The sequence below is a fragment of the Seriola dumerili genome, unplaced genomic scaffold (assembly GCF_002260705.1).
Source record: "Seriola dumerili isolate Sdu_G_001 unplaced genomic scaffold, Sdu_1.0 BDQW01001850.1, whole genome shotgun sequence".
NCBI lineage: Eukaryota > Metazoa > Chordata > Actinopteri > Carangiformes > Carangidae > Seriola > Seriola dumerili.
In genome coordinates this window covers 13,362-278,460 of record NW_019176105.1, presented here as the reverse complement: position 1 = coordinate 278,460, position 265,099 = coordinate 13,362, and the positions used below count along the sequence as shown (strand labels likewise).

Genomic DNA, 265,099 nt, shown 5'->3' with positions numbered 1-265,099 from the left:
GAATCTACATTCAGTTTTGAAACTGATACAGGTATAAAAACATGAATCCAAAGCAGTCACAATCTCTGAGGTCTAAGCATCTGCTGCCTGTTGGAACCAAATGAATGATTTCAGCATGATCACAAATGGAAAAATGGAAGTCTTTAGGTAGCAGCAAAATCATTAATCTCCCTAATGCGAAATGATTATTGAATTTTTGCGAGTCCACTGCACCTTTCACCTCACTTCATATGTGTATTACAGCTGGTAGAGTGAATTATTAGTTTGGAAACCTGATGTTGCTTTCTGAAAAGCCCACCAGTCCCACCAATGTGCAGAACAACTCTTTGACTCGAATCTCACCCAGGTCCTGTCTCACCATCTACTACTTAATTCTCAACTGTGTAAACTACAAATAGGATTCAAGGCGTTGATTTAAAAGTAAACTAAAGAAACAGATGTTTGAAAAAAGATGATTCTGAGTCAGCACACACACAGGAGCACTCATGCCTCATCAGCTGGCATCACATATTCATAACTCTTGATCAACTGTCCTCAAACACCTGCTGCTGCAGAGCCACTCCACATACTGTTTGAAAAATGAGATTAAAATACAAAACCTACAGTGGCTCTTGCGATACTGATCCGGCTTTTGTGATGGTAACTTTGGGCTTAATTAAAGCCAGAAAACCTGTGATGTGCACCCAGCCGTGACCGTGCAGCAGCAGGCTACAATAATATCTGTTCTTAACCCTGTGTCTTAAAAACACTCCCCCCGGTCCAGCTCTGTTCGCAGAGCCTGTGGCGGAGGAAAAGACTTCATCATCCAGCCTCCACCAGGTGAAATGCTGAGGCAAGATGCACATCAACATTACAGGGACAGAGGGGATAATGAAATATATCAGGTGATAGCATCAGTACAAAGTAGGTGTGAGTCATTTACACTCCTTTCTCCGGTTGCTGTTTGCTTCTCTTGAGGCTGCAATAAGACTATGTTAGAAAATAGCTAATTTACGTCTCTACACAGTTCGTCAAATGCTAAATATTTTATTTGAAATCTTCCGTTGTCGTCTTAATCTCTCAAAAACTCAATTTACATAATAACACTGAAACACGACTTACTTTGATAAATCTTTGATGTAAATGATATTGATTCACATCAGTTGGCCCGTTTTGTTTTGAATAATGAACTTTCATTTCACCTTGATAATTGGGACTTTTCTGTTGTGCTTCACAACCTTGCTGAACTCTCATATGGAGCAGCAAAGAGTTCAATTTAGAGCTGAAATGATAAAGTGACATTAACTACTCACCAACTATTTTGATAATCAATGTATTGTCTGGTGAATGTGAATATTTGCTGGTTTTCTGAGTCACCAAATCATAATAATAAACTAAATATCTTTGGGTTTTCAACTGTTGGTAAAAAAAACAATGAAGCCATTTGAATGTGTCAGTTTGGACTTTGGGAAATTCTGATGGGCAATTAAAAAAAACAAACTTCATTTTATGGACAAAACTATTACTAAGGAAATAAACAGTATCTGAAAGCAGCAAGAGCTTGAAAATAGTTGTTCCACATAATGACATGTCTATGATTAAATTATTGATTCTTATGTTTCAGACTTATAGAGAGTATACACGACTTCACCATACACACAAGTCACCACAGTCGCTAATCTCTGAGTGACAAACAAACACAAACTTTCTGCAGGAAAACGTGGCCAAAATGCAAAAGAGGTTGCGATTCAATGAACTTCTTAAATCTCTTCAGAAAGAATTCAGACAAACCACATTTTTGTCTGTCTGTAATGTAGAGAGGAGAGGCTAATGGATCAGTGTCTGGTATGGTATATTTCCTGGTGAAATCATACTGTGAGACTGTTTCACTCAGGGACGTCATCATGCTTTTCAGCTGTTCTCTGTATGTCCGATGTTAAATAAGGCCTATGGGCCTATTTCAGTTTCCACAGGCCCCTAACTCTGATACAAAAATTGTCATTTTCATTTTTTTTTAAAGATATTTCTTTGTTTTTCTACTGGTTCTACTGGGGTTGGATCATTTGAAAAAGTGATGTTAGCGTGTACCCTGAATAAACAGCTGTTCTCCTACACAAGGATAAATACTTTAGAAGTTTAAATTAGATGTAATAATACAACTCATTTTTTGGATTTGTCACTCACAATGTGTGACATCAGACACCATGCAATTTGGGCTAATGAGATGAATCTGCAGCATTTTAATTAACACTTTTCTGTTGTAGCCCCACTTTACTACTTGAGGGTGATTATATGGTCTTTTCACACACAAACAAAACATTTTCCGTGATGCATCTTTGAAAAAAGAAAAACATAATGCCACTGAAAGAAACTCAGTGAGCAGGTAGTGGACAGCTGAGCTCTTGTTACAACGCTATCATGGCTCTTACCAAACCAGCCCGTCTCTGCTGGTGGCCGATGATGGAGGATGAGGAAGTGGGGTGGGTGGAGCGAGGCTTTGCACTCCAGCGGGTCTGCTGACACATGGCTGCCAGCCTCGCTCTCAGCTGCAGCGCCAAGGTCAGCCAGACTCCTGTGTGGAACTCCACAGTGGGCCGCTGCCTTGGAGAGAAGCACAGCTCTCACACTGAGTGGGGGTTTGACGTGCAAGAGTTAGCAGGCAATTAAATGAGAACACTTTCTTTGAACTTAGCAAATGAGGAGTGTTAAAAATGTATTCTTGAAAGCAGAAGTTAAAGAAAAAGGTCCATTTAATCGCTGTTCTGGAGCTTCATCATCATCTTCATCAGTAGATGGAGGTGCCTCATCAATTTAAAGACTTCTCACCCATGTTAATATGATCAAAAAGCTCAAGAACAGCTACTAAATGGACATTGTAATATTGTTTCCACGGTCAAGAATGAAAGCACAACGTCCAAACCAAAATGGACGAGAAGACCATAATAACTGGACAAACTCCATCTGCTGAAGATCTTGTTGATAATGGACAGCTCCAGAACAGTTACTAAAATGGACATTGTGTTTTTCCAACTTATTTTCTCATGTTTTACTATCAATATCATTTAAATATCAAAAAAGTAGAACATTTACCTTGAAGTGGAGGAGTCTTGTCTTGTGAACTTTAACCTGAACATTCAAAACTGCTGTTTATGTTGTTTCACTCGTCTTTATCAAGGTTAAACTTCATGTACAATGTGTGCCACATAAAAACATGTTTAATTTCAAATTAAACAGCTGCTAACACAGTGAAAAAAACTAGAATATCTATTGAGAATACTCAAAATAATCTAAAATCTGTGTTTTTTGGGGGAAAAACATGACAGATTTGTGCTTACTACACTTTCTACCATCACAACTTCAGACACAGACAGGTTCAATATGACTTCTATCAGAGCTGAAGGCACCTGTGTTTTGTCTTCTCTTATTCTTTCTGAATCCTAAAAACAGTCACTGCATGTCAACAATAAACCTAGAGTAGAAAAATAAAAGTTGTGTCCTCTGACTCTAATATAAGGTAGTGGAAAAGTTCTTGTTTGTATGCGATATTCCTGATTTCGGAAAGCTGCTCCTCAGACACGGTCAGTTGTGAGTCCTGACCTCCAGTAGACCACTGCAGGCATCAGGCATCATTAGATGCCTCTGTGCTAATCTGAACTCAAACAGCTCAGACAGCTCAGACAGCTCTGTCTCCGCACAGTTGAGTTCCACTCTCCGTCAAATATACCGTCGTAGAGTCTCGATATCAGCTGCTCCAGAGCAGATGGTAGAGGTTTCCCCGATCACGAACACTGCTCCCAGGTCAGCTCCAGAGGCAGATGTTGCTCATGGCCTGGCAGGTGGAGCTGCTCTCTGCAGGAGACAGGTAGATCTTGCCGCTGGGGCAGACACACACCTCGTACACGGCCTGTTCCTGGGAGGCCTGACTGGGAGACGCTGTGTAGACGCCGAGTGGGAGGCTCCCCAGCTGTATGGTGTTGGCATCTAAAAGAATCTGGGAGCAAAAACATCAGAGACATGCAGGAAGTCATTCAAATAACATCACAAGAAATGCCCCCAAGGGGATTGAGTACCAACTCAAACTGATAACTGACTGTGGTGCAATCAGTAAATATGCTGAAATACAGCAGCACTGATCTGGTGAGTTGGGATGAGCAGTGAAGGAGGAACTCCACCTCTCTATTAAATCATTTGCAGCCATGCTGGTGGTGAGCTCAGTTATTTGGTCCATCACATTTGCTCTAGACTGAAATACATCCCCAAATGTTAGCTGGACTGTCATGTGTTCAGACATTCATATTCTCCACAGGTTGAATTGTAATAACTTTTCATCATCTGGTCAAAATTATAATTTGTCCCATACTCCCCTGTTTCTTATCAAATACCAGCAAAACTTATAACACCCCCATTAGCCTCAGCTGCACTTTGTGTTTAGTGCTAATTTGCACATGTGCGCACAAGTGAATCTGTTATGATTTCTCAATGACGAGGAAGGAGACTGAGGGAGTAGTTTATCAGGCACACCTAGGTCTAGCTAAACTGATGCAGTCTAACACAACAATAAATCCTCCTTCAGTTTTTGTTGCAAGAATTTCAAAAAGGTGTTGTTTCAGCTGTATGGTCATTACGGAGGATGTAGTTAATCCACCTCACCTCTCCCTCTGTTGACTCCAGCTGTAGGTCCTTTCGGCTGCTGACCTTCAGCGGCCCCTTGGCAGCGCTCACTTCGACCCCTCTGGGAGCCTCCATGGTCAGAGTCCGTGTTGGAGACTCCAGTCTGAGGGAAAAAAAAAAAAAAAAAGATAAATCAGCAGCAAGCTCAGAGATTTAGTGCATGAATTCATCGATTTATTCTGTTTATACTTTCAGGATGTTTGCATCATTAAAACGTTGCCTTTCAGTATGATTTTATAGCGATGGACACAAGTTGCATTCAAGGTTAAATTGATTGTTATTCAGTTCATAGTTTATGAATATCTCTGTATAATTACTGGTTTAGGGCAGGTTTATGGAATTCAATCATGTTATTTGTTTCAGAACAGACCCAGGGCAACAAGGCATTTAAAATTGAGTCAAAATGTCTCACATTTGAAAAAGCAAAGCAGCTTATTGATATTTCTGTTTGACTTCTGCTGCATAAATGTATTTTGGCAGTTAGTTTTACCAATGACTTCACCACCTGTGGAATATTAAAGTTGCTGTTCATGTTTAAATAGCTCTTCTCATTATTCTAATCCGGTATGGCTCCTAAACAGCCCATAATTGTATCAGCTGATTTTGACCTTCAGCAACACTGAGGCTAATGCAATTTGCATTTTCCTCCCGTGGACTATTTGTTTACACGGGGAAAGATAAGTGTGAGAGCCAATCAATGTGGAATTTGTTTTCATAACTCATAACCATTTCAAATTGATTTTCTGCCCCCATCTTCCCCAAATCTGTTTTCAATGAATTTTAAATGGAAGACTTTAAGGAGCCGACTTGAAATCGCTTAAATCTCCATACCCTCTGAAAGTGACACACATTTCGGATTATGCGCTAGTGGAATAAGAGGAGAAAAAAAGAAAAGCAAATGAATTTCATCTGCATTTGAAAAGCCTCTTTGACTTTAAATCAGCTTTCAGTAGATACAGTTTGGAGAGGATCTGTGAAATGTGCCTTTGACCTGGGACTGTTTGTGCCCTACACCCGCGGGAATAAAGATAGATGTCTGCTCAGTTGTTATTTTTACCAATCTACTGCTCATTTTCCTTTGTTCTCCTTGAAAGCAGTTCAAAGAAAGAGCAGATAACGTACAATACGATAATGATGTGTATTTCCTTGTCGTCTTTATTTCCTGTTCAGAGTTTTAACTTTATCTGTATATTTATTGTAATTTTCGCAATGTTTGATCATTTATCGTATAGAATTTAAAACAAGTAAATTCTCAGTCCATCTCCCGTAGCAACACAAGCTGCCATTTCTTCTCCTGAAGCTTTGCCGTCCATTAGTGAACCGCAAGAATCTGTGTTGCGAGTGCTGCTCAGCTTCGTATGATTCAGTAATTATTTCTCAAGTATCCACTGATTATCTGTGGCTTGGATGGATGAGTCATTAAAAGACCCATTAAAAAACACTGCACTGAGCTGTGCAATGAGAAGTTAGTGATTTGTGACATGTGTCTGACATTTCCACTCCATTCAAAACAGTTCTATCATCTCTCACCACACACACACACACACACACACACACACACACACACACACACACACACACACACACACACACACACACACACACAGGGTAATTCTGCCAGAAGACAAACTACTCCATTTCCAAGAGTGCTTGTTTGAGACAGAGTCCAAAATAAAGCATTAAATGAATTAAATTAAAAATGTCCCTTGGGTTTTATAACCATCTCAAACTACTTCCAGTTTCATGTACAGAAAGCTTACGGTCTAGTTTGTGAGGCTCGAACAACAGTAAGAAATCACTTTTCACTTTACTGCTGACTGGTAAAACCAGTAACCATTACTATTAATGAGATACAATTTGAAATACATTGATGGCTGCACAGGAGTTATATTCCTCATGTTAAATGACACCATTTTATTCCCAATACCCAATAATAACTGTATTAAATGGAATGAATGAAGTAGTACTTTGTTTCATTGGATGAGTGAGTTTCAGAAGCTCTAGATGTGGTGGGAAGAAATCCTTGGGCTGGTTTTCAATTTAACATAAAGTGTTCAATGTTATGGATTTTTTTTTGTGGAGGGGGAGGGGCTGAGGTTTCTGCTGAGCGTTGCATTGCTGAAGAAGAGAAGACAGGTTTTGAGTCTTTAGAACTGTTCTGTTTATTAATGAAGAAAAACCAGTAAACACAGTATTGAACACACAGAAATGTAATTTCCTAATCATAGAAAATGTTATCAGACAGTATTTTGAGTTATGTTAGTAGTGTTGAGCAGAAAGATCCATTGATCCATGTAGAAAAAAAATTCAACATCATTGCTATTTTCCTTAAAACAAGCAGATTAAATAATAATTTCCATGAACTTTAAGAAATGACTCAGGAAACACGCTGAGAATCTACATGTTTATCACTTAATTTCCAGGAAAAAACTGTGGGACCCTTTAGAGTTACCCGTTAAAAATCAGCTAGACAGGTTTGATTCGAGACAAAGTCAATTAATAAGTAAAGTTTTTTTTTTTTTTGTTTTAAAATGTTACAATGTCCAGAAACCTTCAGATCAATTTCCTGAAAGAAAAAAGAACCAAGGCGCTTCAGGTACACTGAATATTTCAGGGTTTCTGGCTCCATCCATCCGGTAAACTGTAAAATGTAAAGCCCGTGAGAGATAACCTGTGTGGTATTTGCAGTCATAAAGGCCGTTTACAGCAGTCTCTCCCATTCTCTGGAAAATCTGACCAGCTTTTCTGGCTGCATTCAGAATGCCCTTTACATCCACAGAAAGGTCACCGTATCGCAGAGCTATGGAGGGAAGACCTGTGCTGGACCTAATGTGCTGATCGCCGAAGTTGATGTCACAGAGGATGAGTTTGTTTTAAATACAGCATATCTACTTTGTTTGTGGAGGGGATTTCAAAGGTGAAAGTTAAGTTTATTTTTATAGGTCAGCGTTAGTTTCACTTTTCACTCTATAGCTCTATGGCCTCTAAGAAATAAGACACAATGTGGACGAAACTTTCCAAAACTACCAGACGCTGCTGCAATACAAGAAGGTACTGGATGCAAATGAAAACAGATCTAAATAACCCTCACTTAATTCCACCACAATCACCCAATTTATTATCTTAACTTATCTTATCCTTTGTCAGAGCAGGAGACAAATGTACACAAAACATAGTCTCTCACAAAGGGAGCAGTGAAGCCATCGACAACATGTCTCACATTTTATTGACTTCATATTCCCTACAACTCTAGTACACAGACTCACTTTTGCAAGTCTCACACATACAGTAAGTTAAACTGCAGACATATTCACACACATCATCAAGGAGTTAGAAGTGCAAATCAAATACCAGATGGTGAGACAAGCCACCAAATGCTATCAGAGCAGTAGTGTCCCTCCCTCTACAAGAATCTCTTGAAGACTCATCTCTTCCACGAGCACCTCCTCTCCTATCACCTCTAACAGCGTAACAAGCACTTACTATGCACTTCTTCACCTGATCTCCTTACACTTAACCTTATTGAATAGATTTAGTGCTTAGTACTTAGACCAAGGTCTCCTACTGCACTGAAGCTTTAGTGTCGTAAACAGTAAATTCAAAACTAGTAAATCCAAATGTAAAATTGTGTCTCTCAGCTGATCATAATTGAAAATACAAGCCTGTGATGCACTTCATGGTATTTGATTGTCTATGTGAACAACACACTATTACATATTTACTGCACAATCTGTCACAACACAGGCAGGTACACTGGCAGTACTGGTATATGGTTTTGTTGCCAGGCAAACCTGCCCTGTTAAAGTTTGGCAACCAATCAAAAAATGACAAATGACAGCCTGACGACCATGACAGTGACCAATGCAGAGGAAGACAGGATAAGTACAAAAATATGATATGAACTTCAACTTAAAATCCATTGTCCGTGAGGGGAAATTCACCTTGCAACCAGGTGAAACATAGCAAACATAACACAAGACACTCACGTAAACATAGGATACATAAAACCTAATATAATGCATAAATCATAAACAAAAATATGTAAAAACTAAAATTCTTTGATCCATCATGCAAGTAAGAGCAAACCTGGAGTACATCCAAACATCATCTAACCCAATCATCAATGGTCCACATTTCCATCATCCTCACCAATTTTACACAAGAGGCGCATCATCAGCTGACTCATCAGGAGCATTTAACAGTTTGATAGCATGAGAGATAAAATCGTTTCTCGCTTGATAATCTCTAAATCTCCTTCCAGACAAGAGAAGCTCAGACTAGACAGAAAATGTGATATAGATCAAGAACTTTAACACCAATAATCTTTCTGGTCACTTTTCCGAAGAGAGTTTCAACAGAGCCTGAACCTCGCAAAGCAATGATAGATGTTTATTTATAAACTTGCAGTTGGAGGAGTGAGTATGACCTCCCTCTCAAACAAACCAATCATCATTATATATCTGTATCTTTTATTGTCTGCTGTCCAAACATTTCCCTAATGACCAAATATGTAACAACAAAGAAATGCCATATGTCTCTACTGCAGTAAAGACTAGAAAAAAATACATGACTGAGGCACTACATCTCAATCCCACCAATCTGGTGGTAGGAAAGTCGGACCAGAGCTAAGTGGGAGCAAGAAGAGTTGTTCTCCTCTGCCTTTATCTTCTTAATGAACCTGTCACTCTTGTGTGGACACAGCTACTGCTGAGACCGTCCTGAAAGCTGCTCGGATCAACTAGAGAGCAGTACGCGGCTGGCCGCTCTGCAAATAGACTTTAAACCTGAAGGAGGAGGAGAGCTCAAGCAGCAGAAAGTTGCACAGAAAATAAAATGAAAAGCTGTTTCCCTGCTCTCTGATGCTGTGCCTGGAAATGTACCATGTGACATCTGCCCTGTAAGAAACCAGAAAGCCTTCAAATCCTGTCTGGTCTGGGTCTGCCTTTAACATCAGACTTGTCTTACGACAGATTCCCAGGTGCCTTTAGAGCAGCAGTTTTATTTACAGTCTGCAAAAAATTGAAAAAGTCGGTTCTTGACACTGTTGAGACATGGAGACTTTTTGTTGTATTGATCAGACGCCCATCTACTATCTTTCCTGAGCAGATGTCAAGAGAATAGACATTTCCCTCTGAACGTGAACAAACTACATGACAGAAGTATCACAGTAAAATGATGTAAAGATTCCGTATTGCAAACCAGCTTCACCGAGAGGAATATCATCCTACGGCTTCTGATGGGTTTGAGACACCAGGAATAAAAATGTGCATCAGTAATCGGAGCAGCTTCCAAAATAAGATACAAAATGATCCGATTATGTGATTAACACAAATATTTTCATATATAGGCCCGCATTTTCTGTAAATAACTAGCTCCACTTCTGTCCTCAAACTCAGCACCAGTCACTTTGAGAGTGAAACTGAACTGCAGAGGTGACGGTGAGGTGAAGGAGCTGATCAGAGCCTGACAACAGCTATGACTAAAGGTAATGAAGCTGGGAGCTGAGAGCAGGACATGACAAACTGACACATCTCTCCTGCAGGACCATATCCACTTTATAACAGCTCTCCCCTTGTTTTAGAGAACTCAATATCAAGGTCTCTATTCCTGACAGGTCCTCAGCATAGGTGCAGGTGCATTTATTCACAAGTCATCATGGACAAACCTGTTTCCTAGTTTTTTTGGGTATACAGATGACAAAGATGACGGACTGAGGGAGTAAAAAAAAATACAGTGAAATAGGAAACTGTCAGTCACAGAGGACCAAAAGTAATGGACTGTAAATCAATCATGCAATTGCACTGTTGACCTTCCACTTACTTCACCAAAGCCTAAATGTTGAGTCGATTAATTGATTAGTTGATTGACAGAAAATTAATTACAAACAATTTTGATGATTGATTAATATTTTTCAAACAAAAGTGCCAACCATTGCCATGAAGAAGATCTGCTGCTTTTATTGTGAAAAAAGAAATCATTGTATATTAAATACTTGTAGGTTTTAAACTGCTGGTTAGACACCTGAAGGTAATAATTATAATTAGTTGCAGCCCCAGACTCCACAACCTTTTGTTTTTACTGCTATAAGAGCAATAACTGTATTTCATACTGCCACACAACTTGACTTCATTCTCTTTTTGGTCAAGGGCAAACTTTCTATTTAATTTTTAATTGCAACTTTCCCCACTTTGTGAGCATTTTTGTCTCAATCCACTTGAAAAGCTATTTTATTTTGGTGTATAAAAATTGTTTATATATACCTTATACCTTTTATTTTGTTGTTCATGCATTGTACTATGTATCCCTTCCTGTGCTGCGGCGACACCTGCGTAAATTCCCTCATGTTGGATGAGTAAAGGCCCCCCCCCTTTTCCTAAGTTTTATTTTTGGCCATTTTTCCTTTATTGATAGTGACAGTAGAGAGAATGACAGGAAAGGTGAGGGGCAGGCGAGAGAGAGGAAGAGATGACATACAGCAAAGGGCCCAGGCTTGGACTCAGTCTTGACACATGGTACGCCTGTTTAACCAGGTGAGCTACCAGTTAAGTTCATCTGCTCTCATGTCCTTTTCACCAATTGTGGACAAAAGTTCAGAAAAAAGTTAACATCATAGTGAGAGTGTTTGCACAATCATTCACATAATAATAGCTAAATATTGGTTCTGTATACTTATAGTACACCATGTTTACATCTACTAGAAGAAAACAAAGATAAATGTATAATCTCCGAAAGATTTTTGCAGAAATCTAAATATAAGAAAATGATTATTGTATTATTATTATTATTATTATTATTATTATATTATTCTGGAATAAATCTGAAACAAATGAAACAAATCTAATTTTTCAAACCCAAATAAATAGCAAACCCATCCACCCAACAACACAAACACTGATAAAGTCCAGTAGACTTAATGATGAAATTCACAACTTTTGTAAATCATGCAAAATGTAATTAAACGCCAGTGGATTTATTATACTCAGTATATTCAATTATTCAGAAGCAGCACAACGATAACAAATGAAGACAAACTTGAGTGCGAATGTACACAGATAAAGCCCTCAGAGAGGAGAACAGGTGCTTCAAAAAGCAGGAGGATCTCAGGTGGGTTTCTTTGATTTTGTCTCTGCTCTGTTTTTCTCCCAGATTACCATTGGCTCGCAGAAAAATAAAACACATCACAAGGAGAGTGATCTTGCTTTACAGAGCAAAAGAAGAGCAACATGGAAGCGAGCCAAGCTGTATCTTTATCATCCAGAGAGGTTTACTGACAGGTGGTGAGTGGTTTGCAAAGAGGGTTTAACTTGTCACACTTTCAGGGAGGTGGAGAGAGGGGAGAAATTCATTACTATGGATGAAAAGTCCCAGAGGCAATCCAAAAGAGATTCATATGCCACTTTTCACACAAATGTTGCACTTTTAGAAAAACCTACATTTTTTTTGCTTTACTGTGTTGGCAGTGATATAGTAAAGTGGAGAAGAAAAAAATAATGCCACAGTACGTTTGTGATAAAATGGGCGTGTGAGTGTCTAAGAATTTTTATTTCTCTGAGTCAATCATTTCCGATACTGTCCTTAATTATACAGGATGATGTCATCATATCTGATGATAAATTAGATTTACATACGTGTAATAAATCAACAGGCGATTCTGGCTCATAATTCACTGTGTGGCTGTTTAAAGAAAACGTGCCTGCTTTGGTACCATTAGAGGAACCAGTGCTTCTCTTTTGGTCCATTATGGTGAGTGGGTGTCAAGTTAAATAGCAGTAAAGACTAATCCTTCTGCTGGAGGAGTTGTGTATTGTGTTCTCTAGCAATGTCACCATTAGCGTGGTGGCATAGTCTAAAGTCCAGGTCAGTGCCGAAAAGAAAAAAAAAAAAAAAAAAAAAAAAAAAAAAAAAAAAAACCAAACCTTGTATGAAGGCGGAAGTGTTTGTAGCTGTTCTGACCGGTCATACTGAGCGGTGGAGTGAAAAGCCTGCCACAGCCCCCTCAAATGAAGGTAACCTGTCTCAAAACACTAGTTTGAAATTAGTTTTCACAAAACCTTTGGGAGAAAAATGAACATCAACGGTACTACTCTTGTTCTACTGGATATATGTGTAGTATTTAAGCCCTAGCCTGCTTTACTTTCTTTGCAAGCTAATAATTATATATCAACATACTTCCAATGATTTATTGCCCTCCAACGAAAAACCTATTTTATAAAAATCAGACACATTTAAAGAACTAAAAGTAAAACTATGCTAACTATACGGCGGCTGATGTGAATGAGCTACTAAATTTCTCTGTGTGATCTTTTTATATACATTATTATACATTATATATATATATATATATATATATATATAATAGCTGAAACCACAGCACAGACCCTGTCTTTAACTCTTGTATGGTGATTTTTGTCAGATGACGTCGTGGTTATAAAATCAGGATTTTAGCAGCAGCATGGAAATGGCTTGGCAGTTTACATGTAGTCTTAATGGGCCACTGTTCAGTCACTGTTTCATACTTGCTCCTTTGTCTTGACAACAGGAACAAAATAACATGTAAATGAGAACAGCTTTATTGGGAATTCAGCTGTATTAAAACACGGTATATGTGAGCACAGAGAGTAGGAGAGAAGCAAACACTTAAAGGACTGAAGCCGGCTGACACTGGGCAGAATGCAAATAGCCTACAACACAGTCAAGCCATATACTAGGTTTTGACCAAGTCTTGTTTTTAAGAAATCTAGGTTACATATAATGGTTGTTTTAACAGCTTTGGCATTACTATTTTTCAAAATACTACCAATCTCCCAAGATGACACTGCAATGATGATGTCTTTGCCCACAGCCCAATTAGTCTACACAGTTTAGTAACCTAATAAACAGGAATACTCTTAGGCTTTAATTCTTGTCATTATTAATCTATATTTTCTTGTAGACAATGACAATTTCAGTCATTCATTTGTGAAGGAAGGTAGTCATTTTGAGAACTGCCTGCAGAAATGATAGATTTATGACGATGGATTATGTTTTTCAATTGAACCACACAAACAGAATCCAACTTTGATAATGTTGAAATCTTTGATCAGATGCATTTAAACAGGAGAAAATCTGAAACCGGAAAGGCAAGTTGCTGTTTTTGTGTCTCAAATGTCTCCTGTTCGATTGCCTCTCGTTAAGATTTTGAACACATTGCAGATGGTCACCCCTGAGCTGAGCCTGTGTGTGTGTGTATGTCTGTGTGTGCGCTTTAAAGTGAACCTCATCAGTATTCCTCTCACTCTGGAAGAATTAGCTGCCAGAACACTGCTTTTTCTGCCAACTTTGATCCCAGCCCTCCCTTCAGGACCAGTAAGGTGGACAACAAACCGCACTCGTTACAGCTCGTTAATGGACCGACACCGGGCCCAGAGCCTCAGGCGGAGTTCAGTGGGGATCTCATGCATGGGAGTGTATGAGTCTAATGCATCTCAACCTTGCCCACTTTCTCCATGCTCTTTCGATGCTATAATCAATTTCTGACTGCTATAGACAATAACTAACAAATTACCTCACCCCTCAGCTGTGAAATTAATATAATGGTCAAATCTAGCTTTAAATGTGTGTGATAACAAGCCAACCGGTAGATGCTTGAGTTTACAAGAGGGTGCTTGAGAATAATGATACTGGTGAATAATGGTTCCTGCCACGTTTTTTTTTTTTTTTTTTTTTTTTAACATTTCAGTGGAGATTCGACTTTGAAATGTCATGGAACATTTATCATCATTATTTAAAGATCTTCATTTTAATTGAACAGGATATGAACATGTGACATTAAGCTTTAATGAATTTCTGTAAAGTCAATTAATATGAGCTTACTTCAGGTCTTCAGAAGCCCTCGCCTGGATCAGGGGAGTTTCTACTGAATGCCCAAACACAGCGCCTTCAGAGCCTGTCGATAAAATGTGCTTTTATAATTCACAGAAATTACAGCTGGCTAACAAACCATGAAGATGTCCATAGCAAATAGTATCAAAACAGGCTTTCGTGTGATTTAACACCTAACCTGTTTGAATTGGTTTGTTTAAGCTGGTTTAAAAGCTGTCAATCAAACCCTAGTACAGACCGGGACACTCTTTTATTCAGACGGTCTCGGTTCCAAGTGATCTTCTGATCCTCAGTGGCCACTTTATAAGGTACACTTGAACTGTCTAATGTGATCCAGTACAACTGTTCTGCCATAAGGTCTACTTTTATTATGCCTGTGATGTTAATTAAACTAGTCTTTGCATTGAGGTCATAGTAGTGTTAGTTATATTCCTCTGCCCTCCTCATGTAAAAGAATAGGAAGGGCCGTGTAATGTAGTCCAAGCAACACCATCTTTAACTATGAATGCTATAACTTAAATATAAATGCCTCAATAATGAACATTAGCCACCGTGCCCATAATACCACAGTATAAGACACCTCGTTGTGAACATTGGTATCATGATGGGGTTGTTACTGTGCAACAAGCTCAGCCCACCTTTGTTTTAACTTCTTTCTACTCTGTGATAAATCAGAGAAACTGTGCAGTTTAACAGTTTAGCAGATGTGACAGATTTCACACTGTCCTAAACAAAGGTAACCAAGTGGGCAAACACACCAGAGATAGTTTGAACTGAACCAAAAAAGTTAGGTGTGAAAATCTTCTTTAAGTTTTGGTCCAAAAACTCAGACTAGTAGAGTAGAGGTACCAGGAGGGTATACAATACCCAGTTCAAACAATTATTCTTAATCCATTTCTAACAGTTTTATATTTCTGATCTATCAAAACATTACAAGTTGAGAGAACAGGACATTTTACCTGTGACAGTGAACTTTTCTGTTGTCATGACAACTTCCTCCTCATCTGCAGTGAAGAGCAGTCTCCCTCCGTCTCTACTCCTCACCTCCAGCCTCTGACACTGGGCCTCCACAGCCTCAGGTCCTGCAGAGATGAGATCGATGTACCGGTTGTGGAATAAAAAAGGTACTATAAACACTGTTGACAGCATTTAAGTGAGATGATAAGAATTCTACCTTTTTGTTTTAATTTAGGTCTGCTGCATTGTTCAATATTTGATGAACACACCTGTACTTTAGTTTGATAATTAACAATTAGAGACAGATTTTCCACCTAAAATGTTTTATTAGTCTGCATTTCCAACATAAATGTTCTCTTTGTAAATGGTGCTGTCAAGTAAAGGTTGCCTTTTGTTCTTCTGGCCTCGCAAATCAGCTTTAGGAAACTATGTTTGGGAATGTAAGGCTATTAGAAATCTGCAATACTTTGTCAAGTGTTTGCTCTGTAAATGAAAGGCACTCAACAAAGCTGGATCAGCCATGCTTTTACAATAAGTGGAGACAAATCAGTAATCTGTTCCACTGGTGAAATATATTAATTCCTATTCTCCAGACTTTGGTGCTTTTCCACATGTGCATGCAGAAACTTTTAACGTCTCCCTCTCTCGCTCCCTCCTCTTCCTCTCTCTACCATTAATCCACAGACTGCGACGGCTGGGGAATTTAATTATTCTCGCCAAGTTTCATCTCATTTCAGACAAAAATGCACTTTCTACAAAAGCAGGCGCTAATTTTTGGAGGAAGGTCAAGCGTGACCAAAAAGTGTCATATCACCAGTCTTGTCAAATCAGCATCAACTCTCAACTTATGTTGGCTAAGATCAATAGCTATTAATGTTAATAAGGAGGTCATTTGCTTTCCAGTGGTCATTAATCATGTAAATGACTTTGGTAATTTGGACTGACTGATGGTTGAACTTGATGATAATAAGAAGAATCCATTGCCCTTTCAGTAAGTGCATCAAAGGTTAGTGTCTGGTAAAGACTACAGTCTTTTACAGGCGTGAAGACAATTAAAGACAATTAAGAGATGAATTGTTGTGCTAATGTTGATTAAAGTCATTAATTAATAGGATTGATTGGGTAATTTACAGCCAGAGCCAGACTGATCTAAGATCACTTTTTAATAAGTTGTACATACAAAAAGAGAGCTAGTCATAGCTGTAAATAAATCTGTCTTCCAAATGACACTGGGGCACCAAACTGTTGCTCAAGGTTTTTAACTACCTCCAGGCCACACCCCCTGACAGTGATGTCACAGCAGGTTTTTCCCAAACATGTGCGTGATTTAGTGTTTCAGGTGAAATTGCTTCCAGTGTGGATGTGTAGTAAGAACTAGAGACTCACCCACTGTGAGCTGGCCGGTCAGCTGGCCTTGGTTGTTTCTGGCGTTCAGCGTCACATTCTTTTCTGATCGCAAGACCAACAAGCTGTCCTAGAGGAAGCATAAACGGAGAGAGACAGAGAGAGGAAGAAAGAGAAGGAAAAAAATATGTCTTAAATCTTCACTTAAATAGTAGGCAGCAGAATCTTGGCTTAATTCGTTCTCCTACTTGTTTTTTTTTTCATCATGATACCAGTTTCGATAAGTAATATTTTTTTATGTATGCGAGTTAAAAACTGAAAAGAGTCCAGGAAGCTGATCTGTAAACTGTGGTGGATGTTTACAACAATTCACCATTGGCCTTTGGGATGCGTTTGGCTGACCTCACAGTTTGTTCATCTGACGGCTCATTTTTCTTCACTACTGAATTTCTTTTTAGCAAAGTTATTCCATTCACAAAGCTTAACAACTGATTTGGTGAGTTTAAATTGTTATACCAATGTAAACAAAGAGGAAGGTGTTCGATACAAGAATTGCCAATGCCAATCTACGATAAGTTGTACTGTACTGTCAAAAAAAGCATTTCCAAGTGAGTCTTTCCTTGATATAAACAACTTAATTAAACCACACTGAGTGATGAAGTATAGGTCGAGTTTGAAGAGGAAGGGGGTGGCAGGGTGGTTTAGCTGAAGTGCATTTCCCATCAGTGACAGGTATTTTGCAAGTTTATGGCTGTTTGACATTTGAATGATGGCACACGTGTGTGTTGCTGTGTGCATGCTGAAAAGGATTTGACTCCATCCACCTGTTTTACCTCAGTTGTTTATAATTCTTTGTAAAAGTGAAAACTGCTCATGACACAAAGAATAAATTAAAAATCGGACCAATTTCTTTGTCCTGAGAAGTTACTGGTCATTTTATGAAGTCTTTTCCTCTTCAGATACCTTGATATTGCATCGTAGATGACTTATGTAATGTGAAAATCCACTGACAGCACAAAAAGTTGTTGATTTGAATTCCCGACCTCCTTTTATGTTCTTTTTTCTAATGTTGTATTACTGTATTTGTAGATAAAAGTGACACATTTAAGCATTTAGTTATAGTTTGACATTGAGCTAATAACTATGCTGTGATGCAGTGTAATAGGTTTGATTAACTTCCTACTTTCTACTAAAGACGCATCAAATTGTAGCAGATTATCTCAAGTTTGCGCAGTGTGTAACTTCGCAGAGGTCATTCGGTTCATTTTCATTCCCTGCTTGCTCCTCCCCAATATAAATGCGCATCATGAACACAAGTTCTCCAAGAAGCTTGGCATCGTGAAGAAATTTGAGTTCTTGATTTGAAGTATCCCTTTTAAGAGTTTATAGGTCTTAAACTGTTTCCTGAGGGACCATTGCTGTTGTTCTCTTCAACACTTCTTTGGGATCACATAAAAGGCTTTTTAGTCGCTGCGCCTGTTGAGGAAGGTCAAGTGCAGATCAGAGTGAATGCACATAAATGGAGCTTGTTGGTGTAGGTGCACTGGGCCCCATCAGACTGAAAAATTACCATTGCTGCTGCTGCTAAGGCAAAGGATGCTTTCCCGCATACAATGAATAACATCACAACTGAAAAGCAAAAGCACAGCACACTGCTTCGATGAAACAGTTTAAAAACAAAGCAACATCATATGATGCTACTGTCTTTCTCTGAGTGAGCCAGTGTAAATAAATTCAGACCTTTAAAGCACAGATCAAGAGCACAGCCGTAATCCTAACCAAATATTTGCATAAATATATTTAAATTTTAATTATATTTGACTGTTGTGCCAGGAGCTAATTTGCATTCTGAGCTGAACAAGTAAATGTAAGGAAAAAAAAAAAAAAGTTGAAAAGGTACGCTTATTATGTCTTAATTTCCTCATTCAAACATCAAATCTTGCAGGCAGGCTCTTTGCAATGCAGGGTACAGGCTGTTTGGGAACATGTTTGCAGGCATATTTAATATTTTTCATATTAAAAGTGACCCCTGTATTTCAGTCTAATACGGATTGGCCAAATTAAATTGGTTCTTGCAAACTCGGTTTGAAGGATGTTCAGATCTTTAAGGCACTGCTGCTGCTGCTGCTGCTGCTGCTGCAGTTTGCTCCAAAAAGCTTTGATTTGAAATAGTGAGAGTTAGACAAGTGGATGGTTTCAGCCCTCATCTGCAGACTTGGACGGCAGAATTGCTGCTTACAATCGACTCTGTCATGCTTATCCAGTGCAAGTAGGTGAGACTTAGTGAGGGAGAAGTTTCACTCCAATAAAGATACACCTGCATCTGATGCTATTTATAGATCAGTCAGGGTCCCCGGAGACGACAACGAGAGCCAACAGTCTGAACAGCAGAGATTTGATTAACTGTATCTGGGCACTGTGTTGCTGCTTCATACCACACTGTTTTCAGACTGAGGAAGACAGTTGCATGTGAATACATACATAACAATGACTATTTAGGCAGGCTTTTATATATATATATTTTTTTTAAACACAACAACAGACTAACTAATCACATAGCTGGAGGCAGTGCACTTGTACATTTTGACTTCTGCAGTGTCGTCAGCAATATTAGTAGAAGTTGCAGCTGGAGACAGCCAAAAAAAAGTCAGGCCGAATTATTCGGATGTACCAATGGAGACCTAGATGTGCAGAAACCATCTATACTGTACATCCCTGGCCCTGCCTCTTTATGTCCACTTACTCTTTGCATCAGTGGGCTTTAAGCGTGTGCAAGTGAATCAAAGGCCGTGGCTGCAGGCTAAACACTCAAGCACCTGATTTTTTTATTTTCTCCGAGTACATTCAAGCAGACACGAGGAACTAATAAGTGAAATCTGCTCATGTAGATCTTAATATAAATAAAATATCTGCGTCTCAACTGCCCATGATTTAAATTCACTACAACACTAAAAGCAACAAATCTGAGTGGACTGACCATTCTGCTAAAAATATGTCACCACTCAAATCTATTTTGACCTCTGTTGTCCTTGAATGACAGCACAGTATTACCCTAATGAATGTGAAAAAGAGGAGCTATTCAGAGACACAGCACCAATTCCAAAACTCATCTCCGTTGTGTCCTTTTCAAGTGAGTGAACACAAATCTAGACACCACATTAGCTCAATAACATGATATGACTTTTGTGGAGAAATGTATACAGATTAGGAAGTTTCTCACCAAAACAGTAGCAGAGTCTGCATGTTTTTGTCAAAAAGCTGCAAAAGTACCAAGATAAAACTTTTCTCTGACAATCAAAATTTGAAAACTGGAAAGCTTCAGGAAGTAAGAAAAAAAAGAAAATTGAACAGTGTAGTAAAGTCACTCTAGAGGGTCTAAAGCTAACGATTCAACAATTTTAACCAAAAAGCAGCCATTACACCATCACCAGCAACCAAAATGTTCTCCCAATGGCTGAAAGCCACACTAACTGATCACAGACAACATGCGACAAATAGGTTGTTGACTTTGATATTTTTGTATGACAAAAGTGGAAGGAGTAAGAAATGCCTGCTCAATCGTTTGGTGTCACTAACTATCACTAAATTATGAACGCAATGTTCTGTTGGCAGGTGGAATTTTGAGTGTGACAGAGATTTCAAAAAGCCTGAAATTGCAGTCGCTTTGTAGCTTTGAGTTGGGTGAAATTTCAAATGTCAAACTGATCTCACGTGCCTGACATTATAGTATCGTGTAATAGGAACTGTTGTGTCGCAATCATTATTGAAATTTCCAAACATTTGATATTAAGGTTATGCTGTGGACTCTTTTTCATGTTCCCCAATTCAACCTCTTTTTGCCATAACAATTCAAATGTGCCTGCGCTGAGCTGTCTCTAAAAGCCGACAGGTGGACGGATGGATAGACAGAAAGATGGATAGATAGATGTGCATAGGGGAAGCCCTTAGGGTGAGAAAAAAAATAATGTACAGAATATTTCACCCATCTGCCTGTCAGCTCTGACAGACAGCTTAGCACAGGTATTAACTAAAAGCTGCAGGAAAAAGAGGCCAACATTAGTCTCACACATTAAAACAATCATAATGTTGAGGGTCTGCACTCCAATTTACACTTCACACATTACCCATAATATCACATGTGAAAGAAACAAAGAGGCTCTAATGAAATAAACTGGAAAGTGGTTAAAATCAACTCTACACTTTACCACCACAATGTGGGAAATATTGTGACATCATTACATAATGTGGTCCATCGTCTGTATAGTAAGTGATAGGGCTTGGCAATATTGTTTGAAACAGTATTATGATATTAATAACAGTAATTTGGCAATATCATTATGTAGTCTATAATGATTAGGGCTGAGTATTAACTCATAATACCAACCAGAATGTGTCCATAGCATCGAGGATCAAACTGTTAACTACTGAGAAATGACAGTGGATTCATGGTCAGATTTGCTTATTGTTTGTTGTTTGATGAAATAAAATCTTTTATCTTTTATCTATATGATGCTCACCTAAGTTTGTCCGATTTTGCTCAATGAAAAAGGGGCTCTGAAGAAATATATGTTTATAATTCTCAGAGTTAGACCTGGATTCATTGATTTCTTTTTTTTATCACTTCAGGGTAGCACAGCAAGCTGGAAACACAACACTGACATATTATTACCTTAGAAAGGTCATGGTGAACTGTCCGAGTAAACAGAGACACAGAGTAACATTAGCATTCCTTTGGAGTCGTGTTTCTGGCCACCTGGTCAGAGTAAGTCCAATGTTCACTTTCTTTTTAAGTCTCTTTTTGGTCTCCTCCATTCCCCCAGGGAAATATCTGCCTCTTTAGCTGCTAAATTATATTCACCAGCTAGTCTGTTTGCCGTTTAGTGCTGGACAGGTAGTATACAGGGGATTTTAAAGTCTTTTCTCTGACAACAGTTGCCTGGAGCAGCTGGAACGACGCTGACAGAAGATGTGAAGGTGAATCAAAACAACAAAGCTGGAAAACCAAAAGAATGAACTAAAAGACCCAGAAAAGCTCTACAGAGCTGAGAAGGACAGCAGAGTTGGGTTAGCACAAGCAACCCCTGTCACATACAAGTAGCCATTTGATTCTTTGTTAATATCTTTTTTTATCAATATCAAATATTGTTTTTTTGTCAGTAACAAAACTTTGGTATTGTATTAACACTGGGATAGAAAAATGTCAAGCAATACCCAGTTCTGATAATAATAGAACAAAAATAACAAAATAATAATAAAATTCATGTTTAGTGCTATTGTATCATTTTACACATTACATGAAACTAAATTCTTCTATATATCAAGACATATTAAACAACAAGATATAGTAAATATAATTAAACTTTGCTGAGAAGCATTAATTTAGACAACAGAAGTTTATAAAAGTGATAACTCATTATGTCAAAATCACCAATTATTGGATTTACAAATGCATTAAAACTAGGATGGCACTCAGTAGAGTGACCTCCACCAAAGCCAAACATTGTCAATGCACCAAATTGTACAAAGTCATAGATCTCAACCTCATTAATTTGTCGGATTTTTTACAGCAAGATCTAGGCTATTACCTTAGCATTTGATGAAAATGTGAAAAAATAAATAAATAAATAAAACGCCCTATCTCACAATGTTTAGGAAAAAGATAGAAAAATTCCTGGATCCACAACAACATTTAATGGGTTCTTCCCTGGTCCACCCCATGCTCCATCGCTCAACCAAATTTGGTGCAAATCTGTTAAGTACTTTTTGCATAATCCTGCTGACAAACAAACCAACAAACTAACAGACGTGGGTGAAAACATAGCCTTCCTTGGCGGACGTAAATGTGCATCACCACAAGAGACATGCCCATTCAGATAACGTCTCATGGGAAAAAAACTCCATATTTTTATCTTTTGTTCTGAAAACTCTACAGAACACAGTTGTTGTATTTGTTATAAGTCTAGCCTGGATTGGCACCAATGTAAACTGTATGTATGCAAAGTTAACAGCGCTCATTTTACAACATGCTACTGAAAGAGCTGATTTCATAGGCTACTTAGGCTGTAATGTGCTGCCAGCCATCAGAGTTACGGCCAAAAAACATTTCCACTTGAAAATCACAGATTATGGTTTCGGAAATTGATGAAGAGTCCAAGCACTGATAGATCCATGAGAAATAAAACTAAAGCTACTTGAGTTCAGCTAATTGTCTGTATCGCAGCTTGGACTCTGAATATTAAAAAAACACTATGTTTAACTTGAGATATCTCTGGTGCATTACTACATTCACTGTTTGTAGTAATGGCTTATTGATCAATGGTGGTTATCTGCCTGAAGAACAGCACTGTGCACTGTGGTGTAAACTCATTGGATAACCATAATCCCTGCTCTCTCAGTGCTTGACATATTTCCTCAGGTGAGAAATATTGAGTGACCCACAGAGATTTTTGTCCTGCAAATATCTCTGGTGCCAGTAGATAAGGGGGCCACTGCACAGCCTGTCTGTAAAACAAGACAGTAAAAATGTCTGCAGGTGGTATTGCACCAGGGGATGAAATATTGGCTTTGTCCCATGTTCGACTTGTGCGTCTGCTATGGCCTTGAGGTGTTGGCTACTGGTAAGTGCACAAGTGTTATATTTAAATCAACATTTAGCTCCAACTAGAACATCAAAGAGCAAGAGTGGGCAATTCCAAGTTGTTTCTCAATCTGCTGTGGCAAATTGTACCCACTATCGAGCCACTTCCTCCATCGACGTCCCTCAGAAATCAAATTTACATGGAATCCCAGTTTTCAGTGCTTGAAATTGCTTTTCTGCACCATGCCTAATCACTGAAAAAGTGGATGATCCAACTGAGCGTCTGTGATTCGTGTGGGAGAAGGATATTTGGATCAACTTTGCACTGGAGCTGTGTTGGTTAATCTACTAAACATCAAAGAGGAGAAAGGAGAGGGAGGAAGTAGAAGAGGGGAATTTATTGCGTGGGCTTGATTGGATATCCAGCAGGGGGACTCTGGTCCCTCTGTAATCGCCTGTAATCTCCTGTAGGGTTGTATGTGGCCTGAGAAGAGCCGAGAGGCAGCCTATTACCCGTTTCCTGCTGATGGGAGGCCCTGATACTGCAATGCTGGGGGATGCCAGGAAATGAGGAGGACGAGGCGGGGAGCACCGGACAGAGAAAGTGTGTAATCTCTCCTACCAGGGTACAAAAATAAGGTAACATCAAAGTATCATCAAGTTAGAACCCAGAGAGAAGTTGGCCTTTAAATGAATTGATCACAACATTCTCAAAACTGAGGGATCAATACCAGCTTGTCTGCAGCTGACAGGAGAGATGTGTCTCTGTGAGAGCTTTTCACATGTGTTTCAGTCGATGGTAGTTATTCCTAGTCCATCAGTGCTACAGAATACTGATCAACAGGCAGCTGGAAGTTGGTGAGAGGAGCAAAGGGAGCAACTTACCCCTCTGGACTGGATCTCGTTCACATAGAGAGGCAGAAGAAACTCAGAGATTCCTTCCAGCCGAATCCCATCCTGGTTCAAATGGAGGTTTCCCATCCCATCCTGAAACATAATCATGATCAGTCAGTGATGTTGTGGTGAGCAGTGTTGATTTTCCTGATTTGATTCAAAGGATTATAAACCTCCCAAAAGCATAAAAAATTGAATCCTGCTGTCGCTGAGCTGCATCAGACAGAGCAGGAGCTGCTGCGTGCCAGACAGGCCAGTGGACAGGCAGCAGCGCTGAGTGACAGGGAAGAAGTAGGACATGACATCGAGGTGACAATGCCACAGACACTCAGCTGTGTCAGGGTGACAGGCTGCATGCAGTGGGAGGCAGACTGAGGAGAGCCAGACTAATCTGGCAGCAGCGGATGTGAATTCATGGAAACGATAAAAGAAGGAACATTTATATATCAAACAGATTAACGTGAGTTGGCTTAGTACTAACATGGACATTAAAATAATAATTATCATTATCATTAGTAGTAGTAGTAGTAGTAGTAGTAGTGGTGGAAGTGGTAGTAGCAGTTCTCATAGTAATATTTTTTTCACGTTGTTTAAGCCCTTAGAGTGATTTACGGGGAGATAAAACAGCATCAGACAAAAGAACAACAGCATAATAATGAAAACTCAGTTCACTCACTCAGTTCCAGCTCAGTTTTCAGTGCTACAGCATCATGCTACCTTACATAAAAATGAGGAAGATTTTAATTTAGGGAAATGGGAGCAAATGGTCCAAGTTCTTTATTTGGTACTGGTAAATAACATTCTTGGATCAGTGCATCCCAAACTATATGCATTAACAACCTGATTGAAAAAGCCTTGCAGAAGCCTTAAAGGACAATAACATTGATTAGAGGTTTTAGCTCCTTAACAACAAATCAGGTGCACTTAACAGTTTGAGTACAGGCTGCAAATTAGATTTAGTGTATTTTAACCATTGGTCCAGGAAACAATTTGTTTCTATTTATTTGTGTACAGCACGAAAATCAGTTCGTAGGCTCTTGAAAGTTGTAGATCATTGAGAGCAGAGAAAGAGAGAAAGTCTGTGTTGACTTTTATTAAAGTTTTACTGGAGTCTGTTTTCTGCAGTAGATTACCCCATAATTACAGTGTAACTCTGACCAAAGTTAATGCAGACTTGATGTTCACTGTGACAGATTCCACAAGTCAAGTAAGTTTAAAGAGTCTCATTTTCATCTTGTATAGACATTGATGGAAGACACTAGGTGCCTGGACAGATGGAAAAGTAAATCCAAATCCCTAAAACACAGCAGAATGGTTTGCTAAATGGTTAGCTGTGATTGTGATGGAAAGTAAAAGTTATTTATATATGAAATATATAATAATTAAAAATATGGAAATTACATAAATAATAAAAAACCTTTAATAACTTGGGGGCAAAGTTTTCATGCATTTGCTTTTTGGCTCTGAAAGACTGAAGCATTGAAGATCCTATTTAATGAGCACTTGTGCTTTCTTTAAAACAGTGGCTCTTTAGTGGGGGACCTCATGCTTCATTAGTGTGCGTACATACAATGTCATCACAACTGTTAAACAATCCTGGCTTTCAGTTCATCCTACCAGATCATGTTGCTTTTCTCTCATGAGCCCATTGTTTTACACTTAAATTGATCCCTCATCCTGTTCCAACAGAAAATACATCACATTAAGGGAATGAAAAATTGCAAAGACGGTATAAAGTGAGGTGTGATTCTGCAGCTTTATGGCATATTTTTCACACCACATTTATTCAGGACCTGATTTTTGCGGTAGATAATTCTGTAGAAATTGGATAAGGTTATGCCTTGCCACAGCACGATGAGCAAAGTGAAGTTTGAGGGCAGCTTTGTGAGGATGTGTGTGAGCAGACGGGCCCAGAGTGATGTGTTTAAAGACTCTACAGTGCTTGCAGCACGAATGGATGGAGACGGTGAATTACAGATTCAGAGTGCAGCAGGGAGAGCTCCATCATACATGGTAGAGAGCCAGGACTGGGGACAAACAGGAGGACAAAGTCAGAGGAGCGGAGGAGGTGGGTGGTGCAGTGTGCAGCTCTTTGTATGTCAGCAACCAGACGTAAAAGTCACTCCTGTGCTGGAGTTGAGGTGATATAGTGGGCGGGAAGAGTTGAGTACACGGCTGCAATCAGTCAGACGAGTAGGTGGGATGCAGGACAAACAGGAGGGCGTTACGACAGCCCAGTCATGACGTGCTGAAGGCCTGGATGAGCCCCTCAGTATCAGTGAAAGAAAGAAATGAACAGGTACAGGGAATGTTTCTGAGGTGGAAAAATGACACCTGGCAAATTTTGGTTTGATACAAAAGTGGAGAGCCAAGGTTGCCCCCATTGTCCTCAACAGGCAGAGAGAAGTTGTGGCATTTATTTTGAGAGGATGTGGACGTGGAACTGGATCGTCACCGCTGAGCTTTACAAGACCACTAAAAGTCAGGACATCTTGGCCTCTGCTGCACAACCTTTTACTTTACTATCTTTTGTAGGTCTCCTATCTTTATAAAAAAACCTGTTTAACTATTTCTTACTTGGCATAATAGCATACTTGTTTTGTTTTTTTTGTCTTGTTGTTTTGCCATCTTCCTCATAAGCATTACAAGTGGTGTTGTAACATTTGCCTTTAAGATGAAAATCCCCACAACTTCTGTAATTTCATGAACAACCTCAATGTTAAACCAACGCTTTTCGGCTGTAGCTATTATCAGGTTTTGTGTTTGATGTCTACGGATAGGTGATCCTATGCCCGTCTCGCCAGAAATGGTGAGACGGGTATTCAGGGGGTAGTTGCTTGCGTTTTCAGGGGGGTAGTTGCTTGTGTTTTCTTATTGAGCTTGCCAAGTCCTGAGAGATGGGGATCAGCGAAGTACATTTTCTGGAGCGACACCAACAGCGCTGATAAGGTCTTTTACTCATGACACAGATTGATGGGAGGCGAAGGAGTAGAGGAATGATAGCAATAGTCAGGGGACACATCCGTCACCGAGGGAGGATGCTGCCATTTGGAGTTTGTTGACAAAATGGTAAATTGTGTGCATTGTCCCTGAAAATGTCACGGGAGCTTGCAGCATCTGTCTGTTTGGTTTTTGTCCGAGATTAACACATTCTGTGTCAGCCGGTCCTGCTGCCAAGGCTTTTCTAATTCTTTATCAAATCCAGAAGAGACAAAGCACACAACATGAGAGATGGTGCCTGTAACATATTCCGAATGGGCCTGTATGAATAAAGTCTTCCAAAGAAAGAAAGAAATAGACAAAGAAAGATTTTAGCATAAGGGTGCAACATAATAGATGTGAAAAAAGTAAAGGGCTCTGAATACTTTCTGAATGCCCTCAAACTTTATTTGCCCAACTGACTCGGCCTCATTTTGAACAAGGCCATGCTGTACTCACCACTGAGAAATTCATGACTTTTATGATCCAGACAGTGAGGGCCAGGTTAACTATCATGGTGACCAAGAGCAGCAGAAGAAAGAAATAGAGGCATCTTTTCCTCCAGCCGTACAGACCCACTGGGTAGACGGCATCACAGCCTGGACGCTGAAGGTGGAGGGACTGGGACGCGAGGATAAACTGCTCCTGGGTAATCTGGAAAACAAAAACACACACAGACAGGAGCTTTTATGTTAGCTGGCGGCCAAGGATATATTCATTTCACAGAAGCAATCACGTATTGTGAGTGGTTATTAACTCTCGCAAGCACCACTAAAAATGACTGAGCTGAGGTACGGCTGTGGTGCCAATACAGTACAAAATGGTGCAAGCACACCATGAATGTCAGCTGGGCACAGCCTGAAACATCAGTGCTTGGTAATTAAATTGAATGAGAGGGAGATTTGAATATGTAATACGCTTATTTTGAGAAAACAATTACAATCATCTGTCACTGGTAACTTTTGTGATGACAGACATATCAGGGCTGAAACACTTTAAGAAACTGAACCAGTAGCAGGGTAATCCATCAAGCTATGTGCATTAAAGACAAGGTCATTTGGGTGACTTTATTTTATCCAAAGAGATACCAAATCAGAGTGCCCATTACGTTTCATTCCACTGCAGGAAAGAGGAATTACCAGTCAAGATTCATTCTGACAAGTTAGTGATCAGTTGTGGGAATACGAGGCCCAGAAGTAGAAAAGCTCTTAAACAGCAGTTTTTCATTTCCTTGTTAAGTCAAACATAAAACTACTGCTAAATCTAGATATTATTAACTTATCATGGTGATTAATGTAAGTTCCACTAGTGGAAAGCAAGGCATTTGACATTTCTGCTTGTATTTATGTGTTTTACAATTAAAATTAATTTGTATGGATTTAGCATGTCACAGCTTTGTTTTCAGTGCTAATTATTGTTGACGTTTTGTCAAACTGGATCTCTGTGTTCACAAAGAAAGTCACCATGACTGACAGCTTCCTGCAGCCCACCTGTTAACTGCTCCCCTCAGCCTGAGATCTTTATAATGTTACTGCCCATCAGCCTTTCACAGGAAAATACTACACATGCCACACAGCACACCAATGAGGCTTTATGGACCTATGTCCTCCAGAAGATGTGAAACAGATAAAAGAGGGTTGTCATGGCGGTCAGTTCATGGCTTAAGTAAATGGCAGGCTTCATATATTAAATTTCACTTTATGGACAAATCACAAGCCGCTTTTCATCCACTATAGTGGAGTCATGAAAACATGAGGTGAATTATGAGATGCCAGAAAATGCTCTCCACTCTCGTTGAGGATTGAAGCGCCTGCCAGCCACTGAGAAGCTGCTACATGCAAGCTCTGATCTGAGATCAGAGAGGATGATGTCTGTCAAGTGCGGCTGTCCAGGCGAGGGCGAGCAGTTGCTGTTCTCCAGCCGATCGTGACCGTGAGCTGACAGTGTGAAACTCCTCATCACAGGTTGCGGGGCTGGCTGAGCTCTGAACTGCTCTGCTCAGCTGTTGATGGGATGACTTCACACGCAGCCTGCCATCCCACTCTCTTGCACAGATAATGAATAAAGCAAAGCTCCTGCTCGTACAAACTGAGATAAAATGTCGAACAGCAGCAGCAGAATGTTTTATTTTGTCAAATTATGTAAAGGATTTCTTTCAAAGTTTTGAATATTTCCACAGGAACAACTATTAATTTATCATGTCTGTATAAAATGCTTGAAACACACATCCATAATTGACACACCTGAGCACAGTTTTCCCCTGAGGGACTCCAGCAGCGTAACGCAAGCATAACTCAAGTCAGAATCTATGCCCCACATCCTTTATTCACACTAAGCGTGTCATTAGCATAGGACGCTGATGGCAGGTATCATTAGATTGTACGTTTTCATGACAGGTTCTCATTAACCGTGGCAGAACAAGCAAAGACTTTTTAGCTCAGCAAGCAAAAGACTTTACCACAGGAGGAACTAAATTACTTAACCAAGGTTTAATTAACAGCCAGGACACAGAATCCCAGCCTGTGGTGGTATTTACTATTGTGGCTATAAATCAATCTCTGTCGAGGGCCTGCAGCTGATAGATTTTAGTGATTATAAAACCACAGACACTGAATCCATTTTTGTAAAAATTGTATAACTGTGTGTATCAGGCAGTGTGTGGTGTATCAGCTGGCAAAGGGCTGGTACTAGAAATAGGCATGCGCCCTTGAAGCTTTCCAGGAATTCAGAGAAACACCTGCATTTTCAGACACTTATCAAATGCAGGAGGCTTTACTTTGTGTCAATTTTCATAATTGATTAATTTGCAGATTACATTCTCAATTAATCCATTAATCACTCAGAAAAAAAGCCTAATGACACATAATCAAATGTTACTATTATGTAAGACCAAGAAAAGCATCAGATGTTCATGTTTGAGAAGGTGGAACCAGCCAAGGTTTAAGATTTTTGTATGAAAATGTCTCTATAATCACAATAGTTGCAGATTAATATTCTGTTACTTGATTAATCAATTACATAACTAATCCTTACAGCTCTACTTTACATAGATCCATGATAGAGCTGGAACATTAAGTTGATTAATCAATCAAAAAATGAATCTTTCACTCTTTCAGTCATTTTTCAGGCAAAATAGTCAAATATTCTCTGGTTCTAGTTTCTCACGTGTGATGATTTGATGTCACATGTGACAGTAAAGTGGATTCCTTTGGGTTTTGGGCTGTAAATTAGATAAAACAAGCAATTGAAATGTGTCATCTCTGTTTCTAGAAGATAGCAGGCGTTATTCACTATTTTCAGCAGAAAAGAATAATCAAAACTGTACAATATTTGCAAAATATTTTCATCAAATAATGTGCTAGTATTTTACTGACAAATTTTAAAAACCAACCAACATATAATGTTTGCGCAGGGCACTGAAGCCTATATTTCCATATCTTTCCCATTACTGACATCATTGCTTGGAAGAGCATGAGTAACTGGACAATCTCTAGTGGACAGGAGTCTCCACAGCCTCATCACAACTTCATCCACTCTTAAAGTGTTTACTTAGACAAACAGTTTAGGTCACATCGGCAAGTGGTGGCAGATGTCTCACAAATAGATGTTGCGACTTTGCAGCAAATACAAATGACCCATATCACTGGCCTAGAAATGTCAGTGATTCCAATTTAAGTGGCGATACAGCTGAGGGACAAGAGCATTATGAGAGGTGCTTACACAGAGGCTGAATACAAACTCTTGTTGCAGTGTCACAGAGGACTTCTTCACAACTAGGAAGATGCTTTACACATAACATGTAGTAAAATCTTAAACTGAGCTATTGCTGAGCAGAAAAGATTGAACACCCTCAAACTTAACTGGAATGTAAGAAACGCTAAAAACTTATATAAACATTTAAAAAAAAGAAAAGAAAAAAGAAAAAAGAAAAAAAAGAAAACAGTTTAAAAAACAGTAAATCTACTAGCCTACAGCCATGCCACTGCTGGACAGATATAGTCTATTTTCAATCCACTGTTGCTAGGGGAAACTTCAGCACTTGTAATTTCTATGGCAACCCACTGTTCCCAACACTAGTGGATCCCGTGATTTCTTTGCAAGAGTTTTAATGCATATATTACCCTGGTCGAGTCATGCCTCCTAAAGCTTGGTTATTCACGGAGCAAATGGAGGAGTGCATAGCGGCTGGCGTTTTGTCAATCTGTCATTTCAGCATGCTGGTCACAGCTGACTCTCACAAACACGGCGAACTGGACTGATCAAGATGTCCAACTGCAGCGGCTGTGAGAAACTACTTTGACTTTTAAGAAACAAAACATTGATTACAAAGCAAACTGTGTAGGCATGTCACACTACGTTGAGTCCCATTTATCACTTTATGTCAGCTGTAGGAGGCCTGACAGTTACCTCTTAATATGCACAGGTAGTGAAAATTAAGTCTCCTCATTTCAGATAAATCTAAAAAAACATGCAAATAATAATTTTGCATTTGTGATAGTCATTACAAAAAATAGGAGCACTGTTCAGTTAAAGGTCACTGCAGGGACAGATGGACACTAACAAGTTGGTATATGACAGACATTCAGAAATGAAACAGTCAGAAAGAAAACGCATCTTCTATGATGAAGTTGGCTTCATATTAAGGGATCACCATCAAAAATATTAGGTAATGTAGTCCAGCCTAATGACTGTCCTCGGCAAAAACTCAAAAAGATTCTCAACCTGGTGGAAGAAGGTAAAAAGTTAAACTCCTGAGCACTGACAGAAAGAACCGAGGCCAATGAGCCGTCTGTCACCCTGTTTCCTGTGTCAATAGATTATCATGAACAGATGGGTCTGAAATCTCCTCAATGCTACGGATGGTTTACCACCTACAGTCATGATTACATGTAGTTTCTATTAATAGAAACCAAACACCTACACAGCAACTTGCTTCTCTAAGGTACAATAAGCTATAAAAACTGCTATCTCTCATGCACTAAGCTGGAAAAGTCCTTATGGATTTGTTGCATGACCACATTTATCTTTCTATATACTTTGTATGTACTTCATCAATCGCTTTGAAGTTATCTGTCACTTTCCTTTTTGCTTTGGGGGTGTTAGGGGTGGGGGTCCTTAGAGATTTGACTACAGACGTTGCAGCTGGATCCAGCCAAAGCCAGCAATTACCCAGCAGTCCCTACCCACTGCCAGCACGCTTCATCTTCACCAATTAGCGTAGAGGGTGATATTCTACATGCTGTTTTGATCAAACAGTGACATGCTGCAGAGGCAGCAAAATGCAGCTGAGAAGCCCCTAATGAAAGAAAATGAGATGTTATTAATGCCTGATAATGTTAATCAGCAAATCGGCGAGCGCTCTCTCACTCAGCAGTGCCACAGGGAGTCCCACAGGGTTGCCTCAGCTGGAGGTAAGAAAACATTTGAGATGCGCTAATGACTGTAAAGCTTGTACTCATCCATCCCGCATATGAACACTGCACAATCGCTGAGGCAGCAGCAGGAGAAACTAATGGACACAATCATGCTACAAGTCTGACAAGCAGTATTAAAGCACCTATTTATTTAGGTTCTGCGAGCTTTTTAGTTTGACAGAAAGTCCAATCAACGAGACAGAGAAGCCTGAATGCACGACTGTAAATGGGAGAGCCAATTATATTTGTCAAATGTGCAACTCAGTGCATTGATGTAACCATTTCACATTTTGTTGACGTGACAATCAAGCATGTGGGTGAGGGTGCTGCTGTCGATAAGTCGCTCCACTTAGATGTGAAATCGGATTTTTGTGGCTCCATCATCTCTGGTGGAGTAACGATATTGGTGGAGCTCGTCAATGTCTTCATCTTTTGTAGTTGTGGTTGCCCTTTCTTTGTGGATGGATGGCAGTGCACTTCCTCCAACTGAAAGCAACAAGGTAACTCCACTGTAAGTATGAGGCCGGCAGGGATCAAAGATCTTCAATAAGTCCAGCACAACGAAAGGTCGAAGCTGTTCAATCAGAGCACACAGCCAACAAAGCCAGAACATCACAGGGCGTTTGAAGGGAGTTTTCAGAGAGAATTTCCTTTTGCTGTTACACGCCGCTCCGCTTTTGAGGACACTTTCATGAAACATATTTGTACTTTTGCAACACAAAAGTGTGCAACAAGCCTTATTGGCATTCTGCACTTTGCATCATTTATTAACGTCGAGATCTGGTTTTGTTGAGTCTCAGATGTTTGCAGCTCTGTCAGTTCCCTCCTCAGTGTTGATGATAGCTCTGGCAGAGGGGAGAGATGACAAACTGCTGATGTAAACAGACAGACACTTCTCCACAGCGCACTAGCTTTCCTTGCTAATCCCTAGCAAATCCTTAGAGAGCCAACGGGGCCATTTTGGACAGCACCCCATAGGCGTCATTTGCATTCATCAGTCGAACGCACAGGGGAAGTGCCAGCCTGAACACAGCATTATCAAGAAAAATACTGTCAGAAAGCTTCCTAAACAAAGCTTCAGTTTTAAATGGAGAAAATAGCTTATTCTCACACTTTAAAGTCACCTTCCTGGAATTTAATAAAAGCATGTTACTCACATTAAGAAGGAAATTAGCAGAAAGTGACAAGTCTGCAAGTTTGTCTAAGAGGGAAGTGCTAGATCAGCTCAGAGCCAGTGTGAGCAGGAGTGATTTCTTGACTGATACGCTTGACCCAACCACTAAGCCCAGAGCTGTGTGTGTGTGTGTGTGTGTGTGTGTGTGTGTGTGTGTGTGTGTGTGTGTGTGTGTGTGTGTGTGTGTGTGTGTGGCGGACCAATGGACGGATTCCAGTGCCTGGCCAAACAGAAGCTCTGCTGTATGAGTTTCTGACACTGAGCTGCTTTTTTGCACTGCAGCACAGAGACAAGATGCACATACTGTACCCAGAGGTTACTGCCTCCCCTGCTAGACTGGAATGATAATGAGAAACCATGCAGGCAGAATATTCATAGGCTGTCACATTACTGTTTTTCTTGAAGAGAGAGAATGCATAGAACATGAGGTATACTGCAAGAGGGAGATACAGAACTCCAGGCAGGCCTCCTGAGGTGTTTGAAGCCCCGGTCACTGGTTATTAATCATCATATTCCCGCATGAAGAGAAATGCAACCACTGTAAGACTGAAAGAGTGAGCGGACAGTTTCCATTCATCTTTAATTAGCTGGGATTTTAAATGGAACAACCGACGCACCTGTTGCAGAGAGAAACTTGATTTTGGACTGCTGAATAGAACAACACAATATCTAGATAAAATGAACAGTTAAATTCGCACTTGTGCCCCGTGAACCAAGGTAAAAACTCACTTTCCTGTTGCTAAACGTGATGTCCCTGTTAAACTAGTATCCACTCCACCCATAAACTTGACTGTTTTGATTTAAATCATATCAAATAGGTTGTAAACTTACCTTCAGCGACTCTATGTCGAGAGTAGCCGACTGTTCCATGTCACAATCTCATTCGTCCCAGTTACATATTTACACAAAGTTCAAACAAGCTAAACGCACGAATATTCAGCCGCCTTAGGAGGCGCGAGCTGCACTTCTTCACTTCCATTCAGAAAGAAAAATACATATAACCACTGTTTTAGGGTAAGTAATATTTGTTTTAATCTACATATTAAGCGTACATTCACGGTATTTTAAGTCTTCTAATGTACTGTAGTTGGTGCAGGCTACAGTCTAATTAATACACGCGGGCTCAAGTGCTCCAGTCCCCTCCTCACTTTACGTTCCATTAGTCGATGAGACGAGTCGCTCCCCTTCAAAACTCACCGCCGTCAAGTCAGACAGAATCACGCTCAGTACTTCCGGTAATGATTTTAAAAGTAAAAGTTTTTGTTTGTTTGTTTGTTTTTTACAAATAAAGATCAATTACAAAGCTGCAAATCAGTACAAAGCAACAAAAAATAAAAAAATATATTTTAACCTTTACCTAATGTCTTTTTTTTTATTTTTCTTTCTATTATGTAACATTTCAACACTGCTCATTGCTGTTGTAGGGTAACACATGAAACACATTGTTATTTCAGGTTATTATATGGTTATATTTCTCTAAAGCGCTTCAAAGTGATGAAGAATGACTTCCAGTACCTTGCTAACCCAGTGCATAAAATATGTAATTTTGGATAATTTCTCACAGTTGTCAGCTTCATTAGGATACATTTGTGCCGGTCTAGCCTTACTTAACTGGACCCTGTGAGGTATTTCACAACTGAGACTTAAAGGTGAGGATTTTACTGCTTCCAATGTGTCATCCCTTGGAGTCCCAAAGGGTATGTTTTAAAATGTTTAAGATTAACCAACTAGTCAAGCTGAAGCAAAACTGATCTGCGGGGCCCTATTGACCTCTCATTTCTTCCTACAACATGCAATGTGAACAGTCAAGGTCTTCTCGGTATTAGTGTTTGTCTAGCCAATTAAACACAGGTAGCTAACATTTAAAAGCACCACACCACATTTTGAAGACAAAATGACAACTTGATGAAGAAAATATATTTAAGTCACTATCTGTATTGAGTTGGATAGAGGACTAAGTTAGGAGTATGATTTTTTCTTTTCATGTCCTACAGTGTAGCCACAGATTTATTCTGAAAACAAGGGATATGCAATTTCCGATTTTATCATAGTGAATTCTGGCTGACTTGGCAGAATTCAAATTTCACTTAACAGATGATGCACTGGTTAGAGGACTGTGAAAAGCGAGATTCATGGGGTCAGAGTTGGCGGTAACATTCAGCTACCACCAATATATCTACATTAAGACATCACAGAAAAAAAATCTCTTTTAGTCATTTGAAACTTACAATAAGAAAATAAACTCTATTTTCTGGGGTAATATTATTGTGGCATGATAGTCATAGGTTATCCTTCAGTGTTTCCTCCTCATGTGGTAAATTTAACTGGATTATTTTATAGCTGATGCTGCTCCCATTCACTGGTAGTTGTTGCACCCTGCAGGACATAAGGTGAAAATGCATTGAGGGATGAGAGAGTGTATCGATACTATATCAGCTGAATTTCGTCAGTGCAATTTGTGCTGCTAGCAAAAATAAAATAATAATAAAAAAACGAATTGTTTTAACAACTTTGAATTTCCGTAAGGCTCTATAAGAGAGTTGCAAAAAATATGTGCTTTAAAGCTTATTTGGAACCCAGTGTATGCTTTCATTTTTATTTTATTCGTTTTATTGTCTTCATATTTAGGTTAATGCTTGACAGGTAGTCTAAATATCATCAAAAGGCTCTTAGTACTGAAAAGGAATACCATATAATAATAATAATAATAATAATAATAATAATAATAATAATAATAATAATAATAATAATAGTATAATAATATAATAATAGTATAATAATATAATAATAAAAGAATTTTAAAACAGTGATTTAAACACAAAAACGGGTAACGTCTTTTAACCATTTTTGTCGTTATAAATGTAAGAAATTAACAATAAAATTTAAGCTTGTTTGTGACTTACAAATCCGGCTGGTTACCAGTAGATGGCAGTAAAGTTTCAGGCTGATGTTTCCAGACAAACGCAATCAAACCAGAGCTCCAACTCTGAACTAGGGTTACTAATCAATTATCGAGAAATTAATTCTTCATCGCAAGGATGTCAGACGCCAGCAAGCAAATAATGGCACAGAAAAGGTACAAAATTACATTTGATCAACGTTAACCTTTTATATTGAGAAGTCAGTTTTTGAACGATGTTAGTCAGGACATAAAAATGTAGTTTCATCTTCTGATAATCCTGCAGATTCACTGATGGCGACACCCATATTTATAGGTCGTGTAGTCAGTAATTATTGAGACAATGTAACAGGCTAGTGATGGTAGGATATAATCTGCTGTTTATTCTGTCTGCAATGTTTACATTTCATGTTTACAGTGCATCAGTGATCTGTGTATTTCATATATTTGCCATCTGCTTTTGCAGTACTAAAATTGCAGCTGGGGCTGTTGTGTGTGTTGAAAGCGAAGTAAGAGGAGATGTGACCATTGGTGAGAACTTCAATTTCACTATAAGCGCCATTTTTATTCATTTTCTTTTTAAATCAAGCTGCTGTACGCCCCTCTAACATATGAGAAGAAACTAAATCTTTATTTGCACATTTTCACAGGTGCTAGAACTGTTGTTCACCCTAAAGCAAGGATCATAGCAGAGGCAGGGCCTATTGTCATTGGAGAGGGGAATCTAATAGAGGAGCAGGCTCTTATTATTAATAGGTAGGTAGTGTGTGTGTGTGTGTTTGTGTGTGTGTGTGTGTATGTGTGTGTATGTGTGTGTGTGTGTGTGTGTGTTTGCTAGTCTTATTATATTTTCCCTTTATGATCATTACAACTTCACTTTATTTTATCCTTTGTGTTTTGTTCAGTTATCCAGAGAATATAATGCCAGACACAGAGGGAGTTGAGCCAAAGACCATGACTATTGGGGCCAATAATGTATTCGAAGTTGGATGTGGTATCCTTTGCAAATAAAAAAAACAATAGCTGATAGCTTATCACAGATCTATCACAAGTATCTCTGTATCTGAATTTATGTTGACCGATAAAAATAAGTCTGTGTAGAAACACCAAAAGTGTGTTTGAGGTTATGTGTATGGTATAGAAGTGTTGTGGTGACATAATTTGTCCACCAGAGAGCACTAACAAGATCATGTTTAAATCTACAATGTCCCACTTGTTATATACTGTATATTAATCACAATTCTTTAAAACAAAAACTCTAACTTTAATATCCATATAAGTATTAGCCTCAGACATTCTGTGTCAATCAGGCTTTAGTCTGGTGTGAATATTAATTATTTAAAATTGCTCATTCATAGATTTAAATCCTTAATGATGCTGCCACAGTCTCTCAAGCTCTGAAAATTGGAGACAATAATGTGATTGAGTCCAAGGGTAAGTACTGCAATCACTTGTTTGTATTCTTCTAGGCATGTGCCATATGAGTAAAATCTTCTATCATCGTATGTAATTTTATAGTTCAATACTGAAATACAGTACATCATGAGCACCTACTGTATGTTCTGGAAAATGATAAAATAACCAGCCAGTAATAGTTGTTATTGGCTAACAGAGCAAATTTAATACCTGACAAATGAAGGTACATCATCAAATTTTATGCAAAAATGAAATAAAAATACACTAGTGCCATTAAGAAGTCCTGCTCATTGATCTGCAAAAAAGCATACAATGGTCTAAATTACCCACAGATATGAATGGGATAGATACGGCAGTATAATCTCTGACAGCTGATCAGTTTATATCATCTTTTATATACCTTTCTTTCCATATTCATGTAGTGTAATTTTCTAACACATTTTTTTTTCTAATATTACAAATCCCAGCTGATCTCGGAAGAAATGTGATTCTGACCAGTGGCTGCATCATCGGCGCGTGCTGCCAGATCAACAACTGTGAGGCCGTGCCAGAGAACACGGTTGTGTACGGTTCAAACTGCATCAGGCGTGTGCAGAGTGAGAAGCCACAGGTCAGTTCTCTGCCGATGTCTTGTTTATGCCTGCATGTCACAGAGTTTTGCTGGGTTGTGTGCAGATTTGTGTAACCGGATTGGATGGATTTTTATCTTCTAGCCTCAGACTCTGCAGCTCGACTTCCTCATGAAGATTCTGCCCAACTACCACCACCTGAAGAAGACGGCTAAGGGCAGCGGCACGCCTGTGAGAAACTGACATGGAGGGATCAAACCTCCTGCGACTCAAAGCATCTGCACACACAGACGCCACAATCAAACACATTTCCCTCCACTCGCACTTGTCTTACACTTTATTGTTGTTCCCTAATGTCTAACAGGTTACCTCTAGCATTGAAAATTACCATCACACTCTACCTTTCTTCCTTCATTTGAAGAATCATCACTTTTCTTTTCTTTCTTACTGACTGTTTCTAGTTTTGCACTTTTGCTTTCAGATCAATATTATGATTATTTATGATATATTTTGGCCCTGAAATGATACATTTCCAGTGTCATTTTTATGTTAATCAATTATATTAATCTGTATATATAATTGTTCCAAAAAAAACATAAATATTGCAGTACAGATTCTAATAAAGATTCCATTTAAACCTGTAGTCTATTGGTTTATCATTTTCTATATTTTGTGACCACAAGGAGGGACTATTGAGCAACTGGACTGTCTGCTCTGAAGGCTTTGTTTCATCAAGCGATACCAAATATCCAAATGACATATTATTTATTAATAATGTAACTAAAAATATCCATATTGTCATGTTTTGTGCTAGAATAGTAAAAAAAAAAAATCAAGTTTGGGGGGCTGAAATAATTGCAACAAATAACACATGCACTGGTGACTCACCATTTCAAAAGTGCAATTACAAAGCAGAAGTGATGCCTCGAAAGATATCTCTGGGTGTGGTAGTCCCCATCTTGGATTCGGTGGGTTGCCAGTCCTGTGCCCTCCCACCAGGAGTTGCCAAATTGGTGCCGGGGGTACAGTGGGAATTCCACACAGAGCATGGTTTATTGTAATTGACATGGGTGTGGTTGAAACTTGCATTTCTACTGCAGGACGGATCTGAATAATGCCTGGTGCCCCCCCCCCCCCCCCTTCGTATCTAAGCCCCTTGGGTTGTGCTCCCATCTGTGCCACAGACTCACAGATTTGGTTGTGGATGGATGGATGTGTGTGTGTGTGTGTGTGTGTGTGTGTGTGTGTGTGTGTGTGTGGTGTGTGTGTGTATGTGGTGTGTGTGTGTGTGGTAGAGAGTAAGTACATAAACTCCCTGAAACACCTGACATAAGAAGTTCAGATGTCACATTTTACAGTTGTTTCCGTTGAAGACTTCTAGCTGTAAAACAAGCTCAAGGCCGCTGCTCCTGCTCTCCAGACTTTAAAGGGTTTGTGTCATGCTGGATGGGAAGGGCGCTGCACAGTACAGCAGCTCCCTGTAGGAGGCCCACAGCTGGTGTCGCACACTGCCAATACTCATTTGAACATGTCATGGTGGAGTCCCACGAGAAGCCCACATCAACCAGGGGCTAATTATTTCAGCAGTGGAGTGCAGCCGGGGCCACGTCTAGGCTCCTTTCTGTTCTCACTTCTTCGTTTTTTTTCCACTACCATCACTTTTATTTTGGGGTGTTGCCAAAGCGTCAGTTTACTTTAATATGACAAGGAAGACAGATGCTGGGCACAGTTGCACGGATGTGCAGAGTGACAAGGACCTCATGGGGGGCAAGTGTGGCCTTTTAATCTGCTGAGGTTTTTTACAGAGGCAAAATGGCTATGATGATAGCAACTCATGGCAGGAATTTGAGAGGAAGTTCAAATGCTGATCTATATTTGGAAGCATTTATTTATACCTCTCTCTTACTGTACTGTTGGGAAACTGAATTATCCAGCTTCCATTCATTTGTTAAAGCAGACTTTTGCACATCACAGTGGTATTTGCTTTTCTTTTCATAGAATTATCTCAAGTCAATATTTGGCCTTAGCTACAATATGCAGCATTCTCTGAAGAGTCAATAATATCTTATCATAAACAAAGAGAGAAGCATGAGATTTGAGTTTGTAATTCAGCTGGATACTGACGAAGTTGCTCGACCTCGACTGTTTGGAAACATGTTAAACTACGACATTTTTCTACTGAAAAATAAAATATAACATCAGTTCTTCACTGTTATGGTCTGTTATGTTTTCACCAGCACATGCAGTTCAAGTTTTGGTGTGGTCCACTGCAGTCAGTCATGTTCAAACAGGCCACCGGTTGGCTTGGGAGGATAAAGGCTTTCTGACAGCTGACCTTTGCAGCCAGGTCCACTCCACCTTTGAAAAGTCAAATGTGACCTATAGGCCACAGTGATTTCCATTGCAATCCCACAGAAATAATTAATTTCATCACAACAGGGACCCAGAACCACTGGATGTCATGCCTTTTTAGCCAAGCCAGCAGAGTGGCTCTGTGGATGGCAAAGTCGGACGGTTGGTTTGTCCACCACTTCGGTCCACCTGTCAGATGGATTGCCATGAAAATTGGTACAGATATCCAAATTCAAATTTCAGTTTGTCTATTACTTTAGTTTATGACAAAATACTTCAATGACACTCCTGTTATCCTCAGCCACACTTTATGTTGCTAATTAGCAAAAGTTAGCATGTTGACATGCTAAACTAAAGATGCCATATGAGCATATATGGTACCTAGTAAAACTATATGCAGTTTAACAGACAGAAGAAACATACATACTGTATGTATGGACAGCATGGATACAGTATGCACAGATATTTTTGCATGTGCATATATCTACATAGATTTATATGCTGTATGCCAACCACAGAATTTGTAGAAGTAAACTTTCTTCCTTTCCTGCAAAATGAACATATTGTGACATGATGACCCTCTCCACCCTGTGTACCTGTTACTTGGGTTGTGTGGCTGCTTTCTTTGCAGGTGCTGGAGGTGGGTGTGGCAGAAGGTCACCAGCAGGGTGGGAGAACCTGGGCCCTGTGTGCTAGTGCTCCTTTTAAAAACTGTGTTGGAGCTCAGTTCTAGTTTTCTCTCCTCCCTGAGGCACGCATTTGGTTTTGGTTTGTGTTGCTGCACCATACAACATTGCACTCACACAGTTCTTCACTCATCCACCCACCTACTCTGCAGATTTTACTGATTATCCATTCCATTGTTAGTTTAAGTTTTCCCCTGACATTTATTGTTTTTAAAAAAAAATAAAAAAAATCTGTTAATTAGCTTGGTTGTGTGCATCTCCCTCTTCTGTCACGGCTGTGTGGCCATAACAATATGAAGTGGTAACTTGACAAAAACTTGACAGGACAATTACAAGCTGTGGCAAAAAGAGAATAATTACAAACTAGAGTAAAATTGACTATAGAAGATTTAAATTCACTGTAAGTAAAGGTCCGAGTACAGAGTTCTGCAGCTCAGTACAAACTGCAGAAAGCAATTGAACAGTTGGTTTTTTTTCACATATACACACTGTTCAATAAAGATTAAAGGCGGTGGGAAAGACAAAGACCTCAGGAGCCAGGTTTTAGTTTAACCTTTTATTGGTTCCACTGCACAACAAAAGAGAAGATATAACTTACTATATAACTAAACGTACTTCCCTTTGACCTGCTTTAAGACATTTTAGGCCCACTCAACAGCATTCAAAGGGAACATAATAGTCCATTACGTAGACCTGTGTCAACATTTGGGAATTCAAGCCTCAGAGACATACTTAGCGTGGCCTCTGCTCTCTACTCAACCCTTCCTCTGCCCACTGAATCATGAAAGCTTACAGTCTACTGACATACTTTGTGCCTCTTTCTTGTGTTTCTGTACCTCGACCCCAACTGCAGGTTTTTCCATATATTAAAGGAAATAAAGGTGGTTTGATGAGTCATGCTCTTGCTTTTGTTCAGAGGGGGTTTCCTTCTCGTGACACACGGCGGCTCATGACGACCCCGTCTTTGACCTTGAGGATAAACGTATGTTCTACCTCACTACTCAGTAATGCAACCTACTTAATCACAAAAGCTCTTGCATTCTCTTTCTGTAAGCCTGTACAGCGAAGAAAATATGATGAAAAACAACATGAACCCAAGATAAAGTTGATTTTTCTCCAACCCAAATTTTTTCCAGACACCTGGATCATTAATTAGAATTTTCTTCTCACCCTCTTGAAATGTTAACCTAATCTGGAATCAACTGCTGCTCCAGCTAACAAAGGTACCCTGAACAAAGAGACAGAGTTTGTAAGGTGACACTCTCTTGAGGGATTATTTTCTGGCACAGGCTTGCATTCCCTCTTGTGGGTATTTGGTGAGTGATATTAAGCAGGGCATAGCATAATGTGCGCACTGATATGAACTCGAGTTTTAGGGATGGCAAAGCTGGTCGGCGGGTGCATCACTTTGGTCCACACAAATATCTCAACAATTGCTGGATGAATGCTATGAGACATTCATCACCCCCATAGGACGGATCTCTCTGATTTTGTTGATCCCTTAGCTGTGGGTTGACATTTTTGGTTTTGAATGAAATATTTAACTAAATACTAAACTATTGGATGGATTTACATAGAATTTGGTGCAGGCATTATCTTCCCCCCTCAAGATGAATTGTGAAAACTGGATCTACTGACTTTTAATCTAGGGCCATTATCAGTTTGAAATTTTAGTTTGGTTTATGACCAGGTACCTGCACAACTAATTACATTTCCAGCAGCCTCAAATGTACTATTAGTAAGCTAACATGCTAAAGGAGGCTGGCGAATATGGTAAACACTATTCCTGCTAAAAATCATCATGTTAGGATTGCCATTGTGAGCATGTTGCTATAGCATTTAACTCGCCTAAAGACAGACAGACACTATATAGATTAAGACTGATTTTAGCCCAGAGGTGGTCAGGCCTAATTTCTGTCACATTGGTTTTCATTTAATTAACTAAAAGTAAAAGTAATGCTGCCATTCTATACTTGGAGTTCTATACTTTCAATTCAGTGCGAGCAATGTTTGCCCAGTTTAACAGAGCCACACGTTCATCTTAAAAGAGCTGCTGGGGGGCTGTAGATTCTCAGTCTTTTTAAGATGCAGAAGAATTTATTGCAGCAAATGGCAGAAAGCTCTGCAGGCAGTGCAGACACCATTTGAAAGGATGGAAAGGAAACAACCTAGATGATTAAAAACAAACTTCAAAAAGTACTAGTATTGTCATGTAATGTGATTTTTATGTCACACAGAGGTTGAGTAAACAGAGCTTGTGTTGCAAAGAAGCCACTGTAAAGGACTGAGAAAACTAAAACAAAGCACCAAGCCTCTCATGGCCAATTAGAGCGGGTCAATCTGACCACAAATTGCTCATTAGTGATCTTAGAGGAAGATCAAAGGGCACTAAGCATAAGTGAGGAACGCTGCGTATCAGTAAGTCAAAGGAATGGAATGGCCTGGCTCCAAGCCCAATGAGAGCCACTTACCCAACATCACTCAAAAGGAAAGAAGTGTGTTGCTCTGCCAAACGCAGAGCTGCTGTCAAGTCTACATACAGACCTGCTTGTTTTTTTTTTTGTTTTTTTTTTTTACAGATGACCTCTAAGGGGATTGCAACATTGTTCTCCCTCTGTTTTTTTCCTTTTTGGTTGTTTCAGAGGAAGTTAATAACCATGGAATCCAGTGATAAGGAGTTTTATATGCTACAGAGTTGCAGGAATGCAGAGAAAGGGTGTAGACAAGGCAACACCTTTTAGTCATCTGACTGGCAACCGAGCACATTGCAAGAACCATAGGGGTCCTCCCTCAGGGTCCACCACTGGTCAATACATCGGCATTGTGTCATGATAGATTCTTGTTTTGGTGCTCATATCATGCCGGCCTTTTAGCTATGAGTCAGTGATCCAGAAGATGATATTGGATAACCTGATTTATGTCTCAATCTTCAGTCCTGCCCTTGTTTCAGCAGAGGTTCGTGGAATATAGTTGTAATGTTTGTTGTCTGGGAAAACAAAAGATCTCTGGTTCTTAAAGAAATAGTTTGACATTTTGGGAAATATGCTTGTTGGCATTTTTGCCAAGAGTTAGCTGAGAATATCAATACTAATCTCATGTCTTTACACTAAATATGAGGCTACATATTTGCTAGTTATCTCATGCTGCGTTCCATTTATCTCAGCAGTCATATTTAGGAATGACGTCACACCTGAGTTTACCACGCTCTAATCAGTCGGAAGCTTGTTATAGTTTTTGTTTGCTTGTCTTTGTTATAGTCAGCAATACCAGTTGACAACAATACATTACGTGATATTTTACATACAAACACTTGAGCAACATGTCCACAGATAGAAGCTGAATAGTACTGTGTGCACGACTGATTTAATGAGACACAAATGAGACAGAAGTGCTAACAAACAGGATAGTTCTGCAGCTCACACTTCTGTTGATACACAGAGTAGCCATCTTGGATTTTGAGTTTGGGCTCGGAGAGGTTCTTCCAACTTTTGGAGTTGGAAATTTTGTGTGTGACAGATCACTGATTGAATCTCTGAGAAAGTTTCACAGTAGGACTAGTCTAAAAGTGTTTTTGTGGAAAGTTTTCACTAAAAGCAGGTGATGGAAAAAGCGGCGTCATATTTTTGTATATTTGGGCCATTATAATATATGTTTAGTGAGTTTTGGTGTGCTGATAGCTGAATTATTTTTTTTACCTTTGGACAAAACTGGGCTAGTTTATCTTTATGCTAAGCTAACCTAACCAGCGAGTGGTATCAATCTTGTCATTTAACCCTCGGCAAAAAGGCAAAGAGCTGTACTTCCCAAAATATCAAAATATTTCTATTCTATATTGAAATTAACATGCATGCTCTCTCTTGTCTTTCCATCAATTCAGACTAAAATAACAATAGCCCTTCAACCAGTTTAGCCGTCATTGTTGCATATTCTTAAACTAGCAGTCCCCATAGATAACATAGAGATATCTTGATGTGAGGCTGGACCACATCAAAGCTTGCTGACATGTTACCCAGGACACCGTGACCAGACTGTCTCCTAGCTGCTCTTCTGCCCTCCCCCCCGGTGTGTGTGTGTGTGTGTATCTGTGTGAGTGTGTGTGTATATGTGTGTTTTTGTGTGGGGCCACCCTCCCTCTCCAAGCATCAGACCACACAGCTCAGCCCTGAGACCTGTCAAACACAGCTGGGACATCTCCCCTCCTCGCCCGACTCCTATCCTTTCCTCCTTCTTCCTACCTCTCCTCCCCCTCCTTGCTCCCCAGACTCCAGCAGGAAGCTTTGATACAGGGGTGTTGAGCAGCAAGGGGAACATTTCCATTTTTATCTGCTTCGAAGACTCCAAGACCCTCCTCCCTCTCTCTTCATCCTGAACTGCTTCTTATCAGCATAAAAGAATCTGCCATGTCCCTTCTTCATTGTGTATGCTTCAGATGCAGTGTAATTGATATAGACATGATTGGGGAGGAGAAAGAACACAAATCTCCAAGACCGATCCACGATGACTGTTTTTCCTTCTTTTGTTGCTTTTGAGGTGCAAGTTCAGCAAAAACGACTCGCTCTGTTTTCTGCACTGGCTGTCACAAACTGGGAGTCTGTCCTGTGCAATAAATTTCATGCAACATATAGTCAAAGTCTCCTCTACCGAGCTACTGTCAGCTCTTGAACTTTTCATCACAAAATACAAAGTGAAGCAGTTGCTCAAAATAAATGTTTTGAAATGGGGGAGCGTTCAAGGCTGCCTTGTCACCTGATCGCTGCTTTTAAGGCTGTTTTGCATCCTGCACTGTAGACAATAATAGGTGTGCCAGCAAAGTTTTTAGTGTTTGCTCATCTCCACTGCAGTTGAGATATCACTTCCATAGCTCCAGGGTCTGGCTGTTTCCCCACTCAAAGGTTGTAAATCAGATGGTCTTGGGGTGAGCTCACAGTGGATTAGTGCAACTTGTTATCATATTCCAATCTTGAGCTATTTACAGGTGATGTCTCAAGTACCTCTTGACATGCACAACCTGCCCTGCTCATTGTAAATCTACACAGAGATGTTCTATATCAGTGATGCCTAAGAGGGCCTTAAAATAATCAACTAAGAGTCATGCTGAATTTATTAAACTGTGAGGTTGATAGTTGTCTGTGTCTCCTGCTCTGTGATGATGAATTATGCTGAGTGTGTGTGCCTTCTAGGGTAACATCATTTGATTGCCACATTTATGACAGAAACTGATGGTATGTAATGCTTGGTTAAAAGTTACACAGGTTAACAACCGAGTGACTCTTCAACTGTGTAGATACATGGGAAACTGTTAATGAGTAAATGACATTGCTTTCCAAACAACTGGTTTATTCCCAAGAAAGCAACCAGTTAAATACAAAACAATACAGCTATTAATGACGAGAGCTTTAATTTGTATGGGAAATTTACGACGAATGACCAAACCCACCAACAGAACGAGTCACATGTCCTGCATGACCTGTCGCTAATCAGGGTACAAATAACACTGTTGTGTATCTATAATTTGACTCATCATACCAGGCTCAGAAGTTTGCCATTTAAATATCATTTAGATTAATAGATGAAAGACAGTGTAATAATCTCACAATGAATTGATTTGTAAGGTAGGCTACCGACTCCAAACAAAGAGAAAAGGCATTTTGTATCAGATTTAGACTGCTACGCTCCATCTACATTCCCTGTTTGGAGATGAAAACACCATAAAATGCAGTAAATAAATAAGTAAATTTATGATGTCATGACCTGTATAAGGCCTATAGCAGTAAAAGTGTGAAAAATAAAGCAGGAAAAATAACATAGGGCTACATGTCAGATCATTATGAACTAATTCCGGGCGTGACACTCAGGCCATGTCATCTCAATGTTTTCTCATATTTTTGAGGAGTTATAGCAACCTGAGAGGAGTTTAAGTTCTGTTCTGTTATTTAAAAAAATCCATGGGGAGTCTTTAATTGGCCGATTCCAGTATTTTTAGACTTGATATATATTTAACATTAAACTAAGTGTTGCTGTCTGATGCACACCTGGTAGACAGGTGCAAAGGAAATTGAAATCATGTAAATTCCCACACCCTGATAGCAAAGGGTTTATTAGAAATGCAATGCATTGCCCATGGATTGCATCAGGTGCCTGCCAAGGTGATGTTGCATTTCTACTAAACTTTGTGCTGACAATATGCAAGAATTCAACACTTTCTGTTAAATTCAATATATTTTTATTTAACATTTTGGGAAATATGTTGGTTCATTTTCTTGCTGAATTACTTGACCACTCTTGTCTTTACACTAAAAATGAAGCTGGAACCAGCAGCTGGTTATCTTAGTTTAGCATAAAGACAGGCAAAATCAGGTAATAAGGAAAGAAAATCCACCTTCCAGTGCTTCTTAAAATAACTAGTTAATGATCTTGTTTAATCTGAACAAAAGCTGAAGATTAAAAATCACAGTTTGTGGGTTTTCCAGAGGTTATAATTTCGTGGCCAGGAGCATTAACTTCCTGGAGGCTTCGTTATTATTGAATTTAGCTGTTTCCCCCTGTTTCCAGTCTTTACGCTAAGCTAGACTAATGAATAGTCACCTAGCCAATTGGTTCTTTCCACCAATCTCATGTAAGCACATTTGCCAGAACGTGGAACTATTACTTTAAATTTGAAAACTTGTAAACCGAATAAAAGTTTCATGGTAAGCTACCCAGTTTTATGTCTGGCAGTATAGAAATGGCTTTGAAACAGCATTAAGATATAATGGGGGTATAAAATAAGAGAACAACATCTAACAAAACAAATGAATAAAAAATATACAAATAATATAAAATAGGGGCTGGAGTTTGAAGACTTCTTCTTTTGGTTTCTAATCAGACTTTTTTGCAGTGGGAGGTGGTGGTCTGGGGTCAATATTTCTAAAACCTATATCTTCAGCTATGTTGCAGTGACTAAAATAACACTCAGCTGGTCCCAGAAGGTGATTGGCACTGATTTTCCACTGTCACTCTTCCAGCACCTGATAAAACTTGATAAAATCCAGCAAACGCATCCCACCCTTTACCCCACCCTACTAAACCCCTCCCTCTCTCCCTCCTCCACCCCTCCCTCCTTCCCTCACGCGGAGATGGGGAGAGAAGTTTGCCTGCGGCGCAGTCCAGATGAACATTTACTCTATTTCATTTGGGGAACAGCAACAAGAGCCTCCGGAGAAGCTTTCCAGGGAATGCTGAGGAATATCTGACAGCACAAATACACCACTCACAACCGAGTTTTTCCTCTTTAAAAAAAAAAAACCTTTACTTATCATTGATGTCGCCAAACTAGTGGGAAGCTCGGGTCAGTAGGACAGCGGCCGCACGCGGACTGTTGTCTGTCGGAGGGTGCTTTTTTAATTTTTGGGTCCTGGAGAGGAAGAAGAGAGCGAAGCAGAGACGAGGAGAGGAAGAAGACAGTCCAAGTGAAAGTGATAAGAGAGTCCGGCTCAGAATGAATAACAACAAAATCGAGAAAGAAAACGAGCAGAGTGAATTCACCAACCACGAAGAGGAGGTATGTATCCGCACGCGAGCACCTACCTGGTCCCTCTGTTGTTAAAGCGCTTTATTTTACTGGGTCGAACCGTGACCCATAACGACATCTTAGTACATCGATTCAGACGAAACCCGCTGTCCTGATAGCGAGTTTCTAGCAACCACAGCTAAAATCTATCACCTATGGTATCTCTGTAATATTCCCGTAGTTGTTTAGGTATCTCCTTTTGTGGTACGGTAGCATTTTCTGTGCTGTAACCCAGTTTTTACGTTGTAAAAGTTGCACGTCTTGCTGTCACATTATTAGCGCTACTGTATGGTACACTCATGACATTTATTGTTGTGCTTTCCTAAAGGCAGTACATCTTTCTTTCACTAAATTGTGCACCTGTCATCTATTTTACTTCACTTTTTAGATATATAGCCTATGTTATGTCTCTTTCTTTTCTTTTTTGTAACCGAACTCATAGTGTGTAGTCATGTCCAGGTCAGCCATGCCTTTTTTCTTTTTTTAAAAACATTACAACAAAGTACAAGAAATACTGAGTGTAGGAACAAGGCAGGACCTTGTAGTTGATGAATCACTAATAAGTAGTTCCTGAAAAAGTCTAAAGCCATGTCTACAATGAAGATAATCATATGTTACTTGACAAAAGACTTAAGTGTTGCCAGTTCTGGCTTACTGTACCATGAAGCCAGACTCCACACAACACTGAAACACAGTGGTAAAGGGAATTCAGAGCCAGGGTGAATTAGTTTTCACTGAAGCTGAGGGAGCAATTCAAGTTCTAACAACTGCTGCTGCAACATGTAGGCAATAAGTCTTTGTAACCCAGACCCACTGCATTACAGTCATGCAAGAAAAGCCTCTCTACGAATATAACTTCATTACATCTTAACACACGAGAATGATATTGTGCGTCCAAAAATGTGAGGTAATCCATTTAGTTTCTGGTGAAAATGTATTTCCTCTCCAACATGCTGGATAACAGCCCAGTTTCTTCCTCTTCTCCTCTGTAAACATTGCACAATCTGGATCCATAATATGGCCTTTTTGGTAAATAAGTTTGAAGTGGTTCTCTTCGCATGAGGTGATTTTTTTTTGGCGTGGAAGTATTTCTATTCAAACGTCACACTTGTTTTTTCAGAGCCCCACATATCCGCGGCTAAGTGATGTAAGAAAAGTATATTAGATTATATCAGATATTTCTCTTGGAGCAGTTTGATTAAGGCTCAGTGTACAGTTCGTCACTTTGTAACTGAGTAGCCAAACATACCCAGCCTGATGTAATACCATATTTGGTCCACTGCTGAGGTTACTATGGATGCAAGGAGTTACTGTAGCACCACACAGATGAGGTAAAGACACAAGTACTGACTTCTTGGAAACCTAATGGAGAGTTTCAGTTTTAAGGTCCACTCACCAGCACCTGACTCTGAGACTGCAACTACTGATTACAGTCATTATTAAATAATCACAAGTTCTCAGAGGGAAAGGTGACGTCTTAAAATGTTTGGTTTTGTACATTTAGCAGTTCAAAACCTCAAATAAACAAAAGCACCAAATTCCCACATTTGAGAAGCTAAAACCAGCAAATGTAAATTTTTTTTGCTTAATAAATGACTTAAAGGATTCACAGTTCCTGTTGAACAATTAATCAACAAATTGTTTCTGCACTATGTGGCTCAACATATTTGCTTCAGCTGGAAGAGAGATGGTTCCAAATCATTTTAATGAAAGTTAATTATCTGATTAATTTGCATTTACCAGCTTGTACATTACTCAACACAGCATGTAGTGACTTTGTTTTAGTGCTAAAATGATTAGTCAGTTAATCAGTTAATTGGTCAACTGACACTTTGGGCAGCTGTTTTGATAACTGAGTAATTTTCAAGCAGAAGTGCGCAACATTGTTGATTTCACCATCTCAAATGTGAGGATTCGCTGCTCACCTATGTTTTTTCTGATACTGAACTGAACATTTTTGCCCTAAGGACAAGTTTTCAGACAAAATAAGCAATCTAAAAATGTTACCTTGGGCTCTGGGGAATTGTGCCTCTATTTTCTGAGATTTCATAGACCAAATAAGTAATTTATTTTCTTAGAATTAACTAGCAGATTAGTCAAAAAATTAGAGTAATTGTTAGTTAATTTGCAGCTTTTTTTGTTTGTCTCTTTGTTTGAGAAATAAACCCCTAAAAGATGTTTTAAATTGATGTGATGTCCACAAGCGGAGGAGACTAGACGAGGCTTGTCTCTTGCTTTGTGTAAAAGTCAGACATCGAGACAGAGAGAGAAATGGCCAGAGGAACCTAATGATTGTGGAAATGTTTGGAAGCCATCCAGACTGGCAGGGACTTAAATTTACTCAGGTGAATTAACGTGAGGTTAGACAGCAGCACTTTATCTTTGCTGTAATGATGCGTGTTGTATGCAGGGGAACAGCAAGTTTTGAGCAGACTGTACCACACTCACACACATTCACACTCACATATACAAGCAGGCGGGGATAGGTGCAATCGCACAACATGCACTTTTGCAGACAGGTGTAGATATCCACACAAAAACACACAGGACTAAGAGTAAGTGAGTAATTTCTGAGTATGACTTGCATTTTTTCTGTGTGATGCATGAGAGTTTGGTCTTTTTGGTCACAAGTTGTGTTTAATTCAAGTAAAATATTAGCTGCTTTATTGGTGATGAAGTGACTAATTTGACATCTTGTTTTCAACTTTTCCCACCTTAACTCCTGTCTGGAAACATTCATCAAGTTCCCCCTTGTCAAAACTACTCAATGTACAATGCCAGACAGCTTTGTGCTTAACAACACTAAAGTAACCATAAACTAAAGACCTTATGAGAGCCAAAGTTTAACAACCTTGCTGGTATGACTCTCACATGCTGAACAACAGCAGCGTTTCCCCCCTCTTGCACAGTGTAGTATGTGACTCAATGGATCACTGATTCGCACCAGTAAAGCGCCGTAGCGAGCTTGGCTTCTCATGCCTGCTTCATTGCTCAACCTCACACGCCATCGTCAGTGTACACCAAAGCTCGACGATGCTTAATGTTTATCTTCTGTGGACCACTGCTCACCAAACATGGTCTTGTTGCAGGCAAGGTATGCAGGTTTCAGGCCCTGCAGCATCTAATCTTGCGAGCTAGTTTGATAAGCTTTATTTATCGGGTGTTCTGGATGCTTTCACATACTGTGGCACTCAACGGCCACTGATGTAGTCGAGGTGACACGCTGCCTCTTACATGGTTAATGTCAAGCCGTGGATTCCAGACCTTGTATGGAGATGAAGGAGAGTAGATTTGATTTTCTTTAAAAGTGAATTGAAGTTAGTGTCAGGAGAAGAACTGAATATGTTTCTGTGACTGTTTCGTTCATTTTTAACTGTGGAGACATTGATGTGAAGTACAGTCATAAAGACTGAAGCGAGGTGACAAATTCCAGGCGCGTTTGTGTTTTCAGGAAGGTAACATATTATGACAAGAGCGCATGCAGTGAAGGAACAAACCCAGTTCACCAAAAGTTATTTTTTAAATTGAAAGCCTTTGCCTTATGGATTAGAGGTTGGAGAAAACAAACTGTGAATACATCACTCTGAGCCTTAGGCTCATTTTAGAGACCAAACAATTATTCAAGAACATAATCAGCTGATTAATCATCAGGTGCAGTCCAAATTTCAAGTAATTAATCATTTAAGTCATTTATTAAGCAAAGACTGCCAAAGATTTGCTCCTTCCAGATTCTCATTTTCTCTTTTGAGTATCTTTGTGTGGACTGAGACAAAACCAGCAAGAAGATTTCACCCTAGGATCTGGAAAATTGAGATGTCAAAATTTTAACAGTTTTCTTACATTTTACAGAAAAAGCAGCAGTTAAACTTGCATTGGAAATAATCATTTATTTTATAATTATTAGGCAGGTTTTGTGTTAAGGGATTGGGGTAAAAAGAGAAGGGAATGATTGAGAGAACGGTGAAGACATGCATTACAGGTTGTGAGTAAATGGAATGCATCATAGCTAACCAAGTCACCCGACTGAGCTTGACCTTTAGCCTCTTTGCTGTCAGTTTCCCTCAAGCTAACTCATGTTTATTTAAGTCGAGACCTGCCCAGCCTTGCCGATGCAGGAGGTCCACTCTCAAACTGCAACTCATTTTTGACAAATGAGTGAACGCAGAGTATCTACACTTTTATTGTTTTTCTCCACAGGATGAAACTATTCTTTACTTGAAATCCTAATTCACAGTAAAACAGTTTTCTTACATGTAACAGTCTAGCACAGCAGGAGTTTGAACCTTGTCAGACATCTGTTTATTCTAGGTCTTGGCTGACCATAAACATGTAAGTGGATCTTTACAAGTGCCCAAAGAGAAACAGAATATCACTCAAGCAGAGTTCAGCAAATGTGGCGTATCTCCCTGGGGTGTAATTGGATTGTGCTTGGCTTGCTTTGGGGTTCCACCAGGTCCTCTTCAGATAACAGGTCATGTGGCCAGCGTGACCTTTTCCATGAAGAGACGTAGGTGGGGAGCGCCGCTGCTGGAGAAGCACTGTGAAGCACAGGGAGGCCATGCCGGGCTGTAGCACAGTGGCGTGGGCGTGTGTGTGTGTGTGTGTGTGTGGTCCGTACGTGTGCATGTATCTATGAAAAGGGCACGCAGATATATTAACGCTCTGTGACATGAAACGTTACCGGAGGGGAGCTTAGAAGGTAAAGTGGCCATGATAGGGCAAAAGGGAAAACATACAAAGAATCTCACGGATTGTTGAAGACATTGTACACATTGATTCACTGTAGATTAAGACTTTGGGGCATTCTTAAAATAACATTGTAAAAAACACAGATATACAATAATATAGACAAAAAGACCCTATACGGGCTCACACACGCAGTAAAACCCTGTCCCATCTACCCATCTGATAGGTTGGAGTTTATTTATAAAAGCGCCGGGGGAATTGTCATCTTATCTTAGCCATTTGTCAGCTGTGCGACAAGAGGTATTTGAAAAGACAACAACAAGGCTTAGCGTCAGGAACGGCTGGCAAAGCTGTTGCGAGAAGAAAAGGATGTGAGAAGAAAAGGAATAGGACGGAGTTAAAAAATTGTACCAGATATTTAAATAAATATATCTACAGCTATATAAAAACTACTAAAGGTGACCAGGAGTGAGGAGAGAGGCTCCGCTTTACTTAAAAGGCCTTAGCTGTCAACTTTGAGTTTGTTTTGTAATTAATGATACTCTAAATGACCGAAGGAAATGCGAGCTTGTGCCTAGAGAGCGTCAGCCATCTTGTCTTGCTTTGTCATACTGTATTTATGTGCTTGTTCACTCACCTCCACTTAATATCGCTTACTCACAAGCTATAATTATCCACCTTACACTGATCGCTATCTCACCTCTGTCTCTCTTTACACCTCCCTTCACACTCCTTTTATGCTCTGCACTTTTTCAGTCACTAATTCTCGAAAATCATCTAATTTCTTTTCTCTAACCCCCTCATCCGTACTCCTACTCTCGTACTCCCTCTCTCCATTTATATCTCCCTTCCCCTTCATTTCCTTCCCTCCGTCCTTTCGTATGTCCCACCCTTTTTCTTCCTTCTCTCTCTTTATCTTGTTCTCATGCCATTTCCTCCCTTTTTCTCTCCCTCCACCCTGGTACTGCTTATAATTTGTTACTCTTCTTCTCCTCTTTCCTACCCCTCCCTTCTTTCTTTTCCTGCCCCCTCTCTCTCTTGCACCCATTTTAGTCCCAGTAGACACTCTTCCTTATCACTTATCGGCCCATACATTGAAAGCATGACCCTGAGATCTCTGAACAGAAAGACCGTTTATGGTCATGAGAAGAGCCCTAAAGACGGAAGTGAGCTGGGTAGAATGACAACAAGGAAAAACCTGTCCGTCTGTCTACCCAACTGTATGCCAACAGTCGTTTGACTGGCCAGCGAACGTTGGCTATCCAAGGTCAGACTGTTTGGAAAGGTGGGACCAAACTCGACAGTAAAAAAGTCTGTAGGCCTCAATAGATAAACCCCTCAATTCTAGGCTAATTTATTGTTCGGTGGTCACTCGTAAGATGTAATGTCATACTTGTCCTGGAAAGGATTAGTGCTCTCTCTAAATGATTAGTCAATAACTTTATGCGTCAATAGAAAATGAATCTGTAACTAATTTGATAATCGGCATTTCAAACATTTTACAAGCAAAACTGACAAACATATGCTGTTTATCAAATGTGAGGATTTTGTACTTTTCCTTATCATATATGACAGTCAACTGAATCTTTCGGTTTATCGGTCAGGTGAAACAAGCCATGAGAACATGTCACTTAGGGCTTAGAGTCCACAGAGTGCATTTAATTGCTTATAATTTCTACTTTTTAGAGACTTGAGTTATTTCACATTTCAAAAGTTACACAGTCTTACTTTAAACTAAACAACAGACCCTAAAGCATCCTAAAAATGAAGTTAGTGCTGTTTCGATTAATAAGTTGATTAACAAAAAAAGGTAATCAAGCCAAAAATGAAGAACATCTGCCGGTCCCAGCTTTGCACATGTTGATTTTCTTTCGTACTATTGTACTTTGACAACATTTGGGATTTGGAACTTTTTTGGAGAATTACTCAATTTTAAGACATCAGCATGAGCTATGGGAATTTGTGATGATTTGTTTTGCAGTCTATTGACAGGTCATTTATCAAGAGTATGATAGATTTATAGATAAACTGATAACAAATTAATCAATATTGGCAACCGTAAATATAGTATCTTAAAGTGCTGTCAGTGACAAACACAAAAGAACAGCTGTATTATCGCATAAAGGAAACAACATATCAGCAGCAGGCTTGGATTTCTTCATGGAGACACAAAGGATGACTGAGTACCCACTGTTGTTTTTCTTTTTCCACTGGCACAGGACACTTTAACCCTCTACCCACCCAACCTCAAAACCAAACAGTTTAAGGTGTCCACTTGGGCAAGCGGCAACAAAGAGAGCCCAGGAAAGGCTGACATGGACTTAGCCGATTAGTTCACGTTAATGAACACTGGAATGTTAAGTACATTCATCAAGACTCATCAGATGAGAGACAGGAAGAAGAGAGGAAACTAGTATGAAAGATTGTGATGAACTCTAAGCTGACAGCCGAGGAGTCAAACTGATGTGTAGCTGACAATCTGTGAATAGGTCGGTCTTCTCCTCCACACGTCATCCAGATGACACCTTAAGGCCTTTTTGCCGCAGTCAGAAATGGCTGATGAAAAAGAAAGAGCGCATATGTGTCATTAAGTTTCATTAAAGACAAAGGAAACTGTTATGGAGAGAGGAAGAAACGAGTCTCCGAGCAAGAGAAGGAAAAACACTGCAGTGGGCGCTTACTTGCTTTTCCTAGGTCATTTGTTTTAAATGTCTTTTAAAGGTTAACCCGTTGGAACATTTACAGACCCGTACTGAGCTGTAATTGTTGCTCAAAAGCACTTGTGTGAGCAAGGGAGAGGGAGAAAAACAAAGAAACTCTCCTCTCACGACTCAGTTGTGACGTTTGGAGTGTGCTCAACCTCACAGTTGACCCCTGACCTACACAATAACCTGTGCCTAGCCTGTGACCTCTCACCCTAAATGTGAAACTTGACCCGTTGAACCCTGGTGATTAACAGACAAACATAGTCATCCATTTATGGTCGTTTGACACCTCTCAGGCCTGCAGTCTCTCACTCTTCACATTCTCCGACACGGAAGATGCAGGAAAAAAAAAACTTGCGAGGATGATGGAGGGCGATGCCAACACAGATCAGCGACAACTAAGATAGCAAAGCAGTGTGGGAGTCTGTCAGCTAGACTGCTTTTAATAATGTGGCACTCAACTGATGCAAGAAAACTCGGCTTGCCCTGAGCTCACATGTGCTTATGGGTAGACTTTGATTTTTCCTCGGTCACAGCCAACGACTTGTGCGGGGATTTGAAAACTACTAGTGCGAATGTGCAAGGAACGATTTCTTCTGAGCTTTTTTGATTTCATATGCAGGTAATTGCAGCATTGTTGCATGCACTCACTTGCCACAATAGGCTGGCTACTGTACCCACTCTTTCAAGGCCCCAGGTTTAGAGCTGTGTCCTGCCACATCTGGCTTGAAGGACCTGTATCTATTAACTTGGCTGTCAAACATGTACACACACACACACACACACACACACACACACACACACACAGGGAGGGAGAAAGGCACACATAGTAATCATGTCACATTGCACCAAGGTCATGTCCCTCGTTCCAGCCAGAATGGACGGTCGAAAAAGCACTCAATTAAAGTCAGAGCAAATATCTGAGAAAGTCACACAGTGCGGCAGAGGATAACGAGGCATTTCAGGCAGTAAGTGTAACAAATTTTATAAGTCTACAACGCAAGCTGAATAGAAATGACATGAATAAGTTGCTACGTCATTTAATGAGATAAATCAAGTCGCTTCATGATGGCTGACAAATTGCAGGCTACACTGGAGGAAATTTTAAATATTTGAATGCAAGCTTCGTGACATTTGATAGTGGAAACGCTATTTGGTGTAAGGCTGGTCTCTTTTGAGATTTTTCCCTTACATGACATTTCATTAAAAACATCAGTCTGTAGCTGATATTTTTAATACCTGATGTTTTAGCTCCATACTAAATTTATCTTCCTTTGTTATTTTTCTCCTTCATCTGGCTCATTTAAAGAACAATTCTGGTTTATTACGACTTGGACTTTGACCATTGTTTCTATTGGTAGTAATAACAGAGTTAATTGCTGAGATCTCTGAACACAGCAGCGTCATTAAACCAGTCCGACTGGGCAGAAACAGAAGCAGTCAGGTTTGAAACAAACTTCCAGGTTAGTCAAACTCATTTGGAAGTGAAAACAAAGGCAAACAATAAACTTATTACCCATATTGTGCATTGTAAACTCCCAAATTGACTTCCTGGTTCAACTTTGACCTACTGTACTTGTCGATAAAATTATCAGTAACTATTTCAATAATCTGTTAATTGTTCCATCATTTTTCTACCAATAATGCTAACCATTCCCTGCTTTTCTCAGTCATATCAGACATGATAGTAAACTGAGGGTTTTGAACTGCTGGTCAGATAAAATGAGAATTTAAGACATCCCATTAGGCTCTGGGAAATGATAATGAGCATGTTTTTACTTTTTTTCTGACATTTTATAGACAAAATGATTAATTGAGAAAACAATGGAGATGAAATGCTGATTAAAATAATCATTAGTTATAGCCCCAGATCTCAACAATTACTTTGGTGAGCACAATGTTATCTCACCAGTGATAAACCAGAATGATCCTTTAAGATAACACTTTAACCAAGCTGTTGAGTATTGTTGTGAGCACAGACCTCTTACCCCTCCTTCTACAAGCTTAGGGTGGCACCAGAAAACCTGCAAGGTGCAATGATAGAGTATCAATAGGGTGATGACCTCATCCGGGGCTTGTGGAGTCAGGGCTCTTTGATAAGAGGTGCATTGATCCCCTGGGACTTGCTGCAGAAGTGGCCTTAATAGGATCTGATGTTTTTGGCCTGGGGCTCCACGCTCTGCTGTTCTCCGCTAAGGCGTTGCCAAGGAACTGCACTGGTACGCCGGCTGTGAAATACTCAGCTGGCTTGTGGTAGGTAGAGACCGCTGTTTTTGATTGAAGCCTGCATACATGTTGGTGTGTGAGCACGCCATAAATGGTCAATGATTCAAAGGCCCGTAGCAGGCCACTCAGCACTATGGAAATGTAGGTATGTGACTCACGAGGAACCAATAAAACAATGTCTCTAAAACCCAATAAAACAGTGGCAGAGGGTTTATCTGTGCTTTTTACGAATCTGCAGAATCTGCTCAACCCCTGGCCTGACCTTCAGTTGAGTTTACTACATCATGAAATCTTGATGTCTCACTTCACCTGGTGGCAGCATGCTTATAACTCTCGGCCTTTCTCCAGCCAGCCTCAAAGCAACATGAATAACGACTGATACTGTAATCAACAGCAGATGTCTGCAGGAGAGAGCTGTTGACACATTTGCCTGTGAATCATCCTGTATCCACCATGTGCAGTCAGCTCCACACCGGACACACGGCAAAACGATCATATATCACAACAGCTGACGTCAGGAAGTCTCAGGAATGAAGTGCGACACAGCCAAGAATGTCCCATTGTTCTGAGTGTGTGGAGGACTCATTGTTGCACAAGTTCAGATAAACACACACAATTGTCCATTAGGCTCATGACTGAAGACAGGAGCTACATCTAGGATGCGATCTACGACAGCTTGGCAAGGGAAGGGTGATTTAGTTAACATGTGCCAAACACCCGTTTAGGTAGTGTTGGAGAAAACGTCAACGATCAAGTTTCAGTAGATCAGTAGATTCAGTTATCTAAGAATACGCCATTATTATTATCATTATTATTATTATTATTATTTTAGTCTTACGTGAAACAACAGACCCAGGATATTTGCTTTATAGTGATCTGATGTTCAGTTTTGACTTGTATCTACATGAAGTGAAGGAACAGCTCTTACGGGTGAAATATAAATCTGTCATTTGAACAGCAGCAGATTTTTTTCCCTTTAGAGGTTTTTTTGGCGTCCTTTTGTGGTCATGTGCAGCTTCAACAAGAGTTATGTCCACGATCACTGAAAAAGCAAAAACAACAGTGAAAACAAAACCAGTCCCCAATAGAAATTTCAAACCTACAGCTTCTTGTGACATCTTCTTGTCTACTCTTCAAACGCCTTTTGGATTTTTAGTTAACATCACTTTTCTTTTTTCTTTTTTTTTTTTAGCGCCACACTATTCGTTTTATCGGCTTCAACAGCTGTCGGTGACTGCCCTTGCTTGTGTCTGATTGATACCATCCTGTTCTGACTCTTTGTTCCCATGTAACTCCATATAAGGAGGCCCTCAGTTGAGTTTATTTAAACAGACCTGCCACAGACAGAGCCCAGTGATGGGCCTGCAGGGTTCAGCTCGGCTCAGATAAGATAAGAGTGAAGGTGAGAAAGTCGCCGAGGTGAGATTTTTTTGGCTGGATGGTCGGTTTGGCGCTCATCAGCTATTGCTCCCCCAGTTGCTAAGCTCCTTTGTTTGTGTGTTGCTCTGACTTTGGCATCAGTGTTGCGTATCAGGTTACATGTGGGAATGAGGTGTAGTGTTAGTTCAGCAGTTCCTTTGTCCCCCGAGTTGTGAATCCACTATCTAATGAATCTGGGAGCTCTGAATCTACTCTGTGTAACTGCATACCTATGGTTTTATTCTAAATTCAGCCCTTAATAGAATCAGATTATTGAATAAATAATTAAAGTACACATCCACTACCACAGTATTGATGTTGGTGTGGAGGGTGGAGATGTTGGTAGTAGGTTTGATGCACACAGTCTATTGTTTGATTTTGATGTCTCCTGTGCACTAAAGCAATTATTTTCCTGTACCAAGCCAACTTTAATTAGGCGATAATTCCAGGTAGGAGGTGTGATTAGTGTCTGAAGAGATAATTCAGTTGTCTAAACAATTTTTAATATATTATTTCATGTCTGCCCCAGTTATCTTAGTACCACTATACTGGAAAAAGGCAGGTTTTTTTTTCAGTGTTTTGTAAAGCTTAAGAGAGGTTAAGTGCAAAAATAAAGCTGTTGTGTTAATAGGAGACACATGTTGTGGTTTATAGTTAGAAATACTTGTGTTAACAACTCTTTCCTGGAGTGGCCCTTTATTAAGGACAGACACATCTACAATTACATGCAACAAATAAAATTTTCCTGTTTGTTTGCCTGCAAAATGTAACCAGATCTACATTCATGAGCTGTGACAGGACGTCTCAGCACCTGTGTCTTCTAGTGCTGCTACGTCTGTGTTTACTAAATGTTGGCGTTGGTGCTAATGTGTCTGCATATGTTGAAAGAAGTACCTGCTGTTCACACTAAGCTTTTTAGGCATGCTAGTCAGGTTGCCAATAGCGTAGCGTAAGGATTGACACTGAAAAAATAAGCAATGTTATAGCTCAAATGGACAGTTTTGGCCAATTTTAGTTAAAGAAGTGTGAGCGCACCCGCAGTATTGTAATCCTTAGCCCTACAAGCCATTTTGGGCATGAAAACTGCCATTTTCAGTCAGAAAATAACTTTTTTCCTCTTGCTATTATCAATTTCTTAAAGAAATAGGAACAAGGATTTTGGGAAGTAAACCTACTTATTTTATTAGTAAGAGTTAGATGAGAATATTGATACCACTTGATAAGTGTGCATTAGGTATAAAGCTAAAGCCAGCAGCTGGTTAGCTTAGGTTAGCACATGCATACATGCATAGCATTAGCTCTCTTTAGCACAGTGTTTTACGCTTACTTTTATGTATAGAATAAACAAACAAGATATAAATGTGTTAATTATTGAGCTTTAGAGGAGCTGATAGGTGGATTTTACTATCTCTACACACAGAGCTAGGCTAGCTGTTTACTACTGTATGCCACAGAGCCGTATTAATCTTCTCGTGTAGCTCAGACATGATTAGCTAGGGCACTTTTTTGTACTAGTTATTTGACGGGCACATTTTTTAAGTTATATATTTACTTTCATCATTTTAATTTTCTAGCTCTTTACCAAAACAAAGTCTGTGTTAACACCTCTGGTTTTTTAACTAGACACTTCTTTTTGACATTTGAGTGACAGACCTTTAAAAAATGTTGCTCCACTGCAACTCTTTCAGTTTAGTCCACACCAATTATCTAGTGTTTTCTCTTGTACATTCTCCCCATAGTTTCCAAAGCAGTGGTTTAAGTTTATGCCTTTTCTCAGCACATGCAGTGCGTAAGACAAGTTCACTCTCACGCACCCACTATCAGCTGCCTTATATCTGTCAATGTCATTTACCTTTTTTCATCTTCACATTTTTTCATCTCTCAGGGTTGATACTGAGGTTTTAGGGAACATATGCAGTTTAAAGCTGTTTTGGCTTAGACAGTGTTTTCATGTAGTTGTCGGTTGAGATTTGCTTACCAAAAATGCCTAAAATTTCCTTTTAATAAACCTAAAGTTGCAGTGCACCTAGTACTATTACACGGCCTTAATTTTACTTCTCTATCAACACACATTGTAACATGACATAAGAACCACTTCCTTGCCTTAAATCACATTTGGAGTTACTCTCTTGTTGCTCCCCCTGTGGTTTTCTACCTTCTGTGACTCAGTACAAACAGTTAAATTTTCCTTTAGTCTTTCATAGCAAACATATACATTGTAATTCCCCAGCAATGCCAGCTCAAGTTGCAAGTTGAAAAGTTCAAATGTAAAACAGAGGCTAGAGCTGTGAGGGAGGATTGCCATAAAACACAGCAGGCAATAGATTAAACAGGAGAACACAATACACTTAGTGTAGAGAGGTATGATTGTATGAGGGGGTGTGTGTGTGTGTGTGTGTGTGTGTGTGTGTGTGTGTGTGTGTGTGTGTGTGTGTGTGTGTGTGTGTGTGTGTTGAGCTGAAATACATCTTTATCAGCAAATGAAACGTCTGTTTTACTGTAAAAGCCAAACCAGGGAACTATTCAACTCATGCTCATTGTCCTTTTCCTCATATCCTCATCCTTTACTGTCAGGTATGCAAGGTAGCTATTTATAACTAGTGGAGGTTAATGAAAAATACATGATCTCTTTCTTGTCTTCCTCAGGTCCGAACGCTATTTGTCAGTGGGCTACCACTGGATATTAAGCCGCGGGAGCTCTATCTCCTGTTCAGACCATTTAAGGTATGTTTGTATGTTTTAAATGGATGGGCTGTAGCTATTCTTAGCAGCTTTCTTTCCAGCAGTCAATTGGACCTCCATTAATGGTGATGAAATAAACGGCAATGGAAACTCTCCCGCGAGGTTCAAGTGTCTGTGTTCCTAAAGCCGAGGTTCAATCACATCTTGATCCACGGGAAGCTTATGTGTGTGCGTGTCTCATGGAAAAATGGCTCGCTGCCTGTGATACAAAAACAAGGCTATTTGCTTCACCTCAGAAACTTCACTTTGTGACAGCACAGAGTCCCTGAGTTTAGTTCAGGTGAATGCATGTGTATGTTGCAAGCTTTTTGGACCAGCGAATAATAGAATAATGCACTTCAATGGTGCAGCAGCAGCACAGTTAAAGTGAATAATGGGACAATCGCTATGCATCTAATCTCTCACTTAGATAATGCTCATGGTATGTACTCTGAGTAAATGGTTTATATCATGAGTGCTGAAAGCAGTAAATCTCGATTAATCAGGTAAGACATAACAATCCAGTCCATATGGTCTTCATAAGAGCTCCTTGACCCATGAAACAACCTAGCTTAGTCAGTTGTGACTCTGCAATGCAAAAATATAAGACTTTTTTTACTGAATGCAAATGTTATAATGCAGTACTTTAGCACAGAATAATATGTTCTGCAACATTTTGGCCACTAGAATCCCTAAAATATCTTGTTTTATACATCAAATTGTAATTTTGTCCTTGTTAACAGACTTTTTTTTCACAGTTCTAACATGTTCTTTCTTTGTTTCAGGGCTATGAAGGCTCCTTGATAAAACTGACTTCTAAACAGGTATGCTACAAGACACACTGAGCCCTGTGTTTCCATACAAAGAAACTAATGAATGAAGCCATCAGTCAGTCTCTCATCATGCTGTTACTGTTTGCATTACGCAATCTCTAGCTCATCAACACCTTTAAGTTTTTTGTCTCTCCTCTGTCCTATTTTTTCTCCTCTTGGTGTTATTGGCTTGTTGACTATGATGGATTAGCGCTCTTTGTCAGGAAGTACCTGGAGAAGGGGGAAAAAAAAAGGTTATTTGGGAGAGGGAAGGAAAAAAGTGTTGCACCAACTTGCCTTTGGCAGTCAGATAGTATGCTTGTAGTCGCAGACAGTCAACTCCAGTGGGACGTGCCGGGATGGGAAGGGAGACGGAAAAGAATTTTTGAGGTGTCAAAGCGAGCGTTTTGACAAGAGCAGTACTGACGGTTGAGTTTTGCCTCCAGGGGCGCAGGACTGAAAATGAGCTCAGCTGGCAGGTGTCCACATCCAGAGTTAAGCAATTTAGCTTCATGTCAGTGTACTTATTACCACATTACACTGTTTCCCATAAAGACATGACATGCTCATTAGAAGGGTTTAGCGCGATTTAGATTGAATGTGCTAAGTATAATACCTCTAAAACTAAGAACAAAGGGAAGCTTTTTTTCCAGTAGTTAAATTTCTTCAGGACCAGTGAAATCCTATTGTATGGTTCAGGATTTTCCCTTTTTCATTTCATTATGGTTGCATGCCATCAAAACCTTTCAAATTAGAACTATTAACTTTACAAGTTTTAATACATTTAGATCCTCTTTAGCGATGTCAGTAAGGGTTGTTGTAATACTGATAATGTTAATGTATTGTTTATTGTGTTTTTGTCCTGAACCTCATACTGTTGTGTTTAGGACTGCAACTTACAAGTACTTTTATTGATTAATCTGTGAAATATCTTCTCGATAAGTTGATTAATTTTTCCATTACAATGTATGAAACAGAAAAAAGGCAGCAAATCCTCACATGGGAGAAGCAGAAGAAATCACTCAAAGAGCAACTTCTCACCTCGCTGCAGTGATGTACAGGTGTACTCCGGGACCCTGTGACATCACTGTTGGGTGTAGTTTAGTTTCAAAACATTTGCTGATTAATTCAATGCTGATAAAACAATCATTGCAGTTCTAGTTGTGACTGAAGCTTTACAGTTCAGGCCAAAAGCTACATTGACCTTCACTTAACTTGCAGCATTGCAGATTTCCTAATCTAGAAAATGTGGTTTGTACAGGTTTAATGAATAAGTGAGACACTCAGCACCTCTCTGTGCACTTTGGCCCTCTCTTTACAGACCTCATTGCTCCATAGTTTCACAGTTGCAAACTTCTACATGACAAATACCAACTGATGCTTATGTTCAGTCACGTTGTGCAAAGTGCTGTGCAACATTCCTCGGGCTTTGTTTTGAGTGACTCTCCTCCCGACTAATGGCAATGACAGTGGTGATGTAAATCAATCGATCTCCCTCTCCCTTCCCGTCCAGAGAACACACAGCCACTACCATATATAGCAAGAGCCAGATCTCAGACCCTTTCTATTTATATTCCTGTTACGCTTCCTCCTCCTGACGTCTTCACTTAGTCCGTGTTTCTTTTTTTTTTGTTGAGTTTCTTCTTTTCTTTTCTTCCCCTCCTCCTCCTCCTCCTCTTCTTCACTCGACTTGTTCAAAATTCCCATAACCCTAGACTGCTTTTCCAGATCACACAGTGCGACCTCATGGGAGCAACATGTTTAGAGATTTCGTTTTCCTCTCACACCCCACCTCCTCCCAACATCCCCATCCACACACACACACATACATACACCGCAAAAATGTGTATTCTTTGTTCATGTCTGCAGCAGCGGTTAGAAATCTGACAACCAAACCGGCATCCTTTTTTTTTTTTTTTTTTTTTTTTTTTTTGCTTTTCCCTCTTGCTCACTCACCTTTACTATTGAGGGCGCCGGCTCTGAAGTCATGCAACCAGAATATAAAACAAGCACCACTGAAGTAGATGTGAACAAGACTATATTGCATGGTTTTCCACTGACAGGCCTGTTCGAGAAGGTCTTAAAAACAATTTCTACCCCCCTCCTCACTTTCTTTCATTTTTACTCTCACCTCTAACCTCTAAATCCTAACTCTCAAGACCCCCCATTTTTCTTCTCCTTTCTCTCTTGATCTCTTCTCCTTTTTCAGCTCCCCCCCCCTCTCTGCCTCTCTTAAACTCACTCACACACACTTTCTAGCTCTCACATTGCCCGTATTTGGTCATAGGGGAGCCGAATGATGAACTCTCCTTGTACAAAGTAAGCATCCAGCCTCTTTTTCTCTCCCCCTCTTTCTCTCTGTGTCGCCACAGCTTTATAAACAGGGTGAGAGAGAGAGAGAGAGATAGGGAGAGAGAGAGAGACAGAGGAGGAGGGGGGTGGGTATGATGAGAAATAAAAAAAAATATATAAAAAAGAACAACATGTCTATGTCACTCAGACAGAAATGCAGACTCAGTTTTCTGCCTTAAACCATGTTTCTTTCTTTTGTTCTGTCTTCTTGTCTCCCCAGCCAGTGGGGTTTGTCAGCTTTGACAGTCGATCAGAGGCGGAGGCTGCTAAGAATGCCTTGAACGTAAGTGTCATGCCCTCTCCGTGCTCCTCTCAAGCACCAGCTCAACGCTAGTATATCTTGTGATGACTTGGAATCGGATCTTTTCTGCCTTCTGTGCAAATGCATTTGATACCAGGGAAATTTCTACATTACATTCACATCCAAAAAAGCCAGGGAAGTTAGTGAAGACAAACATTTCACGGCTGCTCTAAATACTGTATGTCTGAACATTTCTGTTTAAGTAAATAAAGCATTTTTCTTAAAGCTTTGCCACGGATCCTGCAAGGTCAGGAGGAAAATGTGCTCTTCTTTCACATATAAATAGAAGATATTGATCTAGGGTTTAATTTTAATCTCACTTATTTCAGAATGGAGCTCAGTAGAAAGCCTTGATGAGGGAGATTCAAATATAAAACAGAGCCCATCCTCACAGGGTTTATTCAGCTCACTTGAAACAAAGTATAGATAGACTGTAATGAACACCAGCTCTCACACAGCTTTATCCCGCCCCCCTTTTTTTTTTTTACTTGTCTAGATATACACCACCACTTCTATTGCTTCTTAAGTTTTTGTTGATCTCTTTGTCACAGAAAAAGATCAGATTTATCATCCTCCTTAAGTGGGACCGTGACAACGCCAGCAGAATCTGTCAACTTTCAGATGTCGAGATATTGGTACACATCAAACGCAGAGCAGAGAGTTGAAGAAAGGATAGAAATTATCATCTTATTATGAGCCAACAATAGTCAGACTGTTTCCATAGAATTACCCAGTCGGGCTGAGAATTGAACAGTGCTCTTGTTTTTCGGGGGAAAGCAACGTCCCAGGGGTCATATGGAGATAAGCCAGATTTTGCAAACATCTATCTGCATATTGAAATATGGGAAAGACAGAAACTGTAGGAAAAGGGGGATTTGCTTCCTGTTATGGTAGTTCTGTTAAAGTTCCTCTAAACTATGAACAGATACAACCTCTAAGAGAATACTTTATTCTCACTATAGCACACATTACATCAGTTGTCATCATCACCAAAACAATACATGCAGAAGTGCTAAGAAGCTAAAAAAAACCCCAAAAAAACACACATTTCAAGGTAAAGATTCAACACAGTTCAAACTGAGATGCGCTCAGGCCTCATTATATCCATGTACCTTATTATACTCCTGCAGCCTCGACTGGCAGAAGCTGTGAGTGCACTGAGCCAAGGCAATCCTAGTTAATTCCCTCTCCTTCATGAGAAGAGTCATCCCTCGCTTGTTTCAGCTCAGCTTTGCCCGAGCCTGCGGGGACGAGCAGAGAAACCCATCCTCACAGCTTCTCACTCTTGTGCTGCAGAGAACTTTACTCTTGACTGCTTTTCTCCTCCATTGATCTGACCTCCGTGTTTTTCTGCTGGTCCTTTGCAAGCAATCAAATGACGTTAATTAGAGGGCGTTTATAGTCGCTGGTGAAATTCTTCCTTGTCTTGCTCCTTCCGAGCAAGCCAAACAAATAGCAGCTTTGTTTTTGGATAAAGAAGAACCTTTGTTTATGTCACATTCCTTTTGTTTCTTCGGGCGAAAGAAGTTTAGAAGAAAAATGATTTGGACTAGTGCACATGTGGAGTTATTTGATGTAGATCTGAGAGAAAAGCAACCTTTACTTGGCTTGTCATGAGCGATGGTATGTCAGAAGGCTTTTAGCATTGGCATCTCAAGAATTCACCCGGATATCTGGCTCACTTTAAGCAGTGATGCTTTCTGTATGTCACGGCAAATGGGGGTTTTGATGTCATGATATTAAATTAGTTACCGAGTTCAGCAGGGAGGATAGCATAGCTCGCCTGCCTGTTGTATAAATGACATCATGCGCTAGCCAGGTTTGTGTCATCAGGTTGTGATTTTCAGTCGTAGGTCATCACATGCACTGAACCAGAATAACACTGTAATCCACAGTGAGTTGTTTACAGCAAGCTTCAAAGTCTAAGCAACTGAAAATGTCCTCTCACCGCCAAGATATTGGCAGTAAATTCTGTCGTGAAATAGCGAACGGTAAAAAGTATACAGAGTGACAATTCCAGACATCAGCCAGGTCCCACTGGACATTTAAACAACACACAACAAGGCTGAGAATGCCAAAGTGGAAGATGCGCATAATAGCTAACTCCTTAATGGTCTAAATTAGTCTGCGTCATCACTACTTCAGAGCACAAGACCGCAAATCTCGTAATTGCTCTATGTTATTTATAATGTCTCAGGTATGGTTGCTAACGTATTACTGACTTAATATGTAACTATGTTAAGTCATTTTGTCTAATCTTACTAGACAAAGACTTTTAGCAACCTTCCAGAAAAACAAGAGACATTTAAGAACTATATAAACAGCTTGTCTGCATTTGTCATACTTGGCTGCTGGGATGTGAACAAATATGTTGTTAGTGTTGATTTAATTCAGATTTAATCAGCATAAAAAACAATTGAAGTATGCTGAAATCGTAAATACATTACTTTGAATACTCAATGTGAAAGAATGCATTAGCATGGATATCTGCAAAATAACTTTTTGCTGGAGCCAAACTTATTTCTTGCCACCAAACATCCCCAACTATGGCTGTTATGAAACTGCATATATACAAAGTATACATTGAAGCTGAGGTTTAAAGAAATTCAAAAGACCTTCATGAAGCGATGACGTGCCCTAACCACACTGTCCACGATGAAGACTTATATAGAGCTACAAATTGGCAGGGGTGGTTTCAGATGTTAATTTTCTGCAGAGACGTTGTGTTAATTGACTGGTGGTTGGAGCATTTCAAAGGCTCTTCTCAATAGAAATGGAGGTCGAAGCTCAAGGGTATCGCAGTATTTAGGGCAATTTGCCATACTAAACTAAGAAAATAATGATTTCTCTTATATAAAGTTGAAATGGGCAATAACAATAATAAATGGCAAATAACATAAACCTATCATTTTGTAAAATAATTCAGGAATTATCCATATTTCTATGTCGAGGAACATCACTAAAAGCATAACCATTATAAGGTGAGGATGCAGACTTTGATTGTTTAGTGATGACACACACCTTTACCTTAAACAATTTAATAGCATCTCAGAACCAAAATGTGTAATGCGTATTTACCATTTCATTGACCTTTTTGATTAATAAATTCAACTATTGTAACTATTTTATTTTAAGAGCACACAGAAAAGCTTTCTATGAAACAGTATTTGTGCTGACATATCTTTCCATTGTATGTCAGGGGGTCAGGTTTGATCCAGAAATCCCCCAGACCCTGAGGCTGGAGTTTGCCAAAGCCAACACCAAGATGGCCAAGAACAAGCTGGTTGGCACTCCCAACCCCCCTCCCTCCCAGCAGAGCCCTGGGCCACAGTTCATCAGCAGAGACCCTTGTAAGTACTCCGTCTGTACCTGAGCTTGTCTTACTTTTGTTTGTCTGTGTTGCTGTTTCCTTTGGCCATTAGTTGCTCTTGTTTGAGGTGACCGGACAGTTGTTTTGTGCTTTAGCTGTAGACATGGAAATGGCTTGGAAGTGACTGCTGGTCAACATGTAGTCTTAATGGGCTGTGTTTCATTCACTATTTGATACTTGCTCCATTGTCTGGCAACAGAAACAGAAAAACATGTAAATGAGAACAGCCATATTGGGAATTCAGCTGTATTAAAATACAGTATACGTGAGCACAGAGAGTGGGAGAGAAGCAAACACATAAAGGACTGAAAGCAGCTGACACTAGGCAGAATGCAAAAAGATGTGGTCCAGGCATATTCTAGGTTTTGACCTAGTCTTATTTCTTTTAATGGTGTTTGTTGTGTGCTCCTCAGGGAAACATCAGCCTGTGCACTCATGTTAATGACATTTCTTTTAGCAATCCCTTAACAAAAATGTTTCTTTGAAATCAGATTCTTTTGGCATGATGGGTTAACTTGATCAGAGCTCTCCCCCTAAATGACACATATCCTCTGTTAGATAAACAGTACATGCTCTAATAATTTGGATTCAAGGCCGTGTATGGAATTTGCTAATGTAGCTCTCTAACCTTTTTTTCCCCATTTTGTTAAATATTTTTCCAAGGGGTTTAGGATTGTGCAATAATCAGTCATTGATAGTTGAACATAGGCCAGCTGTGGTTGTACATTCTTCCTGAATGACCACACTGCTCTTATCTTGGATCTTTTTTTTTGCCAGAGAAAGGGTGTGTACTTGAGGCCCCAGTGGGAAATGGAAGGAAACAATTAATGAAACCATGACGTAATCACCAGGAGAGAGAAATTGCTGTCATTTTCTGATAAGAGATGTTTAAATCAGTCTTGTTTCTGATCATGCTTTGATAAACAGTTACCAGGATACAGAGAGCATGGGGGAAAATGCTCCTTAAATTACACAGCTATCCGATCTTTCTCCAACAAATAGCTGTTTTTTTTTTCTTCTTCTGATTCTGCATTTTTAAGTGTTCACGCACTCTGTACCACTCTGCACTGTCATCTCTCTCTTCACTCATGCGCTATGCTCTTTTTTTTCCACAGTGACTTTACACTCGACTCAGTGAGTAAATCACATCTGAGATGGTTTCCTCTCCTTTTCTCCTGAAATAAGTCAGCTATAGTGATATAATGAAAGTATAAATAACCGTTCTCTTAGCTGCTGTTTCTATAATGTCTCCGAAGCTTTCCATTCTTGCACAGTACATGTGCAGTGTACAATGATGAAGGTGCCAGATTTACCATTAAATTAATTCTCAGTCATTTTTAAAACAGTGGGATATTCATTTCAGACAGAAGCCGGTTTCCAGCCGTGCAACTGCTGCAGCTGTAGCTAACAAGCTAATCAAGCTAAAACTACTACAGGAGGATGCTATAAGACTGATAAGAAAACAGTAAATCAGAAGTTTCATTGAAACATTAACTCTTTTTGGCTGCTAAGTTTACATACTTATTCATTCATATTTCAACCTGGACATTTTCATTTAAAAGTTATAAAAGAAAAGACTTGTTCAGTTACTACTGTAGGTAATAAGCTAGCAAATGGACATGCTAACGAATGTAGCTACATTTGAGCAGATAAAACTAACTGTTCATCTATCAGTCTATTCAATACACTTTTATGTTTTTGTATTTGAAAAAAAAAAAATCCAAATCCTCCATCCTCCTATAATAATCTCTATTATTGCTATTATTACATTTTATTGAACACTGCTTCAACAGAATCTAGAGTGTGACAGACTTGCCCTGCCATGTAACGGTTGCTAAGCTATGATTTTGATGTCAGTTTTTAGAGGAGGGGCTTAGCTAACTCTCAGCTAATATAAAGAAATAAAATGAGAGGAAGCCACTTCAGATAACTGATACTCGCCTGTAGCGCACCTCCACGACCACCACCACTGTCACCACCTCCACCCTGTCTCTCTAGCCACCCACCCATCCACTGGCCACTCTCCTCACTCCACTCCTCCTCTTCTTCTTTCCACAGATGAGCTCACAGTGCCTGCTCTATATCCCAGCAGCCCAGACGTGTGGGCGTCATACCCGCTGTACCCGGCGGAGCTGTCGCCGGCCCTCCCACCCGCTTTCACCTACCCCTCCTCGCTCCACGCTCAGGTAACCTGCAAACCCACCCCTTCCTCCCTCACTACCACCATCACCACTGCCCCCCACCCCCCCCACCCCCAACCTCCTCCTGAGCCCACTGTACAAACAGCTGCTACCGTCAGCCCTGAAATCATTTGTCTGTTCCATCCACAGATGCACCTCAGAGCACACACCACCCAGTCACATGTCAAATGTCATATGCAAATTTACAAAAGAACTGATTGGCTGCAAAGCATAAGTGCAGTCATGGTAAAATCAAATATCTGGTGGTTTTACTCGTATAGTTTGGAAGTCAAATAGATAAATTGGTTTTGGAGGAATTTTTCTCTTATTCTTAAAGACAGATATCTCTACACACATCATGTTGAGTGGTGATTTGAGCTTAATAAAGCGTGAGTTAGGGGAAGAAGTTGCAGTTCTTTCAAAAGGAACTAAATACATATTTTCCTTTTTCATACATACTTAAACCATTTTTGAACAGACATCTTGAGTTGACAGCAAATATCAGCTTCAAACTACCATTTCTAAAACACTGGGCAGTCATATTCAGCTGTGCACCATGAAAGCAGGAAATGAATCAGGAATTTGATATAATTTAATTTGTTTATTGATAGTGAAATTAGTGACTTTATAAATATTTAATTTCCAGGGTGTAGTCCATTTTTGCAGATGTGTAATGCTGTTTTAACCTTCTCTTGAGAGGAGCTGCTACCTGATCCCATTAACTTCCAGGAATCGAACTTAACTAAACTAATCGCACTGTTCACCAAACCTTTGCCTTTCTTACGTCCTCCACATGCAGTTCATGTGGAGGTGTAAGAAAGATTAGTTAGTTCGACTGACCTCTATGGAAAAATAGATATGAATAATAAGATTCCCTGAAAAAATACCTATCCTGTAATTTCCAAATGGTGTAGAAGTTGAATTTCAATTTCAACCAATCACTATTTTTTTCACTCTGAGAAAAGAAATAAAACTTCCCTATACCAAAGTATCTTTTTTAGCGTACAGGGACTCCTGTCTTGGTCTTGAAATCGTGAAAACTACAAACATGTAATCAATATAATAATTCAAATTTTTTAAAAAGCTAGTTTCTCAACAGAGCAAAAGTACCTAATTGACCTAGCATTTACACATTCAATATAATTTTTATAAAGTTAATATTTCGAGATCATGAACGGTTTAAAAGGGAAAATTCTGTTCAGGTCTAACATCACATACCACAATTTACAGTTTTCATGAATCAATAGTAGATTATGTCATGTCACTTTATTTATCCCAATTACTCATACACACACACACACATTTGTGAAAGCTTCAGCACTTTAAAAGGTTTGCATCATCATTTGATCATCACCTACTTCATTAATTAAATCCCCCTTTTTCCAACAACCATGATCCAGTTTATTGAGGTCTTCTAATCTGCACAGCTCCACTGTGAGTTCACATAAGAATTCCTTATTGATCCCTTGAAATTCTTCTCATGAAGCCTGTTTGGTACTGGCTGACCCTGATAAGATCTCAGTATTAGATGTATACTGTTTCTGAATTTTTGTTTGCATATTGGTTTTCAATCTTGTATTGATGTCTCAGTACTTTGAATTATTTTAAGCTCAGAGTGTTACAGTATATGTCTTTTATCTCTGCTAGAGATTATGCAGAGTATATTTTCCATATATAATGCAGATGCTAAGGTTATTTAAGTACAAAGGCCCCAGTAAAGCTGAAGCTCAGATGATGTCAGAATTTGAAATGAGTGCAAGTTGAATCTGCCTTGCTGGCATTTTTCCACATGCATCGGATATGTGAGCACACACTGACACACACAAAGAAAATCTGGCTTTGTGATTTCAGTGGGCGGTTGTGGTTAATGTTAGCATCTCACTGTCTCTCTTGACCTAGAGTAGATGCTGATGTGAGACATAAAAATGTGTATATAAACAGATCTTACAGCACACACACACAATGCTAAATTATTAAATTTAATTTATGTTAAAATTAGCTCAGCTCTCTGGTTAAGAAGCTGCTGTAGCCCTTTCTAGTGAGAGTACAGTAGTGTTGGTGGTTTGTTAGTAAATGTAATAACTTGGCTGTTTGTAAAGTAATAAATCTGAGAAGACCTAGGAGTCATTCTGTTGTGTCATGTGAATTTCATTTGAATACAAGAAGATGATTGTGCAATGTGGAAATTTACAAGGCATGACAGTAATAGATAACCTTTTATAGTAAAGATATGAAGATCTGAAACAAACAGGGTGTAAATTGTCTTAGTATAATTCTTGTATTTCAAAGACAATAAAACAATCCAGTGTCAACTATCAGCTAAATGTCAAATTAAAAGTAGAAGTCAGTTGTAGTTTTTTGGCTTATTCCCTTTCTTGCCAGTAGCATTCTCATGTTTGTTCATGAAGTAATGAAGTGACAGCCAGAAGGCATTTAGCTTAGCTTATCTTAGCATAAAAGATGCAAAAAGCAGGAAACAGCTAGCATGAGTTCTTTCATCTCTGCAGTGACTCTGCTGCATCTGGCCAAGAAACTGTCTGGAACATAAGCAACATCAAAACCCAAAGTATCAGCTTTACACTTTGGTTTTTGTATGAATTAAACAAATGAGATAAAACATGTTAATTATTTAGGTCCAGAATGTTGACTGGTGGATTTTGTTAACTTTGGAGATAGCCAGGCTAGCTGCTTCCCTCCTGTCAACAACAAAGTGAATAAATGTGTTTCCATTTATGTGCAGTAAATGAGTCCTTGATATTACAGGGTTTAAAAAATGGTCAGAGAAATGCAGAGAGATGCTAACTTTTTAGTCCAGCAATCCATTTGTTAATAGACTGAATATCGCATTAAAGTTTGTATTTATATAAATTGTATATAGTCATATCATTTATACGTATGCGCCTGTGTGTTAATGTATGTGTGATTATGTTTGTTTAGATTCGTTGGCTCCCACCTGCAGATGGAACTCCTCAGGGATGGAAGTCCAGGCAGTTCTGCTGAAGTATGTGTGAGTAACAACTTACACAAATGCACACAGACTCTCAGCCCTCTGCCCTGCTATGACAAAGAAGTGTACATTGCGCTGCGCCGTGAAAATACTTTAGTAAATGTTATGACACTTTGTTTAAACAGGCGCAGAGATATTCCCTAAACATCTGTCGGGAATATCACAGGGTGTTACTAGCGTGTGCGTCAAGTGAGCAATCTCTGTTTACCCTCAACCCTCACATGAAAAACGTACATCCAGCTGACTGTTGAACTAACCAGCTAATTAATGAGTGCATACTACTCACTAACACAAAACAAATTAGCCTGTTAGATGTAAATGTGGATGTGTTAAAACCCAGTCGGTCAATGAAACCAGTCGCTCCTTGCTCCAACGTCTTGGGACATCATAAGAGATGAAAGGTATGATTTAAAGGGAAACTCCATTATTTTCCCCTACTCAGGTCACAGGGTACAGAAGCTCGACTTTACCCATCGAAGTGATGCTTGATCTCAGGCATCAAAGGCAGTGAGTCAAACAGAATGTACAACGAGCTCCGATGCCGATGTTTTAATAAAACAGACGGGGTAGATCTCAGCAAATATGACTAAAATGCTAATATAAACTGCTTTGATAGGTAAAGTGATTATAACCAGTGGTGAAAGTTACTCAGTACATATACTCAAGTGCTGAGAGGCTGAAATGCCAGGCAGAGCTGAGAGGAACTGCAGAGCCTTTTGATAATTCTGTGGGTTCGTCAGTACGAGCGACACCTTTCATTATTTCATTATACATACAGTGGTCAATATAAAAAAAGCTATTTTTAAGCTAAGGGCCTTAATGATCTGAGTACTTCTCTCACCACTGATTGTAATTGATTGTATGATCTTATTGCACTGAAACAAATGAATGGAAGTAAATCAAGGTTTAAAATTATACAGGCTGAGTAGTTTTTGCGCAGGATCAGAAGTTACTGGTGTGTGTGCAGGAAGGACGCGTGATATTTATTGTTCTTGTATGTGAGGGAAAGTTTATTATTTTGCACGCGCTCTAAAAATTGCCATAATAAACACTGAATATTGTTCTATTATAGTCTTGGTACCATACAGAACATATTAGTACATGTTTGTCATTTTGTCAAACCCTGGCAGGATGAAATACATTTTTTAATTTAAAAACTGGTTTTGGCATTTCTGCATTATGACAAAGTACACAGTGGAGAATTATAAAAAAAAAGATGGGACAGAAAGAGATGGAGGATGTGATGCTCCATAAAGTGGTAAATGTGGAAAATGCACCATGAACTGCTGAGGTACCTGGGTACCGCTGGAAGGGCCATTTTTATGAATCTTTATTAAAGAACGATTAGCATGGGGCTTTATTTAAAATAAATTACAGACAAATTCATTTCAGTGGAGCTGCAGACAGCACACAAAGCAGCCGGTTTCTAATAAGTGCTTTGATAAGTACACAAGTCCACCGTAGCCACTCGTGAGCTACGCAGCACATGTGTCTCGCTCTCTGGTTCAGACAAACTGAACGCTGTTGTGCTTGCAGAAAAACAAAACCACAAAGCACAACAAATCCCCTGCTGGTCGGTGTGTCTGTGTTGACTGACTGCGCCCATGTGTGTGTGTCTGCACTCGGCGCCAGTCACACTGTCACCAGCGCCCTCCCTTCAACGTCTCGGGACAGGAAGAAACATGTTCTACCGACCCCTTAGGGAGTCAGTGGGGAGTGGGTGGGTGCTGGTGGAAGCATGGAGGCTAACATTCATCAGGCTGTTGATTGGTGCTAGTCCTCTGCCCTCTCCTCCTAACCCTGCATCATAGCTTACTCGTCTACATCCACACACTTAAACATACTGCATGAGAGAAAAAGCTGTTGGGAGTAATTTGATGTTTTGGGGATTTCATCTCTTTGAGGGGGGGGGGGGACAAAGGAGGAAGGGAGTGGTGAAGGGAGGGGCTTGGAGGAAATAATTACTCCTCTATCAAACCAGGAGGAAGTCATTTGGTCAGTCAGGCTGCCCCAGTGGATATTAGCCCCTCAATGAAACAACAACATCCCAACATCCGGCTCACAGTGGAGGGTGAAGTGAAGTTGAGACATCCAGTAAGAATATTGTGATAATTACAGGCAACTGCAGCAGATATATATATACAGTATATACACACACACACACACACACACACACACACACACACACACACACACACACACACACACACACACACACACACACACAACACAGGACACACACACACAGAGTATGTAAGTGCATGCCCAAACATAAGGCCTCTCAAAGGTAAATACACACAAACAAAAAAGCTGAGTTCATCCAAACTACACAAACTGTTTTTCTCTCTTATTTCTACAGATATATATCTTTTAATGCTGATAGTTTCCTCTGAGTCTTCTGCTGCCGGCTCAGTACAATGGAGGTGGAAGGAATTTTGTTTTTGGTTGGTCCTCACGGCATTGACAAATTACACGTCTTTCCAGAAACTGTGACCTCACTGTGAACACTTTTATAAGGACGTAATTAGTCCCTATGAACACCGTTTCTGGAAAGATGTATTGCAGTTGAATATTTTAAATGCCACAATCAAACAAAATTGACCTACATTGTACTGGGAGGGATGCAGAAATCTCAGAGCTGTGGGGTTTAAAAACAAATTCATCTAAATCTGTCTTTATGACCATTACTTTATTTATTAACAAGCAACACACATAAAAGTGGAAGATATACAAGACACATAAACACACATTTCATAAGAAGTTTACAATTAACAAGTAAAAGTTTCACTTTTTCCTGCAAATTTCTACATGTTCTACTTTCCTCACCCATGTGACTCTTAAAGGCAGCCAGTGTCTCTGAGACAACACACAATGCTGTCTGCTTTCTGACAGTCTTTGTTCGTTGTATCCATGATAAATTGAGCAGTATCGCCATTCATAGGTAGAACAGCTGGGAAACAGTAAATATTCTTAATTAAAATATTATTATTATTTTTTTTTGTGCTTATTTAAGCGGACTGGCCCTTTTTAAGAAAGTTTCATTTCCAGGGTCCAACAACATGCTCAGTTAATGTAAATTACTTTCAACAAGAGCATGACCTACAAGTCTGCAATGTAATGGTGGACTGAGCGTAATCACTCTATGAAGCATGTCTCCTCATGCTGGCACAGTAAAAGCTAAGGGTTCACTGTATCTCCTTTTGAGTTAAAAGAAATGCTGGTCATTCCCTCCAGAAAACGGTCAGCGTTGAGTTAACTTTGCTCTGTTTGTCCCCGACATTGTGCAGCTTTGCAAACAAACCTTTCATCTGTACCAAACCTTGTGTTATTTGGCCCCTCTGGACTGTTAAATGGACGCAGTCAAGTTAGAAACGCAATGACTTGATGTCTTGATGTGAGCTGTGTTACTTATTTGTGCAATGCAATCCGCGAAGCAAAGCTCTTGTGAAACACTTTGAAGCAATTTTAGCAGCAAGACAACAAGAATAAACTTGAACTGAGATTACAGAGAGAAGCTGTCTGCGTCGCACTACTATTGTACAATCAGTCTGCTATTGATGTGTCATGTGCGCTGACAAAAAGTCAGCATTCGTGAATTGTTATTCACGCTGAAGGCGGCTGGTGACAGTAAAGCTTCACAGTGGGAATTCAGAGAAGCTTACAGCTCCACAATCCTGAGAGGCTTGTGGTCGGTCAGTAGTTGTCTTGGCATCTGAAGGACGGGGACCACTCACGGTCAGAGTATGTTGGCTTGCATTAGGAAGTGTCACCGTGGGAGACTTGAATGTGTGTGTGTGAACAGCTGAAAGTGAGGTAGTGTTCAGGGGTCTTTTAGTCATGACTGGTAATGACTTGTCCTAATCACCTGGCATCCTGCCTGTCAAAGGAAGAACCATTTTGAAAACTTAATTAACAGCAGAGCCACTTTGAAACAGGTATCTGACTTTTTAAAACATTCTGTATTGTAAGGTTTTGTTATTGCAATACCACTGGGGGGGGGGCTTAGGCTAGTCATTCATCTGGATGTTTGTGAAGCTGAATTGTATTTGACATTCATGCTCTGGCACAGAGCTGGGTCCAAAGACAACCTAATAGTGGACATTAATGCCTAGTGAACTGGAGGGAAAGGTAATCCGGATTTTCCATCTGACAAGACATGGTGGGGGAGTGTAGTGTGCGTGCCCGTAGCATGCGTGCTTGTGTGTGAGCCTGAGAGAGTCGAATATGTGTGTGTGTGTGTGTGTGTGTGTGCAGTCTGGCTGCCTGCCCCGAGGACCTTTTTGGCCAATAGCCCGACAAAACCAATGGTTCCTGTGCAATGTTGGACTAACTCCCACTGGAGAGCTGAGGGCCAGCTGGGGCCCCTTCTAATAAGGAAGTGGGACTTTATTCTCTCATCCCCTACTGATACATAACACACACACACACACACACACACACGCATACAGTATAGCTACACTGTGGCCTCGTCCCTGCACAGGGTCTTGGGAGCTAGATACATGTCAGCAGCTGCATTCATCACCACCCAGCACCAGCAGCTATTGCCGGTATGTGAGAAACACAGCCAGGGCCTAAAGGCTTTTCTCCGGATTAAAGGGGCTTCAGACGGGGTTCTTTTTCATGGCCGTGCTGCACAGGTATAGCTCTTAAAGGACCATACTGAGTTTTAGCTCCTTAACTACAAATCAACTGTACTTTATATTTTCACTAGCCATTTTTGAAGGCGGGCTACAGTTTTACATTAGTGGATGTATTCTTCTTACAGCTCCAAGCAGTTATTGGTTTACATTCTGTCCTTATGACATGAGAATCAGTTTGGAGACTCTAAATGCTTGTGCTTTGCAATCCATCACCGTGAGCATCAGGCCTTTTTTTTTTTGTCAACTTTGCATTAGTGTTGCATGGTAATGCAGTTTAAAGTGCAGATTGATTTGATTTGTGAAGGTACCTGCACTGCATTACCTTGCGGCAGTAATGTAATTTTGACCATGTCTCTACTGAAACTGCATTTTTAAATTTGATGCCAGTATCTGAGAGTCAGAAAATGACAGTATTTAGAAAAAAGCCTTACACAAATCTTCTGCATTTCATTCAAATACTATATATGTTTATATGGTAAATTTAAACTGTATCAATTGCTGTAAACTTCTGCTTAAGGGTGCAACTAACAATTAGTGTCATACTTTCTTGATTAACTAATCACAATTTCCCAAAACATGAACACTAACATAGAGGATTAAGAAAACCAACAAATATTCACAAAATTGTGCCAATTCATTTTCTCTCAGTTGACAAATCACACAATGAATTGTTTCAGCTCTAAATCTGATCACATATTGGCCACTATTCAGTTTTTAAAATGAACCCATTTTTGTACCACTTTCAAGGCTGCCATTTGTGAATAAATACATATATTAACATATTAAGGATTTATTAATTCATAAGAAACCTATATAAAATTATCACTACAGAATAAAAAGGATTATCAGATGATGTATAACTGATGCAAATGATCTGATATGTCTGGCGATAAGCTAAAATCAGCCGACAGTATCTGCCACACCGATTACGTCTGTCGCGCTCTGACTTTGACAAGAATGAATGCAGGTTTGAAGTTCGCAGTAATGTATGAAACAGCTCAGTGGTCTGCTAATCATACAGAAATGAATGAAAACCAGTGATGCCCTGGAAAAAAAAATACATTGAAATTTCTAAAAGATAAATAATTGATTTGAATAAGTGATTTATAGTAAATGGTTTAAGAATGAATAGTGGGGAGCTAGTTATGCTCTGCCATTTGTAATAAATTTGAACAATTCCTCTTTTCTCTTCTTCATTTGCAGCGCAGGATCAATGATCACTGATAACACAAGCAGGAACATTAGCTACGTGAAGCCTAGCTGAAATAAAAACAAAAACAGTGCACACATTCATGAGAAACCAAGTCACCTCCCACATTGTCAAACACCACTTGTTTACCTATCTCACATTGTGCGCCAGGGCCGAGTTATTGGATGTAACACATTAAGCCCGCGAATCATTAAACCTTTCCCTAATCCACACAGACATGTTCAATGATCAACCCAATCTTTAACCTTGGTGTCTCAGCCAGAACAAATAGCGTGGTCTGGAAGTATGTGTCGCATCAGCTTAGCCAAGCGGCTGTATAACGCATCGATTCCCTCATCCTTGATTGAACGCGCAACAGGGCATTAGCTAGGCCAGCCGTGCCCCTTCAAAAACGCACTGCTCTCTGGACGGGGAACAGTTCCCAACTTGTCTCCCTCCTTTTCCTGCAACAGTCTGTCTGTCTCTTTCTTTCTCTTAAGGTCATGTTTGGTTTACTAATTGTTTATTGTTCCAAAGAGTTTCTCTCCCTCCTCTGAACCCGAGTTACCACGGTCCTCTAAGAGATGTCTATTTTTGGCGTTATACATCTGGGGGTGGGTGAGGGGGGGTCGGAGGGTTGACCTTTCTCTTCGGTCCGCTGGGTGGGTGGGAGTTGTGGTAGTGGAGCTGTGGTGGGGGGGGGATCATGGGAGATATGGTTGTTAGGCACAAGTTCAACATAAGTATTCAAGACTATTGTCAGCTGACATCCTGTTTGTCGCAGCTGGAGTTTGAGGTTGAACGATTTGGTTAAAATGGTCTTTCTTAAAAGTTCACGCCACTAATTTTACGTGTCAAAATCAGTTTACAAGTCACACGGAGTGCTACACATCCTGAGAAACCAGTTGTGTAATCTCATGTGTGGCTCTGGAGGCGCCTTGTTGAGTCTGAGAAAATAACATCACTTAAGTAATCTCAGCGTGGGCTTGAAGACTACTCATTTTAACTGAAAGCCTGACTTACTAACTGGTGGTGTGAAGTTGGAAAGGTGTGGGCGTTTACCAGAAAGACATTGTCTAATGAAGGATTTTATCCAGTTACATTATGGGAAGAGTGGGATCCAGCATTTTTGGAGCTTGATATATACTAGAGAGTAAAAGTCAGGATATCTTGGCCTCTGCTGCATCGATTTTGAACACCCACGGATGCACTTTGTCATAACAGTGATGAAGTAGCTTTAAATCATGACATCCCGTCTGGTCTGAGTGCAGTTCTCAGGTACTGAGCTTGAAGTATTGTATTTGAAAAAAGCTGGCAAAACTACCAGAGTACTTACTGTCTTTAACCTTTAAAAATAATCTTGCACTTGTGTAAAGTATATCCACAGTAACCACAGACTACGCCCTGAAATTTACCATAAACCTGAATCAGCATCTCCACCAGCAGTCAGGATGCTGTTGCAGCTCGATCACTTGAGTGAAACCGCGTCTCCTTTGTGTCCTCAGGTTCCTGATGTGTGATGGTGGCCGTGGCCGGCTGTGACGGGCGTTGCTGATTGCCTCTCATGTCCAATTAGAAACCTGGAGGACTGACCTGACCCCAGCACTTGGAGCAGCGTAACGTCGGTGAGTTTATGGCTTGGACTCCACGATCCCAGCAGGTGGGGTTGGGGTTGGTGGATGGGGGTGTGGGTGGGGGTGGGGGTGGGCAAAAGGTGTAAATCTCACCTCAACGCCAGAGCAACATGCCTCTCCCTCCTGGCACAGAGTCTGATTTGAAAGTGTGGACTTGTGGAAAAAGTTGTGAAAGGCCAGTTTATTTATTTATTTACTTCGTTTTTGGGGGCAGTGGACAGTATCACACTGCCAACGACATCTGCTGGAATGAGCATAACCACACAGAGCCACGATGACAGCGTGTCAACTTTCATCTGTGTATGTTTCAGCTTTTGCTCCACAGGAAATGTTTTGAAAACAAACCCAGAGTCGCAGTATTAGATATTTGTGGGATAAAAGAGTGTGTGGTCTTGGCATCACAAAGGCAAGTGCAAGAAATTGAGGAGAAAACAAGAAACATTTTGTGTATATGTTAGTGTGTGTGTATCTACACTGCAATATCTACCTTTGTGTGTGTGTGTGGTTTTTATGGGCGTTTGAATGTGTTTGTGTCTTGCAACAGTTCCACATGATCCCCAGTGTTTTCATTAGCGTACAAGGTTCGTGTGCGGTGACCATGACAACCTCACCCCTTGTCTTTGTGTCACTCTTTCTCTTTCTCTTTCTCTTTCTCTCTCTCTCTCTCTCCCTCTCTCTCTCTCTCTCTCTCTCTCTCTCTCTCAGGCAGCAGCAGCCTCATGGGCCTCAGGACATACTAGACCCCAGCCCCCATCACACATCGAGCCCCCCCCCCCCTCCTTCTTCTCACCCACCATCCTCAAAGTCCCTCCAACTCTTTTTTATACTGTTACATACTCAAGATTTACTGGCAGTGCTTTGGCTGCACCTCCTCTGACACCTCCATGAAAGGTACCGGGCATGCATGACAAAGGCACACACACCCTTTGTTTACCAGTTGACTGCATCGCCTGTCTGACATTAGCAGGTCTCTTGCTTTGCATTCTGTATATGCAAGTGGAAAAGACAGCCCACCAGAGGAGTGCAAACACATTTTATGCAGCCACTTTGCAAGGCCAGATGTATGGAAGTGTGGCTAAAGCACTGCTGGATAATGTTATTATATTACTATAATTATTACTATTCTGTATATCATTCATATTAATGTTATTATGATTATTAAATACATGTTGAAGCATGACTTTGCAAAAAAAAGAAAAAAAAACAATGCTGTACATTTTTAGATATTTTAAAGAAATACAAAAAGGTATTTTTGTAATCAAGACAATGTTTGAAATGGTTCTGTTTGATTGATTTATGTTGTGCTAAAGTGTGTGTGGAACTTTCATATGTTTTTTTTTTGTTTGTTTTTTTTGCCCTTCCTGTGCCATTATAAAATGGTAAGTCACCCTGCTATACCAAAGCAGTCCTGTCGGTTTGCTCTTGACTTTTCTACATACCGTGTGGATTTAGGTTTGCTCATGTGTGTGTCTTTGTGTGGGCGTCTTTACCTCATAAAGCAGACATATTAGTCCTTTGTCTGATGCGCTCTGGTTCAACTGAGCAGCCAATGTTAACACTGAGTGTCAAAAACACTCCTGATCCAGCTCATGATTTAGCAGTTTGAGGTAATCAGATGTGTTTAAAAAAAAAAAAAAAATAGGCATTGACAGGAATAAGCCATTGGTGGTGAAGGTAGAGTGACCCCCCCCAGAGACTGCAATGCATGGCAAACTGAGCCCTGCTATAATTAGGAATTTGCCCCTTCATTGTGTTAGCAGGAGGACAGCAACACAGTATAGAGAAAAGAAAGACCAAAGGCATTTTTTTTTTTACACTGGAGAGCTATCTAGGCTAGTGGAGTTATTCTGTTTTTGACTGCTTTGAAGTCCTCAATCTGATTTCTTATGAAGTATGATATTATTTTCGCTGCATGTCTCTTTTGGTGTCACTCCAAAGAGCCACTCTACATCTGAAAGGATATTCACTTAAAGCAATTTGTCTCCTTTGTCTATTTTTAGGGAGCCAATGTGATTCAACGTGCTTTTGTAAATTTTGAATTTACATAGTAATGATTGGAGTGGGGAAAAAAACACCCAAATCTTTTGTAATCTTGTGTATTCTTTGGCCTGCAATAACGTCTTTGCTGTATGACATATCATCGAGTGGTAATGTGTCTGTGACATTTTGACGCCAAAACTCTCATTCATGTCACATCTGTACAAAGACGAACCTTGATTCTTGTACTTTTCTGATGAGGCTAAGTCACATTTCACAGTGATGTGACAGTCAAAACCTGAAGTAAGAAAACAACAATCTTCCCTGTAATCTTTAGCCCAGGATGTGTACAATCATGTTGGACTGGTTGAATTATATAGTCAGTGTTTGTAATGAATAATAATAATATGCACGCACATCATATCAACTGATTTTTCTGAAGCAGTTTTTGCTTTTACAGACATTTTTTAAGCCAACCGTGGCACCAAATTTATTAGAACAAGTATTTATAAGGTGTGTGTGTGCGTGTGTGTGTGTGTGTGTGTGTGTGTGTGTGTGTGTTTTTTTATGGGTATTATGTTTTTAAAGTTCATAGAAGATGCCCATCATATAATTCATTGTAAGTATTATTGTAAGTTTAATTGTATATTCATTTGGTAATTTTTCTAGAGCTTCTTTTTGTGTTTGTATCTGACTGATTGAAACATACTGTATGTGATATATGAATACTGTTTTATCTACATAATTCACTGTGAAATCCAGAGAAAAACATGCTCTTTGAACGAATGGATCTTTTTTTTGTCTTTTGTCAGCAGTACGGTACAGAAGTCCCATGAAATTAATATTATGGTCCCTCCTTTTGTCAATGAAAAATACTCCTTTCTTGTTTCAGTATACCGTGTGCGTACCTGTGTGTTCTGTGCATGTTCACGGCATGTGTGTGTTCTTTTCTTTTTCTTAATGCATACAGTACTGTTGATATTTATGTACTTTAGCCACTGTAAGGAGAAACTGTATTTCAGTGAATTGCAGAGGTGTGTTTGTTTGAAAACAAAAAAAAAAAAAAAAAAAAAAAAAAAAAAGGTGATCAAAATGAGAAGTTTTTATGAAAATGTTAAATGAAGACATTTCAGGCCATCTGCCATTAAAGATTGACGTCATCCTTGGTGTCATGATTACATGTTTTTCTTTCTGAATGTTATTGTGCTTGTGTTTCCAGAACCATGCATCAAGTGTATGTATATACTTTTCACATTGAGCACATTTGATGTGTGGAGCACCAAAACTGACAAAAGGCAGTAAAAAAGATGAGTCAAAAACATAAATCATTATATCATTTATTTACTTAATTGGGAGTAAAAGACGTGTAATGTTATCGACATGAGGAAAATGTTGTGAAGATAGAAGTATGGCGTCCAAAAAGTGTCAAAAAACAGCTGAAAACGCAAGTTGCTTTTGTTTTCAGCTAAGCTAGCTAGCCTCACACTCCACACAGTTGTATATCTGTGCATGCTCTCCTTGAATGCTCCACTGATATTACACACTGCTTGGATGTTGCCCTGGACATTCAAATGTTGCTTTACAGCGAGATAAATTACCCCCACCCCACCAACAAATAAAGGAAACATAGTGAAAGTTAATAAATAGGCAACAAAAAAAAAGAATTTAATTTTAAAGATTGAATTATCAACAGATTAGAAAAAAGCCTCCCTCTTTTTTTCTACCAATTGATGGGTACCCTTTGTCAGGTTTGGGGCTCCATATCCAAAGAGAATTAAGACAAGATGTTGACATTTTGACTGCACTTACCCACATAGAAATATACCTGTGTGAAGGCTCAATTTCCTCTTCCTCTCTCACACTTGTCATTGGATAACACCTCCCCCACAATCCCAGGAGGCCATCAAAACATGATGTGGGTTCCTATAAAGTGGTTTGTGTACCAGGGGAGCTGGAGACCTCTCCCTGCCCTCTATAAGAATAGCCCACCTAACCCAGGGGCTGGCAACTCCTGAGACAGAGGCCACATCCAATTTAGTTTCTCTCTTGCCTGTCTCCAATCTCTTCTGTCTGCTCAGTCACACCAGGTGGCACACACCAGCTTCTCACATGACACACACTCGTCCATGCCTGGGGGTTTTCACACAGGGTGTCGGAGCTGACTAAAGTGGGGAGTAAAAATGCTGTGCGTGTACGTATGTGTGGGCAAGGGGACATATTCATCTGGGAGTATGCATGCATACGCCCCAACCTGCAACACTCTGTAATGGTGTTACTCCCTTTGACAAGTCCATTAAAGAGGTGTTTCTGTCCCCTTTCACTCATGCTCTTCCAAATGTCCTTGCTGAAGAGTGACTGTATTTTCTCTGCAACTGAACAGTCAAAACTAGAATTAGAATTTTTTTATTCATCCATTACTTGAGCAATCTGGGCCTGTACTGTTTTGATTTCCCTGTCAACTGTGTTGCTTGGCTCACTGCAGTAAAACACTGACCACTACTCACTGTAATAGGCAGCCATATGTTATCACACAGTTTGTCCACAATCCTTTTAATGCTTTGACTTCTTATTTTACTGGATCAGCGTGCTAACATTTTGCTGAACACAAAGCACAGCTGATCATGACGGGGGTGTCATTAATTCTGCTGGTATCTGATCCTATACCAAAGTAGTACAAACTGACATTTTGACCTGATGATGGCGCTGGATGAAGAGTCAGGAGAGCACCAGCGTTACTAAAAATTCATCCTGTGGAAGACAAAATTTACCACTTTAATAATAGTGTTGGAGACGTTTCACTTTGAATCACAAATGTGGTTAAAGTGATCACAGCCAATAGGATTTATCCTCTGAGGACTATCGATGGTACAAAATGATGGCAATCCATCCAGTAGCTGTTGAGCTATACTAGACAAGCATGAACAGTGGCATGAGTCCTAAATAATCCCCAACTCTCCAGGCTCAGATACAGTATTCAGCACTGACTAACTGGTGACTCATCATTCAGCAGCCTGCATAGTGTCTGTGAAAGTCTGCACAGTCATTGTCTAAACAGTGATTGGCCAAAAGGGGCTTGTGTCTTCTTGGAAATATTACCCAACCAAAAGCCCTGACACTCCCCACTGCGCTGTTGGTGTCTTTTGTGATTGTTACTCTTTCAGATAAGCTGACTACTTCAGAGTGAGTCAGTGAATTTGATTTCACAGCAGGGGGGTTGCGTGGGGGGGGGGTGGGGGGTGGTGGGGTGTTTTCTTCCTGCGCTGTCCTTTCTGCGCTCCCCCTCGTCCTCACTCTCAGTCTTCTCTCCGTCCACCTCTCAATATTTTTCCTCCTCCTCCTCCTCCTCCTCCTCCTTTTCTCTCATCCGCAGCTTCCAGCTCCCTTGGGTGGGCCCCCGCGCCCTCGGTCTCACAGCAATCAAAACACTGAGGGCTAACTCTCCCACTACTTTCCTGTTTCTCAGTGATTTCATGTTTGTACAATCCACTCTTTGATTCCAGATAAGTACAGAGAGATATTATTTTAATCATTTGAGTTGAGATCCAATAATCGTGTAGGTGTGTGTGTTTTTCTGAAATAATGGGGTGTGTGTGTGTCATATGATAACTTGACTGAGGATGACATCATAGAATGAGCAAGGCCCTTTCTCTCAGACAATAAAGAGCTCCACAGTGCCGCCCAGTGGTCATGAGAGGACATTACAGCACCCACCCACAGTATATGACACCTCCTATACTCATGTTGAAGTATACAGACCCTTTTACTGTGGCAAAAGTAGTAATACTATAATGTATAAGTACATTATAAATACTGTTGGTTTGTTTAAAGTGTAGAAATTATTAACCTATATGATAAACTCCATCTGCTGGTGGAAGAAGTATAGAAGAATTAGCAGAAAAGTACTCTATGTATTATATTATTGGATCATTATTTTTGGTGTATTAATGTATAAGTGTACTCACTGGTGTAGTTTGTCAAGGTGGAAATAATATTAGCAATATTATATACAAAAAATGTATCATATTTAATAAACCTATCATATCTTTTGTGTGTAAAATCTTAGTCTGAAACGTAACTGCTAACTACGTCTATCAGATAAATGCACTGCTCTGGAATGAAGCAGTGTAGAAATATAAACTAGTATCAAATGGAAATACTCAATTAAAGTACAAGTGCATCCAAATCACATTTAAAATAAGTACAGTACTTGGTTAAATGTATTGAATTTAAACCAGGTTAAATGCTATATATAAATGTAATATGCCAAAGCCAGTTCAGTACCAACTGTGTTATTGGACATTACTACAATCTTAATTAAAGTATTGCTACTTTAAAAATGGAAGGCATGAAAATTACTTTGACTGCTGATACAGTCACAAAGAAAAGAGGCCCACCAACTCATTTTATCTTGCACTGAGAGCTCCAGGCGCTCAGTCCTCGAGCCTCGCAGTATCTGAGGGGTCTCAGAGGACTTCACTCCCCACAGTGGGTTGAGGGGCAAACTGGTGTTCAAAGCAGCCCTGCCTCCGCCAGATTAGCCTTGTGCGCGCCAGGCTTATACCTCCGTGAAAGAGTGTGCCACTCAGGGCTCAGAGGGGGATTGTGATCTATTGGTGCTAGACATCATCCCAGTCTGTCCAGACTTGGATGGGTCTCTGTAGAGATGGTAATACCGTTACTGTTTATTAGTCATCAGCTGTGTTTGGATGTGATGTCCTGGTCTGTTTTAAGTTTTGCAATGGCTTTTGTGAATCCAGCAAAATAGACATACACAGTAGGTGTGGTTGCATGACACTAAAACTCCACTGCAGCAAAAAGCAGTTCTCTATTGTGTGATATATATTGATGATGGATAATATTCTCATACATATTGTGGTATAGATTTCAACCCTATTGTATGGATGCGCATTTCTGCCAGGAAAACAAGGAAGTTAATACCTTGATCATAATAAAAAATAAAATGTTCATGTTGAACCAACATTTTCAGTTTTTATCTCTACTAAGTCAAAATTTCATTTAAATACATTTATATTTTATCCTTTTTTTTTTCTCTTCCTGACAGCAATGGACTTCTATACTATTGCCCAACCCATAGTATGAAAGATAGCCCTGTTGAAATCCACATATAAATCTAAATAATCGATTGCAACAGTTATAATCTAAACAGTGATATTCCAAGTCTCTCCATCAAACAATTTCTTCATGTATTTCGCCTTCAAACTTCCTGTTGCTGAGCCAAAATAGTTTTTTATACATGTAAATAATATTTTCAGTGGTCAAAGGATTATAGCTTTCATACTGTACTGAAGTATATCTAGAGCTACTATACAGTTAAAGTAGACACAGGTCGCCCTCTCGTGGTCAAAGAGGCTCAGTGCATATGTCCTCTTCATTACATCCCTTTCTTGAGGGAAACTTCATGAGCGTTTTCACCACTGAATGAATGCCATTATCCTCTCCTGTCTCTCTACAACCCCATCATGTGAGAAACCCTCATTTCCCTAATGGGTTTTTCTGCCTAGCTGTTCAGACCTACTGCTGAGTGTACCACCTAAAGGCCAGCACATGACAGCACAAGACCCCGGCTGTCATCATGTGATTGGACCAGAGCCAGGCTATGTGAGAGAGACTTTAAGTCTGCGATGCTGCGGAGGTTTGATGTTTCCTCAGAATCTTTCTCTTTATCAAGACAGCGATTACAAAGTTATGATGCACATAAAATTTAATTACTGAGATGTGATCTGTGCACTTGATCATGATGACTTGATAACTCTTGATATAACTGGCCTTTGAAACCATAATTAATTTGTCAATCTTCACTCACATTAAATACAATGCTCAAATTCTCCTCTTGCTCAGATATGTGAAAATGACACCAATATTAGATTCACATGACACATGAAAATGACTTTATGTTACAGACAGTATAACCCTGTATATAAGAACTGTTAGTGCAAATTGACTTGTTTCCCAGCTGGTTAAAGACACAAAAAAAACATATAATATATATCATATTGTGTGTGGTTGTTATTGTGCTGCTTTAGGCTGTTTCCCATCACAAAGGTGAAGACCAAATGCTTTCAAGTTTAAGTAAGCTGTGGCACATCATTTAAAGGGCCAGTTCACCCGAATTACGGAAAACATAGTGTCTCACTTACCTCCAGTTGTATCTAATCATGCAGATATCCTACTCTATTTTTGCCCACATTTTGAGTCATTCATTTCTGAGATTTTTGCCTTCCCCCCCTGGTACAATGGAGGTGGAAGAATTTCCATTGGCATCGCTCACAACAGTGAAAAATGACATTTAAATAATTAAACAGCCCCAAATATTTCTAGAAACAATGCACCCGTTACATTGGATAATCCACAAACACACGTTCTGTGGGCTAGCCAGAGCAACGTGGACATTGTTTCTGGAAAGACATGCAACGGTTGAACTCAGTGAAATGACATTTTTCAATGCTGTGGGAAACACAGATGAAATACTTCTTCTCCTCCAGTGCAGGATGGAAATAGAAATCTTAGAGAAAATCTCAACATCTGGACAAATAAATCCAAAACTATTTGCATGGCTAGTTACCACCAGAGGCAAGTCAGAAAATATGTTTTTGAAATTTGGGTCAACCTTTAATTAGCATTTGGCCATTCCTGGGATGCTGTTTTTTTCTTCTTTTTTTTGGATTATTTTAAGGCACTTCGACTGGATGGTAATGACTGTTATACTCTAACTATTCTGCCCTGTAATTTTCATGCTCGCTGAGTTTTTCTGTTCAAGTTAATCACCTAATTTATTCAGATAGCTGTTAGTTCTCAGGTATTTAATGAGGGTAGTGTGCAGGTGTTGGTTTGGCCTTCATTTTGAATGAAGATGAAAACTTCTTTAGCTGGATCTGTTTGCTGTTGCTGAGTTAGGGTCCACACTTTGGGTCTCCACACATTGTTTCAATTATATTGTAGCAGCGAAACTCTGAAAAATGCCAAACTTTTGAGGTATATTTAGTAGAATCCCGTGAGAATAAACTTGACTTTGCCATGACTTATTTTTAGAAAAAAAAAACACACACACGCAGATCTATATCATGTCGTCTATATAAAAATAAAATATGAACTTCAGACTCCAGGTTACTGCTTCTTGAAAATCCTCTTAGCATCCACTCCCTCGTAGTTGTAACTCTGTGAGGAAGAGACAGAGGTGTGTTACTTAATGGAGACATTTATTGAAAGCAGACTGCAGCAATTAACATATTGCATTGGAACCGGGTTAAAATCGATGAGCCGTATGGGGACCTACTGACCTGTACGAGCTCTCCTCCCACCAGAGCTCTCGTGGTGGTCAGGACCTTGCTGTTGTCTTTCCTGGTGAATTTGCCCTTTAGCATGTCACCCTCCATCTCCCACGTACCCTAGTTAAAAATATACAGTTGGTGATAGAAGCTCTTCTTATGTTATGCTACATTTGTCTGCATTTGCCAAGTTTTATTGGCCATATTTGTTTGTTTTTGATGAGTTTTTCCACATTCAGTTCGCTCTCCTGCCAGCTACTACATAACCACTGCAGAGTAATTACTCACTGGAACTTTTCCACCGCTTTCAGCATTAGCATTAGCTGGCTTAATTTGCTCTTTCCTCATGAGTGATGAATCCATCACTCTTTAAAAAAAATAAGCCATATTTTCCCTAAAGCAAACTATTTCTGGTTGCATTTACATTATGGAGCAGCACCTGGACTGGCTGCTGCTGGTTTTAATTATGAATATGAGTCTGCACCACATCAGGACACTCACTGAGACTTCAGTGCCATCAGCCAGGCTGTAGTCGAAAGCGACGCCCAGGGTGAAGTCGATGTCCTTGGTGCGGAAGGTGCTGGACTCTTTGATGTGAAACTTGTCCCCGGTCTGCTCGATGGTGACCTTCAGGTTGTCATGTTCTGCCAGCTTGCGCTTCATGACATTAATACCTTGTTGATAGGAAGAAAAATATAAAAATGTAGATGGATGGATAGATAAGAATCATGTATTGAAAGTGTATTTGTAAGTGACAAGTTCTCTTCCAAGCTTTTATTTTGAAGTGTTCACAGAGTATTAACACTGTGTCCAAAGTCCAAAGATCTTAATTTAGCTGCTGCTATTATTATGGGTTGTTCCACAGTCACCTCAGACCTATCAACACCTCACTGCACTGGCTAGCATTCATACAGCAATGTCAAACTTTATGGAAACACATGACACAGTCACATACATCGCCCTCATGAGCGAGATCATGAGGCCGGACAAATAGAGCTGAGGAACACCATGACTTGACTGACAGATTAATTAATTACACACACTCACACACACTCACACACACTCACACACACTCACCCATTTGTTCCATGAACTTGTCATAGTTCTCACTGCGGTCGACTTTCCAGGTTCCACTGAATGACATGGCTGCAGGCTGGTTTGGGCTGAGGGCAGCTGGTGATGAAGCACTAGCAGAACTTGGGACTGTGAATGCCCAGTGGCCTCCATTTATATAACCCCCCCCCCCCCCACCCCTCCCCCACCCCCAAGCTGGCATGGAAGATGCTCTTCTTTATCTCACTCATTATCTGTCTGCTGATGTGGCCATTTAAAGGCTGTGTCAAATGTAGGGCGATTGCCGCACGACCTCGAGGATACACTGATAGATAACCGTAGGGCAACTCCCCTCAGTGAATCTGGCACAGTTAAACACTGTCGCACTGTTCTGCAGGAGAGAGAGAGAGAGAGAAAAAGAAAAGAGTGGGCTGTTTGCATGGCTGCCCATGGCAGTCACTCAACTGAGCCCCTCTCTGTTCCTCAATCTTTTCTTTGTCGCCCTGTTTGTGCCTGGCATGAAAATTAGTTGTGAGGGACTTTGTATGTCACAATGACAACTTGAGCTGGCATGGTTACAAAGACTAGTGACCCAGAAGAGAAAATACTTGTGACTGGAAACCTTCTATTTGTACATAGTTGCAGGACCAGTGTGTTTGCAAAGTTTCAGCAGCACAAACCATGAACACTGTCTAACATTTTATCATTTTTGATTACAGTCTGTACAGCTTCAGGCAGCACTTGGTTTTCTGTATGATTAGACACATGAACCTTGATTATGTTGCATTCATTTTTTTTTTTTTGTCAGTGTCACCTATTGTTTCAAGGTAATTTACACAAGCACACACTGATTTTAAAAGACTGCATTTATTTTTGACAAAATAATCCAAACCTAAGGTCTGCTCACTATGGTTTTTTTTCTGGAGCTTTCAAAAATATCGCACAGTCTTCATCACTGGATGAATGCTGCTCCGCTGCTCATGATGTCATTGTGATGGATTTGTTGTTATGCAAGCTCAGCAGCTGATTTCATCCTTATCTTTACCTTATCTTTAAGGACCCTGTGAAGGAATAGTTTAACATTCTGGGAAATATGCTTATCCAAACTTCTCAGTTACAGTAGCATTGTCTGCAAAATGTTAATTGAGATGTAAGGTACGGTTGATTTGTAGTATGAAGTAAAAAAAAAACAAAAAAACAAAAAACGCTGATATTGTCTTTTTAAAGTTCCAGCAGCTGTGATTCAGCATGTGTCCTTTGACAGTTGGACACTATAGCTGCATTCTCGAGAGGAAAGCTGTGCACTCGAGGCTGAACTGTGAGATTATGCGACATTATGGAGAAGACTGAATGCATTGTTCACACCTCAAGAAGTCCTCTCAGTCAGCATGAGATGCCACTTCCATTTATTATAACTGCATTAGCCGGGGAGCGGTTGGGGAAATGAGACAGGTAAATCTAATATGTTAGAGCAACAGAAAGACACCTATAGATGAATATAACATCATCGTCATCAGATCTTACATAGTCATCACAGTTCTGCCAGTGCTGCCATTTTCATATGCATTACATGCTGCTTGGTTAAAAATACATTTGGGATCAAAGTTATAGGATTCACAGATGACTGAGTAGTTTGTCTAACATTGCATGATGCAAGATGTTTATAAAAGTTAGAGGATAAATCAATGGGGAGGAACCTAATTCCCAGGCTCAGTTTATCTAATTTATGAGCTTTCAATCAGTAAAATGGACATAGAAAATAATAGCTGTTATCTTTCCAGTGTCACTACAGTATAGATAAGTAAACACTGAAATAGTTTAGTTAGAGTCTACTTTGAATTTGACCATATGGGAATGCAACTTGAAGTGTAGCTGTGGGTTTTAATTGACAATATTATGTGTATGAATAAGCTGAATCATTCAAGCTTGAGAACCAAAATAAGATTAAATATATATTTAAAGTAATAGATAGTCTTTAACTTCAAGTTAGCTTGCACTTTGTTGCATAATGTAAACATAACATATCTTTATAAGTATCATAAGTATAAAAAGTAATGATCGTATTGTGAGTTAGTGTCTGATTACAGCAGTTTCTGCCCTCCTGTAACCCCTTTTACTGCTACCGATAAAGACAGTTTGTACTTTGACTCTTTATTTGGCTCAGCTGATACACGGTGTACTATAGACCGTGGGTATGATGTGTGTTTAACATGGTAAAATCTCAACCATAATGCGATAAAGACAGATGTTATCATAGTTTGATATGCCTATTTTTTTTTTAACTGAAAACCCACACCCATCCTCCGCAGCCCTCACCGTGTTGTTTATGATGATAAGTATGTAGCGAACGCAGCCTGTGGAGATTTCTCTCTGTGTCTCTGGGGCTGATGTTACTCTTTGATGTCACAGACTGATGTATAATCTCACTAATGACTCCCTTCTCAAACATATAATTAGTTCAATGATCGTTTTTCCATATTGCTGTGCCCCAGTGGTCTCAATTACTCTTATTGATGTTAACACCACACCTGGTACTCCTGTATGCCACCCTAAAGTCAAACATCCCCATGGGGCAATGTCATATATATGTAAGATTACTTTGTCTAATCATTGCAGTGATTGATAATTATCTGCTTTTTCTTCTGCTTGTTTTGTTCATCACCTTGAGCACAGTTTAATTGGACAAATGAGTAATCTACATCACACAAAGGCATTAAAAGATATCATAGTTATTTTTAGTTTTATCAACACATTAACTCAGCTAATCTGCTTCATCAGGACTGTGTTAGGTGAGGTTTGATCAGATTTGATTGACAGAGGCCTGGAAACATAAGAAAAGGAACCCCCTAAATGTGATCACATTTTGACTCCAATGCTGCTAAATCCTTATTGGTGCACAGAAATATGTGAAATCACCTTCAAACCAGAAAAAACACAAATTCAGAACTAAGACTGTTCAAATCGTGTCAATTTCATGACAATGCAGGACCCCATCGTTTACATTAAGAGGCTGAGAAAATAGATTTTCCAGGGCTTTAAGCCATTCACTGGATGTGAGGAGTCGCTGCTTTATCTTTTGAGTTTAAAAGAAATTGAATACCTTTAGGTTTGGACTGTTGGTTGGACTCATTTATAGACCTCCGCTCGAGCTCTGCAGATGAATCAAGAACACAAACAGTTTCCAGCTCAACAATATGTTACTGCACTTTAAATCCAACGCAGTAACCTCGTCACATGACGTCCAGAATGAACAGGATTGCTATGAATACATATTCGGCAAACAGTTATAAAATATCTGTCAAATCTGTCTTTTGTGATTGTGACATTTTTATCAATACTCCCACACAGAAAAGCAAATGCATTTTGATTGACTGGTATAAAATGCAAGGTACGTAAAAAAAATATGACAAAGTAGGAAGAAAAAGAAAGTCACTGAGTTTAAAAAAAAAACATTATCAGGGGCGGGACTTGACTTCACAGCAGGTTGGCAGACACTCTACTTTTTTGCTTCCCTGAGCTGATAATGTCATTTATAGTCGTGGATGTCTCTGCATGCTACTGTGACCAGAAACTTCGCTGATGTAGTGCGCCATCTTGTGGAGCACTGATGCAGCTGCTGCATGCACATCACTTCTCAAAGTGACAGAGATGCTCGCACTCACACTGTGAGAACAGCTCCATGGAAATTAAGATTTGGGTTAGACCTTCCAGGGGTTGCACCATCCCATTTTTGCTCAATTATGCTTAACAAATTTTTACAAGCGCTCTGAAGTATTTGGAGAATTTAGTCTCAAATGTCACAGGCTTGCATATTTAAAAGCCGCCTCGTGAGATTTTAATTACAGCAACTGAATCTGAAATTTCTGTCAGGGTTGGCTGGCATTTGACAGTGATTTCCACTGCCTACAGCATCTGACTGCGGTCCACAAAACGCCCCAGATGCACACATACTGTAAGAAAAACACAATCCTGCCCTAAATATATCCCCGGTGCCTCTGGAGAGTAAGTGAAAGTCAATATTATTGAGGCTCAGCAATGAGGCAATATTTGAATTTCAAATGAGCCTCAGACAGTAGAGAAAGCTGGCATTCAGTCACCCTGACAAGAGTGTACATGAATAGTGAAGAGGTGAACACATGACACAGCGCTGACAAATAGCCCGTACATTATGCTGAATGGGAAACAGTGTTTCACAGAGGGGAAATGGGATAATTGATCCAAATTAGGAAAGGGTGACGTCGAGCACTTTGTGAGGCAGAATGTGAGTAGTGTTAATACGTCTTCTCGAATGAAGTGGGAATTTACAATCCTGCATGTATAAATACAATGTTTTATGCAGTCAAATAAAGGAATCTGTGCAGGTCCATTTGGTAGAGAGCTTAAGCTTTTGGAGGAACACCATAACAGCAAGAGTGAAATGATAACAATTTTCAGCAGAAGATACTTTACTATTTTCTTTTCTGCATAGTCTGGTGGTTTGAATGTTTTACAGAAAAGTTCCCCAATCCATAATGAAAGTTGTAGTCCTCAAAAAAAAAAAAAAAATCACAAAATACGTTAAAAACAAATCCCTGTCTTAATTGTTGGCGCTCTTCGTGGTAATAGCTTCTCCCCTATCTCCCCTTTTCAGTGGTTCAACCTTCCATATTTATTTTCCTGCATCGACGGTGCGTTTCAACTCTGAGAGAGGGATTACACGCCTGGCTTGTCCTACATCCTACAGCCTGTGCTGGGACTGGTGCTGCCACCCACCACAGTACCTCGACTGCTCCGGGGCTACCAGCATGGCCCGGGTGTGAGCTTATAAATGACCCGGGACCAGGCGCCATGCAGTGTCACCCCTTGAGCGCACCCCTGTAACATCCCTGGTAGGCCTATATACAGCACATGAACTCACACAGTTGGATGACACCAGTTTTTCTTAAAACACACACAATTAGCTCCATCCTCCATGCTACTATTTCTGTAGTATTTGCATGATATGTGGCACCACCGAGCCTTGCCTGAAATTAACTGGGAAATACAGTAATAGACAATAAAAATGTGACTGCATAATCAGCAAGGGAGGATGCAGGAAACTTTGCCCACAAGTGGAAAAGTTTGGCCTGATTGTGGTGCTAGAGAAGAGGTCAGCGGGTCACCAAAAATGTATGTATGTATGTACTGTATGTTTTACAGTTACACTGACAGAAATGAATAAAATAACGTGACAGTAAGAACTATCTTTCCTAAATCAGATGTAGTATGAGTTTCCTGAAGCGCCAACTAATTATTAGAGTGAGTTCACACTGGACCAGAGGTTTAAAGATGAGCTATAATACAGCCAATTTTCCAACATGGGCTCTGTAGATAAATACAGTAAATACCACTGGTTATTACCCCTCTCAGCGGGGGAGGACCAGCTGACCTTATCTTTTGAGATGCAGTGGTGAGTTTTGTAATTATCTCCAGTAATGATGCTGAGAGAATCTATGAATGTAAGTATGGAGGCAGCAGTGTGCCTATAAATGACCCCCCCCCCAAATAATCCAGAACTGAGAGGAAAACAGCTTCAGCATCACCCTCCTGCAACTCGAAAAAAGCCGCTTCTGCTCCTGTACAAAAAGCCTTGGTTGTAGTTCGACAAGACTGTCTACAGGAAATTTAAATGAATAGCCTTTAAAACATATATATATATGTATATATATACACATATATATATATACAGTATATAAATGAAATAAATACCTCATTGAGATGTATGCACGTATTTCTGCTATAATGCTACACAAACCTTTAGATGTGTTATTTTATCATTATGAAATATGCTGAACTTTTCTTTACCATTTAGATCTTCATCTAAAACAACATGACACTTATTGGATGTTTTTTTCCATACAGGTTGGTGAAGAGGTTCATTCAAAAAATAGCAAAATCTTTTGAAATTTCGCAAATCCGCAGCTGAATCCAGATCGGCACACAAACCATGACCGATCTGTGTTAACTCTTTTCAATATCCTGCTGACAAGTAAACAAACAAACAAAACGTTTAGTACAGCCACCAAACTTTTTTTCATATTTGTACAACATACAAATTACGATATGTTGTCCATATATTTACCACATATTTGAATAAGAGGGAAAGTGGTGATATGTGGTTGTTAAATTTTGAAAAATGTTTTTAAAATGCAAAGATATTTGTGTATACGCTCCTATTTCTTTGTGTTTTTAATGCACGATAGCACGTGTGAAATCATCACAGAAATGACTTTTGATGAGAATTGAATTAAATTGAATTAATATGAATTAAACATAATCTCCTGTGCTGACACTGTGCACCCAGACAAGTGTGGTCTGATTACAGAGTTGTGAAGTTATCAAACTGTTTTTTTCTCCAAAAGGTCCACAAGTGCGTCTACTTGATATTTCTTTATTTAAAATGGTCTTTTAGTATCACCTGAGAAGGTCTTTAGAGTTCAGCAATAAATCTAAAACATGAAGCTATAATTCCCTCACTCCTGCTTGATTGAAGAGATGTTAATTACAATCATCTCATCTCCTTTGGTTGATTTTAATTTGCACTCAGTGCATTTGACCCAATTTTGTTTTAATGAAGTTGGCATTTTCAGTAAAGTTCAGATGACTGAAATGTTTCAGCAGAGACAACTTTTTGGTTTTGCAAGGCCAACACTTCCCATTTCCTTTCAGATATTTTACTGTAAATTAAATGGACTGTTTAAAATCTCAGTGCTGACTGTTTTTTAAATGTCATCACTGCCGTTGTGGTTCTCGTGACAACTTAACACCTTCCACTTCCTCAGCAGATGTCCACGTATTAATTACTCAATCCAACATATGGGCAACCAAACAGAGGCTTGTTCATTGATGTGTGTGACCGTGGTGCAAACCTCCAACCCAAGTCGTTAAAGTGCTTAATTGTCATCAATAGCCACTAGTTCAAATCAAAACCTCCACAATTACTCTTCCACAGGGTATAAGGTGACTGTCCTCCAGCATCCTGTAAGTAATATTCTGTGACAAACGTCTTCATTCTCACAGGTTTTCTAATACCCTCGTAGTACTTCCCACCTAATCTTGACATTTCCTTTCCTCTCCTGGGTCGCAGAGGGGTTTTGTGCTGAGAGGACGAACTCTAAGCTCTTAATTGCAGGTGGTGTGTGTGTACTCTTTTCCCAATCTTAACCCCTTTTGTTAGCAGCGCTGTGGGAGAAACAAAGGTTCCTTTTTTTCTACTCCCTGCCTTGACTCTCAGAGGTAGTGTTGGGACGAAGAAAAGATTAAGTCAACATTTCTCATGACCTCTGAGGCCTGGGGTTGGAGGGGAGCCTGCATGGTGCTTTTACAATAGGCAACCTGGCAGAGGTGTGTGTGTGTGTGTGTGTGTAGGTGTGTTTGTGTGAATGTATCATCTGGTGAAAATTAACTTTTACTACAGCACAGTGGCAAAACACATAGCTGCAAATCCAAACCTCTAAAAAGAAAAAACAGATACAGACAAACCCATTCAATAGCATTCTGTCTTTAGAAACCTATTAGCATGCCTAATGTGCAGACATTTCCTCAAAACAGTAATCAAGTGCTAATATAATTCTGAACGGTGCTGCTCCAAAAAATCTCTCCCGCTGAGACTGAATGAGTCATAGAGCATGGAGCAGGCTGCTACAGTTAACTGTTGTTGTTCATTTGTTTCCCATTACAGAAGCTCCATTTTGGCTAATTAGTCTTGACAGTAACTTTTCCCTGCGGTGTTGATTAGATCTAATTAATGACTGCCGGCAAAGATGGAGGACCGGTGCCCTGAAGGAGCCATTTTCATACATCCCTGGGTAATTGAAGCCGTCCTTCTTTGCTGCAAAGACAAAACTATTCGACTGTTTTATTTGTGTGTTTTTTTCTTATTGTTGTTTCAAACTTTTTTATAAATATTCTGTCAACAGTCCAGAGTTATACTGGCATTAAAGCATCATTTTGAGCATTTCATGATGTCAGCAGAGGTCTATTGATTTTATGTGATGTCATGTCCCCGTAGTCGAGTTGTGCCTTTGAGCAAAGCGCTGATCCCCCAACTTTACTCAAATGCATGAATATGAAGCAGGCTGCACTGGAAAAAGCAAACACAAGCAAACTTTCTCTGGATTAATCAAGTTTAAATGGAAATGGAAATCGACAACTGCAAGATTATAATGTTGTGATGTGACTTTGTAAGAAAACAAAAGTTTCTTTGGACATTTTGCCAGTACGCACACCTCTGCCCTGAGCCCTTTTCTCCAACATTGCATCATCCAATCATAATCTTTGCATAGTAACTCATCCACAGCTGCCTGCCATCGCCCATCAGTCCTGTGGAGTGGAGAGCTTGAGGGGATTAGATCTGAGGTGAATGTCTCACAGGAAAACACCATGCCAAACTATGCATGTTTCAGGGGAGCACATCGTCAGGATGATCTGATTAACAGTGTGAAAACGTTCCTTATCTGTGATGACTTGAAACCTCCATACAAAAGCAGAAACAGCCAGGAGGAGAGAGAGACAGGAGATGAGATGATTAAGGTGGAGATGGATTCGTCACGTATGTACAACATCTGCCAGCAAGCCGCAGCGACAATGTTTCAGCTCCTTAAGTGGCTGGACTCATCACAAACTGTTTTAAAGATAACTTTTTGGCCATGAAAACAAGTAGGAAAAGGTCCGAATAGTTTATCTTTTTGCTAGTCAAAATAACATTTATAAGCAAGTGTGTATATGTACAATGGTATATAAAACAATTAATATATCATGCAAAAAAAAAATAAAATCTGAACCTTCTGTCAAAAGTAAAATTTATTTCAACAAAATTCCTTTAGGAGCTAGATCTGAAACATTTGTGGGCTACATATTGGTACAAAAAGCAAATTCATCTGTTCTCATGATATATTGAGAATTCAAGTTGTGATCTTGACAAAGCTGTTAAGGTTATACCTAACTTTACCCTAACCTTGAATAAAATAATTAACTAAATTGTCTTACTACAAACAAAACCTACTCTTGCATTGCTTTGTACGGCTAGGCGGGGGTAGTACAAAAAGCTGTTTGGCAATATAATGAGCATGCTAGCTAACAGTGGCTAATCTGGTAGAGGAGAAAATTACTACTCACTTTGTTGATTGTTTTGTTGAGTTCATTTCAAAAAAATTCTTGCCACTGACTAGTTCGCTCACTTTTTTTATGAGCTCATTGATTATTCTCTCTATTAGCTCTGTTCTGTCAAACTCCTGAGGGAAGGCAGCTGCTAAATGCTTCACTGTGTTTACTAGCTAGCCACAAACTTTGTCTGTTTCGTTGTTTGGTGCTGGGGAGGTAGTGTACAGTAGCTTTTTTTTTTTTGCTGCAAACAGCTGCCTGCTGCAGCTGGGACCAAGGTTGATAAGGGTGGCGAGACTGAATCAAAACCGTAACGTTGCAGAGTGTGAAACCAAAACAATGAGCTAAAAGACACTAAAACAATCCTTGGAGCTGAGAAGAGTTCTCTGTGGTTTTGCCAGCCCAAGTGACCCCTTTCACCTTACATGAAGTCATTTAATTTAAAAACTATTGATTCAAGTAGCTTTAAATTAAATCTTACCAACAAAATCAGATATAAAACTTCATCATGGCAAATATGCATATATTTTACAAATGTTCCAACTCATCATCATAAAAAAATAAAGCATATTCTTTTATGGTTTTTAAAAAATATATTATAAACAGCCCATAAAATCCATTGCCCTTGCACGTGTACTTTCAGATCTAAACTCACCATTAAACATGTTGTCAAGAACAGTCTACCTCTTTTAACCATCAAACCATATTACTTTCCCCTTTTCCATTAATGCTGTCTCATTTGCAAGAAACCATATTGTTTCTATGCTGGTACAAGCCATAACCCAGAGCAGAGTACAGTATTTTCACCAGCCCTTTGGCCTATATCTTCTATACGGCATGCAGTGCGTAATGACTGTGTGGTTGTTGAATGATATGGGGGCTCCCGGTGAGTGTTGCAGGGGCTGGTGTCAGTGTGTCTCCGAGCCCCTGATGTTTATCTGGAGATACTCTGGAGTCTGATCACGGACTCTCCTGCTTCCATCACCACCTGCTCGCAGAAATCCAAATAATTACCTGCGTGCTAATGTGGGTGGTGGTCCGTATCTGCAGCCAGTCGCAGTGAAGCATGATGGAACCGCTGCCATTGCTCATGGCATTGCTCATTTCTACCAAAATGATGAGGAGAGGGGAGCTCATTAAGGAGATGAATTCATTTGAATGGATTGCTAAAACTGCTAAAACTAACAGAAAAACCACTGAATATTCTTTATTTGCTGCTGTATTTAATTCCATGATAATGCATTTATGTATATCTGTCGGTGCACTGATTGAGGTTAAAATAAAACCCTCCTGTGAAAACTGCACAGGCCTGACTTGACAAGTTGACTAGTCACAGATCTCGAAGATTAACAAAACTTCTGACTGACGGAGACAAATTGGCTTGTTTTGTTGGGAAAAGTGTAGCATTCATCCGTCACTATAGGCTTGTTGACAGAACAGAGGTGGTGGTGAGTAATGGTCTGTAAATTTCTCTGTCAGTCTGATTCCTTTTGACTGGCAAATACTGATTTTCAGAGATAGCTTGTGATACACTGTATAACACTGCCAGGAAAAGGGGTTGCATTGTTTCTAGCTCTGTTAGCCGCTTGACACTGTGGATGACAGTGTTGGTTTGTTGTTACTCTATGATCTGTTGGCCCATCACTTTGGTCCAGACTACAACATCTCAACAAATATGTGATGGATTGCCATTTGGTTTTTTTTTGTTTTGTTTTTTTACAGACATCCATCATCAGCATAGGATGAATTCTAATAACTCTGGTGATCCCCTCACCTCCCATCTAGTGCCAACTACATGTCAATGTTTTCAATTCATCCTGAGAAATATCTACTCTGTGGAATGGAATATTTGGTACAGACGGCGAATGTGATGATGAACCCTGCCGCACTGCCATAAAACTGAGATCTGTAGTTTTAAGTGAAATGTCTGGACGGATGTTGGATGGATTGCCATCAAACTGACATACATCTCATTCAACATACAACTCAGGTTGAATTATAATAACTTTGGTGATGCCTTAACTTTTTTCTGTCATCATCATCAAATCGAATTTTTACTTGTACGCAATACAATACTAATACTACAACTGTAAAATTATGTTAGTAACGCTGATGTTTTGCAGAACCTAGGAAATAATAAAGGTATAACATACTTTATATCACACTAACAATATGCCACCGAAACTGATTTGGTATACTTACGTAGTGCAAGAGGCTTTGGGAAAATCTATTGATCTTCAGTTGGATGGGTTATTGAAGAACAAATAAAACATTGGGTTATTGGGTATATTGTATTGTTCCTCATAGCCTTATTTTCCCCTAGTGTACCAACCTTAAATTACCGGTAGGAACCCATAAGTATTTAATTGGTACATGAGTCATTCAACAAAATTACACTGTATATCAAGGGCTGTAATATAAAGTGCTCCCTCAGATACTTGCAAAAGTAATGGCAGCCCTGTCAGCTTCAGCTTAGTCTCGTTCGTCCTTGTTTCAGTGTAAACAACCTTAAACACTACAGTAATAATCAAATAATTAATTACTATTTTTATCATCTGAACATAAGTGTAAGCCGTTGGAGCAAGCTCTGAGTCCTTGAAATGACACTGACAGCTCTGACAGATCTGCCCCATCCAGCTCCTGAAGTATCGCTCCACCTGTTAACATCCTGCTCCTCCCACGACTCTTAATGCCCAGCGTGACATGCATACAATCGCTCAGGACTCCCCGGGTCTCAACGACCCTTCCTCAAACACAGGGGAAACATTTGGGGATTACGATGTTTTGTTTTTCAGAGTCAATCAGCTAGAAAATAGAGCCCCTAGAAAGGGTGCCCAAACCAATATCCAGTCACTTAGGCTCAGAGGGCTGCCCAAAGAGCACAGTCAGGTGGAAGGAATACAGGCATGCTGGGAGTTGAGAGTGTGAATTAAAAGTCACCCACGGATATAAAAAAGAAAAAAAAGAAAAAGAAAAGTGGAACAACCTTTCTCACGTTTCCAGATCTGTTCACAATAGCTGTCAAACTGGCATAAGTCAGCTGTTGCTTGGATATGCAGGAGCAAAGAAAAAAAAAAAAAAAGGGGGTCGTGAGTGATTTCCCTCTTAACACTCTCATTGTGCGGCTGCATACTTTTGCCACATTTTGATGTAGAAAATGATGAGAATTACCCCACACATTCTCCTAATGCTGATGAATCTACTTACGCAATTACTCACACAAAGTTTTATCTGCCATCATTACTCTCGCAGCTGTAAATTATTCATGATTGGGATCTCTTGAGCATGTGTCGCCTGCAAACTCAAAAAGCGTATTTCGCATTTGTACACGTACTGCCATGTCATGACATCGCATGTATTGAGATGGATGGCAATTACTGTTCATCAGTGTTCAGCAGAATTTAGTCAGGAAATGACTGAGGACACTGAGGACATGAATGCTTAGGGTGCAACGCTTAAACGATAAATTGAACTATGGAGAATATTAAAAATGAGGCTGCAGTTTGAGCAGTAAACTCGAATCATCTTTGAATGTTAAGTTATGTTTAAGTAAATGTGGATTTCTAATTGAGATTATCATTGTTTTATTGTTGTTATCACATGCCTCCACTGACACGCCTATACACTACTTAAACTGGGGAATGTGCTGCATTCTGACTCCCACACTTCACTGCAGCCCATTTAATAAACATTCAGGTGCATGGCAAAATCTGATTACCTGAGGCAGTTTATTCCTAAACCATTGGAATTTCACAGTGAGATCATGAACATGGCATTTTGGAACTCCTTAATATAATAAATATCTGCTTTCCTGTGCTAGGAATGCATGGCCAATGTGCCCCATACAACTATGCACCGATATCAAGATTCTCTTCCTCTGTATATAGCCTATGTGCACATGCTAGAATAGCATTATATGAATTTGTGAACATGCTTTGTTGGTGTTTCAAGAATATGAAGAAAGTAAATCATGGGGTTACAGTGTCTGGAAGTGAAAGTCATAGTTTAAGTGAAAGATAAGACAGTAGTTTGTGCATAACAGTAGAACATGTTTTATTGTATTGAAATGCAACCACATTAATTTTTCATGCAAAGGATCAGGTTAAGTGGTTTTGATTGTTTTGCTCTGCATTTTAAAATGAACTTACCAGCAGTCATCATTTTAAATGTCTCTGGGTTTTCCAGCAGGAAACCAATAAGAATTAGAGAGGGGTCAAACACACCACAAAGACAATTTCCAATACAAAAGGATTCATAACTTTATAAGTATCTACACTTATAATGCTTTGACCTTGAATGAATGACTGTCAAAGACAGTTTCTTTAAGGAGTAGCGCTTATTCAGAGTGCCACAAAAAGGTCCTTGTTGAAGGAATTTCACACCTTATTAACCTAAGCTTGTTCCTTGTAGTCCTTCTCAGATCAAAGAGCGATCATATTGCACACGGTCAGGTAAATCCACCTGTGGACAGAGAACAAAAACTCTGCTGTTGTCAAAAATCACCTCATTCCCATCTGCACATTTGAGGCTAAAACACATTATGCCAGATGTCAACATTAATGTGAACCTCACCAGATCGGTTAAATTATATAAATATATAATGCTTTGTGCTACAAACAGTACACACATATTGTAAATTAAAATAGTTTGCTCTGTAAATGTGCAGTATGTGTTTTTTGTTTATTTATTTATTTGTTTGTCTCATTTATCTAAAAAAAATATTCTAAATGTAAAACATTCACACATTTTGAGGCCACTGCTAAAAGCAGAAACTGTAACAAAGCAGCAACACTGTAGGAGGCGAAACTTTGTTAAACACTCTCTAATTAAAGGTATCACAGTAGAAAAGTTAGAAACAAATAAACTGTAGCATTTAACAGCAATGTGCTATTACCTGAAAATTCACCTGCATTTTTCTCAGTGGGCTCCTCCTAACAAATAGGTGTTTTTTCCCTGATGAAATCACGCTTTGATGTTTTTCCCTGTTGTGTTCGGCTTTTGTTGCAGGTAGACAGCCCATCTTTATTCTGTGCTAGTAGGGTAGCGGAGCTTCAGAAGCCTTTCAAACCACTATTTTCATGGTTTAAAGCTTTCATCTCATTTGCTGGTCGAGGAAGTGTCATGCTGCTGTGGAGTGGTGTGTTGTTTTGTTGTAAGGGGCAGCCTCAGCTTGCCGCCCTCATCGGGGGGTTAAAGCACCCTACTTGCTATAGGAAACCAGGCTGGCCTTAATAAGAAAAAGTCCAGGCATTGATTTGACAAAATAGTATTAGGAATTAGATGTTGCAGCACAAGCAAATCACAGCTGGGGTAAAAACAATTCTCCCATCAGGGGGCGGTCATCCCTTTGAGGACTCGTGGACCCCCTGCCTACCTGAGAGGATCAAAGCCATGTCTTGGGGGAAAGACAAATCTGTCAAATTTCAGGATGAAAACTAAATCCTTCTATTGAGAGGGAAAACAGGAAACACACATTAGTTTATTAGCTCAATAGGCTAAAGGCTAATTACAATAATTCTTCACAGTGGCATTAGAAAGTCTGGTATTTGATCATTCAAACTAACAGATAAAAAGATTGGTAGAATTATGCAGTATAACAAAAAACAGAGACTTACTTACACTTACTAGTTTCTTTCCCAGAGCTTTCGACCATATCTCACAATCTTCATCAGGAGATGCTCACCCAGTCAACTCAGGCTTCTCGTTGCTCTCTCATCTTTAGATTAAATCTCCATCCACTAATGAGGACATTGAGATGTGGTGAAAGTTGTGGAATAAAAGCTAGTAAGTGGACCTTGAGTTTGAGGTCATTTTTTAAAATAAAACTTGTATTTCAAAGGATGAAATTTAACACTCAACAAAAGTCATGTAGACATGTTTTAACAAAGAGAAAGCTAGGCTGCCTAAAAATGTATGAAATGAGGCCTGCTATTAAAACAAACACTTGCAAGAAAATGAAAAATAAAAGCCACAACGAAGTTAATCACATGTCAAAGGGCTCATTATTATAGGAGAGGGACGGGCTTGACAAGAATCAGACAAAAGCAACACAGCAGAGGCACTTTAGTTTCAATGAGCCACTCTGTTTGTGCTGGGGTGACATCAGAGGTCTTCTAAGCTGTCCTTTGTATCGATTCCCCGTACGCCTCATCTCTGGGGCCGCCCCCCTCGTTCTCACCAGCAGGTTGTTTTTCTCGTCCCCTCATTAAGCCCTGATCCCAAAATTAGAATCTCGTCCAAACATCACATCCAACTGTGCTGTGACCCTGACTGTCAGGGATGAGGCACATAGGATGTTTTGGTGACAGGTATGCAACCCTGTCTGACAGTTTATATGCTACTAAATGGCTTTGCCAAATACATGTTTGTGGACGTGAGATTGCTGCCTGGATTATTGTATGTTCGCTGGCAACTCTTTTTTCACATCCAAGTGTTATATTCTTGAAATGCATAGAAATCATAGGTTTGAGGCTAAAAGTGGAGGTTGAAGAGGGCAGCATTTTGACACTGCAAACAAGGTTTGTGTCCTATGCCCTGCTTGGTGTTAAATTAAAAAATAAGAAATTCAAACTACTGAATCAATTTAGTTAAGGTTAAGGATAGACTCCACCTCTGGTAAAATATTGAAATATTTTTTCCATATTTCTATTTTTCTATATCTAACCCAGACTGTGATCTTTCCCTTCCTTTGAGTTGCAAACATAACCATTCAAACAATACCAAGATTAAGACACTGAAGGGAAAACAATTAAAATATTAAGACAGATATGTTTAATGTGAACATTTTGAGACTTTACATTCATTAACACTTTTTCTGTTGCAAATTAGTACATCAGCAAATTTAACCGTGACAGGGTTGTAGGTATGAGCTAAGCTACGCTAACTTTAGTAAAACAACTAAACTAAATGACATTAATCACAAGGAAGAATGTTTTATCAGCCAAAATGTTCCAGTATTTGCCGATGACGCTTTATTGTACATCACTGATAATATCATATGTTCATTCACTTGAAACGTGCCACATACTCACTTTTAACCATCCATTGGACTATTTCAGCCACTCACCTGATCCTGTACTTTCAATTCAACAGCAAACTGATCATGTTAACCTCTTTTGTTGCAGGAGCACAAAACCCTGATACATACCAGAGGCTTGTCGGACAGGAAACACTGGTGACTGTTAAATGACTTGTGACCTAATCCTCGTTATTAGATACCGAAGATTCTCTCAAACCTTTCTCAACAGTGATTACTCATTTGTGCCACTGCTGTTTATGAGTAATTATCTTATACACAAGTGCTTCTGATTGCTACACCCTGGTAGATTTACACAGGGCTACTCATATATTTGTTTTTAAAAAAATAGTTTATTCTGAGTTTGACTGAGATCCAGGATAAACTTCAGACATTATGATCAAATAAAAGTGGCTTTTATCAAAGCTTTATAAAGTTTGTAAACAGTTTTATAACTTCAAATAAGCTGGAGTACTTTCTCACACTCTCTAAAGCTTCATGAGGATCTTAACCAAAATGTGAACGATGGCAATGATAAGCTGTGTTTGCAATTCAGGGCGTCATGATCAGATAAATTCCGTAAAGCCTGTGAACTTAAGGTTGCAGTTCTTAGAATCTAAAGCCCGCATTGATGTTGGGACTCCAGTTGTACAATTATACTTCTAAACTGATAAAAGATCCCATTTATCTTTGGGTTTGTAGTTGGGAAGGAGTAAGATCTTCAAAAAGTTCCCCAAAGATCCATAGAGTCCCCCATTTGGAAATGTTTTTGAAAATGGTGCTTTGTTCACACCTGTGGTCAGCACTTTATTTTGTATTTTTCCTTTATCTTAGTTTAATCTGCATGCAGCCAGCATTTTGCAGTCTATACTTCTGAATAGACTTCAGTGTGTATTGTTATCTGTTCCTCTGTCTCTGTACCTGACTGGCTGTGGTTCCCCAGTGGTTTTGAACCATATCCAGGTGTCAGTCCATGTAGATGCATGTTGCTATGGTTTGGTGCCAAGTGCACTAAATGTGGAGGAAACAAATCTTACTTCAAATGCAGTTTTCACATCCCAAAATTATGATGAATTGTGCTATGAGTGTTTTGAAGTTACGGTACGTGTGTAAATAAGTGGCCAGTTTGGCCATTTTTATTATTATTAATACAGCAAATAAATATTCATCCTCTTCTAATCCTCTGCATTCCCAACATGTCTGAGAAAACTCCAGCAAGCGACTCACCAGGGTGCATCAGCACTTTACTTGACAATTCAGAAATATGATGACAAAGAAGTATGAAAAAACACGTGGAGTGTATTGAAAGTATAAAAAAATTTTAATTAATTTAAAACATGAAGAAATATAGTTTGTTATATCCAATACACAATTAAAATTAGGCAGATAATAACCAGGGTCCTCTTTTAGAAATAATAAGTCTAAGTACCTCTATCCCAGACACCAAAAGGAAAGTTTGTTGAAAAATTATCATATTTGGATATTTCATATTCAACTGTTCAGTTATGTTTTTTCTAAAATTGTGAATTATGTGAATTATAATTCTGCTAGCTTTTCTGGGGTCAAAGTAGTCAAATGTAAATGTATTGAATTTTGAATTCGACCTGTGTGTGTTAATGTGTGAAAACTGGAATGAGCCAGTATTCACACATTTCCATGCATGCAGATATTTGCAATAAATCCCCAGCTCTAACAAAACTACCTACCAACAGCTAAAGGTGCTGTGTTATTTTCCCAGACAAAAACACTAAGGACATGACCATAATGTTTTCAGTGGTGTCTGTAGTCTTAGAAAAAAGTAGAATAGTTTGAAAAAGAAAGGCAGATATGCAGCATAGACCTGTCTTTCAAAGGATTGTACTTAATGATCAGGAACTTTAGTACAGACGTAGAGCACACCTCAACACAGGGTTGAGGACTTAAGCTATCTAAAATATTAATTTATGTAATAAAATATGACAATAAAGTATTGATGAATTCTCTTTTGTGGCTCATCTTGATTTATTTGGTCCAAAATAAGAGCAATAATATTGCTCTTGATGATATTTAAAATAAAAAGCATTTAAAGATTTCTTCCATAAATTGACATAATGTAAATATTTTCATGTGTCTAATGGCAATTTCCACTGGGTTATTTAAATTATTGTTAAAGTGTGATGTTTTAGATGCCTGCATATGTTCTTCTCTGCACCTCCATCTGACTGAGGGTCATGTACCATGGGAATACAGATAAAAATGAAGAAAGTATTGTGATCTTTTTGTTCAACTGTAACAGGTTTATCACGTCCCAGTGGTTCCCTTTGTGAGGAATGCACAAAGTTCAGGTGAAACATGGAGTCACAGATATGCTGGGGACAAAGACAGCAGGGCAGGCTTGGTCAGTATTTCCAATCCTCTTCACATTTAATTTTGTAAAAGAATATTCCAATTATCTATTCAAAACACCTGATGTTTGCAGTTGTGTTAAAACCCATAAAACGTACAGTATATGTAATAAAACATGTAACCTGGAATAGTAGATACCGTATAGTCTCAGCAAAACTTAATGCAAACAAACCTCTTCTGAATGCTTCTGCTTCTCTGGCGGTTTCATGTTTCCCTCAGATCTCAATAGCAACTCACATCTGATCTGTTTGCAGATGCCAGTTGCTATCAGAGACAATGTTTAACAATTTCTAAGCTGTTATTGTCTGTAACTGAAAGCCTAGAATATTTTCCCATAACACCCTGGCAGAGATGTACAGTGCTGATGTCTCCCCCTGTGCTCTTTGTTCATCTGATAGCACACACACCTCACCTTCTTTATGCTTCACCTCCCCCTTTCCTTGTTTGTCATTTTGTTCTCAACGGTCCTCTGAACTTTTAATACTATTACTGCAATCTGGACATGTTTCAGATTGTTTCACAATGTCCATGTATTGCAACAGTGAAACACTTCAGTATCAGATCTGTAGGAAGTGGTGGAAAGCAATAACAACACACATTTAGCACATATATCTTTTTTAAGGTTGCATACAATGTATTTCTCCTTCAAGCTGCTACAATATATATTTTATATATTAAAAATGAATAACATTACTGTCTAAAATGTGAGAGGGGCTGTTTTTAGTATGAACAAGTAAAGAATTATCATCCAGTTCTACAGTCCCTTTCACCATTTGGATGCAATTTAGGGTATTTTAGTTCATTTTTTTGGTTTTATGGCCAGTTTAAGGGAGCTATTTGTAAGTTTTGCTATTGCCACATAACTAGGGTTAGCATTAACAGCTGTTGTCTTACCAGTCTACATATTCCTTTTCTCACCAAGAGCTGTCTCCAGCAGTGGAAAGCAACGCCGATGTCTCTTGTCTCTATCATGTCTTTTCTTCTACCTAAGTTAGCATGCTAACCAGATAGCCTCAGCCCCTCTGGTCATTTTATGATAGAGACTCACTGTAGCCTCCAATCTGCCCAGAAGATGTAGCGCAACTCAGAGGGCATATTATAACCTCTTCTCTTGTGAACCCAATGATGGCTGAACCTCTTGTCAAGCAACAATCACTGGAAGGGAACCATGTTCAGCGACAGAGAAAACATACAAATAGCCCCTTTAAGCCAAATATTTTTCTGAGGAGTTGGTGGAGACTTAAACAAGGTAAGAGAAGAATGAATTATACCGTCAATTGGGTGAATGGCTGAATTTGTTCCCTGCTGTCACTGTCTAACTTTCTCAATTGTTCATATCAGATTTAGTGTACTGCAAGGATTTTCTCCTAATCTGATTGTAAAGACATCTGAAGACCCTCACAGCTGGCAGAAATCTCTTCAGCAAACCAAAATTAACCAGGGTCCCTTCCCATTAGGATGACGACAGATCCCTTCCCTTGAGACTGAGTAAACAACGCTTTGGAGGTCTGATTGTTTGCCTATTTGTATACGAAGAAGGAGAATCTCTTGTTTCTTCAGGCTTTTTCATGCATGTGCATTAGCCAGAAGCAAAATAATTTTAAGCTATGTAAATGTAGAAATGTGCACATCTAAATGTACAATACAATACAAAAAGTGTTAACCTCCATAACTCATCAAATATTTCATACCTATCCATCACCTGCCAACCTCGACTCAAGTGATCACTGAATGCATAGAGAGATTTTAAAGTTCATACATGCATCCATAGTACCCATGCAGTGTCTATCATTAACATGTCCATTCCTTTGTTGATGTCTTCTTTAGCTCTATGTTAAGTGTCACATTTTTATGAAAAAAACACACACTCAGAAACCTGATTCTTTAAATCCTTCATAGAGGGTTGTGCTCATCTGCCACTAAGTTATGCATTGTTGAGCTGCAAAGCTGTCCTTGTAAGTGTATTGTTCAATAAAGAAGAAGTGTCTTTGGCAGGAAACAAATAGAGAGTGTAGCCACGGTAAGTGCAGAATGAGGAACTCACGGTTCAATCTTAACCTGTTTAGACAGCGAAGGTTGCATTCACTGGCACCTGAGCAGAACCTTTCAAGGTACTAATGTTCCCTACCCACACACACGCACATGCACACACACTCGCCGTTAGCACTTAAAGCGCTAAAATGCGTACTCAAACATACACACGCATACAGTGAGCCTGTATGTAAAAGTGAACCTGCATTTCCTTATAGATGCACCATGTTGATGCAGATGTAATATGCATGATTAAAACAAGTACACACATGGTTGCACACATAACCCACCCACCCACTCCCACACACACATCCATACACAGTCCTCATGAGCAAACTTGGCTGTCTTTGGCCCACCATTGTTCACTGGCACTGAGGCATTACCAGGCTAAGTGAGGGGCCCTGATGGATACCTACCAGACTCAGACCACCAATAAAGGTGTGAGAGGAGGAGAAAGAGGAATATTGAATAGGGGACAAGAAGATGGCAGAAGATAGCAGAATACAGAACCCAGGGAAGAGGCAGGCAATTTGGATAAAAAAAAATCTATTGTCCCATGTATTCAAATGCACAGGTGTGTAATATAGATGCTTCCCTTCTCTGCATGGGTTGTGAAATAAGATGCCAGTTATCTTTTTATGGAATAGAAAAACCAAACTCCGCTATATGAGTTTTAGTTGCAGCACAGTCAGTACCTGAATTTTGATCCATCCACCCATAGTAGCATTATCATCCTGGAAGATCCTGTACTTCGGTAAAATTAGCATTTCTGGAATGTGAAAACACCCTGCAGTAGGCTGAAAAGCACTGCATTCAAAATGTTCATCATAGCAATAATTGGACATTTTGGCAAATACGCTAATTTGTTTTCTTTACAAGAGTTGGATGAGAAGACTGAAACCAATCTCATGTGTGTACACATACAAATAGTATAGTAAAATAGCTGTCAAATAAATGTACCAAAAGTCATCAGCAACATTAGTAAGTAACATAATTAACATATGTTCTTTAGTATGTTTACTTTGCCATAATCAATTATTCTTAAAGACTAAACCTTTTTTGTCAGATGTCACAAAGATTTTATTTTGGAGCAAAACTTAGGCTACACATTTCAATGTGATTTTTTGCACCTCAAAGGAAGCTACCAGTCTGTTCTCCAGAGAAAGTTGTGTGAGAATCTTTCCGTAGGATGCTGGCAAAGGCGTCACTTATGCCCCAGGCGTTGTAAACAGAGAAACCAAGTCCAACAGCACAGCAACAGTCAACATCCCTTGGCACAAAAATAAAAACAGAGGAAACAATCTTGAAAGCTCCACTAAAAGCAAAGTTGCTTGTTGAACTCCGCTGGGGCCACACACATCACATGGAACACAAATCAGTTTACTCTGTTTTTTTTTTTTCACAGAGCTTTCATGCAACAAAGCGTCAGCGCCATAAAAGTGCAACAGTGGGGGAGAAAGTTACATTCATTGTGTTTTTTTTTTTTGTTTTTTTTTTTTAGATGCGTTTTATATTTGATCACAACAACTTGGGCAACCTGATGGCCATCATTGGTGGCCATTCAACCGTCAGCAGAGAAGTGGAGGCTACTGCGTGGCACTTAAATGACAAGGGTGTGAATTGACAGATGAGAAAGTAAACACACAAAGGTCAAGACCCTTCACATACTGGAAGAAAGGGGGATTTGTTGTAATGTGAGTGCTTTATCTTCAGAAACAATGCCATAGTCTTGAAACTTAAGGCGCTGAAATGTTTCCATGTCTAAGTCGTGTCACATGAGGATTTCTTCTTTTACGTCTGTGATTGAGAGTTGGCAACAATAACAACGACCCGATTTCCATCCTTAATGCATCAGAAAACTTGGAACTGCTGGGCAAGATCCAAATGATCAAAGTAGGATTTGGAGCTATTTGGATAACCCATATATTATGATATGATGTGTAAGTGTATACTGTCTTCATATAGGACACTATATAATAAACCATTAATCCAGATGCTGTGATTTACTCATAAATAATGAACCTCTCTTCCTCTCAGCCTTACCTTCTCACCTCTCCCCCTCCCCTCCCTCTCTCCATCTCTCTGACAGTGGGAGACATAATCAGGTTTTGTGAGATTTGTGAGTAGATTAGCAGCCACCTTGTGTCAGATAAGAAGCTGCACTGATAAAGCCCTGTCCTAGGAGGCACATGGTTGTGATGAAACACCATATCTGACATGTGCAGATCTGTTAAGAACACAATTAAGACACTGTCTAGCCATATCTACTCTAACTGCAGTTATCCCTGATAATCCCTTCGTTCTGTGTAGGGGGTAAGGTTGAAAAATTCTAACTAAAACCACATCATCCATGCAAACCAATGACCTAGGCTAAAGGTTTGCTAAAATGCAGAGATAACAGTAGTGCGTACTATCAAATGGTAGACTAGCACAAACTTGAGAGAGTTGAGAAACTACACTGACTCAAGGTGAACCTGATGTGGATGGAAGGCACTGGCTTGGCCTTGTAATCCTATGATCCAGAGAAAAACAGAAGAGGCAGTAAATGAGTAAATATAACGCTACAGCTTTTCTCCATTACCCAGTTTATAGAGGCTCCCCCCCAAAAAAAGGATGTTTTAGTTCCCTTTTCCTCCTCTGGATAATTAGAAAATAAGACTAAATTTGAGCTGCTCCAAGAGCTCGATATACAGCGAAACACGCATTTATACCATGCTGTTTCCAGCCACCCTCCAGTTATAACTGGTCCATATAAACAGCCTAAGTGGTCTGTATAAAAAGCCAGGTGAGAGCAGCTTAATGTGCCTGGATAAACTTGCCAGCCACAAATCCAAACCTCAAATTCCACTTCACAGTGGATGAAATGATAAAAGCTGCATGTGCGTCCACACAGCATGTGCATCACTGGCATTTATTTATGTTTTTAGCAGCAGACGTACTCTGTGTTGATGGATGCATTTCAGATTATCTTCATGTCCTGCACAGCTGGAGTGAGTCTGTACCAACCCCTATCTATTAAGCCTCATAACTTCTGGTACATCTTTCTGCAAATAGCAGACTCGCCTCTCAAAGCCTCTTACCATACAAGTCATTATCAGGATGCTTTTGTTACGACAAATGCCTGTACACACGTAAAACCAGAGATTGTGTTTTTGCACTTTGCATCGGTACATGCATGATTGTATGTGTGCAGGTGTGCATATTACATCTCCTCACACTGCGAAGGAGGGAGCTACGGTACGCCGCCGATAAGATCCATTACTCAGCGTGTGATGGAGCAGAAATCCGTGCGAAGGAGATGTGTAAAAAGTAGCATCAGTCACTCATAACTTTTAGTTCAGAGAACAGTAATCTTCTTTTATCAGCGAATAGAAACACCTACCAGTCTGTGAGTGTGGTAAGTAGTAACATCGATGACTAATAATAGCTATATCTGCATTAAATCATTGTGTATTAGAAAATTATCTATTTTTTCTGACCTGTGCTGCAGCAGACCTTCCTCAGAGATGCCCTTCAGGGAATCATTATCTCAGTAAAACGCCGCAAGGGGGATGAGTGCTTCCATCTACAGCTTCTTTAACCCACATCCATTATTCAGAGGGAGTCTAGTGGAGACAGAAGTACGAGGAGACCAAGAGAAGCCACTGAAGTCTGGCTCTCACATCTACAGATGATTAGGAGAAGTCTAATAGCTGAGGATAGGATCAATATTAAAATTTTATTTATTATTTTGGAGTCACATGACATAGAAAGTGCAAGCATTTACAGTACACACACACACACACACACACACACACACACACACACACGGACAAAGTAAATGGAACATCTTGTAAGACTTCAATTTATTGTTATAATTGTATTGAATTTATTGCAGGGCTGTTGGACTGAACAACACTACAGGGTGTGCATTATTGAGAAAGACAATGTGCACATGTGCAATTGCATGGCTGACAATGTTTTAGTGATGTGTTCCCCTTGGCGACCGCCACTGTGTTTGTCACATTATGTTCAAGTTGTTTTCTGTTTAATAACAGTAAGGCAATCTGTTGCTTGTAACTGGATCTTGTTTGAATGGAGAGAAATGAATGAAACATGTGACAAGGTGTGATTAGTTATCCACCAATCTCACTGGGTGTTTGTTGACAGATGGGTCTTTTGTCAAGTTAATTTGTTCAACAGAATAACCAGGTAGATAATTACCTGTTGCTTTTGTGGCTATTAGTGCCATTGTTGTGTTAAAAACATCCTAATAGTGAATATTCATTGTTCAGTAGGGCAACCAAAGGGGTCATTGTATGTAGCTGACCTGAGGCAAAAGTCCACCATTTTACATATTAGTCCACTGTGGTGCATTATGGTGCATATTAAATCACTGTAAATGTTAAAGCAACCAAAAGCCCAGTGCAAATTTAAATGTAATTCCCCCCCAGACCGTAATTCCAAACGTGGGATTAAATATCATACAAAGTCTGGGTTTATAGGCCTCACTTTTTCCTCAACTGCAGCTGCATATAGGTTCAGTTGCATCAGATTAAACCACTATTCATCCGGGATGCAAATAAACATGATAGGGCGTTAAGAAGCTGGAGCGGAAAGGGGTGTGACTAGGGTGTTGTATTTCATGTCAAACCACCTGGAGAGGAGACACTTAAGGCGCGCTGGTTCAGGGTGCCAGCGGCAGTAAAGAGACTCCAGTCACTCAGAGAAGGCCACATCACTTAAATGACTGCACTTGAATAACTGTGTTGGACTTTGCATTCGGTTCCCCTCAGGCAATGGACAGCAGGATTCGACCGCTTGGCCTCACCGGGCACACCGCAAACCCTCTCGGTGGTTTGCAAGTGCCCCCTTCCCTCCTGCGCCCTCCACCTCTCTTCCTTCGGGCTTGTAATCCCGCGCTGGAGAGGGGATACCCCCGCACCCCGAAGTGCGCCAGATGCAGGAACCACGGCGTGGTTTCCGCACTGAAAGGCCACAAGCGCTTTTGTCGTTGGAGAGACTGCGTGTGCGCAAAGTGCACTCTCATAGCGGAGAGGCAGCGGGTGATGGCCGCGCAGGTGGCACTGAGGAGGCAGCAGGCTCAGGAGGAGAGCGAGGCCCGGGAGCTCCGGCTCTTGTACCCCGGGTCGGGGATCGGGGGAGAAGCTGGGATCCCTCAGGGGTCACCTGTAGGCCCTGGGGTGCCAGCAGCTACCATCAACACTGCAACAGCTCCTAGTTTTGATGTTTTTGGAACAGAGAACCAAAAAGATGGTACGTTGAAATGATAATTTCTGAGATTATTTTACCCATCCCATGCCAAGAATTCCATCATACCTTATCATTGTTTGAGTTAATGTTATGTGTTGCTATTGGTTTATTCGTAGTTTGAGGTAGATTTAAGATAGATTACAAAAATTGTATTGTTTACTAATTTTACACACTGTTTGGATGCAAGCACATGTGTAACCATGCAAATATGATTTCAAACCATCTGTTTTTCTTTGATCCATATTTCAGATGACAAATTGAGCAAGTACAACTTTTATAACGGATTCATGGGTCGGCCCCTCTTCGCTCCCCACACCACACGGTTGCCCTCTCCAAGTAAGAAGGAGCTGTCTCCAAGCAAAGACAACACCACTTCATTCACCGATGACAGTGCAAGTCCATCCCCGGTGTTTGACCAGCGCTCGGACCACACAGAGAGTCCGCAGAGGTCGCTCTCCCCCTCGGATCCGGAGTCAGGGAGTGAGATGGAGAAACCCAAGGACTATCCGGGCCTGGACCGCGACCCCACCGATATCATGGCCAAGATCTTCCCCAATCAGAAGCGGGACACCCTAGAGTCTATGGTGAGAACGTGCAAAGGTGACATTGTCAAATCAATTGAACTGGTGTTGAGCGCCAAAGAGAACAATGTTGACTCTGATAGCTTGTCTCCGTCTAATCACCCAAACGCGCTCAGGCCCTCTTTGCCTGGAGCGCTTGGTGCACTGGGGAACAAGTCAGCCTTCTCCCCGCTCCACATGCCACCAACGGCCGCCGGTGGAGACAGCATGTACGGGCTCAGCCCTCGCCTCGGTGTCAGCCCTTTACGGCTGACCTATTCCTCTGCAAACGGCGGTATGGCAGGGTTTATGTCACCATACATGACATCCGGACTGATGCCAGTGTTTCCATTGCGTCCAACCTTGGACTCCTATTCTTTTCCAGGCATGATCCGTGACCTCTCTTACCTTCAGAGCAAGGAGTCACTATGCAACACAGGCCTTTACACACGGCTTAACCATGAAAAATGACAAACTAAAAATCGACACAATTAAAAATGTTACTTCCTTAGTTGATACTATTGTTATTATAATTGGCTTTCAGATTTACCTTTAAATCGCTTTTCAAGTGCCTCAAAAACTATTTGTGTTGGTTAAACACATTGCATTCTGACAATTCACTTTTTGTTTGTTTTTATGGTGTTAATTTTGTGATTATTGTTAATTGTTAATAAAATCATTAAAAGGTGCACATGTCTTATTTGTGTTCATGATTTTATGAGAATATCGCATCATGATGACAAATCTATCTGTCTATCTATCTATCTATCTATCTATCTATCTATCTATCTATCTATCTATCTATCTATCTATCTATCTATCTATCTATCTATCTATCTATCATTATCTTCAAACACATAGGCCTACTCACATTTCTATATGTTTGATATGTGTTCTGACTTATACAATTTTTTAAGATAAAATTCATACAATCATCACACAAAGTAAAATCTATGTGCACAAATAAAGCTGGAGAGTAACAAGAACTCTTGGCCCTTGAGTATTGGGAAGGAGGGATAGGCGCCAGTGATCAGGTATAAAGGAATATGAGTAAAAACTTCAGAGTCTGTTCATTCATAACAATGTAAACTGTTAGAACGTCACAAGAGGAGAAGCTGCACCTCACAGGGAAATAACACGGATCCGTCTCTTTACAGGGAGAAAATAAGCTTTTCCCATAATGATCCCACATGTACCAAGTGTGTTACCCAACTGTGGTATTATGATACATCATAGGCAAGGATATAATGTTAGCCAATGGGTATAAAAAACCCATCTGTGTTATATACTTCATACAGTAATATTACTTAAACTCTAAATATCAACGTGCATTGTTCCTGTGTGAACACAAAAGTTAATAATTGAATTTAGAACTCATAACCAGTAAATAGTATAATACAGATCAGGTGATTTGTGTAACTTATGTTATATTTCTGGATAAATCTTTTGCCTCTGTCTGTCCTCTCTTATTTATAAATACACGTTTTATTTTCTTATATCACCTGAAATGCATTAATTGAACAAAATATTGAGAAATTTGAGCGTATAAAGGTGTTTGAGCATGAAAAATGACTTTTTGTTTTGGACAAGTCTCAACCACAGAGCTTTGAATGTAAGCCTGTAATAAATCATTGACCATGTGGTTTAAAAAAACAAAAAAAAAACAAAAAAAAAACGAAGAGTATTTCTTTCTCGTCTCAGAAGCCTTTCTCACTCGTGACTGGTCGAAGGAATCGAATAAAAACCAGTAGAAAGCCGCAGTAACGTCACGTGACCGCTTGTTTCAGGAAGTCATGGACACTGCCAGTTTGAATGTCGGATGCATATCATGAGTTTTAAACACGTTTGAGCGGGGTTTTTTTTATGAGGCAGGAGGGAGACAGTTTTCAAGTCTGCCCTCTGACATGCGTTTCCACATCATTATCGCAGCTGTCTTCTGGTGTGGTTTCGTAGACTCGCGGAAAATAAGAGGAATATCTTCGTCCTGTAAGTTCCCTGTCCCCTACCACCTAGCTCGAAAGCTAAATAGCTTTCAATAGATATTTTGTGCTGCAACATGTAACGTGTTATGACTTTAACAACAACAGCCCCTCAGCATTAACACAGATACCGTGAAGCAAGTGATTATGTAGTTGTCATCACTGCAGATGCTTTCCAACAGCTGTATACAGCATTTAAACTTTGTTCATAGTGCTAGCAATAAAACCAGAATTAGATTAATAAAGGTTTAATAAAGCTAGTTACAGTTGTATTTTATCACAGACTCAGCACTTCAGCACTGTGTTTTTATAAATATAGATGCCACATGTTGATTTCAGTCCACTTCTTTGGTTACTGTTTAGCTGCAGTTCAAGGTCACAAACATGCATCAGTGTGTGATGTTTTTTTCTGTAACAGACAAACGTTTCTACAGAGAGAGAAAGTCCTTTCTGTGCATTGATGGCTCGAAGATCATCCCCTTTGAGCAGGTGAACGATGACTACTGCGACTGTGAAGATGGCTCTGATGAACCAGGTAAAACATTAACCAATGTTCGAGTGGGTGTCTGTTTACCAATGTCAGCAAACTGTGTTTCCATCACTGTCACTGGTACACTGTTAATAATTACTGCACACACAATTTCTTATTGTAGGACATTAATATTTGAGTATCTGAACAGCCTTGTTAAACTGACATATTAGATACGCAAGTGGGCTTATCAGTGTACTTTGTGCTACATTTCATTTGTAATACGTGTTCACCACATATTCCCCAGATGAAGTTGGCTTTTGTAGATGAATAATTTCTATTTAATAATCTCACACTTGCCTATTTTAAAAGAGTTGAAGTTTGTCAAATAAGCCCTACTTTTGAGCAGCAGATGCTTTATTATCAGTGCCAGTGGGGTTGACTCCGTTTCTGCAAAGTATATGTTACAGTTCTTCTCAGTCGCTTTGATGCAATTCACACAACAGAAACGTCATTATCACAACTCTTAATCCAGTTCTCAAAACAGTCTATGCATTTCTGTGCAAAAGCCTCTAAAACCATCAAAACCACGTTCACGTGTCAAAACAAGCAAAGTGAATCAATCACGTCAACATTGTCACCAATGAATAAACTCCTCTCACCAGTGCTTTAAGACTTAAGACTTCAAGACACCAAATGTTTTGATATTTTAATAAAAAACATGCTAACTTAAGAAAAAGAGCACTGCAGAAAATGTAATGTAGAGAAAAAAAATGTTCAGACACATCAATGAAATGTGAATGATTTCTTTGTAAAGTCACAGTTTAATTGCTGTAACTGAGGTTAAGCAAAATGATAAAGTTGGAAAAGAAAATTCACGCTGTATATATATATATATATATGTGTGTGTGTGTGTGTGTGTGTGTGTGTGTGTGTGTGTGTATACATATACGTATGTGTGTATAGAGCTTAGGCCATGTTTGATATTTCAGTAGACACCCTCTGGTACCTATTCACAAGCCCTAAATTCAGTCTGTTGGTAATATCATCTACAGTAAGATTTTAGAGTGATTGGCCCCAAATATTCTGATGCAACCAGTCCAGCGCAGCAGAAAGAGTTAAAGAAGGAGAAAATTCCCTGGACCTCTAGTTGATATGATTTGAGATGTGTCCAATTTAAATCATATTTGACTATGTAGTATATTAACATTTAAAAAAAATCACTAAATGCAGTATACCACAGTCAAAAGTTGCAAAACAGTGACCTTTTTACTCCTTGGTACTGGTGACTGCCGAGGCTGCAGGCATTATGTTTCCTGGTTGTCCATTTTTCCCATTCTCATGAATGCGATATCTCTGTTATGTCTAGAGGGAATATTCTCAAATTTGGTACAAAAGTTCACTTGGACTGAAGGATGAACTGATTTGATTTTGGTGGTGAAAGGTCAAAGGTCACTGTGACGACACAAAACATGTTTTTGAGGCACACATGGGTTTGAGGCACACTCATACTCGACTCTTAAACAGTTTTTGTTAGAAAAGTAAACACAAAAAATAATAAAAATCATAAAACGACCGAAACAACAAACCAAAATGCTGACAAATTCTGCACAACGGCATGTTTACTCACGTCAGCAACTGGATATAACTCCTGCGCATGCATCATGAATAGTTTTGATTAGATGAATTTGTTTCTGGAAGTTATTTTATATAACGCTGACCTCTGCTCCTGGCCCCGTGTAGGAACGTCAGCCTGTCCTCGTGGTCGATTCTACTGCACAAATCTGGGTTTCCGCCCACACTACATCCCATCATCGCGAGTCAATGATGGCATCTGTGGTAAGGCTTTTTATATTGCATTATAGCGGAAGAAATAAAACTCTGCTGGGACTTGACTTTAATAAACTTTACAAAACCGTTTGAAGTAAGGCAATGGATTAACAGTGTTTTGTGCTGCAGCATTTTTGAAGGACAACAACGGCTGTAGAGAGCCATAGTGACAGATTTATTCTTGGACGAAATGAATCGCTGTCTTATTTGTTAAAAATATATGGTGAAAAGATATGATGTAGAATAAACTCTAAAAAGTCCTAATTTTCTTGGGTGTTGTTTGTATTTCCCATTTTGAGTGTTTTGCAGACATGGGAGGGAATTCATATTCTACATGATGTCAAGAAGCTGACATTTTGGTGTTCACACTGTCACTCCTTTTTGTAGTACGAACAAACAGATGAAGTAAACATGGCTCTCTAACACACACATACAGGCGTGTACACACTCGCTTTCCTCACTAAGCTTTCCTTGAAAAACATCCTGTCCTTTTCCTCAAGGCTTTACTCCATTCTTTTTTGTAAAATCTGCCGCATTCAGTGTCTAATCAGATAGTTTTTCAGCCCCGCCTTCTCATCTACTTTTGTTCTCCAGTAGCTCTCCTCTTTGGATAAAATCAATACATTCCGTTGTCAACATCTCTCTTTCAGGAGCAAACGACGGCATTCAACCAAAGTGGGTAAAAAAGAAATTGAACGAATGAAGAATAAAAAAACAGTAGGGGAAATTTCTCAAAGCTGCCATCTCCCTTTCCTCTCTCCTTTTATTCTACTCCCACTTGTCTTCCCATACCTTCCCCGCCTTGAATGGAGCCACTTAATAGCTAACGCGTCGTCGCTTTTTCCTTTTCAACTGGTTGTTGAGAAATTTTCATTGGCTTCCCTTTCTGGGCTGCAATGCTCTTGTTCCACTGGTCACCAATGGGGTTCTGGATAATTGAGAAGTTTCACACTGTGCCCACTCTCTTGGGTTAAAACATCTAAGCAAAAGCCTGATCTGAGCACTTACAAAACACCATGCTGCTGATCTTGTAAAGTGGCTGATCTCAAGAGACCCTCTCTGAACCAGAGAGAGATATCATGCAGATACAAAGATCTAATCTCCGTCTTTGAGGATGAAAAGTGACTGGTTAGATTAACATTATCGGCACTGTAGAGATTACTCATTTATCATTTATCATTTTTATTCGTCTGAGACAATTGGTGTGAGCCTGGTACATGAGCCATTCAATGAGTAGCAAAATTAAACACAATAAAGTTGGAATAGTAAAAAAATAGTTTGACACTTGTTTGCTTTCTTGCTGTGAATTAGGTGAGAAAATCGACAACCATGTTTCAACAACCTGTTAACTTAGCTTAGCGCAAACACTGGAAATGAAGGGAAACAGCTAGCCTGGCTCTGGTTAACAAACTAACAAACAACATATAAAGTGTTAGTTTGTGAGCCTCAGAGATGCTAGAAGGCAGATTTTGTTACCCTTTTCATGTTTCCGGTCTTTGTGCTATGCTAAGCTAATTTGCATTTGGCAGTAGCTTCATATTTACCGTGCACACACGAGAACGGTAAAAATCCTTTTATCTAATTGTCGGCAAGAAAGTGAATGTATCCCAAAATGCCAAAACTGCTTTGACCTGTTTATTATTTTCTCAATTATTCATTTTATCTTTGAAATGTCAGAAAATAGTGAAACAACATTTTTATGTTGGAAAACAAAAGCATTGTGGTCAAATTGTCACTTTTTATGGGCAAATTGGAGCAACACTATGCTCCAAAAAGTACCTGAAAATAGATCATTCTGAGTTGCTCATAATGTGTTTTTAGTGTGTATTGTTTTTAATGTTAATCTTTGTTTATTTCTATTCTATCATTTAGAATAAAGACATACCTTGTAGATTTGTTGTATGCTCTTCTGTTCTTGTGTATGCGCATTGGATTGGTTTCTCCTGTGTCTCTCGCCAGATTGCTGCGATGCTTCAGATGAATACAACAGCCACGCTCACTGCCAGAACACTTGCTGGTCAGTTGAAAACTGCGATTCAATATTTATGAAATAACACATGCAGATTTTGACTCGCAATATGTTATTAGAGGCCCATGCATAGCTATAGAAACATTTACCTACCTCCGTTCTGTTTTGGAAATGTGTGAAACTGTGCATTTTTGTGCAATTTGATAAAGATGCAGATTTTCTTTTTTATCCAGTTTGACTTTGAGATAAGGCTGTTTATCATAGCATCAGTGTGATAGACTGTTCACTTGATGCACCTGTGTTAGAGTGACTCATTCATTGTGCCACCAGGGGGCATGGTGTCACTGATTTAAAAACTTGATGTGGTTCAGACTGTCTCTTATAATGTGCTGTATGTGCAACACATATAGTCAAGAGTTCGTCCATGACAAGGACACATCTGACTCACCACTGCTATGACACATTCCTTTTCCCACTGTAAACTGTACTTGCAATAACCCCACCCAGAGGTGTTTCTCATGCAGATAATTTAGTTTCTTTAGGATATAAATTACATACTACAGAGATCATGGGCTGTGAATGAAATATTTATAAGACCTCAGACTCCTGCCAGGTCATATTTATCATCTTCTCATCGCTGCACAACAAAGATTGACCATACTATGATGCTGACATGAAGCTCGCTGTGCAAATGTAACTTCTAATGCAGTATCCCACTTCTTTTGTTGACAGTTCTCTATTATTTAATTCACTGCCATTCGCCTCAAAACCATATACAAGCAGAGTATATCTCATTATGTTTTCACAAGGTCCACACTCATATTGTGTTTGCTAGACTTCAAAAACAATTTAGTTCAGCCACAGAGCATCAGCCCCCGTCTTATTTACTTTTCTATTTTCCCATTTGGATTCCTGCTGTATTGTGGACCCTTAAAAAATTGGATTGCGCCATCTCAATGACCGTAGCAGGGGTGGCCGATGTTTTCTCAGTAATGATGGGAGTGTGCATCCTCTCTCTCGCTCTCCTCCAGGAATCTGGGACAGAGAGAGAGAGCATACGTGGAGGGCCAGATGAGGACCTTGGACGAGGGTTTGCGAGTCAAGCAGCAACTGATTGAGGAGGGAGTGCTGCTCTGGAGGGAGAAGCAGGTACACTGTATTCTGCTGAAGTAACTACTACCATAGAGCATATAGTTGTTAAGTCAAGTCATCAGGGGTTTTCCACTGAAGAGCTTTACCCTGTTCCTGCTGTGAGAACACAAGTAACTTTTTTTTGTGTGTTGTTCAAACTGTGTTGAGTTTGAGTTTGCACAAAATATACGCTACATTCATTAAGTTGTCTATACATAGTCTAAGGTAGCGTATAAATTTATACTTAATAGAAAACAGATAACCTTAAAGTGCTGGGAAAGGGAGACACCCTTAATGTTAACTGTATCAGTAATATATTATGGAAAACTGATCCTGGATCTACCTTAAATGATCAAATCACATCTCTACTCTCTTCAGTGTGCTTTAACTATTTGTGATCCTATTTAACACATTTCTTTTACTAAATTTTGTCAAACCTTTTGTTTCATGTGACCATCTTCAGTTTTGTTTGCTATGGTTTATGGAACAACAAGCCCGAGAGTCTGCAGCCACATTAGCTGCTGTGTTAAACCGTACTTAGGCACAGTGGTGATTTGTGAACATGGTAAACATGTTCAAAAGCACAAATGACATCCCCATGGTGGTGCTGGGGAAAATGCCGAGAAAGGGGGGGGTCACCAAAGTCATTACATTGTATTGTCTGGGAAACTGTAATTTCTGTACAAACTTTTGTTGCACCAGTAAAATGCTGCATCTGTAAGATATTTGCTCATACATTAGGGTGCAAAGTGTATCCTGTACCCTGCATAACAAATGCCGGGGGTAGTTGGAACCTATTTCAGTCAAGCTGGGGAACCCATTTACTATGAACTTTAGCACAAAGTGATGTATGTTGCAAGCTAAGTTCTGGGTACACTGCATTGGGGATTGTTTGCCCTGGAATACCATTGTTCTGGAGGCTGATATTTGGTTTTCAGCACATGTCATTGCATGTCCTGGCCGGGGCACTTAACTGCATGTTGTTTTTCTCGTTACCCTCTGTCTTTTTATTGTGGTCAGCAAACAAATTATGGAAGACTGCCCCTCAAATTATCATAAAATGTACCAATGTGCTTTTACTTTGTAGGCTATTGTGAGTAGATATTGTTTCACTTATCCTCAATAGATTTAATTAACTTTTCACCTTGGCTACCTGCCAGTCAGTAACTGTTGTGTTATTACCTGGCTTGCCAGCTAACACACTTGATTGATAGGGACATTGGGGTTAATTTGCTTTTATATGTGTTGCGCTCTGAGAATTCCTGGTCTAAATGAGCAGCTTGTGCTCTATGATATTTTTGTGACCAAACGTGTTCATGGCACCTGCTGCTATAGGCATCTGCTGTGCAGTTTGCAGCACCAACCTTAGTCTGCTGTGCAGTTAGTTTCTGCCCTGTCAACGTGATACGTTCAGCCTGGTTTGTTCAGAACTGCCGAAAAGCATTTTTTCCAGCCATTAGCTCATAGTATCACTGTGTTTTAATTGATCAATTAATGGCATTTTAGCATAATAAACATATCAGTATATTATGATTGTGTTTAGAATACAGTACAGCTCCTCTCCAAACAATTCATAGTTTGTATTGTCATCTATAACCCATCAACATCATCATATTCACCTCCTGCTATCAGCTTTACATTCTATTATATATTCTTAAGGATCTCAGTTGTGACTATGCTTCATTTGCACCCACTTTAAATCAGTAAGGAGTAAATGTTTGGGGGGTAAGTCAACACAATTAAACAAATACCTGAGTGATCAAGCCCATTTTGAACAACATCAACACACTCCTTTACCGAGCTTCAAGAGGAGCAGAAACTGCTTCACAGTTTTTCCTCTGCTCTCCATTTACACACTTCGTTCAACAAGCACTAGGCCAAATTAGAAACTGGAGCCCTGGAGTTCGGTGCAAATTAAATTGGTAAATTTGGCAGCTGAGGATGTCTTTAGATGTTTGTAAGTTATATTTACTGCTTCAGCGGTCCCATTACTTAATGCATTATGGTGCTTTAGGAAATAATAGTTGCCCTCCCACCACTGTTAGATGGTCAAGTCTGGCTCACGTACTGCAATTTGCAAGTTAATTTTCCCTTTTTAGTAAAACTGAAAATTGTAAGACCAGAGCATTGTTTAACAGTTGTTGAAGTGTAGTTATGGCCATTTTAACTGAATATTAAAATGTTAAGTTGGGATTCTGCTGCACATTTCAGGGTTTTGACCTTCTCAGGACTTATCTTATTTTGTGCATTGATTATGTGAGAAATTACTTTATTTCAAGTACTTTGAAGCACTTTACAACGGCGTTTGTTAAAAAAAAAAAAAAGAAGTCTTGTTTAAAACATTTTGCTGTGTCCTGAAAGATACAGTTGAAAAGATACCACTTATTTGACAACAGGGATTTTGACTGAAGGCCACTTTTTGCCACACACAGTCACAAGCGTGTCTGATTTGCCAGCTGATGGTCTCTGAGTGTGTACCCTGCACCCTTCTTTTCTGTTCTGTTCTCTTTTTTTTTTCCTATGTTTTTTTTTTTCTGCGGCGGCTGATTGGCAGATCGAGGCTGAAGTGTCACCCAGCTCTCCGAGCCCCGCCGCACATTGTGATCTTCTTCTCTCAGTGTGTCTCTGTTGATATGGCAGGGTTACCTCCGGGGCCTCGTCTCAGAAACCTTACACAATGACTCAAAAGTGAACTCTTCCCACGGTTCAAGGGTTAAAGAAGAATCTGTTGTTAAAGAGACGGCGCACTAGAAAACTTTTTAATCAAATTAAAAGCCTTTACACAATGAATGCTGAGTGTAGCGTGTCAGTGCCCTACAACTGGTAGAAATGGGAATGCTGCGGTTAATTGAATACAAATTGGTATTCAATAAAATCCTCTTTGTGGAGGTTTTTGATTATCTTTCTTTTGATTGGCCCACTCTAAGTGTACATTTTAAAGCAGGAAATGGTGTGCAGCAGTTGCCAGTCTTCAGTCCCTTTTTAACATGTTTTTCTCTACTTAAGCTAGCTTTGTCAGGAGGAAGGTTTTTTTTTTGTTAAAACTTTATTGCAGCTTTCCAAGAGTTAATACAGCAGGGAGAAGTCTGAATACTGCTTATTTTTAAGATGAGTATATGACTAAACAGGTTTTCGTTTTTAGAGAGCTTAGATATTTTACACAACACAAATATGTGTACATATGTGCATTAATTTCCAGTGTTTTATACAGTGTTTTAACACAGTGGAGGAACTTTTTTACATGTTCTGGGTCTTATTCACTAGTAAATATGTTCTTGTTCACTCAAAATGGAGCCCATAAATCACTGCAGCAAACTGGAGGTGGCTAAGCAAGCAGCGTGGCCTAGAAAGGTAGTCATCCCTATCCGAACCGAGCAGAATCCATCACCGCATTATGAGAGTCTCTGAGGAGAGATTGGATGTTAGTATTGACACACACACACACACACACACACACACGCGCACGCACGCACACGAACAAGGAGCTGCTGCTCTTTCATATTAATTGGTCCATTACGGAGAGTGATGATAGGTTATGCTTGGTTGTCAAAAGCTGTCATATTTGGTGTGACAGCAACACCTCCTGACGCAAGTGATTTAAATAGTCCATTGTGCAGACCCGAGTGTTGTCACACAAGTTTTTGTAAATACACGGGCTGGTTCTGGTTTGGAGGTAGATCTACTGATGCATAAAGAAAGATAGGCAAAGAGATGGAATTAAGAACAGAGGCATATTCAATCCTAAAAACCTGGTACTTTTGAGGCTGCGAGTCAGTTGTCTTCACGCCAACAGTCGTGAGGCTGTACTTTGGCACAATAGTTTGAGCTAAATGCTAATGCTAACGTGGTCACACTGACAGTGCTGACATGCTGATGTTTAGCAGGTAAAATTGCTAATTGGCCCTTAACACAAAGTACACCTGAAGCTGGTGGGAATGTGATGAGTTTTGCAGGTATTTGGTCATAAACCAGAAATACCAGATTCTGACCAAGTGACCAATAACTAATAAAGATCTAATCTAATAAAGATGTGACACTTGGCCAGTTTATATGCAGACTAAATGTCACTGTAGAGTATATGTTATTTGGTTAGTGTCATTTGTATGTTAATGTGCAGTGGATGATGGCTGCAATTTACCAAAAAAAAGGAGCCAAGATTTAAATTATGAGCTAAGAGTGGTGGGAAAGTTACATGGCTCATTTGAGTGAAAGAGAATTCATCCAAAATTTCAAGATGGTAATGGCTTCTTTCATTTTGGGCTTTTGGATTTTTATATATACTACAGTGGCCCAAACTACTATTTAAAATTGTGCTTTCTCTTTAGACATTTGCCACAAATTAAGGATAACATCAGGAAAAAATATGAAGAAGTATGATCATATCACTTACTTGCAGACTGACTGTAGGAAAGTGTCCGCAGCAGCTGGAATGTTCATGCCATATATTCTGATTGTAGATGTTGTTTGTCTTTATATCGTCTCTCTTCAGGCCCAGCTCAGAGAGCTTCAGCAGGTAGCTGAGGACCTACAGATCAAACTAGAGGAACACAGAAGGAAGAAACACGAGGCGGACCGACTCAAAGAACAAACGTTAAAGGCACTGGAAGCAGGTGACAGCGGTAAGTGTCATTCAGCCCTTAACCTGCCATGTTTTAGTTTGAGTCCATTTTAAGCAATCTGCTCAATCCACAGAATCGCTTCAGTGTGCAGACATTAGGTGATTGTTATGGCCACCACAGGGCTGCTTCCGTTTCATTTCAGCTCCTTACATTGGACAAAAGTAAATTGACCTTAGCGCCTCGGGCAGGATGGTCAGGATGACATATGGTGGAGGACGAGAAACAGCTAGAAGGGTTAAATACAGATGCCTGTGCCATTGAAATAAATGGGCTGGGAGAGGAGTGCTGAGCAACAGCATATTGCAGTCCCGCAGCTCTCCTTTTACTTTCCCCAAACCTTCAGAGACAAGTTGCTTATGACTCACAGGAAAATTCCCTTATCGCTGCGAGCACAAGCTGGCTCGGCATTTAAGTGACGTTCAGACTTGCGTATGTGAATGTACAGAAAGTTGTGGGGCTGGATGGGGAATGGACTCAATCATTTTTTCCACTGAAGTCTGTAAGGATTTAGAGTCATTACATGTGTGTGTGGGCTAAAGCAGGGGAGAGAGATTGGTGGAGTTAAATGAGCTCAAGGTTTGAGATTTTTATATTGTAGCAGAAGAAATATTTAAACATTCCTATTTGTAATAACCTATAAAGCTCACTTATATTTAACACAAATGGGAAAGTGGCGCACAGTCTATGTTTTTCTTGTATTTTTTTTCATCTGTCATTCTGCGGTTTGCTTGTCAATATATCAAACAAAACATTTAAAATGGCACTTGTCTGCTTTTTAATACATTGCTGTTGGATTTGTCACGCTCATCCCTGTAGTCATGAAATGTTGGCAACTGCCTCGTGTCAAACTGCCCCTCAAGTAAAAGTTTTGATCGCAATAAAGGTCATTTGACTTTGGTGCTTCGTCTGAACGTGCATCCATCGTGCTTCCCACTGTGCGAGCTGATCTTTGCTAGACGTCACTGCCCCCCCCCCCCACGTTCCTGAAGCCTGTCATCCCTTTTCTTCCATTACTGCTCATCATCAAGGCGTAACAACCATCAATTTTCATTTCGGTGGTCGCGTTGGCATGTCTTGTCCATGTTGGCTATCCATCTAGGCTTTTATTATGCACTTCTAATGACAGTTTGTGTGTGCGTGTGTGTGTTCCTTTGTGTGCATTGAAGTTTGAAGGGAAGTTTCAGAGACTTTAAGGCTACTTATCCAGCCTTTTTTCCCCCTTCCTGCAGCATATGACATTACATGTTGATTAATACTTGAATTTTAGTGAATAAGCACCATTAATCTGCCAACAGTATAACTCAGCAAACACTTTATGGCTCCCCAATGGGCCCGACTGTTATTATTTTGGGTGGCAAGCTGATAAGGCTTTCATGCACATTTTGATTTCATTCCCTGAGTAAAAAAAAAAAAAAAAAATGAAAGCAGAGATTGTATAGGTGAAGTAATCAAGGAAGTATTTTTCCAACTTTTATATTTGATGGAATTTTTAATGTGATCTGGCTAATGCATAGCCCTGAGCTTGTTTTTTCAAAATACTTTTTCAGAAGAGCGACCTAAGCAGTTGTGAATTTATTACCTTTTTTTAATTGCTTTTTTTTTCCTGATTAAAGTGCTAGGCAACAGTTTGGGATCACTTACACTACCGTTTTAAATGATGCAATTTCTTACAAATAGCATATCATAACGTAACATTTTACATTTACATTCTATGCTTTAAGATCACACCCGTATTCAAAGCAACTTGCATTCCCTTATAACAGATTGAATTTTCATCTCAGATAAGTTTCTTGGACCTCCACAACACTCATCGAAACTCACAGAAATCAGCAAGTAAATGGCTGCAGTTTTCTCCATGTTATTATATTAGAAACCTTAACTTCCCTTAGACCTCTTTTCACCCCCGATTAATACATGTGCATGTTGTATACATGTCTCCTACTCATACATTTTGGTTGCAAAGTGAACCTATAAAACAGTTTCCTTAAATGACACTTAAACTTCAGAGGACCCATGAGGGCAAACATTGAGTTACCTTAATTAAATATAGCAACATCACAACAAAGAAACACACAGTTGTTCATGTCTGTCCCTTTATGACCTGTCAATAACCCGTGTCAAAATAGGAATGAAAGGCCAGAAGAACAAGCAGCTGAGCCTGCAAAGAAGAACTTTCCCTTTACCGCGGCTGTCGCTCAAACATGTCTCCAGGGCTTCATGCACAGTTATTGAGAAGTTTTAAAGGGCCAGGTTATTTGTACCCTCAAAGAAAATGGCACAATGTGTGTAACATGGTGAAGAAAATATTGTAGGACTTGGAGAATTGAGATATAGCCTGTCCTTCCATTATCCAAGTGGTACATTTGGTATTCATGGTCTTTTACATTTTGTTAAGCATGCTGGGAAATCAGGAGTAAATCCTCATTGAATAACAAAGACTTTGCTGTTCTCATCTAGTCACAGCAGACAGTGATCATGTGTGCTTGTTTTTTGAAAAATTCCCTCTTAATGCCATCCTTGATGAGCTTTGGGTTCACGTAAAGGTTTCTTCCTTTTCTAATGATGTTTATTTGATATGATCCCCCTCATATAAAGTCATACCGTATTTTATGTATCGTACCGCCTTCAGTGGTTCGCCCCAATATGCAAAGCTACACTGTCTGGAGTTCACCCACAGTTTGAGGGGATTTCCTCAAGTTCATCGCTAATCCACTGGTTGACCTGATTTCTCTGGCGGACCGTCTTGCAAACCATCTCCCTGCTACTCATGTTTTCCAAAGGTACATGAGTGCACTAATAGACAGCCCATAGCATGAATTAAGTGTAAGGAAAGGACAGGATGCCTCAGCTGTCAAACCAGCTTAGTTTGTCGTCAAGGATAAGATTGAATAAATAGTTCTCATTTTTCTTAGCTCTTTGAAACATACATTTTTGTAGAACCGGAGCATGGCATATGTCAAATCCATCATTACACAATTATGTCAAATATGGACGTAATTCATGGTCTGTCAATTGAGATTTGACAATCGTGCAATTTCAGCTCTAATTACATCCATTTCTGACATAATTCTACCATGCTAAATATATTAGGGTTGCAACTAACACTTATTTTCATTTTGGATTAATCTGGTGATTATTTTCTCAATTTCCTGATTAAATCCTTTGCTTCATATTATCTCAGTGTTTCATCATTTCTGAAATATTAATGTGAATTGCTTTTTTTTTTTTTTAAACAGCCATTGGTCTAAAATCCAAATATATTTAGATTACTATCATATATGACAAAGTAAAGGCATCAAATCCTCACATTTGATAAACCTGAACTAGTACATATTGAGGTGAACATTTCAGGTGTGTTTGCTAGAAAAATAACAAACAATTTATCATTTACTAAATAGCTGCAAATAAATTTTTTTTTGATTGAGTAACTGATTAATAAACTAATCGCTGGATCTCTAGATTCTACATTCACGTTTCACTTTTAAATCTAAAAATAGCTTAAAGTGTAGAATTTTTGATGTATTTGTGTTACGAACAATCCATAAAACCACTATGTTGCACAAAAAATAACACCTTGTTGTAGTCAGACAGTATTACTAGAGTAACTGACTAAATTTTTGACTCATAAATAATAAAATCGCATTCATTTAGTATAAGGCCATGTGGTTCTTAGAGTTAATTATCACACAATAACACAAGCCTCTCTGTTCCCCTGCCACACTTTAGCCTAAACAATATCATCATTGTTTGGAAGGACGAGCATTATTGTTTTTACCACATTAAAGGAGAGTCATTTGATTAGCTATCAGAATAAAAGCACGAAGTACAGAAAAATAAGACTTGTTGACGCAGACCAGAGTTACACCATTTACATGTGATCTTTGTCGGGATATGTTATCTTGATATTGAAATCTGATTACTGGCCTTTTTATTCACACCTGATATGAATACAAATTCCTGCGACCTCGATTTTTTTTTTTTTTTCTTCCAGCATTGTGATTGGATCTCAGTGCGCATATTATGTAGGCTGCTCGGTGTCAGATGTTGTAGTTTACATTGACATTGGAGCCCACTTCTTTCATACCATATAAAAGACCAGTTACTATAAATGGGGTCAAATTGAAATTAATACCAATACAGCATCTGTGTGAAATATATTTCATCATCGAGGGTGTCTTTGTATATTTGTATGTAGCCCTACATATGCAGGGTTTTGCATAAGGTTGTATAGATAAAAAAACAAAAAAAAAACAAACAAGTAATATTCAGTGAAAAAAACACAGTATTTGTCTTCCAGTCTGCCTCAGAGGATTTCAATAGAAATTCCCCTGAGGATAATCTGGATGCAGCAAATCCAGTGCCAAACATTTCATGTTCCTGCAGCGTTGATATATTCGTATTTCTCCCTTTGATAAGACAAGAATCATCATCAGCATCTCATCTGCTTAAAAAATTTTGTTTTAATACAATTTCTTTAAAATTAAACACAAAAGTGGGCGCACAATTTAGTGCACTGCAGTATTTTTGTTATTTTTCTTACCTTCTAAGCAAACATTGATTTCTTTTTTTTTTTTAATATATATATATATATTAATATATATATATATACATATTGAAGATTATGCATTAAAAAAAACTTGAAACTTGAAACTTGAGACAGGCAATCCAACTTATATAACTTTTTATTGTTCAAATGTTTTTAAAGACTTGATTAGAAAACAGATAGTGGAGACAAAGGTCAATAAAGGTCCCTGGCCACAGTCGAACCGGGGACATTTCAGTTTATGGTCAATGTCTTAACCCTTAAGCCATGTTAAAAGTCAACTGCTAAAGATGTTTGAGTTCATGAACTGTATTTTCTACTATATGTATCCACAAAACAAGCCAACCTGTAAGATGAAATAAGCAACTGCAAACATTGTGAAAAGGATAAGGTGAATTTTGTAGCTTCTTGCCATTCAAAGCTTCTGCCATATCAGGTCAGTTTGTTTAAAATATCCTGAAAAATCATAAGTGGGGACCTTGAGGCGTCTGCTGAGAATAAGGCATTGGACTCTGTCACTGTAATCACATCCCTGATGAATTTATGAGCAAATTTCATTTAGTAAGTCTTTGATTGAATGCACTGTGTAGGATAAAACACTAATTTACACACTGTCTTTGTATTTACAAAGTCTCCTCTTCTCAGTTAAGTAAAAGATACAATACAATACACCTGCAGCCCTTTGACCCATTTCCATTTTTTCCTCTCACAGAATGAGGTAATTTCCTGCCTGGAAATATTGCTTATAGTGTATGAAAGAATACAAAATGTGTGTATTGTTAGCCTTGGAGTGCAGAGCCTACAATAACAAAGAAAGCTTTATATGGATAACATGGTCTGCAGCCCAGGCAAAGATCTGCAGTCTCCTGCTGATATGTTCCATTTTCTCTGTTCTCTTTGTGCCTGTCTTTATTTTACGAGTGTGCAGTGCTATCGCCAGGGCAACATGGGCGGATGAGTGATGGTATCCATTAGTAAACATAGCCCCCTATATGTGCCATTGGCCTAAAGAGCCAATGTCTTGAACCTCCTTTCTCTCTTTTCTTCACCCTCCTACTCTCTCCTCACTTATTTTCCACATTCTTCCCCACTCTTCCTCTTACCTTTTACCACATTGCCCACCCCTACCCCAACACCCCCCTCTCCATCTTTTTCTCTCTCTGCCTTCCTCTCCTCCCCTCTCCATCTATCCTCCTTATGGTTGTTTTTCATAGCTACAGCTCTGCAGTGGAGGGAGGGATGAGACCATTTCTCTTCCTCCTTCGTGCACTCATTTTTTCGTGAGACACAGTGACTAGAGGATGGGTTGAGAATGTCAAGCATTAGGTTGGGAATAGAGCGCTGTTCAAACAAAAGAAGAGACCACTAATATGACAGATGCTGTGTGTATTGCAGAAGAATATTAGCAAATCTTGTTTTTTCCCCTTGGCTGAGTAGAGTCAACAACGGGGGTGAGGAATCTGGCTTCTCTATAGACGTTTGCTGCTTCCAGTCATATTGTGGGTGACAAGATGTGGTGTATAATCTTGCATCTGTTAAACTTAAATCCAAAAAACAGCATGACTTTATAAATATGGATTTATGGTTCATTTTGGCAAGGCTGAGTTCATGAACTGGGGTTTATTTATTTATTTATCTATTTTATTTTTTTAAGACCCTTTTTTTTTTACACCCCCACAGTACACACTCAACACAGACTCTCTACTGTACATTAGAGGGGAAAAAAAATGCTAATTTCACAATTAGCTTTTCTGTAATTAGTACGGAAAGGTAATTGCGGCGGATGTGCAATTAGCATTATGTAAAGTGCTTTTCCCCAGACTTAGGGGCCAATCAGTTTGCCCCCTTACATTCTCCATTCTGCTGATGATGTGGGAGATGCTTAGTGTCGAACATAAGAGAACTTCCTCTCCCTTCCCACTCCAATGAATGCGATTCACAAAATGAATCAGTTGGGGTCACATGCTCGCTGGAAAAGGGGGTAGAGGAAGTTTTTGCGTCTCCTTTTCATCTGCACTGTGAATATGAATGGAGAAGAGGGAAATCACTGTCATACCAGCCGTTCCAGCACAAAGCCTCCTGATTGCATTCTGGACTCTGACATGCTTTTTTTTTTTCCTACAGGGAAACCAAATGTTCTTGCACAGCGTGACTGACTCATTGCCTGATTGCCCAAGAACCCCCCCCACCCCCCACCCCCCCGCTCCCCATATTTTAAATCCAACTCCAGCTCTGTTCTTTTCTCATATCCCTGCCTCTCAGTTTGCAGTCAGATGGATTAGTGTTTATTGCGCTGATTGGTGATTAAAGAGAACATCCTACATAATTTTGTTATAAAAGATATTGCCTCTTTGTTATCACGGCTCATTGTGCTCATGATGTGAACTGCTAGAATGTGGTTTCTGTAAACTATCAGGTATTTTTGCATTAACCCAGATATGATTTGTTTTTGTTTTGTTTTTTTAGGTCTCAGACATCAGAACAGCACAGTAAACAGCGTTTTCCAGTTACTGGACAGCAATAAAGATGGCAGGTAAATAACATGCTGATCATTTCATTGTTGACATTTGAAAACCACGTGGCCCCAGTTTTCATGTTTGTGTTTTTCCCTGCGCTAACTCATTTTTAGAAATGTCTGATGTGGGATTCTTAAAATGTTAATAAATAATAGAAATATGCTGTAATAATAGTTTGGCTGGATTTAGATAAAAACGGTGTTGGCAAAGGTTTTTAGATGATAGGGAGTCTTTTTTTTTTTTTTTGAAGGCCACCACTGATATTTTTATACTGAAACAGTTTCTCCCTCAGGATTTTACTCCTGCCAGGGTGAAAATGCTTCTGTCACAGTATTTAGATTGCTATGAAATCCAATACTAAAGAAATTCTTAAAGCGTATTTGCTCTCAGTTTTGGGCTTTTCTCCTCCTTCTGTGCAGGTTTAAAAATGTAGCACAGCGGGTATGAAGACTGGGGAGTGTGAAAAGAGCAACAAGGTTGAAGATTTCAAATCTCACTTCACCTTTTTTCTACCAAATGATCCACTGAGCTTCTCAGGCTGAACTACTGGTTGCTAAAATGAGCAAGCTTTAGTGAGATGTATATAGCTCAGACAATATGACTGACATTGTCATTTCAAATCTTATTTTAAACTATAAAATACAAGTTAACAACTCAAGAAGTAGGGCTACTCGAGGATCTCGGAGTCTCTAAGATTTCTGGTAAATTTAGGTGTTTCAAAATGTTTTTCAATGGTAAACTTCACTGATTAATTAATACCAGCTAATTACATAAAATTGCACAAAAACTGAAAAAACAGCCATCCTGTAGAGCAGGTATTTAGTTTTACATACAGCATGAAAACAAAAATAGTTTTGCGTAACACCCTAAGGAATCACTGTACTGTCTGCCATTGTGTATAAGAGTCGATTTAAGAAATATTACCATGTCAGATGGAGCCACAAATTCACAGAACTCATGTTCACTGACTTGTAATTCTCAAAGTCCTCAAGAGAAAACCTGCTTATTGAACAAAAACAACATAACAGATGAGTAAGATAAAGAAGGTCCAGAGCACTGGGTTAAAATGGTGACTCTTATTTTGGCTTTTACATTTATTCTGTCTGCTCATGCTATAAGATAAATGGGTTTTTCACGAGTACCCAATTCACATCAATATGTATATGTACTACATTCATTAGTTCCACCTTAACTTCTGATGCAGTGAAGTCTCATCAGTCTGAGTTGAGTGCACACATCTCATTCCCTGAAACTCCTACACCTATTTGTTCTTCGGCAAACTTTAAAAAGTAATTCATTGCTTTATTTGTGTTCTTTAATCTTCATGTCCCAACAGACCCACTTGTCGCTCCAACCCCCCCACCCCACAATCTCCCAGCTTCCCCTCAGCCACCCAAGATGCCAAACATGCTGTTGTGAGCAGTGTTTAACCACTGCCAGCTTTAAAGAGAATGGCATCCATTTTGCTTTCCAGCAAGATACGTAAATTTGCTGTTGACTTGCAGAAACATAGAGCGCGTGGTACCCAATGAGCCTGTCCCCCTTCATGCTTTTTCTCCACTGCTTCCTCGCCCTCACCTTCCCACACCACGCCTGGAAAAAAGAAAAAAATCAATACTGCTTAAGCTAACTGGGCATATTCTCCCAGAAAGGAAGTGGGGCTGGGCATAGTAAACTGAAAGCGCTATAAAACATATGGCTGCATCGAGGATGAAGTGCTTGTGCAGCGATTTTCCAGGGAGCGCTATGTGCCCACTTATGCATTCCTGCGCCTGGATGTGTACCATTATTCAGCCCTTCTGCCCCCCCAATCCCTTCCTCTTCCCTGCCCAGCCCTGCCTCCATCCATCCACTCTATCCCCTCCATCCCAAGTGGTGTCTCTCCACGGGCTGCGCTTAAACAAACACATTACTAAGCTGAAATATCTGCAAGTGCCGCTTATTCCTATACAGCCATTGTTTCAGTCCGTCAGTCAATGGGATTCGGTGAGCTGGCTATCTTGAGGCAGGACATGTATTGATGCCCTTTTGAATAAAGCAGGAGGTGGAGGCTTTGTATATGTATGCTACATCACCATTTTTTCCTGTAAGGCTCTGCAGCTCACACACCCAAGTGTCAAGCTTGATTTAGCTGCTGTTATGATAAATGCAAAGTCAAAAGTCACCGGTATACCTGCTGCTTGCTCATCGCCAGGCAATTTGCTGACTTTGAACCGGATTAGCATGCACATTGCAGACTCTTTATCTTGTACAAAAAAGCTCCTGGCTTTGTCCCTAATGACACTTAGCAAAACACTACCCCGTTCTTAATCCACGCAATTGGAATTGCTAATTATCTTTAATGCAGATTCACAGATAATTGTTCTCTCATTTATACTGTGAACTAATCTCATTTTTGTGTCCATTTAGCCACCAATAATTGCTTCATGGAAATAAAAAATGGCAACAATGTTTTTTTTTTTTCAGGAAGTTTTGAATCCTCTCTGAAATACATAAGATTATGTCAAAAGCTAGCATGCTGCTCACGATCAGCATTATTGTATTTTAACTCTGCAGAAATGTTGTTGCTGCGTTTGCTACATTTGTTGGTGAAGATTCAGACTGAAAGTTTCTTCCTATCAGTTTGTACTATGGGGAAAAATTTCTCCCCCACATATTGGTCATTAAGGTAGCTTGTGGACTCTCTCACCACCATTTCATCCTCAACCTTCCCAAGCACCACACACAAGTGCAGCCCACTGTGCCAGCTGGCAGGAAGTTGGCAGCCCAGTGCAGGATTAACTGGTACCAGTATGCCGGCCTATAAATAGAGTCTACCAACTGCTTCAGGAAATGAACCATGATGGAGCCTCCCAAAGGCCCACGAACAGGTTGTGCTTTTTATCCCCTCCCCTCTGTCCAGATTTATCAGTGCATGTGTGTGTGTGAGAGTGAGTTCCCTAATGTTCAACACTGTCTCTCTCAGTGAAACCTGCTGAAGGTGTGCATTGCAAAGCACCTGCTCCTATGATGCCATGGTTTATATGTATATAAATGCCCTCTGTGATTGGGGACACTTTTCTTTGCCTAAGTTTTTCAGAGCTGCTGCTCTTGTGCTGCCTCACAATGCAGAGAGCCATTGTTTTTCTCCAGCACTTACCCCAAGCATTGATCCTCTGTAGTGGAACAAGCTATTCGCTTTGTATGTTTGCCTGCACTTCCACTTTTGATGGACTCCCGGGATTGATCTTGGCTATGCAGTCATTATCTCAGCTCAGTAGTGTTAGTTTAGGTGGAACCTCTGGAAGAAAGACACCAGCAGGGAAGAATGGCTGAAGAAAAGCTTTAAGTGTTCTAGGATAAGAGGTGGTGTGTGTGATTTTGATTGTGCTGTGTGTAGTGTTGTGTTGTCTGGCAGTCAAAATGAGATAGGGTAAGAGGAAAGAAATCTCTTTTACACAGCCTGTTCAAGGGAGGATTGTTGCGCCATTACTCCGCCTCACTGTTCTGTGTAAAAGGTACGAACATGGAATGGGGGGCGTTGTTGTTCCACCTTCATGCCGGCAGCGCAGGTAGTCACAGAGCCAGATTGACATTGTTGTGTTACACGTCACGCCTCAAATTCCAGGATGCCGGCATAAAATCACATATAATTTGTCGGCGTTGTTTGGTTTACTGTAAATAAGCAATGGTGGCATAAAGACAGAGATCTCCTCAGCGGCAATATAGCTGTATATCAGTATAAAAGGGGTTAGAGAATCTGAGTATATACAATGGTGAATGAGCCCATTCTGACGAATGAGCTTACCCAAAAACGAAAATGTTCAACTTGCTCTCACATCAGGTGAAATACCAGTAAAGTTTGTCTACGTAGAAAAACAGAAGTACAGACTGGTTCATTGATAAGTCAGATAACTCCAAACGGCTTGTGCACCAAAATCTATGTCTTGTGAAGCCAAAAGATCATTCTTCGTATCAAAAAGTGCAATATTTACTTCATATCTTCAGGGTTTTCCAAACTCAAAAAACCAAAGTCTCTCTATAGCAAGTGAGGTTGAAATGTCTTGTCAGTCCTCAGGTGCTCTGGCATACATACATACCTTATGAACAGGTTATTGGTCTCAGTTGCAGTGGTGAAGGCCTCAATGTGTGTATCATGATGGAACCAGCCAGTTATATACTACTACTACTACTGCTACTGCTACTACTGCTACTACTACTGCTACTACTACCTAAAAACAAACTAAATTATCTAATAATACATTATCTAAACATGTAAATCATAAATCATGTGAATCATTATCATTATTATAAAATCATTTTATTGTAGGATCAAGAAAAAACAAACCTGACTGGGATATGTCTTGTCATTGCACTAAATGACTAACACCAACTCACACTATTGTCATCTGTTTTTTTTTTTTTTTTGTTGTTTTTTTTTTCCTTTTAAACACAACAGTATAACAGTGGATGAACTCCAGGCTAAAGTGGCACTCATCCATGATGAGGAGCGGGTTCTCTCTGAGGATGAAGCCGTGGTAAGTTGTCTTTTATTCATACAGTTTATACTACAATGCTGGCAGGTGTAGTGAAAGGCTAACGAGGATTCCTAACAAAGTGATGACAGATTTCGGTACCGATGTTCTATGCTAGATTAGAGAAATGAGTGTGACCTAAATTAACACCCCTTTGATGCCGTCATTAGATCAGTTAAATGCAAATGCTCTCACAGTGAAGTGCTTTATACTGAATGATATGATTAATTTTGTGACAAAATAGAGTAGCTCCCACACAATTCTCCTGAAATGTCTCCCCCTAATGTTTCCCCTGAAGGTAAAGCTGCTGTTTTTTAATATATTTTTCTCACTGTCATTTAGTCCCATTGAAAGACTAAAACCAACATCCATTAGTCCATCTCCGGATCCTTTTACAACTACCTGTGTGTGACACTCAGCCCCAAGCTCATGCATTCACGAATCTTAAAATTAAAATGGGTCACAAATATAAAATTTTTAAAAGGGTTAAGTAATTTTGGCAGTGTAGTCTTAAGCAGATGTTACACAAACAGGAATGAATAATACTTTTATTTGGGACTATTTTCAGCGGGGGATTAATATGCATTTGGTGCATTAGTGAGTATTTATAGCATCAGGACAGTGGATATAGGCGTAACTCAAAATGACAAGCTGCCTATTGTACCCCACCAACATGATCCATGCATACACCATATACCTACCTAATATTAGCTGTTTAGTTTTTTTCACGTTTACCAAACAAGCTGATATACTACACCTACATCCACTTTGCCTGCTCTGTGCATTTTGTATCTTTCTTGGATTGAGTGTCTGTCTGCCTGGGTTGGCTGTTTTCTCCACTCATACAACAGGGTCCCTTCCATATTCATTTGAATTCTGAACAGGACGAGCACAGTTTCCCAACAGTGATTTTCCCTCAAGCTGCAATGTGTGAGAACGTGGCTGTCTGTTTCACTTTAAACTTGTTGAGCCTCCCTCTAACCAGGCAGCAGATATCAAAATCACTGGCTGTAAACAAAATGGCTAGAGCTCAATTTTTCCTCTTCCTTCTCTCTCTCTTTCTTTTTCTACTCTAAATGGCAATTGGTATGCACAATCATACACACTTGCACAAAAAAAAACTGAAACAAAAAAAAAAACAGCTGCTGGGTTCTCCTACGGCAGGGCAGGAAAAGTTCAGAGATGTTCAAATTATTTCACAAATTAAGTTTGATGTATTTACGGGTAGAGTAAAAATGTCCTCCTCTCTGTTAGGGGTGACGGTGTGTATTTTGCGCTGGCTGCTTCCTAATTTTAGCTCCAGTAAAATGTCCAACTTGAGAAATTGTTTGGAGGTTGTGGTTGTGGTTGGTGTAAAACAGAAAACACCCAAGCAGCACCAGAGCTGTAACCAACATGAAAGGGATGAGAGAAATCAGTGCTCATTTGTTATTTCTGCTGTCGAACGGGGAGGCATTCCTAATGAATTCAACTGCATCTGAAGAGGATGAATCAGTATGAATATGCATGAATATGAAAATTTGTACTTAACTGCAACCACAACAAACGGTGATCAAGCTGGGCAAATTAAACAGGGTGCCATTGACAGTAGTTAACAGGCAATTTACATTAAAACTGACAAGCGGCCCCATGTTAGCACCTTAATCAAGGTCCAAGGGCAGCAACAGTTGTACCATATAATTCTGTGTATTGGGAGGGATTTAGATGAGTGATTTTGCTTTCTATCGGTCTATTAATTCTTTGTTATCACATCCTTAGCATTTCTATCTCACAAATATATTTTCTGGCAACTTTAACATTGCACTTATGTCACTGAATAGCTAGTGCATACTAACAAATATGTGTAGATCCTTCCAGGTTGATGAATAAATACCACAATTGTTGAAAGTACAACACTTGGTCTTGCTGCAGTTTTCTTTTGTATATGTTGACAGAAAGGGAAAGAGGGGTTTTTTTCTTCATCTGTGGTATCTGAATACCTTGATTACTTTTCTTCTGTCACATGAATAAAGCCAAATGTATATTTTTTTGCACGCTTATTTAATATTTTTCACTTTCACACCTTTTTATTAGTTCCCCCTTCTTTTTCCTTTCTTTTAAGAAGCTTTGGCCTCCACAGAAAATTCAGTTTCCACTTCAGCGGCCCAGATAATTCAAGAACAGAGAGGATTTTCAGGAGAACAATTTGATGATCAAAGGAGGCACTCCACTTGGGAGGGAAAAGGGATATTCTGAAGTGGCGCTAACTTGGTATTCTGTCATTATGTTATAGCCCTCCATTCCTGTAGAAACCGCTGTTAATGTCGAGTCAAGTTCACTCACATTTAGAAGGTAATCATAGGCATCCAAGAAGAATGTCTTGTCACTGTCCAAAAAATACCGCCGTTCTCGTCGAGCTGTCTTCTTTTTCAGTACGTTAAACACAGCATCAACCTGAACACATATCATTTCAATACCCAAACTGAAACATTTGCACTAAATCAGCATCTTGCAACGAGCGGGCTGTCCTCCCTATTGGCATTAACCATAGGAAAATACATTCTCAGAAGCACCGATGTGTGACCAAGCTCAGACTGTAGCTATGAACAGAGGAAATTGCCTTCTCTCAAGAAATATGCATTAGTGCAGAGGTGAATTTCACTTATCCATCTACTACCCACCCGCCTCCCTTCAAAGCCCCTTACCCAGTCTACCAGAAATGGAGAGACTGAGCATAGAATATGTTTTTCTATTTCTTTTCAACAACAGAAATGCAAGAAATCCCCTGATTAAAAAAAAAAAAAAGGCCACCTTTGGTGTTCAAGCACCTTTTGGCGTCAGTAAGAAGAGAGCAAAGTTGGAGGAATTTCACTTTTTAAAAGTGTGTAGATGAAAAACATTGCTGTCGAGCTGTCTCCTTTTTCAGTATGTTAAACACAGCATCGACCTGGACACATATCATTTCAATACCCAAACCGAAACATTTGCATTTAATCAGCATCCTGCAAAGAGCAGACTCTCCTCTCTCTTGGCATTAGCCATAGGACAATACATTCTCAGAAGCACTGATGTGTGACCAAGCTTGGACTGTCGCTATGAACAGAGCTGCAGGAAATTGCCTTCTCTCAAGAAATAGGCATTTGTGCAGAGGTGAATTTCACTTATCCATCTACTACCCACCCATCTTCCTTCAAAGCCCCTAACCCAGTCTACCAGAAACGGAAAGAGACTGAGCATAGAATGTGTTTTTCTTTTTCTTCTCAGCAAGAGAATGCAAAAAAAAAGTGCAAGAACCAAGAGTCCAAGAAAACCCCTTGATTGGAAAAAAAAAAGAAAAAAGGCCACCTTTGCTGTTCAAGCACCTCTTGGTGTTGATAAGAAGAGAGCAAAGTTTTAAAAGTGTGTAGATGAAAAACATTCCTGTAGGTGCATGACAGGATGGGAATTCCCAATAACAGCTTGCTAGTGGGTATGGAAATCTTGCTTGTTTCACAGTTTAATAATATTGGCTATACCCCAGGGGTTCCTATATACAGTAGAAGAGCTGACATTAGTTGGTAACAAGGCAGAAATAAAGACAGTGTAGCTACTGTAGTGTAGTTGGGAGGTAGTGGTGCATGGACAAAGGGAAAAACAGAACTTTAAGGATCTCATTATAATGAACGCTTTGGCATCCCATGACTGTCTTCAGGAAATCCTGTAATGTTATAGCACCGGTAGATTCCTGTGTCCAGCTAAATACTATTTGTCATTGTTATACAGAAAACCACATTTTACAACCATGTTTTACAAGTTTATGGTTCATACCGAAGAAAATCTCACCTCCATGTAGTAGCTGTTCTGGAGCTTGAAGTTGTAATGGACTTGGAGATGTTCAGATTTCCATTTATTACTTTTGAGATTGAGATTTTTTTTGTCAGCTGGTGTCTCCAAGTCAGTTTTAATTACAATTCTGATAATTAGATACTCAATATTATTTACTAATTTGTCCCAAAAACTAAATACAGATACATTACAGTAAGTTAGTGCTGAAGCAATTATTTTTATTTTATTGTCAGTTGACAAAATTTCACAACAACACTTTTGAGAATTAAATAAGCATTTTAAAGCATTTATCAAGCAAAAAGAAAGGGCTCGCAGGTTTAGACTTCCCTAGTTTGAGGATTTGCTCTCTCTCTGTTTTATGTCTCTGTAAATTGAATACCTTTGAGTTTTGGTTGCCGTTAGGACAAAACAAGTAATTATTTTCTGACTGACTGATTGACAGTGAAAATAATCATGAGCTGCTACTCTGTACAAAGTTATGTCTAAATACTTCCCATCCATCACATCCAAACTTTATTTGTTTTAACATTAAAGGGACTCTATTAAAGAGATAATTGATATATAATTTACAGTCTTATATATTAAACAGGTAGAAACCCTTCTCTATGCCGTTGATCCATTTCTGACATTTTTCTGTCATGGTGACAGATTGACAGCATCCCACAGAGCCTAACAGCACCTCTTACAGCAAGAAGGCCTGACGTGACTCCATCTTTCTATCTTTTCAATTTATTTCACCGATATACACAAAAAAGAAACACTCGATGCCCAATGCTGCCCTCCCACCCCTAGTCACTAACCAACCAAGGTCACCCACTCGGCTGGGCTCTTCACACCATCTGTGCGAGCTGGTTGACATTTGGCCCTAGCCAACACTGAAATCTCACTTCAGAGGGGGCCGTGGCATATTTGCATTCTGTTTTTGAATGTATGTCAAGAGGTTGGATTTCAGCTTTTCTTTTATCTCAAAGGCAAGAAATAACACGTTGACTGAATGTGCAAGATATTAGTGAAGAGAGACACAGAGCGATAAATATTGAATCAGTGTGTAGGCTTTTAAAAAGTGCTGTATACTGTATAATAGCTTTTCACTTTTCAACAGTGCTGCATATAACTGCCATTTACAGAGTCCAGATATGACACTGACTGTAATTGCTGTGCATTTAATCAATACAAAAGGCCGTGAGGTTATAATTCAAATCACTGCCACGTCAATGCGGAAGGCAGGCTTTACAGTACATCTTTGCTTGATGATGTCTCGCCAGCCTCCAGAAGGGGGCAGCAGGCCTCTAAGTTGAATGCCAGCTAATGGAAAAATGGAAAGTCACATTCACAGGTCATTTAATCTCTTTGTTTTGTCATGGGCTGGGCCTCTAGTGCTGTTTTCCTGCCTCACTCTCTCTCAAAAAAAAAGAGAGAGATCCCTCCTGCTCAGAAATGAACAGTTCTCCTCTGCTGCCAAGAATTTCCTTTTTCATGCATTTGTAGGGAGGTTTCGTAAGCTTGCAGTTATTCTAGGATTTAATGCGTGTGTTCTGAGGAGATTTTTGAGGACTGCGTGTTACTATAAGAGCAGTTTTTTTTTTCAAAAACTATTTAACTTTCTGAAATGTCTTACTTTGGAACAATGTCACAGAGTAACCTAGAAGTTTAATATCTGCAGACCTAAGCTGTACTTAGGATTCCAGTCTTACTTAACTGACTATATGGATGTAGGCCATGATGTTTCTTTATAGCTTATGCACAAGCTTGCTATTCCACACTGTGTTTGCTTGTGGATTACATAGTTGTTAAGGTAAACCATGCACAGCTTACACCTCACTAACTTAGATGTTGGAATGAGTTATGTGCAGGTGAGAATCATGGTAGTAAACACTACCAGCCGTATACAGGTTTGCATATCTGTTTCTGTATTCCAATGAGATTATACTCTTGTGTTAAAAGCCTGCTGGGTATATGAGGCTCGCTGGGCTGCTGGAAAAAGGGGCTTGTCTGACGCGCACCTACCTCCTCCCGCCCCCCCCCCAGTAGCATTCATCACCTCCCATCACACGCGTCATGTTTTTGCTTCCCAGCTGGAGTGCTTTCAAGTTATATAATACGAAATGACAGGCTGAAACCAGAGGTGGAGTGATATGCGGTTTGTAGAGCTGAGCTAGAGAAAACTGACCTGCTAAAAAAACGCGGTAACTTGTCATGTTCTTTTGAGATAAGAGGACATTGAGGGGAGGCGAAGGAAGAGGAGGAGGGGTACAATGAATGATTTGGGTGGTAACTCTGAAAGACTTTATTTTTTTTATTTATTTATTTTTTTTTAATATTTGTTTCAGGCTGCACACCTGACACTCCTCAATCTCTTGCCTTGCCCTCTCCCTCTGCACCCCTGATATTCTCCACACTCGTCTTTTGTTATGTAACTGTCGAGATTGGATGCGCTCGAGGTCGCGCGGGTGGCACAGGTAATGGAACCAGTGGGAGGTCAAAGGCAAGAGAGGGAAGGAGCAACGTGAAGAGGCATCGTTTTGTGCTGCTCCAACAAGTCCTGACAGAGGTGTCTTATATCAAGAGCTGTCCTATTGATCTGTCGGTATGACCGTCTGTTTATATAGTATATAAAATATCTTTCTTTACTTACTTTTTATTTACGGAGTTTGACAATAAAAATTTTTTGAAAAATAAAAGAAGCTAAAAATAATGTGCTGTCTATAAAAATACAACCCAGTGTCAGATTCATAAAGTTGAATCATACAGCTGTGTTTCTATCGCTTTGACTTCATCGCTGAAAATTCTGTCTTACAAGCTGTACTGACAAAAAAGCCTTAAAGCAAGCTTAAGGCAATCATTTGTATTCTTATCAGCTTTAACCACTTGACAAATACTATTGATGTTGCACCCGTGTAACTGCAGCTCCCGAGAACATGGTACACACTGTACAATGGGACAATCTATGCTAGCGCCTCCCAAGTGAATGCATTGATCAGTGATCTTATACTGTATCAGAGGAACAGAAAGCGTGTCATAGCAGTGGAAGCAGTCTCTGAATATCCCCCTAACATTTCAGGAGCATTTTCGAGGGATTATTCTAAAGTAACGCTAATGTCAGAAAGTGTCAAGGTTGTAGCGAAGCAGGATGGAGGACTTGAAAGCAGACCACAAAATCAGTAGATGCAGATCAGAGATTTATTAATAAAGAAAAACACAGAGGTCTCACTAAGATGCGGAAGCAAAAAACAGGCTGGTGTTGCATTTAGAGAATGGATAGTAAATAGTAACGTTGATATAAATTTGCAAACAGTAATACTAGATTACATGCAGACCTTGTTTCCTGTGAATCCGTCATACAATGGAAGACCTTTTCAGTTCAGGGCAGCAGTGGCCGGCTCTACCACTAACAATGAAAAATAATACATGAAGAAGTAATTACAGAATGTAAATACATTTAATCTAGATTGCAGAAATAAATGGCGACTGTAAATAGTATCAAAAATGTCATGAAAATCTTCAGGAATATAAAAGGAAAATTCTGGTACCATTTACATAAATCATTTGAATCAGCTTGTATTGGCTTGTATCGGACTCCAAACAAAGGTAAACGCACAGGTAGTGATTTTGCCTTGATTAGCCAATGTAGCTGCAAAGGGACTCAACCAGGGATCAACCACAATTATGAGAATTAGACCCAGCTTGAAAAACACTGGGATTTCCCTTTTTAATAAGAGGCGTTTTCTAATTTTGATAAATATTACAAATTATACAAAAATAATCAAACTGATTAGTGCAATGATCTTTTTCCACTCTTATGCATTACTTGAAACATAATCCTTCAAACATGTAAATCTAAAACTTCAACAACTAATTTTCTTCATTTTTAATTACATTTTTCTTGAAATCATTAACTTCGAAAGCTGATTTTTTTATTTTACAACAATAGCATGCTATGATTATCACAATAGGTTTACACTTAAAGTCAATAAAGAGTTACATTGAATTACTGCCCAGCCCTACAGTATAGTTCAGTACAGCTCGTCACACATCCTGTAGATAATACAATTTGAACTGCGTTTGTCTGCAGATAAACTGCAGAGTTCAGGATTTAAAAAAAAAAAATCAAGTCACATCAAATATCCTCTGACCCCACACAGACCACTGGCTCCTGGAAGAAAACATCTTGTTGAAGAACCTCATATTCTTTGTGGGCAAACGCTTGATGTGTTTTGTGTTTCCATGGTGACCCCACCGCACAGCACATAAGACAATAATGAAAGCTCTCAAAGGCCGCAGGGGCACCACAATAGTGCATGTCCTCAACGTTTCAGCTATTGTGGCACTTGGAGGAGTTACACAACCTGACGTTCACCCTGAGAATGTTTCTTTCCCCCATCATCTCGGGGCTTTTGAGACCGGCAAAGATTGGGCTTGCTAGCAAAGGGATGACACACGGAATGACAAAACTCCTGTGTCTGTCTGTCAGGCTTGGTCTTTATCCGACTGACATTTGCTGGCTCAGGCTCATCCAGGCTCTGGAGAAGCCAGGGATAAGAGTCAGACACAGATGGCTTTTTCCCTTGCAATTCTGTCTACCGCAAGTTTCAGAAGGGGGGGAAAAAAAAAATTTGTTTCCAAATCTTCATCCTGTTTTTACCGACTGAATTATAATTGCCTCTACAAAAGTATAAGAAACCAGAGAGTATTCACATACTGCACTAGTGTTTTGTGTTGTTTTTTGTAATATGCTGTCGTGCAGTGCTGTATTTTTTTTGTCTGTGCTGACCCAACCTATTGGTGATTAAGGCTTGATGGGGCTGTTACTTCAGCAGAGACATTTCTTGTCCTCTGAGTAAGTCAAAAGAACAATGCAAGAATGTGTCTTGTGCCATTTAAAACTGATGAGCCAAAGCCAGCATGAAGGAGGAGAGGGGAGGTGTAGGTGTTAAATTGATTGGCGAGAGAAAAAAGCATCTGCTTTGCAATAGCTTAACAGTTGCCTCACAAGCACGCCTGCTATTGTTTCCAAACAAGAATACCCACTTCTGTGCCGAGGAGTGTCGCCTTCAGAAGAAATGTGTGAGAGGGATAGAAATTGTTGCATAAGAAACATTTAGAAACATCTTTTTTTTTTTTTTTTCAGCTTTCCAGGACCTTGATCTATTTTCTTTTTTCATAGCTGCCTCAACTCCTTTTCTGTTCTCCAGGCAGTTCAGAGTTAATACGTGGGCAGAGAACAAAAGACAGGAGATATAGGGCTGGAGTCAGCAGCTGATCCAATGACAAAAATGGCACCGAGGCGAGAGGGTCCCAGGTGTAGTCATGACTCAAGTAGCACTCCAAGATAGGGGGTTGTGATTGAGGGGGGCAAGGAGCGAAAAAGAAGCATTGGGGGGCATCATGGGAGCTTGCGTCCTGTGTGACAAGCTGCTTGTTGTGTTCATACTCCCTGACAGCAGGAAAAGCAAAGAGACAGGACACCTGACCCCTTCGACCTCCACCAAAGTAAGATGGGACTCAGACTTCTGTTACTGAACAGCAGTGGCATGAGTGTGCACCTCTCTTCTCTCTGAATTTATTTTCGTAACGTTGGTTTGAACCGTTAGACGTCACTGGCATTCAGATACCAGACATTTTTGCTGACTGGAAAGACCAAAATGCTATGAGAAGACATTTGTGTTTGCAGTTTTTTTTTTTTTTTTTTTTTTTTTTACATACTGTTCAGTCTTTTTAGATCTGCATGGGCCTCTTACACAAGAAATCAGGTTCATCTGCAGAATGCCCACTGCAGAGACAGGCTACAGTTTGGGCTTGTAGATCTACTACACTGATTATGGGATGCCTACATGTAGCAAGTTAGAGCTGAAACTAATTGGATTGAACTTGCTAGTAGAATTCAATATAAGTAATGGTAATGCTAGTCATTAGACCTGGAAAGGTATTAGCAGAGCATTCGTTATCTTGATCCAGATTCATAAGGATTTGCTCGCTTTACAGTCAAAACCTATAGATCAGTAAATGACACAAAAATCATCTGTAATTGTCAGAATCTTACTAAAGTCCATCTCTGTATATTGGTGTGAGATATAAACTTGGGGAAAATCTACGCTGTGGCCAAATGAACGAACACAGTCCCGTATTTGTTATTGTTATTGTGCGCTGCATACAATTATCCCTTCCTCGTTGTCACTAGGAATTAGTGGCTCTCTGTGATGAAAAAAATCCAGCTAAATGGTCGTCTTCTACTGCAATATTCCACGCACCGCTCATCTTTATTATTTCGCCATTCTTTCAAGTCTAACTAGCTAAGTAATGAAGCTGTCAATCACATATCAAAGGCGGCACTCAGGGAAGAGCGGAATTCCATTATTGGAAACTTTCCTCCCTTTTCTCCCATGAATTATCCTTCGACAAAAGTATTTCAACCCTGTCTCCTATAAATTACATTTATATAAGACTAATTTGTTTTCCCAATTATGTTGCGATGAGGAACATAATTGCTGCGTGAATTATTTCCCGGGCGATGTTTCCTTCTACAGTGGGAAGAGCTACATTCACCATACATACCGCACGCTAATGGTTAAGAGGTTGTGGGAGGGTGGGGTGTGGGGTGTGGGGGTGGGGTAGAGGGACTTTGACACCAGAGACAGGGGTGCTAATCCTGAATTCTCTCTGTGGTTAGGTGTATGCAACAAAAGCACGCTGGTTAAGGTTAGGCAAAAATTGTGGTGTTGGTTAAATGTTAATACAGAGGACCCATAAAACCCTTCGCGAATTGTCGTTCCAATCTTTCCCCAACTGTAACCAAGTACTGTGAGTGGCCTAAAGGTAACAATAAAGGGGTTTTGTCGTTGTTTAGTTGCTACGAGCAGATATTTTCGGGAAACTCACAGAATATTTTACTGGTATATCAATTAAAAAATACGGCCCCGGCGGCATTACGTTTCCTCTCAAATGTTGCAACTATTAGGTGATTCCCAACTGAGGACCCAGCTGCCACCCCCTTAGTTTACCCTGTGCTATAAGAACATCACACTATTTCCTTGGAACTAAAATGTAATGTCGTGCAAGACAGAGTCGTCCCTGTATCCCTGTTGTTGCATTTTTTATAACAAAGCGGTTAAACTAAGGACTTGATTGTACTCATGTTCTCACGCTTGTATAATCTGTGTCTGCTGTGTTTGTTATAGAGTTCATTTCTATATGTACCGGGTGTGGTTGTGTATTTATGCACTTAAGTCAGGATCAGTATTGTTGTCACTCTCCCTCCCTCCCTCCCTCCCTGCTGCTTCTTTCTCTTTTCTCACGCACTCCCCTCACTCCTTCTACAGAGTGACATTTATTAATTAAATATGGTGTACTGCCGCAGGATGTGCTTCCCTTTCCACTATCTTCAGACACTAATAATTACATTGGCATTTAGCTCCGTGATAAGCCGACCCTATGGCCTTTATGAAATGTTCCCTGGGCCCGGATACTGAGCAAAATATAGACTGATGCGTTGCTATATATCGATCCATCTGCCTGTCTTCTCGCTTTTATCTTAAGAAAAGAGGCACTGTTCTTTAGCATGGTTAAAGAATCTTACAACAACACCAGCTGATTTTTACACCATTAAAGGCTGTAATTGAGCTTTGCTGGAAATATGCCCGGTGTAATTCTGCTCATAGATGGGCTTTGTAAACAAACGCAGAGCTGATGAAGAAGTAGTTTGAGGTAAATAAATGCTTCAAGCCATGGGGACCGTTTTGAATTATGAAACATACTAATCTTGTTTTTTTGCCAAACAAAAAGAAAGGTACCTCGAAAGAAATGCTAAGATGTTTTAAAATATTTAAAATGTAAACAAATCACTTCACTGCATTGATTATGCAATGATTGGTATGGCCCGGGCTAAATCTGTTGGAAGGGCATGAATCTGAATCTAATACCACTGAATCATAGTCTGACTTCCAATGACATACTGGACATATTATAAAGATACTAGCGGCAGTTTGAATAAACAAAGAAAAACAGGGAAGAGCTGAAAACTCAGCTGCCTGAGTATTTCCCTTTAAGATTATGCCTCAGCAGATGTATGTGAAGTTAGGCAAAAAGCTTTAGAGTATTAAGTTTGACTCTGCTTTACTTAATTACTTTGCTTCAGGTGGTCTAATCAGCCTGATACATTGTAAGATTATTACGTGGCTTATCAGCTTCAGGGATGTATCAATTGATGCTTAAGTCACAATTACTGTAAACATGCATTTAGTTTGTAAAAAGCTCCCTTGCACCAGCTACATTTTAATAAGTTGTCAGCACATAACCTGCCATCTCTTCCCTTGGTTATCTTGTATCATTTTCCCCTGATCCCCCCTCTCCTTTCATGAACATGGAGGGAAAATAAAGAAGTATCTCTCTCTTGTTTAAATATTATATTTGCAGTTGTAGCACATTTTACCCTTGTCTTTCATTTGAATAATGTTATTTCTCAAAAGGTGATACAATTACTGTCCTGGTAGAAGAATACGGTAATTCCACAGAGCAGTGTGAGGCAATCACTCCAGGTTTGCCTGAATAATATCCGATCACCAAATTAAACTTGAGATTTGAGTCTCTCTTGTTCCAGGATGGTCGTATCTGAAATTACCAGGGAAAGTTTCAGTGAAAACCATCTGTGCTTCAAATTAGACCGCTGGACTCGGGGGATTGTATGTACCATTCAGTATCGGCAAAGATGACCAGTGTTCTTGCCATCTTGGGAAATCTCCCTCTGACTTCTATTATTTTGGTCGATGTTCCCGACGTCGTCTGTCAAAGGGCCTGATAGAGGATCACCAGCGAGTACTTTTGTCTCTGAACAACATGCTGTGCCGCTGTATTTGTCGCCGGGTACTTGACTGAGCGAAGGATAAAAGCCCAAATTGAATGACAGAGATGCTTTAAATGAGGAAAACTGACATAAGTAGCGGACAGCTTTATTACATATGTGACTCTTTGCTCATGTATGTGTACATTCAGTATGCACACACATGCTGTATGTGCTTTAATACTGTGTAGGAGTGGTAATATTTTCAGTTGTGTGGGCTCATGGTAATAGATGTCTCATCTTTTTGTTTGTGCTGTTTCCACATATTTGCAAGGTGATACATTTCATAACTCCGACTAGAAACCCAATATTCTCTTGCCAGGTGGATATAAGTGGTATTTGTAGAACTGTGCTTCTGGGACTCGCTCGATCTATCAAATAACATAGCACAGTATGTAACCATGTTATTTGATCTTTCGTCTCTTTTCTCTGTAAGGCAATATCTTTGCATACTGTTTTATCAGCCCTTGTGTTAGTTTGACTAAATCAAGTGTGGAGCCTATTTGTCAGGACTGTTGGTGAATTTTTACATAACAGGAGTTGAATCTCTCAGAAACTGCAGTTCAGACACAGTGTATGGACTAACTGTTCTGCTACATAGAGTAAGAAAAAATGATACATACTTGATTTCTATAAACGGGCCTCTGTGGAAGCAAAGACAGGCCCTAAGGGTTTGAATCTCATAAGCAACGGAATATCAGAGAGTTAAATTTAATCACTACTATTTTCTTAAAGTCAAACTATGTAACATAAATGTGCAAAAAGTATTTATCCCTGTTAAAAAATGGAAACTAGATTTCCAAGCAATATAAATAATATGACCCACCGTAACTATCATTTTGTCCACAAAATGGTACTTTTTATAAAACTGTCGGGTACGTCCACTTTAGAGGTGTGGTGGCTTCAGTGATACTATCATGTGTGTCACCACAACATGGTGTGAACACACTCCACTGCAGTGGGTGGCAGTGGTGAGTGACTCGATAGCTTGCCAGCCACCATAACACCGCAACAGAGTGCTGTAGGGATAACGTATTTTTGTAGATAGATAGATAGATAGATAGATAGATGGATACTTTATTATTAATAAATAAATAACTAAATAATACTTTATTATTACACTTAACTTCCAAATTCTAGTTTTAAAGTTCTAATATATATACTAGTGATAGTTTGCAGGATTGCATGCATAAACACAAGGCTGTAAAGGCAGACTGGAGAGATTGCTTTTCGTGTTCGGCATGATGACGTTTAATATCCCCACCAACCTCTGTCGTCTCATTTAGCCACTTAGCCTTTTTGAAACCTTAAAAAAAATAATTAGTAGGATATTTGTTGATGTATTTAATTTCATAGAATAAAATGTAAAATGTCTTGAGCTTGTGTCTTATTTTAGGCAGCTAATCAAAAACCCAATCTAGAAAACCCATTAATTTCAGGAAAAGGGAACCAGAGGTACAAAAATGCTTTTTGAGTTGTTTCCATGGGATACAATCAGAAACTCCAGAACAAGTGAATAATGGGACTTTAAGTTGATTAAGTTCTTCCAGTTTCTCAAATTCAGTTGGACATTTCCAGATCCAGTAGTATATAGTAGTAGTAAAATAGTTGTAGCATTGAACTGGTGAAATTTAAGATGAAAAATTCAAACTTGCATCTGATCAGACCTCTGTCCTATCAGGTTATGCTCTGTCAGTCATATGATGAAAATGGTAAAAAGGACAAATTCACATGAGCATCACTACTTCCCTAGTTTTCTTCCCATATGTAAGCTGTTGGCAAAGCAAGAAAAGATGATTAATTTCCATGGTTTTAAAACGGATATTAAATATCTTATTTTGAGCAACCAGGAATCCAAAACATGTCTTGAATTTAAAATCTAAAACAGATAAAAACATTAGATCTTCACATGTGAGAAACAGGATCCAGTAAATGTTTGATATTTTAAATATAAATATTTCAGATTAATTGATCATTAGAATTGACGCAGTTTAATTTTCTGTTGATCAACTAATGGATTCATCAATTGTTTTAGCTCTACCACACTAACTATCTGACCTTTGATGACTCCTTAAACAAAGGTCAAGTTTAAGATATTGTGCAAAGAGCATTTCACCAGTGAAGAAAGTGAAAACTGAATGTTGGATTACAAACACTGAACTTCCGCCTCAAACAAAACTCCTATTCAGCTCATTTCTTCTCGTTGCACAGGGCACATTTTGTATTCGTTTCAAACAAACACATTTCAATTTGGCTTTGAGAAAGACTACCTAAGCACAAAAGAACTCGCTCACGTTCAAGGTGATTCACAGCACCTGCCTTCCAGTCCAAATGTCCAGGTCCACAGTTGTGTTTATTAGCTTAGCTTAATTGTGCATAGTATCTAAAGGTCAGCGCCTGCTGTGATACATCGCTGCCAAAATGGCTTCCAGGGGACACTGTTTCAGATGAATAAACACTGAAAGCTGCACCACCTTCCACCCGTCCGTCCTCATCCTTTACCTCCCAATGTGCAGCAGCATCACATTCAGCTTTTTCAGGCCTTGCACAAGGTCTTGTGACTGATGGGCATCCACTGGTACGCACCGCCTCACTGACTTCAATTTCAGCTGGCAAAAGGCAGCAGATTAATGCGGTTGTCAGTCCCCCCACCCTCCTTTTTTTCTGCAAGAGCCTATGTTTATTCAGATAGGAGGAATGATGTGTTTGTTCCCCAGTGAATTAAAACATGCAGTATATCTGTATAACTACAGCCTTCTCCGTGATGAATGGTATTTGACTTCTATAAGCAGTAAACTTCTTCCGTTTGGCTGTAAAAGCTGATTTAATGAGAGAGTGACTTGAATAGATAAGCAGATATGGCAGCAGCGATTATTGGGAGGTGAGCTGAATGGGAGATGGGTGATGTGCGGTTTATTATCAGTTATGTAATGCACGTTTTATAAGCCCGGGTCAGCAGGCCCTCTGCAATAGATGTGACATTGTGGGCTTGTGTGCATTCTGTGATATGTCTCAGAATGTATACCTTTTTTTGAGATTGGTACTCTTGTGATGCAGGTCATGTTATAGGTTGTATTAAGAATTTACAACAGAAGAAGCATTATTTGTTGAGTGCCTCTAAAGAGGCTTTATACTGTTTGCACACTGAATGTGTTCATGTACCATTTGACAATGAAATTCATTGTTTTCAGCTGCTCCTTTACAATGTTTTTTTTTACTTTGACTGAAAAGTATTTGACGATGAGTCTTACTTCTTATCCCCAGGCTTTGTTGGGAGGAGGCCATCAGATTGATCTCACCAAGTTTCAACACACACTCTGGGACACCCTGACCAAAGGAGACGGTGTCAAGGTGAGCTCCATCATTCTTCATTTCTGCCAGCCACTTCTCTCTCTTTTTGCTTTTTCCCATTTTTTTCTAGCTAACTATATTCTTCCTTCACTCCTTCATTCCATTATTCCTTGGATTATGCCCCAGTTATGCCAGAAATTGGCATAGCAAAATTCATTGACTTGTCTACGTGAAATGATCCTTTCGGTCCTGGAACCTTGGTGACATACAGTAGAGGCAATTTGTGGATCTTATAAATGATGGAACATGCTTCTCCAGGACTGTGCACAGGTGACATTTGTTGCCGTTTCTTTTATAATTTATCCATGCTAGTAGGTTGGTAGGTATCGGTCAACCACTTTGGTCCAGTCTGAAATATCTCCACAACCTTTGGATGAATTTCCATGAAATTTGGTATCCATGGTCCTCATATAATGAAGTCTAATTAATCAGGCGATCCTGAGGCATTTTGTCTTGCACCAACTTGAGGTTGATGTTTGTGGTTCTGAGTGAAATGTCTCCTTATCGAGTGCCATCATACTAATACTTTGGTTTACCTGCAAAACTAATGACATTTCCATTAACTTCAGCTGTACTGTGTGCTACTTGGTAAATGTTAGCATGCTAACACATTTAAGTAAGGTTGTGGAACATGTTGCCAGATGAGGTTTCTGAGGTGTATGTATTGGCTTCTCTGTAACTTACAGTTGTCCACAATGATCCTGTCTGTGCAGATCAGAAAAGGGTGAGTCGTATAGTTCCAGTTTGTCATGGCTACCACAATAGTTTCCTTCAGTTTGGACTGTAAAGACAGCTTGCAGTTGGTAAACGGTGTGAATTTGCACGCCAAAGTAGCAGAACCGTACAAATTTACTTTGCCTCTGCCTCTGTGGGTGAATCCAATTATTGTGGTGTTTCTATTAGATCATAGTCAAATGAATTGACTACATAGATGATGCGTGACCAAGCCCTTACATTTATCATTGATTGCTTCCTTCATCCACCCATAGTAGATATCAATTCTCTCATACCTTGGTATCTCCACTGACTGTGTGCAATATCCTCCAGGAACAATGTAGGGACAAGACAAACCTAGACGATAAGCACAAAATGAAGGAAAAATGTAACCCTTTAACCGAAATGAGCAAAAGCTTGATTACTCCGAAGTTGAAAATGTAGCTTCTGTTGTTTTGATGCAGCTGTGTTTCTCTAGTTACCAGAGTGTGATTAGATTTAGCTCATGGATATATTCTACCACAACAGCCACAATACAAATTATCGCAGAATACCTTTTTTGAGTCTGTGCGAATTTAGAGTGCCTAAACTGCCGGCATATTTCTTTCTGAGCACAGGTTTATAAACCACATGTTTTCATTTGACAGCTAAGGCCTAAAAGAAAACGTCTGTGCCTCTCTCCATCTCCTGAACCGAGGACGTGGAGAGTGGGAGATACCATCCTTTCATTTCCGCTCCTCCAGATAAAAAGATGAGAGAGGGAGAGGACGAAAGTGAGGACTATCGCTGGGCAGCAGTGATTGAGTCCCTTCGCTAAGCCACAGCGAGAATCTGCTCAAATAACCCGCGCTGCCGATAAGAAGCTAGTCATTTCCATAGACAAAAAACATTGGGGTTCAGATTAGATTTCACCATCCGCCTGGCTTATCTTGGTGTTGCTCCATCATAGAATGTGAATTTTATAAGGCAAACTCCTGTTCCCCATCTTTTCATGAAAACACCATTGAAATACATAGATTTAAAATAGAATGATTTTATTTGCACTATTATTGTTAGCAGTAGAAGCACCAGTCTGAATTGTGATGCCCACTAGTATTAAAAAAAATTCTCTTATTTCCAATATTAGTGTTATTGAAGGAGTAAAACCTGTTCTTATACAGATTGGTGCTTATAAACATTTTTTCTGACCTAGCCATGGAAGTCTAAGAAAACCAAAGCAAAACAATAGGTCTTTTTTAAACCTTGTCTTGGAACTATGAAAATATTTTAACCTTTTATTTCATTTAACAAAATAAAGTGAATCAATATCAAAGAAGGGCCTTCAATGTAAAGAAAATGTAGTCTAAAGTTAGAAAATTACTACTTGATGCTTTTTGACACACTATGCTAAGGGTAGTTTGCAATTGCATTTGATTCTCGGCCGTAGACATGTCCCAAGATGTGTGAAACATTTAATTTTTGTGTGAAAAGTAAAGTTTAACTTGATTTTATTGCATTGGTCTGATAAAGTTTTTATTCCAGCTTCTGGATAGTGTGATAGAGGTGATTTATTCATCATTATTCAAAATGACTACAAAACAGCTTGGGAAAAGTGTCAGTAAGCGACCGCAGCCCTATAAACGTAAATGTCACTGACTGACTGACTGACTGATCAAGTTACACCATTGGTCAGCCAAATGCCACGTGATTGAGTGATAAGGTTACACCACTGGTCGGGCAGCTGATAATAAAAGTATGTAGCGCAAGCAGTGTTGACAACTTAGTGCCTTTTTTGCTAGATATTTTTTACTTCTTATTATTTTTTCATAAAAGCGCCTAGCAACAAATCTAGTTAATTTTTGGACAAACCTTAGCTACTTTCTATAAAATCCGGATTTTTGCAGTGTAGAGCAGCAGCTTAGAAATGGCTTGTAAGTGACTGCAGGTTAAAATCTAGTCTTAAGGGGCCATGTTTCAGTCACTATTTTATACTTGTTCCGTTGAAGCCTATGATGCAGTCGGGCCATATGACACAGTCTGGCCTTATACTTGTTGTCAAAGGATCTTTGCTTCTATTACTGTAACTGTCTACTTGTGTATGGCACTTAGGTTCTTCAGGAGTCACAAGACACTCATTTGAGTTTCAATAGTTCTCGGTTTCTTGCTCTTCACTGTGTCATCAAGCATCTCTGTCACATCCATTATGGTCCCTCCATACGGGCAATTCATTTAAATGTAACACAGTTCTTTCATTTTCTTGAGATGCCTAAATCAAAGCTCCTGATTAGGAGAAGAATGTATTATAGAAAGTGTTACATTGAAACTGGTGACAGATTTGACCTTTTCACACAGATACAAAAGGACTGGGTCTAATTGTGTTACGTTGAAGCCTTGCACAGTAGCTGCGGCAGCTAATGGCATATTTGCATTCTACACTCCACACCCTGCTTACGTCCCTTATATAACACATATCCCGGCAACGGAAGCCGTCACAAATACAATGGCCATACAGTGCTGTCTGTCTTGGAAGCAAACATTGCTAATGAGTCACCGCATCTCTCATAAGCCTAATTAGGAGCTAATTTTAATGTGACATTAACCTGCCCTCCCTTGCCTTGTCAAAGCCCTGCCAGATCACTGCTGGCCTCTGTTAAAGTAAATAACATTTGAAGAGATAGGGATTTGTGTTGCCCACCCCTATGCCATATGTCAAATTTCTTCCACTTAAATTTTTTTTTCGTTTCTTTGAATTTGTGGGTTTTGAATTATGAAAGAACAGATGCATAATTGTTTCCACTTTCCTATCAGCACAAAAAAAGTTACCTGCAAATAGATATCAGTGGTTAAAATGGCAGTAAGTGTTATGGCAGTGTGCTACACTCACATCAAGTGTCAACAATGAAAATGAAGACATTGTCTTTACACTTAAAATTTCTTGGAAATGCAAGAACCAAAGTGTCAGCTGTAGCAAAAGCATGCTGTGGGTATTTAGAGAGTGCAACAGAATTAGTGGAGTATTTCTGGGCATTGGGGGTTTTTGCTGTGGAGACTGACACGCTGTTAGGGGTACATTTGTGTGAACATTTAATGGACCCCCTGCTGGTCTCCCTGTCGCCCCACCCCTTACCCCACATGTAAAGAAGCCTAAGCAAACCTGACATCAAGAGCATTTGGGGGACTCTCCGTCTGTCTATCGCAGCATTTTTTTTTCCTCCCACCTCTCCCCAATCCTTTTTAAGCAAAGACAACTTTGGTGAATATTTCATGGGGTACATTGCCTCAGTTTCACTGTGTCGAGCAGGGAGAGTGGCACGCGATGACGACTGACAGGCCCATACGCCAGCGTCCGCTAGGAGACAGCCTTTCTTTTTGGTGTGTTGTCCTGACACTCCCACTCCTTTTTTCCCTCCCGTTTTCCTTCTGTCACAGACAACAGTCCTTGCAGCCGAGAGTCTGGCTGCTGATCACTTAGCTGTTTCTTTAAATTTTAGTATGACTACAGAACTTCTGCCGATCCATCTGATCCTCTTAGTTAAAATGCCAACATATGGATAAAAATCTGTTTAAGCAGAGACTGCAACATTTATAGCACTTAATGATTTGATTACAGGCTTTTAAGATCATACAGAAACTTTAACTGTGCTCCTTTTGCCAACTTGGATATTTATATAAAAGAATGAATTATTTCATTAACGAAAGGGAGGTGTTCTCTTTGTAAAAAGGTGGTAATTTTTTCACGGACAAGGCAATGCCTTTGGAAAAAAAAAAAATCATTCACTTGTGTGTTACAGAATGATTCCATCTGCCTTTACCTTTTTAGCTTACCTCAGCCTTCCCTTTCATTCAGCTGCGCATTACAAAAATGTGCTGTATCAACCATAAAATAATACCACTAAATAATCACTTTTGTTGTTTCTTTCAGCGCTACTCAAACACCAGTGCCAACCTCCCAGTATCACATTTCTCAAGTGCAAGCCTCAATGATTGCCTTTACTGTTATTGGAAGGCTCGCTTCATTTCCCTCCCCAACATTCAATTTCATGGAGGGATGAGAAAATACTGCCTTTCCATGCTACTTATGAAGATTTGACACCACTACAGTATGCTCGCTTTGCTGCCGCCGCTGCATCACCGCTCTCTCCCTTCTCTCCCGCTCTCTTATTTAATAAACAGCGTACTTGCTTGACTTACAGTAGGTTTCCGCCTTGCCTTGCTCAGTGTGACGAGCAGCTGAATGGTGTCACAGTTAACAGGGGCGGCTCTGTTGCTCTGTTGTGACAACATTCGTTTGATGTAGAAGTGGTAGTCCTCGGCTGCCATGTTCTCCCCTTCTGCTCTTTTGCTTTCTTGTTCCTGCTCTGTCTGGATCTCACCGCTGTCACACATTGGGGAAGCCAACTGGCATGACCTGAAAGTGTGACGGCAACACGCAAGCTGCCATTTTTCTCTCCATCCAAATACGCACACATACATACGGATAGATGCATTAATTTTTCTAGATTAAACAACTTTAATTGGCTCTCGCTCTTGTCTGAACTGGTGTCCCAGGATGCGGCAGCGGGTGCTAGTGATGTATAAAAGATGCTATGTGTTTGTGCACGTGTGTGTCCTTCATTTCCATAAGATTGTGTGTTTTCATCAAGCTAAGGCACATATACATAAATCTGCCATATGTCCATGAATTTACCGCTGACTGCAGGTTTCACAGTCAAGAAAAAAAAAATTCACACACATTAACACTCACACTCAAACAAGTGCCCACCAACTTTGAAAAATGCAGGTAGCCTTTTGACTCTATCATTACCATTTATGTCAAAACATGGTTATCCAGGAGATGTGACTCATACAGGAAAAGTTGCAAAATTTTCAGCTCCAGTTACCTTTGTAATCCTTTACAGTATCAAACATAATCTCAATTTGTGTGAAAGTAAAACATGATAACATGTAATAATAGACAGGCACATCTTCTCCTAGCGGAAGAGGATTTTGTTCGGAAGTGCCATTAAAATTAATCAAAAGATTCACTCGTTAAAACCACCATGACTCACTCTGTCACTCTTCTCGCTGCGAGCTGGAGATACAGAAGAGGAAAGTGCCAGCAGCCATGTATGGGATCGGAAAAGGAAAATCACTCGGGGCGTCTTTGTCCTCTGTTTGAACAGTGCCGCAGAAGGGGGGGTGGGAGGAGTTGGGGGTGACGTGGGGTGGGCGGGAGGGGGACCAGGGGAAGAAGGGGATAAGAGAGAAGAAGTTTCTCACAGCTGCCCAGCCTGAGGCCCAAAATATGTGGCGCTTTTCCTCATCACCGCGTCACCAGCCATCCGTTCTCGCCTGTCATTATTTTACCTCTCACAGAGCACACACGCCGTCTCTCAGGCACACATATGCACACTTACACCACCACACACTGTCCTTGTGCTGCCTTGATCTACTCTTAAATGCTGCCAGCATCGGATTCTCAAATATGGCCAACTTAAACAGAATGGAAAAACACACACAACAATTTTTTGTTGATTAAAGGCGCTCATTAAATTTTTATACTGCACGATTACTCTATTACATTAGAAGTGTGGAAAGTGTTGAAGTGGAAATGTTAATGAATCAACTGTACCCAGTTATTGTTAAATGCATATTTAACACTGGTATCAAATTTTGTTAATTTTGTACGGGAGATGAATAATCTTTCAAAGCACACTTGGCTAACAGTAAATGCTGTACTGACCAATAATAATAATAAGTTTGAAAATTAATTATTTGTTACTTCATGCAAATGATAGCAGTTTTTTTGTGGAAACCTTGCAGAAATAACTGAGAAAGAATAACGGTGAGAAAAGTGCTACTTGGCACATTTTCCTTTAAATTGTTCAAGAACAACGTAGGTTACTTATTTGCTTGCTAACGAGCGAACTGCTCACTAGTTTGCGAGTGTTGACACGCTCGCAGCTGCAAGCAAGAAATGGCAGAGGTGGTTTTGTGAAAATTGTTCACTTCCAGTGAGCCTTAATCATTAGGGATCTGGTCACCAGCATTTATAACAGCAGTGTTGAGCCAAAGTAGATTTGTGCTGAGATTTTAAGCTGTGAGGTGACCTTTGACAGGCAAATGTGAATCTTTATTTCTTTTAAGAATGAAGGTGGTCTTTCTTTAACCTTAACCAAGTAGCTTTGTTGCCAAGTTGAGTTGGCAGATCAGAAAACGCTCATGACTTGTTCTTGGAATAGTCATAAGGCTTCAGAAGTCACCAAAAAACAATTTTCTACCAATAAATATGAGGACTTGGTGTGCTGAATGTTTAGGTCCACTCAAGGTCTACTCAGGGTCCACATCCACCCTTCTCGTTGCACTCCCGTCCAAAAGTTAAACTCTGCAAAGGCTTCCACAAATGTCACACGCAAGTTCAGTTTGCATTAGCAACAGTGTCACGAAGCAGATGAGATTCTGGAGGCTCTGCAAACACTGTGCTCCTGCCACCTTTAACATTAAACTCTGCCTCTGCAGAGATACCAGTCGTGCCATGAACACTGCAGTCTCCACATAAACCTTAAATTTGACTTTAGAACAGCTGAAGCCTGTGTGTTAAATTGCTGCACTGGCCTCTCTCAAAATTAATAGAGAGCTGTTGGACTTTTATACACTGAGAGTTGTGGCTTCATGGTCTTTGCCATCTGTTGTATTGGACTTTGTGGCAGTAACATATCCATCAAAACTTGGTCTCAGGTGAATCTTTGACGACCAATCCATCACCATACTTTCACCTTAACCAGACATCACTGACTGGCTAAAACAGTGCCTGTAAGACACTGGCTGTAAAAAAAAAAAAAAAAAAAAAAAAATCAGTCATTGCTACATTTTATGAGATATATCCACCCAGTTCAAAACAGAGGGAAGAATATTGAGCAGTAAATATATATAGAAAGACATGTATGGCCCGCAAATGCAGAGAACACACGTGAAGTGCGTTCAAACAGACAAAAAAAAAAAAAAAAAGCATGTGACACATTAAATATTAAAAAAATATTCTGTAAAATATGACACGCTCACCAACTGAGCATGCTGCTGAGGGAATTCAACATAACACACATAGAAGGAGGCCGTGTCTCTCCTACTTGGCTGTCATGAATATAGGTCTGCCAAACTGAGCAGCCAAAAAAAAAAAAAACAAAACACAGAAAGTATTACATAAGTTAGGATTCTCTGTGATTTGAACCTTAAGTCGGTGCACAGGCAGCATCAGTTCCTCTGATGTAAATGTGTATAGCCTTCAACTCCCTTGGAGCTTTTAGTCATTTATTTTGATTAGGGCTGTATTTATAAGATAAGTCTCTTAAGTAAGTCGCCTGGGAAGATGGGTTGGCGAGGACGGTGGTGGGGGAACAAAATGAAGTCTGTTTGATGATTATAAATTCAGAAATATCTGCTTGTCAATTAATTAGGTGCTTCCTGGGCATGTGTGCCCCTCTTTTCATTTACTGGGCCCCGGCTCTCGGTGGACAAATACCCGCGGTGCACCCATTGTATGTCTAAGCCGTTACACACATCTCCGGCAGCTGGGGAACGGAGAATAAAGATCCTTCAAAGGCAGACAGTTTTCAAGAGCAAGCCTCTGTTTTTCTATGCTGGCTGATTTCTGGGTGCAGCGTATGAGTCTGCTTGAAGGCTTTACTCTGCTGGTGTCTCGTTCTCAGACGCAAACACGAACTGGAGAACGACGTGGACATGAAAAGATAGGTAGACCATGAGGACTGAGCTTCAAGTGATGCCTCCATTATTTGTGCCTCGCGCAGTGCATCAGGAGATGTGCAGGAGACTTGTCTTGTTGAGTCCACTCTGGCTAGGTGAGCATTGACTATTATCATGAGGATACTTAAGTTATTTGCAACCACGCTGTTATACAGCAATTAGCTTATATGTTGGTGGTCTGTATCTCTGTCGAGAAGGCATGGCAAGTTTAAAAATTGCACCTTCATACTGTATAAGTATTTTATGTAAAGGTAACGCTTGGTCATATTAAGATTTAAAACGGTGGCATTTTGTGGGGAAATCAGTTCATTTGGGTTAAAATGTCGCGTTCAGAGAATCAGCTCAAAGAGACGAATGTTATTCTGCCTGAATATTTGTTTGCAGACATTTATATGACAGGAGTCCGTGGTACAATTGCGTCTTTTGAATAAACCTTAACATCCGAGCTAAGCTAACAAGCTAATGAGTTTGCCAACAGAACAGTAGAAAGAAAATAGATGGAATCTCTGGGGACTATTGTGACTGACTAGAGTTAGCGATTAGCTCTCAAGCCGCAGCAGTTGACCAGCTAACACCATGTCACCAAGCTTCCAGCCCTGCCAACTTTGCTTGGATTAGCAAGTGTTACTTCTTTGTGGTGTATTCATGAGTGATTTGGCAAAATCATTTTCACTTTGGCAGTTGAAGATAGTTAAGTATGTTTTACTGAGATAAAACTAACTGAAGGTGAACTAGTTTTCACTTGGAGTAAAAAAAAGTTTTGACTATTTGGGACACAAATGCTGGCAAGAAATGACCACATTTTAAGTTTACACTTTTTTACAAATTAAACAAACAAGATATAACATGCTAATGAGTGAGCTTTAGAGGTGCTGGTAATTAGGTTTTGTTACTGTTGCACGGAGCCAGACTAGCTGTTTTCACCCTGGTTCGGGAACATTGAAAAAACATTAAAAACACAAAGCTGGAATCAATAGACCAGTTTTGGGATCAATACAAATTCCCCTCCTGTTGTCTAACCAGAACTCACAAAACTTTATAAATTATTATTTTAAAAGACATGTCTCACAGAGTAACTCAGTTAGGCCTACATGATTCCTTAAAGCTACAATATGCACGTTTTGGAAGCCAAGCTTATCCTAGCATGAGACTCGCATGCAAAACACTCTTCCACCACTTCCAACCCCTCTCTCTCCGTGCTCCGAGCTTGCTAGCCTGTGAGTCAGCCATAGTGACGTCTTCCAGCAGCTAATACTAGCTTGAAGCCTTGTGCGAGAGGAGAGGTGGAACAGAAGGACGTTCACAAATTGATTGACAGCTGTGAGCTCCCACCACAGTGTTTGGCCTTCTCCGATTGATTAGACCAGTTCTCCACATCAGGACATGGTTTGGAGCTTATTTCAACCAAAAATATTAGGAAAAAAAAGTTACTGTTGCTTTAAGGGTTTTCCATCGTGCATGACCATTTCTCACATTTGTATTCAGTCCAGTTTTTCCAAATATTCTGAACTGCAAATACTGCATGCAATGTCACATTGATCCTAAGCAGGTTTTTGTTCTCTTCAGAGGTGGTGAGTCACATTGCATTTGGCGACGCCTCTCACTTGCACAGTTGAGTGTTACAGTCTGGTTTCCATTGAAAGAAAAAATGACAGCATGTAACATGGGACAAGTCATCAAATCAGACTTATATTTCCTCTGCCCCATATGTGGGAATCTTGTTATATTCAGTCATCCTCAGCCTCATGAATGCTACAGAAAGAATGGATGTTTTGCACAGTTTTTTTTACTGTTCTCTTTAAAAAGAAAATGCCTACAAGCATCAACAAAAAGATATAGCACAACAGTGATACGCATTTTTCTAACCTCAGGTAGATTCCCAACTACAGATAAATTTCAATATTTTGATATTTGGTATATCAATATTTTACCACTGTGGCTTAGCAATCAGCAATATTTACTCTTGTAAGGATTTAGTGATCATTTCCCTCCAAAACCTTCCACAAGGTGAGGATACAATGTGTCTTGGATCTTTCTAAATGATTTTGGCGTCTTAAAAGGAAAATTAAAGACCTAAAATTGTTTTGGCTCTGCCTGCTTTTCCCTTGTGACCTAAAACAGAACACTAGCATCCAGGCATGTTGTCTTTCATCATTAAACTGTCTTTCAAAGGCTCCAGGGAGCCTCCTAGAGCACAGAAAGGAACCTTGTATTTTGCAACATCAAGCGCACAGTGTCTGCTGGGAGGCGCATATTAGAGTCATGGACTTGTGCTGAAAGGATCTTTTTAAAATCACTTTCTCTGTCCCACACACACATACATGCACACTTTTATTGTCGCTGTATACATTAGTGCAGGTGATACCCAAGGTCTTATAAGTGTATAGATCTTTGACCTTGTTTTCTCTCCCTCTCTGCTTCCATTATGTGCTTGTAGATCAAAGACACACATGGTGCGCCAGACAGTCTTGTCGGTGAAGATCCTCATTTAATGGCAGCTGACAGAGGTAAGTTATTAAACCTTACCGCCATCATCTTTACCCCCACTGCTCTTGTGCACCTGCCTGAAATCCCTCTGTGCTGCTTGTCATCAAGACATAAGATCAAGTGACATTATATGCCTGTATGTGTGTGAAACTTTTTGATTGTGCTCAAAGTTAAACACCAAGGATGGAACACACACACTTGTTCATGGCAAAAAAAAAAAAAAAATGGCTCACCTATGAGAGCGAAGAGTCCAGAACCACAAAAAATGATTGTGTTGTTTGGGAAGTATGGAGTGGCAAGATGTAAAAATACAAACATGCTATCAAGACCATCTTCTTACTCTGTAGGATTACGTCTAATTAAATCTTAAAAAAAACAAACTCATATTACGAGCTAATAAGGTCTGATTCACTGTTAATCAATAGAGAATAAAACGGAATAAAACGGAGTACTAGCTTTCGGAGACCCATTAGATGAAGAAAATGACACAGGTGTTGCATTCAGTCAACTTTGAAAACGACACAGATAGAGAAGTGGTAGTAACAGGTGTTCCTATTTGAGTTCATTGGTTACCATCACTGTGCAGGAAACCGAGCTATAACCAGGCAGTTCGACATTCACACAAGCAGAAATGTGTTTGTAGTTATTTTTGTAACGGTTTGGTTCTTGTTTTTTATCATCCAGTCTAAATTTTCACAATGCATTAAAGATGCATAAGTCTGATGAGCTTTGACAATATGCAATAGGCCGCTTCCTCTCCTCTCCTGTGATTAGCATTTGAAAATGAATCAATAAGAGTTTTGATAATTTATGAAGAGATTGATATTTGTCATGTAGAAATGCGTTTTTGTTATTTTATGCTACAACTGGGCAAGGCTCCAAAGTCCAAAATGTACAAATTCTACATGTAGTGGCTTACACTGAACAAAAGAAATAAAAATATCAATATTTGAATAGATAAATAAAACAATCATTCTCTATAGCGACAGTTTGTAGCAGTAGCAGGCCCAGAAATGTAGCAATGTGCCAGAAAATGCATGGAAGAAGACCACTGTGACTGCCAGCTACTAAACATGGATGTACCGTAAATAATGCATAATAGTAATGAATTGAAATGTCTTCCAAAAATTAGCTTTGAAAATGATTTATAAGGAAGGAAATGCATTCAACATGTTTATTAGGCTTCAAGGATACCCACAATGTGTTTTAGTGAGAAAGCATGAGTCTAAAAATAGCTTTGTTTACAAAAAAAAAAATACACAAGTACAGATCTTTGGTGCTACTGATTCATATGGATGCATGTATTATATACCATTTTTGGATATTTGATATCCCCTGGAATGTTTTCTGAAACATAATTGTGTGCCTTGGAAATGTACAGGCACAGGAGCTGAGAGGGAATTCAACAGCAAATTTAGCTACCCAAAATATTCTATTGAATAGAAGTACACTGGCATACCTAGAAGCTTGGCTATTGTGTGAAAATAACAAACAGATTATCCATGCATAAGAGAGCTTTGTTTACCATACCTCCTGCGCCTATTCCTTTGGCCATAGTTCCAAACAAATCTAAGGGAGAATGCACTTAGTGTAGATGTGGGGCTGATGCAGAAGAGTGTTTGTGCGTTTCATGTTTTGTTTTCAAGGTGATGCAGCTAGTTTATTCCCCCTTCACACCACCAGCATATTATCGCGCTCCAGCTGCTGTGGGGAGACAGGCCCTGGTATTTATGGCTAGCATAAAAAGTGTGTGCATTCCCTGTCACCTTCCAGCTCGAGATTTACAGCACATTTGACAAACACACTGAAATAAAAAAAAATAAATAAAAAGAAGTGTTCGATTTGTATAGGAGTTTAGAGCTTGTCTGTTGTGCATGCTCCCAGCGGATTCTGCTGTTAGTACATGTGTGTGCGCATGTGTCTCGCTGTCTATGTACGCCCCCCCGCTGTGTGAGAATGTGTCGATCTGTCTGCCTGTGCGCGCATGTGTTGTGCCTGTGTGTGTGTGTGTTTTTTGCGTGTGCAAGCGAGTGTGTGCACACCGAGCCCGCCTGCTCTGAAACACCAGCAACAGATAACAGATGGTCCCCCTGCATTAGAAGTGTTTTATTTCCCTGCGGAAGCCAGATATGTCAAAAATAAGCATGTGCAACATTAGTCATTTGGAATATTCATGCCCCTGCCGTCCGATGGTTTCCTTTTTCACAGCCAAAATACCACCAGCCCAATTCTCCTAAGGAAGTGAGGGGAATAAGGGGGAGAAGGGAAAAAGCAGTCATCAGCTGAACTGATGGGGGAAAAGGCTGAGGCCTACATGCGGCTTTAATGGGGGAGCTTTTTTTTTCCTCTACTGGCCGCTTTTTTAGCACGCCAGCGCTGTAATTAAAAAGCAGTCTACAGTCTGTAGATGTAGATGTGTTCATATTAAGAAGCACATCCCCCGGCCCCATTAGAGACAGTGATGTGAATATGCACACACATCCATATGCCAGTCTGGCTGTACACGTGCACACACATACACACACAAAATGGTAATTTGCACCCCCGTTAAATAACCTCGTCCATTGGATCGAGCTTCTTTTGCATCTCTTATGGACTCATCTTGGGGAGTCCTCTCCTCTCCTCTCCTCTCCTCTCCTCTCCTCTACTACTTATCTTCTAATTTCTCCTCTCCACCTCCATCTCTATAACTATCTAGATTCTCTGTAGCTTCAGTCTCTTTAATCTCCACCTCCTCTCCTCCCAGTCTTTCTACCCCCATCTCCCACCGTTGAGTGTAGCTGCCATCCTTGTCCTCGGTGGCGGACATGGACATGCATCATTATCAGGCCTGATTAACCATCCACGTAGTTGGCAGTCTGGGCCCCACCAGGGGCCAATGGCATGGTTTTCCTACTGCTGAAAACATGAATTTTGAGCAGCACTTTCTCACTTGCCTTGGTCCCTCATGATCAGGGTTAATTCGTGGCAGCATGTGTGAATGGTGTAGCAAAAGAAGAGCGGAGGCAGAAAAGGAGGAGGAAAAGCTACCAAACAGTAGTGCACTGCTTATCGCAGAAATGCAATATAATTTATTCAGGAATATGCAAATCCAACAATCACTCTGCCTTGTTTACCGAAGGGACCTGCTGATTAAGAGTCTGAAAGAGAGAGAGAGAGAGAGAGAGAGGGAGAGAGAAACACAATCGCAACCATAGAGAGAGAGAGAGAGAGAGAGAGAGAGAGAGACATACAGTGAATGCACAAAAGGCAGCCACCAGCAACCAAATCAGTGCTTTTCCTTAGAATCAGGAAATGAAGGGTGTCGGGCAATTTCTTGGTTGTTTCACAGCTTCAGAAACCTTTAAATTTATTCTGGTGAGTCTGGATTGTTTACATAAAGAGCGACTGGTCCTGTGCAGTGTGTGTTGTATATGTACTTACTGTATAATGCCTACAAAGCATTAAATTGAGTTGTACTATAACTACCAAGATGTGTCTGTAGCACTGAGAAAAATATTGTAGTTAGCACAGAGGTAATCTTGTTTGCTTATCATGCCACCTGTCGCTTTAGAGTCAAACAGTCCCATACAGACAAATAAATATTAAAAACACACACTTAAACTGAAAATCCACATGTCCCACCACTGTTTGAAAGTATATTATAAATCTTTTTCTCTCCTTATAGGGTTATAGGCTTCATGTTTCTGATGCCATTGTTTCAGGCATTAAAATGTCCTGAACCTGTGGATTTGACTTGTTTTACATCACAGCAAGTAGAAGGTGTATAAAAAAAATAAAATAAAAAAAAAACAAGGTGTTGTAAGCTGATAAGAGTTGGGCTACAGGGATATCTAATGATGTTTGACTGACACATATGAATCAGGACTTTTGAAGCGGTCAGCTCAAGTAGATAAGCTACTGAAAAAGAAAAGTGAGTAAATATTTTCTCTGACAACGAGAGACCTGAGATCCTAGAAGAGGTGGTTAAAGAAATTTCAAAAAATGGTTATTAACCGTGAATCTGCTTTAATATATCACATGCAATCATCCAGTGTTTGAAGTTATATGGACAGACTTGAAGCTGAGATGAGAAGCTGATAAATGGCGACTGTATTGTAATTTTGCAGAACTGCTCCTTTTCCCCACTGGTAACTAAGAGGTGCACAGTGTTGCATGTCATATTCAATTTTTGCTCTTCATTGTCTTATAGGTTGTCGAAATGGGCATGAGTTGCAGCCATTTCCTGACTACCTGCTTAGAGCCCAATTAGCCCTGTTGTATTGATTTCTCTGCACTGCATTGCATGTGCTTTTCCAGGTGAGTCCCTGCAGCTAGCACCCGTGTATGGAAGACAACAATTATCCCCTCTAACAGAATCTCTGAGGCCACACAAAAGTGAGCAGAGCTCAGAAAATTGATCTCTTAAGGCTTCTGAGCCTTTGTGTGGATGAGCAGACAAAGGCAACAACAACATGGTGTTGTCTGCTGAAAAGACTTCAAGCTATAATATGCAACCTTTGGATGTCAAAACACTTTTTTTCCAGGTTATTTTAAGTGAAACAGTGAGAGATGAGACCTGCCCTGTGAAGAGAACATAATAAAGGGCTTATATCATACCACATTAAGCTGGGTCCTTGGGTCCATGTGCATATTAGTATGAAATTGCCTGAAATGGGCTCTTCAAATGGTGCTTGGTAGGCATACACCATTTAGAGTGGCTATGGTCATGAACCAGGTTGTAGCTTTTAAGAACAGGCTTGTGATAGACTAGTGACCTGTCCGGGGTGCACCCAGCCTCTCACCCAATGTTGACTCGGGTTTGGTTTTCATTACAAATATTAAATACAAATACAGTTAGGAAAACTTAAACTTGTTTTGACTTGCTCTTCTGTGTGGGAGCCCTTTGGCCTCCATCTTTACTACAACTTTCGCAGATATGCTCCTAACAGAGACAACAGTTTTTGCAGTGACTGTTGCATTTCCATGACAGTTTTTCCATGTAGGTATTCCATTTATTATGACAGAAGCTTTATTGCTTATTTGCATACAGTATGCATTTATACAGATTTAAGTGTACAGCACAGTTTTCCCACACTTTCCGATTTTATTTGTGTTTCTGTAGAAGGGGAAAAGCATTGAAATCCTAAGTCAGCTAATGACTACACATCAGTCTGTGCTTTTAGCTGTATTTCCACAGATTTGTGAAAGAAAAAATGGTTGGGGGAAATATATTTAGACAGGCTGCCCAAATTACTTCTATATATGCGAATCACTGCAACATAATTCCCTGTGCTGAATTGTAAGCAGACAGGAATCATTATTACTTCTAAAATGAATCACATTTACTGATTTATACCCTTGGGTTTTCTACACAAGCAATTTTTACAAGTTCTTGCACTCATATGTCACGTGAATAACCCAAGTTATTTTTTTTTCCTTTCCAATCTTTTATCCCGCTACTTAAATGGCTGAAAGGTTCTCATTTTTCCTCAGAATATATGCCATATCAACAATGTGATGCTAATCTGCCAGAGTCATACACCCCCTACTCTGCTATTTTTGCAACACACATGTTGCCTGAGAGGTCAGCGGCATAGCAGGGTTCTTACTAGGTCGAACTGCTTGGAGGCAGAAGTTAATTTCCAACTCAACAGAGATAAATGACTTTGCTTTGACCTCCCTTGCTCGCTGGCACAACAAAGACATTGTGCTTTTCTAGGAGACCGACTCAGTAAACATCTTTGATTTAAAAGTGCTTGTTCTTTATTTGTGCTTTGAAATGATTTGATTTGGTAACCTCGATTAGCCCAATTTGGTTGCATTAGGAAGTCAATTTACATGCTCACTAATACCTTCGATCTATGTGTTATTAACACTGTGACATTTCAGTTCAAACTTCTAATTGGGGACAAAATGATTAAATTCTGCCTGAAATGACCTGCCATTAAGCCCCTCCCCCCTTACTGTTGCAATGCCCATCTAGCGTTCTGTTCTGTCGTGACATGTGCAGTTCATAGTGATCTCAGTGGCAGATATACCATGCAAATTCATGTTTATACAGTGAGAAACAGTGAGTCCTTGATCTTCCTTGACCTTCCATTTCTCTGACAATTACTGTTTTTATCGGCCACTTAGCTAATTAAGCTACCGTTACATCTGTGATTCGGTTGAAAACGACGTCTCGGGCTGATGTTTCAGTGTTGTCAGTTGACTTGTTTAAAGATAATAACTCTGTAAAAAGAGTTAAATATGCACAAAATATCACTTCATGTAACTGCACCAAATGATGTAATAAGAAACGGTCCTTGATTTTGCAAGTAACACAAGGTTACTAGTGAAGGTAGCCAAACGTGATAGTGATTGCATACCAGAAGGAGATAAACACACTATTGTGTCAAATCCTTAGACTGTTGTTCTTGTCTTGAAAGGCTGCCAACAAAAGACACCGTCCCCCAGATGATTTAAATATTCAGTCACATGCACACCACCTAAACATGCACAGAAATCCAAAGCTCAACAAGTCTGCTGTGTCCACTGTAGTTATGTTTGCTCAGCTATGATTAGATGATTGTTGATTAGAGGGGGAAAGGTGTAATTCTGTGCAAAACAAACTCAGTGACAAACACCGGATTTGCTCCCTTCTCTTTGAATTGTTCATCAAAGAGGTTCTCCATCCAAGATGGTCTCAGCTCCGGGTGTGCAAGATGTCACTTATTAATAACCGCGTTACACCGTTACATTGATTATTCAGTTGAGATGGGTTCTCGGGACCTTTTTGTATCTAAGGTTTTTAACATAATTTGGTGTTCATAAGTTTTCTTTTTCTCACGTCAGCTGTCAGCATTTCTGCTCAGCATACTCTATCTTCTGAAACATATTTAGATACCTTGTGAGAGTGTAAATGTTAATACAGAGTTTAATTGACACCACAGTTACTTCCAGTTCTGGAATTACAGCTTGGAAAAGCAGAGTTATTGTTCAGTCTGTTGCTGTATGAGGAGAAATTCACTGACATTCATTTAAGGATTTTTAAACTTTTTTCAGATAAGATGTCTTCTAAGATTTCCCCAATTATAACTTGCACTCCGGGTATGTGCATATCTTTGCTGAATAGTTATTTGTGCTTTGAGTCAGCTGTTGGTTTGTATTGTTCAATGTAGGCAATATGCGAATTGACATTGTATTATTTGGAATATTTTCATACAAATAAGAAGACTGTGTTGTTGCAGAACATAATAGAACATTGAATGCCAAAAATCTAGGCAAAAACTGCAGACTGAATTCATTTCATTTCCATTATAATCATTTTTCAACGTGAAGTAATTTTATAATATTTTTCAGACAGTCAGGTCCGGCTTCACTAAGTCTTACTTCAGACACACATTGTGCAGGTGCACTGAAATATTTCTTAGCAGCTGTTATGTAAGAAAAGGTGCACTAATAATAGAATCAACAGTTTTTGCTCATTGTATATGAGTTTAATTGTGAGGATTGTTTTGGATTCTTTGTGCTTCTTTGTAAAAAGGCCCCAGTCACTGATTATGATATTTCCAAGGACAGCCAAAGCAACGTGAAAAGGTTCCTGCGACCTGTGGGCCCTTATTGACCGCCTCCTATTTCTTCCATTCTCCTTTCATTGTGTCTGCACCCTGTCTGACCTTCCATTACAGTGCACACTGAAGGCACGTTGCAGGTTCATTATATTTTGTTAAGAGCTCAAGAAACCAACCAATTCTCATATAGTGGAATTCCACATTGTGCCTGGTTTGGTAAAACACAACCTTTGTGTGCACTATGTAGATATGAGTACAGTATGTGGACACCAGGTAACTCTTGAGATTAGGTGATGATACAACACCTGCCTTAAGGCCCTCAAAATGTCATCTGATATTTTGCTGTAGCAGTGCACATTCCGTAACTAATATGCACTGCAATGTATCAAATGGCCGCAAGCCAAATGACACATAATAAACCAGAGGCTTTAGGGGCCCCTCGGGGGGTCTGGGCGCAGGGACAGTTGCTTACTTTTCCTGGTTGGTAAACTAGCCTTGCAGGTTGCAAGCATAAACATGAGGTACTATGTGTTGTGGAAACAAACACCTAAACCGGTCAATGTAAGACTGTAATCCTGCAAGAAATTTCAATTTTCGAATCCTCAGTGGAATTGCCCCTTACAACCATCTCCCTCGTGGAGGATACTGCGAAAGCCTGTCATCTGATACGCAGCTCACTGTGAACTCTTGGATGTGTCTGGCTATATTTAACACAGAGGGTGTACATGCTGTAAGTGACCATTATGCTCTCAATTATCACCATGTAAACCCCCCCCCCCCCCCCCCCCCCCTACACACACACACACCCTGCTCACCATGCTATTAGGGGGACATACTTGAGGCTCACCCACACAGTTCACCTTCAGCCCACATTTGGCAGGTAATGAGCTTGACGGAGGAGACAGCAATATACACATCTCCTGTTAGAGATCATTGACCCTGGTGAATGCCAGTGTGGTGGTTTGTATTGATATGTGACTCTAAAATGGTAGCAAAAAGATCAACATTATTCACGTACTAATTGACCTCATTCGTTGGGGGCTCTTGGGGAGATCACCATGCTGTATGACAGATGTCTGCTTTCTTTTTTCTTAGGGATGTGGAGCTCAGTTAGCATTAGTGTTGCAGATTGAAAGCTGACAGCATCAAAGTGCCTATAAACCCTCAAATTCACTGCACGTCGCACTGTGTGAGATGGGTCTATGCGTCATTTTATGTCGTGTCCTGATTGGTTGGTTTGTAAATGGGGTTTGTTGCAACAGCCACACTGTGGGATTTTGATCCTCTGCTCTCAGAAGGTGGACACAGCCCGTCTTTCGTTTTCAAAGCTCTAAACTGAATTAGGTAGAAATGTCTCAGTCAGATCTAAAACCACAGTTTTGGGTTGATGACCAAATATTTCATCATGTTTGTTTATAATAGATTCTTTAATCATTTCTAAAATACGTAACATTTTAGAAAATTTTTTAATTGTTGTTGACAGTGTCAGAGAGTTCTTCATTCACCTGTGCGGTCATTTTAAGGCTTTATTTAGTGGTGATTTTGTACTTGACTGCATCATATTGCTGTCCAGTAAAATAGCACTAACTATAGCTTCAAAAGTAGAAGAAGAAAAATAGCAGCAAGTGGAAAAAAACATGCAAATGACAGATGCAAATCACAACTTCCAGTCCAGACATTCACAATAGAATCAGAGCGGAGACATGACACAGATCGTGATTATGGATTGTCATATGGTCTTTTTGCAAGATTTTCTACCTTTATTATTTCTGTACATTTTTTTCAGTTGGATAACGGTGTAACTGAGATAAACTAGTTCTTTTAATTTTGCATGGAAATGTGCCAGAATTCATTATTCAAACACACTTCTGTTCAGACCTTGATGTAATTGTAAAAGCCTCTGCTTGATAAATCTTCTGTTTGCTATGTTCACGGACATCCTCTCTTGGCTTCCTTGTAATATCTACCACAGTGATATTCAGCTTGACCATCCGAGGCAAGTTCTGTTACAGTCCATCCTGGCAGCAGCCGACTGAAAGGCAGTTCAAGAAACCGTTGGATGAAATTCTGCTAAAGTCCCGTGTTGCTTTGAGGAACCGAGCTATTGGCAGATTCGTTTATCATTAACCGTGCCTGTCAGATTTTATTGGAACAAAAACTCATGCTTACTGAAGAATTACAGAATTCAAGCACAGCACATCATGGAGACAGGTGGTTGCCAGCCTTGTAATGATGCATAAAAAACATAAGTTGTCTCCCACATTGGATTGGTGTTAGTTGCAGGGTAAATTTGGAGCTGTTGCTTGTCTAATGGCCTGGCTATGGACACATTGAGGAGGGGCTGACCATACCAACACAATACCCTCTACTTTGTACTGCCTTTGGTCAACCTGTGTTTGCTAAGATTATGTTCTCAGTTGTTCTGGTTGTTGAAATTGGATTCTTTATTCCGCAAGAGCTGCAGTCTTCTGGTCTCAAGAGATGTGATGGTCGCTCATACACAGAAAGACTTTCACAAGGAAGCCTGAGAGCAGCAGAAATACTCAGCCATGGGATTTACCTGTCAACTGCACTTAAGCATGTGGGATAACATATGCTAGACGCTGTGATGGTAAAATAAAGGCTGACACGCCTTTCCTGTGATCTTCGGTCACTGACGGCTTCATGTATGTCAGTGCCTCAGAGCTAAGTAGAAAATAAACTTGCATTTAAAGATGGTTCAATGGATGTCTGTGTTTTGAAGCCCTCAGAGTCCCTTCAGAATCATTTTTCATGTCAGCTTACTTCAGACAAATATTTGATATGTAGGCTAACATTTTATGAAGTACTCACTTCTTTATTTGATTCATTCCTTTGCTTTGTAGTATAATGGATTAGTTTGAGGTATGGTAGGAGTGCAAATTAAATTATTATGTCCTGTCAAAGTGCGGACCTGTAATTGACATTTTCTTCACATTTCAATAAAGGTCTGAATGTGAAATGCGATGGAATTTGAAGATGTTTACTTAAATTAAAGCAAATATAACTGTATACTTTACAGGAGATATAGCAATTGCTCAGGTTTCAGTATAGTCTCTCCATAGTGTTAAAGGAAAGTGAAAAATGAACAATCTCATCTAACCTAACAAGAAGTAAGATGTAGCTCTGTATTAACATTTCAAATATGTCAGTCCTTGCTCAGTCTCAGACTTGCTGTGTCTAAAAGTACAGAGCAGAGTTTGGGGATTTAACTACGCACAAGAACTCAACTCAATTCCCAAAGCATCCGCCAACCACCCAACTGCACAGCACTTTTGGCAAATAGACACACAGGTAACTGATTTCTCCACTGACAATGCAACAGAAGAAAAGCTTGCTCTATCATTCCAACCATCTGGAAGTCTGGCTCAGACTTGAGGCTGATGTGTAACTTTTAATTGGAGAGACAGTGGTGGGAGGCAGAAGAGTAGGAAGGAATGATCCCAGTGGATAGACAGGCAGTGCCTGCTGCCAGATGGACAACCTGAGTTTGCTGGAGTGCACACCATTTCATTCTCAGGCCAATGTGATGCTTGTTCTATTTACAAAGCGCTTGTTGGAGAGTCGTAGTTTGGCTCAAGACATCTCAAGTGCCGCAAAATGGTGCTATTTACACAAGACAGCATTAGACAGGAGCAATGCTTAGACTTTCTACTGGGGGGTTTGGTAACAGACATTTTCCATTTCTGGAGTATCTTGTCAATCATCTCACACATGAGATGACATGAAATATCATGCAGTGGATCCCAGTATGGACAGTTAAGAGTCGGTTGATAGTAACTGTTAACTACGGACCATGTTGCATTCACTGGATCGTACCAGCCGTGACGCCCGTCAACAGGTTGATGTTCAGATCCAAGAGTTCTCAGTAGTCATCCTTACTACATTACTACATGAAAACTCAGTATTCGTGGATCGGACCACACCCATCTTTGAACTTGGCCAAGTTATCATCATCATGAAACACATCTCAACATTCTCAAAATTAAAACCTCAGTTCAAAAATTCTGTGAACTATTAAATGATCAGATGCAAGTTGTTTGCACGCAGTGAATATATTTTTATCACAGCTCTTTCAGATAGATTTTATGATCAGGGACAAATCTTGATTATATTAATTAGATTGATAATCACATGGCTTGCTTATACCACATTTAACTGATGTCCAATTTGGCCCTGTTATATTAGCAAAATTATCTCTATATAACAATATGCATCCAAGCGTACAGTGATGACATTCAATTTTGAAAATTAATATTTGATTGAGAAGTAAAAGCAGCACTACCGTACCTGTCTCTATCGTGAGTTCTCATGTGGGTCTGGGCCGCTGCACTGAATGCACCGCATGACGGACAAGAGTCAACCAACATCACTTTTCATTGACCAAAAATGAAATGTGGGTCAAGCTGAAACGGGTGAATAATTCAACCACAACCGTGTGGTAATGATGGCAGAGAGATCACAACCCAACTCAGCCACAGAGAGAGTGATTTGCACTGCGAGCAATCTAAAAAGGAATGGAAAGACTTAGGATTTTGGTCAGTAGACAGCAGAATTGTGGATAAAGTTGTATGCAAGGAATGTAAGCTACACTTAGCCTTGCCTACCAATCCAGCACTAGCAACTTTAGTGCACATCTCGAACATATGAACCCAAATGAGCACCTGCCTGACATAATGCGAAAAAAATAGATATTCGAATGGTTTGACAGTGCTCGACATCAGTGTATACATTTTTCTTAACCACACATTGACTGCCCATCCTGCAGCTCTCCTTAGGGAATAAATAAGCTATTGTATACAATGTCATGTAGTGAGGTTGGGCGTCTTTCCAGTTTCTCACTAGTGTGATGAATTTAAGAGCGTACATTGGATATTTCTGTACACTGACTGCATCACCGTTTGCCATTGTTCCATGATATGGCAAAATGTAAAAAGATGCCCATGACTACATCAGCTAGCTGCAGAGATGTATGTATAAACATTGTGCGTCTCAGGTGTCCAAAATGTTGCAGTGGTCGCACTGAAATCTATATATGAGAGGCAGGCAGAGAGAGAATCGTGGACTGGTTTGCTGTTGGTCTGTTGATACACTCAGTAGAAGATTTTCTCCACAAAGCTCTCCTCATTGTGAGACTGAATATAAACGAGCAGCCGTGCAGCAGTTCCTGTCTTTGCTTTTATTCAGTCACAGTGCAAAAATCTGTGCTGAGTATGAGCTCCTACAAAACTTGCAATGTTGAAATGACAAATGCTGCGCGGGGGCCACTGTGTTGTGCCGAGTTGTATTGTATCAACTTTCCCAGCAGTTTAGTCCGCCACTATTTCAAAAACAATGTCTTAAGAGCCGGGCAGAATTAGATTTTCACAGACTGTGTGTAGTTCCACATTTGTAAGTCACAGTGCTGATATTTTGTGTGTGTTTTGCAGCTTACAGTCACTCCGCAAATATGTGACTTTATAATGTTTTTGTGAATAACTCTAATTCAGCCCATCTCAGTGTTTGTTGAGTGACCTTTTTTCAGTTTTCACAAAATTTCCACAAAAAAGAGCAAATTGGAAGAATAATTGCTCCTTGTTGGGAACAGTACACAACCTGGAAGTTAACACTATGGCTGATAGAAGAGCCAATTAATGTTCCTCTTCCTGACTACATGTATGTGTAAAGACTGCTGGCAACTGACTGCTCTGGCACTGCCATAGACCTCCATTTATCTCCAAAAACTATTAAAAACACATCAATAGGCAACTCCTTTGCACTGTGTGACATGTTTCTTTATCACCACTTCATTACTCCCACATACACTGTTCTGTTATTTAAATACTGATTGTCCCCGTCGGAATGTGTATTAATAAACGGCTGAAACTAGTCCCTAACGAATGTACTATTTAGTTTTTGGAAAGGACATAGCCTTTTGTAAGAAGGACACTTTATTTGTGACAGGATTTAAAACAAGTACACATTCAGTAGGAACCAATGGGCTTGAGAATGACTGCCACAGAGAAGTAAGGGAAGGAAGTATTGCGAGATGGACTGAACAACTGATTGTTGGTTTTGATCTATGATGTTTTCGACGGTGGGAAAGATATAGACCAGCCTTATCCTTTAACATAGTCATATTACATTACTATAATTCAGTTACATACCATATATTTGTCATAATAACCATTTAAAACATTGGCAGTCACCATTTTGCAGCTAAAAATAATGTGAATTTGAAATGCATTTGGCAAAGCTAAATGCTTTTTGCTTAATTAAAATGGCTGCGTATGAGCTTAATTCATTGGAGATATGGTTGTGATATATTTCCGTATCTGCCTGACTGTAGAAAGATACAGTTTGTGCCACTCCAAGTCACAAACTGTTGTTGAGGTTTCTCACATTTCATTTGATTGTGTTGTTTGTATTTCAAATACATTTGTTTTTGTTTATTTGCTCTCCAGTCATGATTGTGGCTCAAGACGTGAAAGAAAATCTGAGGGCTCTGTAGTTGAATCAAGAGTGATATATAGTAGATTGTGCTTACCATGCAGAATGAGGGTCCAAGTTAAAATCTGACATGAGTAAACTGATGCCTTCCTCTGGATGTCACATGCCCCCCCCCCCCCCGCCCCCCCCCCCCCCCCCCCCCCCCCCCCCCCCCCCCCCCCCCCCCCCCACTCCATTCACCAGCCTGTACAGGCATGTGCATGTTTTTCTTCATTTCACACCTCTCTCACACTGCATATTCATTTCTCACTACTATTGCCTTTCTGCCACCCCCCCACCCCCCAACCTATCCGCCCAACCTCAAACCCCTTGACGTGGGAATTCAATTTGTACTGTATGTTTCATTTCTACTCAGATTTAGATTTATTTCATGTTGGCTGCTTTTAATTAACTCTCTGGATATGCGACGAGAGGAGGGTTGGGGGAGAAAGAAGAGACTGAGAGAGACGGAGAGATAGATAAAAACTCCTCACATCCGCCAATGAGTTACACCGGCAATCATTTACCACTTAGACAGTAGTGCAGAAGCCCCCTGTTCGTTGCCCTGGCAACCGGTGCCTTGGTGATTGATTCCTTGCCAGTGTGGCATCGCTGTGGGGAATAGAGCGCGTGAGCTTAGCGTGCTCACTACATCTTTCTAATTAAAATGGGATTACAGAGTCATCGCCGTTGTATGTTCAAACAAATGCAAGGCTGTGAAGGAAATCAATTTTGGTAAATGTCAGGGCTGTTAAATACAACTATGGATAAACAAATGTAAGCGAGCTCAATGCACTGATATGCACACTCCATGCACAAGATACATGAAGATGTGCCCCTGTGCGATTTGCATGTTGGGGTTGTGGCAGTTGACAGCGACAGTGCATTCCTCCGTCCAGGAGTCGAGCTTGATTGACAGTGCATGAATCATGTTATGCTGCACAAATCACCAGACACAACAATTAGTCTGTTTGTTGCTGTCTGCTAATCAGAAAATATTCTTCAAATTGGAGCTTAATGTACATCTTAAATGAACAACGGTTTCTTAATGTAATTGGATTAGGCAAGTCAATCATATCTGTGCAGTTCATGCTGTTGTCTTTTACACTTGTGTGTATTGAGGGGCTAAATATTCTCCCATGCACAGAGCTGAGACTTGATTACTTCACATTTTACAGCAGCTGCTTACACTTGCGTCATGGGGATACTGTAGCACACTGATATTAAATTTCAAAACATACATATACGAATGAGAAATTAATGCACGGGGCATCGAATGGTGTAACAGAGGTCGGGGAACAACAATGTAATACAGTACAGTAACATTTTACAAATGGTGCTGCACAACCAGTCTGTTTTAATTATATATAATAATTCTATTATTTTGTCTTGTGCACATTTGACCCTCCTTTTTAACCACCAGGATTTGCTGCATAGTTTTATCTATAGCAGCCTGCTGATACCATATTGTTCAAGGCCAACTTTTTTAAACTGCCATTCTTCAAGACAATTGTGTACTTGAGAATCACATTTTTAAGTCTGTCATTGTTGATATTTAGTGTCCTCTTGAAGCCAAGGACGACCCCAGAGTGGCCCTAGAATACCTAAGCGTAGAAGAGCAAAAGTTAGAGAGCGTGCAAGTGAGTGAAGGAGCAAAACCAGAAAGTGGGGAGCGAGGCAGACAGAGCAAAAGAAAAACGAGGTCTTGCACTCGGTTTTCAGATTTCAATCACTACAATGCAGTTAGCAAGGTGTAACATAGTGCCTTGGGCCTGTTCCCAAGCGGAGCTCTTTGGCACAGGCTGTGTGGGATGTGTCATTACAGCAAAGGTAATAATAGACCAGGGAATTTATAATGTGACGCTTTTTACGTACCTATGAAAGAGTGCCTGAAAGCCTGCGAGTGTTGGAAGAAAAAAAAAAAGAGGAAAAAATCATGTTTGGTTGTAAACAACGGAAAGCCTATTATTGGCTGATATGTCATGTGGCTGACACATATATTAAACCTCTCATGAAGGACCTCTACCTCTGGAATGGAACACACTTCAATTTCACCCATCTAGAAATGGGAAACAGGTGCACCACGAGTCCCATGTACCCTTACTATATCATTGCATGAAGCAGAGATTTTTACAGGGCTCTCTGTGAGTAACAAACTACTCTCTGTAATGAAAGTGCAGTTACAGCCTTATGAAATCGAGTGCTCAGATTAGGCATAAATCACATTCCTTCATGTGTTGCCCTTTCAATCTTCACTCAGATTAGGTGCCTGGCTTTTGTTTGCTCAGCAAGCATGCTATGCATTTTTTTTTCTTTGTGTTGTGAGAGAAATATAAGAACAAGAAGTAAAACTGAAGTTTGTCATTGCCCTTTAAATTGTATAAATTGGAAACATTATAAATGCTGGTGTGAATAGCATTCAGCATATCACTTACTTGATTCATCTAGAGTTCATGCCTGCACATGGCTGTGATTAACACATCACACGGACTTTACCATGCAAATCAGCAGGAATAAATTAAAGTGTAACTGTAGCTGCAGGTTGTCATTGCCATGTCAGGCAAAGGTCTTTATACTGTTACTAGACAAAAAAAGTTATATTTTCTGTTACTTTTTAGCCATGGGGCTCAAGGGATGGCGTTGTTGGCCATCATTACATTGTCTACCACTTTGGTTCAGACTGAAATATGTCTACGACTACTGGATGAATTACCATGAAGTTTTCTACAGGCCTTTATGGTACCCAGAAGATGAAGCCTACTGACACCAAGAGGTTAACATTTTTTGTCTCAACAACTATTAGATGGACTACTATCAAATTTGGTACACGTATTCATAGTGCCAAGAGGAGGAGTCTTAAAGACTTTGGTGATCTTCTGACTTTTCATTTAATGCCACCTGCAGGTCAAAGATTTGACTTATCCAGTGAAAATTCAATAGATGGATGGGCACAACATTGTATACAGACATTCATGGTTCTCAGAGCCTGATGACCTTTCCACTACAGCCACCATGAAAGCTGACGTTTATGTCAAATTTTGGGTGGACTGCCACAAATTCTGGAACAGACATGTATGTCCTCAGGATGAATTGTAATAACTTAAATGATCATTTAACTTTTTATCTAATGCCATCAAAATTTAATTTGTCCACTACTTGGCTCTTTCCTCAGCTGTACCTTTTGTTTAGTTTAAATGTTAGCATGCTAAAACACCAAACTAAGATGGTTGGATATGGGAATCATACATAGCACTGCTATGGCTAATTACAGCCTCACAGAGCTTCTGGCATGGCTGTAGCCTCTAGATCCCTGCCCATCAAAAGACAATGTAGTGCACTTTGATATAGGTGGTTATGTTACACTATCTGAATTGTCTTATTGTGATGGACCACACCACTTTTACTCCAGACAGGTTAAAAGAGACGAAATGTTTGCGCATTCTTTGTAGCCATGTTCTGCTGTTTACACAACTCTTAGGCAGGATAACAGTAATGGGAGCCTGAATTCTCCACGTGGCTTAACTGGCTGAAGGAGGCTGACAGTGTTCTGTTTATTTTTTTTCCTTTTGGGGTGTGTGTTAAAAATCACACATACGTGTGCGCGAATGGCGTCGGGTTCGCTCTCCTCTTGAGCAGAGAAGAAAACCATCTGGGATTGTGTTTGTGTTAAGCAAAGTGCAACGGTTTTCCTCTCTCTCATTCACACAGGCGCCTGGCATCTAATATGGAATCTAAATCTGGACCTGGTCGATAGAAAATGGCAGGTCACACTGTTTGGCATGTGACTCTCACAAACCCCAGTGCAGGCAATGGTGCTAATAGATAATTGCCAGCTTAATAGGAGGTGACATGTTGTATGATGTTGCACTCAGAGCCAGTGACTCTGTCTCCAAATAGCGATTTTTATTTAAAACACAACCCCCACATTCTTTCTATTTCAGGTAGAGGCCTTGAACAATATTTATTCATTTTGTTTCTTTTATAATTATTTCTTTACCTTACAACCTGCTTGTCTAATAAAATGTTTCTCATGTGTTGCAATTTTTTAATTACTTAAGGTAATACGAACACAGATTTTATGACACTGTTAATTACACTAGACCTGTCGCTACTGTTACTACCGCAACTGCAACAACATATTGTCTTTATTTACATTAAACTGCACAGATAAAAAACCTATGTATCACACGAAAAATGAAAAAAATCTTCTTCTTCTTCTTCTTTTTCTTCTTGTGAACTTTTTTTTGCGTGGACTGCAACAATATGCGTGCAGAGCTCTCGTGGCTCTCACTCCCTCACACACACAAGACCTATCAGACATACACACCCTCATCATAACCGTTCGCTGTGGACCCCCCCCACCCCCCCACCCCCTTTGCCTCCCACTCGTCCTACTGATTGGAGTTGTCAGGAGTCAGAGGGTCACAGTAGAGGATGTCAATAGGCCTCATTCACAGACACAGACGCACACACACACACACACACACACACACACACACACACACACAGAGCAAAGCAATAAAGGAGAGAAGCAGACAAAATGACAGACAGACAGTAATACAGTCCTGTCTTAAGTGTGTATAAACACACCCCACAATCACCCCATCACGTCAACAGCTGTGCATCAGCTCGCTCTCCTACTCACCACAGCCACGCACAGCGATGCCAGAGAAGAGCATTCAATTTATATTCATTATTCACCAGTCAACTGCCTTGATTTCAGAGATTGGATATACCCTCTACCACCTACTGGCTCCTCCCCCCACTTTCCTCGCTCCCATGGGAAGGCTCAATGTCTCCCCTCAGCTCCTAGAGTGGGTAGCTATATGTATGTGTGTGTCTTTTATGTATGTTAAACGGTGCTGGGTGTGTGGCATTAAGAAGGCTTTTAGGATGTGAGTATGGTTGATTTGATGAGGACTTAAAAGAAAAAGAAAAGAAGCAGGGAAATAATCTTACAGGAAGGTTCAATGCTTTTATTACACAACATTTGAGACTCAGGCTCACACACAAATTAGTTTGTTACAGGTGTTGGGGAGCACTACTGAATATGGAAAAAAAAAAAAAAAGTTGTATAAAGCCTTTTATGGCTCCAAAGGAAGCTGAGTCAGCTTAAGTTGGAGCTGAAGACTACAGGTTTAAAAATGAAAAAAAAAAAAAACCTGGGGGTGTGGAGTTTGAAAGAAGTGAGCTCTAGATCTCTGTAGCCCACTCCTCATCTCTGGTGGAGGTCATTGGCTTGAGGCTGCATTAGGCGGTAGTAACACACCTGAATCTCAGCGTCAGCTAATGTAGGCACCAGGTTTTGACAAGGAAGAAGACTCACTGGAAACTGTGTGCTTCTGCTGCATCAGTTCAGATTTAGTTTGTTCAACCAATAAGCAGCATAAATACACATCAATGCATATATGCACATGGCTTATATGCACCCCAATTGTGAGTAGAAATAAATACAGCATATAGAAATAAAAAGCAAAGTTCCTTCAAAACAGTGAATAAACAATATTATTGTATTTGGCCCCAGTCCCCATGTCCCAACTTTGATTACACGTGATTTGGTGGAAATTATTTTATAAAACTCTCATCAGAAATGTCAAAACGCGCATGAAATTGAAGCCTTGTTAAATCGTCTTCGTAAGTAAGTGAATCGCCTTTGTAATCTAGTTCATACCTCCCAGGTCTGTTACAATTAGCTTCAGGTAACTGGTGAAACCACCAACAACGCAGCATCTCAGTAACAACACACTCATCAGAAAGAATCAGAAGCAGCAGAGCCCAGCTGAGAAGTGAAAGAGACGTTTGTTTGACGAGACATTGGCTTGGCTATCTTTATCTCTAACCATAAGCAGAGACAACCACACGCACAAGCTCACGGGCGGTTTGCGCTCAAATTGTTTTGGGCACCTGTCATCCTCTATTATAATTAGCAAGTGGACGTCTAAATAATTGCCATCAGGCTGCGTCTGCTGTATCAGTGTTGGTAGCCAGAGCCCCATCCCTCGCCTTTAGTTCTAGTATTATTTAAAGGGCCGGCGCGCCTTCACAAAGCTGTGCCCTCAGCAAAGTCTTAAGCTGTGTCTTCAGTCAGCGACAGCATCTGGAGCGCTGAAAATAATTAACTGACACAAGAGGGTTTGGTGTTGGCCTCACCATTTGTTTTGTCCACACTTGTTCCTGACACACACACACACACATACACACACACACAAACACACATATGCGTGCACATACAGGCAGCTTTTGATCATAACTGTGACACTGCCAGAAGAGAAGGAGGTAACACGCTCATCCCAGTGGGGATTGAGGATGGTTGTAAAAGTAAATGAGGCAGATGGGTCTGTCTCGAAATGTAGTGTGAAAAAAGAAAAAAAGCTCCTTTGAGGAATAAAGATGGAATAGTTAAGTTGAAGCACTTGTGTAATTTGAAAAGGACTGTACTAGCCTAACTACATTATGAATAATATGAAGTAAAACTATAGTAATTATACAATTCTACTTCATTGTATAAAACCTACAGTTTCACTGAAAGGACCATAAACCAGTAAAGTATGGCCCGCAGTTCTGCATCATTGATGTAGAATGTGATGGAAACTTTAAGTAATGCAGTTGACAGCAGCACGTGTATCATGCAGAATATCCAGTTCTGCATCTATTGTTTGGAGACTTGTCTGTTGGGTAAAATGCAGGTGCAGTGCCATCATCCTCTCTTTGTGTGTGTTTGTAAGTGTGTGTCAGAACCAAGCTTGCTGCTATAAAGAGCTACGCTCCAGGGCCAGTGAGAGCTATCCCGGAGTGTATCGCCAGCCGTAGCGTGACAACTTGACTCACACTTGTCGTTCGCCCCTCTCGCTCTTTCCCCCCGATTAGACTGATGCAGGGTGGAGATGTATGTCAGGACCGCACGCACTCTCACACACACACACACACACACACACACACACACATATATATATATCTATATATATATAGATATATATATGTACAGCAGATTTACAAAGAGCGGTTGCCTGTGGGAACACTGTAGGTCAACAGGCTTGTCTCCACCACCCCCTCCTTCAGGGGGCTTGAAGCTGGTGGAGGTCACTGCTGCTCAGCAGCGCCCTCACTGTGCTGATGGTGGCGCTGCTTAGATTAGCCAGTCAATGACGTTCAGTTTTGTCCAACAACAGCTGCTGCCTCTCCAAACCAGCCACTTTCCAGAAAAACATCTCCCAGGCTTCTTAATGCCCCCCAGTACACACAAAAACACACACTACCACACACAGACAGAAAGACAGACAGACAGACAGACAGACAGACAGACACACACACACACACACACACACACACACACATAGACACACACACCTTCTCCCTTCCCCCATATCACCCTTCCCCCTTACTCTCTGCTGTTTTACAGGCTACCTCTGTCACACTCATAGGCTTCCTTTGTTGTTATCTTACTGCACAGTTTGTGTGTGTGTGTGTGTGTGTGTGTGTGTGTGTGTGTGTGTGTGTGTGTGTGTGTGTGTGTGTGTGTGTGTGTGTGTCAGCATGTCTGCTTGTGTGTCTGTGCATGTTTGTCCTCCTCTCTTGCCTTTTAGTTCTCTAATTTGTCTGACATGTCCTGAAAAGCCCCCATTTGGAGAGACATTAGCATAGCACCGCTTAGAGTGCAGTTGTGTCTACAGAAATCTCTTCCTGTACAGACATGGATAGCTTCGTCCGTGGGGCTCTGTTCTCCCAGTGTCCCCTGAGAGCGCTTGAACAACCCACATCATCACTTCTACTAACTTCCTACAGTATTAGGATTCTGGCACAAGTTTTGAGATCTCAAACAGAGCCCAAATTTTTAGGCCCTCTGGTCAGATGTGGTTCAGATCAAGACTGGGAAAATTTAAAAAATGGCATGAAGAGAACATGCCTTGAATCTGTGTCTTAACTGGCATTATAGTGTTAGGGTAGTTGCAGCTCAGTGTGCTATTAGCCCTGCCTTTTCTTAGTGGTCTATTTTCCTTGGTGCCTGCTCAGCAAGCGCTCTCCGTGGTGCTGACTTAGATGGTGCAAACTGGCGCTGTCCATGGTGCTATCATCACTGGCCCTATTTCAGTTGGTCCTTGCTGAGCTACAGCTGACTGTGTTCACTTTTGCCGGCCCTTTCCTTTGTGCTACCTCATCTGTTTCTAGCAGAGCGCATGTCATCCACAGTGCTAACGCTGCTGGTTTGGGCCATGATGCAGTTTGAGCTGCCCAGTAACCACTTAGTGCAAGCAGAGCCAATGTCTGCCACAGATTATCAGCTGCTAACTGCCACTCTGGATCCATTTTCTGAATCCTCAGGAGCAACCTTTTTTATACTCGGCTCGTATCCTGCCAGTTAAATGTGTATCAGGAAGCAGATTTGTCATTGCTCTAGCTTATGGGATCTAGCTTCATGCAGGGGCATGGTGGCATTTTCCAGAGGTGCAGTGAGGATTTTCCCTCTTCAGTATTTTGTTGAGTCAGTGTGCGCTGCAGTAAGGGGAGTGTCACTGGCAATCTAGAGGCGTGCTGCAATTTTGGTTGACCACATTTTGCACCGTCTGCTGCTTGTCTGCTCTCAGCAGGATGCCATGGTGCACCCACGTTCTCTGCTTTTTATTCACAGTAATTTATTGAAGTGCAGTTTAAAGCTTTTTCCAAGACCACACAAACGTCTTTAATTCATATTTTGACTTTCATTATCATTATCTAACTAGGTGGCATTTCTAATTTCTAATCTCAGAGAAAAATGATTTCAGTAATGGTAAAATGCCAGGAAGGCAGAGTTAAGATTACTATCTGGTTTTTACCATTTTCATCATAAAAGTCTTCTCCTGTGTTGCTCACAAACACCTCATGAAAGTCTGGGATGTACGAGGTTTTCCAGGGGGAAACTGTTAAGCTGAGATGATAAACCTTGTCTCGTGATCGTGACAACCTAAGTAAATATCTGGCATTTGCTCTGACCTCTGCTCTCTTACCCTGAATATTAATGTTTTATTTTATTAACTTTTTATATTAATGGTCGATGTTAATGGTGGTGGTCTTTGTTTCAGGTGAGGTGAGGTCCACCTCTGTTTCAAAGCTCTGCGGTAAACTCTAACGTACAAAACCATAAGCCATAATCTTAAAGAAAAACTTTGTTTATGATGTGGTAGATCCCAAGAATAACTGTAGATCAGTGCTAGCACCTGTAAGCATTAGCACACAGTTATATGACTCAAACTATTGGGTTCTTTTGTCATCTGTGGTGCATGCATAGTTCCAGTTATGTAGTTCAGTCTTATTTTTGTCATGCCAGTTGTTTAGATGTTGCTGCTTTAAGTAGTATAAACAAATTAGCTTTGTATATATGGGTACTGTGAAGCTGGGTTCACTTAGATCTAATTTAATGAGGTTCCATCTAATGATATGAGGGCATGTCTAAAAATAGTAAACTTGCATGGATTTGGTAGCCATGTAAGCTATAACTCTAGACAGGAATTAAAGACCAGATATGGGGATGTTTAGTAGAAGACTTTATTTATTTTTTTATTTCATGCCTCACATCTAATTACATCAGTGCATGCACTTCTCTTAAACAGTATTCCAGTATAATGCTCTCTATCACCATACTGCTGCTAAACCTAAATTAGTTGCTTATTTAAGAAGCATCTTGTCTTGGAAATGCTGGCATGACAGCTCTCTACATAAATTGCACTCCCACACCTCTGTCTCCCACATACAAATGCCTCAACATGTCCCTCAGTTCACATTGGGGTGACCAGGGAGCTTTTTCTAAGCCAATGCATCTCAGCACTCAACAAATGAATTGGCATGTGAGGCAGTGGAGCTTCAGTGTGTAAGAGAGCACGGGGATTGGCGTTCTGGCAGGTTACAAACCTTGGCAAAGGCTGATGTTAATTAAAGGCTCTGTTCAGCACTTTCCAAATTAGATGTGAAATGTTAAGCAGGAGGGGTTTGCCATTAACGTGGTGCTCGGTGAGACCTCTGACCCTGGCTGAGGGCGACGCGTCCTTGAGACATAATTGTGCTCACCTTGAGTGCTGGTACGACAGAAGGAGCAAGGAGAGAGTCAAGAGAGGAGCAGGGTGAAAAAGTGTACAGAGCTTCCTTTTACTATAGAATGAGCTACTAGTACATTTTCCTTCTTCTTCCATTAAGCTGTTGAGAGGTTGAAACGATTTGCCTCTCACCCTCGCTCACCCTTGTTCTTGTGTTTTGATAGCCACAGGAGGAATGTATTGGATTGCAACCATTCGAGGGATACACCAAATCAGCCCATTTTCACTTATCAAATGTTGGAAGTCTGATTTGAGCAGCTGCCAGCTTCCCGTCTCTTATGTTGTCTGAAATAGATTTTTTCTTTCCCAGCTCCTGAAGCTAACAGTGTTTGGCACCATACCAAGATGATCCCAGATAAAGATATTTTATGAGATGGTGCAGACGAGTACTCTCCAGTGTGCAGCCCCAGTTATGTCGAGATCTCGCTTTTGTCTGTGCGTACATGTCCATCACGCATTTACTCCGTTTCCTGCATTTCTTTGTATTTGTGTCACATGACTACTTGAGAGCACATTCAAACATTAGTCGGTTATTTTCCTTAACACGACTCCCATCAGCGTTTTTGATCTTAACATCGACATTTAGGCAAACCAAAATGATAAACTTGTCAAAATGTTCACGTCAGAATGCATGCGGGGAATGAATAACCTGTCATTACCAGTCCCTGGCTGTTCCTACGGCTGCACAACCACCTACTGAGCACTTTCGCTCCGCAGACAGTGATCATCACTTGCAAAACCATCAAAAGGGAGCATGTTGATTTGTACATGAGAGTCGCATGCTTCCTGCTATTACAGTATGTTGCAAGATGACAGAATTACCCCGGAAGGGGACCAAGTCATGAGCAGAGGAGACACAGAAGTAGGTCAGCTCCTAGGCGTTTGTTACATCATACATATTCATAAACAGCACCCAGTTGTTGCAGAGTGAACTCACACCACACAGACTGTTTATTCTGCTCATTGGGCCCCCTTCTCCGTTTAAATGTTAAATAGTGATTACGCATCATCATGGTAATATGAGCAGTTGACTGTGACTGCTGCATTTACATGTATTTTACTGCTATTACATGAATAGTATGCTATTATTATCACATATTAACACCTCACCGTTTCTATAAGTCATGCATTTATTTGGGTTTAAAACATCTGCAATCCCACATTTAGTTGAAACAGAAGACGGAAACCTGTCAAACAGCTGCTCGGGCTGTTTTATGCAAGACTATTTCTTAGCCGAGAGCAGTGATTCTGCTGGTTGACTGGCAACTTCAAGGTGACAGAAAAGACTCTAGGAAGTCACTGCTCCCAGCCCAGAAATGATGTTTAGCATGTGACGGGAGTCTAGTTAAGTTCTTGAAGCATAGACCGTCTCAATATAGCATTTATAGATAAAATTAAATAATAAATGCCAATCACAGTTTTCCCAGAACCCAAGCTGACGTCTTCAAGACTCCGCAACCTGAAAATTTACAATGGTGAATTGGGTATTACTTACAAATGTATGAAAAAAGAGTGGCAAATCCAAAGATTTGTAAAGCTGAAATCATTATTTCTATTTGCCAAATCACTGCCTTAATCACGTTAAATTGTTTAGTTTCTTGTCAGTTTAGTAATCGACTAATTGTTCCAGCACTAATTCAATCCCTCATGCATGATGTTTACTGTCATGTGTAACCAGTAAGGCCTGAGTGATTGATCCTGTCAGTCAAAACTGGTGTAAGGCGATTATAGTAAATATATATGTATATGTATGTATGTATGCATGTAAAACATTACAATTGAAACATCTGACCGTCTTCTAATGAGTATATCACATTAAGTGCGGTCACTGATGCTCGCCATTTACAGTATTGGGTTATATAATTTCCTATAAAAGCAGTTATGCGCTGAATGGACCCATTCTTAATTTCAGTGCGTCCTAGCCGTGGTGCTGTGCTTGTCCTTCAACCAGTGTGGATAAAAAAGAGAGTTGCAGGAGAGTGTGGGAGAATGAATACAAACTGAGTCAGTCACAGGGCTATGAATTGCACTGATGGTTCAAAACATGATGCTATTTCTGCCAGCTACTGTTATTCACTCACCTCTAATACAATCAGACACTCCAACACAACGATTATGCAGGGGGCGAGATTGACCTCTTCTCAACTCCCAGCAGCCTGTGCTACAGTTTCAGAATCATTTATGAGATTTGGACGGATCAAAAGAGAAACATAAGGAAATGGAAGTATAACCTTGTGCTCCAGTTAAATGTTTGTTTGATGTTTATTCTTTGTGTTTGAAAGTGCTGTTTATAAGATTGGAATGCAAATCATTTTCTATCATGTAACACCTCTTTTATTACCTTTGTTGGGTTTATTTTTGATAACATAGCTCCTTTTAAGAAAATAAGAGTCATTTGCACCTCAGGGTGTTCATGTTCAATGCCAGCAGGTGGCTGTTAATGCTATTGCCAACCCTATTGACGGTATCTGAAACGCCTCTTGTTCATTGTTACAGCCTGCGTTAAACATTTCATTACACGAATATTCAACCTATATTTTATCCCTCCCCACTCCCCCACTCTCTGCAGTCAGAACAAGTTCGTCAGTTCAGGAGAAAAACTGAGGGAAATGGAGAAAATGGAGCTGGAGAGAGGGAGGTGATGGTGACAGGAAGACTCTGAGGAGCTCATGCTGAAAATATTGAAGACGAAGAGAATGTTAAAAGTCAAAATGCAAAGAAAAAAGGGGATGATGGATTGCGGCGAATAAAAGGGTTATGAAGGAAAGTGAATAGGAACCAGTGTGGAAGCTTGAGCACGCTGCCAGTCTTTATTTTAAAGTACAGCCTTTTGCAGACAACAAAGCAAACTCCTACATGTGCCTGTTAGTTGACATAATCTTGCTAAAGGTGTCTGTTGCTTGTGTGAGTGTGAGGTTCAAGGGTGGCCTCACTGCGTTGCCTTTGTTTTGTTAAGCATGGACGCGACGCACACTGCACCGACTCCCAGGCTTCTTTTCTTAGAGCTGCAGAGAAATTGCCTTGCTTATTGATCCATTCGCATGTAAACAGAGCATCTCCGGTCTCCGGCTCAAGGTATGTATGCACAGGAGATTTCCGGCAGAAGATGGCATATACTATACAGTGTATTCCTCCTCTTTCTATTTTTGTACGCGGCCTCTCTGATTTAACAACCCTCTTGATAGCGTCTTGGGCTAAAAACGAAGTACACTACACTTCCTGAGGAGTAAAATGTTATTCACTGGTCAGTTTTGCCTCAGTGTGAAATCATTTGTCTTACATTTTTTATATGAATATCCCCAAATTGCAGACATTGTTTTTTTTGGGGTTTTTTTTCAGTATAAAAAAAGCCATTTTTTTCTTTTTGCACGACAATAAACAATTGTTAGGATCTGATTATTGAAGTGAGCTATTATGCTAATTGTGTTTAATATGCACACTAACAAAAGATGTAGCATGTACACACAGAAAACAGGCTCACACAGTTAATTTGTGCTTGCTCTGATTGTGAAGCCATGACATCCATTGACCGTATGACCGATAATCTAATCCTTGCAGTCATTAGACCATAAGCATGAGGTCTTTTTGGTACATTGTACATCGGCCTCAGGTTATGTCGGCCTGACTGGTGCAGAGACCATTCGAGAGGCTTTACTCGCCCTGTGTTCCCTGCTCTGGGTACTTCTGTACGCCTGGCTGCTCTCCCTGAGTCTCTCTCTTCCTGCCTCAGCCCCCACCACACCCCCACCCCCACCCTCACCGTCACCACTCTCTCCATATATGACTGGGCTGCTGCAAGGGGTCAAATGTCACCCACTTGGGATTCTGCGTCTCCTTTTGTCATTGCTGAGCCTGATGATTGGTGTGTCTGTGTATGAGAGAGAGAGAGAGAGAGAGAGGGAGAGAGAGAAATAGGGCAAGAGAAGGAATCTGAGAGTATGCAAGAGAGGGTTGGTAAGAACATTCTTGTGTGTATGACTGTGATTTTTCTGAAGGAGTTTGAGGGGATCGGGGGTGGGTTAGGGACAGATCTCCCCTTCTTGGTGCTATAAAAATAGCCATTACAGCATGGAAAATCACAGCTTGCCTCTTGGACACACCACATCTGTACTAGGTTCGGCAAGAAATAGGTGCTGGGGGAATTGTGTGTGTGGGGGGGGTATCTTTATGGGCAACCAGCTGAGACCACATGCAAGGAACATGCTAATTGGTATTCAGGCCAGGGCTGTGACAGCTTCCCACACAGTCCTTACTGCATACACATTTCTTTCTGTTGCCACGGCGCCGGGCCCCGGCGAGAGTTTCCTCAACGACAGAGACGAACCTGTCCACTTCCACAAACCCCAGCAAATCCCCAGGTCCGTCAGCACGAGACAATTAATCCGGAGTCTTTTCTGCCTCTCTATTTTCTGCCATCGTCTCTGTCTTCAGTGTTTCCGGACCCTTTTTTGTTCGTGTTTAATTCTGCAGTGAGACACGCTGTGGTCGACATGGTTCACTCACAAAACGATTCTATTATGCTTTTACTGTGGTGTCAGCCACTTTTGAAATGTGATCCACAACAGATAATCAATGACTTAATGGGATGTCTCTCTTAATAAGAATGGACATGTGTTTTGCATATTTTTGATATAGATGAGCTGTTTTTGATAAAATGCATATATTGAATGTTAATGTCTCTCAGCATATATGGGCATGGTGGCTATTTCAAAACATTTTGATTTGACAAATATCTAACTGGGATTGCAAGATTGTCCATTTGGATAAATTTGTGTCTTTGGGTCTGTGTGCAGGTATTACCCACGGCACTATTAATTCACATTAAGCCAGATGGGGTATGATGTGGATTTTAGGAATGTAATACTTTGGTAGCTCATAATAATGAATAAATAAACAAAAGTTATTATAATATCAACTAGAGCTAGAAATAGTTTTTTTTATTATTATCAATCAATCTGTCCAAAGTCTGTTGATTATTTTGATGATTTTGAATTGTTAGTCTATAAAATGTCAAAAAATAGTAAAAAAAAATTCCCATCATACTTTCACAGATCTTCAGGTCACATCTGCAGACAGTAAATTTAGTTTGACCATTAGTGTAACACCTAAAGATTTTCAGTTTTCGGTGACACGGTAACAGATCCTGGAAATGCTGGAATCAGAACATATTTTGCCTCTCTGGTGATGAAGGTCTTAAAGATGCACCAATCACAATTTCTATATCAACAATAGATACAATGACAACACTGTAATATGATATTTCCTTCAGCGGTTGTTGAAAACCAAAATGGAGCTAAAGAGTGAATATTGGGATTAAATTCATCAAGTGGCTAAGAGCACGGCTCAAAATTAATACTAATGTTACCTCATATCTGCTGGATGTAAATACGCAACAGTTTATAAGGTAATAGTATGTAAATATTGTATTTACAGCTTGTTCTGCTGCTTAAAACTAGCCAAGAAATAGCTGCTTTAATCACAATCAAATGTGGAAGTTATTGTTGATAAACCCTCTGTTGATCAGCGATTAATCAACAAATGGTTTCAAAACTAATACCAACAGATGCATAAACTCTTTATATATATTTTATATATTCAAACAGCATTGTACAGTACATATACACTATTGCTCACAGTTCCTTTACAGTTACAGTTTTCATTTTCTTTGCAGTTCTTCTTACCTGTCAGAATTACTTGAAAGAATGTTGAAGCTTTCTAGTTTTCCACTGGAGTCTGACATCTTGTCATATGAGGAACATACTAGTATTACAAAAGGGAGACAAACGCATCATCGCTATGGTCACCTCTGCTGCACTCACACTCCCTCTGACTTCTCTCCCAGTCTTGGTTAACACAATTGTCAGTGTGAAAAAACTAATAAGCCTGTGGGTCTTTCGGCAGTAACCACACCTGGAAATAGAATTTTTCTGTTTATATGCAGCTTTGCTCCTCTCCCAGTCCTAGATATAACAGCCTATATTGAGATCCCACTGTTTGGCAACACGCTGCTGTTGAGATGCAACAACTCCGCATTGTTAAATTGTCTGACCTTTTGTTTTGTCTAGCTGCAAACTGGGAGGCTACCAATCTGAAGAAAGTAGAAGAAGCCTATGATACAGTCAACATGGAAATAAGGTAAGGGAAAGATAACAGAGAAACAGCAGCGGAGGTTTGCTCCCATTGTCACGTGTCTTGTGGGTAAATCATCAACATTTGCGACTTTGTGTGGACTATGCATTTGCTTCTCACATTGCTGTTGTAAGCAGGGTGGCATGGTATGTAACTAGGCCTTAAAATAGACTCCATCAGTAGTGAGGAAAGCTGCACAGTAATGAATTTGCACTGTGTGATACCTAAGGCTAATTTTAATGAAGAAAAACAAACGCTATCGGTTGCCTACTGTGCTCTGGTGGGTAGGCCTGTTAACTTGGTTTGAGCTGAAGACTCCCTGCATGAGTATGAATCATCCAAACTTTTGTGGCATTTTTTAAAAGACAGACATGGCATACATGAGTGACAAGTGACAAATGATTTTGTATTAATAGTAAAAAAAAAAAAAAAAAAATGACCTCTTGTCACACCAAATTAGCTACATACTTATATTTCCATCCAGAAAATATTTCAGCCTGTAATATGGTATTAGGACATTTAACTGACTCTATAGCATCCTGCTCAACCTCTAACTACTTCCTAACATTACAGTCACACTCCAACATGCTTACAACAGGTGAGAGGAAAAAAAGGCCTGAGCAGGTTTGGATGAGAATTCCTGTTACATGCTTTTTCTCCCTCTCAAATGTTTTCACAGAGCTCTGAGCCAGCCAGCAATAGCTGATAAGTAGCTACTGGGGCCCTTAGGCCCACAAACTGTTCATTACAGTAGGGAGAAAGGAGAGCCAACCACAGAGATGGCAGTTACCAAAAGGTCAAGATTTACCCCCCTAAACAAATGCCAGCATGAGGAGGAAAGAGATCTGGCATGACTTCAGTTGCTCTATTTCTTCATTGTCCACCTTGCTCCGATGGCTCCTGGTCAAATTACTCACCATCAGTTATGCATGCTGGAGCTCTAGATATGTTTTTGTCTCCCCCCATGTTCTCTTCAGGCCATGTCCTTTATCAGTATATAGACAGCAGTGTGCTAGGGCCTTTGTGTTTTCATACCTTTTGGAAGTGGAAAGAAATTAACGTCCCTCCCATAGTAGTCCATACCTTTTTATTCCTTTAGCATGCTGTAAAGGGCAATTTCTGGAAAAATTGACTCTGTGCACGAGTGTTATGACCCCTGCCCTACTGAGAATAACATGCACACACAGTTACGCAACCTGCATTGCTTTTCTCGACCCTGAATCATCCCCCTGTGCTACACTACCTTATCAACCTCAAGCGGAACAATCACCCTCCCTAAACATTTGTTAACCCCATTAGCAATTCTGGGTTATGAATATGATAATAAGGGCCCATGCACCGTTAGAGATAGGGCTCAGTTTCCTTATTTGTGATTAGTGAAGAAAAGCAGCCCTCACCAGCTCAGATAATTGGACACACTGCATAGAAATGGGCTTTAAAGGGCCACCTCATCAACATACTATCCAAGAAGTCAGTCACTGAAAGCAGAAAAGAAGATAAAGCTGCATTGTCAGCACAGTTAGGAGTCATCCAGGAGTTATTAATGCCGCTTGTCACCTCTAACAAATGGCTCACATCCAACACATTCAAAAACAAATGTTGTTTTCACGCAAAAAGGAACATTTTTGTTGTTATTCTGCAGATTTTGTACTAAAACCATTAAATAAATTTAATTTAGGCTTACTTTAAAACATATAAGGACCATCCACACCATGAGCAATAACTATAACATCATCTATAACAAAAAAAAAATCCATAATGATGAATGTTAACGTTCTGTAAACAGAAGGGCCAAGCATGCACTGTGTCAGAGCATAACACAATACACTTACCAGTGATTCCAAGGGTGAGCCTAATGATTGCATCCCAGATGTCCTTAGTCTTGTTAGCGTCTTTATAAATACTATTTAATTCATCACACATGGGTGGGTTTTTTGGACCTCAGTGATGACTCTCTCCAATGTCATCTGCCATGCTGAACATGACATGTTGAGCTGTCAGCCAGGTGGGTGCATGCTTGCTTTGTCGGACTGCAGGTCCAGATGATGGGCTGGCAGACAGCGGCGATGCTGTGTATTGACCCAGTACCGTTACTATGAAAGAGCAGAACACACGCTCTGCCTGTGAGAACGATTTTTAAAACGATAAAATGTTGTTGTTGGTGTGGACGTCCCTTTACATTTAACTGTAACTGTTTCTCTCTCAAAATCTTGCATGGTTTCACAAATTCAAAAAACTGTGCTCCCAATCATATATATTTATTTTTGTTTCCCCAGTGATCTGCGGAAGAAGTTGGCCATAGATTATGGACCAGATTGGGAGTTTCTGTTTTTGAACGGCCAGTGTTACAAGCTGAAAGTATATGAGTAAGTACTGACAGGCTTTTCATCACTTTTTGATTTATATGCTTATTTTTTCCTGGCATTAATATGGAATTTAGTCCTAAAATGTGTGGTTGAATACAACACACACAAACAGAAAAATACATTTTCTTGTTTTTGATAGTGAATTGTTAAAGCTTTTCATAGTTATACGCACTCTCAATAATGGAAATCATGGAAAGCAATTACTTGTGCAACAGCCGAGCTCTGCAGGAAGCCATAAAACTCAATGGATAGAAAAGTAAAACAGTTTTAAAGATCACAAAATCAATATGTTAACTAGAAACTGGAATCCATCTTATTTTGTGCAACTGTACTAAAACAAATTCTATCTGTAGCAAATGTGAACCATCTCAGTTAAGATCCACCATTTAAAGTTGATAATTTGTGAGCTCCAAGTCACCCTGGAGAAGCCAAGCAGCTAAATCAACTAAATTTAATCAACAGAATGAGCTTCTTTTACTCTCTCCCGCTGCATCCCTATGGCCCCTGCTGGGGTAGAATCTGTTCTCCTCAGGATTGCTTGCCAGCTGGAGCTTTAGAAGCCTGTGGGTGGTTGCAGTTTTGAAAGAAAATTATCTGAGATCTGCACTGCAAATACATTTTTTTCAGATATCCTTGGAATCAGTGGTTTTCCCATGCCCTTGTACACCAGTGTGATTTGTTTGCTTAGTTTGCCATTTATGAGGCAAAATCTGGAGGAAAGGAAAGTTGCACTTCTTGTACTGAGACCAGAAACTTAAACCAGAAAAATGTATTTGTCTTGTTACTGTAGACAGTATTAGATAACAACACTGCACCTTGGTTATGAGAAACTTAAATGTCGTGATGTGGGGCTTCTGTGATAATCATTCTCATTTACTTCTTGAAAAGAAAGACTTAAATGAAAAATTCACATGTGGGGGAGAGCTATACAAGTTTCAGATCCATCAAACAATGCCAACAATAATGGATGAATATAGAATAAACAATTGAACCCCGCCCCCATGCAATGATTGGCCAATCATAACTGAGCAACCATAACCAGGCATGGCGGGTCATATGAGTGTTGTGTTTTTATAAAACCAAAAACATGGGAGCAAAATTTTGAGGAATGGATTAAACGTCTGCAAATGTTAGCATGTCCAGCTAACTAGCTTACTGTCTACAGTGGTAACTGGATCATTATTTTCAAGGCCAAGCAGCTTATCATTTGCTAAATAAGTTGTGGGGTTACAGGTTACATTACAAAAAGCCTTGTTCACAACAGAACATCCACAGTGCAGTATTTCCCTCCTGTATGGTTTCTGGATGCTAGCAGAACTGCATCTTGACAGGTGATGACACATTCACTAAAAGGGTATCCTGGTAACTGCAGTATGTAGTTTTGCAAACAAGTTAACCTCACCAAACCGAAATGTTTCAGCCGTGAATGGCTGTGGCACAGGCTCTAATAAATAACATTCTTGTCAGTTTAATCCAATTCCTCCAAGCTGTATCAAGTTAGGGTATTTCTCTCAATCTCACACACTCAGCCTTTTGCACAGAAACACATACTGTGCTCTGTTACCTTTCTCTCCCTGGCCTATTGGCATCATACACTCCATGTTATTTTTTATTCTTCAAATCACTGAAGAGCACAATATTCACTAGTGTCAACTCAGTTGAAGGTCCTTTGACCTACCAGCACCCTCTCAGCAATGTACCAGTTCCCCTCCCTGCCCCCCTTTATTCTTGCCATTCGCCTTGAACCGTGATCCTGAAAAGACATGACATTGACAGACACATAAACCAACGGCTTTCTATAGCACTCCCTCCCATGCCCTCGAGTAGCGAACTAGCAGAGCTACAGTTCCTCCCCAGTAATGGAACAGAATCGCACACTTCTCTCTCCAGCTTCTTCATCATCGGTTGAAACCATCTTACATCCGCCCTCCCTGGTGTTTAGATCTCTCACGTTTGATTAAATTGCTCCCTCTGATTTTTTTCCTTGAGTGGCAGCCAATATCGGGAAAAAATGCCTGGAGTCATAAAAGTTTCCCGAGCTGAAGCACTGCCTGTCTTTAATATAACTAATAGCTGTGCATTATTTAAATGAATGGAATTCAACTGGTGCTGGTGTGGGGTGTGGTAGGAAAAAGATTTCATATTGAACCAGTTGAGGAACATGTGGTGGGACTGACACATGGAGCAACTTGATATATTGGAAGATGCACAGGAACTGGATTTGGTCCTATTTACTCTTATATACCAAAGGCCAAACTTGTTAATCTTGAAAGTGCGTTTCATTTCTATCTGACGGTGTCAGCTGAGATTTCTACTTTTGTCTTTGCAAAGGAGGATTCGCCTCTCTGCACCTCTTTGTTGAGTTATTTCCTCAGCCTTGCTTGTGCCTTGCCTCATGATGGTGTGCAAACTGAGGCTCGAAGCTTTCTGTTGTTTGTCCAGGGAAAAATATAATTACTTTGATTTCAAAGGGGGAAACAGCCTTTTGTTGTTGAACACTTTCAAGTAGAATGATTAACGGCAAGATGAGAAGCTAAACGCTGTGTAGTAGTACTCTGCACATTGCCTTCTCATCAGTTTCTCTAAAGACCATAAACAACATGAATAAAAGCTAAGAGAGGAGTCTTGTTTTTGGTGCATTATCATTTAATGGCATTTATTTCTATATTTTCATGTACGTCTTTCCATTCCATTCTAGCCCGAGTTACCTTTTTTATTTTTTTATTTTTACATTGCTGTACCTCACAGTGAAGCAATTGAAGCTCACCTACAAAAAAAATGCACCCATTAAAAATCCATGTACTTCCCCTGAAATGGTCTTTAGGGTGCTGGTGGGCTCTTATCACGAGTCGGGAATTTAAAACGCGGGCTCCTGCCAGTGAATCAGAAATAAGCTTGGCAATTCAGTCAACACAGCCTGGCACAGCATGAAGGAAGACACCCTATAATGAGTTCTCAGAGGCGGAGTCCCTACCTACAGCAGAGTCTAATATTCCTCCTGTGGATTTGTTGACACTCCTCAAAGCAACTTAAATCGAAGGGCCGTGATTTATGCAAGACTGTCAGGTCAGATTGACTCAGCCTCCGCTCTCGTGTCATTAGAAAGTACAGCACTTCAGTGAGTCATGCCCGCCACAGTGGTTCAGCTTTGACAGAGAAGAGAGAAGGATAACGCAGCACAAGTGACACTTCCAACTGTCTGTAGAACATCACATGGCCTTAACAGTGCACTGGGTTCTTCTAGGGAAGAAAGAGACTCCATCAGGCTAGCCTAGAGGGAGCTGTTTCAAATTGGATATAAACCACAGCAAGGCGGGTGGTGTGGAGCCCTAGATGCGTCTGCTGACTGCGGTGAGAGTAACATGGAAATGAAGAGCCATATATGTGGTAGATTTCATAACAGCTGTGCCATGAATAATATCTAGCTGCAAATAGGGGTTGACAGGACCACTGGGATCTTTAGAGAGTATGTTATTTGCATTCTGCCTGTGTGGATGGCAAGTATTTGTCAGAAATTGAAACATTTCAGCAAATTTCTTGCTGGTAATGACGTTATTAAGAGCATCTGCTGCGTCAGTTTTTTCCTGAAAATGAAAAAAAAAAGTTGCTAAAAGAAGAAATTAGCTTTCAATGTTAATGCAATTTAACAGTCATTCACCATGCCCAGTTTCAACACGAGGGCCTTTTGCTATTAGAAATTGATGTAATGCCAAAAAGAAAAGGAGACTAACAGCTAACAACAGACAAATGCATGCATGCGCACAAATGAAATGAAAACCTTGTTTGCCCTGGTTTATCAAAGGGACAGAAAGGCAGAAGCCCTGGATAACCATAATTGGAATGCTGTTAAAATAAGTGGTTGTGCTGCAGTAGCTGCTTATGCAAGTCCATGCCTTAGAGCATGAGCACTTTTTCACACCCAGTAGCTTTCAAATTATGATAGATGTGGCACAGACACTGTTGTTAAATTAAAGCATGAAATTTAACATTACTCTTAATCAGCTGCTCATGCAATTAATTAACTTCAAAAGGTCACGTTTGGTCATTTGTCAATAAGAGAGGGGGGCAGAAAGATTGCATTAATCTGCTTTATAGCATGCATTATGTAGAGTCAAGGAAAATCTGACTTGCTTAAAGAAAATAAAGCTGGCAAAGTTTTATAATTTTCTTATTGTCAACAAATCCTATTAAATGACCCAAAACAACAATGTCTTAGTCTGTCTGTCCTGTTTGTTGCTCTCTGCCATAAGCCCAGTGGTTCCAAATGAAGACATTCATCTTTAAAGGTAGACCACGTATGCATACTTTCATTTAACACAGAAGAAATTATATAACAGTTTCTTAAAACAGCCACACACTGTAATTTACTCAAACAGGTGTAAATAGAGCATTTGTTGGGGACTGTTTTCAGCCAGGGATTTAGTGTGCTAGCGAGTATTTGCAGCAGCAGGACTCAAAATAAACATGACAACAATGGAGATCTATGGCACAGAGGAAGAAGCTATATCAGGCTTTGGCTACACAGATAATACTTGTTTGTAGAATCACTCAGTTGTTGGGTTTGTTCTTTTAATTGGAAGAGATAGAATATTACCAGACTTTTTCTTTTGGAAAAAAATCCCCTTTAAGGTCCTTTCAAAGCTCATTTTACATAATCATTAATAATTATTTTACATATGGAAGAAAACTCTACAGAGAAACTTCCATGACTGTGGTCAGAATTGAAGCACCAAAGGCCAAATATCCTGACAGTTTGTTCCTAGTGTTGGTCAAGCTCTAAAGATGCTTCCTCCTACATGTCCCTATAATGCAATTAACAGTTTTTCATTAGGTCCTGTCTACCTGAAAAACACCACATTCCCCAGTTTGTAATGAATGCTTTTCATCAAGTGTTTGGATTCCAGGCCCAAGCCCCTACTGTGTGTTTGTGTGTGCAGTGTCTCTGGTGTGAGGTATTTATTTGTAAAACTTGATATATTTGCAAAATTGGGAAAAGACGTGTTCCTCCTAATGTTTCCTCGAAGCCATGTTGAAAAGCAGTCAGTTAATCTTCCTGTTGAATCACTACCTCCATCACCCGATTGTGATTCAACAAAGCCTTCGGCTGTCTAAGATGCTGGTCCCTTCCTGCGGGCAACTGAACTAGTGGAGATTCTGCCCAGTTCACAGCAGGGTTGGCCATCTGAAGTAGCAGGAGTTTTCCGTTGGTCCAGTAGACCAGTGGGCTTGGCAGTGAGTGTATGTGTGTCTGGCGGGGTCATATAATAATATCTCATCAGTCTTTGTTATCCTGACAACTTCATGGCTGAAAAAAATGGGCAGTGAGCAGAGTATCTGTGGGTTGGTTGTGCTGAAACAGCGGGTCAACTTTTCATATCTGGTTTAAACCCAGCTTGTCACAGCACACCGGGACTTCCTGCGTCTGAGTCAGAATGAGGTGAATTAGAGCCAAGTTAATCATTTTTATTTTGGCCATTCTTGTCCTACTTTGTTAGCACTATTATATACTAGTGTGCTTTAGTCAGAGAGTAGATAACCTTCCAAAACACCAAACATAGCCACCAAAACATCGGCTGCAATTATGTTTAATTTCCTCTGCATGGAGGTAACCAGCAGTGGAGCCCCGCCTGTGTTATGTGTGCCTGGGTCAGCTTGGCAGAGCAGGCAGGTACCTGTGCCGGCTTGGACAAAAGGTTTTCATATATAGGATCTAGTTTGTGGGATTTAAACTGGAAGACTCGTCTCATACACATTACAGTGCTTCCTGTCAGGTTCATGTCTAATGAACCTGACATCTAATGAGTGCCGAGATTTCCTGCTGTCGCCATGGTTGGTGTCATTATACATAGACAGTTATGAGAGCCACATCTACCTTCATAACGTAACAGCTCTTTCCCTTAATTTGGAGAACTGTAGCCTTTACAAATAACAATATAATAATATAATAATATAAAAATAAATATATAATAACATGTGTTGGTCAGTGCAAGAAACATTGCTTATGTCATGAGAGTATTATATGATTCAGTTGGAGAAACATTCGTTTGAGGTGAGGTTATTATCTTTAACGAAAACTATTGAAATGAAAAAAACTATATGTGAAAAAAAAAATTTCATTAACTAAAAATAAAAATGAGGCTTTACAATTGAAATCTAAATGGGATGTGATGCTAGCCCATCGTCATGGCAGTGGCGAACGTCAGGAGAGTCTCATTTGGGTTTACCTTATATACGACTGTGACATAGATAAGAGCGAGATGTTTTGACAGGAAAACAAATACGCTGTCTGACATCGTACTGATATGTTCAGGATCAACACAATTATGACTTCAAATAATAAATTAGCAATATATCCTCAACACAACATAAACATAATCTAGTCACAATTATGTTTCCTACAAAACATATTTGTTGTAGCAGTTTAGTTGAATAGAAACATGATGAGAGAGGGTTGCCTAGCCGCTACCCTTCCCTTAAGTTTTGTACAGTATTTGGGGCCAAGTGACGCTGTTTGATTTAAATAGGTTTGACCTGAAACAGACAATGAAATCATCCATAGGTTTAAGATAGAGACCCGGGAGAGAATCAAGCCTAAAGTAAAAATCAATAATCTCCAAAAGAGAGAAAGCAAAGTGTCTTGGTGTATAAAAATTAGAATCCCAGTGTTATGCAATGTTTATATTATATTTCTTTTCTTGCTATGTCTCACCTACAGTTCCTGCTGTGACAACTTGAACCTCCTAGTGAGTTCAACAAAATTTATCTCATCTAATCAAAACTAATATAATCTAATTCAGCGAATATAAGAATTTCAGTGAAAGTGTAATTACTATCCATACAGATGTATTGTTTTTTTTTCTACAGGATCAATTATAATGAGTAGTTTTACATAAATCATGTATCTCTGCAATGTTTGACACGAATTTTAACCTACAACCCACTTATGGACAGTTTTAAGTCAAAGGTTTCAGTTTCTGGAAAGTGGCGTTCACCACATTTTGCATCTGCAGGTAAAGTAGACTGGCATGCTCTTATTTTTAACAATGACATGCAATAGAGTGCAGTCTCTATAATAATACATACAGAAGAACACACTTTATTCTGCGCCCTGTAAGACATTAGGTATTTGTATTTGCTGAAGAGTTTGTGGTTACATTAGCATAGCTGTGATAGTTCTGATCTACCAACCTGTTACCCTGAGCATTTGCATTGAAATGGGGTTGAGACTCTTACTGGAGTGGCGATGGCTCGGTGTAAATTGGAGCAAATTATTGAAATGGATCACTCCCATCAATTTACTACAGCAAAACACCTGTAATTGAGAGTGATATTTAACAGCCAGAGGGACCACATCTTAACCTCTCACCCTGAGAGAGACATATCTGATGTGTTGTTCAGATGTTCAACAGGCAGGCAGGGACAGAAAATATGACCGCTTCCCATAACTTCATCTCATCATCTGACATTTGAAAGGTAGTAATGTTCAAATGGAGATATTTACATCCTATTCCGAAGTCATATTGAGGAATAGAAACAGTAGTCATAATGGTGTTATCTCATCACCTTTAGACCAGAGGGCAGGATACTTGAATATGAATTGACAAAACCTGTATAAACCCTTGATTTACCACAGTCTGGCTCACTACATTCACTGTCTTATGTCACATGTTAGATTTTATATTTGTATTGATGCTGCTCTTATTACAGGGTTTGGGTGTCGGCCATATGTGACCAATCTACATTGGTTGGATGCTGTTGACAAATCGAACAATATACTACTGTTACATCCGTCTAAACATAAAGGAATGTTGGTATATAAACATTTCCACTTATAGTTTGACAGAAAACTCTTAACTTAAGGCCATTGTACAATTTCCAGACCTTTTAGCCACATGTCGTAATCTTCTTCAGTGGATGAAATTTACAAGTATTCACTGGATGGCAATGGAGATGGCTCAGTTGTCATCATGTAACCTCAGTATATTAAATCTGTTATCTCCATGACAACTGGCAAAACTCCAGCTGCTGATGAAGATCTCAAGATATGGTTGACCTTGTGTTAAGATCATTTTGTCAAATGATTATTCCTAAGAAAATAAAATGAACTTTCATGCTCATCTCCAGATATAGTTAGGAAGTGATACGTAGATGCAGCCTCAATGTTTATTTATGCATAACCAAAAGTATGTGGACATGCAAAAATTACAGCCATAGGTAATGTTGAACATTGAACAAGTTTTTTGAACCTGGCTGCAAGGATTTTCTCCCATTCAGCACAGGCCAAAAGCATGTCGACATGAGTATCCACAATTTCTCCACTGTGCCTTTTAAGTTCCTTCATAATCTTTACTACATATATTATATGGGTCTGGACAGACATGGATGTAAACTGCATTTCGTTGGAGGATCCATACAACCGAAAGGCGATAATTCTAGTTCACTTTTAATGTGGGAACTCTAATTATCACCTTAAGTTATGTTGAAGTAGATTTCCTAACACTTTTTATTGTTAAGAGCCGCTTTTTTACACCTTCGAGGAGGAAAAGTGTAAAATATTATTTTCAGCCAACTTGCTCCACACCTACGAAGCATCCTTTACATTCTGCTCCATATTATTGTTAATCACTTTATGGGAAAGGTCCCTCTAGGCATGTCAAAGAATAAAGCCCAATGATTCTTTTCTTTAAGGTCAGTGAAAATTTATCTGAAAAGCTTATGGCATCTTTGCAGTTATGTAGCTGCCACTCATAAAATTAATGAAATGGTATTAACACAAAAAATATGATCTAATTACCAGCCACGACAGAGGGGCTGAGATTGTTTTCACCTTGTGTGTGTGTGTGTGTGTGTGTCTGTCTGTGTGTGCATGTGGATGTGTGTGTGTCTGTCACCATGGCAAAATGTGGTTCTGAAGACACCAACTGTAGTAGGAACTACCACAGAGGCAGTTTCTCAGTACTTTCACAGGTGTTTACGCGTCTGTCTGTGGACAGATTTTGTGTTACAACTCTGCAGGATGCAGCTACAAAACTTAACAAGGTGTGTAGTTCTAAGTGCAGTTCTAAATCGAAACTTAGCGTTTAAAGGGGTAGTAGGGGGGTAGGAAGTAGGGAAGGGACCACTGGCACCCCGCTTTATGCTCCTAACCCACATTGGTGTGTGAAGCCTCAGATCACTGTATCTCAGTTTCAGCCATTCCCATCCACTCTGAGACACAAGGTAAAGCTAGAGACCATATTGCACTAAAATCACACCAGAAATGACGCCTGTCAACGCGTTGACGTTCCGAGCCATAAGTACTCAGTAGTTAATACTACATTATTAGCAGCCATATTTTTTTTCACCTTGTGAGACTGTGTGTGTGTGAGTGTGTGTGTGTGTCTGTCATCATAGCACAGAGCCAGTTTTGAGCGCTTTGGCAGATGTTTATATATCTGTCTGTCTAAGTACAGATTTTGTGAGTGCAATAGCGTCATAGCTGTGCAGTCACAAAATCTTACAGGTGTGTAGTTGAGATCAAAGCGAACATCGAGTTTGAGGGTGGGTGTGGTCAGGTCCATGAATGCTGACTACTCATGTAATAATGTTGGGTGTTGCGGCCGGCGTTTGCTCTCTAGTTGTACTGTATTCCTTCAGTTTATAACAATTAAAAGAACATGTAACAAACATAGATATTTATGTGCATGGGATTTTATTTTCGAAGTGCAATTCCACAGTTCAGTTCAATGTATTTGGAGAGATTTTAAAGACCCATACGGACCAGCTGTTGTCCCTTAGTTCCTATCATATCTTCCATATGCCTCAACCTTCACCTATTTTGAGAAGAAAATAGCAATAATAATGTAACATCTTGAGAGATGACAGGGAGAATGCAGCTTTAAATGATCTGCCAGAGGCTATTTGACTCATTTCCCTTAGTGAGTGGCTCTAAAAACTAAATTGGCTTCAAGTTTGGCTTGTTTTGTTTCCCATTTTTCGCATATAAATGGAGGCATCTTTTCAGGGAGAGAGGCTCTTTCACTCTGTGTTTTTTTTTTTTTCCTGGGTAATTTGTGTGGGAAAGAGGTCTCTGCTGTGCATTCACTTTCCCTCTTCTTGTTGCTTCACAGAAAGCATAATAAGATAAAAAAAAAAAAGAAAAAAATGTATATATGATATACGTAAATCAACCTTGTGCATTGAATCTCAGCTTTGCATAAAGATTTTCAAGGCCAAAATATGATGAGCTGTCAGGAAAGCAAACTTCAATCAGACTCATAGTAAAAACAGCGTATAGCATTTTATTCAGACTTGAATTTGTGGTCCGCCATGTGGAAAATGAAGGTAAACTGAAAAATGGCCTACTTTGAGTATGTCTTCTTTTTAACTGGCTCTAGAAGTAAGAACTGGCACTGGGTTGAGCTGCCAGCAAACTCTCAACTCAACTACCAAGTGAAAGGAATTGCACTTACTCAACCCCACAGTGATAATGATGTCATTTTAAATAGTCCACCTAATATAAGGTTATACTGTTGAAATTTGATTCCATAATTGCACTTGAGGCCTGATGAGCTGACCATTCAAATTTTAGAATCACTAAAAGTGCAGCTGTCATCACAGCTGTACTTTTTTATACTTTTAATGTGGGAGAGCGATCCAAACACTGCAGAACTTTCTCTCCATAAAGACATAAATCAAAGTGCCTCGCTCCCACCTTCATTTCCCACAGTAGGTTGCTCTTATATTAAATACACTCCTGGAAAAATGTCCTCTGTATTAAGGCGAAGCTTTTTTTCCATAAAATAGAAATAGGCTTGCTCTTATTACATAATGAAAGGACAGTAACAACAGTTATAACAATACAGTGATTATAAGTAATGGTGTAATAAAGGTTGAACTGAAAAGCATTAAATCCCTGACTGTAATATATTGAGCAGATAAAGCTAGGTGTGCTTACTAATCATATACAGTACATTTATGCAGTTGGATTTAAATGTTTAGTACCTATACATTAGTTCAGGGCCATACTGTTTGTACTGGCCTTCTAGATCTGTACTGAATACACTACCTACCTTTGTTGTACTGTTATTTGAACAAAGGACTAAACTTTTGAATTATATCTTCTATTTTATTAATCTTTCTTAACAGAACTTTCAACTTTAGTGTGTGTCAGATGGGAACTCTATACTGCAATATTTTGATTGAAGGCATTTAAAATATATTAATACTGAGTCATCCATATTTCTGCAAAAAAAAAAAAAAAAAAAACATATTGAAAGCACACACATAAATCCACTTCTAATTTTCAGATGTCACATTGATTCACTGTAAAATAAAAGAAAATCATTGCAAGCTAAACTAGTGAAACGGCAGCAAAATCCGAAAAGAGAAAGCCACAAACAAGCGCAATAAAATATGTTGTGGCATGACTAGCTCTGCATTTTTGTAAGTTTGACTCAAACAGAAAAAAAAAACTCACCTCATCAGCACTTATCTGAGTTTAGTCCAGGGAATGCCCTTTTCCAGGTGCCCATTTTATTCTTATCCAGTGTGTTCAAAGACGGTACACAGTGTGCAGTGCACGTTTCACTATAAGGGCTGTAATCCATACTAGGTGTTTGTTGTCCGTTTGATGGGTCAGTATGTACTTTTATGAGACATAGGATTGAGACACTCACAGAATAGGTATTGCTATGGTAGTATGGCCAGTTGTAACCTGTAACAAGGGTGCAGTCGCTTCAGCAAGGTGTAGACTTGTGGGCTTGGGGCTCAAAGATGGATCTGCTGATTAAAGGACAGACAGGCAGTGTCGCCGCCAGCGATTTTGGGCCCTGTGAGATGTCACATTGGGCCCCACCATCCCACCACAACAGGCCACGCTAACCCTGAAGATAATACTGCATGCAGCATTCTGCATACAGTACAGTGGAATTCACTATTTGATGCAAGACCTCCTATGAGAAGATCCACCTATCCACACCTCTTAAACTCACTGACTGATGCGTTTTCTTTTGTGTGTTTAAACCTTAAAAATGAAGCTGATGTGGTTTTACAGGGGGGATATGTGCGGGACTTTTTCTTAGCTGGGTGCAGTGACATCCTGGCTGCCAGGCTAGGCTAGCTGTTTCCCCCTGTTTCCAGTCTTTGTGCTAAGCTAAGCTGCATGGCTGCTGACTGTAGCTTCATATTCATCTAATAGAATGAGGAATGGAATCAGTCTTCTTAACAAAAAAAAAAAAGGACAACTAATAGTTGTAAATATCATACTCTCTTCAGTACACACACTGTGCTGCATTTTACTAGTTGGAGCACCAGTAACACAGAGACAAAAGAGCCAGACAGATTGTCCTCCCCAAATGATCAGTACATGAATTTAATTTATTTTCCATTAAAATTAGCCAGATGTTATTTGCACATATTGCTCCTGCTGGTAAATGTTTCTTTGTTTTTCTGTAAATGTGACCGTTATTAGCGTTTAATTGTAAACACCTTGTGCACTGCTCGAAAAAGGTGCTAAAGCAATTAATTGTTATCTCTCACAATTACTCATAGCTCAGCAGAAAGAGAGGCTTATTTATTTTGGAGTTTGTAACACTTTGTGTCTATGGTGTAATTCAGCAACATCTTTGAAACAATGACATAAATGCTTTTGTAGACAAGAATATTACCTTGCCTGACCTGCAGTATTTACAGCCTAAATTATGAAATTTTATATTAATACATGCATGCAAATATAGGGTTGTATTTTCTTTTCTTATTTATAGGTGACAAAATAATGTAAATCTTACAGTATCACGAACAACATGATGGCTTCATAAATACAGTATTAAAGCGCCTAGAGTGTAAACTGTTATGCAATGTCGACGCTACTTTGTTTATTGAAAGCCGTTGTGTTGATAAATGTGTTACCTGCGTTTGGCCTCGAAGCTATCAAGATAAAGTGTTGGTTTTCCATAAAGTTTGCGACTAAACAATTAACCACGTCACTGTATATTGCTGAGTCACCTTTGACCTCTGGCATGCCAGCCCAAGTGTACACAGTGTTACCTGTAAACCAATTAGCTGGTGTTGACGTTACTGCAGTTTGCAGTGTCACCCTCAGTGAACTCCACCCACGCCGTCACATAGCAGTCTAGTGGGAGAAGGGCTTAATTGCCCTCTCTCTCTCCTTCTCCCTCTCTTGACTCAATCTCAGGACTTCAGAATAAATATGCTTATCTTTTTTTTTTCCTGTGTAGCCCCAGTGAACACTAGTTGGGTGACTGTGTCTGAACTGTAAATTCTAGTTTATCACAACGTATACATACATTTTATAATGTTCATTCGTCTTCATGCTCCATGACAAGTGAGCAAGATTGCTAATTTGTGTGTGTTCATAAAGACTTAATATAAGTTTCATAACACACCGTAAGAATCGTTTCATGTGTGTGTAAATCATTAAATATGATTACAACTGTTACATTATGTTATTAATCATTCATCTACTCTTGACACGAGTAACTGACGCATCACAGGAAGTTATAGTTTCTTCGTAAGTACATTAATAATCACTTAAAGATGTCCTCATATCTTTTTTTAGCTACAGAGTAACATTATGGTAGCGTTAAAAAATTATTACGTCTTCATACAATGACTAAAAATGCTACAAATAGAGGAGTTAATTTGTTACCAGTCTGTGTAATATCTTACATTAATAGCGATTTTTAGAAGACTGGGATGAGGTTTAAGTTTGCGTTTTATACTTAATTCCATTATCTTAAATTCCAAACAATTTGCCATAGTTGTAGTTTAGCTCCAGAAACCAGCAGATTTATGAGTGAACTAAAGCAGCAGTCCGGTGAAGCAGTGAAGTATGAAATACTGCCTGAGGGCCTAAGTGGTTGCATCTAAGATATTTATTCTGTAACCGTGTACCTTTCTGGCTTTAGAACACCTGCCAAAGATTGACACAGTGGTACCAACTTATTATGGCTAGTGTCAGTGCTGCATTGTCAGATAGTGACAGATTGAATGTGGGGAACAGAAAGACACCCAACGTGGAGTTCAGGACCCGAATGGGAGGATCACTGTAGTCATTTTTGATCTGCTGCTCATCGTAGCCTTCTAATTATTGTCAAAGGTTTAATCAGTCAGACGCAGCAGGATTTATCTTCTTGTCTCTTTCTTTCTTATCCTTTGTATCCTCCGCCTGGTGTCCCCCTTGTCGCACGTCATCATCTGTCATATTTGCGGCCTGTTCAGTTGGTGATTCATATGCACAGCGTCAGTACCAGCGCACTCTGATTCCCTCCCACTCTCCTTTGCGCACTTTTATTGCTTTTTATCCTTCCGTCGTTTCCTTTCCTCTGATTTTGTCTCTGTTCTCCTGGCTGTTTCTTTGCCTTATATTTCCATCGCTGTCAGTCTCTTCTCTTCAAAGCCTTTGTCACCGCCCGTCCATCTCAGCGGATATTTCCTCCTTCGTGTCACACTGTGCTCACTTGCAAAGGATAGCTGGGGACAGTTTGTGTAAATGTACTCGTTTGACCTTTCTGCAGTGTCCCATTTATGTAATGGAGGCGACAGAATGTGAAGTGTCTGTCTTGGAGACAGACAGCTAATCAACCTGCACCTCCATCCGCATGTTGGGCTCGGCATTTCTAATCTCTCTTAACTTTTTTTTTTTTTTTTTTTAACCATCGACACATTTTCTGTGTTGCCTTGCCTGCTTTTGTTTTCTCACAAGCTGCCACATGGAGGCGAGCATCCAAGGTCAGATCACAGTGCCCCCGCACACAAATAGCCTAGCTTCTTTTTTTTTTTTCCCTGCATGTGTGTATGTGCAGTGCTGGCGTGTCAGCAAAAGTGGGCAGGGATGAATGGCTTTGCCTTGAGGGTAAAAGAGAGGGTGATAGAGAGGGGGAGAAAGGTACAGACATACAGGGGTACTCCCTTATGGGACGCAGTTGATTGCTTTTTCACTGCGTTACCCCTTTTTCCTTCCCCCCTTCCTCTCCTCAGTATCCCTCTGTCTATCAGGTGCCATCTGTTTCTGGGCTCAGATGAGGATGTTTGTTGTTGCTGAAACACCTGCTTTACAAACTTAATGAATCTAGTGGCTTGTATAAGGAACAATAAAGCAAGTGTCGAGAGAGAATTCTGATTTATTTATTTTATTATTCTTTTCTTGAGTATGGGAGGTTATTTGGCTAACATGACATTGTTTAATTTGGCATTTGATTGTGCTTTTAAGGGTTCTGGTTGAGAAATCGTGTTAAAAATTTGGACCAAAGCACTGATGAGTTTCAGTTTCTATTTCAAACTCCATGCAGCAGTTATGTAAGTTCTCTCAGGTACTTCAGGTGTGGGTGTCCTGCTAACTTATAATGTGATGATGGAGCTGACTGAGGGTGTTGAGTGTCCTTGACAAGGTCAAGGCCAGCTGTGAAGAAACCTTTAACCAATTCTTAGCTCCTCTTGTATTCTGAAGATAGGAACAAGACGAAGAGTTTACAGCCATGCTAGCGGCTCTGTGAGGCTGTACTTAGGCACAGTGTTGGTTTGATGATGGTGATAAATGAGAGGTCAGAGGACCGCTAAAATCTTCATTCATCCTGGGGGGGACATGAATGCCTGCATCAAATTTCATGGCAATCCATCCAGTAGTTACTGAGATATTTTAGTCTGGACCAAGTGATGAACCAACCGACCAGCAGATAAACGTTGCCAGCAGAATATCTAAAAAATATATAGATTGAGGATAAAGTAGTAGAGCACAAATAAATATGAAAACAGCCCAGCAGGAACCTTGCTGCACAGTGTCAGATTCCTTGGAGGGGCAATGGATTCTCAATAGGCTTAGTCATGGTGAGACGCATTTAATTCTACTCTGAGCTATACTGCTTACTCTGCAGTCAAAGAAGATGCTTCTGTTATTTTTTTTTCCGTGGCCTTATATCTGGTGGATGGGGGCAGGGGCATCCCCATCAAAACATACAGTAGACATGAACCAATAAGTGAGAGTCTCCCAGATGAGAGGCATTTAATACAATTCACAAACAAGCGCATGAGCAAAAGATCTCGGCAGCCAATCACTTACATCTCTCCCACTATCTCCCTTTCTCTGATGTTCATCATTTTCTTTTCTTTCATCTTGCTTTTTTCTCATACAGCTTTTGATCCCCCCCGCACCTCCCGGCCCACATCTACTTACGCCACAGCCATTTTTTTTCCCTCCACCCTGGATTTTCTCCCCGTCTCTATCTCTCTGGCTCTCGTGGTTGTCTAGGTATCCTCTGCTCTTTTATAACAGTCAGTGTAATGGTTCAAATGTCAAGGAAAAAAGCTTGGCTGCCTTTTCGCCCCTGTCGGTTTCACCATCAAGGTCTTTGATCAGTTTGTTACTGGAGCTAGTGATCGTGCTTGTGCTCCAGCACTATGCCCAGCAAGTACATTAGTGATGGTCTGTGCTAATTGCTAACTCCTCCATACTCCTCTTTGCCTTGGTGGAGGAGCTGTGGGTGGCAGTATAACTGGTAGCTCCTTGTCAATCTTCTGTCCCAGTAGGTAGCCACTGAGCCTAGACAGTGTCTCACTGTTCAATAATTCTGCTTAGTAAAACACTGCTATGGTACTTCACTGTCTATATTCACCGTACTTTTCTTGTCTGCATTTGAATATTGTATTAACAGTTTTTTAAACCTGCATGGACTGATTTTTTGGCCACTTGGGGGAGCAGAAACAAGCTGTAAACACACCACTGACATATTACTACCATATAAATTGTTAGGGCTAATGTATTAGCAGACGGTATTTACACATCCAGCAGATACACAGCGACATTAGCATTCATTTGGAGTCATGTTTTTGTCTTGGCTTAATGTTCTATTATGCTAACCAGCAAGTCGCTAACTTTTGTCAAGTGTGTGCCGTAAAACCAAAACAATGAGCTGAAATGACGCCAAAGACTTCCCTAGAGATGGGGGGGTACTGCTAATTCTGTGACGCATTTCACATTACACCTGATCTTTTGATCTATCGTTGATATAAACATTTTCCATAGAGCAGCTTTAATATAAATACATAACATTTTCAATAGGGATCCCATAAGACCAAGTTATGGGCTGAGTCTGACATTTTACAATTGGAAAAATAAATCTGACAGTGTTCCCTCATGGGCAAACTATGCAACTGTTTCTAAATTACCTAAAAAATGTTTGGCATTTCTATAGTGTATTTTTTCAGTACTTTATTCCAGCTGGATAATACACTCATAACAACAATTCTGTGCTATATGCTGATGTATTTTTGTTGAGCTTTAGTTTTTCATCAAAGAGCAAGAAAGCACAATTGAGCTATTATGAGGTATAGTAAAAGCACCATGGATTAAAATCTTGTGTACCATTTTCTCATTGTTGGCATTATGTTTTCCTTTTCCTTTTGCAGGTATACTTATACCCTGTGCCCATTCAATCAAGTCACACAGAAGAACACTGCAGGAACAGAGGTCTCATTAGGGTAAGTACCTCAATCACCTCCTCTTTTGAAATCTCAAAATATGACCAGCCAGTGCATGTCAGGGACAATGGAAATACACTAAATGCAGTCAGTCAGACAGTTCATTTGTTTTAGTCATGTGTAGATTAACACAGGCTCGACAGTACGATGAAAAGTGCTGGACGGGAAAAACAGGTCAGATAAGCAATAAGGTGGTTACATTGCACTGGTTATATACATTAATAATATAAGATTAAATAAAAATGGGATGAGATAGAAATGAAATATATGAGGATTTATGTAAGTGTATTGTCATGTATGTGTAAGTAGAAGTGACAAGTGTGTATGACAGTATTACACATTGGGTATGTACCAGTCCTGGCTCAATAGCAGCAGTCATGGTTGATAGTCCTGGTTCAACAGCAGTAGCAATTATGTGCTGTCCCGCCTCCACCACTCTCTTTGTGGCTGTGGGCAGAGCAGTTCCTCTAGTTCATGCCAGACTTCCTCAGTCCCCTCAGGAAATAGAGCCACTGCCCCACCGAATATCCAGCTGCAGATGGAAGTCTCCAGTCCAAGATCAGTTATTAGAGATTAGAGACAAGTTTGAGGAAATGATGGTGTTGAATGCCAAGCTGTAATCAATGAAGACCATTCTGACGTATATATTTCTTTTATCCAGTTGGGTAAGAGCAGTGTATGTTGCCAAGGCAATGTTGTCATGGGAGCAGCATGGACGAGCAGTTGTAGATTTTGACTAGTCGCTTAAAGCACTTTATGATGAGTGATGGCGGTGCAACAGGGTGGAAGTCATTTAAACAGGTGGCTACTGGTTTCTTGAGATGGCAACTGGCCATGGAGCTTTGTGAGGTTCGACCCTTTTGGAGCATCTCATGTCGCCTATTTCCAGGGTCACTGTGGCAATGTGGCCCTCTAGGCATCCCTGATTGACTCCAACAGGTCATATCTGGCTGCTTTATAGGCGTCAGGGTGCCCTGAGTTGAAGACGGTGGTCCACGCTTTAAGTCTAGCATGGATCTCCCGGCTGACCCAGGGTTTGCGGTTGGGGTGGGTGCAGACAGTGGCTTTCGGAATAACATTGTCGTACGTATGTAGTCTATGACAGAGTCTGTGTATTCACTGATGTTGCCACTGGCTGTGTCCTCAAACATCTGCCAGTCAGTTGTTGTGTAAGCTTGTGTAAGCAGTCCCCCTCAGCCTCTTTGTTCAATTGGTAAATGACTTTGGAAACCAGTTTTTCCTATTTCAGCTTCTGCCTATACACAGATAACAGTAGGATAGAGCAGTGGTCTGCCCTTCAAAAAGCAGGCCGGGGGAATGGAGTGTAACAATGGGCCAGAATCTCCACTGGTGGGAAAATGATATATTGATTGTATTTGAGGAGAACCTTCTATGTGTTGTTTCTGTTAAAGTCTCTCCCAAAAAATGAGCTTAGCATATGGATGTGAGACTCCAGTCCATTTTCAATCCTATACAGCTCCTCTAGGGCTAAAGATTTATCAGCCTGTGGGGGGATGTAAGCAGCTGTGAGGAGGACTCTCTGGGGAGGTAGAAAGGTCTAACTTTTATGGTGCGCAGTTACAGAACCAGGGAGCAATGTTTTGTTAAGAAACAGTCATCCATGGCCCATGAAGAGTTAACCATAGAGCAGACACCCCCTCCCCTCGACTTGCCTGAGTCTGTTGTTGTGTTTTGTCGGTAGACAGAGAAACCCTCCGGACTGACGACACAGTCGGGCACAAGCCATGTCTCAGTGAACACCACAATCCAGCAGTTCCTAATATCCCATTGTGCAGCTCGTCGAAGTCATTGTCCAGGAACTGAGCATTAGCTAGCAGAACACTGGGCAGAGGAGGTTTGTTGTTTATCAGTCGGGTTCTCCATAGAGTCCCGGCGTGCTTCCCTCTGTCTGTTTTCCTCCTCCGACGTTTAAGTAAACAAAAGGGGGAGTACGCCGTCTGCTGTGTCAAAAGGTCCAAACTGGCTGATGATTATATCTCCAAAAGTGTTTGTCAGTCGTACAGAATGTATGATAGCACTGTATGAGCAAAAAAAAAAAAAAAGCCGGTAATAAACAGGAAATCCACACAGGTTTGCTGAGTTGACTCAGAGCTCTCGTGAGTGCAGCCATTTTGCGGCACCATCTGCAGTACCCAAGAGTAGATGTTAACAATTTAACGTTTGTAGTTCGACACTTCGAGCTTCACAGCATTGTGAATACATTGTGTGCTGTGACATTTAGAGTTTCCTGGAGAGAACATTCACACTTCTAATATAAAGCCATAAAAACTGGTAATTTTTTTTTTTTTTCTCAAGCAGCTTTTTGGAATCCAAGATATATTTTGTTGTCCTTGGTCTTTCATCACCCAATGAAGCCAGAAAGTGTCACGATTCTCAGACAAGCAACCCAACAGCACTCAGGAGGCAGATGTAAAAGTAAACAGTCTTTACAGTGGGAAAAAAAAAAAAAAAGATACAAAAATCCAAACAGGCAAACAAACTACAAAGGTTTGGGTTGAGGCAAAATCCCCTCCAAAAAAAACATAGGCAAGGTCAACAACACGAGCAGGATCAAAACAGGCAGGCAAAGAACAGAGCGCTGGAAAGCAAAGGCACGCGGCACAAAGACAATCTGGCAGACAGCAAATGCAAATGGACTGCTACATATACTGGCGAGCTGATGAGGGGAAAGGGGAACAGGTGAGCAGGTGAGTCCGGAGGAGCGGATCAGGTGATTCTGCTGGCAGGAAAGGCAGGCAGGTGGGAGTGGCAGGGTCTGAAATGACAGTAGAATAAGATATGATTAATCAGACTGAAAATCAAAACCACGACTTCATTTTTTATTTATACCTATTAGATAAATCCACATGACAGGATTCTCCATTTCATGGATGGACCTGATACTAATCCTTTGAAAGCTCTTTAATCATTGTTACAGTGCTCATGTAAAGTTACCCTCAAACCAATATTTGCGCTATTGATTTTTTTTTTATTATTGTTATTCAACCTCTGTTAGGCTTCATATGACCTTTAATCAATTGCTAACAGATCTCTATTATAGGTTTAATACCTTTTGATCAATGACAAACAGGGGGCGAGTTTCATATACTGCTGGGGTTATATTTCCTCAGCCTCAAAGGGTTTCAATTTCATCTAAAGGATTATGCTCTGGCCTTTTACGGTCCCCTTGGGATTGACAGTGTCGACTGTTGGACAGTGGTGTGTATCAAACCGCCTATGTGCAATGAAAGATGCAACTCAGTCCCCATAGAAACGCACGTTTAGTTGTTACAAAATATGTATTTTTTTTTTTCATTCTTTGTTCCCCAGGAGTGTTAGTGCACTCACTGGAAGTGAAATTGCTCAAAGGCACCAGTCTAAAAACTACCTAGACTGTAACAGTAACTTTCTTGGTCAGATATGTTTTGATATTTTTTTTTGTCTTTCTGACTTTGACACCACCTTTTCCCACCTCCTTATCATCGTAACTTCTTTGTCAAACAGATCAAGGAAAAAAACGTATATATCACACTGATCATTGCCCTGTTTTTTTTACTTTTTGTCTTCTTTGAATTTTAGATTTGAGGTGATAATTACGGGATGTCGTCTCACTGTCCTGTTCCACTCTCTCATTAGCCTTAACCGTCAGCCATCCGACACTTTTATAGGGTGCAATTATGGAAAAGCTATTCCATCGACATTGACACCTCTCTGGGAAAAAAAAAAAAGCTTTTATGATTCCCTGCAACTCCTCCCCAAAGAGGAAGACTCAATTGCAGTGCTGTTTTGGTTGTAGCGGTCACATAGGCTAACAACTTGTTTTGCGAACAGACAATATAAATGCCTAAATGACCATGGAAGATTTGCAACACAGTGTCAAAACAGTTTGACTCCTTTGAGATGTGATGCCATTAGGCTTGGCTTGTCTTCTTTTGGCGGCTGAAGTGAGATGTTGAAGATAATTTATTAGCAATTATCCTTCTCTGCACATATAGTTTTGCTTTCAGATGGCAAATTAATTGGAATCTAAAGCAGGGCTGTGTTCTTTTTTGCACCGCCACCTCCCACACTACCCACTCACTTTTGGAGCGGAAAGTGCAATGCTTCACCATGTTGTTAGCGCATGAAAAAGGAAGAACAGAATGCTAACTGTGAGTAATGTGACCCCAGAGCTTCTGCCTGCCTGTCACTCATGATGGTATGGAAGGGCAGAAGGACCAAACAGAACCAGTGGTCAAACACATCTCCGACTCATGCGAGTTGGTCACTCTGTTTGAAACAAAATCGCTGCCAAACAGCACTCGAGGGAAAGATGGCAAATATATATTCCACATGAAATGCTGTGAGGCTGATGTTAGTGAATTCAAAAGAAAGGCATGATCCTGATCCCTCCATCAGAAAGATTAGAAGGATGTTTGATTTTTCATTTACCACAGCACGTTAATGTCAAGGTAGGACTAGTTTGATACTTCACTCGTCTCATCAGATGCAAACACAAACACCTCATTGGTATTTTGTGGGTGTAGGCAGGCAGTGCAGCACTATATGATGTACTATACTGTTTCCAGAAAGTCTATGTGGAACGGTTTTGGGGAAGGAGGGGGAGGGGCGGTACATGAATCATAGCTCGCACGCTGGGAATAAAGTTCATTTTTTATCCAGACAGACCATCAGTCAGCCCCTTGCAGGATACGGCTGGGCCTCCTGATATCAATCTGCATGGAGGCATCCTCCTTCTCCCCAGAGGGGGTGAGGGGGGAAGAGGGGAGTGCTTTGATTTAAACGGCAGCATTTATCACACCTGCTCCAGCATCCTAAAGGACAACCATGTGAAAAAGAGAAGGGGGGGGGGGCATTAACATGTGTGGCCTGTCAATGAAAGTGTGAGGCTGGAACTGTGACTACTGTGGCGGTGACATTGCTAATACTTGCTTGTACCATTTCGGCTAATTTGTATTAGTTATGTTACGTTTCTGCTGTATTAAATGGAGGGTGTTGCTGCTGAGTTCTGATTATGGCTCATGGCCAGCGCGCAGTTTGTGAAGTGCGTCAAGGCTCATAAATGTTAAAATTGTTCCCTGAGTCCTAACCTTCCTTCATGCTTGGTTTTGCAGAATAGTTGGCATTAGACCATTAACCATACAAATGTTCTTAAGAAACAATAAATCAGCCTGGGAACACTTTCTTTTGTAGCTGCTTGCTCTTATATTATGGCCACACGCATTGCCATAAAGATTTCATAAGGCACAGCAGTCATACTGTATGCTCCCAATTATCTGTAAATGTAGATATTATACAACTTATATTCACCTCTTGAATTCCAATGTCTCTATTTTCCATTTCGCCTTTCTGCCTTTCAGTCTCAGCAGCTCAACCGCTTCCTGAAATGGCTATTGTAACAATAACATCAGCAACGATAATGATAATAGAGTAGAAGAAAATGCTTGCATTGCGACAAACACCATCCCACTGTGACAGCGTCGTCCATCTTCATAATGTCCACACCCCCACCCACACCAGACACGCTCGGTACAATGACAGGACAGCAAACACAGGGTTTACTAAATGCAGTCCATCTCTAAAGACAAACAAATACACACATATGTAAATCGGTAATGTGCTGTAGCACACAGGGCTAGTGTTGCTTTACTGTTTTATGCTGATATGAGCATACATATAAGCACAACACTTTGTTTGTTAGAGGAAAAAACAACACACACACAGATGCACACACTCAGAGTGCATAGTGTACATACACAAACATTGATCACCCTTTGTCATCAGCATGTCACACTCATTTCCCTCCAGCCTCCATGGTATTGATGTGTTTCATCAATAATGATGTATTGAAGGTTGTAATGTTTGTTGTTTTTCAATACGCACACACAATATTGTAATTTACAACTAATGCATTAGCAGTTTAGGCAGCGACTTCCTAGCCTCTTTGCTTGTATGTTGCCATGATGAAAACCAAAAGAAATAGATTCACATTTTCTTGCCAAGAGTGAGATATTAATATCGACACCACTCTTGTGTGTGTGCATTACTTGCATTACGTGGTTAGCTTAGCATAAAGACTGAAGCAGGAGGGAGCAGCTAGCTTGACTCTCATAAATTAAAGAATCCAGCTACCGGCTCCTTTAAAACTCACTGATTGACACAATGAAATTCAACCATACATTCATACATGAACACAAAGGTAAAAATAGCAGTCTGTGGTTTAATGACGAGGTAGCGCTAGAGCTAGTTAGTGTAGCATGAAGCCTGGAAGCAGGGAAAACAGCTAGTTCAGCTTGTTTCAAAATAACTGTTTCCCCCAACTATGTCTAGACAAACAGTTTATCAGTCCGCCAAGAAAAAAGATGCTCTACTCTTGTTAAACATCTCACAGTCTGGTGAAAACAGGGGCCTGTCGACTCCATGTGTATAAGACGAGGCACGTGGTCGTCAACGCCCACCCAAAGGAGTCAAACCCAAGAAGGAAAAAAAACTCTCCACTGCTATTTATCACAATCTGCCTGTAGTAATCCATTAATGTGTGACAAGGGTATTAATGTTAATCCATTGAAGTTACAGCTGATTGGTAGAGGTGGTTGTTTTGGTAAATCTGGATGCCCATAGGCCTTAATCTAAAGCAGCATTAAACTTGGGATGAAAAAGGAAAAAAGAAAAGGCAGAGTGAAACTCTCTTCTTTTGTGGTTTCAGAATTTAAAGTGAAGCAATAACACCATAATGGTAAACCACAGGAACATAGCTCAACGCAGTGACATCATACCGCTGTGGCGAAAATGATGACAAATTGCAAAGTAAAATGTACTTTCAGATTGTAATAGGCAGAAACACGGAGTGTGCATCCGACTACAAACAAGAACCAGGTTCTCACTGAAGGTTACAATCGAATATCTAACGCAGGACACCAGAAACTGTTCCTTCCAGTTAGCAGCAAGCACCCAATATGTAACCTAATTTTAATTTCTTTCAAATGACTCTAATAGCTTAAACACATGCAGCACCACAGCTCACTATCAGTCTGATCCATTTAAGTTTTAAAACACAAGTCCCCAGGAAGTACATTGTCAACACCCAGTAATTAGCTTAGTATTCAAGCCATTTGCTGCTAACAACCACAACAACAACAAAAAACAACTCTTTAAAGTATGCCCTCACAACAGCGCCTGGCCATAATAACCTTTCACCATCAGCAGAAGTGCATTTGAAATATTAATGTGGCCCCTTTCAGAGGTAGCTTAGGATAAACACATGGAAATGGCTCCAGCTGTAATGATACGGGACAGACAGAGAGGTTTGAACTCAGAAACCTTCACTCTGTATGTTCAGCCAAACAAGTGACAGCAATATTTTATCTTATGGTTTTTTAAAGGTCAATAAAGATAAAAGGTGCAGGAAAAAATGTAGACAGATCGAGAAAAATCGAGAACCTGAATGTATACACCCATAGAAATGTGGTCAGACAAAACAAAAATAGATAAGATGCTTTGTAAGTATAGCATCTTTTTTTCTAAGATGCATTTTCCTCCAGACGGAGCAGGGTGGTATGATTTAAATGTAGCTGTGGAGGAGGAAGGGATCATTTGAGGGGTCATCCAATGAGTTTTTGTTTTGGGACTCCAGGGAAATCAGGTGGCCACGCAGTTGGGGTCATGGGGGGTCGGCGTGTGTCGCCCTGCAAAGTTCAAGGAGCTAGGCCTTCTATTGTGCAGGGGTCAAACTGCTCTGCACTCGTCATCATCGAGGGCACGCACAGAGAGAGAAAAAGGCAGTGCTGAAATTGTGCAGGGCCCGGTGAGCAGCTTGCTTGTTCACCCTTCAACCTTGGAAACACACTGTGTTTGACAGTCCAAGCTTGGAATACGCCCAACATCCATAGCTGAAAACTGGATAGACAAAACAGGAATAATAATAACTCCTAGACACTGCTGGGCAGATATGAATATACAAACCTTAAAAGAACAGTGGAAGACAACAAAGGGAAGATTTTCACCACTTCGGTTATGACTCACATTGTACACTTTTAAAACAGGACAATATAACCGAGGAAGGTTATAAATGTTCTGATGTATGAATATTATGTCTGAGGGAGATGCATGGGCTGCAGAGGTAGGTAGGCACAGATAGTGCTACTATGTTGTCAAGTCACAGGAAAAAAGGAAAAGTGTATTGTGAAACTTAGAAGGAAAAAAAAGTGCTATTAGTTTTGTCAGTTACTCCTGCAGGTTCATATCGCTTCAGTATTCAAACCCACAGGTCTCCCTAGAACTGCTTTATTGAACAGTAGATTTTCAAACAGCAAACAGTGGAGAAGTGAGGTAGCCTAGCAACATTGAAACCACAGTGAATGACTGTGTATGCCCACTGCGAAGGAGCCAGGCAGTTGAAATGACAGCACAGAGCAACCCCAGAGAGAGTGGGATGTTCTGGCCACCGTGAAAAATACAAATAGGTTGGCTGTTTGTAGGGCTATACTGTAGACATACGCATGCTTTTTACAGATCTGCCTTTTTTGGGGGGCTACATACAGACGCAGCATAACAACAGTTTCTCACACCGACTGCCAGGCTAGTGACCCTATATTGTTCTGCCACTATGGAGTTCTTGTAGTGCTCTAAATAAAAGAGCCCAAGAATGTAACAGAGAAAATCTCCAGGTGGTGAGAGGAAGAGGCGCAGCGACGTGAATGCCTCCAGGCTGTCAAACCACTTTGAGAAGCCTTAGCTTGAATGATCCAGCTGAGCAAATTTATTGGCACAACAGCAGACTCGACTCTGTGGACATCGTAATATGGAAATATGTTCATTTGATCAATAAGAGTCGATTTGTCTTGAGGGCAGCTAAAAAGCCCAACGTCTTTTTAAAAGTATAAAGAGGAATGAAATTGTGATGGAAAATATATCACGTCCCTTCTCCGAAGATTAATTACTGTTCACTTGCAGTTTTCTGCAGTGGCTGCGCATGTATAAACAGGAGAAAATTACTGTAGCTAATTATCTCGATAGGTGGCCATTTTATTGCACAGCAATCGCGAGGGAGCTGTAAGATTATTACTGTAAAACTGCTCAAACACAAGCAGGTTACAAATGAGCACAAAGAAACTGAACATCAACCTGAGATTGAATCAGGGAATGACACACTTGAACAGCTCTTGGCAAAATAGCCTGACTGTTAACTGACTGTGGCAGTTATGGGCTAAAAATACAGTCAGAATTTTTTCTGGCATTTTGACAATATTGCGATTTGACAATTGTTTTCAGCTTTCACCAACTCTGTGTGATGTGTGGGACAGTAAACAGTGTAAGAATAGTAAGGACAGGAACGTAGCAGCAGCAAAACTTGAAATGACAGCATTCTTGCTAATGCTAAATGGAAAACCCCAGCTATGATAATTAACTACAATATAATAGTATCAAGCTGATATAACTTCTAATCCTGTCCATTACAGAAGGACAGAATTAATGGGTATTTTTTTCTAACTGAATAATCATGGTTAAAAAGTAAAACCAAAGCACAAAGTATCTTAGCATCTAACATGTTAATTTCTAAGTGGATAAACCAACAATAGATTATTATCTACTACATCACCTGATATTGACAGTTGAAACCGAAACCATGATGATCTTGAAAAAAATACAGCTTCTATTGAATTAAATTAACCTGCAAGGTATAGCTAGTACTTCATCATAATTAGTTTTTTTTAATATCCTTGATATTTATGCGTGCTTTTCATCTGTAATCTCTGCTAAATGTTTATTATTTTGCATTCATTTGAATTTTAATGAGGTTTTAACAAACTCTAACTTCGGGAACTGAATCTGGACATTCCAGATCTGTATATGTTATGAATGTACAGCACAATCTTTTCTTCTGACAAAATTTGATAATGGCAGGCTGGTGATAACTATTGGAACAATAGTCAGAACCACTACTTTTAAAGTTTTTTAATCTTTCGACACCCTCCACCTTGTAGCAGGTGGTTTTCTTAAATTAACGCAAATGGCCATTTTTTAGTGGTTACACCCTTGCAATAAATGTAGATGGGTTTGAAGGTATGGAGATTTTTTAATATGTAATATTTTACAAGGTTTACATTTCATACTCTACTGTGCATTATACCTGGATTACATTTCTGATTGGACAATCTTTTTTTGAATCTAAATAAACATATTTGACATTTAATATTCATGTACGTTTTCATCATAGAAGCAGCCCATAAGGCTTAAACATAGTGCTAGTGTTCAAAATACATAATCTTCATTATCTTGCTCCTCTGATTAAATTTTTTTTTTTTTTATCAAACTGTCACGTTGAAAACAAGCACATCACATTTCCATACACATTTCTTTACCATAAATTGACTAATGGCTGTTTGTTGCTTTACTCTCCACTGATTTGCTTTTATGAATGCATTCACTTAATGATTGGAGTAATGCTCCCTCTCATGTGTTCATATGAAAGCCAGTCCCGTCTCCTAATTGTTTTGATAGGCATTAAAAAAAAGGATCTATTATATTAATTTTTTTTCCATCTTATCTAAGTCCTAATGATTTAACCTACAGAGTAGTGACAGTTCCACTGGAACAAGTGCATAATTATACATTTAAGTGTTCTACTTAATGCGCTCATTTTCAAGCTGTCAAGGTCATTCGCTGGAGTGTCATTAGCAAAGAGAGGGGCCCTCTTTACCTGGGAACATGGCAGCCGCTTAATGCCCAACACTCAAAGAGGGACATGCCACAGTACACTAGTGTAGCTACTGACAGCCAGGCACATTCAAAATTTCACATAACACACTCACTACTATAGGAAATGTTACGCCTATATATTAGTGCTCTCAAAGTGTTTATACTACATTGTCCCTGAACCCAACAGCCCACACTCTGGCAATCAAGGTGAAGGGGGTAATGACTCTTGTGTGTCTGAGGAGAGGGTTAAAGTGGTAGGCAGTGGAGGGTGGGAGGAGTTGACACTGTGAACCCCTGATGGCCTTTCTGCTGGGTAGCCATGGCAACATCTAGCCCAGCCGTTAATGAGGCACAAGTGAGCTGTTAACAGAATACTGATTTGGGTTTGACATCAGCCCTGATTCATATCTGTCAGGAGCTGTTGATGAAATACGCTCCCTGAATTTGTTTTATAACTGCACATAAAATTGCCTTGATGTTATGTCTATGCAGCGAATGCGACACAAAATGTGTCATGGATTTTACTCACTGTTGTCGAGTAATTAGGTCAACACGCTATACATAAGAAAACTGGCCAACAAAATAGTCGCACAATACAGAAACATCTGTTTTGTGCAACATCTGACCTGTTGAAGATGTATTTATATCCCCAGATTCATTAGTATGTATTATGTAATAATATATTTAATCCAGTCCTGCACTCCATAATTAAGGAATACCTATTAGCAAAGAAAAACAAGGTATAAATGCCCTCTTTGTATATCAGTCATATGAAATGAAGTGAAAGCAAAGCCCTGACCGAGCATGTGCCCTTCACATGTTCCAATGCCCATGAATTATTTAGTAAGGTGCTGGGCACACTGGGTGGTAGTAGGGTGAGAGGAGCATCAGTGACTGGCACAGTAATAACAGTGGCCGGGCTCATCTCAGAAAGCTTCTCACTGATTGGTGACCTTACATGAGTGGCAGAGGTTAGCAATGCTTGGCACTGCTTGGCTATGAGAGCATGGGCCAGATTTTTTTTTTTTTTTTTTGGTAGAGCTGCTTCACCGAATCCAAATTAACCAGCAGCTCCCAAATTGCTCTCTCTACCTGCTAGTGCAGCACCACATCTCATGCTGTAAATGATTAGCGCATTAACAGCATAGTGAGGGGACTAACTTGCTGCTCCAGACCCCTTGTTAAAGCAGTGAAAAAGCATAGCTGTGAGGTATAATTCATTGCAGTGGCAGCTAATGAGTGGATGCTACAGTGGGAAGGTGACAGTAATAAGCACAGACGTTACACCTTCTTAACACAGGTACTGTATGTCATTAGCAATGCACAGGGTTAGGATTCAGTACGAGGAGGTGTTGGTTAGAGAAGTATTAACATGTAATCTGATGCTGAGCTGGCACATCAGTTACTGCAAACTAAGTGTGTTTGAGTGACTTTGCCTGATGCTCATGCTCTCTAATAGAAGGAGATGGGAGCTGCCTTTAGGGCTGGGTATCCTGAAATGTTTCAATACTAGTGCCAGAAAAGTATTTGAGCTTTCGAACCTAATGGGCTGTTTTTTGATACGTCACACTGAGAAATACTGAAATGTTTTTAGTTCTTTCTCCATTTCAAATTAGCACAAAATGGTCGATACATCATGAAGTACTGAAGTTAGTCTTTCTAGTGTCTTTCTTTGCACATGCGCTAATATAACTCCTTTACATGCAATTAACATGCATGTGAGCATGTTTCATACATGAATACATGCAGGCAGCTCCAGTGCATGATGCTTATGCGTATGATGATGCTTCAGTGGAGCTTACGTCAGCTTTCTAATGTCTACAAACATACACAGAAAGCACTGAAGGCAAATGAGCAAATTTATATTCAGTTTACTTGAGGAAACCACAGACATACCAAACGGGGCCACCACTGTGTTCTTTTCTCCCTGTGGTTTTGTTCATCCAGTTTCTCTCCAGTGAAGGCCCAGGGTCTCAAAACACACACACACAAGCTTTACACAGACACACATCAATGCATGCACAAATACACACTTTTGGCCCAGATTTTTTTTTTTTTTTTTTTCCCCCCCTAAGTATCTGCAGGGTGTTTAAACACCAGAGTAGAGTTGTCTAAATGATAATTGCTTCTGAAAGGTTGATTTGTGGCTATATCAGAGGGGGTAACTCTCCACTCAGTGTTGAGCAAGATTAGCTGTGGATCTTCGGGATTTATCACTCGAGGCGTAAGGATTAGCGCCGCGGTGAAGTTTAAAACAGAATCACTGGCGACCGCAACGTTTTAAAGAAATAAGAGGAGCTTATATCAGCTCAAGCCATTATCAGAAGAAGAAAAGGAAGCTAATCAGGTTTTTTAATGCTAATTATTCCTAATGAGGATAAGATTATAAAAAATCAGTAAAACAATATGAGTACTCAGAGAACATTTTTGTCATAGCAGTTGCAAAAAGTATTTTACATCCAAAATTGGAAGTTTGGACATATGATTAACAACATATTATATCGCTTTTTCTATGATTCTTTCTTCAGCACCGAACTTGACTCTAAAGAAGCTAAAACTGCAATTTTAATGGTATTTTTGTGGGTACTGGATGTAATTAAATCTCAACTCCATCTGCTATTCTTTGTGTCAATAGAAATCACACCTTAGTGATTCAAAGAGGAAATTAAATGAAAGTGAGCAGTTAGAGGCATGTCTGAGTTCTCTTAGGCCCCACTATCTCATCCACAATGCAAAGTAAATGTTTGGATAATGGGTTTAGCTGGCCTGATATGCTGCTATTAAAGGTTTATCTGTGATGGAAGGTGCATTTTATGGCATTAGAGGAGGCCAGACAAAGAATGAGTCATAACCCAGATATCTGTAAATAAGATTCTCAACGTTTTAAGTCTTAAAAGTAGCATGTGTTCAATATCTGCCATCATTAATCATTAAAAGGAAGTCTGTGTTTGTGGCCCCTCTCTTGTCTCCATGTGGCTGGAAATGGATTTCTACTAAAGCTAAGATGTGATTTACTCTCCATTGCCAATGTTAATCTGTTTACATATTTTAATTATCTTCATTCCTGTTATTTTATTGGACTGAAAACAGAAAATTGTCTGGTTTCCTTATTCTGCTCCCTGGAAATTGGAGTCAGTGATGTGAATAGTAATGTTGGGTGTGAGCTGTTTTTGTTGGGCAGGCAAACAGGGTTTCCAGCTTGGCTGCAGAAAACAGGTGCAGCAGATCAGCCAACATGTTATGAAGGAAGAAAATACATACAGTATACCCAGATAATTTAAGGAGTCTGGCCCTGCTGCTGCGAGTGCAAGTGAGCATCATCTGTAGCATGGCTACAGCTTAAAGCCAAACTGTGATAAATTGGATGAGAAAATGAAGTTGTCGTTGAGCCGGGGGGTCCATTTTGCACATTTGGGTAGTGCTATATTGTCTGTCACAGGGTCAAACTAACATATAAGTAATGTTAATGCCATGAAATTAAGCAATAAGGCCCAATGTGTTGTTTTTCCAGAGGTGTAAATGACAAGCTGTGCACTATTCTGGTGATAAGTGTAGAATGACTGTAGAAAATGGCCTGCCAATACCAAGTGCAAGTAGGTATTATTACAGGGAATGATCTGTCAATAAGATTCCATCTCGTGACGCCTGTGAGCCCAAATGACTGTAGTGTGTTGGCCACATCTCAGTGATAACTCAAGCCTAATTGACAGGGCCTACGCTGCCTCCTGGGGCACAGGAGGGCTGACAGAGCGAGAATGGAGATTAAGGAAGGAAGTGAACGGAGGTGAGGGAATGAGGTGTGTTAGGCGATGGGGGCTGCGTCGGACGAGGAGGCGATGGAGGTGATGCGCAAGGGATCGCTGGTCAACTAGCAGGGAGAGCCGGAGCACTGTCACTTTCTCCGCTTGCCATGTCTGCTGGCCCTGACAGCAATCCATTTGAAGGCCTCCTGGTGCTAACAGAGTGCTAAAACCTAATCAAACAGGCTGGAAGGAAAAAGGCGAGACGCTCAGGCCCAGCCGGCTTCCACTTGTGTGAGCAATTCACCTCTGACTAACCCGTTCAGGCATCTTAAATAAGCCATGCACGTCATGGACGGCAGAAAAGCCACACTCGGGGACCTGAAGACAGCCATGTCTGTAAACGCTGCAGAGTGCTTTTCGAAAATCAAAGAGGTGTCCGTGTTTGTTTCTTCAAGGTCAAATGAGAATAAAGTGGCATTTAAAGAAATGTGGAAATAAATTCTATGTTTGTTGGACATAACTTAATGCAACCAACTAGAATACATTTTATATTTTCACAACCTCCCATATTCTTTTACGACTCGTGTCATTTGAAACTTGTGATTCCTCGTGTGATGTTAGGGAAAAACTGCAATAAGTCATTTTGGATAAATGACAAATGGCAATCACTGTGACACAAGGATTTAATGCCAGGCCGTCAGTATAATATTCTATTGAGATCAATTAGCAGGACTAATAAAAATATCCCAATAGGTCATGAATTACAGCAGATTAGCTTCTATGATACTAAAAACAAGGAGCAGAGGCGATCTTGCTGCTGTGGAAAGGTCAGTGTAGGCACATTTATCAAGTGTTGTGCACTTGTGACAGGGTTGGTACTGGCGAGAAAAGCACTTAGACATATTAAAAGTAACATTAAATTTATAGCCTTTAGTATTTCTTTATCCAGAATGATTAACAGATCATTGACAAGCAGTTGATTAAAAAAAGAAGCCTGCGGAGCATCAGGTTTCTTTTTTCATTTACCTGAAAGTGAAAAGATTGATTTCCTCTGTCCTGAGTATTTTGCATTGCAGACAGAAACCAGTTGCTAGCCTATGTGGGACAGAGATCAAAGCAAGACACATTTCAGTAAAATCTTCAGTCAACCATGCATCAAATGCGGAAGAGATTTTCCTCCCTAACAGGATTACAATGTTTTACAAAAATCAACACTTACCAGCAGCATGACTGCAGCCAACGCCACCTCAAAGAAGCTGCTCAAGTTCAACGAAAGATCAGAGGAAGTTAGCTGGTGGAAACGTAATCAAATGGCATCTGTCGATACTGTGTTGGACAGTGTCCACTGGCACCCTGGTTTGCTTTGGTTTTCCTAACTCCCCTTGAAATGTTTGGTGAGAATGTAATTAGCCAGCACTGGGCAGGCACAGCCTCATTTGAGATGAGCTTCACTGGCGTTGTGTTTTCTCTTCTCCTTCCCTTGTGTGTTATTGCATACAGAATTAACTCTGACAAAATGGTAATTAATATTTCCCCTCCATTGTTGAAGAGGAGAAGGGACGTGAGAGCGCCAGTGCCAGGAACCAAAGAAGGGCAGTGCCAGGCCGGCCATCTTGCCAGCTTTTTATTTTTACTGGGAGAAAGTATTTTTCGATAAGACAATGTATGGTGTTTGAAAAGAAATATATGTGTTATATGTTCAATTTGTCCAAACTGTTTATAAAAGAGAGAGGAAATTGCTGATTTTTAGAAACTTTGATTGAACTAGTTCTTTTGGAAACAAAGTATAAGAAGTCAGCATGTTTTTTCTTATTTCTGTTTTTCATTTCAGGAAGTGGGGGATGTGGGTAGGAACGCCGAAGAACCAGTACAGTCAGATGGTGTATGAGAATGGAGAGCCCTGCTGGCAAGGAGGTTCACGCAGTGCTACAGTAAGTACTACACATGTACATGTACTACACATACATAAAAACACAAACACACACACTCACAGAGCATATGATAGCACAAAGAGGCAGACATGAATAAACTATTAGATAGACGGATGAACAAATGGTAAGTACACACTGACAGAATATCAAATAAGCAGATGGATAGATGACACAATATAGAGGGAACAAAAAGAAGAGAGAGTTTCAGCCTAAATCAAAGATGTGACATGGACTCTTTTTGGATTTGAATTCATTATGGAAAATGTGAACATTTTAGACGTTAAAGCCTAATATAAAAGAATCATTTTAATCATTGTAATTTACAAATTGGTCTGCGTTGTCAGACAACACAAATGTGAGCAAATAAGATAACATGTTGAAAAATCCCTTTATTTACTTAAGCTGCAGATAGAACAAGGTTGTTAATACTAATTTTCCCTGTTTCATATCATATTTTAGAGAGTCTGCCTCCATGTTTACCTACTGTCTTGATAAATTTATAATGTATATTTCCATCACCAACCATTTCCATCATGAGCCAATGTGAGTATATGCTTTACAACATAAGCAATGTGTCATAATGCAACACGTGGATGAAATTTTGATCTATCTAGTGCAACCAATGTATAGGCATATACGGAGGATGTGGCAAGATGGAAGTTATTTCCTTTCTTTAGTGTCAGCTCAAGGATTGAATCCATTAAAATGAATACAATGGGGTCCAAAAGTTTGAGAGCACTATTATGAAAGAATATAAACTAGAGGGAGATATTGCAATTCTGAAATGGTGTGCATATGACTCAGACTTTACACCGAATAATTTGGATACTGAATTTAAGGACTGGACAGCTAAAGGAATAACAACTATATGCAGTGTAATTACAGAAGGAACACAGTTTAGAAAGCTCATTTCAGGAATTCTCACAGAAAAACAAGACATCGATATCTACAGATGTGACATTATGTCAATATGAAGGAGATAAAATGTAACTGAGGCTGTCAGAACTGCTTAGAAAAGCATACAATTCAAATACTGGTAGAATAATTGCATGCTTATATAAGAGTCTGTTAAATCCTAAAGCACATTCAACTTCATACGTTAAAACAAAATGGAAAAAGGATGGATTATATCTGAGGAAGAATGGACAACAATATGGAGGTAACAATGGAAAGGAAAGAGGGAAAAATCTGATAGTATGATAGTAACCTCCCAGTTTGCTGGAGAAACTGCGGAAACCACAACCATATTTTCTGGGATTGCCCCGCTATCAAAGACTATTGGAGGAATACCTACAAGACATTTTTTTAAGATGAAATACTCATACCATATATGCCGGGTATATACCTCAAGAATGGTTGAAGATTTCCTGGCTGGTAAAAGGACTCTTACCAGGAAGTTGTTATTACAGAAGAACCCAATTCAAACGCATGGATGGAAGTTACAATGGCGAAGATAACAGCATTTATCAATCATAAACTGGAACTATTTGCTTCACGCTGAGAAAATGGGTTAACTTTGTAACGGCCTGTTTGCATTTTCACAAATCAATGATTTTATTGTAAAGAAAAAATGACTCTCTACTTAGTTTTTTCCCCTTTGATGGTTTTTTTCTTTTTTTTGTAAACACACGTGACAAATTAAAGAGAAAAACCTGAAAAATGAGTGTAGAAACAAGATGACATCCATAGGGTTACTGAATGCTTTGATGAGTATGAAAATGAGTTGTCCCTCCCAGTCACCAGATCTCAACCCAATTAAACACCTGGACGTGTCCGACACCGAAATCCACCACCACCATCAAAACAATGACGGAATATCTTTTGGAAGAATGGAGCAGAGTTCAGAAACTTGAGCTCATTCAGGCTGTTCTGGCAGCACATGGAGGCCCAACACCTCACTAAGACACTTAATAAGTGCTATTTTGAGACTTGTGGTAAACATGAATATATGATATATTCATACCTATCTGAAATTGAATCAGTACGGATTGGACAGACGGATAGTATCACTTGGTTAATTGTAAAAAGGGGCCATGGACCAGTTTCCAAGTAAAACAGCCAAACGAACCTCCTCTCCCCACATTCATCAGGGACAATTCTCGCCCAGTCTGCTCTTTAAGCACTTCATCCTGCACATGTACATTTCAGGAGTGGAGAGTAAGTCAATCAGTAGAAGACATTCAGTCCTCACGGCCTGCCCAGCAGTCGATGTTTTGTCCAAGTGATGGAAGCTGACTTGCTTTCCTCTCTCCGTCAGTCTACATTGGTTTTATGTTGAGTTCTCTTGCAGCTTTCTCCTCTTCTACCCTCCATTTTCCCACGATTCCCTCCTGTTTCTGTTACTTTTATGACATTCATTTACATTTCTGTGTGAGAATTTGCTCAATTAAAAATGTAGCACATTTAATCATCTCATTTTCTTTGCCTTGCCCCCTCTTCAAATCAGAGTCCAATAAATGCCGTTTGTGAATGTATGTACTCATGCCATCCAGGGGCCCCCTTTGAAAAGACTAAACTGAATTCCTTTGATACGACCTCCTAACCGTGTGCAGTCGGCATAAATGAAGTCTCGTCAGAAGTCGATGCTCATTATTTTTGAAATGCTGAACTTCGTCTTTGGGTAGTGCGCTCTCTTTCTGCTCTGAAACACACTTCTCTCTTTACTTGAGTAGTGGGACCAGTGATGTATTGTTTCGCTGGTGGATATCGAGGTAATCCAGATTCAAGCAGTGTGCAGTGTATCTTAAGAGTCCACGGGGAAGGGTGAACTCAACTGTTACTGTCACTTATTAATTAAATGCAAGGTTCTGGACTGTGACTGTTGCATGTGAGTTTAGCTACAGCTGTGGTTTTGGCAGATGATTCCATGTTTGTTGGAAAAATATGGCTCTTGAGTTTGTAGCTTTCACCATCATTTCTACTGGTGGTGATAACATTGTAAGTTCACTTATGAGATCTGGGAGGTAACGTGAGTAGTCAAGTGATCATACAGGTTTTCAAGAGACGGATTTAAAAAAGAATGGACAAAACTTGATGCAGCAGAAGGCATCATGGGAAATGTAGGATATACATTACATATACATATACATGCAACTCAATAGTCTCTTTCATTAGACCCTCACTGCCACCACCTCTTTCACACTCCACGCTCCCACAAATTTATACTCTCCAAGCCGGAGCTGAAATAACAGTGATGACATCACGATGACATCACCTGGGTTATTTCCTCAGACGTGACAAAGCTCTTTCCAGATGCCACAGAAAACCAAATGTACAAAATAGACTTGCTTGAAAACAAAATCAATCTAATGAATATAAAATGTTGCCCCCAACACACACACACATAAGAGAAGACTGTGTTTCTTACCAAGTGGCACACACCCACTTGTATCTCTGTGCAACAAGATACTAAGTGACATAACAAAAGCCTCTATTTTTAATCCAAGTATGGGACAAATCCAAATCACCAGTTGTACCAGACTCAAACTTCAGCACAATAATACCTGTCAACTTTCTATCTCTCTGCCTCTCCAGGTGCCTTTGTTCGCCAGAGGGATTGTCTGTTCAGGGTGCAGTATGATGTGAGCGGTTGCTATGGAAACCCCCTAGAAGTAAAATAAGTTGTTTTTCCCTTTCCGCTCTCTTGCAGATGGCGTCAAAGTTACCGATTAAATGACCTGACAGTGGTAATGACATCCTCCGCTGTCCTGTTCACACGTGGTGACGACAGTGGTGATGTCCCATAATGCCCGCGTCCCGCAGTCGCAGCAACACTTTAGTTCTTGTATTCTCTTGATTGCAGGGGAGACGGTGATAAAACTCACCATGCACAGAACGATCCCTTTATTTGAAGAGAGACCTGAATATGTTTGAAATGCCAGCTCCACTTGTGCCGTGCCTTTGCATAATCCTGTCATTTGTTGTGATTCCCACTTCTTCACAAAAGTTTAAAAAGGTTGGAAATTCACTAAAACAAGGGGCAGGACAGCGTCTTCTATCACGCCTCCCCTTGTGAGATAAAACTGGCAACGCTCTCGACTCAGGCTAACAACAGCACTTCTCCCCACACCACCTCAACTTTTCTTTCTTTGTGCTTTTCTAGGTCACACTGACATGCGGAACAGAGACAGCCTTGCGATCGGTGAAGGAGCCCAGCAAATGCCAGTACATCATGGACTTTCAGACTCCTGTGGCCTGTCAGCCGGTGCTAAAGCAGCGGGGCATACACAGCGAACTGTGACCCCTTCCCTTACTGGCCTAGCCTAGATTAACTTAGCCCCCCCTCGATGGCTAGCCCGCGGTGACAGGCTGGGGTCCTGAGGGTCCCCTCTGACATCTGTGTTGTCAGAACATATATACTTCCAAGCAAGTCTTGCTAAGGTCAGAATCTGAGTTTTAGTAACACTGTTCTTAGACCACTTTAGTTTTCATTGATTGTTAAAGTGCTGCTTTATTTCTGTTATGTGATAGTATTGGAATGCAGCATTTACTGAACACGAGTATTAGTAACATTGCAGTATATTCCTCATAAGGGTTTACATTCAAGGCCCAACAAGATTACTGTGTAAATAATTGAATAAATAAAGAGCAACTACAGTATATCAGTTGCAGTGTGTAATGACATTGCCACTAATATAAGTGCTGTGTCAAATTGCCGCTTATTCATAAGCACAAATGAAAGGACTGCATCCTTTGACTTCATTACAGTGGCTACTTTATTACAGCCTTACATAATAACTTTTAAAAGGGTAAGTCTGGTGATATTCAGCTTTTGTCTTATTGCCAATAAATCCATGAAAACACTAAGACGCTGCTGTGCAAACACCAGCATGTATTTGAAACACATCAATGCACCACGCAGTTGCAACTGAGTGACATGTTCCTTATGATGAACATGGGCACTGTAGTCTTCCTGTTGCTGTAAGCACTGACTATTTTACCTAATGTGTATAAATCCACAGCTGAAAGTAGTCTGCAGCAAAAACTACAGTACCCAGCTGTTTTAGACCCTTTTAAAAATGTAACCTGTGTAAATGAGTGACCTGTTTTTTGGGACTCTACTCTCTGCTACAGTCAGAATAAGAAAGTTGCTAAGTGTTGAGAGACAGACTGACTGGTCTTTTTTTTATCAGATGTGTTGACAATAGGAAAAATGTGAATAGAAGTGAGCCTTTTCCTTTAAGTGCTGTTTGTACTGCATTATATTTACAGCATTACTATGTAGATAATCAAAGAAATAAAGAGACATTGCTAAAAATCTAACTGTTGTATCAGATTTCTGTCTCTACCTCAATATTATAATCGATGCTTATTAGTGATTGTTTACTGAATATAACATCTCTCAATTTCACAAGATTCTGCCGGCGTTAGCAGTCGGCCTCTTACTGTGCATGCTATCTATGATGTTGTTATGTAATAGATTGTGGGGTTTGTGCAGCAGAGCCCTCTGCTCATTAAGGGGGAGCTAAATCAGCTGTCAGGTATCCAATAGGCTGCCTGATATATTCCTACCCTGCTGGGGTAGCTGGGTGGCTGTTTGCCTGCTAGCAATGCAATAGCCTCAGGCCGTGTAGCCCAGGGACTGCTGCTTTTTATTTATCTGGCTTCAGCTCCCATCCACACACCCTGTCTGATGGCGAATCTAACTATTTGCTTTCACCTTCGGTTTTCTGAATAACGATGAAGTTCGCTGAAGGCGTCACCCAACTCAGACAAAGGGCTCGTGAACGAAAACTTCTTCAAAACTAAACTCATAAACCACACAGGCTACACTAGGTGTTGTTCCTTTTGCTCAAGTGTTGATCCAACTTAAGATGTGTTTATACAGCAAAATCTAATTATCATGTTTATCCTGCTTCTGTAAAGGAAAACACTCAAATTGATCAGCTAAAGTGGCAACGCAAAAACATTTTGATTTCCCCGCCATCTTACGGAAACAACACAATATCACTGTACGCTTTAATCTCTCCCTCATTCAACATTTCAAATTTGCAACAGATGCCAAAGCTGATGTCAGCATTAAAAAACACTAAGCCCACACAGACTCTTAACTCTACCGGCAGCTGGAAATGCTGCCAATCACACAGACAGAGTCAAGAGCAGCACTCTGTCTAATATTGCAGAAGGCAACATTGCATTGCTGGCATCTGGAGAAAACTTTATATTGCATCATTGCCATATGGTGGCCATGTGACGGTGTCTTCTAAAGAACTTCTCCTTGGATAAAACCTGCTCTCACAAAGGAAGAGATTTGCCAATCTGCAGGGTATCAACAACTCCTCACTTTACTCATTGATCATAAAGTGTTAAATTACATGATTCACCCTGCACTGCGTGGGTGGGAACTTCGTTGGAAGGCTGCAGTTTAAATGGACAGTTATTTGGGGGGGTGGGGGTTGTACTGGGTTTTTGAACTGACTGAGCACTGATGTGTTGCTACAGATCAGAAAAGGGAAGGAGGGAGTTGTGGGAAGGATTCAGTAGGGAAACTGAGCACATGCTCAGCACACACAGACACACACACACACACCTCCATTCAGCACATTCATACATGAAGGGGCAGGGATGGAAAGTCTTTCCAGTTGAGCGTGGGCGTATTTGTGTGTTGACTCCAAATTGCTAAAAGGGCCCAGAGGCTTTTTACTGCATTAAATCTCCGACTCAGCTTTGTAGAAACTAGTTCAGGCTACCTGTTCTATGGAGTGGGAGACAGTGGAGCCCCGGACGACTGACTGACTGTCTGACTGACTGACTGACTGACTGACTGGTTAACTGACGCCCACCACATCCCAGTGCCGCTTTCACTCTTTTGGAGATTGTTTTTAAGCTTCTTCCTTTTAAGGAAGGCCAGTTATACCCTCAGGGCTGAGAGGGAAAAAAGGGCGCTGGCGTTGAGTCGGCGTGCGACAGTCACATCCATCTCCCTCGCGTCCACACTTACTCCAATCTATTCAGTCACGATACTGACGCTTCCCAGCCACTAGCCTACATATTTTACAGACAACACAATTTAAAGGCGTTTGGTTTGTGAGAGTACATGGTAATAATTCAGTAGAGTATTTATGTACAGTTTCACCTACATTTGTAGGTGTAGGCAAAGTGGATGCAGCGACGAAAAGCTTTGTGTTTTTGCTTGGCGAAGTGACTGATATAATGATATTGATCAACATTATTTCATTTAATGTTAGAAGAAAAACATGATAAAAATCTAAATGATCCTGTTTTTCTTTGGAAAAATGAAAATGCAAATGAGCTGCTGATTATATGCCAGAGCCCCTAAAAGTATTTTAAAATATCACTGTGTGTTGCCTATTTAGCGTGCTGTAATTATTGAATTTTGAATGTTTACTTTTTTCCTTCTACATAAAAACATTTTAACATTTTAACCATTTACCTTTTTTTTTTTTTTTTTTAAACCTTTAAACCTACTCGTTCAGTTTCTGCTTTAAAACATCAAATATCAGACATCTTAGATGTTTGTTTGAGGTTTTGTTTCAATTTGCTGCCGGTGAAAAACTGTTTGCTGTTACTGTTTGCTTTTGTAGTTACCATTCTTGCTCAAATAATTCAAAATAACTTCATAATAACATTAACTTTCTTCATTTAATCAAAGGAAAATTTAATAAAAAAGTAATTTAGTCCATTATTCCAATATTTAGCTCTGTTTTGGTTTCCACCAACTCCTGAGGGAAATCATATTCAATTTCATGTTCACCAGCCAGTCACTAACTTTGTCTGCCTGCTGTTTGGTGCTGGGTAGGGAGGGTACAGTGGGTTTGTAGAGCTTTTTGCCTGAAAACAAAGTAGGTGAGAGCCACAAGTACAGTAAAGAAACAAGGACCTGAAAGATGCTACACAGGTGATAATTCTCTCTGTTTGTTGTGATCTCTTTGACAGAACATTGTTGATATTGATTATAGCAGCTTTAAAGTGAGCCTATGTAACAATTGAATATTACTTGATGATAGTAAATGTCAAAACAAAGCCCAAACAAACCAACAATACTTCTGTCTAAATAATAGCAAACAGTCTAAAAATAGTGTGATGTCTTCAGTAAAAATCTGCAGTATGTACGAAGATATGCACTGGTAGATATACACACACCCTCTCAGCAGGAGAGCACACTGGCACCATATAGGAATGAAGAGGAGTGAGAGAATTAGAGATGCAGATGAAGAAAGACTAATATTGACAGGAGGATGGGAGAGAGAGAAGGGGAGGAAGAGAAAGACACACAGATAGAGAAATAAACAGCAACAAAAATGACAGAGACCAGGACGACGCTTGAGGGAAAACTACGTTTTGAGAGGAGGAGAGAGAGAGCAGAGAGCAAGAGAGAGAGAGCTATATGAGTAGAAACATATGCAAGAGGAGCATGGAGAGAGAGAGAGAGAGGAGAGAGAGAGAGAGAGAGAGAGAGAGGGAGGGAGGGACGGGAAGGGGGGAAAAAAAAAGGGGGGGGGAAAAAAGGGGGAGGGAGGGAGGGCTGGTATAAGCCTCCTTGCCTACCCTGGTGGAGGGTGAATGTTTCTGTGTTTGTGCTCTCACGTCGGCAAGCGAGGCTCAACACTTCCCCTGTGGAGTGGATGAGTGTAAGCGTGTCGCGGTTGGAGGCTGGAAGGCCGAGCTGTGATAGCATGTGGTTACCAGGGGCCTCCCGCAGTTGGCTTCTCCCACTTACAGTACAGGAGGCTGGTGGAGAGGAGGTGCAGGGCCTGGGAAGCCAGGGAATAAATGAGCATTTTTAAATTCCCCCATAAAATACACAAAAAAAATAAGCATAATATACAGGACAATTACACAGTAACAAAAGTCATATTATGTTTCATGTCAGCTTTTGGCTCGAAAGAGACCAAATTATCTGTGCCCAAAGTGCAGGTGCGCTGCTTTAAAAAGCTGTGAAATGGCTTCAAATGTCAAGAGGAACAATCTGAGTTATGACAGCGTATATCAAACAAAGACAAAGTGCACTGACAAAAAGGAACACTGGTTACAAATTGAAATTAACCAACAGGGATATGACGCAAATCAACAGTGTTGGGAGCTGCTGCTGATTTACATAAAACCTAATAATGTCATACCTTTGTAGCTGTGTTTGCAGTGGGGCTTTAGTTTGTTCAAAGACAAAAAGTAATCAATTTACCACTGTTTACTCGAGCGATGAGGAGAGGTCACTAAATGTTTCCAATGATAGAAAGTTGAGAAAAACACAGATGAAAATGCAAATGAGCTGCTGATTATGCAGCTGAAAGTATGTTAAAATAGAGTGTTTGTGTTGTAAAGCTTATGTAAATTTTTTGTGAATTTTGCGTAAAAACATTTTAACATTTTAATACCAATAATTTTTTTTCATTTAGAAAAATAGACCAGCTAACAGCAGATCAGCCGGTTCAGTCTTGGATTAGATATCAGACATCTTGGCTGTTTGTTTTTGGGGGTTTTGCTGCAATTTAAAGGCCCCCTTTAATGAAATGTTGGAATTTCATAAAGACATGACTCAACATCCGTGATTATTATTTCATCTTCATGTTCTATTTTTAGAGAATGGGAATGAGGATTGGCCCTGTGCAGCAAAGTGTCCTTAAGAGAACACGTGCTTTCCACTTTAACACACGCATAAACGTCATTTAGGTGTTTGCAAGTGGAGAGTTTGTGTATTTGCACCTTCGCAGATGACAATTTCCGCTGTTAAGATGATCTCTGGTCCTGTGCCACCAAAGCTGCGCAAATACAACGGCTGACAGACTGGAACTTGATCGACAGTGGCATTCCAAACACTTTCCTTGCCCTTTTGTGGCTGTTTCTCCCTCAGCAAATTGTTGTTTTTTCCCTCTTGTAGCCCCCATTAGGATGATAGATGAGAAGAGATGCAGAGGGGATGGTTAATCTTTCAGGGAGAGAAAGACCAGAGAGAGGAGGGGAGGTGGAGAGCAGCATGCCCTGTACATAAATAAACAGGATGTTGGGATTTAGCAGGAAAACGTGTGGAGGGGAGAAAGATTACGGTGATCACTACTCACAGATAGAGGATGGAGGGCCGAGGATAGAGAAAGAGAGGGGACAAAGAAAAGCAAGCCTGAGTGAGGAGATAGGAAGTGATTGAAACAGAACAACATGTATAACAGATGGATTGAAAAGCAGAATCTGGATGAAGAAAGAGAGGAGAGAAACTGGGATATAACAAGAGGGAGACAGAGAGCAGCGGGATCCTGGTGGGCGAGGGGAGGGGATTCTGGAGGGCTATATTGAGCTCAGTTTCTCCACAGGAGCTGCTTAATGAGCACAGAGTTTGTAAGTAATTATTGGTTATCAACCTGATAATAGTCATTGCTCCATTTTGTGTAGCAGTTTCCACATACTTATACAATTATGGCAATTATTAACGAAGCTGCGTTTCAAACATATAGCGTGGCCAGACTGGGCCATTAATTTTTGTGTTACATAATCCAGGTTACTGGGGAGGGGGAAGAAGAGGGAAGTGCTGGATTCTTCTAAGCAATAGGGTAAACAATGAGGAGCCAATTTCGTTTTCAAAACAAATACCAGAATTTCATTTAGAAAAGGAGGCAAACAGACTGCGGATCATAACCTTGCCAGCTTTTGCTGCAGCTAATATTTGCTCATCATGCAATGCCCCATATTTAGATCAAACAAGTGGACCCTTGCGAAAAAAAAAAAAATGAAATGGAAAAATTGAGTGTTAGCATGCAGCAGGGACGGTGCGAAAGGAAGAGAGACAAAGAAGAAGAGTGATGGTGGCGGGCCAAGTGTGCACGGCAGCCTCTGCTGTGCAGGGAAGTCATCCATTTTCAGGGCTGCAGCAGAGTACCTGCTAGCTTTTCATTAGCAGGTGAGACACACTGATAGGATTTGAGGATGTGGACGGATGGCCGGCCAGACAGACAGATGCCTCTCTTCTCCATTATCCAGGGACACAGCTGTGCACTGGACACGTTATACTCTCCAGTCCACACACACACACACACACACACACACACACACACACACACACACACACACACACACACAGGAAAGAGCACTTGACTCTTTTAAGAGAATAAAAGAGGTAGAAAAGCATGTAGAGATGCATCAGGGTGATCTGCAAATCTGCAAAGAGCTGAACAAGAGATGTGAACACACTGACAGAGTAGCCTCAGGATTTGTAGCTAGAACAATGCCCTGAGATTTTGTGAATGAAATCTGTCTCTTTAAATAATGGAGAGCTTGCTTTTTTCTCTCCTTTGGAAGAATTGGATTTAAATTTCAGATCAGTGCTGTGAGGGGAGTGAGACACGATCGCTGTTCAGCTGAAAAAGCAAAGAAGTCAGCGGTTACTTTTCCAGACTGTGTTGATTCAGTCATCAATTACAGCAGCAGCAGCCGCGATAAATAAAAGTCAACAACTGACGAACTGCAAAGCCCCGTCACTGGCACTCATCCAGCGCCCACTGCAACATATTGAGTTATAGACCTACAGTATCGGCCTGCCTGTATACACACATCATTGATCTCTATAAGTTCTTCTTCAAAGTCTACACATTTGATCAAAGGTAGTGGAGGGTGGATGGCATTTTTCGAAAGCGAAAAGACCAGCGATACACCTGAGGAAGAATAGAGGGGGAGGGTGTCTCTTCTGCCGCGACAGATCTGGATCAAAAGTACCCATTGCAGAATCAAAGTCAGCGCCATCAATATTTCATCATAGGAGAACCTGCCGGTCGTCACGCACTCCCTCTCCTGCAACCTTTCGTTTCCACTTCTTTCCTTTTTCTGTCCTTTCCTTTCCTAGGCTACTATTTTTGTGGGCGAGGGGCCTCCGAAAGAGAAACTCTGGTGTTTATGAATATCGCACAGAGGTCTGAATAATGACGACATTGTTGCTGACTGGACCAAATCATGTTCATCTTTCAGTTCATCCTCTATTCTTAACTTTGAGCCTTAATACCATGAGGTAGATGACATATCACAGGATATGCTAAGAGGAAACGTCAGGGATCATGAAAGTCGTTAGGTTACATCCTCTGTGGGCCATAAATGTCTGTACAAAATTTCATGACAGCCCGTCCAATAGCTGCTGACAGCCAACATGCTTTAAACTACGCTGTTAACATGACTAAAAAGAGAAAGGTCAACATCGAAGCAGCAGTCTTTGTGGTTTCTATACTTCACAGTTATAAATTTGTGGACTCCTGATGACATCACTCCGACATCATCAGGCTTTCCTGTTTGAGTGCTTCTCTCCATGACGAGTAAACTCATGTTCAGGTATAAAATAGGTGTAGTGCCCCTTTAAAAGATACATTGGAAACAACCCAGAGGAAACTAGGAGTGGTAGCGCTGAGGGTTTTGATCTAACTGTGTAAAGTCAGTTATATGAGTTCTGTTCCAGTTGACGGTGACAATAGCTATAAACAGGGCAGAGCCACCTTTAGTTGAAATACACAAGAAAAAACATCCAGCTCTCCTTTGGCCTTAAACCTCCATCATAAAGCCCGTTTAACTGTCACCAGGTTTAGTCTAATTAAGGCCAAGCGATACCGACACATCCGGCTGTTCAATATGGGAACATTTGTGCGCAAATCATTTTATTTTGTGTCAACATACACTAAAGATTAAAACTTATGAGAAATCTATGCAAATAAAACTCCAACAAGTCACAAGAACTTTAGCTAGAGACTCTGTCATATTCATGAATACAACCCCAATGTGTCAGAATTTGGATTCTTCTCCTATCCCAAAACAGGGAGGCAGCAACACTCACGCTGTGCAGAAACTAGGCTACACTGTGCTTAACATGGCACCACACTGACTAATACAGGAAGAGGTTAAGTTAATGCATTCGGGAGAAGGAGAAAAGAGAGAGTGGGGGAGAGGTCCCCCCCTACCCACCCATCTTCCCCACACAACAGTATTAAGGCAGGGGAGGGAAATGAAACTTTGCATTATTTTTAGAAGGAAATTATGTCTGTGCATCTCAGTAATTATAAAGCAATTCAGAACTGACTGATAGGCCTCCGGTGGACTTTTTTTCTCCCTCCCTACTCTCGTAGCCTTATCTTTTCCCTCCACAACTGCACAGACTCCTACATGCATTTTAATATGGTAATTATCGAGTGAATTCTAAACACTAACCAAAAGGAAAAGCTGGCGAAAGCATTTAAAATGGGATTCAGCCACCAGTTTCCTATATCAACACAACTCATGCTTCTCTCGCTTCCTGATTAGGAGGATTTATTCAGGGTATTTATAGCCCCTATCTCTTTTGTGTCTTCTGGCAGCCGAGCTATTTACAGTATTTTGCTGCCGTCATTTGGCTGATTTGCAAACATGATAAACTCAGTCAATGAATGAGGGAGCTGATTATTAAAAAAATGATATCATTGTGAAGCGTAGAAGAGCAGCGGTCAGTCTGCATGCATTATGTTATGAATTAAAGAATAGTCTTGGAAAGCTGAGTTTGCAGATTGTTATTTGCTTTTTCCCTCCCATCTACTGCACCTCAGCTGGGGAACAAAAAAAAAAAAGTGTTGTTTGACAACCTTGGTCCCAAAGTTGTTTTTTTTGCCAGCTAAAATAAATGGATACAGACGGAGAGAGAAAGAGTGAGAGGAGGAGGCGAGGACCTCCCTACGGACTCCTCTATCTCCAGGCAAGTTTTTCTCTTGTTTGATGGAGCGCAACAGACAAGAGTTTTCTCACTGAGGCAAAGTTAAGGGGAAGCAGCAACTGCGGAGCTACGGGTGAAAACATCTTAGCTTACAGTTTACCAAAAATCGGTTGCAGGGGGGAGGGAAACCAAAGTTGCTGCTTTTCCGCTTTGTTTAAGAGGTCACAGAGGCCAATGGATCCATTTGTTTCAAGTTTATGTTGGAGTGGGTTGGACCTCGATGCTCTTCAGTTTTGAAAAAGTCCTCTCTCGCTGGAGCACACGTCTGCTGCGAGTCTCCCTCTCACTCCAGCTTCAGCAGTGGTATCCAGTTATTCCAGTAGGAGAAAACTAGAGTGGGATTGTAGCAGATGCAAATTTACTGAATGAAATATTCTACATACTGTCTTGTAGTTTGGGTGAGTCAAGGCCACAGCTGTCATGTATCAACTGAACTCAAGTCTCTGAGGAGTGACTTTGGAGAATGTCGTAGTGGAAGACAACCAACGTAGCAGATCAGACGCCTGATAAAAATTGAACACAATGACAATTTGACCATCACACTCGCGTCAGGAGCATCAGTACCATTTTCTTTCTGACTGGGATGGAAAAAACAGATACTACCTTCACTGCGTAGTGATGATGGGTCACTTTCATATTAAACCATTTGGAGCTGGATGCAGTCGCCAAGTCCAAAGTGTTGTCTGTGATGTCTTTTTGCCAGTTTTGACGAAAGAGTGACCAAAATATCAGGTAGTGTGGCTAAGCTGCGTCACTCCATTGTGTTTTACTGTAGCTTTATTATTCACAGTTTGATTCTCTCTGTGTATATAGCCATAATTCCTTCTGTCCCTCTTCTCCACGTTCCTCTCTCCATCTCTTCCTCCCTCCTGGGTTGGCTTTGCAGCCCAGCCTGTGGGCCCAGGGATGTTGTATTAATTAACTCGCCTCACTGCACTCTCATCAAGCTGCCGGTAAATGGCCCTGCTCCAAGTTTCCCTCCCGGAGCGCACCAAGATGGCAGCATCCGTAAACAACTTCGAATTTACGGTACTGCAGTCACAGCGTCGAGGCCCCTGCTACTCCTTGCACTGAGGGAAGGCAGGCTGGAGCGTGCAATTCAAACAGAGCCTCGCTCCACACGCTGCTGTGTGGTTTAATATGTAAATGCATTTTTGTTAGACTCAAACTGCCATTGCAGTCATCTATTTTTCCTCTGCCTCTCTGATGTCTGTGATTTGCAATCGCTGCTCGGAACAAAGTGCAATCTTTTTTAATGTGCACACTGCAGTACGGTATGTGCCTATTGCTCAGTGGAGGAGCAGTCATAAACAACTTTGTATACCTTTTACATGGCATGATTAAAATAGGTGCATATCTTTGTCAATATTAACATGGTTTGACAAGCAGCCATGCAAATGACTCTGCTCCTCAGAGGGTGCAGACTGTAATGAGGTAAATACTACAGTGTGTTTCTGTAGCTGGGATGTCAGCAGCATTCAAGCTGAGCTGCTAAGGAAACTCATGGTGGGTAAATACAACCCACAATCCCAGAGGATTCCCAAGCCCTATTTCAGCTCTGAATAGCTGCTACACATAATAAATTCCAATCAAAATGGACATTTTAATGTTTTGTTGGAAAAGCTAAATAGTCTTAAGTATTTCCTTTTTTTCCCCCTTGTTTTTTTCTCCTGAAAGCATTATTTCCCTCAGTATACATGATCAGTAGTGATGGTTTAATAAAACCTTGACAGCACACGTCTCTTCAGTTCTGTCTGCACTAAAACACTCACAGTAATGTTGTGTCAAAATAAAATATTAACATTTAATGCAGGATAAATGTAATACATCCATCCATGTTGCTAAATCAATCAAATAGATATATTGCAGAACCAGAAACATCTTTTTTTGGAGCTTCACAAATACAGCTCATCATGTTTTATGTTTGTTATGGATGGATTACCGAAGAGGCCTACAGGCCACATGCCTGGGGGCTGTGAGGTCAGGGAGTGTTTCAGCTGAGCTTATGTACATGCAGATATACAGTTTTTTTTTTAACCAAGAGCAGCACTTGAGTGTTGCTTTACTTTCAGAATGTCACGCAAAAGTCCAAAAAGAGATGAGAAACAACCAAAAATGACGACAAAAAGACATGAAATGACCGCAAAAAGACAAACCCCACAGAAATAGCACTAAGATACACAAAACAACTACAAAGAGGCATAAAACAGCTACAAAGAGACAAAAATGTCTAGAAAGACATGCAAAGGGACACAAAACTGCTACAAAGATCCATAAAATGACTACAAAAACCTTCTAAACGACTACAAAGAGATGCAAATTTACACTACAAAGAGATGCAAAACAACCAGGAGACACAAAACAACCACAAAGTGATGTACAGAGAGACAAAAAGAGAGGCAAAATAACTACAAAGACACAAAAAGGGACACAATACAGTTAGAAAGAGACACAAAACAACTACAAAAAGATCCTAAACAACCACAAAGAAACAGCCTTTTGCATGTTTGTGTCCATGCTTACTGTACTATTGGGACATCTCTTCCTTTCTGAAATGCAGCATCCTCACATTGAATCCAACCTGAGTTGGTCAGAAGCATTGAAGTGAAATGCAATAAGCTAAGAAACAGACTGTGAGTCACGCTACCAACAGTGCAACACAGTAGCTCTACATTCTGAAGGCCGAGCACAGAAATACTCCGACCCAGCATCATCCATAAACAATGATCTGAGGCTTTTTTTTTTTTCCTGTGGACATAGCTTCTGTCTGCTTCCTCTCTCAGTGGCAGCAGTGGGCGAAAATAGCCCTCACAGAGACACACCCAGAAGAGAGTCAAATCAAACATCATTATTCCCTGGGTAAATATTGTGAAGAGATCTCATCTCCACTGGCGGCAGAGGAAATGAGGAGCGAGGCACTATTCCTGGTGTGCTCTGGTCAACTTTAAATCAGGCCTTATTACAGCAGAACAGACGCTGGCGAAACAGCCAGCAGCTACTTTGCCCTCCGCCTAGCACACATGTAAACATGGTGATGCAAAACTCACATCATGTAAATGTATGGGCACATCATAAACATGCAAAACACATCCAGATGTGCAACACACAGAAATTGGCTTCCAGGACAAACAGACACAGTCATGCTGAGCTTTCATTAAGGCCTCATGCATTTATCAGCACACACAGTGGGGTGTTACAACCTGTCAAGAATGTCCAAAAAATCCTCTTTGCTCTCATGCATGCCTCTGGTGTTTTTGTTTCACATCCAGAATGACGTTTTACATCAGCACAGAGAATGAAAGATTTGAAACATGTAGGTACCATGACCTGTGACTTCTGTTAACTTTCTGTCACATCCTTAGCATAGGGACCACAATTCTAATATGCTTGCTTTGTCAGCAAATTGTTTACCCATTGATGCTTAAAAAAACATGAACACTGCTGAGGTGAAAGGGGGAATATGAAATTGCAGTCATAAACCTGACTATAGCATGCAACAGAAGCTGCTCTGCGTTCCCCACCATTGCCATTCATGTAATTCCCTGCAGTTGTTGTGTAAGTGGTCGAAAATGGCCAGAACTGCAGCAGCTCCTCAGTCTGTGTTGCTGCGATGAGAGAACCTGACAGTCATGTTGAATCCATCTATAGCCACTGCACAACAGGAATGTGACTCTTCTTGCCTGTGACAATTTCTTGGGGATTTCACCAGAGTACAACACAGACAGGTTGTGGCAACATCATAACAGAACAGAGAAGCACAGCAGTTGCAGCTATGATTTTTTTCCCCATAGCTAATGATACACATTTAGTTTCATTACCACTATATTAGAACGATTATTATTATTATTTGTTTTTATTATTATTATTAGAATTAATTTTAATCTGACTCCAGGAAATCCAAACTGAAACTGCTGAAACTGAGTGTTTGCACAAAGGAGTTCCTCAAGGGTCTATTTTGGGTCCTTTCCTGTTCACTATATATGAATTAAATTACATTTCAGTCCAATTTGACTGTCATCAGCACATGTCATACTGCTAAATGTATAAACCTGGCAACTGGCCACCTTGTTTTAAATGCAAACAAAACTGACCTTGGGATGCTATCATTCTGTAAACTTTCTTATGTCTCTTAATTTTACATTGTATACACACCTGTAAAAGAAGGCTCTTGCCCCTAAATTAGTCTCTCCAAGTGTATATTAAGTTTGGATTACCTGCAGGACATCTAATCTTTAAACTATGTTTGAGCAGTCAACACTGACCACTTTGTCACAGAGATGTAGACCTGAGCTAGAAATCATAAGTGCAAAGGTCTTTACAGGTCAAGTGCTTAGGTACACAGCCTGCTGTGAATTCCTTTGACCAGAAGGGGCCCCTAGTGAGCAAACAAAAGCCCTGAGAAACCCATTTTCAAAAACAATTGACAGGAAATCCTTGCTGCTTCAAGAAAGCTTCATTTGCCCATCACTAAAGAACAAAACTTGTCGATAGCAATCAGAACAGCCTCTGTCCCTGATATGGGACTGGAGTCCACAGTAGTTTTCTCGGAGCTGAAACTCATCTTTGATTTCCAAAAACAACAGTCAGAGGCATGGATTTCCCGTCTGTTCTGTTCAGACTATTGGCGGGAGCCGAGAAAAAGGAGAGAGAGAGACAGGGAGAGAAGCTATGTGTTGTTGATTGCCGTCCTTGTGCCGGCGGCTTGCCACAGCAGCTATTCTTGGGGCTTGTTTTGCGTGGGGGGTTGAGAGAGAGGAGAGATTTTGCCATGGCACTGCAAAATGAGAAATGACACGGTTTCCCCAAACGTGGCGCCTCATCGGCCTGTTATGGATTAGTTAAGGCTGTTATTCTAATCTGCACCCCTTTTCTTCACTACCTCATTATGGAACGGAGGTGCCAAGGCCTCATAGGAGGAATAACATGGAGCCGTCGTTAGGGAAGATAGATGATGCCTTGTTGATGGAAGTCAGTGCTGATCTGACAGGGCTGGAGGAAGCCAAGCTCCAACCATTCGTGATGTAAGAACTTAAATCCAATCACTGAACATGTTTGACCGTGGATGGCAAGAAATACGAAGACAGCAGAACAAGGTCCAATACTGAGCAGGATTCATTGATGTCTGACAAATGGAAATATGATGCAAAAGAGAAGCATTCAATTTTGTGTATTACTTTGTGTAAGCCACATGGCATCTGCCAGTGGCAGCAAGGAGAATATGGTATTTCTGCATTCAGTGCTTTTTTTTTTTTTTTTTTTTTAAAAAAAAGGGGTCTTATTTCCTTTGACCTTCAACATTTAATTAATTTCAAACCACTGCTACTTTAACTCCATTTCACTGTTTTGTAATTGAATCATTTGGATTTGTGCACAACCAAGAAAGGTCGCTGATCACCACTTGTCCTCATAAATAGACAGGTGCACCACGTCTAACCCTTCGTAACCACTTGTTAAAAAGAAAATTTCAGGGTGTGCTTAATGGAAGAACCTCGTGCAGAGAGAAGGTACTTATGAATTTACCTGTGAATTATCCATGACACTGGGCCATTAAAGGGATCATATACAAGTCACATAAAGGACCACTACTCATCCACTCCACCCCAATCAGCTTAAGGCCTTTTCATTTAAAATTTTTAAGAGCATTTTTGTTGGTGGATGAAAGACAATGTTCTGCAGAGGACAAATACTCGGTGAAAAACAGAGCACAGAGCTCCCTGTGTAGCAGCGCAAAGTGAGATGAATGACACACATGCATCTTAACCTGGAGGGTCAAGTGGTGAGGATTGTGTGCTCATGTTGTCAAGGACGATACAAACAAGCTCACAGGAAGATAAAACAGACAGTGGCAACTGGTTTACTGGCAACTGGCTGGTTAGACAAACAGTCTTCAACAGCAAAATATAGCAACAGACAAACATCTCCTGGCCCTTACAGTTAGACAGGCAAACATGGGACACACATTATTTTAGGGAAAAAAACTTTTTTTGATTATAAATCATGTTCTATGATGGGCAGGGCTTTGGGCCCTGCCCATCCGACCCATCTTCCAACCTTGCAGGATGTGGTTTCTTTAAGTGTTTAGCTGTAATGTGCTCTATTTTTATTTGATAATTCAGAAAACAGTTAGCCAATCAGGGCAGAGGTTCAGAGCAAATTTACTGATCTGTTACTGTTCGAGCTCCAGAGTGAAGCCTAAGAGAGGTATGAGATAGATGTAAAACTATGGAGATTGTTGTTTTTACTTAAAACCACAAATGTATTTTCTTATGAACTCCAAATGAAACACCAAAAAAGTGTCAAATATGGGACCTTTAAAACTTCCTCATTCTGTGTTTGGGACACAGAGAGTTGAACCTTGTTCGTATGAAACAGATAACTGGATAATGTAGTGATTCAATCCAATCCAATTCCAGCTGAGAAACAAATGTACTGTAGCTAATGTGTGGTGTTATCTCTGTGACTGAGAACAAGGGGAAATGATGCATCTTACCATGTTTCAGTGTTTCAAAATGACTCTGATGGACTCCCGAGGAACAGCATTTCGCTCACACCCACAACACTATCTGTTGAAAAATGTATGCAATGATGCATTAAACTTTAAAGTTATTCTGATTTGATTAAGTCAGTGCTACAATGCCACATCAAAATAAAACTTGAAGGTGAGGAGAACTGCCTTATTATCAGATGAACATTTCAGAAATCTCACAAAATACTTGCATGTTCATATTTCTCCTATTAAATCTTTATTACATTAAGAAAATATTATTTTAAATAATAACATTTTTATAGGGGCACATGACAGTCTTTCGAGTTCTCAGTTGAGCCCTCAAAGTCGAGGAACAAATCAACAGAAAAACTGCAGAGGTCATTCAGAAAGACTCCTAACTGTAATTAGTTAATCTGCAACTTGTAGAGCCACTTGACCAACTAGACAAAAAATATGTTTGTCTAAGTTCATCAAACTTGGAGTTTGAGTAAAAAGAAAGAACATTTTATCATTCCATTGATTGATGGGCAAAAAAGTAAATGCTAAAGAAATGTAACCTTTCCAACTGAAGCCATCCTGTTAAGAATAGTAGTTTAGAATAATAATTAGGACAGTATCTGAGTATATAAGTCAATTTTTAAGTCCATTTCTAATAGTTTTTGAGGAAGAAAATACACATTCTTTAGTATAGACTGGCTAGCACCTAGAAACAACCCTAAAACCCCACTGAGTTGACTCCTTGATCCTTGATCAAGGAGATACCACCTTCCCTGTTTATTCTCCACCACCGTCTGTCTTCCCCTTACATCACCAAACACTTCATTGTCTTAACAATACCTTACTAAGCAACATCTTACCTGTAATGTTAATTCAGTCTAGGGGCCCTGCCTGCCCTATCCATAGATATGCTGATCCAACCCCTACCCCTACCCCCTACCCCCTACCCCCAAAACGTGAACCAAGGTGCTACACTACTCTTGATAAACATTACCTTTTGTTATAACTTCCTTTCCTGTCTGACCAAATGTCTGTAACCCCAGGTATATGCAAATACAGTGTCCATTCCTTTGTCTTTCTCTGTATAACTGGGCCCCTGCCCTACACTTGGGGTCAGTCTACTGCCTCAGACCCGCTCTGTGTCAGTTGGCTCACCGTATCCTGGGATACCATTAAACTTACTTCCGTACAGCAAACTTCAAACTAAGGACTTGAGTGAATTTTCTTCAACATTTTTGATGGACACCAGTTTCACAGTGGCAAGGAATTTCTTACATATGCAGAATGCTAGTGTTCCAACTTTTGTAGCTTTGTCGCTTTTGTGCTCAGAGGCACAAACGTGCTGTCATTAACAGACTCTTATTATCCCATTTATCTGTGCTTGAATACAAGCTCTCAAAATACACAATAGAAGAAAAGCATGAGATTAAAAAGGCTTTTGTGATGCTGCAGAATCTGAAGAGGAGGGTAGGTGCAAATTATAAATGAGTGTAATAGAAAACCTGGTGGGCAATAAATCACATGGGCAGACAGATCGTATGCAAATGTGTTTACGTGTGCCTGCTGACATCAGCAGCTCTGGACAAAATGTACCATTATGTTTTATTTAGCTCCTGTCATATTACATATTACAGTATGTTAGATTTCACGAGTGCAAGGGGGTGGTTATGAGGGTAAGAGCTGCAAATGGGTGGCTTGATAATGGAGGGATCATTGGTGTGACCCCTTTCTTCATTACCACAGACTGAAAGGATACAGGGAAGACAATGTGGATAGGACACACTGATCACTACATGTTGGCCACGAGGGAACTGTAGGTCAAAGCTACATCACTTTAAAGCTACTCTAAACATGGGCATAGGTTTGCATATGGATGGTAAGGACATGTCCCAACCATTACTTTGGGAGGACAAAATTGTCCCTACTATTATTTGAGGGAACTCATTCACACTATGTTTGGAGTGAAGTCATATTAGATCATTCCAATGTAACCTCCAAAACGCTATGTCTCAAGGACAACCAATTTAAGCATGCAAGCATTTGATTGGTTGAAAAGGCGGGGGCTATCTGAGGGCTCACGTCATGTGAGAATATCACAGTGGTACCTGACATCACCAGGAAGATGTCAGCTGATGTTATTTTAAAATACTATGACATTTTTTCACATTTTTAGGCCATACTGAACAAGGACATTTCTCATGTTTTATTGCCATAGTATAGAATGGGTTTTTGATGTTTGTATGCCTATGACCTTTTCTGATGTTTCAATGCCTTGCTATATGATGACGTTTTATGCCTTATAATGTTTTTTCAATTTTTTATTACATACTAGACTGAGGTTTTTTGACGTTTTTATGCCTTACTATATGATGAAATGTTTATGATATTTCTGGCTTTACTATACTGTGACATTTTAATTCCTTACTATACTATGATGTTTTCTTGATAGTATAGTAAGTCATAAAAATGCAAAAAAACGTCATGGTATAGTATGGCATGAAAATTTTAAAAAAAATGTCATAGTATAGTATGGCATAAAAAGTCATAAAAACATAATACTATGCTATGGCATAGATAACAGACTATAGTAAGTCATGAAAATGCCAAAAAACGTCATAGTATAGTATGGCGTAAAATGTCAAAAAAACAACATAGTATATTAAGGCATAAAAGGTCATAACAACATCATAGTATGGCAAGGAATCAAACAACATAGTATTATAAGTCATAGAAATGCCAAAAAACGTCATAGTATAGTATGGCATGAAAATTTCAAAAAACGTCATAGTATGGTATGGCATAAAATGTTAAAAAAAAAACATAATACTATGCTAAGGCATTGACAACAGAGTATAGTAAGTCTTGAAAATGTCAAAAAACGTCATAGTATAGTATAGCGTAAAATGTCAAAAAAACAACATAGTATATTAAGGCATAAAAGATCATAACAACGTCATAGTATGGCAAGGAATGAAACAAGATAGTATTATAAGTCATAAAAATGCCAAAAAACGTCATAGTCTAGTAAGTCATAAAAATGCCAAAAAACGTCATAGTATAGTATGGCAAAAAATGTCAAAAAAACAACATAGTATATTAAGGCATAAAAGGTCATAACAACGTCATAGTATGGCAAGGAATCAAATAACATAGTATTATAAGTCATAAAAATGCCAAAAAACATCATATGGCATGAAAATTTGAATAAACGTCATAGTATAATATGGCATAAAAAGTCATAAAAACATAATATTATGCCAAGGCATAGATAACAGAGTATAATAAGTCATAAAAATGCCAAAAAACGTCATAGTATAGGAAGTCATAAAAATGCCAAAAAACGTCATAGTATATGTTACATCCCTTAATTGGAGCTAGGGGTGACAGGAACCGTAATGTGACAAATCAAGAATTAAACTGAGTAAATGAGTACTAGAAGGTAGTTTATTGCACCCTGAAGGTCTCAACAAGGAAGTCAAATGTGGGGGTGAAAACCTTGATAGGCTTAACACTTGACCCTAGGTAAACCTCAAAATGTTGCAGGGCTAATAAGATTGCAAGAGCTTCCTTCTCAATGGTGGAATATTTAAGTTGGTATTTGGTAAACTTGCGAGAGAAGCAGCTCACGGGATGATCGATGCCTTGCAGGAGTACAGCCCCAGCCCCAGCTGCATTGGCATCAACTTCCAGCTTAAAAGGAAAAGAAAAATCTGGGGCAGACAGAACAGGAGTGCAACACAGCAGACCTTTTAAGTTCTCAAAAGACTGCTGACACTCACCAGACCAGACAAAGGGCTTGGAGGGACTGGTTAAAGCTGTCAGTGGGGCTGCAACAGAGGAAAGGTTCTGAAAAACCAGTGATAGTACCCAGCCAACCCAAGGAAACGATGCTGCTCTTTCCTGGTAGATGGTACTAGAAACTCAGAAATGGCTGTGATTTTTGCATTCTCAGGACATACCCGTCCTTGACCAACCTGCTGACCAAGATAAAGGACAGTACCGTTCCCAAACTCACATTTAGCAAGGTTCAAGGTTAGAGATGCAGCCGACAGGTGTTTGAAAACGTCTCTCAGTGTGGTCATGTGGCTGGCCCAGTCATCAGAACATACAACAATGTCATCCAGATAAGCCCTACAGTTCGCAACATCTCCTAATACTTTACTTACTAACCTTTGAAAGGTAGCGGGTGCATTACACATTCCAAAAGGCATGACTGTGTACTGGAGGAAGTTGTCAGGGGTTACAAAAGCTGATATTTCAGAAGCTTGGCAGGTTAAAGGAACTTGCCAGTATCCCTTTAACATATCAAGTTTGCTGACATATTTTGCAGGACCGATTTCATCAATACAATCATCGATCAGGGGTAGTGGATGTGCGTCTGGGACAGTTATGGCATTTACTTTACGAAAGTCAGCACAAAATCTTGGGCTTCCATCACATTTAGTATCAAGGAGACAAGGGGAACTCCATGGACTACAACTTGGTAGTGCAAAGCCATTCTGTACCAGATACTCAACCTCTTTTTTCATGATCTCTCTCTTAGCAGGACTAACCCGATAAACACGCTGTTTGATTGGTTGAGGGTTAGTCAGAACAATGTCATGTGAGATGACAGATGTCTGGGAGGGAATATCACTAAAAAGACCTGGAAAATCAGATATAAGCTTTGTAATGTCAGCATGCTGGTTATCATGGAGGTGAGACAGAAAGTGAGGCGAATCAGACAATACCTCAGTGTTACTCAGTCTGTGGTGTGGCATTACGCATCACCAAGCCATCAGCAGCAGCAGGAGAGCTCACCTCTGAAATGGACGCATGGGTGAGATAAAAGTCTTATCATGGAATGTGGATGGCCCATTTTTAGCCTCTCAGGAGTGGTACAGTTTCATCATATTGACATGACACACAAGCAGGAAAAATGTAAGGGACTGTTTGTGTGGTGCTGGCAGACTCCAAGTTCCACTCAGGATTGTCTAGTACCTCTGGGACTGGCAGAACCTTGCCCCCAGCTAGGTCATTACCTAGTATAAAATCGTCACCATTAATGGGCAAGGCAGGGCGTACAGCAACTTTAAAGAATCCTTCAACCAAAGAGGACTGAATATGAACATGATGCAAAGGGGCAGGTATGAAATTCATTCCCACACCCTGCATGACTGCACTTGAGTGACACGATGATTCAGAGGACAAAGGTAATATGCCGTCTCAAATAATGGACTGAGAGCCTCCCGTGTCTCGCAGCATCTTTACTGGCTGCTGGTCCTTTGGATTGCCTGTAAGTGAGACAAAGCCCTCAAAAATAAAGGGTTTGAAACAGGAATCAGGTTCACCGTCATTCTGTGACTTTTTAGTGCTTGCTGGCTTAGTCTTAATCAGGCCCATGCTTTTTGGCTGTGGTAAGTAAGGCTGTAACTGTTTGCGCTTCAGAGATAGACAATCAGCAATAATGTGATCTTTCTTATGACAGTAAAAGCGAGCCTCCCGGGGAGGTGACGGTGGGCCCTTAGTCTTTTCAAAAGGAGGGTGGCCAGGATCCGGTCTTACAGGACGTGATACTGAAACTGTCTGGGCGGGAGGAAGACAAACACATTTTTGTGCGTGAGAACAAATTCATCAGCAAAGACAGCGGCTTTAGACAGTGCAGTCAGCTTCTGTTCGTTCAGGAATACCACCATTTTCTCTGGTAAAGCACTCTTAAAATCTTCTAATAGCATTAATTGACAAAGGGATTCAAAACTATCCTTAACCCCACTGACAACACACCATTTGTCAAAGAGAACCCTTTTTTCTCATGCAAACTCAAAGGGTTGACCACTGGACTTTTTATGGTTCCTGAATTTCTGCCTGTAGGCCTCTGGCACAAGCTCATAGGCACACAGAATTGATTCTTTAAGTACGTCATATTGTAAGCTTTCTTCTAAGGAGAGAGATGACACAACCTCCTGTGCTTTACCTACTAGCTTGCAGTGAAGTAGGATAGGCCACATGTCCTTAGGCCAGTTTAATGCAGTAGCAATTCTTTCAAATGCATTGAAGTAGGAGTCAACCTCTGACTCCCGAAATGTTGGCACTAAAGCTACATTTCTACTAACATCAAAACCTTGTTTGTAAAGGTTTGTGTGTGAAGGTGCAGATTTCTTTCATAAATATGGAAATGTCTGCCCAGAAGAAATTCTCAGGGCCTCTACTTCAAGTTGCTGTAACTTGATTTCCTTTTCAGCTTCTATTTCAAGCCTGCGTACCTGTAGTTGGAGGTCATAATCTGCTTTACGCACCCTCTCCTTTTCCTGTGCCTCTAGCTGAAGGCGAGCTAAGCGTACCTTCAGTCTGGCATCCATACTGGATCCACGGGACTCTGGAGAGAAAGGCTCAAAACAAGGCAAATCAGCCATGTCCCCTGGAGTTGTAGCCAGTGCAACCTGTTCCACCTTGTCCTTCTAGGAGAGGAAACACCCGGTACAGCAAAAGGAACATCGTCAAGAGAAACCCCAGCCCTAGGCTGGGTATGGTCCACAGGGACTGTGAGGACCTTTAACTCAATTAGCTTTTCCAATACCTTGTTTTTGATTTCCCTTTTAATGCCATACTTTTGCACCAAAATGTTAAAGTGGGCTGCAATACACAGTAAATCATCCTTGCGGCATAAATCTATTTTATCAAAACTAGGGTTGTCAATAAAGTCCTGAAAATCAAAACCCATTCCCACACTCAGTGCCAACACAACAGTGACTCATCAAAACTCCTGATTGTCTTATAGCCCAGGAAAAAAGACCGTGGACGAGCCCCCACTTGTTACATCCCTTAGTTGGAGCTAGGGGTGACAGGAACCGTAATGTGACAAATCAAGAATTAAACTGAGTCAATGAGTACCAAAAGGTAGTTTATTGCACCCTGAAGGTCTCAACAAGGAAGTCAAATGTGGGGGAGGAAGGGACAAAGGTGGGGTGCCAAAGAAATGAACCCAATAAAACAAAATGAGGCCTAAGCTATCTTCATCTACTGAAACAAAAACACACAAAAGAAAACCTATCTACCTAATCTAAGACAAGAACCTCCAAAACAACACAGCAGGTGGCATCCAACACTAACCTAATGATTCTAGACAAAGGAAAACTGCATGTTGAGATGTACAGGGTACCCCAACTTACCTAACTCCTTCCTCTCAACACATACCTTCAGTACATCCCTTTAATACATGACTAAACTGGCAGGCTTATCACTATCGAGCAAAATGAGAGAGATATCTCCTCATTCAGGCTCCCCTTTTATTGGAGGACTCGAGGCAGATGACTGGCCACTGGGGCAGCAGAGAGCTCAATAAGCCATCCTCCCCTAGTCTGCTCAGGTGGAGCCCAATCACCAATCAGCACCTGGAGGGAAAACAAGTGAGGGAGAGACAGACAGAGAGAGGGAGAGGGAGAAAACAAAAATAAATACCCTGCTTTTGCCTGCCACATAACAGTATAGTATGGCATGAAAATTTCATATAATGTCATAGTATAATATGGCATAAAAAGTCATAAAAACATAATACTATGCTAAGGCATAGACAACAGAGTATAGTAAGACATGAAAGGTTATAAAAAAGTCATAGTATGGCAAGGAACCAAACAACATAGTATAATAAGTCATAGAAATGCCAAAAAACGTCCTAGTATAGTATGGCATGAAAATTTCATAAAACGTCATAGTATAATATGGCATAAAATGTCATAAAAACATAATATTATGCTAAGGCATAGACAACAGAGTATAGTAAGACATGAAAATGCTAAAAAACGTCCTAGTATAATAAGTCATAAAAATGCCAAAAAACATCATAATATAATATGGCAAAAAATGCCAAAAAACGTCATAGTATAGTATGGCGTAAAATGACAAAAAAAAAGAACATAGTATAATAAGGAATAAAAGGCCATAACAAGGTCATACTTTGGCAAGGAACCAAACAACATAGTATAATAAGTCATAGAAATGCCAAAAAAAGTCATATGGTATGAAAATATCAATAAACGTCATAGTATAATATGGCATAAAAAGTCATAACATAAAACATCATATTAATATTAATTATGTTTTATGACTTTTTTATGCCATAATATTAGCTATGTAGTTTTATGAAAATTTTCATGCCATACTATACTATGACGTGTTTTTGGCAATTGTTTATGAACTTAATAATACTATGTTGTTTGATTTCTTGCCAACTAATTGATGTTGTTGATGACCTTTATGCCTTTAATATACTATGTTGTTTTTTGACATTTTTTTGCCATACTATACTATGACGTTATTTGGCAGTGTTTCGGTTTCACGCACTCTGAGCTATAATGCGGTCGGAAACATTATGCAGAGTATGAGAGTGACTTAGGCGGACATTTTCAGTGTGGACTTTAGGTCTATCTTATATCTCTTCTGCGGAATAGTCGTTAGTCGTCTCGCTGTGTACTAATGATTGGAAAATAGATGGGAACATGGTTTATTTTATACGGGAACTATTTGCGCGATTAATGCTAGAGTCGCGGGGAATACCAATACAGGAGTGTCTGAAGGATTAGTCGGTACCACTGAGTGTGATTACTCGTATATATTTCATCGCCGATAACTACTACGTGAGACTATTGTGTTTGAACACTATGACGTTTTTATTGAAAATTTTTCATGGCCATAAGCTATACTATGACGTTTTTTGGCATTTTAATGAGTTTCTATAAATACTATGTTGTTTGATTCTTTGCCATTACTATGATGTTGTTATGTCCTTTTATTGCCTTAAATATACTATGTTGTGTTTTTTTGGA

The 265,099-nt window shown here is 40.0% G+C and overlaps 6 protein-coding genes across 12 annotated transcripts; 4 read left to right on the top strand and 2 right to left on the bottom strand.

The window, feature by feature from the left end:
- Positions 1–3,183: 3,183 nt before the first annotated feature.
- LOC111239081 (zeta-sarcoglycan-like) lies at positions 3,184–34,720 on the bottom strand. 3 transcript variants are annotated; one of them, XM_022768849.1, is made up of 8 exons: positions 34,682–34,720; positions 27,722–27,916; positions 24,275–24,376; positions 16,855–16,942; positions 15,471–15,593; positions 14,503–14,575; positions 4,630–4,753; positions 3,184–3,970 (listed from the first exon to the last, which is right to left on the bottom strand). In XM_022768849.1, exons 1-8 carry the CDS (start codon positions 34,718–34,720, stop codon positions 3,779–3,781), a joined length of 936 nt encoding a protein of 311 aa, XP_022624570.1. In that variant the 3' UTR covers positions 3,184–3,778. The 3 variants fall into 3 exon arrangements, with proteins under 3 accessions (XP_022624570.1, XP_022624572.1, XP_022624571.1); XM_022768851.1 differs by lacking the exon at positions 15,471–15,593; XM_022768850.1 differs by lacking the exon at positions 24,275–24,376.
- A 2,158-nt stretch (positions 34,721–36,878) lies between these two features.
- Positions 36,879–39,336, top strand: LOC111239082 (dynactin subunit 6-like). Its single transcript, XM_022768852.1, has 7 exons — positions 36,879–36,926; positions 37,216–37,280; positions 37,400–37,505; positions 37,655–37,743; positions 38,136–38,183; positions 38,633–38,775; positions 38,879–39,336. The coding sequence occupies exons 1-7, from the start codon at positions 36,889–36,891 to the stop codon at positions 38,975–38,977; spliced, it is 588 nt and encodes a 195-aa protein (XP_022624573.1). The 5' UTR covers positions 36,879–36,888; the 3' UTR covers positions 38,978–39,336.
- A 9,503-nt stretch (positions 39,337–48,839) lies between these two features.
- On the top strand, positions 48,840–85,590 carry LOC111239075 (RNA-binding protein with multiple splicing-like). Of its 5 annotated transcripts, none has more exons than XM_022768839.1 (9): positions 48,840–49,312; positions 63,004–63,081; positions 63,864–63,902; positions 66,463–66,525; positions 69,743–69,893; positions 71,972–72,099; positions 75,031–75,094; positions 82,435–82,554; positions 83,269–85,590. In XM_022768839.1, exons 1-7 carry the CDS (start codon positions 49,250–49,252, stop codon positions 75,091–75,093), a joined length of 585 nt encoding a protein of 194 aa, XP_022624560.1. In that variant the 5' UTR covers positions 48,840–49,249; the 3' UTR covers position 75,094; positions 82,435–82,554; positions 83,269–85,590. The 5 variants fall into 5 exon arrangements, with proteins under 5 accessions (XP_022624560.1, XP_022624562.1, XP_022624561.1 ...); XM_022768838.1 differs by having other exon boundaries at positions 48,841–49,312; positions 75,031–75,100; positions 83,273–85,590; XM_022768837.1 differs by having other exon boundaries at positions 48,841–49,312; positions 75,031–75,100.
- Positions 85,591–89,954: 4,364 nt separating this feature from the next.
- Positions 89,955–93,043, bottom strand: LOC111239076 (fatty acid-binding protein, intestinal-like). Its single transcript, XM_022768842.1, has 4 exons — positions 92,904–93,043; positions 92,328–92,500; positions 91,839–91,946; positions 89,955–91,716 (listed from the first exon to the last, which is right to left on the bottom strand). The coding sequence occupies exons 1-4, from the start codon at positions 92,968–92,970 to the stop codon at positions 91,666–91,668; spliced, it is 399 nt and encodes a 132-aa protein (XP_022624563.1). The 5' UTR covers positions 92,971–93,043; the 3' UTR covers positions 89,955–91,665.
- Positions 93,044–118,095: 25,052 nt separating this feature from the next.
- On the top strand, positions 118,096–119,879 carry dmrta1 (DMRT like family A1). Its single transcript, XM_022768844.1, has 2 exons — positions 118,096–118,686; positions 118,933–119,879. The coding sequence occupies exons 1-2, from the start codon at positions 118,209–118,211 to the stop codon at positions 119,712–119,714; spliced, it is 1,260 nt and encodes a 419-aa protein (XP_022624565.1). The 5' UTR covers positions 118,096–118,208; the 3' UTR covers positions 119,715–119,879.
- Positions 119,880–121,043: 1,164 nt separating this feature from the next.
- On the top strand, positions 121,044–241,389 carry LOC111239080 (glucosidase 2 subunit beta-like). Its single transcript, XM_022768848.1, has 15 exons — positions 121,044–121,229; positions 121,641–121,757; positions 123,435–123,530; positions 125,481–125,538; positions 126,522–126,639; positions 131,111–131,240; positions 138,250–138,316; positions 142,738–142,816; positions 158,715–158,801; positions 169,672–169,741; positions 199,872–199,941; positions 202,212–202,301; positions 219,705–219,776; positions 236,049–236,148; positions 240,251–241,389. Exons 1-15 carry the CDS (start codon positions 121,148–121,150, stop codon positions 240,386–240,388), a joined length of 1,374 nt encoding a protein of 457 aa, XP_022624569.1. The 5' UTR covers positions 121,044–121,147; the 3' UTR covers positions 240,389–241,389.
- The last annotated feature ends 23,710 nt before the right edge of the window (positions 241,390–265,099 follow it).

What these genes read in the sequence shown, in the direction of transcription:
- LOC111239076 (XM_022768842.1), bottom strand. Translation starts at nt 92,970, where the DNA reads ATGTCATTCAGTGGAACCTGGAAAGTCGACCGCAGTGAGAACTATGAC. An exon ending in CTGATGGCACTGAAGTCTCA is followed by an intron (nt 91,947 to 92,327) that starts GTGAGTGTCCTG and finishes ATTTTTAACTAG; the next exon opens with GGTACGTGGGAGATGGAGGG. An exon ending in TGGGAGGAGAGCTCGTACAG is followed by an intron (nt 91,717 to 91,838) that starts GTCAGTAGGTCC and finishes TCTTCCTCACAG; the next exon opens with AGTTACAACTACGAGGGAGT.
- LOC111239075 (XM_022768839.1), top strand. Translation starts at nt 49,250, where the DNA reads ATGAATAACAACAAAATCGAGAAAGAAAACGAGCAGAGTGAATTCACC. An exon ending in TAAAACTGACTTCTAAACAG is followed by an intron (nt 63,903 to 66,462) that starts GTATGCTACAAG and finishes TTGTCTCCCCAG; the next exon opens with CCAGTGGGGTTTGTCAGCTT. An exon ending in GTTCATCAGCAGAGACCCTT is followed by an intron (nt 69,894 to 71,971) that starts GTAAGTACTCCG and finishes TTCTTTCCACAG; the next exon opens with ATGAGCTCACAGTGCCTGCT.
- dmrta1 (XM_022768844.1), top strand. Translation starts at nt 118,209, where the DNA reads ATGGACAGCAGGATTCGACCGCTTGGCCTCACCGGGCACACCGCAAAC. An exon ending in AACAGAGAACCAAAAAGATG is followed by an intron (nt 118,687 to 118,932) that starts GTACGTTGAAAT and finishes TCCATATTTCAG; the next exon opens with ATGACAAATTGAGCAAGTAC.
- LOC111239081 (XM_022768849.1), bottom strand. Translation starts at nt 34,720, where the DNA reads ATGGAACAGTCGGCTACTCTCGACATAGAGTCGCTGAAG. An exon ending in TCGACATAGAGTCGCTGAAG is followed by an intron (nt 27,917 to 34,681) that starts GTAAGTTTACAA and finishes TTTGTTTTCCAG; the next exon opens with ATTACCCAGGAGCAGTTTAT. An exon ending in AGGGCTTCTGAAGACCTGAA is followed by an intron (nt 4,754 to 14,502) that starts GTAAGCTCATAT and finishes TTTTTCCCTCAG; the next exon opens with ACTGGAGTCTCCAACACGGA.
- LOC111239080 (XM_022768848.1), top strand. Translation starts at nt 121,148, where the DNA reads ATGCGTTTCCACATCATTATCGCAGCTGTCTTCTGGTGTGGTTTCGTA. An exon ending in AAGAGGAATATCTTCGTCCT is followed by an intron (nt 121,230 to 121,640) that starts GTAAGTTCCCTG and finishes TTTCTGTAACAG; the next exon opens with ACAAACGTTTCTACAGAGAG. An exon ending in AGATGGCTCTGATGAACCAG is followed by an intron (nt 121,758 to 123,434) that starts GTAAAACATTAA and finishes GGCCCCGTGTAG; the next exon opens with GAACGTCAGCCTGTCCTCGT.
- LOC111239082 (XM_022768852.1), top strand. Translation starts at nt 36,889, where the DNA reads ATGTCAGACGCCAGCAAGCAAATAATGGCACAGAAAAG. An exon ending in CAAATAATGGCACAGAAAAG is followed by an intron (nt 36,927 to 37,215) that starts GTACAAAATTAC and finishes CTGCTTTTGCAG; the next exon opens with TACTAAAATTGCAGCTGGGG. An exon ending in AAGAGGAGATGTGACCATTG is followed by an intron (nt 37,281 to 37,399) that starts GTGAGAACTTCA and finishes ACATTTTCACAG; the next exon opens with GTGCTAGAACTGTTGTTCAC.